The 243793-nt window shown below is 42.8% G+C and overlaps 2 protein-coding genes across 2 annotated transcripts; both read left to right on the top strand.

The window, feature by feature from the left end:
* Positions 1 to 2497: 2497 nt before the first annotated feature.
* LOC124624621 (alpha-amylase-like) lies at positions 2498 to 129220 on the top strand. Its single transcript, XM_047149118.1, has 11 exons — positions 2498 to 2659; positions 43114 to 43265; positions 51939 to 52116; positions 59385 to 59500; positions 73520 to 73668; positions 81716 to 81838; positions 85827 to 85951; positions 91532 to 91724; positions 104578 to 104693; positions 109526 to 109663; positions 129081 to 129220. Exons 1-11 carry the CDS (start codon positions 2498 to 2500, stop codon positions 129090 to 129092), a joined length of 1464 nt encoding a protein of 487 aa, XP_047005074.1. The 3' UTR covers positions 129093 to 129220.
* A 59128-nt stretch (positions 129221 to 188348) lies between these two features.
* LOC124571851 (ESX-1 secretion-associated protein EspI-like) lies at positions 188349 to 189203 on the top strand. The gene is made up of 2 exons (XM_047131120.1): positions 188349 to 188428; positions 188570 to 189203. The coding sequence occupies exons 1-2, from the start codon at positions 188349 to 188351 to the stop codon at positions 189201 to 189203; spliced, it is 714 nt and encodes a 237-aa protein (XP_046987076.1).
* The last annotated feature ends 54590 nt before the right edge of the window (positions 189204 to 243793 follow it).

Genomic DNA, 243793 nt, shown 5'->3' with positions numbered 1-243793 from the left:
TCCGCTGTGCCGTGCGTGTGATCATTGCTTGTACAGCCCTCTCGCAGTGTCCGGAGCAAGTATGGTGGGTCTGACACACCGGTATCAATGTGTTCTTTTTTCCATTTCCAGGAGTGTATATACACACAAATTCAAACAACATACAAAAATGATAATTGTTAAAGGTACATTTCAGTAGTGATATAACATATTTAAACACCATCTTAGTATCCACTCAAACTGCATATACATTTCTCTGTGAGATATAGTTTCAAATGGTTTTTAAAACATTTTAGGTCTGTTTCTTTTTTAATGATTTTGGGGAGTTTATTAAAAAACCTTTTGCCTGCTTCTTCAGGGGCAGTCATAGACAGTTTTAGATTTCTGTTTATCATGTAGTAATTTTCATTTCCTCTTGTACCGTGTTTGTGTACATCTTTATTTAGGAGGTGTTTATCGCTTGACCTTACCGCCATTATGCTTTGGCATATGTACAGTGAATATACTGTCATAATATTATAGTGTACAAAAGCTTGCCTACAGGTCTGTCTTGGTGGTATTTTTGCAATGCATCTCACTGCCCTTTTCTGAATTGTGAATATTCTTTTTAAGTAGCCAGCTTTTTCTTCCCCATATATGAACTGAATAAGACAAATGTGGGAAGACAAGTCGATAATACATTGATCTGAAGACTTTATCATCCACAGATTTGCATTTTCGATATTCAGGAGTGCTTCCTTCTCAAGCTCCTCCTTTGTGTCAGCTGTGCAAATGAGTGTTGTGTCATCAGCATACATTATAAGTTTCTGATTTATATAGCGAGGAAAGTCATTTACGTAGAGTATAAATAGTATTGGCCCAAGCACCGACTCTTGCGGCACGCCGTGTTTAACTGTTTGCAATTCTGATCTGTAGTTTGTTCAGAACATGGAGAGTCTACTAAAGTCAAAACGATCCTCCTTAAAACGAGATTACCATTTCCTTACCGTGCTCTGTACAAGGGTATTATCCCGATACAGAGCGTTAACGTTTCTGGCTGCCTCAACTGTGTTGACCCCGCTACTGAACTCAAATAGAAGAATATGTCGGAAGTGTTCCGATTTCTCCACTTGGCACTCCATTTTCTAGCGTCTACAACTCAACTCACTATCTCCAAATGACAAAATGACAATATGTAAATTGGGACAGCAACAGTGACCTACAAATAAAAGGTGACTGTCAAGAAATAAACTCATAGCAATGGAATAGCAACATGCGTAACCGGAACGCAACGAACTTATGCAGCAAACTAATACAAATTCGATGAAAGAAAATCCGAAATTCAAGAAAATATGTGCAGACTATGCAGTCTACCAGAGACAAGCAGCGGACGCGCAGATAGTACAGTATATGTACAATATTTAAAATTACGTCGTTTGCTATCCTTCCTGGTGTTGCAACTGTAATGGTCAGCAGTGAACTTATGATCGTGTCTGTCGAAGTTTAATTAATGTTTACCCTGTCATTGTCCACGGCAGAAACAAGGAGATAAGAGAAATGTAAAGAACTAAAAATCTTCTGACTCATATCATCGTGCCACTTGGGCTGCGTGCATTTCAACTGCAATCCTCATTCATGGAAGCGGTTCATCACTAGGGGTTGCCTTGCATTCTGGTATAGAAGAAACAAAGGTTAGCGTTTCACATTCTATCGACAACGGAGTCATTACAGACAAAGTACATGTTCGCATCGGAGCGGAAAATAGGTCACTGACTGTTTAAGCTCCATCCGTTCAAAAATGGTTCAAATGGCTCTGAGCACTATGGGACTTAACATCTGAGGTCTTCAGTCCCCTAGAACTTAGACCTACTTAAACCTAACTAACCTACGGACATCACACACATCCATGCCCGAGGCAGGATTCGAACCTGTGACCGCAGCAGTCGCGCGGTTCCGGACTGAAGCGCCCAGAGCCGTTCGGTCACCGCGGCCGGCGCTACACCCGTGAAATCAATCTTAAATAATGTACAGATATCGCGTGGGGATGGCTGTACAATAGTTTGAACTGCTGTCATCTGAATGAGAACCTGTTTCTCAAAAACGCGCGAAGTTACTCAGGCCTGCTACGGAAAGATTGGGGCTTGCCGGCAGGAGTCAAGTCTTGTAACTTTAGTGCCTCAAACTTATTTGCCGGCAATACTAAATTGTGGGCTCTGGCCAGTATGACATCGTGTACAGAAGGTCAAATGCTGGAGTGGAGTAGGCTTACCGGAAAACTGTGCGCAGTGCACCTGTCGGAATGTCACAAGCGACAACCCTACTGCGTGTCTCCGCCGAATTTGTTCCCCTAACTCGCTGCTGCGACTGCATTCCATTCCCATTAGCGCAGCCATCATCAGCCGCCGGCGCATTCACAACCGCTCGGACTGAGGAAGCGGAACTGGGTGCTTGTCACAGTGCGATGCTCGTGTGAAGCTGCGGCTTCCGCCGGCTGGCTCAAAACAGGCCTCCTCCCCCATACAGGGAATTCGTGCTCGTCATGCTGGCGACCGTGGCGGCGCTGGCTGTGCTCCCGGCGCTGCTCGGGCTGCTGCCACTGCCGGCGGCAGCGACCATCGTCCATCTGCTGGAGTGGAAGTTCGCGGACATCGCCAGGGAGTGCGAGCAGTTCCTTCCGCATTGGGGCTACACTGCTGTGCAGGTGCGTCACGCGGACAGCCGTTCGTACGCACGTTTTCCGCTGCGCCAACAACTCAAAAGTAGTGTCCGAGTCCAAGCTGGCACTCGCTGCTGTGGCTGACGCGAGTGACTATAAATGATTCTGACTATTCCACTGCTCCCAGCATAGCCCGTACGGGGTCTCAGTTTAAACTGTTTTTATACTACAAATTATTACATCGAACCAATTGAATTAAGTTCACTGCAATGAAATATACACTACTGGCCATTAAAATTGCTACACCAAGAAGAAATGCACATGATAACGGGTATTCATTGGACAAATATATTATACTAGAACTGACATGTGATCACATTTTCACGCAATTTGGGTGCATAGATCGTGAGAAATAAGCACCCAGAACAACCACTTCTGACCGTAATAACGGCCTTGATACGCCTGGGCATTGAGTCAAACAGAGCTTGGATGGCGTGTACAAGTACAGCTGCCCATGCAGCTTCAACGCGATACCACAGTTCATCAAGAGCAGTGACTGGCGTATTGTGACGAGCCAGTTGCTCGGCCACCATTGACCAGACGTTTTCAATTGGTGAGAGACCTGGAGAATGTTCTGGCCGGGACAACAGTCGAACATTTTCTGTACCCAGAAAGGCACGTACAGGACCTGCAACATGCGGTCGTGCATTATTCTGCTGAAATGCAGGGTTTCGCAGGGATCGAATGAAGGGTAGAGCCACGGGTCGTAACACATCTGAAATGTAACGTCCACTGTTCAAAGTGCCATCAATGCGAACAAGAGGTGACCGCGACGTGTAACCAATGGCGCCACATACCATCACGCCGGGTGAACCACCGGTATGGCGATGACGAATACACGCTTCCAATGTACGTTCACCGCGATGTCGCCAAACACGGATGCGACCATCGTGATGCTGTACACAGAACCTGGATTCATCCGAAAAAATGACGTTTTGCCTTACGCGCACCCAGGTTCGTCGTTGAGTACAACATTGCAGGCGATCCTGTCTGTGATGCAGCGTCTAGGGTAACCGCAGCCATGGTCTCCGAGCTGATAGTCCATGCTGCTGCAAACATCGTCGAACTGTTCGTACAGATGTGTTGCAAACGTCCCCGTCTGCTGACTCAGGGATCGGGACGTGGCTGCACGATCCGTTACAGCCATGCGGATAAGATGCCTGTCATCTCTACTGCTAGTGATACGAGGCCGTTGGGATCCAGCACGGCGTTCCGTATTACCCTCCTGAACCCACCAATTCCATATTCTGCTAACAGTCATTGGATCTCGACCAACGCGAGCAGCAATGTCGCTATACGATAAACCGCAATCGGAATAGGCTACAATCCGACCTTTATCGAAGTCGGAAACCTGATGGTACGCATTTCTCCTCCTTACACAAGGTTCAAAATGGTTCAAATGGCTCTGAGCACTATGGGACTTAACATCTTAGGTCATCAGTCCCCTAGAACTTAGAACTACTTAAACCTAACTAACCTAAGGACATCACACAACACCCAGCCATCACGAGGCAGAGAAAATCCCTGACCCCGCCGGGAATCGAACCCGGGAACCCGGGCGTGGGAAGCGAGAACACTACCGCACGACCACGAGATGCGGGCCCTTACACAAGGCATCACAGTAACGTTTCACCATCAACGCCGGTCAACTGTTGTTTGTGTATGAGAAATCGGTTGGAAAGTTTCCTCATATCAGCACGTTGTAGGTGTCGCCACCGGCGCCAACGTTGTGTGAATGCTCTGAAAAGCTAATCATTTGCATATCACAGCATCTTCTTCCTGTCGGTTAAATTTCGCGTTTGTAGCACGTCCTCTTCGTGCTGTAGCAATTTTAACGGCCAATAGTGTATGTACTCAATTGGGATGAAATCAATGAAGAGACAAAGACATGAACGGAAGCGAAAACCGCTCAGAAATGCTGAACCTGGCATGCGGTGGATGAATGAATTTCTGCAACCGAGCCCACATTTTCTGCTTATCGCGAACAGTCACCTCAACCATGAGGGAATACGAGTTCTGAGGATGCCTTCGAACCTGACTCTACATCTACATTCTGCAAGAATGTTCATGGCGGACGGCATTTTGAATATAACCTCAGTCCACCTCCTTTTTATGTTCCAGTAGCGAATGTTACGGGGCAAGATTGATTGTTGGTAAGATTCTTCGTGTGCTCGGAACACTAATTTACCTTCATTCTCATTACGCGGGATATACAGTGGAAGTAATACAGGGTGACTCAAAAGTCCGTTAACAAAAAAATGTTCAAATGTGTGTGAAATCTTGTGGGACTTGACTGCTAAGGTCAACAGTCCCTAAGCTTACACACTACTTAACTTAAATTATCCTAAGGAAACACACACACACCCATGCCCGGGGGAGGAGTCGAACCTCCGCCGGGATCAGCCGCACAGCCCATGACTGCAGCGCCCTAGACCGCTCGGCTAATCCCGCGCGGCTGTAGTCCAACACCCGGCCACTATCACACCCGGTTTTCGCGCAAATCTGGATTTGCACAATTCCACCAACTGGACAAATGGAGTTCCACAATGAAACCCCTTTCAAACTCTGGTAACGCTATCTGACATGAGTACGTAGCATCTTCATGTCAGTCACAGTGATCACTCAGCATCTGACGTTGTTCATGGCCCTTATATTCCCCCAACAGCGCTAGTACCAGCACTAAACACGAGCAGTAATAATGCACTTCAGTGGTCGTTTTACCAGCCAGAGAGGATTTTAACCTTAACCGTTTACATTCCCGCCGACGATGTGTACGTGTATGAAGCTACATTGATATCCGACCATGTGTTCTGGGTGCTTCGCTTTCTTTGTTAAGCAACATAGAATGCTCTGCAAAACATAAGGACGAGGCAGATAAAGTAATATAACTTATTAACAACTCGGTAGAAATGAATGAAACTGAGACAGCAAGTTGCCAGATGTCTCCCAGTCGTTCACAGAACGTTGGACGTTATTTGGCGTGAGGTCAGCGCGACTATAGCCCCAAAACTTCGAGTCTGTTGAAGGAACGGGAAAAGACAGTGGGTGTCAGATGGTTCAAATGGCTCTAATCGCTATGGGACTTAACATCTGAGATAATCAGTCCCCTAGTCTTAGAACTACTTAAACCTAACCAACCTAAGGACATCACACACAACCATGCCCGAGGCAGGATTCGAACTTGCTCCCGTAGCAGGCGCGCGGTTGCGGACTGAAGCGCCTAGAATTTCTCAGTCACAACGGCCGGCAGTGGGTGTCAATCATCGAGCGGTTGTGGCGCAGTTCTTCATTTCATCGCCTGGAGACAACATCTGGATGACTTCACATGGGGAAGCATCATCGGGAAACTGTACGAAAGACGAAGTTAACGATTGTAGCCCTGGAGTTTGGGATTGCTCACAGCATTGTTGCATTTGCATGGAGGTGGGAGAGGGGGGAGGGAGGGTGGGCGTTCCACTGGCACTGATACCCGAAGGACAGGAGGTAGTCGACCACAGTCAACTACAGCAGCAGATGAGGGCTACGTTGTATAATAGGCAAGAAGTGACCCACGTCAAACGGCGGGTCCAATTGCAACCGCGTTTAACGGGACCGCAACCAACCTCACGCTCCACGCTCCACATTGGCACAGCGACTGCATGGAGGTGTTTCTTTGCCGAAAGACCAGTGCACTGTGTTCCCCTGACATACGCACATCGGCGGCAACGTTCGCGATGGTGCCAAGAGCACAGGTAGTGGACCAACGAGAATTGAGTTCACGTGCTGTTCTCCGGTGAGTGCACTTTCAGTCTGAGTAGCGATTCTGGACGTAGCCACATATGGCGAGAGGTGGAAACAAGTTATGCACGCAGTAACATTGTGGAACGTGACCGGTTTGGTGGTCTAGGTGTTACATAGTACGGAGGCATGATGCTGCATGGGAGTACTGACCTCAAAATATTTGAACATGGTACACTCACCGATCAAATTAACTGACACTGCACTCCCTCCCCATGTGCGTGTTTCAGTAGTGCATTGGGCCGTTTAGTTTTCATGGATAACAATACGTGACAGCATCGAACTGTGCAAGTGTAGGACGCCTTGCAACGAGAGGATATTCGGCGAATGGACTGGCCTGCGCGTTCCCCAGACTTGAAGTCCATCGAGAAGGTGAGGAACGCTTTGGGGAGATGTAGAATTTTGGAACACGTATTATGTTCGAGTATAATGACGTTTCTGGAGACTAGAAATCTACTCTGCAGGAATCAGCATGGGTTTCGAAAAAGACGATCGTGTGAAACCCAGCTCGCGCTATTCGTCCACGATACTCAGAGGGCCATAGACACGGGTTCCCAGGTAGATGCCGTGTTTCTTGACTTCCGCAAGGCGTTCGATACAGTTCCCCACAATCGCTTAATGAACAAAGTAAAAGCATATGGACTATCAGACCAATTGTGTGATTGGATTGAAGAGTTCCTAGATAACAGAACGCAGCACGTCATTCTCAATGGAGAGAAGTCTTCCGAAGTAAGAGCGATTTCAGGTGTGGCGCAGGGGAGGGTCGTAGGACCGTTGCTATTCACAATATACATAAATGACCTTGTGGATGACATCGGAAGTTCACTGAGGCTTTTTGCGGATGATGGTGTGGTATATCGAGAGGTTGTAACAATGGAAAATTGTACTGAAATGCAGGAGGATCTGCAACGAATTGACGCATGATGCATGGAATGGCAATTGAATATCAATGTGGACAAGTCTAATGTACTAATACATAGAAAGAAAGATCCTTTATCATTTAGCTACAATATAGCAGGTCAGCAAGTGGAAGCAGTTAATTCCATAAATTATCTGGGAGTAGGCATTAGGAGTGATTTAAAATGGAATGACCATATAAAATTTATCGTCGGTAAAGCAGATGCCAGACTGAGTTTCATTGGAAGAATCCTAAGGAAATGCAGTCCGAAAACAAAGGAAGTAGGTTACAGTACACTTGTTCGCCCACTGTTTGAATACTGCTCACCGGTGTGGGATCTGTACCAGATAGGGTTGATAGAAGAGATAAAGAAGATCCAACGGAGAGCAGCGTGCTTCGTTGCAGGATCATTTAGTAGTCGCAAAGCGATGCGGAGATGACAGATAAACTCCAAAGACTCTGCAGGAGAGACGCTCAGTAGCTCGGTACGGGCTTTTGTTGAAGTTTCGAGAACATTCTTTCACCGAAGAGTCAAGCTGTATGTTGCTCCCTCCTATGTATATCTCGCGAAGAGACCATGTGGATAAAATCAGAGAGATTAGCGCCCACACAGAGGCATACCGACAATCTTTCTTTCCACGAACAATACGAGAGTGGAATAGAAGGGAGAACCGATAGAGGTACTCAATGTACCCTCCGCCACACACCTTCAGGTGGCTTGAGGAGTATGGATGTAGATGTAGATGTATTGCAGTACCTCCATCCAGCAATTGCCAACCGCGCTAGTGTAAGAAATCCTTACCAACCTTGTGGCGTGTAGGGAGCACGTTGCAGAGCATGCATTGCCCTTCATGGTGATCACACAGTGTTAGGAACTGTGTCCCGCCTACTGTAATGTGCGGAGGACAATAATAGAGGGTGACTGTAATTAAACTTTCAAACCCCTGTAGAAATAACACCACTGGTCAGAATGACGTCAAATTGCAACGGAATGTTATCAGAGGAGGGGTAAAACGTACGGCAGAAGAAAAATAAATAGTTACAAAATGTAGCAATAGACGGCGCTGTAAGCATCATAATTTAATAGTGGTCGACTGCAAATGGCAAATGAATCATACAACAGTGCCTAAGGTGTACGTTAGACGTTAAACAAACTGTGCTGCTCAGTGTGCATAGGTGTACAGGTGCGATACTGTTAGTTACGTAAGCCCATCTACCACGGCAAGGTCATATCACATTGGATGAGAAAAATCGGTTTTTAATTGTCCTGAGGCCAAAAACCGCATAAAAAGCATGAATCAAAATCAAATCGGATTATTAATTTCAGTGTGACTGGTGCAAAACATGTTCAATATGCTGTCCACCGTTATCTGCAACAAGTTGATATCGAGAAACAGCATGCTCCATAAGTGATCGAAGTGTTTCCAGGGTCACGTTCAGAATGCGTTGCGCAATATGTGCCTTCAGTGCAGCCAAGTTTGCAGTCGGAACACTGAACACAACATCCTTCAGATAGCCCCACAGCCAGAAGTCATACGGATTAACCGCGGGAGGTGGTGCAGTGGTTAGCACACTGGACTTGCATTCGGGAGGACGACGGTTCAATCCCCCGTTCGGCCATCCTGATCCACTTTTTCCGTGAGTTCCCTAAATCGCTTCAGGCAAATGTTGGGATGGTACCTTTGAAAGGGCACGGCCGACTTCCTTCCCCATCCTCCCGTAATCCAGTGAGACAGATGACCGCGCTGTTTGGTCTCTTCCCCAAACAACCCAGCCCACACGGGTTAAGATCAGGTGATCGGGACGGCCAGGCTGTAGAGATACGGCGGCTGATAATTCTAGCATTATCGAAATGGCGCTTCAGTAGCTGCTTAACGGGATTTGCAATGAGTGGAGGTGCGCCATTTTGCATAAAAATGATCCCATCCACACATCCACGCTGTTGGAGAGCTGAAATGACGTGGTTGCGCAAAAGACACTCATTAGCGCTTACCAGTGACGGTACAGGTAACAGGACCGGAAGCACCTGTCTCTTAAAAAAAATGGTAATATGATAAATGATGCCATAAACCTGCACCACGTAGTGACCTTTTCAGGATGAAGGGGCACTGGTTGATTTGTGTGGATTTTCCATTGCCCATATACGACAATTATGTGTAATGACATATCCTGTCAGATGCAAGCAGGCTTCATCTGTCCACAAAATCTTCCAAATGGCTCAAATGGCTCTGAGCACTATGGGACTCAACTGCTGTGGTCATAAGTCCCCTAGAACTTAGAACTACTTAAACCTAACTAACCTAAGGACATCACACACATCCATGCCCGAGGCAGGATTCGAACCTGCGACCGTTGTGGTCGTGCGGTTCCAGACTGTAGCGCCTTTAACCGCTCGGCCACTCCGGCCGGCACAAAATCTTCCACAGCCAATCATTGTCCACTTCCACGCGAGCAAGAAATTCTAAAGCAAATGTGTCTGTTGCTGGCAGGTCAACAGGAAGTAACTCGTGCACGTGAGTAACTTCGAAGGGATAGCAAAGAGGAATGTTTTGTAGGATTTTACGGAACTTGCTCATGGGCGTGTCCAATGTTCGGGCAGTTCTCCATGCACTACGGGTTTGCACACCACCACTCGTCTCCTCCTGCATCGCTGTGACCACTGCTTCCGCTGACATCGAATCAATTAGTTTCCTCTCTCTACCAGGTTGCACACCAAAAGAACCTATCTTTTCGAAATTACGAATAATCTTCTTCAGACCCACAGCAGCCGTCTAACTAATGTTTTTTTTTTCAAACCCCTCAGTGCCCGAAACTTCTGTAGAGCAACGTCTGCACAGTAATCATTCTTGTAAGACAGTTTTACAAGCAGAGCGTGATCCTGCATTGAGACAGTCATGGCGAACGTCGCAGACGTGAAAGGAGGAAAAGCCGTGTACCCGGTGTGTTTATACCAACTTCAATGGGTCGAGTGTCCTTCCCCGGTTGCTGAGTGGAAGCCGGCACGGTAGCTCAGCGTGTTCGGTCAGAGGGTTACGCACCCTCTGTAATAAAGAAAGCTGAGTTAACCGATCATCAACGAACTTAAACAGCTGTCTTACGACGTCCGCCCTGAGCAGACGCAATGAAGAAAAGCGAACAAAATGAGATAAAAAAAAAGTGGTCAGCGCGACAGGATGTCAATCTTAAGGGCCCAAGTTCGATTCCCAGCTGGGTCGGACATTTTCTCCGCTCAGGGACTGGGTGTTGTGTTGTCCTAATCATCATCATTTCATCCCCATAGACGCGGAAGTCGCCGAAGTGGCGTCAAATCGAAAGACTTGCAGCCGGCGAACGGTCTACCTGACAGGAGGTCCTAGTCACACGACATTTCTATTTCCAATGGGTCTGGCGCATGACAGGTGTTTTCAGTTACGTAATCTGACACATGCATTGATCAATTTTCACACTATTTTTTTATTCTGCCATACGTTTTTCCCCTTCTCCGGTAATATTCCGTTGCAATTTGACGTCATTCTGACCAGTGGCGTTATTTCTACAGCGTTTTGAAAGTTTAACTTTAATTATAATCACCCTGTAAATCGCGGTAACTGCAGCAGTGTAATTACTGTCTTTGAATAAAATTGTCATTTCTTATCATCTTATTCCGTATTTCTTTCTGTTACGTTCTGTACTGTAGCGTACTGTACTGTAGCGTAGTGTACTGCAGCAGTTCTTTCTATGTGTGGTCCAAATTTCATGTGTCTATCTTACATGGCAGTGACACGTCTTGTGAAAATTACTTAAGGTTTGGACGTCAGTGTATATGATTGTGTCCTTAGCACAATCTTGCGGTGTGCCTGCTGTTATGTTTGTCTGTTCCGTCGCACTGTGTCCATGAGAGTGCAATGTGGAAATGTATCGAATGCCTTTTTGGGTACCAATGAGAACGGCTTCAACCCGGGCTCCAGTGCCTGCTGCCTTTGAGCCTCCCGGTCTAACACAGCAAGCTGGGTTCTTATGACCGTTGTTTGTGGGATCCATGTTCATTCCTGCAGAGAATTTTTTGATTTCCAGAAAGGTCATAATACCCGAACATAAATCGTGTTTTAAAATTCTACAAGAGACTGGCGACAGCAATATACACGGATGAGCAAAGCATGATAGCCACATGATTAGCAAAGTGTTGGTCCACTTTTGGAGCGCATGGATTCATAAGTCGTTGTTAGGTTTTCAGAGGTACGTGGTACCATTTAATACACACAGGCCGATCAGCTATCGTAAAATACGGACCACTGGTTTGAGGACGCGAGCTAGAGCTCGATAGTACTCCATATTTGTTCAATCGGGTTTAGATTCGTGGAATTTGGTGGCCAAGACATCAAGGTGAGGTCACTATCATGCTCTTCGAGCCACCCTCGCCTTGTGAAGTGGACAGCTATATTGCTGAAATGTATGCAGTCTGGGAAGAGAAGACGTGGAGCATAAAATGTATGCAGGTGGTTCGCAATAATGTTGGCGTAGTCCACATATTATGTCATGATGCCTACGATTACTATTAGAGATTCTATGGAGACACAAGAGAATGTCCCCTGCAGCATAACATTCGCTTCGTATGCCTGGTGCTTGTTTCGAGGAGCCGTTCGCCAGAATGACAGTGTTTCCTGACACAAACACCTTCCTTGTGTAGCAAGAAATGCGATTCAGCCGACCAAGCAACGCGTTTACATTAATCCAATGTCCAGTCTCGATGATCCCGCACCCTTTACAATCGTAACTGACGATGTCGCTGGAACAATAGGGAAACACATTGGGGTCGGGTTCCGTAGCACTGGATGTTTAACAGTTGGTGCTGAACTGTATCCTCCGAAACGCTGGTGACTGCACCTGCACTGTATTCTGTCGTCAGATCTCCCACACATTTCCTTACAGAGCGGACAAGCTTCCGATCTCCACGTTCTTTGCTACGGTCGCAGGTTCGAATCCTGCCTTGGGCATGGATGTGATGTCCTTAGGTTAGTTAGGTTTAAGTAGTTCTAAGTTCTAGGGGACTGATGACCTCAGATGTTAAGTCCCATAGTGCTCAGAGCCATTTGAACCATTTTTTTCCACGTTCTTTGACGAGGTATGGACATCCAACGTCGCCTGCTCTTGGTTTCGCAGTTGTTCATTTTCCATCGATGCCGACGACGTTAGCACGCGGACAGCGGATCCGCTTCACCGTTTCCTAGGTGCTCGTTCCCAGGCGACAGTCTTACTTTTGCCAATTTCTCCTACGTCAATAGATTTCTACATTTTCGGCCCGTATCGTCTCTAAAATAATTCCCTATCCGTCTCTGCTCCACTTGTATACTTCCCTTGCCGCGCCACGTGCACTTTACGTCAACAGGAGGCATCCAGTTTCGCCGTGGACCTTGGTCATAGCGTTTTGGCTCATCAGTGTAGAACTATAGTTGTGTGCGTCTATTCGACGATCCTTGTTTTATTGTCCCTGGCGTTTTTTCCTCTACTTCCGTACACTACCACCAGAAGCCGTCCACCGGGGGAAACTTATTTCGCGAAATATGAAGCATAGAGTTTGGCAGAAAGTTATTCTTTGACACTGAAAGCTAGAGTCGGCCCTGGAAGTGAGCCATGCTCATGTTGCTTACATGTTTAAGGCCACTGCTCGCGGTAAGCGGGGGAGACGGTTTCGAATCCCTCTGTAGTTCAGGTTTTCATTTATTACGATGTATTCATTTGTAATTATCTGACATAATCGCCATGGAGAAAGCGATCTGTAACTTGAATACTCTAAATTTTTTATTCCTTATTTGCCCACATCACAATGTTGAAAGCAGTGATTATTAGTTTCAGCAGCTTAAACTATCATCTTCAGAGCAGCACATAAGCGTGCATAAAGCGAATAGTCAAGACACTTCACTTAATACCCTCAAGGAAATGTCAAGTTACAATCGTATTTACAATATACGCATGTGAAACATACGTGCAGATATCGTTATAGCGCCGACTGGAGTGGCCGTGCGGTTCTAAGCGCTACAGTCTGGAGTCGAGAGACCGCTACGGTCGCAGGTTCGAATCCTGCCTCGGGCATGGATGTGTGTGATGTCCTTAGGTTAGTTAGGTTTAAGTAGTTCTAAGTTCTAGGCGACTGATGTCCTCAGAAGTTAAGTCGCATAGAGCTCAGAGCCATTTGAACCATTTTTATCGTTATAGCAATGCGAATAACATAAGGTAAGTCATCATGTCTGTCACAGTGTAGTCAAAGCAGCAAACAGATTTAGACGACGGAGCTTGTAATTACAGAAATTATTAAAGCATTCGCTGTAAATTCTGACTATGTGCTATTAACTAACATTTTATGGGTTCCGGAGCAAAGTGACGTCACATAAAACACTGCTTGACAAAAAGCGTGTGAAGTATCCGGAAGGGCAGGAAGCAAAAAAATGAAACTTCGTGGGTTGAGAGGGTATGTGATATCTTTTCGATGATTACAAAATCGAGTCCAATTTACGAAGGACTTGGAAGTATGAGCCCACTTATGAATATGACGTTACATTCCCTTTGACTAGGATGTATGCAGCGATTCGGGTGGGAAGGGTGCCATTGCATCCTCTCTTGAAGCAAGCTGGCCCACAGCTGTTGCAACTGGTCCTTGGTATGCTGGCTACTGGCACTGAGCTGGAGTTGACGTCCGAGCTGGTCCCATAAGTGTTCTGTCGGGGACGGATATGAGGATCTTACTACCTTCAGGAATATTTAATCATCACGCAGGCAGTCCATAGAGGTATGTGCCATGTGTGGACGTGCATTTTCCTTTTAAAAAATGACACCACGATATTATCGCATGAGTGCTAACACGTGATGATGCAGGATGTCACCGACGTACCGTTGCACCGTCAGAGTTTCCTCACTCACTACCAGCGGTGAGCTGATGTCGAACCCGGTCGCTGCCCACACGATGACGCCACGAGTAACACCGCTGTGCCGATCCAAAACATCGGAAGAATGAGACCCATCGTAATTTTGAGACTTTTCTGAGACGAATAAAGCACTTGGAGAAGTCTCAATAGCTGTCCAGAGTAGTCTACTCACAAAGAAAGAGAATCGAGTTAAATTAAAATCACATTTCCAATCACAGGATCATATAACCTTGACTGATATTTACGGGTTTATAAATCAATTAATTAAACACCCAATGTAATTAATCAGTCAATTTACGCATTAAAATCAATTTTCCATTGCCAACTGAAAATTCCCTTGGTTCGCCTGAGCAGAGGGCTATCGAATGGTGGGGCAAAGTAATTTTCGTGATCGCCAGTCATTAATTCAGAAAATATACAAGACAGGGAAAAATATATAGACAGTTCCAGAACCGTTTAACCCACGTTTGTGTGAAATCTTACGGGACTTAACTGCTAAGGTCATCAGTCCCTAAGCTTACACACTTCTTAACCTAAATTATCCTAAGGATAAATAGACACACCCATCCCCGAGGGAGGACTCGAACCTCCGCCGGGACCAGCCGCACAGTCCACGGCTGCAGCGCCACAGACCGCTCGGCTAATCCTGCGCGACTTACACCCATCTCTACATCTGCATAGATACTCCGTAAGCCCCCTTACGGTGCGTGGCGGAGGGTACCCTGTGCCACTACTAGTCATTCCTTTTACTGTTCGACTCGCAAATAGAGCCAGGGAAAAACGACTGTCTAATTTCCTCCGTATGTGCCCTAATTTCTTGTATCTTATCTTTGGGGTCCTTACGCACAATGTGTGTTGGCGTCAGTAGAATATTTTGGCAATCAGCTTAAAATGACGGTTCTCTAAATTTCTTCAATAGCGTTTCTCGAAAAGAACGTCGCCTTCCCTCCAGGGATTCCCTCTTGAGTTCCCGAAGCATCTCCGTAACAGTTACGTGTTGTTCGAACCTACCGGTAAGAAATCTAGCAGCCCGCCTCTCAATTGCTTCGACGTCGTCCTTCAATCCGACCTGGTAAGGATCCCAAACACTCGAGCAGTACTCAAGAAAAGGTCACACCAGCGTCCATTACATGTCCTCCTTTACAGTGGAACCACCCTTTCTAAAATTCTGCCAATAAACCGAAGTCGACCGTTCACCTTCCCTACTACGGTCCTCACATGCTCGTTCCATCTCGTATTGCTTTGCAACGTTATGTCCAGCTATTTAAACGACTTGACTGTGTCAAGCAGGGCACTAGTAATACTGTATCCGAACGTTACATATTTGGTCTTCCTACTCATACGCATTAACTTACATTTTTCCACCATCCATCACACCAACTATAAATTTTGGCTAAGTGGTGTTGTATCGTCGTACTGTCATTCAACTTCGACGCCTTACCGTACACCACAGTATCACCAGCAAACCACCGCAGATTGTTGCCCACCCCCTTCCGCCAAATCATTTATGTATGTACAGGACAACTGCGGTCCTATCACACTTCTCTTGGGCACCCCTGACCATATCTTTGTCTCTGTTCAACACTCGCCGTCGAGGACAACATACTGGATTCTGTTAGTTAAGAATATTTCGAGCCACATATCTGCGAACTTATTCCATACGCTCGTAACTTCGTTAACAGCCTGCAGTAGGGCACCGTGTCAAATGCTTTAAGGAAATCTAGAAATATGTCTGTTGGCTATCATCCACAGTTCGCAGTATGTCACGTGACAAAAGGGCAATCTGAGTTTCGCACGAGCGATGCTTTCCCACCATTCTGATTCGTGCACATGAGCTTCTCAGTCTCAAGGAAGTTTAGTACACTCCTGGAAATGGAAAAAAGAACACATTGACACCGGTGTGTCAGACCCACCATACTTGCTCCGGACACTGCGAGAGGGCTGTACAAGCAATGATCACACGCACGGCACAGCGGACACACAAGGAACCGCGGTGTTGGCCGTCGAATGGCGCTAGCTGCGCAGCATTTGTGCACCGCCACCGTCAGTGTCAGCCAGTTTGCCGTGGCATACGGAGCTCCATCGCAGTCTTTAACACTGGTAGCATGCCGCGACAGCGTGGACGTGAACCGTATGTGCAGTTGACGGACTTTGAGCGAGAGCGTATAGTGGGCATGCGGGAGGCCAGGTGGACGTGCCGCCGAATTGCTCAACACGTAGGGCGTGAGGTCTCCACAGTACATCGATGTTGTCGCCAGTGGTCGGTGGAAGGTGCACGTGCCCGTCGACCTGGGACCGGACCGCAGCGACGCACGGATGCACGCCAAGACCGTAGGATCCTACGCAGTGCCGTAGGGGACCGCACCGCCACTTCCCAGCAAATTAGGGACACTGTTGCTGCTGGGATATCGGCGAGGACCATTCGCAACCGTCTCCATGAAGCTGGGCTACGGTCCTGCACACCGTTAGGCCGTCTTCCACTCACGCCCCAACATCGTGCAGCCCGCCTCCAGTGGTGTCGCGACAGGCGTGAATGGAGGGACGAATGGAGACGTGTCGTCTTCAGCGATGAGAGTCGCTTCTGCCTTGGTGCCAATGATGGTCGTATGCGTGTTTGGCGCCGTGCAGGTGAGCGCCACAATCAGGACTGCATACGACCGAGGCACACAGGGCCAATAACCGGCATCATGGTGTGGGGAGCGATCTCCTACACTGGCCGTACACCACTGGTGATCGTCGAGGGGACACTGAATAGTGCACGGTACATCCAAACCGTCATCGAACCCATCGTTCTACCATTCCTAGACCGGCAAGGGAACTTGCTGTTCCAACAGGACAATGCACGTCCGCATGTATCCCGTGCCACCCAACGTGCTCTAGAAGGTGTATGTCAACTACCCTGGCCAGCAAGATCTCCGGATCTGTCCCCCATTGAGCATGTTTGGGACTGGATGAAGCGTCGTCTCACGCGGTCTGCACGTCCAGCACGAACGCTGGTCCAACTGAGGCGCCAGGTGGAAATGGCATGGCAAGCCGTTCCACAGGACTACATACAGCATCTCTACGATCGTCTCCATGGGAGAATAGCAGCCTGCATTGCTGCGAAAGGTGGATATACGCTGTACTAGTGCCGACATTGTGCATGCTCTGTTGCCTGTGTCTATGTGCCTGTGGTTCTGTCAGTGTGATCATGTGATGTATCTGACCCCAGGAATGTGTCAATAAAGTTTCCCCTTCCTGGGACAATGAATTCACGGTGTTCTTATTTCAATTTCCAGGAGTGTATATTCGAACTGAGAATATATTCAAGGGTTCTGCAGCGAACAGAAGTTAAGGATATTGATCTGTAATTTGCGGGTTAATTCATCTACCCTTCTATTAGAACGGAGTCACCTGCGTTTTCTCTCTCTCTCTCTCTCTCTCTTTTTGTTTTAAGTCGCTTTGGGCTTTGTGCTGGGCGAAAGATTCATGACAAATGCAAGACAGGTAAGGTACCCATGCCGTAGCCACGTTGACTCGTAAGGAGACTAGGCTGAAATGGGCGTAATTAATGATAGATCTGTACATGGTGTCTCATACCTGTAGGATACAAATAAGATGGTAAGGAATCCTAAACTGCATACAGATAAGGAAGTAATTGTTTAATATTCAGCTTTTTATTTTGTTAATTGGCATGCTGAATTCAGTATTGACGGGAAACTGCCGGTCGTAATTACAACCACCTTACGGGCACGAAATCCAACGTGGAGTTCCTAGGCTATCTCTCGTATTCCTTTGAGGTCAAAACTGGCGTGCAACATCATGATGATCTGTCTCCGTTGTTTTTTAGCTGCGTTTTCGAAAATACCCTCCGAACTTGACGAACAAAACTTAAAAATACGCTAACATCCCACCGAGAATGGGAACCAGTAGTCTGTTTAGCCTAGCTATAATCACTAACACCACCATTGTGTCAAATGTCATAAAACCCGCTAAGATCCAAATCAGCCTGCCGCAGGAAATCGCCAAACAAAAGGGCTTACAGAGTTATCTGTACAAAACAAAAGTAAAGACCTGTATCAGAGATGCGATACCACGGCTCCATAAAGAATATGGAGATATTAGCAAAACAGAAACATTTAAGTACGTTTGCACAAAGAAGTACATCAAGAACGAATAGGCCTTCACGTCTACCAAATACCAAAAACTAAACAGACAATATCTTTCTCAGAACATCAGGATAAACCATTATTCTATCAAATATCAAAAGTTATCTCAATAGACAGTATCTTTCTCAGAACATCAGGATAAACCATTATACAATATTTCTGAGGCCAGTGTTCTTGTACGCTGCCGGAACCTGTTTACGAATGGCGATAAATGACCTTGGACAGCTGGAAAAGAAAGAGCGCAAAATTGTTAGAGAAATATTAGCGTACAATTAGAAGAACAGCGTTCCTAAAGAAAAAAACGAACTGTAAAGTAGCAAAAATGCACAGAAATATCCGCAAAAGAGGGACACGATTTTATGATAAGCTGAAACGGACGGGCGGAACATCCTGACTGAAAAGGCATTCAAGCACCAAAGAAACTCTCCAATCATTAGAAATCAGGTTCGTAGAGCTTTTGACAGAGATCTCTTCAGCAAAAAGTTAGCGACAAAAGATAAAATCGAGGCGGTCAATCTAAAACAAGATCCAGTGTCTCCAGAACAGAGCAGTACGAACAAACCTACTCCAAAAAGAAATGAATTCGGGCACAGGAGAAAGCGTATGTCACTGCCAAATGCAACGTGGCTAGATGGACCCACTCGGCACCAAGGAATAAGTAAGTAAATGATAATCAAAGTATTGTACCTGAAACTGCCTGACAGATTAAAACTGTGTGCTAGACCGGGGCTCGAACCCGGGACTTTTGCCTTTCGTGGGCAAGTGCTCTACCAATTATTTTTTCCGTTCTGTCAACTTGTTTCTTCGTAATTTGGTCTATGCGGATGTCGTATGATATCCCTTCAATGTCACCGCTGACAACTTCAGCTTTTTATTGCCCGCGAGAGGCAAAGGACTTGGTTTCGCGTCTCAGTTCAGCACACAGTTTTAACCTGCCAGGAACTTTCATATCAGGGCCACTCCGCTGCCTAGTGAAAATTCATTCTGGAAACGTAAAGCACTTAATGAGTGCTATAGATGTATATAGAGTACCTCAAACATTTAGTGCCAATAAGTGGTGGTATAAAATCGTATACTGTTGATTTTGAGTTGAAGAACTAATTGACGTGAACAGATATTTATTTTTTAACTGACATAGACGGTTTATATCATATAGCAACAACTGCAGCTCATAATAACTACTCGAAGTAATGTCCGCTTGTCTAAATGTTATCAATCCAGCAACGCACAATATGTTGCTGCGCTCTATCCAATACCCAGTGCTCTCCTGCACAATATGACACACGTACAGGAATCTACCAGTCAGTTCCTGCTCTGCTTACACTGGGTCTCAATAACCAACGACTTCATGAAACCCCACAGGTAAAATCCACCGTAGGCACATCACACAGGACTGTGTATTGTCTTTCAAGGTAGCGCCTCCGACAGTGATACAGAAACATCAGCAGTTCATGTGAACTTGCCTCAATCACATCCTAGTATTGTCTAAAATACACACATTAAAAAAAGTTGGGCATCACTCCGGTTTCCAGAACTCCTGAAGGTAGACGTTGACTGTGGATATTGTATCACGGACACAGTCGCTTTGACTTTTCAGAGATGTCACTAAACCCGCCCAAAGATGTAAACAATCATGCATGAGCAGCGCCTATTAGACGGATGGGGTCCGACAGCCGATCAGTTCCCGTCATTCCACCAGGAAGGACGTGTACATGGCTCGTGTTGTCTGCAGCTCAACCATGCCTAGATGGCCAATACCGCGGTTCGATCGCGTCCACATTGTTACTTTGTGCCAGGAAAAGCTCTCAACAAGGGAAGTGTCTAGGTGTCTCGGGGTGAACCAAAGCGATGTTGTTCGTACATGGAGGAGATGCAGAGAGACAAAAACTGTCAATTACATGACTCCCTCAGGCCGCCCAACGGCTACCATGGAGGAGATGCAGAGAGACAAAAACTGTCAATTACATGACTCCCTCAGGCCGCCCAACGGCTACCACTGCAGTGGATGACCACTGCCTACGGATTATGGCTCGGAGTAACCCTGACAGCAATGCCACCATGTTGAATAATGCATTTCGTGCAGTCACAGGACGTCGTGTCACGAGTTTAACTGTGCGCAAGAAGCTGCATGATGCGCAACTTCACTCCCGACGTCCATGGAGAGGTCCATCTTTGCAACCACGACACCATGCAGCACGGTACAGATGGGCCCAGCAACATGCAGAATGGTCCGCTCAGGATTGGCATCACTTTCTCTGCACCGATGAGTCTCGCATATACCTTCAACCAGACAAATGTCAGGGACGTGTTTGGAGGCAACCCGGTCAGGCTAAACGCCTTAGACACACTGTCCAGCGAGCGCAGCAAGGTGGAGGTTCCCTGCTGTTTTGGGGTGGCATTATGTCGGGCCGACGTACGCCGCTGGTGGTCATGGAAGGCGTCGTAACGCCTGTACGATACGTGAATGCCATCCTCCGACCGATAGTGAAACCATATCGGCAGCGTATTGGCGAGGCATTCGTCTTCACGGACCATAATTCGCGCCCCATCGTGGACGTCTTGTGAATGACTTCCCTAAAGATAACTACATTGTCCTACTAGAGTGGCCAGCATGTTCTCCAGACATGAACCGTATCGAACATGCCTGGGACAGATTGAAAAGGGCTGTTTATGGACGACGTGACCCACCAACCACTCTGAGGGATCTACGCCGAATCGCCGAATCGCCGTTGAGGAGTGGAACAAACTGGACCAACAGTGCCTTGATGAACTTGTGGATAGCATGCGACGACGAATACAGGCATGCATCAATGCAAGAGGACGTGCTACTGGGTATTGGAGGTACCGGTGTGTAGAGCAATCTGGACCATCACCTCTGAAGATCTCGCTGTATGATGGTACAACATGCCATGTATGGCTTTTATGAGCAATAAAAAGGGCGGAAATGATGTTTATGTTCATCTCTATTCCAATTTTCTGTACAGGTTCCGGAACTCTCGGAACTGAAGTGATCCAAAACTTTTTTTGATGTTTGTATTTATTCCAAGTACTGGTCCTTTCCTCAAAATACTCAATTTAGAGCCGTTTACAGTCTGTATAATTTTGAGACTTTAGATCTCAAATACACTACTGGCCATTAAAATTGCTACACCACGAAGATGACGTGCTACAGATGCGAAATTTAACCGACAGGAAGAAGATGCTGTGATATGCAAATGATTAGCTTTTCAGAGCATTCACACAAGCTTGGCGCCGGTGGCGACACCTACAACGTGCTGACAGGAGGAAAGTTTCCAACCGATTTCTCATACACAAACAGCAGTTGACCGGCGTTGCCTGGTGAAACGTTGTTGTGATGTCCCGTGTAAGGAGGAGAAGTGCGTACCATCACGTTTCCGACTTTGATAAAGGTCGGATCGTAGCCTATCGCGATTGCGGTTTATCGTATCGCGACATTGCTGCTCGCGTTAGTCGAGATCCAATGACTGTTAGCAGAATATGGAATCGGTGGGTTCAGGAGGGTAATACGGAACGCCGTGCTTGATCCCAACGGTCTCGTATCACTAGCAGTCGAGATGACAGGCATCTTATCCGCATGGCTGTAACGGATCGTGCAGCCACGTCTCGATCCCTGAGTCAACATATGGGAACGTTTGCAAGACAACAACCATCTGCACGAACAGTTCGACGACGCTTGCAGCAGCATGGAGTATCAGCTCGGAGACCATGGCTGCGGTTACCCTTGACGCTGCATCACAGACAGGAGCGCCGGCCGAAGTGGCCGTGCGGTTAAAGGCGCTGCAGTCTGGAACCGCAAGACCACTACGGTCGCAGGTTCGAATCCTGCCTTGGGCATGGATGTTTGTGATGTCCTTAGGTTAGTTAGGTTTAACTAGTTCTAAGTTCTAGGGGACTAATGACCTCAGCAGTTGAGTCCCATAGTGCTCAGAGCCATTTGAACCATTTTTTTGAACAGACAGGAGCGCCTGCGATGGTGTACTCAACGACAAACCTGGGTTCACAATGGCAAAACGTCATTTTTTCGGATGAATCCAGTTTCTGTTTACAGCATCATGACGGTCGCATCCGTGTTTGGCGACATCGCGGTGAACGCACATTGGAAGCGTGTATCCGTCCTCACCATACTGGCGTGTCGCCCGACGTGATGGCATGGGGTGCCATCGGTTACACGTCTCGCTCACCTCTTGTTCGCATTGACGGCACTTTGAACAGTGGACATTACATTTCAGGTGTGTTACGACCCGTGGCTCTACCGTTCATTCGATCCTTGCGAAACCCTACATTTCAGCAGGATAATGCGCGACCGCACGTTGTAGGTCCTGTACGGGCCTTTCTGGATACAGAAAATGTTCGACTGTTCCCCGAGGCAGCACATTCTCCAGATCTCTCACAAATTGAAAACGCCTGGTCAATGGTGGCCGAGGAACTGGCTCGTCACAATACGCCAATCACTACTCTTGATGAACTGTGGTATCGTGTTGAAGCTGCATGGGCAGCTGTACCTTTAACAGCCATCCAAGCTCTTGTTTGACTCAATGCCCAGGCGTATCAAGGCCGTTATTACGGCCAGAGGTGGTTGTTCTGGGTACTGATTTCTCAGGATCTATGCACCCAAATTGCGTGAAAATGTAATCACATGTCAGTTCTAGCATAGTATATTTGTCCAATGAATACCCGTTTATCATGTGCATTTCTTCTTTGTGTAGCTATTTCATTGGCCAGTAGTGTATAAGGTGATAAACGAGTGGCGTTCAATAAGTAACTCAACACATTTTTTTTCTGAGAGAAGGTTGGTTTTATTCCGGATTCCAATACATCGTATTATTACCCCCTCTTTCGCCTACAAAACCCTGTTTTTCAACACAATGTCCGTGCAACGTCACGGCCTTGTGCCATCTTACTAGGAGAGCCTGTATGTCCGAATGGTTCCACTCTACTGGTCGACGTCTGAGCCAACGTCATGCTGCATCAATAACCTTCCCGTCATCCACGTACAGCTTATTGCGGGATCCAATAACCTTCCCGTCATCCACGTACAGCTTATTGCGGGATCCAATTCCGCACAGATGGTCCTTCGTTGCTCTTGGGGTCTTCTGTTAGGCAGTGAGGAACCCAGCGGGCACACACCTTCGATTACACCAACTGGTGGACGAGCGTGGTAGCACCACCAACAGAGACGTTCAATTGTGCAGCGAGGTGTTCATTGATCACATCTAATGAGAGTGTCCGCACGTTCCAACACTGCATGACCTTGCGCGACCTTGTAGTTATGATCACATACACCTCGCCCAACGAGTCACCGTGCTTTTGTTCACTGTCGGGTCTCCGTAGACATTCTGCAAGCGCCTACAAATATCTACGATGCGCTGGTATTTTACGCCAAAAGAAACTCAGTGACAGCCCACTGCTTGGAACCTGCCTCCATTACCGACGCCATTTTGAAGGGTACGTGTAGTACGTGTAGTGCCTCCTCCTATCGGAGCTTCATGAAACTATAGGGGCTGGAACTAGAATATTCCATGGTGGCCCACAACAAATTCCAAATTTTATCAGCTGAAACAGGCCGAGAAAAAAATGTTGTCTTACTTATCGAACGCACCCCATATTGAATATCATCCCCTAAATAACTGGCACGCACTGAATGCATCTAATTAAGTAAATTACGCAAATGTAGTAATTAATAATACGTACAGTACATGACACACATACACTGATGAGCCAGAACATTATGACGATCTGCTTAATTATTTGTTTGTCCGTTTTTGGAACGAAATACATCACTGATCATGTGTATCAGGGATCCGACAGTTTGTTGGTAGAATTGTGGCATTAGACGTCTACTCGCAGACGGTGTAATTCGGATAAATAACAGGCCGTTGATCTGCGTACGCGGTGATGGTGCCCCATAGTGTCAAAGGTGGGTTCCATAGGATTTATATGAGGCGAATCTGGTGTTCGAGACATCAGAAGAGTTCGCTACAATACTACTCAAACCACTGTAGCACGGTTCTGGCTCCGTGACATGGTCCATTGTACTGCTGAAAAATGATTTCGCCGTCGAGGAAGACATCAAGCATGAAGGGATGCAGGTGGCTCACAGCTGTCAGCATCTTCGATTACTACCACAGGTACCATAAAAGCGCAGGAGAATTTATCCCATAGCTTAATACTGCTCCCACCAGGCTCTGAGCACTATGGGACTTAACTTCTGAGGTCATCAGCCTCCTAGAACTTAGAACTACTTCAACCTAACTAACATAAGGACATCACACACATACATGCCCGAGGCAGAATTCGAACCTGTGACCGTAGCGGTCGCGCGGTTCCAGACTGTAGCGCCTAGAACCGCTCGGCCACCCCGGCCGGGTGCTCCCACCAGCCTGCTTCCTTGGCGCACTGTACGTTTCGAGCCGTCGTTCACCTCGATGACGGCGTTTGTGGAGACGACTATCGAACTAGTGTAGAAAAAATGTTATTCACCCGAAGAGACGACAAGTTTCTATTGATCGACGGTCGAATCCCAATGGCCCCGTGCCCACTGCAATCGCAATTGACGATGTCATTGGGTCATCATGTGAACACGTAGGGTGGCCTGCTGCGGAGCTACGTGTTCAACAATGTACAATGAAGGGTGTGCTCTGAAACGTACGTGCACCATCATAGGCAGAGATGCCAGAGATACCCTCCTGTTCTACTTTGCAAAGCAGGTAAGCTTCCGAACCCCAACTTCTGTGAAGAAGACGTTCAACCATTTAGGGCCTAATGGTAATTTCAGTGCCCTGCTACGTCTTCACACGAATGTGCACGATTTTAGCACGTGAACATTCGACCAGCTTCGCCGGTTTTGAGATACTCGTTCACAGGCACTGCGTAATGATAACGCGGGCTTTGTCAAAGTCGCTTATCTCAGTGGATTTCCCACTTGCATCCCCTATCTTCGTTAGGGTGACACCCAGTCCGTATCTGCTCCGCTTACATCCAGTGCTTTTTTTACCGCCTCACGTGCCCGCTAGGTCACCCGGTGGCATCCAACGTCGCGGTGGGCGGTGCTCATAATCTTTTGGCTCATCAGTGTACGTCTCACAGGCAGCAAGTGACAACAAAATTGGTCGTAACCTCCTCCAGCTGCAGTATATTAGTTCTACAAGGCCAGTCCAGTCGCAAGTAGCAGGCTTTAACGTCCTATGCTATGATCAATAGCTTGAAACGTTCTCCTGTCGGTGATGATTTCTGGAAATCATTCCCGATACAAACACCGAGCCGTGGGTCCGTTATCGTATACTAATCCACGCAACTACCGATTCTGCAATTGAGTATGCTTCCATTGCGTTGTACCAGAAAGCAAGGTCGTCATTGGCATTGTTAAACAGCGACATATTAGACAGTTACGTTTTAGCCGAGTCCGTAATTATTATTTAAACAGTTGGCGCTGCACGTAAGTATGGCAGTGAATACAGTAACATGTCTAGAGAAGCAATGACGTGAAACACATGTCAACATTACTCTTGCGAAAAAGGATATAAAAAACTGGCGGCAAACGTAAGAACTACAACTTTACCATATGTAACGAAGACGGTAGTCAGATCACTCCATGTCACCTAGAGTTTCTTGTAGTATACTGCTGCGTTCTTTTCCGAATCGTTCCTCATTATTAACGTACCATGAAGAGATGTAGAAATTCTGTATGAGAGGAAGCGTCCCCAGAACCATGTCCACATGACGTATTTTCTTCCATACGTTGGAATGTGTCCTGGAAGCTTTGTTAAACCCCTTAAGGTACACTGATATTTGTTTATCGCATTTCTTCCGGGCACGATCCCACCATCCCACCCAGTTAACGTCAGTTAGTGGTGGAATAAACATGTACGGCACTATACTACTGGTCCCCTCTTTGTTCGTCTTTCGCACGGTTATTCATTCATGTGACAACTCTTAAAGATTCTTACATAAAACAAGCTTTATTAACAGTCTACAGCCGCCCGCGGTGGCCGAGCGGTTCTAGGTGCTTCAGTCCGGAACCGCGCGACTGCTATGTCGCAGGTTCGAATCCTGCCTCGGGCATGGATGTGTGTGATGCCCTTAGGTTACTTAGGTTTAAGTAGTTCTAAGTTCTAGGGGACTGATGACCTCAGATGTTAAGTCCCATAGTGCTCAGAGCCATTTGAACCATTTTTGAACAGTCTACATCTTCGTTCTTTATGTCTACGTATTTATTTATCAACGTAGTGACCCTGCCAACAAACACGTTTCTCCCAACAAGAGACCAGTTTGTTGATACGGTCACTGTAGAACGTTTTACTTTGTTGACGGACCCACCTCAGCTGTGCTTGCATCGCTTCATCACTATCAAAGGGAAGCCCTCAAAGGTGTTCTCTAAGTTTTGCAAACAGATGAAAATCGGATCGAGCCAAGTGGGGCGTGTAGAGAGGATGATGGATGGCAGTGAACCCAAGGTGTCGGATTGTAGCAGATATCGCAGCACTGACATGTGATCTGTTCTCACACACCGACAAAGTTACGTTGCGCACCGCCATATTACACGCTACGACTAAGGAGTCCTACACCGGCAGAGGGTTGCAACTTCAGTCAGCGAAGCGGGAAAGTCGAGAGAGTAATATGCAAGTCATGTAATACTTACACTGAGATTAAGAACAGAATTTAAAAAATCAGATGCATTACTTTTCAGTACGCCCACATACGTTGCTCAAGTACAGTGTGCTTGTGAAGCGTCAAGAAATTGAAGCTCAAGTGTTACAACCAAGCACTTTTTACGTATCTACTGTAGCTAAATCCAACGGGTTAGATTGTGTACATTATGAGACTAATAAATCGCAATTCACTAACAACTCGACCACGTCTATTATCAGTATGAAGTGGTCTCAACCCATTCCACCAACGGGGTAGACAATTGCCTTCTATTGATGCTCCAAAAGCAATTCTTCCAAGCAGGTATAGCCGAGCGTGACTTCACTGTATATAAATCGCACCACCGATACTCCCACAGCGCCCACTACTCTCCAGCAACGCTGCACATCACATTCACATGGCGCTATGTCGTTACTGCAAAAGTTACTGTGCTGCGTCAGCTGGAACGACAATAAGAAGCGGATGCTGCCACATGCATTGTAGAAGATTGATGGAGCGTGGGATTCGAACAGTAGTGAGATGTAACGCACGTGGACGTAAGTAAATGGAAGACCAGAAATTTCCGTCCAGATCATTTCACTTCATGGCTACTATTTGGCACGAGGGCTTTTTCTCCAACTAATTTTATCTAGTGATTTTTTCCATTAATTTTAGATCTGTTATCTTGAAACACTAAACAGATCGTGCATATTCAATAACCGGGATACGAATCACTGAGGTGACAAAAATCATGGGATAGTGAGATGCAAATATACAGATGACGATAGTATTGCATACGCAAGGTATGAAAGGGCACTGCATTGATGGAACTGTCGTTTGTACTCTTGTGATTCATATGAAAAGGTTACCAAAGTGCTTATGGGCGCATGACGGGAATTAACAGACTTTGAACGCGAATTAATAGTTGTTGCAAGACGGATGGGACATTCTATTTCGGAAAGTGTTAGGGAATTCAATATTCCGAGATCCACAGAGTCAAGAGCGTGCCGAGAATACCAAACGTCAGGCATTACCTCGCACTGCAGAGAACGCCTCCACTGAACGACCGAGAGTAACAGCGCTTGCGTACATTTGTCAGTGCTAACAGAAAAGCAACAATGCGTTAATAACGGCAGAAATCAATGGGGGACGTACGACGAACATATCCGTGCGGCGAAATTTGGCGTTAATGGGCTGAGGCAGCAGACGAGTGACGTGAGTGCCTTTGCCAACAACACGACCTAGCCTGTAGCGCCTCTCCTGGGTTCGTGACCATGTCGATTCCACCCTAGACTACTGGAAAACCGTGGCCTGGTCAGATGAGTCCCGATTTCAGTTGGTAAGAGCTATGGTATGGTTTGAGTGCGGTATAGACCCCACGATGCCATGGATCGAAGTTGTCAACAAGATACTGCGCAAGTTCGTGGCGGCTCCATAATGGTCTGGGCTGTGTTTACATGGAATGGACTGGGTTCTCTGATACAACTGAGCTACTTGGAGACCATTTGCGGCCATTCACGGACTCCATGTTCCAAAATAACGAGGGAATTTTTATGGATGACAACGTGCAATGTCACCAGGCAATAAGTGTTCAACATTGGTTTGAAGAACATTCTGGACAATTCGAGCAAATGATCTTGCCACATAGATTGCCCGACGTGAATCTCGTCGAACATTTATGGGACATGATCCAGAGGTCAATTCGTGCACAAAATCCTGCACCGCCAACAACTACGGACGGCTATAGGGACAGCATGGCTCAATATTTCTGCAGGGAACTTCCAACGACTTGTTGATTACATGCCACGTCGAGGTGCTGCACACGTCAGGCAAAAGGAGGTCTGACATGATATTAGGAGGTATCCCACGACTTTTGTCACCTCAGTGTACAATGTTTTATACTACACGTGTATCTATAAAGTATGTTAAAGTAATGTTAATACGTAATGTAGAAATTAAATATTAATTTTAAAATATAATATAATAATGATACAAAAGGAATTTAATTAAAATTCAAAGTGAATAAGTTTCAGCTTATATTGCTGTTACTGGTTGCATCGGAAGACCTTGCGTTTTGCCATCGATCTACAAGAATTATCCCTGCATGTAGACCCGTTGTCAGTATATTATACTACATTGCCCCTCACTCGTATGTTCAAGCTTCGTCAATCTAGCCTACACATAACCATATGGGTGGTTGTTACATTTATTTTTTTCTTCATTTTTAATTTTTTTATTTATTGTTTCCCTTAATAGCATTTTAGTCGTACCTGACATTCTACAGTACTGAGGTAACATTTTTGTTCGTCTTCATGTTACTCTTTGGATACTGTGACCTTATTTTAAAGTTAGGAGCGTTTAACCGATCTTGAGAACTGTAAGGAGTTTCCTTTTTGGATATTCAGTATCCAGTCGAATTAACTGTAGTCAATGAACTGTGATCATTAACAGTTCTTTGCAGATCGCACTCTTATTGCTTGCATTCCCTCTCCGCTTGGAAAAGGGTGCAACTTGAGACATAATGACCAGCAGAGACCTTCTCTCCATATTCACGAACTGGTGGGTTACTACATCCCACCCGATGTAGACATTAGAAATATGAAACATGGCCTGTTAATTGGTACTCCATACCTCGAGTGCAGTCAGTGTCACACACACTGAGCCTCTTCTTAATGCTGGACAATATGCTGTACGTCCACCTTGGAGTACTTCTAATGTGCCAATCAGACCACCATTCTATCTAACCTCCACGCTCATAAGTATCTTTTACTATAAATATGAGCTCCAGACATCTTGTACCCTCGATCATATTGTTCGTGTCCAACCATTACGAAGCTGCCTCGCAATGTACCACAATATGCAGCAGACACATGCCGAAAATCACCAGTAAAAGCCTCGACAGGTGTAGTGTGAAAGACACCGGTGAGCCTCAAGAGCACGTTCCGCCGAATTCGTTGCAGTTTTGTTTTGTAGCTGTCTAGTCGATGGCGATGCGGCCAGGCGCCGACTGCTGTCGTAGCGGCCCCTTATCAGTTAGAGGGCCTGCACAACAGACAACCAAGGTGGGCTGCCAACCTCCCTTCAACAGCTCAGATCGAAACATCGCCGGTGGATGTAAACAACAATAGACTTTCCGCATAAACACAGAACTACTTCGTGAAAAGCCATTGCCGAAGATCTTCCAATTGGAACTAATGTGAATACGTGTAGCACTCCGCCAAATCGGCGTTATAAGCACGCCAGCAGAGTCAGACCGGCAAAGTGTACCTATAGCTAGGACAGCTCTGGCCAATACTTACGCCGGACAAAGGATAGTAGACATTCGCTGTAGCTTTCAGTAGAAAGTTGTATCTTTGTAATTGTGTAGTGTAGTATTTTGATTATTATTTTCTTTTCATTGTCTTGTACTTTTATCTGGTTTTGCCACCATAAGAATTGTTGTGCTTCTTGTTCTTGTGTTTGGAAATTAGTGCACGCCAAATAGGCGTTTTAGTTACAATGAAGTGTGTTCATACTTGATCGTTAGTTCTTTCCTGCTGACCGCAGGACACTACATCAGCAAAGTCCACAAAAGCGTAGAATATAGCTTCGTGATGTGACTGCACAACATGAAGCGGTAATTTATAGTCGACAATGCGAGCAAGAAAAATATTATGCATAATTTTGATAGCTTTCTGGGTAACGGAGTTCATATGTTCCCTTTCTCGTCTATAAAAGTACCTAGATAACTGCAAACAGTGCTATATATTAGGCTGGTGCATACGTTCGTAGCTTTTTTGTTTTGTTAGTTGGTATTCCGGTTGTTATGGAATTATTTATCGACTGTCATTTTTTATTTGTGGTTCACTGTTGCTGACTGAGTTTAGATATCATCATTTTGTCATTTGGAGATAGTGAGTGAAGCAGTGGACGCTAGAAAATGGAGTGCCAAGTGGAGAGATCGAAACATTTCCGACGTATTCTTCTGTTTGAATTTAGTAGTGGAGTGACAACAGCGGAGGCAGCCAAAAACATTTGCACCGTGCGTTGGGGATAATGCAATTGGACAAAGCCCGGCATGAAAATGGTTTTCTCGTTTTAAGGAAGATCGCTTTGACGCAAGCGACTCTCGACGTTCGGGAAGACCTTCGTGGTTTGATGAAGATCGTTTAAATGCATTAATCAGTCAGGCAGCAGTAGCCGACCGAGATAGAGGCAGCAACAGGGAAGTAACCGCTTTTGTGACATTTATGACTTCCTAACCAGGAGCGAATTATATTATATCATCTGTGTGCTTTAATAGTTTAGCTTCTTGCGTTTCTGCGTGTAAATTTAATATCTATAGCCACAGTTCTCGCGTTTTTGTTGGCGTTGTGACATATTAAAAGTTCCTAATCCGGGGCGAATTATTTAGTTTCATCTGAGTACTTCGATAGTTAGGTTTTTGAATCTCTGCGTATTATTAGACACAGTTCCTGGGCTTTCGTCAGGGTCTACAGTAGAGTTGCGCAGCACGTGCCGTTAGTCCGTTTATCTGCATAGGTAAGCATTCCACGGTCTTTAGTATGGACAGGGACTGCGATTGTTATGTGCAGATGCGAGCCGAGATGGTGACACTTCGCTCTCAGCTTCAGGCTGCGATAGCTTCGGTTACACAGCTTGAGGCTGCAGTGGATGGGCACCACTGTTGTCGGCCGGCCGTGGGGATCCAACGGACGTCCAGCACGTTAGAGTCCTCCGATCGGTCTTCAACGGTGTCCTACCCAGTTACTAATCCCACTGAGGCTGATCCCTCACCTGTGGTCGAGTGGGTGGTCGCGCTGGTGCGAAGCAGGCTGCGAAAGACTTCCCAGGTGGCTGCACGTAAGGCCTCCCCAGTTTGTCTGACAAACAGGTTCCAGGTGCTGTCTGTGGCTGACACTGTCGCTGAGTCAGATGCTGTCGCCTGTCCTGTTTCAGAGGAAACCACTCAGCCTGCAAGATCCTGGAAATCACAGAGGGTGGGATTATTGGTAGCTGGGAGCTCCAACGTTAGGCGCGTTATGGAGCCCCTTAGGGACTTGGCTGACAAGAAGGGAAAGAAAACCAATGTGCACTCCGTGTGCTTACCGGGTGGAGTCATTTCAGATGTGGAACGGGTCCTCCCGGATGCCATGAAGAGCACAGGGTGCAGCCAACTGCAGGTGGTTGCTCACGTCGGTACCAATGATGTGTGTCACTTTGGATCAGAAGAGATTCTCTCTGGTTTTGAGAGGCTAACAGAAGTGGTAAAGGCTGCCAGTCTTGCTTGCAAGATGAAAGCAGAGCTGACCATTTGCAGCATAGTCGACGGGACCTCCGGTACAGAGTCGAGTGGAGGGTCTGAATCAGAGGCTCAGACTGTTCTGCGACCGTGTAGGCTGCAGATATCTCGACTTGCGCCAAAGGGTGGTTGGGTTTCGGGTTCAGCTGAATAGGTCAGGTGTCCACTATACGCTGGAGGCGGCTGCACGGGTAGCAGGGGCTGTGTGGCGTGGGCTGGGCTGTTTTTTTAGGTTAGAGGGTCTCGGGAAAACACAAGAAGGGCTTTAGTCACAAAGGGTGCAGGCCGAACACAGGAAGAACGTAGATACAGGAACCACTGGTATAACAGTTGTAAATTGTCGTAGCTGTGTTGGGAAAGTACCAGAGCTCCAAGTGCTAATAGAAAGCACTGATGCTCAAATCGTTGTAGGCACTGAAAGCTGGCTGAAGCCGGATATAAGCTCAGCCGAAATTTCTGCGAAGAACCTAACGGTGTTCCGAAAGGATAGGCTAAACACTGTTGGCGGTGGCGTGTTTGTTGCTGTTAGAAGTAGTTTAGCTTGTCGCGAAATTGAAGTAGATACTTCCTGTGAGTTAGTATCGGCAGAGATCATTGTTGGCAACCGGAATAAAATAATAATAGGATCTTTTTACCGACCTCCCATTTCAGATGATACAGTTGCTGAAAGGTTCAAAGAAAACTTGAGTTTGATTTCAAACACGTACCCGACTCATACGATAATAGTTGTTGGTGGATTTAATTTACCCTCAATATGTTGGCGAAAATACATGTTTAATTCCGGAGGTACGCATAGAATGTCACCCGAAATCGTGGTAAAAGCATTCTCTGAAAATTATTTCGAGCAGTTAGTTCATGAGCCCACGCGAATAGTAAATGGTTGTGAAAATACACTTGACCTCTTAGCAACAAATAATCCTGAGTTAATAACGAGCATCATAACTGATACAGGGATTAGTGAACACAGGGTTGTAGTAGGGAGACTGAATATTGTAATCCCCAAATCCTCCAAAAATAAGCGAAAAATATACCTATTCAAAAAAGCAGATAAAAATTCACTTGACGCCTTCCTGAGAGACAATCTCCATTCATTCCAAATTAATAATATTAGTGTAGACCAGATGTGGCTTGAATTCAAAGAAATAGTATCGGCAGCAATTGAGAGATGTATACCAAATAAATTAACAAACGACGGAACTGATCCTCCTTGGTACACAAAACTGGTTAGAACACTGTTGCAGAAACAAGAAACAAACATGCCAAATTTAAACAGACGCAAAATCCCCAAGATTGGCGATCTTTTACAGAAGCTCGAAATTTAGCTCGGACTTCAATGCGAGACGCATATAACATCTTCCGCAACGAAACTTTGTCTCGAAACCTGGCAGAAAATCCAAAGAGATTCTGGTCCTATGTGAGGTATGTTAGCGGCAAGAAACAATCAATGCCTTCTCTGCGCGATAGCAATGGAGACACTATCGAAGACAGTACTGCCAAAGCAGAATTACTGAACACAGCCTTTCGAAATGCCTTCACAAAAGAAGACGAAGAAAATACTCCAGAATTCGAATCGAGAACAGCTGCCAACATGAGTAACGTAAAAGTAAATATCCTCGGTGTAGTGAAGCAACTTAAATCACTTAATAAAAGCAAGTCTTCTGGTCCAGGCTGTATACCAATTAGATTCCTTTCGGAGTACGCTGATGCATTAGCTCCACACTTAACAACCATATACAACGGTTCGTTCGACGAAAGAACCGTACCAAAAGACTGGAAAGTTGCACAGGTCACACCAATATTCAAGAAAGGTAGTAGGAGTAATCCACTAAATTACAGGCCCATATCGTTAACGTCGATATGCAGCAGGATTGTGTTCAAACATTATGAATTACCTCGAAGAAAACTGTCTATTGACACACAGTCAACATGGGTTTAGAAAACATCGTTCCTGTGAAACACAACTAACTCTTTATTCACATGAAGTGTTGAGTACTATTGACAAGGGATTTCAGATCGATTCCGTATTTTTGGATTTCCGGAAAGCTTTTGACACTGTAGCACACAGGCGGCTAGTAGTGAAATTGCGTGGTTATGGAATATCGTCTCAGTTATGGGAGTGGATTTGTCCTGCCAGAGAGGTCACAGTTCGTAGTAATTGACGGAAAGTCATCGAGTAAAACAGAAGTAATTTCTGGCGTTTCCCAAGGTAGTGTTATCGACCCTTTGCTCTTCCTTATCTATATAACGATTTGGGAGGCAATCTGAGCAGCCGTCTTATGTAGTTTGCAGACGACGCTGTCGTTTATCGACTAATAAAGTCATCAGAGTATCAAAACAAATTTCAAAACGATTTAGAAAAGATATCTGAATAGTGTGAAAATTGGCAGTCGACCCTGAATAAAGAAAAGTGAGGTCATCCACATGAGTGCTAAAAGGAACTCGTTAAACTTCGGTTACACGCTAAATTAGTCTAATCTAAAAGCCGCAAATTCAACTAAATACCTAGGTATTATAATTACGAACAACTTAAATTGGAAGGACACATAGAAAATGTCGTGGGGAATTCTAACCAAAGACTGCGTTTTATTGTGTGTGTGTGTGTGTTGGGGCTTATGGGCGCTCAACATCGAGGTCATCAGCGCCCTGACACACATTAAAAGGAACGAATGTGTACAGACCGAAGAAAACTGAAGCACACACTCAAAGAAAGCAGGAAAAGAAGGAAAATGCTACATAAGAAAGTAAAACGTAAGGAAAGGGAAAGCATAGCAACAAGAATGCCACAGGAAATTGTCATTGGCTGGCCACTTACATAAAATATGGGCGAGCTTGTCACACAGTGAGCAAATTAAAATCCTCTCCCTAAAATCTGTGTAAAAATATTTGACATGGCACAGAACTTTAAAACTTTGACCACATTCGCCTGAGTGTTGCCTAAAAGAGATGGCAGGTCCGCTGGCAGGTCAGCCGCGGCCCGCTGGTCAGAAAATAAAACGCAATCCAATAAAACGTGGCGCACAGTGACCTGGACGCCGCAAGCACCACACATTGGAGGGTCCTCTCGCCGGAGCAGGAAGCCATGCGTCATAGGGCTGTGGCCTATTCGAAGCCGAGAGAGGAGAACCTCGTCCCGTCGATGGGGCTGAAAGGAAGTACACCACACACGCGTTGTGGGCTTGACTATACGGAGCTTATTGTCAGTCACTTCCAGCCACTCATCCTCCCACCGACGCATGACTCGTGAGCTCAACAGCGAGGTGAGTGCGTGCACGGGGATAGCACACTGAGATACTTGTGGGGCGAGACACGCCTCCTTGGCTGCGAGATCTGCCCTTTCATTCCCAGCAATGTCGACATGCCCCGGAACCCAGCAGAAAGCTACAACCTTCCCCAGTCGCTGTAGTCGGAGGAGGGCATCCTGGATGGTCTGGACTATTTTGTCTGTCGGATACAAACGTTGCAATGAGTGAAGGGCACTGAGTGAATCGGAACAGACAAGAAATTTAGGACAGGAAGAATGTCTCATCTGCTCCAGTGCCCGCAAGATCGCAGACAATTCTGCATCAAAGACTGTAAAAGTCTGAGGCAGTCGGACCTTGAGGACACGATCCGGATAAACAACTGAGCAACCAACGGAATCCCCTTGTTTGGACCCATCCGTAAAAACAGCTACATAGTCGTGGTGCTCAGATAAAATGGCTGAAAATGCTGCATTAAAAACGGTGGCAGGAGTGCAATCTCTCTTGTACTGCAATAAATCTAAAATCACTCCGGGCCTCTTCAGTAACCAGGGTGGCAGGCGGTTAAAACCCTGGATTTGGGGTTGTACAGACTCCACACCAAGGGACTCTAGCACACGTTGCACACGGATTCCAAACGGCAACGTAGCCCTGGGACGGCGGGGAAAAAGGCGGTCCAGAAGTGGATGGGCAACAAGATGGTGAGCAGGCGAGCTGGGAGCTGCAAGAAACTTAAAAGCCTCGCGGACCAGCAGGAGCTGCCGCCGGATGGTAAGTGGTGGTTCGCCAGCCTCAGCACAGAGGCTGGGTACGAGACTGGTCCGATAAGCACCCATGGCCAGTCGAATCCCAGCATGGTGAACAGCGTCAAGGATCTGCAAATAAGACGGCCTTGCTGACCCATATACTGTGCACCCATAGTCCAGCCGTGAACGCACAAAAGCTCGATAAAACTGAAGGAGACGCGCCCTGTCCGCGCCCCAAGATCTGTGGCTGAGGCACTTGAGGATGTTCAGTGCCTTCAGGGTTCTGGCTTTCAAGTCACGTAGGTGTGACAGCCACGACAACCTGGAGTCAGAAATTAGGCCCAGAAACCGCACCGTGTCTCTAAAATGTAGGACAGTATCCCCCATATGCAAGGCAGGCAAAGTAAAAAGACGACGAGAACGATTAAAATGAACACAAACACACTTATCGGCAGAAAACCGAAAACCCGTCTTTGCAGCCCACTCCTCTAACCGCCGCACTGTTAGCTGCAATTGACGGCTCTCGGTTGCAACACTGGAGGAGGAACAGAAAACAGCAAAGTCGTCCACAAACAAGGAGCACTGTACTGGACTCCTCACTGTAGACGTTATACTGTTGATGGCTATGGCAAAGAGGGTAACACTTAAAACACTGCCCTGGGGGACACCGTTCTCTTGCTCAAAGCGATCAGACAGTGTGTTACCAACGCGGGTCCGAAAAAACCGCTGAGACAGGAAAGACCGAATGAAAATGGGGAGGCGGCCACGAAAGCCCCATTGATGCAGTTGTGCAAGAATACAGTGTCTCCAAGTAGTATCATATGCCTTACTGATATCGAAGAAGATACCGATACAGTGATGCTGACTGAGGAAAGCCTGCTGAATAGCCGCCTCTAGGAGGGTCAGGTTGTCGACCGTGGACCGAAATTTTCGGAATCCATACTGAAAGCGGTAAGGAGCTGTCTGGCCTCTAGCAGCCAGACCAGACGACGGTTAACCATCCGTTCCAGGGTCTTTCCGACACAGCTTGTCAAGGCGATACTACGGTAACTACTGGGACATGTGCGGTCCTTTCCTGGTTTGAGGAGAGGGATGAGGATTGCCTCCCTCCAGGAGGTGGGGAACACTCCTGTCTGCCATATGAGATTAAAACATTCGAGGAGGATTTCCTTTGACGCCGCTGGCAGATGTCGAAGCATGGAGTACCGGATGCGGTCGTAACCTGGTGCAGTGTCAGAAGTCTCAGTAAGTGCCGATTCAAGTTCCCACATGGAGAAAGGGGAGTTGTAGGCCTCAGAACTGTTCGACCGAAAGTTCAAGTTCGCTCTTTCGACAGTCGCACAGTAGCGACGAAACGCTGGATCCTGGGTTGCAGTGGCAGTACTTTGTGCAAAATGCTCTGCCAGCGTCTGAGCAATGGCTCTGGGTGTCGTTTGGAGCTATCCCTGGTTCAGGACTGCAGCTACTGGTAAACGGCTGCGTTTACCGGAAATCCTCCAGATGGCTTCCCATATTTTTGTGGAACAAGTGGAACGGTTGATGGAGTCCAGAAACTCCTGCCATGACCTTTTCTTGCTCTCTTTAATGACACGGCGTGCCCTGGCTCTCGCGATTCGAAAGGCGGTAAGATTGACCGCTGTTGGGCGGCATTTAAATCGGCGAAGAGCCGCACGCCTGTGCCGGATGGCTGAACGGCACTCTTCTGTCCACCAAGGCACAAGGCGCCGCTTAAGAGTGCCAGAAGACTGTGGTATGGACAGGTCAGCAGCATGATGGACCACAAGCGTGATGTGATCCACCCATTCCTGTACGCTGTTGTGGCGTTCAAAGACAGCCAACCGAGTGAACAGTGGCCAGTGAGCCCTGCCAATCATCCACGATGGTGGCCGCTGCTCCAGCAATACACCATCCAGGAGATGAATGCGGATGGGAAAGTGATCGCTGGAATGAAGGTCGTCAATGACCTCCCAGTCAACAGAGTCAGTGAGGGTTAGAGAGCAGAAAGATAGGTCAATTGCTGAGAATGACCCAGTAGCAGTAGAGAAATGAGTTGGAGTACCTGTGTTGAGGATGCACAACACTTGAGATGTTAGGAGGCTCTCCAAAATTCGACCTCGAGGGCAAAGAGAAGTGGAGCCCCACGATGGGCATTGAAGTCTCCCAGGAGGAGAAATGGGCGGGGGAGTTGGTCGATAAGATCTGTGAGAGCGTCTAAGGTCATTGCATCCAGAGGGGGTAAATAAAGGGAGCAAACGGTAAGCCTCCGATGTGAATGAATTTCAACTGCAACTGCTTGCAGGTCAGTATCCAGGGGGAGAGCAGAGGAGTTGTGGTCATTATTGACAAACACGGCGACTCCGCCTTTGGCCCTTTCTCCAGTCAGGTCATCTTTGCGATATGACGTATAGCCCCTTAGTACAGGAGCATCAGATGGTTTTAAGTGCGTTTCCTGTAAACACAAGCACAGGGGGCGTTGCTGTGCTAGGAGGTTCAGTTCCTCCACATGTGCCCAGAGTCCATTCATGTTCCACTGTGAAATGGGAGCCATCTATAAGGGTGGGAGTACCTTCATTATCACTTTCTATCGGGGAGGAGAGCCCACAACAGGTGGAGGCTCAGTTTTGGGGCGAGATGATTGCCCCAGTCTGACATCAACCTCCATCGCCTCTGAAGAGGGGTCGAGAGAGACGTCAGAGAGAATGACATCCACATCAGCAGACTGTATAACTTCAGTCTCCTTTAGTGGGCGAGTCTTCACCTTTGGCTTTGGCTTCGATGTTCTGGCCTGAGGTGGCATTGGAGCCAAAACCTCAGAAGCAGTAGGGGGTGTAGCAGTGCTGGGCAGTGCAAAGACTGGACCCGGGAAGGGGCAGGAAGTTCCATGATGTCAGCTACCACGGCCTGGTCAGAAGGCCGGTGGGGAGCAGCAGGCTTCACAGGAACGGCAGCAGTACACGTTCATTGACAAACGCAGGGGCTAGTGCTGACAGTAGCAACCTCCGTTTGTGTAGCGGCATCGGTTTTCAAGACTGGCTGTTTGAGAACGGAAGAAAAGGAAGCAGCGAACGTGGGCGGCTACATGGACTTGTAATTTTCTTCGCCTCACCATACGGGATGCGTTTTGTAGTTTTAAGTTCCTGGATATTCCGTTCCTCAAGAAAAACTCTGCATTCCCTACGCCACACAGGGTGATCCCCAGAGCACTTGACACACTTGGGAGGAGAGGAGCAACCAACTCCCTCATGGGCGGCTTTACCACAATTCCCGTAAGTGGCTTCCCCTCTACAGCCGAGAGTAGTGTGTCCAAAGTGTTGGCATTTAAAACACCGCATGGGGTTGGGGTAATAAGGCCGTACACTAAGACGTAGGAAACCTGCCTTCACATGCTCTGGCAATTTGGTGCTGTTAAATGTAGGGATAAATGAGTCAGTCTTTATGAGAGTACCATCCACCCGTTTCTTAACGTGTTGCACGTCGACAATTCCTTCCCGGGACCATTCAGCCTTCAGTTCGTCTTGGGGAATGTCAACGAGATCTCTGCAAGTCACAACACCTTTTCTGTAGTCCAAGGTGCTGTGAAATTCAGTCTCTATCGCAAACTCCCCAAGAAATTGTGCTTTCTGAAGGTTCTGGACTTGCTGGAAACTAGATGTTTCAACCAACAAGGTTCCATTTCGCAAGCGATTGACAGATTTTAAGGTGCCAGCAATGCCTTCTAAGCCTTTCTGTATATAAAATGGTGAAACTTTATCAAAACTCCCCTCCTTTCTTTTAATAATGAGAAACACATTCTGCGAAGCAGTTTACATTCTGTTACTGGTAACTGAATCAGGAGGACTGGCTACACGAGCCCTCTTGTTGGACTGGGTGTTAGAACCCACCAGCAGTCCACCCTTTCCGCTGGCAGGAGAAGAATAAAAGTTCGAGGGTTCCATCTCGGTCCCACGAGCAACTAGGGAACTAGAAGTCCACCTAGACAGAGCCCCGCGTGCCTAGGTAAGCCTTATACAACTGAGGTGCGGCAGGTTCCCCAGAGGTTGCCCGCTAACGACTGTTCCACCTCAACACCCATGCATCTCATCAGCGCGCAGCACACCTTGAGATTGAGGGGTTGTTTATAGAGGTTTATTCCATCCTCGCGATCCGGGTGGTAAAGCCAAGATCCCCACTCCCTGAGACACACAACATTCCACCGCCGCGCCGCACGGTGGTCGTTGAAGCATGCCTAGAGCTTACGGTGACAGAGGACTGGCGGCGCTTTCCAGTCCCCAGCTCAGGAACCCCGGAGTCGCCAAGCCCGTACCCAGCAAATGAATGCTGAGCCCCTGGGGGCTGCGTTTTATTGGCAGGAGACTTAGAAAATGTAACAGATCTACTAAGGAGACTGCCTACACTACGCTTGTCCGTCCGCTTTTAGAATACTGCAGCGCAGTGTGGGATCCTTACCAGATAGGACTGACGGAGTACATCGAAAAAGTTCAAAGAAGGGCAGCACGTTTTGTATTGTCGCGAAATATGGGAGAGAGTGTCACAGAAATGATACAGGATTTGGGCGGGAGATAATTAAAAAAAAGGCGTCTTTCGTTGCGACGGAATCCTCCCACGAAATTCGAATCACCATCTCTCTCCTCCGAATGCGAAAATATTTTGTTGACACCGACCTACATAGGGAGAAACGATCACCACGATAAAATAAGGGAAATCAAAGCTCGTACGAAATTGGAATAATAGAGAATTGTGAAGGTGTTTCGATGAACCCTCTACCAGGCACTTAAATGTGGTTTGCAGAGTATCGATGTAGATGTAGATGAACTCACAACGATCAACGTTAATGTTCTCGAGAATTGGCAAATGTGATGAACTGTGATCATTCTTCCAATGTGTGACATTTACATGCAGCGTGGAAGGTTTAAAAAATCGGGTGCATGGATGTCGCCTGCTCTAAGCCAAAATCACAAAAATCAGTGGGTGGCCAAATATGCGCCTCTGCTTGCTCGTCATGAAATGGCCCGTGAACAACATCGATCATTCCTGTCCTGTATCGTTACTGGTGGTGAGAAATGGTATCTTTGTGCTAACATAAGGAAAATAAAGGAATGGTTGAGTCCAAACAACGCAGTAACTCCCGCATAAAGACCTGCGCGCATCCGCAAAAGATGTTGTTATGCATCTGGTGGGACAGAGACGCTGTGGTGTACATCGAATTGCGAGGTGCGAACATTTATTGTCAACAACTGAGACGATGCCACTTCACGATAACGCCCGCCCGCATTTATCTAGCCTATTCACCTAATCTTATGTCCTCAGATATTCACTTTTTCCGCTCTCTAACAATCTTCAAGGAACTACCTTTTCTGATGAAAATGCACCCGGAACACGGCTTGACTAGTTCTTCGCCTCAATACCACGTGATTTCTACAGTCGCAGAATCGAAAAGTTTCCCCATCTTTGGCAGATTGTTGTAAATAGTGAAGGAGAATATATCATTGATGACTAAAGTCTGTGTTACGTGTTTCTATTGTGTTTATTAAACTCATAGAAAATTCTTTCGAACTGATACGCCAACCTGATGATATAGGCATTCTGTCAAGCCTCAGGGAAGGATTTCTGGTAAGAGAAAGTCTTCTCTTTAGGAGTCTGTCGGTCGTTTTATAGAAGGCTGTAAGCAGACTGTTAGTTACCACCGATACATCTGAAAAAACGTATCATTCGTCTTTTCCTCAAGTCTCGTACACGAGTCCGCAGACACAAATATTAGGACGTCACTCGCGTACGCGAAAACGCCTTCAAATGTATCTGCTCCGTCTAAAGCGTTAGGGTGTGGTATCCTTTTTACACTTAAGAGAACGTTAAATACGGAAGGATATGAACACATTTTACAGCATCGTGAACTGTGTACACTAGGGAAACAGTTCGGAGACGACGATTGTATCAAATGACACTGCACCTTGTCTTAACTAGCATCTGCAAGACAATGTTTAATAGACAATAACATACCTGAAATGGATGGGCCTGCCGAGGCTCCTGTCATGAACCCAATGGAGCGCCTTTTAGCTGAGTTAGAATGTCAACTTCGCTTCAGACCCCCCGGCGTCCAACGTCCATTCGTTTCAGCTCTTGAGGTAGCATGGGCTTCCATTCCTTCACAGACATTCGGACACGTCATTAATACTGTCCCCAGCGAAGTTCAAGCTGTCATAAAAGCGAAAGATGGACACACCCCATATTAATGTCCACTGATTGATGTTAGGATACTTTTGATGAGATAGTGTAGATCTAGAAGACAGGAGGAGTGCGATCAAAACTTCCCAGCACTTTTCTGTCACCCTAATGCTTTAGGTTTCCACCTAACTTTCTACGTAATCTTCTGACCATTCCTTGGATATTCTGCCACACAGCCTCCATTAGTTGAGGAATGCGATACCTCAGACATCTAATAACATTTACGCAGCACATTGAGTAATTATCATCGAGTATACATACTACTCGTACACGCTACGGTCGCAGGTTCGAATCCTGCCTCGGGCATGGATGTGTGTGATGTCCTTAGGTTAGTTAGGTTTAAGTAGTTCTAAGTTCTAGGGGACTGATGACCACAGATGTTAAGTACCATAGTGCTCAGAGCCATTTGAACCATTTGAACTACTCGTACACGAGTTGCTTAACTTGACGCAGTTAAAGTTAAAAGATGGTCGTAACGATCTGCTTAAATAATTTTGTCCCCTGGGATAGTTATAACTATTTACAACAATGAATTCTTTTGCTAAAACCCATCAGTAAAAACAGGGAAATGGATGTGTTCCAGACATCGCCGGTGAGCGAACACTTGTGGCTACCAGAACGAGGCCACCCCTGGTGGGAGCGCTACCAACCAGTGTCGTATCACATTGCATCACGCTCTGGAGATCGTGCGGAATTCCAGGAGATGGTGCGACGCTGCAATGCTGCTGGAATCAGGTGCAAAATTACATTATCTTTTTGATTTGAAGATTTTCAAATGGCTCTGAGCACTATGGGACTTAACTGCTGAGATCATCAGTCCCCTATAACTTAGAACTACTTAAACCTAACTAACCTAATTACATCACACACATCCATGCCCGAGGCAGGATTCGAACCTGCGATGGCAGCGGTCACGCGGTTCCAGAATGTAGCGCCTAGAACCGCACGGCCTCTCCGGCCGGCGAAGATTTTCACATGTATATTTGATATGATACATACTTGAAAAGACTTAATCTATTCGGTTGTGCCTAGATTTACTTAAGTGCGACTGAGAAGAAACAGCTGCATTACATGGTACACAGCCGAAACACCGAAGCAAGGCAAACGTTTAAATTAAGAGGTTACAGGAAAGCAAACAGCGACAACAGCCGACTCAGTATTCAGAAGGAATCAGCTAAGCCCGGTGGGCTGAAAAGCAAACAAACGAATTGCAGGATAAGTATTACACAGTGGTTAGTTCAGAAAAAACAGAATTACTTGAATCAGCTGGCCAGCCGTCTTACCAAAATAGATACCTTTTTATGAACAGATGTATGAGAAATTTACGAAATTATTTGGTGAATGCCACAGTCCCAACCAAGGCCCTTTTTGGGTTTGCCCCTGGATTCAATAAACTAGGCAGTCAACAAATTAGGCATTATATAACACACAAATACGAGCCGTGTTAAACACTATTCTAATAATATACAAACACCGTAGAATGAAACAAATTTGGTAAGCACTGAAAGTGTTAAACACTACTCCAGTAAAATACAAACACCAGTGAACAGAATAAGGCTGGTACACACTGAGAACAAGCTGCAACATTATGTGTATTAAATACTAGTCTAATAAAATACAAAAGAAAGCCAGTGAATTAAAGAAGCCTAACAATCACTGAACAATTTATATGCCAGACTTATAGCTTGCAGTTAGACTTGACAGAAAGTGCGGTCTTCTGTACGCAAAAACACAGCCGATCTGTCCACGTGACGAGTAAACAATATGTCGAGTAGACAGCAAAATTAAATTATAATTTATGTTTGCCATTGCCACAAATCACGAATACGTGTGCAGAAAAATCGGCTAAGCTTAGCCTGGTAGAAAAATACAAATGAGGGCCTTCGCTCACAACAGGAAATTGGAAGAACAACCACAAATACCAGCTAGACCCGAAAGGAACTTGGACGCAGTGGGTCACACGTCAGCAAAGCAGAAAATTCCTGCCCGTTGCAAAAGGCTTCACCACTAGTTCACAATACATATGCGCAATGGTTCCCCAAGCAGGCTCGTTCCTCCAACAGTAGAGCAGCTGACAGATAAGCTCCACCAAGTGTGATGGCACCAATAACAATCTACAGGACGCGTCACAACGTTCCAGCTATGTTTGGCTCAACAAAGTATTCACATGTCCTCTGTAAAACCAGGTCATCCAACTGTCTACGCCCTTCTGCCCTGTTTTTACGCACTCTCATAGGCCAACGACCTACCGGTATGCAGTGGGCAGAGATTGGTTGATTTAGGATGAGGGAACCAAACAGCGAGGTCATCGGTCCCATCGGGTTAGGAAGGATGGGGAAGGAAGTCAGCCATGCCCTTTCAAAGGAACCATCTCGGCATCTGCCTGAAGCGATTTAGGGAATCAAGGAAAACCTAAATCAGGAATCAGGATGGTCGGATGCGGGCTTGGATCGTCGTCCTCCCGAATGCGAGCCCAGTGTGCTAACCACTGCGCCACCTCGCTGGGTATGGGCAGAGACATACACAGGTTAGGTTGCATCAATTACTGAGTCCCAAGGATGTCTTGCGCCCACGGCATAATGTTATTTTTGACAAATTCTTGAATTAACACTGTAAGTGAATTTTGTTTTTTGTGCTATATATGCTGCTCCAACATATTTTGTCCTCTATGCTACGGCTTTACACCTGTTACTACTAGGTCTACAACTTTGCTTCCACCGTTTTTCCTCGAAGTTCGTGGCTTTATTGTGAAAAACATACAAAAAATTGTGATTCTTAGTGTTGCCCATCGCTGGCCACTACATTCTCCCATCCTTCGGATAGCATACGAAACCCGCGGCGGAAGAACTGGGCGTCTTTTGTGGGGATCTATGAATCGATTCAATTTTGCACTTGTTCATATGATCGGAAGTGCTGGTCAGCCAAACTGTATACCAGTGATCGAAAAAGGTGTTAGTCAGAGAGAGCAACGTATGGAGAATACGGCGGGAGGGACAGGACTTCTCATTTCAATCTTTCCACGTATATTTTGACGGGTTTTGCGACATGGGGTCGAACACTGACCTGCTGCAAAATTACCTTTACGTGTCTATCGCTCTATTGTGGCCGTTTGTGTTTCAGTGCTGGGCTCTAACGCGTCAGTTGCTTTCGATAATGATGTACTGTGACTGTCTTCGATTGTCTCAGTAGCTACTAAAACGTTCTGTCTTCCTCCGCCATGCCGGTCTTTGACATCAAAATCATCGTTCTTAAGGCGTTGAAAACATTCTCTGCTCGTTCGTCCACTAATAGCTCCCTTACCATTGGTCTTACCCAGCATTTTAAGACCCACAGCCACAGATTTCTTCATGTTAAAGCAGAAAATATATATACTGATTTTCAAATACGCCGGGAGAAACTCAAGAATCACATCATACACCTTTACGGGGAGGAGATGTACCGCAGCATGAAGAAATTTGAAAAGTTGCTCCACCGTAGATGTCGTTTGCTAAGTACTCTTGCCTTTCTTAAGAGATGTCACTCCGAGAATGTTGTTCCAAATTTTGCTAAGGTATACAGTTTGGCTGACCAGCACTTCCGATCATATGAACAAGTGCAAAATTGAATCGATTCATAGATCCCCACAAAAGACGCCCAGTTCTTCCGCCACGGGTTTCGTATGCTATCCGAAGGATGGGAGAATGTAGTGGCCAGCGATTCTGCAGCAGCTAAGAGAATCAAGAAACGAGCCAGCCTCGCATTGGTACGTGAGAGAGTGCAATTCACCCGCCGGAGCCTTGAGTTTATCTCACAGGAATTACTCAAACTACTTTTGCAACTGGCTAGTAATTTCACTTCTTTTTCCTGGGATTGGATTGATGGTGTCACCTGGGTTGCAGCTGATTCCGCCCATAAGAAGGCAACGGGACGTCAAACAGCTAAGTTCTCACGTCTCCTTGACAAACCATCTCTGCAGGTTCCGTGCAAGACTGTCATCAATTTGAGTGGCATGGTGTTGAGTGATGATACGGTCTCGGTTTTGCAGAAAGGTCTCAACTTCGCTCCCACCCCCAAGTTCACTCCGGTCGCAGAAATTTAGTGCTGTTGAACAGGTTGCAGCTCGACTTCCGCCTGAATCAGCTGAGGAAATACGTCTTGAAACTTGTCGTGCGTTGACGAAATCCAAGCCGATGAAGTCAAATATCACCAGTAAAGAGAGGGCGGCCATTCGCGATCTGAGGGAGCGCTCTGAAATTGTTGTCTTACCGGCTGACAAAGGCAATGCTACAGTTGTGGTCTCCCATAAGGACTACAATAAGATGCAGAGCCTGCTAAATGACGATTCCTACCGGAAGACCAGCGTTGATCCTACAAAGAAGGTGGAGAACAAGACGAGGTCGCTTCTCAAGGACGCAGATTTACCGGAGGGTGACGCTAAGAAATTGTTACCCCAAGGTCCGGTACCGCCTAGACTATATGGACTCCCGAAGGTTCACAAAGAGGGGGTACCATTTCGCCCCATTGTCAGCAACATCAGGGCACCTACATATTTGTGGGCCAAATACCTGACGGGAATATTAAGTCCTTATGTGGGTAAATGCCCTCATCACATCCGTAATTCCGTGGATTTTGTTAAACGCCTTGATAGCTTCAGGTTGGATGAGTCAGATATCATGGTGAGTTTTGACGTCGTTTCCTTGTTCACGAGAGAACACCTGCGAGAGTCACTAGAATTGATTAGTCAGAAGTTTGACGAGAAGACCACTGAACTTTTTAGGCATGTCTTGACTTCCACGTATTTTCTTTTTAATGGAGAATACTACGAATAGACGGAGGGAGTCGCCATGGGTAGCCCACTCTCACCGGTGGTAGCGAATTTGTACATGGAGAACTTCGAGGAGTAAGCCCTGTCGTCATCCGAATGGAAACCTACTTGCTTTTTCCGTTACGTGGACGACACGTTCGTCATCTAGCCACATGGTATGGATAAGCTCGTTGACTTCCTTACACATCTAAACTCCATACACGCCAACATCAAATTCACTATGGAGACTGAAACGGAGGGTAAATTACCTTTCCTTGACGTCTTGGTCAAGAGAAGGGCTGACGGCACCCTAGGTCATGGGGTGTATCGGAAGACAACGCACACTGATCTGTATTTGCACGCAAACAGCTGCCACCACCCTTCACAGAGGAATGGGGTACTTAAAACTCTAGTACATAGGGCGCGCACTATCTCTGACGCAGAGAGTCTATCCCAGGAATTGGAACATCTGAGAACCGTATTTCGAAAAAATGGGTACTCAGAGTGGCAGATTCAACGTGCTCTCCGCCCAACCACTACAGCAGAACGTGTGGAGATGGATGAAATAACGAGGGAGGAGATAGGCACTGCGTTTATTCCATATACAGGCGCACTCTCGGGGAAAATCGCCCGCATTTTGAAGAAACACCGGGTCGGAACTGTGTTTCGTCCTCCGAATAAAACTCGTGCACTGGTGAGGAGCGCCAAAGATGACCTCGGTTTGAGAAAGGCCGGCGTGTACCAGATTCCGTGTCAATGTGGCAAGTCGTATATTGGTCAGACGATGCGTACCGTCGAGGATCGATGCCGTGATCATCAGAGGCACACTCGACTGATGTATCCGAGCAAGTCGGCGGTCGCTGAACATTGCTTGTCGGGAAATCACGCTATGGAGTATGAACACACGAGGATTCTGGTACAGACGTCGAGCTACTGGGACAGCGTTGTAAGAGAGGCTATCGAAATTCGCACCAATGACGACCTCATAAACCGTGACAGTGGCTATAATCTTAGCAAGGCTGATTGGGTTAATTAAGAGTAAATCGAGCAAACGTATAGTTGTGACGACCACGGCGGACAGAGCCATCACACCGACGTCATCTCAGACGCCGTCACAATCTGTTCCACCGCGCGACCGTGGCGCGGGGCGCGGACGGCGGAGTGAGCGCGCCGCGGGCGGAGGGTAATTAAATCGGCCGCCGCCGCGACCGAACCCAGTTCCCCCTGAGCAGCCATAGCGTACGGATCTCCGCGCCGGCACGTTCACAGGAGCTCAGTCCGTCAGTTCACCTGATGATGGCGACATGTATGATCGCCGAAATATTGTGCCCGTTGGACACTGTAAACCGGCAGTACACCTGTGGATATTTTGATTATCAAATACGCCGGGAGAAACTCAAGAATCACAGGAGTTAATTAGTTCCAAAATGAGTGTATCAGCATTAAAAGATGAATTAATAGAAGAGGAGGTGACCTGGTTTCAGACTGACACTCTCAACCTGATCTTGGAACTTTGTAAGCAGGCTTTTGTGAAACAATTGATGTATATCTTGAAGTATCTACCAGTTCAGGTGTTTCAGGATTTCTGTGATGGTCTCCCATGAACCAGACAAGCCTGTGACCATTTGTACAATCCTTTGCGTATGTTCAGTTTGATCTCAGTTCTACACACATGAGCAGCATTCTAAAATGAGTTGCACAAGTGTTTTTCAAGAGACATCCTTTGTAGGCTGGCTTTTTTTGCCAGTATTATGTCATTGAGAAAAAGTTTGCCACCTGTTTTACATACAATTACACCCATGTGATCATTCGTATATGCGCAAACTGTTACATCTATGTATTTGTTTGAGTTGACTGATTCCAGTTGTGGCTTACTGTTGCTTTAGACTAACATACTACATTTTTCAAGATCTGGTTTTGTTCAACGAACATATAAATCTTTCTACTTGTACTAGTTTCCTTTGTAATTTGTATAATCATTGTTGCTACAGTAGCTTCATGGTCACTGATGCCATATTCAATGTAGATGTCTTCAGAGAGGTCACGTCTACTTTGTTTCCATTACATGTAGTATTTTTATAACATGACCAGACTTCCAGACTGTCTTTTTTTATATAATCATTCATATCTTCATGAATCGTTGCACCTATGTTTTTGTATGAGTTGACTGATTCCAGTTGTGACTCATTGATATTGTAGTTTAAGATACCACATTTCTTGTGATTTGGTTTTGTTCACAGAACCTATAAAATTTCGCTCTTGTATTAGCAACCTTTGTAATTTGTATAATCATTGCTGCTAGAACTGCTTCATGATCACTGCTGCCAATTACAATGTAGACATTTCCAAAGAGATCAGGTCTACATTGTTACCATTACATTTACTATTTTTATATCATGACTGGTCTTCTAAACTATGTGTTCCAAGTAATTTTCAGAGAAATCACTTGGAATTGTTCTGTAGGGTGTCTTGTCATGGCAGCACTTACAAATTTGTAATTTTGTGCATTAACTGTGGGATGATCAAAGTTTTCTGCGTTGGTGAGAGTATGACGAGGAAACATACTCACTAGTGAACTAAGTCTTTCATTATATCTTTGTTGACTCTGAAGGCCAATAGCAGGATTCAAGTACAAGTTTATGCTCACCCTTGATATTGATTCATGAAAAAGCAGTCTTGCAGTGTCAGTTCCTATGTTGATGGACTTGTGTTTCTTGTCTACTGGAAAAATACACTACCCCACTTCCCCCATATCCTTTCGATATGTGCTCATATTTATCCAAAAAAATCTCAGTGCTGCAATTTTGGTTTTTAGTTAGTTTTATATTTCTAGAGCTATGTGATTAGGAGTCCTTCAAACAGTGGCACTTTGTTCTGAATCCATTGGTAACTGATAACTATGATTTTAATAGCTTCTCTTTCCCTTCTTAATAACATTACTTGAAGTTCTGCATTATTCCTCCAGCTGCTTATTGAAGTCCCAATTCTCAATAATAATGTATCAGAATTCTTGGAAATTTTGAAAAAAACTGGTACAAATGTGAGGCATTAATGAAGAAAAATGTGTGGCTATAAACTGTGCAAGTTGTTCTCAGTATTTGATAACAGCATAAGTGACAGCTGGAAGTCTCAGGCCAAGTACGCCACAATACTAATGTAAAACAGTCAGTTGAGGGCTCATAACTTGTGGTAAGAGACTATGATGGATTTGTGTTTAGGGATACAGGTACCAAGTTCTTGCAGTTTACTGCCACAGTTTCATGTTAAATATTGTTGGCAGACACTGTTGATTGCCATGCCAGCAAATAATATCATTTTCATGTTTAACACATAACGTTTCTCAATAATGAAAAGATTACTGAAGATCTTGAAAATTGTCTGCAAGAGTAGAATGTGCACTAAGAATCTGTCAAAGTACTTTAGCTTACTTTCTCAGAGTAGACATTTTTGTCATGAGATACACGTTAAATTACATGTTGCTCATAGCACCAATGCTTACAAGGGCATCACAGCAGTGAAACTTAAAGCATGAATTCCAAAAAATGGTGCATGTTCACATGTGCATTAATAATCATGTAGATTCAGTGGAGAGGACAGTTGCACATATAATCCACTGAATCATGTTAATGTACAATTACATTCTAGTAACAATATTCCATGATGCTGATTTCTCATGAGAAGTGCAGTTTTCTATTAAATCAGTTTGCTGAAACATTGTGGATCTCAGATAAATAGTCATGGTATGTTTTGCACCTGTAAGAGTACTATTCTTGTGACCAGTGTGGTACTTGCTTACAACTAATCAAGACATGTACATTAGTAAATGCAGTTAGAGCTTTCACAGAATAACTCAGATGAACTGAAGGGGTTGGAAAAAGAAAGCGCTGAACATCAGTTTAGCATTTACGTTCACCTCATTATGCATTTCATTCAGTTACCTTCTGTACTATACTGTAGCACTTCTTTCTATGTATGGTCTAAGTTTCATCAAAATATGTTACTTGGCTGTGACACATCATGTGAAAGCTACTTTTTACCTAAGTTTTTCACACCAGTGTATTATGATAGTTGTTGGACTATGTGCTTAGCACTACGGATGTATTCACAGAAAAACAACTAAGCCACTTTGAATTATAGTAGTGGATTAAATTTTCTTTGCCAACATTTGGCCAGCAAGGAAAAGAGAGTTGGCAGTGTAAGTTTCTGATCACCAGTCTTTGCGCAAGGGTCCTGGGTTAATTTGCAAATCTGTTTGTAATGTCTTAGGAAGTGAGGGTTGTGACACTGCTGATGCTGGTCTATCCGTTGGATTGGGCATTAAGCTTGGCAGGCCCCTTGGGGCTTTATGAGGAGAGAAGGCTATATGCCAATACTGGGTTTCAACTTTTTCCTTTCCTTCATCGATAACAACACGAACCCTGCACCACAATAAACAAGCACTCATCACTGTCATCCACACAACACTCTGCTCCCCCTACTCACATCCCCTGAGTGTGGGACTATCTACCCATCTGTCTTATTGTGCATATAATTAATATTCTGTTTCTTCCAATTATGAAGAGATAATTGATTTTGAAAAAAACAATAAGGATTAATCTTACACAATGTTCTTTTTTCAAGTGCAGTATTTACGTTGATGCAGTTCTGAATCACATGACTGCAGTGTGGGGAAACATAACAGGATCTGGAGGTTCATTTGCTGACACAGAAGCTCGAAAGTATCCTGCTGTGCCGTATGACACAAGTAATTTTCATGAACCATGTAACATGACCTTGGCAGACTATGGAGAAAATGCTAAGCCTGTAAGTATATTTGATATTATAAGAAAATATGGATTGAATATTCCAGTTTATTTATTTAGTGAATGACTTACAGAATTATAGTTTACAAGTACATACATTAAATTGATGCCACTGGGCCCCAATTCAGGTCATCAACATTCATTAATTTTCTTTGGAGATAAAGCATCCAAAGTAAAGGATTTTGTCATTACAAGGTACTCTAGTTTACCCACCTGATTAAAAGATACACAACTTCTTTAAGAAATTTTGTAAAAAAGCATTCCACAGGTGAAGTTAGCACACATTACTCCTCAACAAACACCTAGATAAAAAAATATATGATATAGTGCCATTTCTGTGACCAATGGGGAATGATTCTTCTTGATTTCATACAGAGAGAAATGCTTACAATCGCTTTACCTGTAATAGAGGGGTAATTGTAACAGTAATATCCAAAGAATAAATGGACAAAACCAAAAGCATCCAGCTCCTTACCAATTCATGAAAAATTGAACAATTTACTTTGCAGTCCACTAAAATCTAGAGAACCAATGTGGATAAACAATGGTCAACTCGCCCATGAAAGCTATGATATAAGAGAAGAAAGGGTGCCTGTATGATAGTTTGCAGGGGGGAGGGGGGAGTGTAGACCTGAGAATATGGAGTATTTTTAATACTCTGGAAGACAAATGGTAACTTGTAAGTAGCCATAAAAAAAGCTCCAGTTCTGACCCTGTCAAAAACTTGCATAATACTGAATTTTAAATCATTTTCTTAAAAGATAAACATCTGATTACACTATATTTTTCCCTTTCCCTGACACCTGGAGGGGGGGAGGGGAGGTGCACAGCCCTCTCTTGCCTTAGGTGTGGGGCCCTTGAAGAGAAGAATGGAGAAATTGGTGGATGTCCTTCCATAGTCATTAGAAGATAGGTAAAATGGATCTGACTGTCCAATATCTGGGAGGAAACCAACCAAAAAAATATAGAATTCCTTTAACTCTGTCAGAAATGGCAACATCATACTCAAAGCAACAGTACATAAATGGGGAATGACCAATGTCACTGTGGTACTTTGGAACAAACACAGGGTCATATGTTGTACGACTGCTCATAAAGAAGATTCATGGGTACCTGGAAAGACTTTGCAGATTCAACACCTGCAGGAGTCAACTGGTTGGAGTCTTTGGATACCCAACTGTGATGGGAAATGGCTATCTCAACCTCTTTTAGCTACTGCCAACTGTCCATCTTTCATTTTTAAAATAATGGGAATTCTAGGTTTTAACAACAGAAACATGGAAAGAACAGATTGCTGCTCACACATAGAGGAGGCTTGAGCTGCAGAGAGGCACCACAAAAAGGAGTGCTAAAATGTTTAAGTTTTCAGACTAAGTCCTTCTTCTGAAACAGAATACACAAACACATTCACACAAGCTCAACTAATGCACATATGGCTACTGTTTCCAGGCACTGGTCCTAGACTGTGGGTAAACTGGAGTACCTGTAATCAAAAAATTATTTATTTAGATGGTTTATCCCCAAAGAAAATTAGCCAATATTGATGATAGTTTATAATGAGTCTGCTCCCTTATTTTTAACAAGATGATGATAGATTTCAAGTGTTGTCAAACTTCCCTCAAACATGATCCACTTGAAAGGCATTACAAATAGCAACTACAGATGAAAAGATCAAAGAAGTGAATATTGTGGTATTGGATAAATAGCAATTAATGGTGTATAAAGCAGCTGAAGATGCTGCTTCTACCTCCCAGCTGTTAGCTTACCTTCCTCCTGCTTCCTGCTCCCCACCTCATTTATGTCCACTCATCCCCCCCCCCCCCCCCTTCTTCACTCCGCCTGACAACTACTCAGCTCAGTTGAGTTACTGTGTTATTAACACACTGTAATAAGCCAGGACAATGTCACCATGTGAGAGTATGTACACTCTGTAGCTCTGAATAAGGAATCACCTGAAAGCTAGAAATGTTGTTATTTTTGTTTATTTGTGTGTCAACAACAACTTGGTGGATTGTTGCCTTTTACACCTTAAGTTATTAATACTCTACCGAGGACTTACCATTACCAGAGTTACTGATAATGTTTTTCTTTTTATTTTTTACTGGGAGCAGCAAAAACTGTGCAAACATGGTGAGATGAATCTTACTGTGAAGGTATAGAAAACGGTGGATGGTGCAATTGTTCACCCTACAGTCATTTTAGAAAATAAATTGTGATTGGTAAACTGTAAAAAAAATCATGTTTATGGGTATTCAGAAGCAAATTTTGAGACGTACAGGGTGATTATAATTAAAGTTAAACTTTAAAAACCCTGTAGAAACAACACCACTGGTCAGAATTATGTCAATGGAATATTAATGGAGAAGCCAGAAAATGTATGGGAAAAGAAAAAAAAATAGTGTGAAAATCGATCAGTAGATGGCACTGTATGTGTCAAAATATGTAAATGAAAACACCTGTCATGCGTATGACTCATTGAAGTTGGTATAAACACACCAGGTACACAGCTTTTTCTCCTTTCGTGTCTGCGACATTCACCAAGACTGTCTCAATGCAGGATCACGCTTTGCTTGCAAAGCTATATTACAAGAATGATGACTGTGCACACATTGCTTTGCAGAAGTTCCAGACACTGAAGGGTTTGAAAAAAGGCATTGGTCTGATGACTGCCATGGGTCTGGAGAAAACAATTCAGAAATTCGAAAAGACAGGTTCTTTTGGTGTGCAACCTGGTAGAGGGAGGAAACAAATTGATTCAATATCAGTGGAAGCAGTAGCCACAGCAATACAGGAGGGGATGAATGGTGGAGTGCAAATGTGTAGTTCATGGAAAATTGCCTGAACATTGGACATATCTGTGAGCGTGGTGCGTAAAATCCTACAAAACATCCTTCTTTGCTATCCATTCAAAATTACCCATGGGCATGAGTTTATTCCTGGTGACCTGCCAGCAAGAGAGACCTTTGCTTTAGAATTTCTTGCTCACATGGAAGTTGACAATGGTTGGCTGCAGAAGATTTCGTGGAAAGATGAAGCCCACTTCCATCTGACAGGATATGTCAATACACAGAACTTTTGAATATGGGCAATGGAAAATCCACACACAAATCAACCAGTACCACTTCGTGCTCAAAAGTACACTGTGTGGTGCAGGTTTATGGCATCGTTTATCACATTGCCGTATTTTTTCGAAGAGAGAGCTGCTTCCAGTCCTGTTAGCTGTACCATCACTGGTAAGCACTATGAGTGTCTTTTGTTCAACCACGCCATTCCAGCTCTCCAACAGTGTGGATGTGTGGAAGGGATCATTTTTATGCAAGATGGCGCTCCTCCCCACATTTCAAATCCAGTTGAGCAGCTGCTGAAGCGCCATTTCGGAAATGCTAGAATTATCAGCCGCCATTTCCCTACAACCTGGCTGTCCTGTGTTTTCACCTGACCTTAATCTGTGTGACTTTTGGCTGTTGGGCTATCTGAAAGATGTTGTGTTCAACATTCCAATTGCAAACTTAGCTGCATTTAAGGCATGCATTGCACAACACATTCTGGACATGACCCCAGAAACACTTTGATCAGTTGTGGAACATGCTGTTTCTCGATTTCAACTTGTTACAAGAAATGGTGGACTGCATATTGAACATGCTTTGTGCCAGTCACACAGAAATTAATAATCCCATCTGGTTTTGATTGATGTTTTTTATGTGGTTTTTGGCCTCAGGACAATTAAAAACCGGTTTTTCCCATTCGATGTGATATGACCTTGCCATGGTGGTTGGGTTTACATAACCAACAGTGTCACACCTGTACACCCATTCACACTGAGTAGTACAGTTTGTTTAGTGTCAGACATACACCTTAGGCATTGTTGTGTGATTCATTTGTCATTTGTAGTTGACAACTATTATATTATGCGTACAGTGCCCTCTATTGAAACATTTTGTAACTATTTATTTTTCTTCTGCCATACTTTTCACCTTTCTCTGATAATATTCCTTTGCAAGTTGACATCATTCTGACCTGCGGTGTTATTTCTATAGTGGTTTGAAAGTTTAACTTTAATTATAATCACCCCGTATGTAGTGAGCTGTGCATATGAATATTATGTTTGAGATACTTTTAATGACTATTATCATTCACATAATTTAAATGGAACTGAATAAGTTATACATTTCATTGATAAATTGTAAGGCATCAGGTACATTTTGAAATATGTCAGTACAGTACCTGAAAACCACCAAAAGTAATAAAAATAATGCAATTAGAAACCAGTGATATGCAGAAACATTACAAATGGGAATAGAACATTGTATAGTGTGGTGTATGAGGATGGTTTGATAAGTCTGGTGAAAAGCTTCTGAAAAAGTGTTTGTTTCATAAATAACTCATCTTTCTTCTTGATGTAATCTCCTTTGAAGGATATATACTTGGTACAGTGATCCTCTGGCTTTGTCATCTCTGTCAAACTCTGAAAAATACTCATTGAGTGACAGTATGCCTTCCTCATTTGATGAAAATTTGTTCCCTGCAAGCTGAACTTTCAAGTTAGGGAACAGAAAGAACTCATGTGTGGCTAACCTCGATGACAGGGTGGACGTTGAACCACTTCAAATCCCATTTCATGCACTTTCACCGTTGTTATCACTGATGTGTGGGATGGTGTATTAACCTGGTGAAAAAGCACTGTTTTGCATGCCAACCTTGGTCTTTTCCCAGTCAACAAAAGTTTCTAATGGTCCAAGAATGATGCATAATAGGGTCCAGTTATGGTGTTTGCAAGTAATTTGTGAGGATTATTCCTTGGGAATCAATGAAAACAGTGGCCATCTCCTAATCAGCTGACAAAATGGTCTTTACTTTCTTCATTGCACTTTCATCAACCCTCGTCCATTGTTTTGGGTGCAGTTTTGACTCTAGTGTACCATGATAGATCCAGGTTTTATCAGAAGTCACAAATCAGCACAAAAGTCCTGTTGATTGTGATTAAACATCACCAGACATCGTGTTGAAATGTTGAGTGAGATGTGGTCTTGGTTGACAGCATCTTCATGGCCAGTTCTCCATGCAGGATAGCACTCATTCAGTTGATATGCTGAAGTTCAGCAGTCATGAATTTTTATTTGGTGTTCTCAAATTACCATATAAAGGATTTTGTCAATAGGTTCCTTTGAGGTGACCTCAGTTGGATGCTTGTCCATACAAGTTTAGATTCATTAATCCAGGAGGTAAATGGTCTCCACTGATGGTGCAGAGCCCAAGTCAACTTCATCCAGTTCTGGTTTGATATATGTGGCAGTCCAATCCTTCAAATAAAAATGCTTAATAATAGCATGAAACTCAATTTTATCTGTCTTCAGTCACAGTTGACGCACTGATCAATTAAGATGGCTCTAATCAATGAACTGTTCACTGTACATTGTTGAAATTCTTTATATGATCCTCAGAAAATTCAAGGTTACCAACCAAGTAGGGGCAATAAAAATTTAAAAGGTTTGTCAGACCACCATAATATATATGAGAATGATACCAGAAATTTTTAGAAACTCAGACAAAGATTAGTTAAAAATTAACATTATTTTATTGTTTTTTCAAAATATTCTCCTTTAATATCAGTACATGTTTGCTTTTGATGAAACCAGTCCTTAAAGTAATGATGCCATCCTTCTTGATGCACTTCAGAAACCAGGTATTTTACAATGTTCCTCTGCTTGATCAGATGAAATAGTGCTTCCATGTGTCTAATCTTTAATTTTTAGAAACAAAAAGAAATCATGAGTTGCTAGGTCAGGGCAATATAATGGAGGGTCCATAGTGCTGATCTTTAGGGTATTCAGATACTCAGTTGTTAGTTTTGCTGTAAGTGAAGATGCGTAACTGTGATGGAAAGGTATTTTTTCATGAACTTTTTCAATCATTTGTGGTAAACAGATCTTTATATACCAGTCAACTGAATGGTACATCTGTTGTGTAATGCCACAGTAACAATGCGGCCCATTTTACATAAAAAAGGAGCAGCCATCTTCTTACCAGCACTGCAAATTCATTGTAGTTCTGTTCAAAAGACTCACTGAGCTGACTGACTTTTCTTTTCAGGATCATAACAATGAATCCAAAATTCATAATTCATAATGATATTCCAAACCAAACATCAAGTGTCCCCTTGCAATTTTTTCAGTTTTTCTGTGCCCATCAGTGGAATCCATGAACAATAAAGTTTCCTCATGAATAACTATAGATGTAAAATATTTTGGATTTGGCTTATACCAATGCCCAATGTTTCCCACATAAATTCATTAGATGTACATTGGTATTCTTTTAGCATTGCTCAAAACTCAACAATATTTTCATCAGTAGCAGCAGTTCTAGGGTGTCCTTCAAGAAATTCATTATTAATCAAAAACCAATCTTTTTTGAATTCAATGTACCAGTTATAAATGGCTGCTTTAGATGAGGATTCTCCACCAAATGCATTCATAGGCTGATCTTCACATTGTTTAGGGGTCAATGAGCATTTAAAATCATAAGAAAATCATGGCCTAGAAATGTCCTCTACTGAAATTCATTTTTTTCTGCACACAAAAGCTTTAATTGTTGATAATTGAGAAACTATTAGAGCAAATCAAACACTCTACATGGCAATCAGCAAGTAAAACACTAGAAAGTAGTTATCAAATGTAAATAAATTTCATTTGTTTTTAGAACCATGGCACTCTTAAAATTTTTGGTGCTTTCCTCATACATTAACAATATTAAGCTGATACGTAAAATGTAAATGCCATGTGGTGAAGGCCTCCCGTCGGGTTGACTGTTCACCTGGTGGAAGTCTTTTGAGTTGACGCCACTTTGGCAACTTGCGTGTCGACGGGGATGAAATGGTGATGAAAAGGACAACACAACACTCAGTCCCTGAGTGGAGAAAATCTCCGACCCAGCCGGGAATCAAACCCGGGCCGATAGGTATGCCATTCCGTCGCACTGACCACTCAGCTACCAGGGGCGGACATTAAACTGATATTACTTAGATGAATTCAGTATTGTGACAAATACAGCTACTGCCTAAGAGTATTGTGTAATTTTTCCCATATGTGTTAACAGAATTTTTTAAATATCTCTCAGATCATTCATGAGGGTATTTGTTTTTTGAACAGACTTTCTTCTGTTATTGTCCTTCAGGATATTTATTTTATTTTTCTGTCAGCTATCACTTCATGTGGAACTGAAATTGCAAGACACATACAAAATAATACTAAGTCCTAAATTTCCATCCAACAGATTCGAATGTGTCGTCTCAGTGGAATGCATGATTTGGACCATCGACAACCATATGTTAGACAGATGATTGTGGCTTTTCTTAATAAACTTATTGATGATGGAGTAGCCGGTTTCAGGTAAAATTTCAGATGATTGTAAGTTACAGATTCCTTCCAGTGAAAGTTTTCTTAAATTACTGGTGATTTTTCCTGTCTTTGCAAGTGATAAATGGTTGGTTCAAATGGCTCTGAGCACTATGCGACTTAACTTCTGAGGTCATCAGTCACCTAGAACTTAGAACTAATTAAACCTAACTAACCTAAGGACATCACACACATCCATGCCCGAGGCAGGATTCGAACCTGCGACCGTAGCGGTCACGCGGTTCCAGACTGAAGCGCCTTTAACCGCACGGCCACACCGGCCGGCCTTTGCAAGTGATATTTTTACTTTGTTGCAGAACAAGTGAATTTATTTGTATTTGTGTTTTTATTTCTTTACTGATCCTGTAAATCATGGTTAAGTACATAGTATATACAAATGATATGGGATAAGTCAGGTTTGATGTACTTGGTGCTCCAAAAAAAAACTCAAAAACAAAATAGAAGCTGTGGCCAAGCGGGTACTCTTTTAGTTTCACTTTAAATTTAGGTAAATTTTGTATTTATTTCAGAAAGGATGGCATGTAGCTATATATCATAATGCTAGTATGATACACTCCTCCCCTACAAATGTTTGTACCTACTGAACTGACCTGCAGGTAATGCTTCTGTTTAGTATCAAAAGAGTGTAAATCATAATTATGCTTGAAGGTATTTTATTCTGTAAATATGCTTACTTTTATGAAGATTAGTACTTTGTAGGTATATGAACAAGGACGGGGAAGTATACTGAGACTCTTAAACTTTGGTCTATATGAGTCTCAGCAAGAATCTTTCTTCTTTAATTTAAATGTTTTTCTGCTACATATGGAGTCCTCCCCCCCCCCCCCCCCCCCCCCCAAAAAAAAAGATAATTCCATAGATCAGTAATGAATAGATACTGCTGTAATACATTGTGACCACTGATATATGACTTGTAGTCTGTGAGGGGATTCTTACATCATATGTAAGTGCATTTATCTTTTTAATTATATTCTTCATGTGTGTCTCCAAGTTAAGGTTATCCTGGATATGCAAACCTAAATTTTTTTTTTTTTACATTTGCAGATGAGACAGTTTTTTGTCAATGTTAAAAATTGCTGTTGCCAGTCAGTTTCTGTGAAGTGTGAAAATTGATTTTTTTTCCAGAATTTATTATTAGCTTGTTTGTGTTGAACCACTGTGTTAACCGTTGGATTACATCTGCAGCTGTCTTTTGTAGGCTGTCTTCACCACATGACTTAATTAGAGTACTTGTTGTCTGCAAAAATTACTGCTGTTCCTTCAGTTAATTTTTCTCGTAGGCGATGGGCCCAAAGACTGATGCTTGAGAAACTCCATATCTGATATTTTTGTGCATCACTATAAAAATTAGAATTTTGTGCATTTTTATATCTTTGTATTTTATTTGAGTGATCTGTTGACAATCATGCAGGTAAGACTGGATCCGCCTATCTGGTAGGCATCATATTACATAAATTCGTAGCTTCTGCAACATGATATCATGATCAGTTACATCGAAAGTTCTACTAAGATCAAGGAATATGCCAGAAATATGTTGCTTATTGTATACTGCAATTAGAATTTTATCTAGGAAGGTAAAAATAGCTGACTGATTGATCTGCCAGTTCTGAATCCTTGTTGTGAATTCTTATTATCATTTCTTTATTTAGGAAGGCTGTTAGTCTCCTAAGAAACAGTTTTTCAAGAATCAGCCTGACAGTACTGATACAGGCCTAAAGTTTGCAGCATCATATTTGTCTCCTTTCTTGTACAGTGGTGTTACTTTTGCCATTTTCAGATTTTCCAAGAATATGCCACTCATGAATGATGAATTGAAAATAATTATTAATGGTTCTGTCATAAATACTGCACTTGCATTGATGATAATATCTGGTATTTCATCAATAACTGCTAAATATTTATTGGGTAATCTTTTTGTTATCATAAATAATTCCTCAGGTGTTATGGGAGAGAAGAATAGAGTTCTTGAATAAATATTTGAGTTAGAATGTCATGTATTACTGTGTGCCTGTCTGTCTGAGAGCTGTAATATTTAGTAATCAGGTGTATGCTGTATGTGAAAAGTAACTGTTAAATTTATTAGTTAAATGAATCTAAGCCAAAAATATTTTCACTGTCTCCCCAATGCAGTAAACTTCAGTGCCCTAGTGTGAGATTTGTAAATGGCATGCAAACTACACTATCCAAGAACTGGGATTTCCTGTTTGTTGTTTGTAGTGAGGTGTGTGCCAAATTTTGCCAGGTGCCTCGAGCCTAACTGTTCATACATGGCACAATTAGGCAGAGTTACAGAAGCACCTGCATCCAATTGAAATTCAACATAGAGGCCAGCAATTCATTGTGTTACAAATAGTTTGTTGGAATGGGGTCACACTGCACTGGGGTAAGATGAGGGCACAACCTTACTTGAATTCCTGCCAGAACCTGCAGTCAGTTTTAAAAATGCTGTCTTCACAAAATGTGCATGAGACCTGTTGTTGTGAGAGTGGGCAGGATTTTGTGCTTTTGCCATTGCAAGCAAACTGACTGGACATGGCCTTACTTTCGAAGGGAGTAACATGTCGCATTTTGCGATGGGCAATGTTCCCACTTATGGTGAGCAAAACAGAGAGGGCAAGACTTCACTATATAGACTTACACTTGTTTACTTGGCTGTCTGCATGTCTGTGTGCATGCTCGTTTTGCCGGCTGATTGGGGTGGTCGAGAACAAGATGCGACTCGACCCGACAAATCGGGACCTGGTCAAATTTATTGGTTGCTATGGCACCGGAATTGAATTGTTCTAATATCTGCAACACTTGACAGAGTGAAGGATCTGAGTACTTCAGAATCTGTTCTCTAATTCTGCTATGAGAAACATTGTATGTGATCACATCACGGATCATCATGTCACTATAAAAGATGCCACAACTGCAACTTAATTTACACTCCCTGTAAACACAGGCTACTTTGGCCCACTTTTGAACAATTTCATACAATTTACTCTTCAAACAAATCATTTTTTACTTATTTTAAGTTCTGATAACCTTTTTATACAACTATAACAACTTATATTTTAGGTGCTGCACACCTTTTGCACTAATTTTTTCTCCATTTCTTTTAATTTTTTAGTTTTGGGCCAAGGTAGTTTTTCAGTAGAAAAAGTGTGGTATAAAGGCAAGTGACAAAGAAAGACCTGGGTATTTAAAAACAATTATTTAACGATTATAGTGATATTTTACTCCAAGTTAAAAATACATAGGTAGGTCAATGTGTAAAAAAAAAATATTTTAAAAGTTCTTTCAAAAAAGGAATTTTTGTGTTTAAATGTAATCAACCTTAAAGCCTCTTTTTATGAGCTTTGGTGGCTGAATAACTTTTACAATGTCACACCACTGGTAAAATAACATATTCTTTTCTTGGGGCCACTTTCAAAATTTCTTAGTCGGTGCCATACAGTCCACTGTCACTTCCGCCTCTGCCACAGAGAGCACCAATCCTGGGAATCGGAGTCCATTCCAATAAACAACAACAAATTTGTCCTTTTCTACAAGTTCCTTCATGTCTTCATTGCTTCCTTTTGTGTCTTCAACATTTGTAGCTGGGAATCTTGTACTGGGTCTTGAATCGTCTAAGTTAATTGGTTTATCTGGTTCATTGACAGTAAAAGAGTCTTCATCACTGCTGGAAAAAACCAGGTCACTGTGACATGAGGACACTATGCTGAAATTGTCATCATCATCATCATCTGTTGATGAAAGGCTTGCCTTTATTTTACCCCTTCTTTTCTTTTTGTTTCCATCTAATTTTTTTTCTAGTTTCTTCTTTTCCTTTTCAATTTTTTCTTGTTGTTCAAAGCTTCCTTTCCTTTCTTTTTCTGTCTATTTCATTCTGCTGTTTTTGTTGGTACTGAAGGATTTCAATTAAAGATATACTTTTTCCTGCAGGGACTTCCAATTTTCGACATTTTGTTGTTCACGGCTGAACAACTTCTTGTCTGTTTTCCTGAAGATGTTTGATAAATGTTTGTCCTATTGAATCAAGGTTAACAGAAGCATTGTATGATAGCAATCACTTGACAATCTCTTCTTTGCTGATCGGCTAGATTCCAGCATTTTTGAATCCAGCCAAAAGATTATCCTGTACATTCAACTCTATTCTGTTTAAGGCCTTTTTAACAATCTTGGGAAAATGTCCTTTTTTTTTAGAACAGGAAGTAGATGAGTTGAAAACCAATCCTGAAAAGTTGCACCATCAATCCATCCTTGTTTTGTGCTGTTTCATTATCCATTCTGAGTACTTGCAGCCTCTCCTACAAATCACTTTTTTCTTTCCAGGGTCATTTGACTTACAAGTTTCATCATAGTTATAAATTTTATCTGGCAATACATCACTGACTGCCTCTTTCAGATTCTCAGTGTACTCTGATATTATTTTTTTGTCAATCTGACCTCAGTTTCATTTGACATTAGACGAAAACTTGACTGTCAACTGAGGGTGTCTCTTTAAGAATGACTTAACCCAGTCACGACATGGAACATTGTTACAAAAACATTGTACAGTCTTTCCTTGTCTAGTTAGGTAGGATTTTACAACGTACCTCAACTCAAGTTCACCTGGTGGAAACCATATTCACACATTTTGTCGATATGACTAGCAAAAGCTAGTTCTTCTTCTTGCAGAAATACTTTAGGGTGGCCTGGGAAACATGAAAATGCATTCTTCAACTTGTTTTTATTAGTGCTTTGGGGTATTTGGAAATGTTCAGCAGCCTGCCTTTGTATCATTTCACCAGATCTGATGGTTTCTAAACAAGTTTAAAGATGTTTGTTGCTGTAGTCAGCATATTTTCAGCTCCCAGGAAGATGTGTGTAGTTGTAGGGCATCTTGAACAAGCTGAAACCAAACACATGCAATAAAAATATATTCACTACTGGTGCCTATTTTGCTAGCTATTTGTAGAACTTTAATACTAAAAATAATGGATTTATAGAAGTACAGCCTACTTCGGCCAAAAAAAAAAAAAAAAAAAAAAGGGCTGGGCCAAAGTAGGTCGTACTTTACAGGTTACCAGACCTGATTTAAAGATGTATGAAAATGGGAAAACACGTTGTGTTTCACAGAGTTCTAACTACAGCATGACATAAACAACTAAAAAGAGTTCTGGAAAACACACTTACATTAGAAGTTCCTGAAGAAATGCATCTTCTGCAGGAAGAAGTTTTTAAGATTAAAATTCCACATATTTACACAACACACAACTTGTGGTGCTGCATCCTGGTGGCAAACTGCAGAATCACTTGAACTTTCAGGCAGCTTGATTGGTGCTACCACCTAGCAGAACCAACCAAAACTATTTCAGATACTGCCACCAATTGCTCAATAGAACATGTTTCATTTTATTTTCCTTTCGGGCCAAGAATGACTCTAGGGCCAAAGTAGCCCATGTTTATGGTTCTTGGGAATCTGTTCTCTAATTCTGCTATCAGAAACATTGTATGTGATCACATCACACATCATCATGCCACTATAAGAGGTGCCACAACCACACTTGAATTTACACTTCCTAGTGAGGCACTGTAAGTTAGTGTATCATTGATGGTACATCTGTTCTGGCCTTTTCTTAAGGCAAAAGAACTGAAATCTGGCTGCCATGACCTCAATCTGCTGTTCATAATACTGTCTTAATGCACCTACTACTTCATCATAGGAGAGTGCATTGGGAGACGACATATGGAAGAGTTTTTTAATTAAGTGAAACACAGGCATTCCCATGACAGACAGAAAATAATGAGATTTCACAGTACCTTCAATTCGATGGAATTGATAGTGGGCCTAGAACTGGCTAGATGTTTGAGCTATTCTCTTCTTTTTCATTGAAGTGCTGAAACTGTGCATTGCTCTTTGGTGGCACTTGTTGGTTGGTCGGTTGGGCAGACGATGCAACTTGTGCAGCAAGTAATTGCTGTACAGTAGACAGCAATGTGGTGATTTGCTGATTGTAAAACTGAAAAAATCTGATTTAGTTCCAGAGCAGAAGCAGTCTGCAGCTGAGGCACAGCGGCAGGGTAAGGAGGGGGCAGGGTAGCCATTCCAACACTAAAAAATATAGCAAAATATAAAAAGACAAATAGAAAAGCAATGTGCAAACCCTCTGAAAAGAGAAATAGATTAGGTCTGCAGCTCTCCTCCTATAACATGCTCTCCTCCTATAACAGGCAACAACAAGAACAAATGAGCAAATAGAATCAATGTAACGACAGCCCCTTGCAGCAACTTAGACCACATGAAAAGCAAACAAAACTTGTTTATCAGATTTGTCGCCACTTGTGGCTGTGTCCTCTTGTAATGTTTTGTGGTTTCTGGCAGGATGAGGAGAGAGTGGTATGATAGGTGGATAGCCAGTTTCCTCTCAGTACTACACAAAATGCATGCATAGTTAAAATACACTTTGTTACAGGAACCAATTGAGTACTTAATTCAGTTATGTCCAGTCTTAAGCACTGTACTAATTCTTGAATCTTGTCCATGTCCATATCACAACTATAAGCAATGGCTAATGTTCCCTTAGAGCTAGCTAAGGTGTGAGGCGACAACTATCACTGTGGAAGACTAGAGCACAGTGCGGCACACTGAGGTGCAATATGAACTGAGTCCTGGTGCAACATACTGAGGTACTGATAATTAGAGACTGAGTCAGTTCAGTCAGCAGCAGTGACCTATATGCGCACTGCCTGGGGGCGTTATCAGCGTGTAGCCTGGGGCGTGTCTTGGTCTTCACTTGTCATAGGCATGCCTAGTTCAGCTCTACTACATAATGTTTCCTAGTGCCAAACAGTGTGCTGGAGAAGGTGTACACCAGCACATTTAGGACATTGGGGGAGTTCAGAAAAGTCACCCAGAATCTCAGGTCAGGGGAGACTTACTGGATAGGATAAGAATGAAAGAGCCTTTCCTTCTCATCCCATCTGGTAAGTCACGACATTTCTGAACTCTCCCCATGGCCTAAACCTCACTTGTCCTTTTCCTTCACATCTATTCCTTCCTGTTTAATCCTTCTGCCAAAAGAAAGAGCCACTGGCTCCAAAAGCTTGCAAATTTGAACCCCTCAATTTTTCTGAGTGAATACTCATCAATCAGTTGTCTTCCTAATTTGAGACAAAAGGTCAACTGATCTGTCATTTTTCATCCTGAAACAATACATGTGAGTTAACAACAGACAAATCAACAACAAAACAAAGTAGTGTGTACAACCATTTTACATATTGTCTGCCTCTCATGTATCTTTCCCATAGCTGATCAAACATGTCTTTGTAATTGCATACTATTTCCGGACAGGACACAGTTGTCTTAGAGCCATCTTTCATTTTTCTGGCAATAAATTTGACATATTTTGGATTGTAAGTAGAAAGCAGACGAACTGTTTTGTTGTCCTGCCATTTCACAGCAACTACAACATACCATAAAGAGAAATGAAACTCTCCACATTTGTTAACACTATTTTGTGTGGTAATATTCTGATGATCCTCTCCTGTTTCCTCTTAAAGTCCCAAAGCTATAAAGGCCATTGTTTCTCAGTCCTTGCATCATCTTGCAAGTTGTAAAAAAAAAAAAAAAAAAAAAAAAAAAAAAAAGAATCTCACTGTGTCAAAAAGTGGTTGCCACAGCTTCAGCACTAATAACTCACACACCTGGTAATTCTTGAAATCTTGTATTAAGGTGCCGAACATAGTAGTGTACATTTTAACATTTGAAATAAAACACTATTGGAACTGTGAGATGCCAGATTTTATAGCCCTTTTTTATAGGCTTCTTGAGCATATATTGCTTGAGAGCTGTGCATTGCTTGAATGCCACCATTGATTCGTCAACTGCAAGACGGCCCATATGCTATCAAACAGATTTTGTTCAGTGCTGCAATAAAATTTGTCATACATTTTATTAGTTTTTGTATCAAGAATGATACTATTGTCATTGCTGTGCTGATTCTGTGTGATTTTCTTGTATTTTGACAGTGTCATGATATTTGATATTAAACACATCTTCAGCATTCAGTCTGAAGTTCAGTAACAGTCAGCTGCCAATAGACAAAGGATACCAGTTACCATTGGCATGCTTGTGAACACCTTCAGTTCAGGAATGGTTCTTCTTTCCATCTGACACAATTCTTATGAGCAGCATATAAATTTGTTTGCAAACATACATGCTCCACAATGTTTCTGAAAAAGTTTTTCAAAATAAACACATTCATTGTCTGATTAGTGAAATCTTAGGCTTTTTAAGTGTCTTCAAAGCATGTTGTATCATCACCCCAATCATTATCATAATCACTTTCATTTCAACCTCCTACCTCTTTAGTGTTTATATGTTCAGCCCTTTCATCAGAGTTCTCTACATCAAAAATTTAAGTCTGCTATCAGTGTTATTTGTGAACATCTGAACTGCCATCTAGTGTTGGATTTTCTGACCAGACATGTGGCATACAACTTCCAGATGATTTCGTTGTGAAAGTATTGTCTGTTATAGATTATCAGCTTCAACTTATCTATCTTCAGGGGCATCTGTATGAAAAGATGATCCAGTATCTAATTGTCTTTTAATATCTGGAAAATAATGACAGCTCATTAACAGTAAGCTATAACTGTATTATTTTCAGTCCAAATTAATAAAGAGTAATAGAACAGGATCTACTTACATTTCAAATCTACAAATAATTTTATAAATAAAGTGTGCTGGGACACATGTGTCCTACTAATTTCATTTCACATACAAAGTAACACAGTTTTGAGTATACTTGCCAGTGTATTTGTACTAAAATGATTAATAACTTAAGAAGAAGAAGAATTACTTACTTCATACATCTTTGGAAAGTGAGAAATGATGAAAATTGATACAGAACTTGATACAGCGAGGTTTCAGCAGCCTTATGTGTCTGCTAGTCAACTTGAGTAGTGACAGACTTTTCTGATATTAGACTTCTCTGTCCCAAATTTTTCTCACATTTGGTACAGTCATCTCTAGACAGGAGAACCATCCAGAGGTGGGTAATATATGTCTTGGCACTCAAGTCAATAGTCAAAGTTAATGAGACATATATGACCTTTCAACCACAAAAGGGTTAGAGCATCTGATATTGTCATTTCTCCAATAAGCAGCTGCTGCATGTCGTCGTGTAGTGACCAACAGCAGTTTCTCAACATAAGTTGTTTCAGCAGCCCTTATACTGTCTTTCCAGCACTTTGATGTCTCGTTGAAAAATGTTCACCATGTTCTTTGCCAATATCATCCACATTTTAGGGAAAAAGTTGAAGGTAATTGTTCAAAATGTGAATCTTGAGGCCCATTGAGAAGTCTAACTTTTTTAACTTTTGCAACATATAGGCCACAACAGAAACACAATGTAGGTAATTTTTGTTGTTTGATAACTTAGTGGCAACCTCCTTTATTATATCAAAGTCTTCCTCTCAATCACAGTAATTTTTGATTCAAAGTTGAAATCAACCATCATTTTCAATCATCGGATCCAACAAACTCATGTCCTTTTGACTTCACATCCAGTAGCTAAGGAAACTCACACAGAGTAACCTGAAATGTTCTCCAGATTTGTGTTAGACTTTCACAGGCTGCTTTATTAATCCCAGCTTAATACTTAGAAGTATTACAAAAATAGAAATTTTTCCAGATTTATGAGGCTCTTGTGCAAAGAGACAAAAAGGCACAGAGCTTGCCACTGTATGTACTAAAAAATGCAACAAATTTCAGCTAAATTTCAACTTCACATCTTGAGAGAGAAAATGGCAACTTCACTGCTGCAGTTTTATCTCCAAAGATGTTGGAGACAAAACATTAAGGAACAGCTTTCTGTATCAAACACAGACTCTCTGTCTGGAACATTTAATTGAAGTATACATAATTAAAATTGATAAAAATATTTTTATATTGGGTAGGAAATGTAAGAAATGTATGATATGCCTTTTTGTTATCATATTCATTCAACACAATAAACACTAAAAAAATTAGCTATTTCATGAAAATAGCTTTTCATCATTGCCCTGTGTAGCTCATCCATATAATCTATATCGTATGTTACTGTTAAAACTGTGTATGGAAATGTGAGATTTACTGTTTATAGCAAATCTCCTTAGTCCTGCTGTGCTGGTGAGGGGGTCTCTGAACATGATACCTCTCATACATGCTAGCTTAATGATACATGATGGTCCCAGCAGTGGCTTGATAACCTTCACCATCAGTGGCAGCTTCATCTTCAGGGTTTGACCAATAAACAATATCTACCCACCCTCTCCCAGTAATGAGTGTACATATAACATACATCACAATGAGGAACACAGAATTTTTTGAGTTGCTCTAGAAGAGGGAAGAGGTGTGGCAGTAATGAAAGTGTTCCAGTGAACTGCTATAGTTGGAGTCACGAATGATAACATACGAGTTTAGGCTTGTTCTACAAATCTATGTCACACATTCTCCAATAGTTAGTGAGTGTTCGGAGCACTCTGCTGTAAATGTCATAGCTAATGTGAGCATTAAACAGTATCGTAGAAAGTTGTTTAGTAAATTTCTATTCCATTTGTTGTGAGTTGTCATCGCTGATGGTGGTGGTAAGTGATAAATTCTGCATAACCAAGAGAGAGACGTAATTTGCAGGATACATGCTTTCTTCAAATGGAAAGCATGCTCATGTGCATACCTCAACTGTCACGTGGAATCACCAACAATGCAATCGCCATCCATGCCTCAAAATTCGTGAACCACCTTCATTTATGGATCCAACTATAGCTGTCCTTCAGATCTGGCTGGGTCATGGTGTTCAGGGTTGATTTTAGTGATTTTGGCGCATCCAAGAGAGGATGATCAAGTGCAATAATCTATGCTTGAGAAATGGTCCTGCAAAGTCAGGGTGCAGTCCCTTCCAAGATCAGATAAGGATCTGGTCATAATCGGAGCTGGTTTTAACCACAAGCAACACAAGCTGCTGCTTGTGGCACTGAGCTGAGTGAAGTATATGACAGTTAGTAGCAGAAATTAAAATGAGTGAATGTCTGTGAAGGAAAGGGGTGGAAGGGAGGAGGGGGCTGGAGAGGAGTGCCAAATGATAAGTCACTTGTGTAGAATAATGTTCTCAAACTGGCCCTGACCAGAGTGTAAAAGCTGTGGGAATGCCACATGATGTGTTGCTCACTTTAGCCACACCCTGGCAAAGTTTTCAATATTGATTTTCAATATTGATGTCAATTTATGGCCAGTATACTATATTTCTGGCTGGAAACTGAATCCTGGTCTTCCATTACTGGGTGTGGAAAGAAATGCCAAGATCTTTCCATGCGGGGTCAGAGGTATGACCATGCAGTTCTTTGTGTATTTGGTACCATGAAGTGGAATACCATTGACTGGTGTTGACCAGTTCTGGAGGGCTTATTTAGAAACAAATTCTTGACCCATTCAGTTGCAGTTTGAGAAGGAATCCATGAAACAGCTTCACATTTTCCACTCAAACAAAGCATGGCCAGAAGAGAATGAAGCAATTAGAGGAAAACTCCTAGTCAAGTAAGGACTGAACGTCTACTTTTTGGATTTTTAATCTCACACATACTCATTCAATATGCATATATAGCAATAAACAAGCTCAGAAATTCAATACTGGTTGCTTTTCTACTATAGTTGAATTCTTTTATCTTGGTGGCTCGCGCATGCCCGCCCAGACGCGGGAGATTGCTGCGGTGCCAGTTGCACACGACGCACGCGCCAATAGAAGCAGCACCAAAGTATAGCATAGTTCGCAAGCTTACGTTTAGGGGGGAGCGCGCAGTTCATGAAGTAAAGCCACCATGGCTGCATTAACCCTTTCGCTGCTACAAAGACGTGCTCCCTGCATTCCGCGCTGTGCGCGATTTTGTCACTGCACTGCTCGCCTGTGCAGACACATCGTGTTCCGACTGCTTTGACACTCTTATCATTCGATTTCACAAAAATTATTTGGCCCAAAAATTAGATTTTTACACATCTTCTTGACTGATACCTTCCCCCCATAAATGACTTAATTTTGTTTCGATGTTCAACGCAGTTATTATGCAGCATTAAATATAGTAAACCTTTGCATGAAATTTTGAAGAGTTTGCAGAGGTAAAAGTCCATAGAGTATACTTTCCTTATGGTCGATTTTAGCTGCCACAATGTTGAGAATGAAATGTGGACAAGATACCTAAATTTCATATAAAATTTACTGTATAACAATATCTCATTTAAGTACCACATAGTTGTCGTATGTAATATTGAGAAATATTCCGTCTTTCACAACTGTAACAAGAGTTTTATTTACACTGAGCACGTTTGGCTTTATTTTAAAGCACTTCAATCAATCAAAAGGAAGTAGACAAAACACATTAAACAAAACTGTGGACTTACAAAAACATTAGGACTTGAATATACCGTCTATCAGTGAAGTGCTCTGAGCTATGTCAAACATAATTTTTGTGTGTGGCACACACAAACATCATTTATTTGCTAAAACACTGATCAGCCAACACAAACGTTGAATATTGTGTTACTGCAGCACAAAACTATGAAAGGTGACAAAATACTGTCCACTGAAGATGCTTCAAAAGAGAAAAACGCGTCTGGTCTAAATAAGTCGCTTATTACAGTTGCAGAAGAGGAATATATTTCAGTACCATTGGTAAAACTGCGACTGTGGAACAAAAATAAGAAAGAGAACATGAGTACCATTGTGTATGTGCCATACCTTTCATTGATTGAAGTGCTTTAAAATAAAGCCAAACAGATCCAGTGTAAATAAAACTTTTATTACAGTCGCGAAAGACGGAATATTTCTCAATATTACATACGAGACCTATGTGGTACTTAAATTAAATGAGATATTGCTATACAGTAAATTTTATATGAAATTTAGGTATCTTGTCCACATTTCATTCTCAACATTATGGCAACTAAAATCAACCATACGGAAAGTATACGCTATGGACTTCTACCTCTGCAAACTCTTCAAAATTTCGTGCAATGGTTTACTACATTTAATGCTGCATAATAACTGCGTTGAACAGCGAAACAAAATTAAGTCATTTATGGGGGGAAGGAATCAGTCAAGAAGACGTGTAAAAATCAAATTTTTGGGCCAAATAGTTTTTGTGAAATCGAATGATAAGCGTGTCAAAGCAGTGGGAACACCACGTGTCTGCACAGGCGAGCAGTGCAGTGATGACAAAATCGCCCACAGCGTGGAATGCGGGGAGCACGTGTCTGCAGCAGCGAAAGGGTTAATGAAGAGACAAAGCATTAGAAATGTCAAAAAATTGCATTCAAATGAATATAATTCGTGAAGTAAGGCACTTCGATATTGTTTTTAAATAATGAAAATATTAAGCACATCCTTTCACATCCGTCTACAGGATGCCATGAGGACTCTAATACGTCACGCAAAATACTGACAAACACTGTTGGTATAACTATGAATTACTCACGCTTCGTCGAAGTACAATAGGAAATGAACAATTACCGCTGTTCTTTATTGCGAAAAAGCAGTATAAAAGAAAGTCTGCTATCAAGACATTGCTTTTGTTCTGTTACTTTATTTATGACTCAACGTTTATAAAACTGAAGACAGCTCTGCACTGCAGTCAAAGTCTGGCAACGTCGTTCCCTGTTCATTGACTGACTGTGTTTTGTGACGTCAGATGCGCAGAACGAACCTAAACTCGGCTGCCAACATAAATGATGCGCACTTTAGTAATGTAAGATACTTATTTACAGGTTTTAAAGTGTCTAGCATACTACTGGAAGCATGTTTGGAAATACAATTACACCTGTATAAAGCCATCATTCTTTGCAGTGTAAGCTGTGGAAATAGTTCACCATAGCAGCATTTCTGTGATAATGTATGTTTTTGACTCATTCCACATTCCAGGTGGATCTCACTGATGATGACACTGAACATGATGTTTCATTTCCTGATGTATTTATCACTATTTTTGCATCTCTAGAATTGATGCTGCAAAACATATTTGGCCAACAGACTTGGCATTGATACTTGACAAACTGAAGAACCTGAATACAGAACATGGATTTCCTGAAGGACAGAAGCCATTCATATATCAGGAGGTTATTGATCTCAGTGCACCATTGTACCGTGGTATGTAATGCTCTGACTAAACCAGTGGTACTGTTAAAGAAGAGAAAGATGGAATAAATATAGATCATTTAAAGAACAGAAGAATATTCAGAAGGTAAAGGCTACCTGGTTTTAAGAAAAGTAGCAATATTATGAAAAGGATAGTTGCTACCCACAGTATAGTGGGGAGAGGCAACTGGGTGGGGATAAGGTGGAGGCTGAGGTGGGGAGGGGGAGGGATGGCAGGGTAGGAGTGGGGGACAGTAAAGTGCTGCTGAGAGTGTGTGTAGGGACAAGGTGGAGAAAGGGTAGGGCAGTTAGGTACAGTCGGCAGGCTAGACTGAGGGAGGGGCAGAGAGGTGGAGTAGCAGAAAAGGAGACAAGTAAAAGGCAGTGTGCATTGCTGGAACAGAGAGCTGTGTGGTGCTGGATGGGAACAGAGAAGGGGCTAGATGGGTTAAGGCTACAACTAATGAAGGCTGAGGCCAGGAAGGTTACGTGAAAGTAGGATATATTGCAAGGAGAGTTCCCACCTGTGCAACTCAGAAAAGCTGTTGTTGGTGGGAAGGATACAGATAGCACAGGCTGTGAAGCAGTCATTGAAATGAAGAATGTCATTTTGGGTGGTGTGCTCAGCAGTAGGGGGTCAAGTTGTTTCTTGGCCACAGTTTGTCTGTGGCCATACATGCAGACAGAAAGCTTGTTGGTTGTCATTCCCATGTAGAGTGCAGCACAGTCGTTGCAGATTAGCTTGTAGATCACATGACTGATTTCACAGATAGTCCTGTCTTTTGTGGGATGGGGGATGCTTGTGACTGGACTTTAGTAGGTGATAATGGGAGGATGTATGGGACAGGTCTAGCATCTAGGTCTATTACAGGGATATGAGACATGAAGCATGGGGTTGAGAGCATGGGGGAATACTACTGTGGAAGGGGTGGGAAGGATAGTGGATAGGACATTTCTCATTTCATGGTACGACAAAAGGTAGTCAAAAGCCCGGCAGGGAATGTAACTCACTTGCCACAGTGTTACATTCCATCCTGAATTTTCCATTGTTTTGTTTTAAGGAAAGATTTAATAAAATTTTGTATTTAAATTCAGTGTAGAACTGTATGCTACACTAATATTATAAATAATTAGAGTTATTATTCAGACAGCTGTCATAATGCATCAAGAGGTTTTGCATTTGCTCACAAAGGTAGGTACATCACTATGAAACTATTCATAAATTTTAAATGTATTGTTTATAGCTCACTGTAAATACAAACTACTTTTCAGATACATAAAACATGCTAAAGAGGATTACTAACATAGGGTTTCTCTCATGAAGTTAGCTTTACCAATATGCCACAGTATTTGCTTTTGATTGAAATTTATTTATGCTCTAGTCAATGCAGCATGATTCTATGATAGCAAGTACGAGAACATACTAGCATCTGTTTACCAGCAGACTCTTAACTTTAGTCTGGCCATTCTGCATGCCTTGTAGGTGTTTTGTGAAATACATTTGCTCACTACTGGAGTCTCCTTGTACATAAAATGTTTATTCACTTGTCACAGTGTCTTTTAGGTACATCCCATTCATATGTACACTCAGTGCTTAGCTATGGCATGGGGAACAAATGTACAAAATAGGAACACAATTTTCAAATTCCAGAAAAAAGCCATAAGAATAATAACCAAAAATAGTAGTCAAGCTCATTGTAAAGATCTGTTGAAAACACTGGGGATTTTAACTGCTCTATGTGAATACATTTACCAGTCCAGCTCTGTCCATGACTGTGGAAAAAGAGCTAGATTCAGCTTACATTTACCACGAAAAAATAAACATAAAACTCAAAACAGCATTTTCTACCAACGAATAAAGCTGTACAATAAATTAGCAAAAGAGATTAAAGAAATTGCAAAAATATACTTATTTAAAAATGCAGCTAATAAGCACCTGTTATGCAATACATTTTTTACATTGAAGGATTACTTAGACAAAACAGATTAGGGGTTTGGCAAAAAAGATGTTATACGAGGGTCAGTCAAAAAGTAATGCCTCCTATTTTTTTTTCTACGTTTAATTGTCAGGAAATTTAAATGCAATTACATAGGTTGAAAACCACAACATTGAGGATCATTTTGTCATTTTTCAATGTAATCTCCGCCCATCTCTACAGTTTTGGTCCATCTTTGAACAAGGGCATGTATCCCAGCACGGTAAAAATCACAGCTCTGCTTCCTAAGCCATTGACGCACGGATGTTTTGACGGCCTCCTCATCTTCAAAATGAATCCCACGATGAGCTTCTTTTAGTGGCCCGAACAGATGGAAGTCTGATGGTGCCAGGTCAGGGCTGTATGGGGGATGAGGCAAAACTTCCCATCCAATTTTGACAATCTCGTCAGAGGTGTGACGACTGGTGTGTGGTCTTGCATTGTCATGCAAAAGAAGAACATCTGCCATTGATTTTGTTGGGCGAACTCGCTGAAGACGTGCTTTAAGTTTGTTGAGGGTTGTGACGTATTGAACAGAATTTATTGTGCATCCCTGCTCCAAAAAATCAACCAGAATCACACCCTCTGTATCCCAGAAAACTGTTGCCATAACTTTCCCTGCCGATCGCACAGTTTTGAATTTTTTCTTCCTCGGCGAGCTTGTGTGACGCCACTCCATTGACTGCCTCTTTGATTCGGGTTCAAAAAAATGCACCCATGTTTCGTCCCCGGTCACAATTTTTTTCAGAAACTCATCTCCCTCCAAACGGAAGCACTGCAAGTGTTGGGAGGCTATTGTTTTCCTTGCCTCTTTATTCTAATCGGTTAACATTCTTGGAACCCACCGTGCACAAACTTTTGAGTACCCCAATTGTTTAATAATCGTGATCACACTGCCTTTACTAAGAGAAATAATGCGACACACTTCATCTGCAGTCACCCGACGGTCACCACGAATGATGTCATCAACTTGCTGAATGTTGTGTGGAGTCACTGCACTCACCGGCCTGCCGCTCCGCTTTTCGTCAGTCAACGGTGTTTGCCCTTCAGCTTCCTTACAACGACGAACCCATCGTCTAACAGTGCTGACATCCACTGTCACAACACCATACACCTTCTTCAGTCTTTCATGAATGCGTATGGGCGTTTCACCTTCTGCATTCAAGAATTCAATCACACAACGCTGTCTCAAACGAACATCGATGTCGGCCATCTTACAAACTTCTGCTGTGCTGCCACCTGTTGACACAGAAAGTTACTACTGCAGTGGATTGCAGAAGAAGGTTTGAGGAATGGCGCCAAATTCAAATTTTTCACTTAACTTAATTTCTTTAAGTAGAAAAAAAATGGGAGGCATTACTTTTTGACCGACCCTCGTACAAATAAATAATAATAATTATTATGAAACATCCAACATTCCACATAACACCTTCACACTATGTTTTTTCCATCTTTTTTTCTTTTTCTAGAAAAACTTACCCCCAAAGCTATGCATGGCACAATACTAACACCTCTTCCTCTTTCTGAGCTCAATATCTCACTCATTATAGAGGGATGCTGACTCAGTTTTTCAGGATAGCAAATGGGAAGTTCCAGTACAGAACATGGTCCAGAGATCACCAGTGTGTGAGCGTACATGTGTGTGTGTGTGTGTGTGTGTGTGTGTGTGTGTGTGTGTGTGTGTGTGTGTGTGTAGTGAGTGAAGTGTTATGAAACAATGTGTGTATAGTGTGTGCAGTGAGTGATAGTGAGATATAGGTGAACAGTGTGGCATTACATTATTTAATAAGTTATTTGTAAAAAAAGTATTGTATACCAGGAATAAATCTAATGATTGTCTCTAACAAGAAGTCTGTAAATGTATGTGTATACGAATTAGCTTATTTTAAATTAGTCTAAACTTGTAAATACTTAAACATGTCCTATATCCTTGTAAAGAGAGATCTACAGATGAGTAAAGCTACTACTACTACTGGTAGTAGTAGTACTACTACTACTACTATGGTAGCACTACTACTACTACCACTACAGATATTCCTCACTACACTGCATGAGGTGTCTTTTTCAGTGACATTTTCTTCCTTCGATATCACTCAACATTTTTTTCTGTCCTTATTCAGTTTGCTTCTCAGATTAAGATGCAATTATATAAACTTTCAAAATGAAGTCTATATCTTAGTTATATTGATGTTATGTTTAGTCTTATCACAAAAGATCTAAGAAATAATACAAGTCTTACTACTACTCTCAGTACTGTTTATGGGCACAGACTGTGCACTACTCTCGATTCTGATAACTATATTCTCTAAGGATGAAATTTTTATGTTTATTTCTCACTTTACCCCAAGAAACGGGAATGTTAAAATTTCTTGAACTTTTGTTGTTCCTCTCTACTACAAATATGTCACTTTTTTCATTAATACAAGTTTTTCAACTGCCCTCATGTGGACTGGATGAGAAATTTTAACTCTCATTGTTCATTGACAGAAAAAGCTAATAAACAATTCTTCAGCAGGAAGGTCAGGAAACGTATTTCCAATGTTAGTCAAGTGAAATGAAAAACAGCATATGTCATAGATCAATAAAAAAGGAAAACAGTTAAAAAATGTGATTGACTTAGCGTACCATAGTTCTTTAAAGCTGTTGAGACTGAAACCAAGGACTGTTCCATTTTTATTTGACAAAAGTCATATGAACATTCTGACAAAAGATCTAGACTCCAATGCCTTATTTACAGTACCATTACAGAAACTTTTATCCTTCCCTTGTTCTATAAGATCTCTGTGAGTATTCCAGATGCCTGTATGCTTTGATTGTTGTGTGCTCTTTTGATTTAGTGATACGTCAATTTTATAAAGCTTCCAACAAGTGAATTATGTCAGTTTATACATGTTTCATACATTCACAATAACAACCAAAAACTTATTTACTTCTCACATTTCTCCCAAATATAATTTACTGTCGCTCCCACTTTTCATTTACCATATTAACTAGGATTTAATAACAATAACAGATATAAAATGTTCTAATATAATTACAGTAGCTTGCTTATGTTAATGCTTAGTGCAATGGTTTGTCATAACTTTACAAGAATAATAATACAGACCAAAATGGAAAAACTTCTTTGCTGAAAATACCTTATTCTTATGCTTTTAGGTGGGGAAATCCAAATATGATTCTTAAGAAACTGTATCACCCACATTTTATAGATAAATTTATTAAATTAAGCGATTTTAAAGAATTTAACAGCTTTTATATTGTTAAAATAATTTAAAAAGGAGTTGTAAGGAATGTAGATGATGTTGGTAGCACTGCTGAAAAAATTTTCTGTCAAAAAAAGTTCAATTTTATTTTTGTGTTAATAAATGGTGTTTTCTTTACTGTCAATCTAACCTCACCTTCCCGTTTCCTGTACATGTGCTCAGTACAATGTCTAATCATGGTTGTAAAAACTCTCCTGACAGTTTTTCTTATATCTGTGGTGAATTTGTGATTAAAAAACACCAAAGAAACATTACAGACTTTGTGCAATAGGTTTATTTATCATACTTTGGATCTAAACTTGATGATCAGGATAAATCTTGGGTGCCACATAAGGTATGTTATGTGTGTGTTGAAGGTCTCAGAAAATGGTCCAAAAAGGAGAAAAAAAGCCTTTAGATTTGCTGTTCCTATGACACGGAGGGAGCCAAGAAATCGTTCTGATGATTGCTACTTTTGCAGTGTTATTACTGGTCATCATTCGAAAAACAAGAAGGTAATAAGCTCCCCTAACCTTCTGTCCACCATCTGACCAGTAGGGCATGGTATAGATTTTCCAGTTCCTGAACCACCAGATGATTTAAATTCTATTCCAACAGAAGTATTTTCTGATGTACAATCTGATTTACATGAACCAGATGATGAAGAATTCCATTGTAATACAGAAAGTCTACAGTCCAAATGGTTTACTCAGACTGAGCTTAATGATTTGGTTAGGGATCTGGGCTTAACGAAAGAAAAAGCTGAACTGCTTGGCTCTAGATCAAAAGAAAAGAACTTATTGGCAGTTGGAACCAGCATATACATGCATAGAAAGAAAGAGCAGCAATTTTCCAAGTTTTATCAACAAGACAGTGATTTAGTGTACTGCTCAGACATTCCCAGTCTGATGAAAGAGTTTGGTGTCAAATGCAGAAAGGAAGACTGGAGGCTGTTTATTGATTCATCCAAAACTAGTTTAAAGGGTATTTTATTACACAATGGTAACATGTATGCACCTATACGTGTTGGACATTCTGCACATAGGAAAGAAAGCTATGAAAACCTATAAATAGTGCTAAATAAAATAGGCTATTCTGCTCATGGTTGGATGATATGTGATGATCTAAAAGTAACATGTACGCTCCTTGGTCAGCAAGGTGGCTTTACCAAATTTCCATGTTTCTTGTGTGAATGCGACAGTAGGGCTAGGGATCAACACTTGCGCAGAAAGAACTAGCCGCAAGGGAGTCTTTAAAACCTGGTGAGAAGAACATTGTACACAAGAACCTTGTAGATCTAAAAAACATGCTCCTACCACTTGTACATATAAAGTAAGGCCTAATGAAACAGTTTGTAAAGGCTTTGCCTAAAGATGGACGTCTGCCAAAAGTTTCCACATGTTTCAGAAACTAAACAAAAAGAAGGCATCTCTGTCAGACCTGACACTAGAAAATTGATATTTGATGTTAACTTTGCATCCAAAATGACCTTAAATGAGAAAGAAGCATGGTATCATTCAAGCAAGTCGTTACAAAGTTCTTAGGATGTGAAAAAGACTCAGAATATGTTTCTATTATAGCTACAATGTTAAAGAAGTTTAAAACTTCAGGACGTTTAATGAGCCTGAAAGTTCACTTTTTGAACAGTCACCTTGATTACTTCCCGGACAATATGGGAGATGTTAGTGAGGAGCAAGGAGAGCATTTTCATGAGGACATTAAAGTGATGGAAACACGCTACCAAGGTTGCTGGAAAACTAACATGATGGGGGCTACCATTGGTCACTTCACCGAGAAGGTCAGCAAGTGACTAATCATAGAAAAAGCTGCACAAGAAGCTTCAAAGAAAAAAAGAGGAAGAAAATACAAACCAATTCCAGCTGACAAGTGAAACCTCTATTAACACATATCATTGTTTTAAGTAGCTCGCTGTAAATACAAACCATGCTTATGTTGCAACAAAGCATTTCATTAACTTCCCTGTTTACCATATAGCACAGGATTTTTATGCTACATAGTAAAAAGCACATTGCTCGAAAACTGTGGGTCATACTAAAAAACTAAGGCTAGATTTGGATTCAGCTCATAAAAATCTATAAAGATCAGCTATCAAAGTAAAAAAAGCTCATTTTTTGAAAAAATTTCCTTGGCTTGTGTAATTTACACAATCCAGAATCAAATGGTGTAGTATGTCACTGCACCTCACTACACCCTACAATTGAGGACTCTGGTCTTCCAAACTAAAGCTACATAACTGGGTGACTAAGAGGAATGCTGCTTTTTTTAGTTGTTTCCGCTGACATTTGGTAAGTAAGGTTTTCTGTTACTTTTGTCTTGTGGTGAGTCTTTTCCTTTTTGTTGTCCCTTACTTATCTTTCTATGGTTTGCTGGTTCTACCTGCTGGCTCACAAACACCATATCAAATTTTTTGTTGACAGCCTGTGAAATGTGCCTTTACCCGGTTGGAATGTTAATGGTCAGGCTGGAAACTCATCCCTCTGAGTAGGTCATCACACAAGCAAATTAAAAGTGTTCTGTAAGTTACAGAATTTCTTACCATTTTTGACACTAGTTGTTTTAATGCTACTTTATTCTCCAAAAATTATCTGCAAAATTTGAAAGCTGGTGTATGTAAATGTTTCTAATAACCTCTTGTGGTGGTTGGGCAGAGGGGGGGGGGGGGGGGCAGAGGTCATGATCACTGTGTCCAGTTCCATGTATTTGTATGACACCTGCCATCAATAAAAGTAACTATGTACTAATAGAATCTCTTTCTATACTATAACCACATCTAAAAGATAAGTAGCTGATAAATTTTTAATTTGCTTAAATGATTTGTAGGCTGGGAATCTGTAAAGAAAACAGAGTACATCAGCCTTGGAAGAGTGACAGAGTTCAAGTATGGAGAAGAAATAAGCAAAACATTTAGAAGACAGAATGCACTGAAGTGGTACAAGACATTTGGTAAGAAACAAATAAGAATTAACACAAAACATGATTGCATCAGATAACTGTTAAGTAAATATAATTCCCTTAACTCCAACAAAGAGTGGACATATGGAAGTTTTCATTAATACACACCTGGTTGTAATTACTTTCAGCCTTCAGACAGGAACAGTTCTGTAAACCCTTTACAGGCTCTAATAATTGTATTCTTTGGCACTTCACAGCTTTCTCACAAAAACACTTGTGTATATACTATTCCAATCATGATATCATGGTAGCATAATGAAATGTGAAAATTCTAGCTGCTAAGATACACTACAAGTGTTTTCTAAAAAATGTTGAAATTTGCCAAATTCTTAGCTCTTGAGGCAGCTGAGGCAGCTGAAGAATTGTACATCCCTGCTGTAGCAGCAGCAGACAGCACTTGTGCAACATGGCATCCATTTATCCTTAATTGACGGCATATCAGTAAGCGAATAACATGGTGCAACATGATCGTAATTAGTAAAATGAATTTCAGTTTCTGTTGATTGTGTCTCTGATACAACTGTTCACAGTTACTATTCAGCTCAATTTGCTACTCACTTAATATCCATAATGATTAGCAGTTGCCTTTGTGTTATAACTAAGTTTTAACAATATACCATAGATAAAACTGAATTATTATTCTCTGTGATTTCTTCACAAATGCTTGTTAATAGCATCTGTCCTGTGCAGGTTCCAAAGTTTCACAGCAATGTGGAACCTAACTGAAGCTTTAAAGGTAAAATATGAAGCATGTGGTACACATTCGAGATCACCTACTTCTCCTGTAGACCTACATATGCACCATTTATCAGTTTTCTTGGATATTCATTCCAATGAGGTCGACATTTCATTAGAAATTGTGGAAACACTGGAAGGAACAGGAAATAACATGACAACTCCATAAATTGTGGTTCAAATGATGATTGTTGAACTACTTAAAAGTCCAGATAAAAATTGAGAACTTTCAAAGTCCAAGAAAATATGTGCAGTAGTAGCTTTCAGTGACTAAGGCAAGGCTTTAAATTTTTTGCTAAAAACATGAGGGAGAAAAGGCATAAACTTAAGGAGTGTCAAAAGTCAGATTCATTTTGTAAGATCTGAACATGAATTGTATAAATGGAAGAAAGATTTACATGAAATATGAACAAATGAAACTCGCAAAAGTATGAAAGAAAAAGTATTTAAAAGATTTAGAACTGCTTGTGAAAATCAATGCACCATTGTTAAGGGAGATCTACAAGACTGGGTGTTCTGAACTGCAAGTGGGATGAACATTATGGGATTTCCTGGCTTCTTTGACCTCATTAAATAGATTCAGAAAATTTTATGGAAAAGGAAGTTGCAAAATTACAAAATTTATCTCAAGTAAACGTGAAGAGATGTCAGCAATAGGTAATACTAAAGTAAAGTTCATAGCTGACATGAAGACAAGGCTTGTTTTTATCTCCTACAAGCTGTGTATAAAGCCAGTCAGGTATTGCAATCTACATTTATCATTTTGAGTAAAAAAAAAAGACAGAGTTGCTTATGCAGCCGATGAATGCTATGACACATTACTATACAACAATGCCAGTGACAAGTTACATTTCTGCAACTTTATTGCTCTCTTCAGGAACATCAGGGCAAATTAGGACCAAAAGTTAAAAAAAGGGACTGTTTACTAGCAGAAATTTTGGACATGATATCACAAAATCTGGAAAAATGCGAGAGAATAATTTTCAGTGTTATGTCTGAAACATCTTCTTACCATTTGCTAAGAATATTTCATTGCTTTTGTTGGACTCTTGGACTGTATATAACAACAACTTTAGGATGATGGTGAGAAGCCTGTTAATATAATTCAGATTCAATGTGGAACTAACAGTGTGATTCAGCCTCTCGATAACAAGATTTTCAATAGTGTAAGGTGTTTTTCAGATAACTGTCAGGCAATATAATTTCCTATAGCTCTATGTCATTTCAGGTTTATCAGCAGAACAGTGTTATTAAACTCCAGTCATTTCTGCATTGTCAATCTGCATCATCACATTTTACAAATTTGAACAAGTATACCCAGTACACAGCCCAATATGCAGAACAATGGCCAAAACCAGTTCTTACTTCATTCAGGTTCTTCTCATTTATTGGCTTGCAACATGCTCCATTACAATATTTCTAATACTACATGTATGTATTGTGTATGTGGAATGTAGTGTAATGTTTGTGTTGTATGATGGTGAGAGAAGGGAAAGAGTGAAACCCAATGTCAGCACATAGCCTATTTCTCACAAATAGAACCATCAATAGTCTCACATGTCCTCACTTCATGAGACACTGTGGAGAGGTTTGGTATTTAGACAAGGATGTTGGCACAGACTTTATGTCAACTTGCTCTCCTCCTTGCCTATCAAACACTGGCAGTGAAAATTTTATCCACTACCAGGATTTGTACTGGCTTAACCTCAGGTCAAGTGCCACTGCACAAGCATACATTAGCGACCTCAACCACAGAGATGGGTACTCCATTCCAGCTCTGTCTAGATAAAGCTAGTAATTACTGTTAAGTGTCTGAATGCATTAATTTTTCTTTTATCAGGTGTAAGGAAAATGTTTGTTTTTGTCATTCAGTAACACTTCATATTTTTATGACGTCTACAGGGAATAAACGAGTAACTATTTCATTGTTAAAAAAATATACATTATTTAAAAATTATCATAAGAACTGTGCTACAGGAATTGTTATAAAACATTTAATGTCAACAAATTAAAGACCCAGTTGATGGATGTCATCTGTAATGTAACATCATACACTACCTTGATTTTCTTTCCTTTCTTAGTCACTTGTGTAGCAATTACATCTGAAACGGTTTAGCTGTTGTTATGAGCTGTAAGTTATACAAAAAATTAATAATGCAAAATATTTTTGGGATGATCTGAGTGCTAAAAATGCAAGTTTTTGAACTTTTGCAGTCTGCCCTGTGTGCTGCTACATCCTCTTGTCTTGTCTGCGTCTGCTTATTTGCCGATTCTTCGCTAGGTAGAATGGGCTGTTACAGACTGCTGCTACAGGCAATTCTTCATGTGGCAAAAATGAGTAACTTTAACTTTTTTATAATACTTGCAGTGGGCCTTAGAAGTTAAAATTTAGACAGTGCATTTCTTTCAGTGTAGTCTATCTGCGTGAAAAATATCAGGGTAGTTTTCAACCTGTCGTAATGGACCATTTCCTTGTGAGTCCTGTAAGTACTACACATGAAACCTATAATACTGTGCAGTATGTGAATATTATTACTCAATATGTCACCTTTGATTTTTTTACCACTGGTCTTTGCACCTTCAAGCAGGACCTGCTTTTAAGGACCTTAATGATGAATTTCGGTTGATAACATGGATGCAACATTTAATGAACTTGTATGGAGTGAGAGCTATTGCTTATTTGGGTTTCACAGACGTCATATTCGGAATATGTAAGAACTGAATGACTAGACATAGATGTCAGATGCTATTTGTTTCTAGCCACATACCCACAGCTATTAGAATTCTTGTCACAATGAAATCCTGAAGTTTGTTTTAAAAAAATATATTAGCACACAATTAAAGAGGTGATCATGATAACTTGACAGCTGTTAACTAGAGTTTATATGCAACAAGTTAGAAAACTTAGAATGTTATACAACATACAATGAAGTGGTGCAAACCTTACTGACATTTGTCATTCAAATAGTAACTAAAAAGAAAGAACTGAATGGCAGTGACTTCAAAAAACTTCATTCAAGAAAGCACAGATAATATTCTGCCCACAGTAATATAAATTTAGTCTAATTAAGATGTATTTTTTCATCCTGTTCAAATCTGACAAACAATTACCATTTGCATGTGATCATTGTGACTAATAATGTAACTTCTAAAATAGGCTACCACAAATAAAAAAGTATTGCTTTTGCAGTTTTAAAATATTTCCAGTGCAATTGCTACTAAAAGTGTCACCATCTTTCTTCAGGTCCAAAATGGTCATTACTGGACAGTGAGGATGCTATTGTGTTTATTGACAACCACGACAACCAGCGTGGCCATGGTGGAGGGGGCGCTACCATCCTCACCCACAAGTCACGACAACTATACACAGTCAGAACTTTTCTTTATTAGAATAGATACAGTACATTATTGAGCTTTATGTTCCTCTTCATTCATCTCATAAGCTGTGTAAATGGTGGAAATTTGCCATTTATATTAAGCATAATGTTTCAACATCATAAATATATGTCCCACATATCTGTACAAGTTCTGTAACAAGCTGTCCCTGAGTTTATATATTTAGAACTGCAATGCATATGTGCACCACATGGTCATTATAGCCATTTGTTAAGTGTCTGCAGTGGGTTGCCGGTACAAACTATTATCTTAGGGAGGGGGGCGGGGGGGGGGGGGGGGGGGGGGGGACAAGCAAACACATGTCCACTGATTTCACAGATTTGTGTGTGTGTGTGTGTGTGTGTGTGTGTGTGTGTGTGTGTGTGTGTGTGTGTGTGTGTGTGCGGGGAGGGGGGGGGGGGTTACCAAGCAGATCTATTTACTGAATTTTTCAAGGAGAGAGAGGACAGGAGAGTGGCGAAGAGGCCTATTCGCTGATTTCAATTAATATGAATTAGAGATAAATCTGCCAGCAAAATGGAAAAGCAAATATGTAAAATATGTTCAAAATTTAGGGAAGATGTTTTAGGCAGTCAGTGCTATGTTGTTCTACAAAGACAAACAGTTCATAATATTAAAACTTGTAAATATGAACCCATCATTGTAGGTCCTGCCCCTTGGAAACAATTTCATTACTTTAATTTCAAAAAACACAACACATAGTTGTGAAGACATTAGTTCTACTTTTCCCTGAGATCAGTTATTTAGCTAGTTCAGACTTACTGCAAACCACAGTATCAGCTGCCCATTGATAAAAATTCTGTAATTATTATTACCAATATTTTAGAAATATTGTGCATCATTTCTTAATGGGGCAAATAAAACTGTAGTTTCTTTGAAAAAGAAGAAGACATTCATTTTGTTTCTTTTTAGACTCAAAAAATTTTACATATAACTTCCAAACATATTTTTCCTTTCAACTGTCTGGAAAACAGATTCTTTCAAGGCTACCTGTGAAACAAGCCATGTAATCTACAAGCTACATTGCAAACAGTGTGCTGCATTCTATGTGGGCGTGACAACCAACAAGCTCTCTGTCCACATGAATGGCCACCAGCAAACTGTGGCCAATAAACAAGTGGACTACCCTGTTGCTGAGCGCGCTGCCCAAAATGACATCCATCATTTCAATGACTGCTTCACACCCTATGCCATGTGGATCCTTCCCACAAACACCAGCTTTTCTGAATTGCACAGGTGGGAACTCTCCCTACAATATATCCCACATTCCCATAACCTTCCTGGCCTCAACCTTTGTTAGTCATTTTTCTCACCCACCCATCCCCTTCCCCATTTCCACTCCAGCACTACACAGACCTCATTCCATGAACACACTCAGTCTTTTTACTTCGTTCCTTTTCCACTACCTCCCCCCTCCCCCCCCCCCCCCCCCCACCTCTTTTCTGCCCTCCATCTAACCTCCCAATAGCACCTAGCTGCCCTAGCCTCTCTCCACCTCGCCCTTGCGCACTCCCCGTCAGCCCTTCACTGTTCCCCATCCCTACCCTGCTATTGCTCCCCTTCCCCACCTTAGTCTACTCCTTACCACCACTCAGTGGCCACTCACATCATGCACTGCTGCTGTTGCTTGTAGTGTGGCTTTAGCTGCCAGAGGCTGCAGTCATGTGTGTGTGGGTTGCATTTGCCTGTGTGTGTGTGTGTGTGTGTGTGTGTGTGTGTGTGTGTGTGTGTGTGTTGTCTATTTTCAACAAAGGCCTTGTTGGTCAAATGCTTATATTGTGACAGTCTTTTTGTTGTGCCTATCGCAACTCAGCATCTCCACTATATGGTGAGTGGCAACTTTCCTTTTAATAATATTCTTACATTCCATCCATGATTTTCCATTGTTTGAGAGTCTTTGATGACATTCAACAGATTAATTTTCCCAGTTCATCTTGATGAAAATGTAGGAGAGGTAAATAAGTGTGTGTCTAATGTCTCAATGTTGATCTAAGGCAAGTTTTAATTCATTGCAAGGTGCTGAATGACCTCTCAGAGGAAGCTGATGATACTGGAATTATCATAATCTGAGTAACCGGTCAATAACTGTATGAAACAGTAAGATTTTCTACTTACAGTTCATCAGGTCAGACATATTGCTACAGCTGTTGAATTTTTGGGTTCAGGTTCATCTCGAACATTTACATGTTTTGTGATAACTTATTTAATATATTTTAAATAAAAATATATTAGAAGCATTTCTGGTTTATCTACATCCTTGCAAACCATTTCACTTGGTATCTATGAATGGTACATTATCACATTTGTGATTCTCTATAAATTTTCAGTGTGTATTCATGTTTTTCTGACATGTTCTACATCCAGGATGATCTCCTCACTGTCAATCATTGGAGTTAAAATACACCTAATCTGATCTAATTTAATCTCGTCAACACCAGAGGGTAGGACATCTACATACACATTTTTCCTTTTTGTGGATTTGAGAATTATATTTGAAACGTTTTCCCTAAGACATTACGCAGCGGATCATAATTTCTTGAAACTTCCAGTGGTACAAGCTCCAAATAATGATTAGTGCAGTGGATGTAACAGCTCTTTGACTGGTTTTTAAGTACCTACACCAGCAAAACAATGGGCCACAGAAACTCAGTTCCTAATGTGAGTCTTTGAAGGAGCTGTTTGATGGTAATTTCCAGCATTTGTGACCTGGAGTTTGGTGGGCTCTATAAAACCAGAAAAAGTTCTACTTTGAGTCTCTCAGGTTGGCACAATGTACACAAAGAGTTACCTGCTCATGGCCAGCCACGCTCATGATTGATTCTGCCATAATTCTGTAAAACAGAGAAATTTTTGTTTGCTACGTAATGCCTCACTGGAATGTATAATTTCCAACTATTTCGTTTTGTATTGCTGGTCAATGTAGTGTTGAGGTGATTCAGCCATAACTTTTCTGTAGCTTTTATCCAGTTATACAAACTTCCTTTAAGAAAAGCCATTTCTTTCTGTGGTATTCTATTACTCACTGTGTGGATAGACATGATGCAGTCATAGCAGTGAACACTGTCACTCATATCTTCATAATATAGCCATGGATTAGACACAAATCATTCTGCATCTTAAAGGATGCAAAGGTTTGATTCAGCTGGAAGAAATAATTGCTGTCAATCAAAATATGAAATGCGCATTTGCTGATGTAGCAAAATTTGTATTACTGCCTTTGCCTGTAGAGCATGTATATCTCTAAGTGAATTTGAGGGACAGAAACTGGGTAGAGCTATCAAATTGAAATTTATATCAAATAATAACGGTCCCTTGACAGTGTAAAAAATTTAAACTTCTAAGTCAATGCAGTCAAAAGATATGGCCATATATGTCACATATTTTAATACTCACAAACTCACTCATAAAATCCTATGGACAGACTATCTGTAGTGTGTTACAGAATGATACCAACAAACTTCAGGGCTGTGGAGGGTGTCTTGAGCTCTGTTGCCTCTGTGTATGACATTTTCGAACACAGATTTCCATCTGCAGTTTATTCTTTTCCTGGAACTCTCTAAAATCTCTAGTGTTTTTCTTTATACAGGAGAAAAATAAACTGCAGATGAAAATTATGTCCGAAACTGTCATCCACCAAGGTAACAGAGCATCACGTTCATAGGAGGCAAGACCTGCATACACAGCAGCTACATTATGTGATCAAAAGTATCCGGACACCTCCAAAAACATACGTTTTTCATATTAAGTGCATTTTGCTGCCACTTACTGCCAGGTACTTCATATTAGTGACCTCAGTAGTCATTAGATATCGTGAGAGAGCAGAATGGGTCGCTCTGCGGAACTCACGGACTTGGAACGTGGTTGGTGACTGAGTGTCACTTGTGTCATACGTTTGTACACGAGATTTCCACACCCCTAAACATCCCTAGGTCCACTGTTTCCGATATGATAGTGAAATGGAAATGTGAAGGGAGACGTATAGCACGAAAGTGTACATGCTGACCTCGTCTGTTAACTGACAGAGACTGCCGACACTTGAAGAGGGTCGTAATGTGTACTAGGCAGACATCAATGCAGACCATCACACAGGAATTTCAAACTGCATCAGGATCCACTGCAAGTACTATGACAGGCGAGAAGTGAGAAAACTGGGATTTCATGGTCGAGCAGCCGCTCATAAGCCACACATCACGCCGGTAAATGTCAAACAATGTCTCCCTTGATGTATGGAGCATAAACATTGGACGATTGAACAGTGGAAAATCTTTGTGTGGAGTGACAAATCACGGTACACAATGTGACGACCCGATAGCAGGGTATGGGAATGGCAAATACGTGGTGAACATCATCTGCCAGCGTGTGTAGTGCCAACAGTAAAATTTGGAGGTGGTGGTGTTATGATGTCGTGTTTTTCATGGAGGGGGCTTGCAGCCCTTGTTGTTTTGCGTGGCACTATCACAGCACAGACCTACATTGATATTTTAAGGACCTTCTTGTTGCTAGCTGTTGGAGAGCAATTTGGGGATGGCGATTGCATCTTTCAACATGATCGAGTACCTGTTCATAACGCACGGCCTGTGGCGGAGTGTTACACGACAATAATATCCCTGTGATGGACTGGCCTGCACAGGGTCCTGACCTGAATCCTATAGTACACCTTTGAGATGTCTTGGAACGCCGACTTCATGCCAGGCCTCACCGACTGACATCGATACCTCTCCTCAGTGCAGCACTTCATGAAGAATGGATTGCCATTCTCCAAAAAACCTTCCAGAATCTGACTGAACGTATGCCTGCGAGAGTGGCAAGGCTAAGGGTGGGCCAACACCATATTGAATTCCAGCATTACTGATGGAGGGCGCCATGAACTTGTGAGTCATTTTCAGCCAGGTGTCCGGATACTTTGGATCACATAGTGCAGCTCCATCTTCTCCACTGACAATTGTGGCAATCACTCGTGATCACTGAATAACAAATGACATTGTGTCTATGGTCTGTCAACGTACTAAGACACGTTTGCTGCCAAAGGGCGTAGTGGTAGGCGCCGTTGCCTATAACCTCGAGGCTGCGTGATGTTGTTGGATGATGTTTCCTTGACACGGGTTTCTATCCTCAATTTGTTCCTCAAGACACCCTGTACAACCTCTCGTTTTGTAACGGTCTGTATACACCGGTACATAAATTTGTACAGAATCCTCAGAGAGCGAGTCGTACTCTTACTTGACCGGTTTTTTCAGTTTGATTTCTTATTGTTATTTTAATTTTATGAAGAAGCATTTTTTGTGTATCACTAACAGTGTCAGTGATATTCCAGTGGTTTGTTAAATGTATGTCTCAACCTATATTCGGAAAAACAGCCATTAACGTAGCTGTTACTCAAGTCAACAAATGCGTTATCATCCTGTAATAATTACAGTCGCTCATATATCATATTTAGCTGTGACATTACGTCTCAGTCTCTTGTTGCCCTCATAGGGAAACAATTTCCAGAGGAAGTGGTGAAAGCAGTTTGGATTATGAATAAGTGCTACATTTCGCACTGTTTCATTGCAGATGGCAGTTGGGTTTATGCTGGCATGGCCCTATGGCAACTTCACAGATTCAGACGACGGCCCGCCTTCGGACCCGTCAGGTGACATACGGACCGTGGCTTGGGACGCGCAGGGACAGTGCACCGGCGGCTGGGTGTGCGAGCATCGCTGGCCCGCCATCCGGGGCATGGCACAGTTCCGCCGCGCCGTCCTGGGTGAGTTCCTAGTGCGTCTGCCCTGAGGCTTTGTTGTTCACTCACTCACTCTATCATTGCCATGTTCCATCACTACGTCAAGAGCGAGAACCCTCGCGTTCTTGTAGACACTGTCCTTGGTGTACGAGGAGTGACTATAAACAACGGGACCGTTGATGTCACAGAGTAAGTAAGCATACGCCAAACAAGAACAATAGTGGTGAAGCGTGAAGCCCTCTCAGTCGAATGCGGCAGCTTTGTTGTCTGTAGACAAATCAGTGTGGCCACGGCCTTAATTTGTATAAGATCTGTTACTTTGCTTTTCCAGAAATACGTCAGGTGTAGTAATAGATCAACGAATTGTTATGAAGTTTCACATGAGACTTGGAAAAACTGCTACTGAAACTTATCTTTTACCAAAAGAAGTGTTTGCTGAAAACTGTTTATCCCCTACGCGAATTTCTGATTAACTCAAGCGTTTCCAAGACGGCCGAGGAGACGTTGACGACGACGACTCACGCCCTTCAACATCCAAAACGGATGAAAATATCGAAAAAGTGGGTAATCTGATTCGATCTAACCATTGGTTGAGTATTCGATCGATTGTTGAAAATGTAGGAACTGACAAAGAACGCATAAGGCAAATTTTACACAACCAATTTAATATGAGAGAAGTATATGTGAAATTGGTGCTGAAAATTCCCACGACCGAACAAAAGAAGCTCGTGAAAATGTTTGTACTGACACTTTGAATACCACTGAAAATGATCCTAATTTCTTGGAAAGTAGAAGCTTGGTTTTTCGTTTATGACCCGAAACTAAGCGCCATTCCATGCATTTGAAGGGACTGACTTCACCGACAGCGACAAAAACTCAAACGAGAAAATCAAGAATCAAAACGATGATGATTTTCGATTTCCATGGAATTGTGTATCCTCGCTGGGTTCCCGTAGGCCAAACTAAACCCGCGGTCGCTCGCGTATATTGTTGTCATTCTATAACTCCCGTGTTAGATTTTTTTCTAACAATGAGATCTTGTACCTCTTTACGCGAGACAAAGACACGTTTATACAATAAATCATTTTTTTATTATTACCAAAGCATTATAAATTAGTATAAACATGCTATGGAACATGTACTTTGCTGAACTTAAAAATATTTCAGCATGCAAAGATTTCACAAACTTTTTTGATTACAATTACAAGACCTGTGTGAACAGCAGTTCGTAATATTTACAGCAAGTGGTGTATTAAGGTTAACCACACTCCTTTTTACTCGTCAGATTCAGGTTGGTTGGTTTGGGGAAGGAGATCAGACAGCGAGGTCATCAGTCTCATCGGATGAGGGAAGGACGGGGAAGGAAGTCGGCCGTGCCCTTTGAAAGGAACCATCCCGGCATTTGCCTGGAGCGATTTAGGGAAATCACGGAAAACCTAAATCAGGATGGCCGGACGCGGGATTGAACCGTCGTCCTCCCGAATGCGAGTCCAGTGTCTAACCCCTGCGCCACCTCGCTCGGTGGTCGGATTCAGATATGGCTTCTTGTGACATACACTTCTGGCAAATAAGAACACTCGATGATATATGTTATTTACAGATATGGCTGGAACAATGATGGCAGAGATGCTGTGTGAATCTGTTTTTCTTTTTAGGTCAGTAGTGGCATCTTGTTTTTTCTCTTGATTCATTTTCTTCTTTAGCTGTTGGTATTTTGCAAATGTGTACAACACCTCTTGTTAACTCTTTCAAGCGAAGTGATATCCTCGGAATTAACAGGCGTTTGATCATATGGGCTTTTGTAAGCATCATACTAAATTCTGCGATGGATCTTCTCTGTTGAATAAAGTCGTTTGTGTTCATCTCATATATTATTTAAGAAGCATTTATTGCTCTGATGTTCAACAAGCTGAAAAACCGTGTAAGAGGCTAGCGATTGCTTATTCTTGAAACAGAATATTCTCATTTCAGACGGTCAACATCTGAGATTGTAAAATGTAATGACTTCAGGTTTGTTCGCTTCGCCACTGTCAGCGTCTATAGCATCGTCGCTGTGCATGGTGGATAACATTAGCACATTCTTTTTCTGTTTCTTTTTTGGGACGTATGAGCATATCAAGCAGTGTTGCTTGGTTTTTCTCCAAATGCGAATATGCTGCTGCTTAGTTGCCTACACTTTACGTCTAGAAGCTCTGGTGGAATTTCTCTTTTATTCTTCCGTAAAGTACCTACTACTGTGAGTCGATGATTGACGTACATTTTGTTAGCCAGTTGTATATGTGTAAAATAACTGTCCATTGTCACGTTTCTGCCTGTTTTTTCATTCGGTCGAATCAAAAGGTGACACCACATTCTCTGCATCATTGGGTACTTGATATGACTCAGTAGGCTGTTTGCCTGCATATAGGCTTACTTCCATATTTAGCGTATAAAACGTTTTGACATCACAGACCGCATGTACCTTGATGCCATATTTTGCAGGCTTGTTTGCTACATACTGCCTGAATTTGCAACGTCCACGGAATGGTTGTAACATCTCGTCTATCGTTGTCTATGCATCGGCACTATAGCGATTCTTGCAAACATCCACAAATTTGTCAAATACTTCTCTAATAGGTGTCAGATTATCTCTGTTTCCTTTCTCTGAGCTCTCGTACATTTGTCGTCAAAACGTATAGCTTGGAGTAGTGTGTGGAACCTACGTTTGGTTATCGATGTAATAAAGAAATCCGGTGCAGTCCCATCAGTATTGAGATGCTGTGCCTTTATCACTCCTACGACATATAATACACTAAAGACTGCAGATACCTCTTCAAAATCTGTCCGTAGGCAGTCTCGAGCACTCCGTGAATAAGATGCTGCCATTCTGTCAAGTTCTTGGTTTGTGTATTTCACAATGCGACCAATTACACTATCTGGAAAAAATAATTTCCAGCATTCCAAAATTGTTTTCTAATTTTTTGCAACACCCTTCACGCCTGCAAGGTGCGTTACAATATTCTGACCGGCAGTTTTTGCTGGAGGAGCGTATTGCTTCAACCATTCTGTTATTCCATCCTTACCAAGAAATGTTTCACGATCTGTAAATTGAGAAACAACTGTAGCTGAAGAATCAGATTCGCTGTCTGACTGATCTGTTGTAGTATTGATCTCTTCATGCTCAGAGGGTGCAGTATCTGATGGGGTTAGTATCTGATGACAGACCCTCTATGTAAATATCCTCGTCTAGTGGTTCATCTAGCCACATCAATATCGGTTCCTCTGACATGACTTCTTCCCTGAAAAGTTTTATACACTCCTGGAAATGGAAAAAAGAACACATTGACACCGGTGTGTCAGACCCACCATACTTGCTCCGGACACTGCGAGAGGGCTGTACAAGCAATGATCACACACACGGCACAGCGGACACACCAGGAACCGCGGTGTTGGCCGTCGAATGGCGCTAGCTGCGCAGCATTTGTGCACCGCCGCCGTCAGTGTCAGCCAGTTTGCCGGCCGAAGTGGCCGTGCGGTTAAAGGCGCTGCAGTCTGGAACCGCAAGACCGCTACGGTCGCAGGTTCGAATCCTGCCTCGGGCATGGATGTTTGTGATGTCCTTAGGTTAGTTAGGTTTAACTAGTTCTAAGTTCTAGGGGACTAATGACCTCAGCAGTTGAGTCCCATAGTGCTCAGAGCCATTTTTTTTGTCAGCCAGTTTGCCGTGGCATACGGAGCTCCATCGCAGTCTTTAACACTGGTAGCATGCCGCGACAGCGTGGACGTGAACCGTATGTGCAGTTGACGGACTTTGAGCGAGGGCGTATAGTGGGCATGCGGGAGGCCGGGTGGACGTACCGCCGAATTGCTCAACACGTGGGGCGTGAGGTCTCCACAGTACATCGATGTTGTCGCCAGTGGTCGGCGGAAGGTGCACGTGCCCGTCGACCTGGGTCCGGACCGCAGCGACGCACGGATGCACGCCAAGACCGTAGGATCCTGCGCAGTGCCGTAGGGGACCGCACCGCCACTTACCAGCAAATTAGGGACACTGTTGCTCCTGGGGTATCGGCGCGGACCATTCGCAACCTTCTCCATGAAGCTGGGCTACGGTCCCGCACACCGTTAGGCCGTCTTCCGCTCACGCCCCAACATCGTGCAGCCCGCCTCCAGTGCTGTCGCGACAGGCGTGAATGGAGGGACAAATGGAGACGTGTCGTCTTCAGCGATGAGAGTCGCTTCTGCCTTGGTGCCAATGATGGTCGTATGCGTGTTTGGCGCCGTGCAGGTGAGCGCCACAATCAGGACTGCATACGACCGAGGCACACAGGGCCAACACCCGGCATCATGGTGTGGGGAGCGATCTCCTACACTGGCCGTACACCACAGGTGATCGTCGAGGGGACACTGAATAGTGCACGGTACATCCAAACCGTCATCGAACCCATCGTTCTACCATTCCTAGACCGGCAAGGGAACTTGCTGTTCCAACAGGACAATGCACGTCCGCATGTATCCCGTGACACCCAACGTGCTCTAGAAGGTGTAAGTCAACTACCCTGGCCAGCAAGATCTCCGGATCTGTCCCCCATTGAGCATGTTTGGGACTGGATGAAGCGTCGTCTCACGCGGTCTGCACGTCCAGCACGAACGCTGGTCCAACTGAGGCGCCAGGTGGAAATGGCATGGCAAGCCGTTCCACAGGACTACATCCAGCATCTCTACGATCGTCTCCATGGGAGAATAGCAGCCTGCATTGCTGCGAAAGGTGGATATACACTGTACTAGTGCCGACATTGTGCATGCTCTGTTGCCTGTGTCTATGTGCCTGTGGTTCTGTCAGTGTGAGCATGTGATGTATCTGACCCCAGGAATGTGTCAATAAAGTTTCCCCTTCCTGGGACAATGAATTCACGGTGTTCTTATTTCAATTTCCTGGAAATTGAAATAAGAACACCGTGAATTCATTGTCCCAGGAAGGGGAAACTTTATTGACACATTCCTGGGGTCAGATACATCACATGCTCACACTGACAGAACCACAGGCACATAGACACAGGCAACAGAGCATGCACAATGTCGGCACTAGTACAGTGTATATCAGCCTTTCGCAGCAATGCAGGCTGCTATTCTCCCATGGAGACGATCGTAGAGATGCTGGATGTAGTCCTGTGGAACGGCTTGCCATGCCATTTCCACCTGGCGCCTCAGTTGGACCAGCGTTCGTGCTGGACGTGCAGAACGCGTGAGACGACGCTTCATCCAGTCCCAAACATGCTCAATGGGGGACAGATCCGGAGATCTTGCTGGCCAGGGTAGTTGACTTACACCTTCTAGAGCACGTTGGGTGTCACGGGATACATGCGGACGTGCATTGTCCTGTTGGAACAGCAAGTTCCCTTGCCGGTCTAGGAATGGTAGAACGATGGGTTCGATGACGGCGTGGATGTACCGTGCACTATTCAGTGTCCCCTCGACGATCACCTGTGGTGTACGGCCAGTGTAGGAGATCGCTCCCCACACCATGATGGCGGGTGTTGGCCCTGTGTGCCTCGGTCGTATGCAGTCCTGATTGTGGCGCTCACCTGCACGGCGCCAAACACGCATACGACCATCATTGGCACCAAGGCAGAAGCGACTCTCATCGCTGAAGACGACACGTCTCCATTCGTCCCTCCATTCACGCCTGTCGCGACAGCACTGGAGGCGGGCTGCACGATGTTGGGGCGTGAGCGGAAGACGGCCTAACGGTGTGCGGGACCGTAGCCCAGCTTCATGGAGAAGGTTGCGAATGGTCCTCGCCGATATCCCAGGAGCAACAGTGTCCCTAATTTGCTGGTAAGTGGCGGTGCGGTCCCCTACGGCACTGCGCAGGATCCTACGGTCTTGGCGTGCATCCGTGCGTCGCTGCGGTCCGGTCCCAGGTCGACGGGCCCGTGCACCTTCCGCCGACCACTGGCGACAACATCGATGTACTGTGGAGACCTCACGCCCCACGTGTTGAGCAATTCGGCGGTACGTCCACCCGGCCTCCCGCATGCCCACTATACGCCCTCGCTCAAAGTCCGTCAACAGCACATACGGTTCACGTCCACGCTGTCGCGGCATGCTACCAGTGTTAAAGACTGCGATGGAGCTCCGTATGCCACGGCAAACTGGCTGACACTGACGGCGGCGGTGCACATATGCTGCGCAGGTAGCGCCATTCGACGGCCAACACCGCGGTTCCTGGTGTGTCCGCTGTGCCGTGCGTGCGATCATTGCTTGTACAGCCCTCGCGCAGTGTCCGGAGCAAGTATGGTGGGTCTGACACACCGGTGTCAATGTGTTCTTTTTTCCATTTCCATTTTCATATCCGACAGAGAATGTCATGTATTTTGTATAAACAATTGCTTCATTCAATTCGTAAAACCCAAGAAGAATACTTACTTTTCTTGCAAGAGATGTAACATACGCTGAACACTTTCAGGAGAAAACAAACGAACACAGCCGTATGTTACAAGTACAAGAAACAGACTAAAAGCGAAGCAAGGCGGTGTTCCCCGGAAGGAGAAGTAATTCTTACGTAAAGACTCCCGTGTTAGAAAAAATCTAACACTGCGCACCACTTTAAATAATGGCACAGTTAGCAAGCTATTGTTGAAATTTGATTGCCGAGTCACAGATTAATTGAAGCAAGGGACATGAAAGAAAGCATTTCTAGATCGTTAGTTCATTAGCTTTGAAATGTGCTGGAATATTTAACTAAAATCATAAATGTTAGATTTTTTCTAACAACTCGAGTGATCGCAGATTTTATTCGGACGTTCAAGCACGTAGTACATATCATGCCAGTTTGACGTTTGTTGCGCGCTGTATTCATGGAGAGCACTTACATTCAGTGATACAGGTACTACATGTTACAGTTGTTACACTGTATAAATAAAACTGTAGCAATCACGATCACCCATATCATTAGGCGCCAACAATACAATATTTGACTTCTCCCGCTCATTTTTCCGTACAGCTTCCCGCCAATTCGCGCGGAGCTCTCTCTCTCTCTCTCTCTCTCTCTCTCTACAGTATCTCTGTCTGTCCGAGTACCGCTCAACTCTCCTCGATTGTCCATAGGCTCTCAACTGCAACTAGTTTAATCATCGTAAAAGTAATTCTCTTTATCGTATTAGACAATATTCTTACAGACTTGTTTCATACAGAGGCTGCTTATCCATGCGCCACATGCTACGGGCCCCGCACTGTCGGAGGCGCGGTAGCTGCACTTTTCAGTGTTCGGGAAGAAATTAACCGTTAGAAATTTTGAATTGAAAATAGCAGTTATAATTGGGGGCGATTCTAGAAGTCGGTCAAGGGAGGTGGGGGACTAATGGGGGGGGGGGGGAGAGTTCGGATCCTCTACTGGCAAAGTGGTAAAATTTGGTGTTGCTTAAAGTAGTTTTTGGTAACTGTTTTGGAGTTCAGGGTAAAAAATAGATGATTAGATTCCTATTTTAAGTTAAATGATGTTTATTGGTTTAGGTAGTAAGCTATTTGCCGCTCTTATTCTTTTGTTAAAATGTGTTTAGAATGCATTGCAACCTATATTGGTACATAATTATATAAAAAAAATGATTGAATCTGTTGGAGTACTATATTCGCTGATTTCTGAAGTAATTTTATCCAATGTAATATGATACTCCAAGGGGAAGGGAGGGGGGGTGCGGGGAGCTAAGCTCCCATAGCCCCTCCCCTCCCCCCCCCCTTGCCATCGCCACTGGTTATACTTAGGATTAAGTGCACATAATTATGCAGCACTGGAAATAATAGGCCACTGCCATAAAATTGTGTATATTTTCGAAAGTTTGAAGAAAATATTTGACAAAATTAAACTTCAATAACCCATACTTTATGTATTACAGATCAGCATAAAACTCACTTGGATCTGTTTCTAGATCCTTTCGCTGACTTTACGTTTCGCCAGTGTGCGTTGACAGGAGATTTCTTTACCAAGTTTCAGCACATTTCATTAAAATTTTCATGCACATTGTAACTTTTAATTCTTTGAAGTAAAGAAACATGTTTGTTTTCTCCAACAATTTGAAATTTCCATTGCTAAGCGTTATATAGGTCACGCTTTCCCTAGCGGTGTGCCGCGAACGTTTACTGTGTCCCTTGTCATATAAATTGTGCTGTGCAGTTTTGTTCTGCACAAAAGTGTAACTTTATAACAGGACATAAGCTGTAAACTTTGGAGTCTCTGCACTTCCTATGTATTTACTTCCGAAGTGTTCATCATAATATTCATCTGTCTATATTTTGAATGTTAACTAGTCTATTTGTATTTGCGACAACTAGATGGCACCCTTGGTGTAATGTTTACCTCCCCGCAATTGCTAACGCGGGCGTCTCAGTCTGTTGCTACCTGTGGCTTGACAAATGTGACCAGCCCACAGTCGCTTGCCTTCCATGTATTCTTTTTTAAAATTTTGTGACTAAAGCTTTATTGCTTCATATTTATTTTATACGTGACATGTAAGTACTGTTTCTTTCTTGTACTGTCAATCAGTACTTACACTTACATATATATAAAATTTTTGTTCTTATGTTATAGGGCAGTTTGAATATTTTCCTTCTGATGAAGGCACTCATAGTAGTGTCGAAACAAGGTCAAAAAACTTAATTTTTGCGACCGAGGGCTGTTATTGCTTTAATTTTACTTTGTAAACGGTCGCTGACCACGCAGCCATCTTTAAAACTTCAAAGTTTCTTTGCTTTCTTCTTTCATCGATGAGTTAAAGAATTTCTTCTGTTATGCATGGTTTCTTCGCAGTTACTTTCCTTGCATTTGTACTTGACTGCCCAACTTCGGTGATTGTCATTTCTGGAAAAGTTCATGCGTCTTGAAATAAACTGCCTGTTGTGGTATTCATTAATGTAGAATGTAGAGCCTCAGAGAACTTCACACGCAAATAATCATTCCTCAGTAGTTCAGTATTCCACCTTTTTCCACATTAACTCTTTCTGGCGATTCTCTTAAACTTCAGTCTACTCTTCATCGTTACTAAATCGTGAGCCGAATATACCTGTTCCCGGGACTAATCCAGCTTGGATCTCGCCGTGTCTCCAGACATTTTCCAAGTATACCTTCTCCTCTTGTGATTCTTGAACGGTGTATTCGCTGCTACTAGTTGAAATTTATTACAGAACTGACTTAGTGTTTCTCCTCATTCATTCCTGCTACCGAGCCCATATTCTCCCGTAACTCTGTTTTTTACCTACATCCGCGTTGTAATCCCCCATGGGTGTTAGACTGTCACCTCCTTTTACATATTGAATTACCCGTTCAATATCCTCATATTCTTTCTCTATTTCCTCATCAACTACTTCTGAAGTCTGCGTGTATACTTGAACTATTGTTGTTGGCGTTGGAATGCTGTCGATTCTGATGAAACAACCCTATCACAGATGTGTTCATAATTACTCAGGTCTGCCTTTCAATTTGTTACAAATGCTAATCTACCATTTTCTGCCCCAGCTGATATGACTCTATACTTCTCAGATAAGAAATCATTATCTTCTTTCCATTTAACTTCATTGAACCGAGCTATATATAGAATGATCCGTTGCATTTTCCTTTTTAGATTTCCCAAAGCCGCTACCATGTTCAAACTTCTGACATTCCACGCTACGAGTCGTGAATGTCATCCTTCCTTGGCAATCCCCATTGAGATCCGGATGGAGGAATAATCCGGAATCTTTTGTAATTGAAAAGAATATCAAGAAACTTTTCAATTACAAGCCACAAATGCTGTGAAAACGAAGTATGTATGTTTATGCAGTAGTTTCCATTACCGTCTGCGTCCTAATGCTGTTGATCATTGCTAATTCTTCAGTGTTTTAGGAGAAGTTTCCACCCTAAGAGCAAGTGGTTGCCCTGAACCTCTGTCCGTTCCTCCACGCTATGACAGGGTCGTTTGCAGAGAGAGGGTGACTCCCATATAAAAATCAATCCAGGCGACTTTTGACCACGCTTCGCCGTGCTTCATTGGCGGTGTTGGTGCGCTCATGCTAATCTCTTCGCCTTGTGATGTGCGGTAAGCGGAAATGCACTCGTGTGGTTCTAACAAGAGAAACTCCCCATCGCATCCCTCTCATATTTAGTGGTAAGATGGCCCAGTGGGATAGTCCGTCAAAAACTTAAGATCAAGCTTGAGATCAGGAGAAAGGTCTACTGAATTGCGAAAAAAGAAGAAAAATAGGAATAGTGAGCTGTCCGAGCTCAAGATGGACAACATGGAGCGAAGTTAAAAAACAGCTGCGCTGTTGTGGTGAGCGGTCACGATGTTGGACTGTGAATGGCAAGACCCGTGTTCGAATCTATCTCGTGCCCCTTTCTTTTCTCACAAAATTACGCCACTGGCCATTAAAATTGCTACACTACGAACATGACGTGCTACAAACGCGAAATTTAACCCACAGGAAGAAGATACTGTGCTATGCAAATGATTAGCTTTTCAGAGCTTTCACACAAGGTTGGCGCCGGTGGCGACACCTACAACGTGCTGACATGAGGAAAGTTTCCAACCGATTTCTCATACACAAACAGCAGTTGACCGGCGTTGCCTGGTGAAACGTTGTTGTGATGCCTCGTGTAAGGAGGATAAATGCGTACCATCACGTTTCCGACTATGCTAAAAGGTCGGTTTGTAGCCTATCGCGATTGCGGTTTATCGTATCGGGGACATTGCTGCTCGTATTGGTCGAGATCCAATGACTGTTTGCAGAATATGGAATTGGTGGGTTCAGATGGGTAATACGGAACGCCGTGCTGGATCCCAAAGGCCTCGTATCACTAGCAGTCGAGATGACAGGCATCTTATCCGCATGGCTGTAACGGATCGTGCAGCCACGTCTCGATCCCTGAGTCAACAGATGGGGACGTTTGCAAGATAACAACCATCTGCACGAACAGTTCGACAACGATTGGAGCAGCATGGACTATCAGCTAGGAGACCATAGCTGTGGTTACCCTTGACGCTGCATCACAGACAGGAGTGCCTGCGATGGTGTACTCACGACGAATCAGGATGCACGAATGGCAACACGTCATTTTTCGCATGAATCCAGGTTCTGTTTACAGCGTCATGATGGTCGCATCAGTGTTTGGCGACATCGCGGTGAACGCACATTGGAAGCGTGTATCCGTCCTCGCCATACTGGCGTATCACCCGGCGTGATGGTATGGGTTGCCATTGGTTACACGTCTCGGTCACCTCTTGTTCGCATTGACGGCACTTTGAACAGTGGACGTTACATTTCAGATGTGTTACGACCCGTGGTTCTACCTTTCATTCGATCCCTGCGAAACCCTACATTTCAGCAGGATAATGCACGACCGCATGTTGTAGGTCATGTACGGGCCTTTCTGGATACAGAAAATGTTCGACTTCTGCCCTGGCCAGCACATTCTCCAGATCTCTCACCAATTGAAAAGTCTGGTCAATGGTGGCCGAGGAACTGGCTCGTCACGATACACCAGTCACTACTCTTGATGAACTGTGGTATCGTGTTGAAGCTGCATGGGCAGCTGTACCTGTACACGCCATCCAAGCTCTGTCTGACTCAATGCCCAGGCGTATAAAGGCCGTTATTACGGCCAGAGGTGGTTGTTCTGGGTACTGATTTCTCCGGATATATGCACCCAAATTGCGTGAAAATGTAATCACATGTCAGTTCTAGTATAATATACTTGTCCAATGAATACCCATTTATCATCTGCATTTCTTCTTGGTGTAGCAATTTTAATGGCCAGCAGTGCATGAACTGCCCGTCCGGTCACTGAGGACTGTTCGCTGTATTCAGATTTGTGTCTGTGTCATGGTGTGACGTCCGTTTGCTACAGCGAGGTGTAAGGAAGGGACCTCCAGAGGTACGTACCTCAATTTTTTCTACACAAGTACCACAAGTTATGACTCGTGCGTTCCGTTTTGGAAGTTTTGACTCCTGAATTCCTTTGTTGTAACGCAGCTCACACCCGGTTATTTGTTGTTTCATTTCTGTGAGAAGTGTATGAGGCATCTCGCCTCCTCTCACTATTCATCACATTTACTTGCGACGGAATACATTCTTACCCCATCACTCATTTTCTGCATCCAACGTATAGTACGACAACTGTCAAATACATCAATGGCCGGATGGACAGTTCATAATTAAGTGAAAAAAAAAGGAACCTGAGGGAGATTTGAACACGGACCTCCCTCTTGAGTGTCAACACCCTAACCACACAACCACGACAATCGTTCTGCCACTTCGCTCGAGGTTTCCCCTCTTGAGGTTGGCCCGTTCACTGCTTCTGTTTCCTTTCTTTTTCATGGTTCAGTCACCTCCTTCCTGTTTTCATGCGTGATCTGTGTTCAGTTTTCGACGGGCTATCCAATGGGCTATCTTACCACTAAATCTGAGAGTGGTGCAGTGGTGAACTTGCCTTGTAAGCTCCATAGCGAGGAGGTTGTTCTGGAGGGTGTGACTGCTCACCAGTCGTCTTTCTCCAGTACGGAACTGCTGTGTGCGCGTCTAGCCCCCGTTATAACCCGGATTATCAACAGGGTTTAGCCGACGATAGTTGACAGTGACAGCTCCGATTTCCTCGGAATAGAGGGATTCGCAGTACGCCGTTGGCACATTGATTAGTTAAAAACGTAGAGTCCGCAATGCAGCGTCCCATGAATCTGACACCCACTGTCTAGCTGCGATCAACTACGCGAACTATCAATAAGGAGTTCGAAGAAAAATAGATTACAGCGCTTAACGGACATATCGTTCAAGTCTTTTTTTGTTCATCGACAGTGTAAATGTTCATTGTTAATAAATGTAACATGATAAACAAGATGTAATGAAATTTGATTTCGGTTTTTATTCACAGGAACAAATGTGACGAACTGGTGGGATAATGGAGGATATCAAATAGCATTCTGTCGTGGAGATAGAGGCTTCGTTGTGTTCAACAACGAGCTAACGAACATGAACGCATCATTACAGGTAAATTTACTTTTTGTCGAGTTAATGAGACAAGAGTAGCTGTGAGAGAAATTTGCATTCGACGAAATGTTGTTAGAACCACAGGAAAAATAGCTCCTGCGAATACTTAAGGCCAGAGTTCGGTGACTAATTTTTAATGGCGGGCGGATGCTTCTGTTGAATTTTACAAGGTCCAGAAAAGTAAGAAAAAATCAAATACAAGTAAATTATTGTTTTTCAAAAAAAGATTTGGTTTATCTATAGAGGCCCCTATTAAATGTATAGATAAGTTTTTAATTTTTATTTTTACTCGTAAAAAAAAATAAGTTAGACGGCTTTACAAATTAATTTGAGAAATTAAATTTGCGGTCTTCAGCCTTTCTATATTTTCCGGTTCTCGTGGGGAACGACTCACACAAAGAGTGTCATCAAGCTGTGCATCCGTTAACGCCATTTATTATTCAAACAATTCATTTTTGTGGATGATGTTTCATACAGGCCTATGTATCTGAGTCCAAACATATGTAGTAGCCATGTAAACAGCCGGTTTTTTTTTTTTTTTTGGAGTTTGCATACTTTTCCGAAACTTATTTAAGCCAGAAACTTTGACTGGCTACAGCTTGCAAATATACCAGAAAATATCTTCTTGCAAGTTATTATCTCGATTTGAAGCGAATACTATGGAATACTGGACACTCTTACGACAAAAACGTACCCTGCCTGACTTGTATTTTCAAACAAACATACAGAGAGAGCCCGCATCTCCTGGTCGTGCGGTAGCGTTCTCGCTTCCCACGCCCGGGTTCCCGGGTTCGATTCCCGGCGGGGTCAGGGATTTTCTCTGCCTCGTGATGGCTGGGTGTTGTGTGCTGTCCTTGGGTTAGTTAGGTTTAAGTAGTTCTAAGTTCTAGGGGACTTATGACCACAGCAGTTGAGTCCCATAGTGCTCAGAGCCATTTGAACCATTTGAACATACAGAGTAGCAAACCAAATTTCTGAAGTAGTGGATAGATTTCTTGTGACATTATGCGATGTAAAAACGAAAAGATATGCACTGGACGATCTTTTCCATTGACAGTTCTCTAAATCCGAAGCAATTCCAAAATTCCAACTTGCAAGACAGCCAGCTACTCGAGACGCCGCCGAGTACCATTCTGTTCGTACTATCTACAAGTACAGACGTGGCTAGTTAACTAAACGATTCCTTCAGCTTTGGGCTGTATGCTAACATGAATACCAGTACACCATATTAAAGCCCACTCTTTTAACTACAAACCCTAGTTTTCAACATAATCTCGGTTGCAGATGTACGGAACGGTGTGGCACCGGGACCTGCAACTGGAAAAAAAGACAATGCTCAGGTACTCCACCATTGGCAAGCAGTGTTGTTACCACGCATGTGAGAGTTCACCCATGCGTAACCTCAGCGAAGAGGATGCTGAGAGGATCACTACGGTGGGGAAACCCTAACCGACGAGGAGAATGATGCAACTGACACCCAATTTTACTTGCCATATGTACCCATGAGATCAAGGCATTAACTTTTTTGTGTGATTATGTATTCTGTTAGATGTTTTATTTTCATCTGGCCTAATTCTTATTCTTTAAATATACATTTAGTTGACAAGAAACGGTACTGCATTAGAAAGAGAGGATGTTCTTGGAGCTGTTACACTTTGACAATTAGAACCACATGCCATGAAACACGTGCGTTTTTTGCCAATTTTATGCAGCCTTAGCAGAAACGAGCATACTATTACAGGAAGGGGAAGGGGGGCGGAGAATTCTTTGTGTACGTCAGTTGATCGTTAGAGGCATCTGTCATTATCCCTTTCAAATGTTGTTCAGTTAAGATTGCAGTACTAAAACTTGTCCTTTTTGCAGTTTCTTTGATAATTTTGTCGTTCTTTTGGAGTTGTGTATGTTGGTAAACATTTGGAGTAAAAGTACATTTGGCCAGTGCAAATTGCAGAAAATTTTACTGTCTGTAAGTAAGATGTGTTTTTGTCTTGGATAGCACGAGAAAAAATACGTAGCTACATAAACAGAAAAAATTGTAGAAATTTCGCGGTTTTTCGATGTCGAAAACTTGTTTCCTTTACCGCAGTCTATCTACATGCAAAATACTAAAAGTTCATAACATTCTGACTTTTTTGTAAGATGCAATGTACTTGTCGATTTGACCAGTCGGGAAATACAAATAGATAAAAGTGAGAGGTGAAAAGAAAGGTGCTTTTTTATTTTTTTTACCGTACTTGGCCGCTGCAAGTTACAATAACTGAATATTGTATTTGTAGGTGAATATTCCTGATATCGTCTGTGAAAAATTTATTACAGGACGTTTTCTAAACACTGTGAACTGCACTTGAAATGTTTATTTGCCAGAACAATATTTGGGTGTATAACCCATCATCAGTGGCATCTGATATAGAGGAACATTAACTGTATGTACTTGCAGTTTTACATGACGACTGTATATATAAAAGCAGCATTGTAAGTCAGCTTACATTATGCATCTCTGTAGAAATGGCATGCGTGTCAGTTAATCAGTTAATACGACAGGATATAAAATCCCATCTATCATGTGGTACACAGGTTGACATGTAGGTTACTGCTGTGAAATATTAGGCGGTGACAAATTCTTGATCACATCACACACATAGGAAAGACGAGGGGTGAGATCTATATTTTTATATATTTGGTATATTTTATCTCTATATACCAAACGTCCAAACAGATCTTATAATTATATTTATCCCTGAGACATTTAAGTCTCTTCTTTATCTACGATAATGCTCGAAGCAGAAGAAATGAATTAAGATTTGTGCTATGGCGGGACTCAAACCGGGGTCTTCTTACTTACTAGGCAGAAACGCTAACCATTACACCACCATGGTATTATGCTCAACAGTGCTGTACGAACTACCCAAGATGATTGCCCTCCCCAACACAAACTTGAATTCGTATCTTCCACTTATTTTCCCTTACATTGTCACTACTGCTAGGGCTCTCCGGCATTTGAATAACACCCCAGCGTTGGACGTAATGGGAAAGTCCTGTACCATAGGTGAGCTTATAGATCTCATAATTATATTTATCTCTGAGGCATTTAAGTCTCTTCTTTATCTACGATAATGAGCGAAGCAGAAGAATACATCCAACGTTGGGGTGCTATTCCAATACTGGAGAACCCTAGCAGCAGTGACAATGTAACAGAAAATAAGTGGAAGGTATGATGTTTGTGTTGGTGAGGGCACTCAACTTCATTAATTCGTGCACCACTATTGACAATAGTGCTTGGTGGTGTAATGGTTAGCATTTCAGTATAGTAAGAAAGAAAACCCGGTTTCGAATCCCGGCTACAGCACAAATTTTAATTCATTTCTTCTGCTTCGATCATTATTGTAGATAGTATTTCACGTATATGAATGTATGTCACAGATGTATGTAAATATGATCTTAGAAATAACAAAAGGCAGGTAAAGTAGACTCTTTGACCTGTCAGCTGCATGTTTACAGTATATGACAGTTACCCTGTGTCAGACTTGACCTATAATTGTTAGTGCTTAAGATTTGACGACAATGACCTGCTTGACAACCTGTGTACTGTGTGATAGGATGGATTTCATATCCTGTCGTATTAACTGACCTGCATGTCGGAGCAATAGAGATACATAATGCAAGTAGATTTACATTTCTGCTATTACGCAACACATCTTTTTCTGAATGCAGGTTGGTTTATTCCAAATTGCAATACACTATATTAATCCGCATTCTTCTGGCTACAAAATCGTATTTTTCAACATGATCTCCCTTCAATACGACGGCCTTATGCCACCTTACTGGGAGAGCCTTTATTTCCCGCACGTCACTACTCCACTGGCCGACTTCGGAGACAACCTCTTGCTGCACCAATAACCTTCTCATCATCCACGTACTGCTTTCCGCGGAGTGCATCCTTACTTGGGCCAAACAGATGGATGCCTGAAAATGCGAGACGTGGAGTGTAGGATGGAGACGGAAGAACAGTCCAAAGAAGTTTTGTGAGCTCCTCTCGGGCGCGCAGAATTGTGTAAGGCCTTGCGTTGCCGCAGAGGTTTATAGCTGTGAACCGTCGATCATCTCGACTAAGTGTCCGATCGTTACAAGACTGCAGGAGTCACAGCTCTGAGCGGCCGGCCGGCACGAGGGAGGTTATACAGGTTTGCGCGATTTTGTTGCGGCGATGACAGACGCCTCGTCCAACGATTACCCGTGCTTTTGTTGAGTGCCAGGTCTTCGTAGATATTCTGCAAATATCTGCGACGCTCTGACCTACCGCCAAAAGCAACTCAATGACGGCTCTCTTCCTGGAACGCATCTCCGTTATAGACGCAATTTTGAAGGCTGTGTATAGTGCAGCCCCCGATCGGAACTTCATGAAACTATAGGGACTGAAGCGGGAATATTGCAATATGTCCCACAACAAACTCCGCATTTTTTTAATAGAAAGTGACCGGGGGAAAAAATGCGTTGCGCTACGTATTGAACCCCCTCGCATATACAGTTGTCATGTTGTCGAAATTGATGTTAGCGCCTCTGTACAGACGCCACTGACGATCGGTTATACACTCAAGTATCGATTTGGCAAATAAACATATCTAGTGCAGCTCATCGCGTGTAGATGATATCGTTTAATAAATATCTTAATACTGTGGAGCAAGCATTCAAGATTTTTAAAGAAGAGTGTTTTTTCCCATCACGATAACGTCGGCTGGTACACTCATTCTCATTTTGAAAACGTTAAGAACAATATTCTTGCTTGTTTTCAAGGGTCTGTGGATAACACGAACTTATGTGCTGTTTCCCCCCAGACGTGTCTTCCAGCGGGAACCTACTGCGACGTGGTCTCCGGTGGCGGGACATGCGCCGGTGAGATACTAAAAGTCACAGCAAATGGCTCCGTACGAGTACAGCTACAACCGCACAGCTTCCTAGCTATACACGTCGATGTGAGTATTATGTATCATATTGCTTTATTGAGTTTGATGTTTTAATTTTAATTCCCAGCTTTCAATGTTACAGGTTTATCATTATTTCTTCTGAATGTCATTCTCACAGCTCGCCATCTTGAGCACTGGACATATGTCAAAACTCCTGGCACAGTTATAGTGCTATACTCACAAATTGTACACCTACATCTGTACCGCACGTTGTGTGATGGAGGGTACTTCGGGCACCAATTTCATTTCCCCCTTCCCTGTTCCATTCGTGAAAGGTGCAGTACTGAAGACCAAGGTTTTGTAAGCATCCTCTTTTGTGAACGAATTACATTTCCTGGTGATTCTTCCCAAAACTCTATCTGGCTACACTTTTTTTTCTAATAATAATTTTATGAAGTCATTTCGCTGTAGGTTCACTGTGGACGCATGCTCCCAGACATTTTATGATTCTTGCTGTTTGCAGTAATGTGTCCTTCCATCAGGCACGGGTCCAAAGGTAAAGGGGATGGGCAAGATTTATATTTATATTTTTAAGTATATGAATTCGCACATTTCTTCATCAACTTTCTGAGAATAAAGTAGCTTGAAAACTAAGTCTCGAAAATGGCAACGAATTCTAGAAAATTACTACATATGTGTAATATAGGATACTTTGACGTGCTAGAGTCCGTGAGAAATGGGGAGATTGCGGCATGAGGACACTTCTTATATCAGATTGATATGAAAATTAATTAAATTGATCAGTTAATTACAACCACCCCAGCCACATCCATCCTCACCCCCAGATGACATCATGTGTTATCCTCAGCCTGCACATGAGCCCGAGCACCCTACCCCCTCTCCAACTTTCCGGGACTCGAAACCAGGTCCTCCTGATCTTAAAGCCGAAGTGCACCCTCTAAACACAATTATACCACCAGAGTCGCTTGGAATTGAGGGAAATTAAAAATGGTGGTGCCCTTTCCGGGACTTCAACCCTAGTTCTACGCCATGCCAAGACCAAGTGCACACCCCAACACTTAGAAACTGTCCAGATGCAGCAGAGGAAGGTAAGGTTAGTGTACCTTATTTACTTAAATCGGGAAAATGAGGTAAACATAGGTCCTAATTATGTAATTAATCTTAAAAGATCAGGCCTAATTACACAACTGTATGCGTGGCGCTACACAAGGACAGCCTAAAATCGCTATCCAGCTCAAAAACTGACGATACCATACTACTGGTGTCATGCTGCTGGGGAAAAAATTCGCAATACCACTCGAAACTAGTCACAGACACACTCACACTTTATCCTTTACCTACAAGCTGGCGGGAAAAAGGCAGGGGTGTAACGTGGCTCTCCTCGAGAGGCCCTATAACCTCCCCTCATCCCTCCTCTCCCTCCCTCCCTCCATCCATCCATACACCCACGGAGAGGACACGCTTCTTCAAATGGCCAGCTGCTTTGCTGTGCTTTGCATTCTACCGCCATGACCGCTAACTGCCTCGAGGTGATGCTTCTTTGCCAACACAATAGCATGTATTGGCAAATAAACAATAGGAGATAAAAGGACGTCCGCCTCAAGTGCAACTCGATTGTCTAACTTAAAGCGACACAGCCCACATGCCTTCTCTCTGGTTAGGGGGCGACCATCCTCAGACTAGGCACACTCCCAACACCTCGAATAGGTCTATCACCCTGCGATTGAGAGCACTTTTCTTAAACATCAACGTAACTGTTTCTTATAATCTGTTAAACCTGTATGTCAGAAAGACTGGACCAGCCGGCCGAAGTGGCCGTGCGGTTAAAGGCGTTGCAGTCTGGAACCGCAAGACCGCTACGGTCACAGGTTCGAATCCTGCCTCGGGCATGGATGTGTGTGATGTCCTGAGGTTAGTTAGGTTTAACTAGTTCTAAGGGTCTAATGACCTCAGCAGTTGAGTCCCATAGTGCTCAGAGCCATTTGAACCAAAGACTGGACCCCTCTGCAACAACAACGATTCTGGAGAATGCTCCAGATCGCTTTTTCAAACGGCTATCTGCTCCGCAAAGTGCTTTGCTGCTTTTCTGTGACCCCACTCCCACCCCTCTGCCGGCACTACTCTCACCAGGCCTTCCGCTATCCTCCGCGGTCGCTTGCAGTGTGTGGCCTGCCTTGTGGTGACAGCTCTCTGCCAACACAAAGGAAAATTTAGCAGCACGACTGCGCCCGTAGTCACAGTGCAGTTGTGTCGCGCCACCATCAACTGTAGTCTCGTTCCCTGCGCCCACCTTTCTGTTATGGAGAACAATAGTATTTGACATCAATGCATCTCCTACAATGACGGATCCATTAAAAAAGGAAAACAGAATTGGGACGATAATAAATCTATTCTATCCACGAAAATAGGCGGAGTCCGTTTTCTTTTAGTTTTATGAGATATATTGGTAGAGCTCTTACGATTAACTGCATCTCATTATTTTGCGACATCCAGCAAAGTGTACCGTCGCCCATTACAGTTGATCAGCAGAGACATGTCCACCCTGCATAAAAAACAACTTTGACTATTTTGCTGCGAAAACTACTGATCACCACAGAATGTCCTCGTTATTTTGAAATCATCATTGGAGTGAAGAAAAAGCGAGAATTCAAACTTTGAAGAAAAAACATTTATATTAAGCAATTTCAGCTTGATGGGCAAATTACACACCCTGAGAGCAGCTCTTACGTTCAGTGTCTGTAAATAAACTATCAAGTAGATGTGAATTACAAACAATTCAGACACGTGAAGTAACGTTAGAGAATACAATCTTTCATGGCACAGGCTCAAATGTCGGAAAAAGCATACTGTAATTCAAGAGGACATAGATATTTTGTACACTGTGCCAGGTCCTCTTTTACCAATGCGTTACTGTGTAATATTAGCATTTAAGAAACAAATCGTGAGAGCCTGTCCCACCCTGTGTATGTGGGAGACTGAAATTTTGTTAAAAGATATCGCAGCAATGAATAAAAAGAACAATTTCGTGGTGCCCTAGCCATCTCATCTAACCTCCAGGCGGCATGTAATTATTTACCAAATTGATAGGCTAATTAATTACATTGATCGTGAGAGTCACTTTGCATGGCGAGCAACTTTTTTTTTCAGCAGTCGGATTACACACACCAGATAGTTCCAATGGGAATCCATGAAGGGATGATGATGTTCATTTCAAGAAATACTATTGAATAATAACATTAGAAGATGACCACAGAGAGATTCTACAGCCCACAGCATACATTTCATGTAAGGAGAGCGCTATTAAAAACACGATCATACCGATTTTGTTACCATCACCCAGAATAAAAAGCGGTCTTGAGTCTACAGGCGCTCATGGGTCGCAGATAGTATTATGATTTCTGGTAGAAATGCTGTCCACGATTTCCAATACGTCTATCCAGTCAACCACAAACTGGCATTGGATCCTGTAGAGACGTCTTTTAATGATTACAGCATGGGTGAATCTTATTCGTGGCACTCTTATATCTCGAAACAAGTCACCTTTTTCAAAACCATCTCCTAAGGATGCCACACTGCAGAAACTCCAACGATGTTTTAGACAGTCCCACTGCATCTTGTAACTGCTCCTCAGTCTTTGCCCCACTCTCGCCGTAGCTTCATCCATGTGATCGTCCCAATTTAAGTCAGACCTGAACGGAAGTCGGAGAGCGCTCTATCAAGACCTTCTGCATCCTGTGCAGAAACAGGACGAGCTGAGTTAATGCGAAAAGACAGCGTTTTGACTCCTCCGTGAAAATTAGGACATGTAGTTGTAGCTCCGCCAACTGTTTACAGTGTGTAAGGCCAGCTGCAAACGAAGCTTTCCCATGAAACACAAGGTAGTAGAAAAGATAGTACGAGCAAGTACAGTGATGTTTCTTGTTGGGTAAATTAGGACGACTCCACATCATTCAGGGCATGGAGGAAGGACAAGGATTTTGCTACTGCATTGCGATACATCTCCAAATTACATATAGGGACTGCAGTCCGAAGGTGATCTGCATCTCTCAGGATGCATTCATGTCTATCACCCAAACATTCTCCCCCACCTCGGTATTTAGTACCATGCAACAGGGAAAACCTATGAACTATAAAAACTCCGCTAACGTCATCTGTTAGAGAACTCGGTAAGACATTACTATGTCCCTGTCTTCTGATATATCTGAAACAAATACAGTCTGTTTTCTGGCACTGACCATATGTGGAGATCCCATTAAATATACAGGTATTGGTTCACTGGGGCAGGTGGCTCATGATTGAAGTCGCTTCCACAGACTGGTGTAAAGTTTCATCATCTGTACTGTAGCAGGGCCGTATTAAACTGATCAGCAATCACACGAGGGGGTCCATGTGTTGTTCCTTCATAATCAGTTTAATACACTGTTTTTCGGTTGTAATGCATCCGATTAGTGTACAGCGCCATACACTTTGTTTTTTCGACCAATGACTTAGAGGTCCATGTCAGCTTCTGGTAAATCGACATTAACAGGTTTCGATCCTCTGGCTCTCACTGAGAGCTGAACAACACGTGGCGTAAACTATACAGCTTGCAGAGCACAGGCTGTTAGAAATAAAACACAGAGGTAATATTTATCATTGACAGAAATGTGGAATACGTCACAACATAGGAAAACGAAGAGTTTGCGATATTTTTGAGCGCTTCCAACAGCTATTCGAAGGTGATAACCTGTACACTTAATCTCAACCTCCCCATCGACAGGATAGCGGATGTCTTGGTGTTCCACTTCGAAAAGCATTGTTCCTTCATTTTGCAGTCATGTACATGATTGCTGTTCCTGTGTTCATCAGCGGAAGGTGCTGTTCACAACGTGCGTGAGGTAGTACAAACAAACCGAGACATTATCTTATTGGTGAAAAAAAATGAAAACATGTGGAGAGCATCGCAGCGTATGGAAACAAGATGAGTCTGCAACATTCAAGAACGCTTTTGAACGAATTTATGAAAGTGATGACCTCTACATTTAATCCCATGCTCCACATTGACAAGTAGGAGATATCCAGTGTTCTGCCTCGGCTCCCTCCATCTCAACCGAGTGGTATCAGTCAATCATCATGCGGTAATCAACATACCTAGTTGACGGTCGGGATAGGAAAGACACTGTTGATGTGGGACGGTGTACTGTAATACACACCGCAATTGACAGCGAGATCAATTTTAGCAATCTTACCTGTTGTTCTGTAATTTCAACGCCAATCAGTGACACGGTAGAACTCTTCCCAATCTCTATCTCATCGCTAAATCACCCCTGCACTACTTTGCAAGTACTGTATAATAGATTGGGAACGCATCTAGATGACAGTGCTGTACATCCAGTCGACCATGTACACCAAAGTATACAAGATAGTGTCCTATACCGATGCAAAGAGGTTATCTACATATGTGCAGCACATCGAACATAGTACAGAATTTACAATTACGACTGACCACCTTTCCCTGTGTGGATGGATGCCACAGAATTGTACATTCGTAGGATTATTTCGGAGATTGACAGATCCCTCCCAAATTTTCCTTGAACAATGCTTCCTGGAAAACTAATCATACCCACAGCGCTCGTCCAGAATCACAAGATCTCCACAAATGTGTGCCTGTCGAGGAGGGTCACACCTCTTATCAGTGTATATTATACATGAAAGTGTTCTACATCTACATCTACATTTATACTCCGCAAGCCACCCAACGGTGTGTGGCGGAGGGCACTTTACGTGCCACTGTCATTACCTCTCTTTTCTGTTCCAGTCGCGTATGGTTCGCGGGCAGAACGACTGTCTGAAAGCCTCCGTGCGCGCTCGAATCTCTCTAATTTTACATTCGTGATCTCCTCGGGAGGTATATGTAGGGGGAAGCAATATATTCGATACCTCATCCAGAAACGCACCCTCTCGAAACCTGGGGAGCAAGCTACACCGCGATGCAGAGCGCCTCTCTTGCAGAGCCTGCCACTTGAGTTTGCTAAACATCTCCGTAACGCTATCACGGTTACCAAATAACCCTGTGATGAAACGCGCCGCTCTTCTTTGGATCTTCTCTATCTCCTCCGTCAACCCGATCTGGTACGGATCCCACACTGATGAGCAATACTCAAGTACAGGTCGAACGAGTGTTTTGTAAGCCACCTCCTTTGTTGATGGACTAAATTTTCTAAGGACTCTCCTAGTGAATCTCAACCTGGTACCCGCCTTACCTACAATTAATTTTATATGATCATTCCACTTCAAATCGTTCCGCACGCATACTCCCAGATATTTTACAGAAGTAACTGCTACCAGTGTTTGTTCCGCTATCATATAATCATACAATAAAGGATCCTTCTTTCTATGTATTCACAATACATCACATTTGTCTATGTTAAGGGTCAGTTGCCACTCCCTGCACCAAGTGCCTATCCGCTGCAGATCTTCCTGCATTTCGCTACAATTTTCTAATGCTGCAACTTCTCTGTATACTACAGCATCATCCGTGAAAACCCGCGTGGAACTTCCGACACTATCTACTGCATTGCTATAGCAGATGGTTGTACATGATGGAGGTCCAGACGTATGAAGTTTGAAGCATTTCACGTAAATCAACCGTGTGATCAAGTCTGAAGCGTTATTCCACTGTCCAGAGTCAGTACCAAGAAGGTACCAGCATGAGAGAAATTATCATAAAGCATAAAAGCACACTCCTATCATTACACAGTCCGGCACTTCATTCTAGTTGATTTATAAGCAGCTTGTGCTGTGGATACACACTGACAGTACTTTCCTAGGATACCAGAATAGTGTAGAAGGACGTAGTTTTATCCTTTTAAAATTTGTTACAATATTGAATGGGGTAACATACTTGTGGGGTGGTTGTATGTCTGATGTTGGAGAAATATATCCTCCATTAGAGTATTAAGAGCATTGCATTCCACGACTAATACTTTGAAAACCGCTTGGCTTTAACATTATAGGATTTTTAGGTGCAGAACTGTGTAATCACAGCAGTGTGCTTTCGAGATTTATGATGATTTTCTCTCTTGCCTTCCTGATATTGTCTCCGGATAGTGGAATAATGCTTCAGATTTGATCGCACGGATGATTTACTTGAAATGGTTCAAACCCCTTATGTCTGCAGCTCCATCATGTACAACCATCTGCTATAGCTATGCAACACTTCCATGTATAATATACACCGATAAAAGGTGTGACCCTCCTCAACAGGCAGCATCTGGGGAGATCTTGTGCTTCTGGACAGGTGCTGTGGGTAAAATTAGTGTGGCAGGAAGGATTGTTCAAGGAAAATTTGGGAGGGATCTGTCAGTCTCCGAAATAATCCTACGAATGTACAATTCTGTGGCATCCATCCACACAGGGAAAGGTGGCCAGTCGTAATTGTAAATTCTGTACTACGTTCGATGTGCTGCACATATGTAGATAACCTCTTTGCATCGGTATAGGACACTATCTCGTATACTTTAGTGTACATGGTCGACTGGATGTACAGCACTGTCATCTAGATGCGTTCCCAATCTATTATACAGTACTTGCAAAGTAGTGCAGGGGTGATTTAGCGATGAGATAGAGATTGGGAAGAGTTCTACCGTGTCACTGATTGGCGTTGAAATTACAGAACAACAGGTAAGATTGCTAAAATTGATCTCGCTGTCAATTGCGGTGTGTATTGCAGTACACCGTCCCACATCAACAGTGTCTTTCCTATCCCGACCGTCCACTAGGTATGTTGATTACCGCATGATGATTGACTGATACCACTCGGTTGAGATGGAGGGAGCCGAGGCAGAACACTGGATATCTGCTACTTGTCAGTGTGGAGCATGGGATTAAATGTAGAGGTCATCACTTTCATAAATTCGTTCAGAAGCGTTCTTGAATGCTGCAGACTCATCTTGTTTCCATACGCTGCGATGCTCTCCACATGTTTTCATTTTTTTTCACCAATAAGATAATGTCTCGGTTTGTTTGTACTACCTCACGCACGTTGTGAACAGCACCTTCCGCTGATGAACACAGGAACAGCAATCATGTACATGACTGCAAAATGAAGGAACAATGCTTTTCGAAGTGGAACACCAAGACATCCGCTATCCTGTCGATGGGGAGGTTGAGATTAAGTGTACAGGTTATCACCTTCGAATAGCTGTTGGAAGCGCTCAAAAATATCGCAAACTCTTCGTTTTCCTATGTTGTGACGTATTCCACATTTCTGTCAATGATAAATATTACCTCTGTGTTTTATTTCTAACAGCCTGTGCTCTGCAAGCTGTATAGTTTACGCCACGTGTTGTTCAGCTCTCAGTGAGAGCCAGAGGATCGAAACCTGTTAATGTCGATTTACCAGAAGCTGACATGGACCTCTAAGTCATTGGTCGAAAAAACAAAGTGTATGGCGCTGTACACTAATCGGATGCATTACAACCGAAAAACAGTGTATTAAACTGATTATGAAGGAACAACACATGGACCCCCTCGTGTGATTGCTGATCAGTTTAATACGGCCCTGCTACAGTACAGATGATGAAACTTTACACCAGTCTGTGGAAGCGACTTCAATCATGAGCCACCTGCCCCAGTGAACCAATACCTGTATATTTAATGGGATCTCCACATATGGTCAGTGCCAGAAAACAGACTGTATTTGTTTCAGATATATCAGAAGACAGGGACATAGTAATGTCTTACCGAGTTCTCTAACAGATAACGTTAGCGGAGTTTTTGTAGTTCATAGGTTTTCCCTGTTGCATGGTACTAAATACCGAGGTGGGGGAGAATGTTTGGGTGATAGACATGAATGCATCCTGAGAGATGCAGATCACCTTCGGACTGCAGTCCCTGTATGTAATTTGGAGATGTATCGCAATGCAGTAGCAAAATCCTTGTCCTTCCTCCATGCCCTGAATGATGTGGAGTCGTCCTAATTTACCCAACAAGAAACATCACTGTACCTGCTCGTACTATCTTTTCTACTACCTTGTGTTTCATGGGAAAGCTTCGTTTGCAGCTGGCCTTACACACTGTAAACAGTTGGCGGAGCTACAACTACATGTCCTAATTTTCACGGAGGAGTCAAAACGCTGTCTTTTCGCATTAACTCAGCTCGTCCTGTTTCTGCACAGGATGCAGAAGGTCTTGATAGAGCGCTCTCCGACTTCCGTTCAGGTCTGACTTAAATTGGGACGATCACATGGATGAAGCTACGGCGAGAGTGGGGCAAAGACTGAGGAGCAGTTACAAGATGCAGTGGGACTGTCTAAAACATCGTTGGAGTTTTTGCAGTATGGGATCCGTAGTAGATGGGTTTGAAAAAGGTGACTTATTTCGACATATGAGAATGGCTTGAATATGATTTACCCGTTCTGTAGTAATTAAATGATGTGTCTACAGAATTCAATGAAAGCGTGTGGTTGAATGGAGAGACTTGATTCCAAATCATGGACAGCATTTCTACCAGAAATCATAACGCTATCAGCGACCTGTTTGTGCCTGTAGACTCAAGACTGCTTTTTATGCAGGACGACAGTAACACAATCATCACGAACGTGTTTTTAATAGGGCTGTCTTCACGTGAAATGTATGTTGTGGGCCATAGAATACCTCTGTGGTAAGCATCAAATGTCGCTTTTCAATAGTGTTCCTTGAAATGAACATCATCTTCCCTCCATGGATTCCCATTGGACCTATCTTGTATGTGTAATCCGACTGCTGAAAAAAAAAAATTGCTCGCCATGCAAAGTGACTCCCACGATCAATTTAATTAATTTGACTATCAATTTGGTAACAATGATGTGCCGCCTCTAGGATGGATGAGATGGATAGGGCACCACAGAATGATTTTTGACAGGCATTTCTTTTTTTGTTGTTATGGCGATATCTTTTAACAAAATTTCAATCTCCCACCTACCGAGGGCGAGACATGCTCTCACGGCTTGTTTTGTAAATGCTAGTGTTACACAGTATCGCAATGGTAAAGGGGGACCTGACACAGTATACGAAACATCTATGTCCTTTTGAATTATAGTATGTTGTTGTCGACCATAAAATGATTGTGCTTCTTCCAACATGTTAGACAGTGACATGAAAGATTGTATTCTCTAACATTATTTCACGTGTCTGGATTGTTTGTAATTCACATCTACTTGATAGTTTATTTATAGACACTGAATGCGAGAGGTGCTCTCAGGTCATGTAATTTGTCCGTCAAGCTGAAATTGCTTAATATATATGTTTTTTCTTCCGAGTTTAAATTCTCACTTTTTTTCACTCTGATGACGGTTTCGAAATAATGAGGACATTCTGTGGTGATCAGTAGTTTTCGCAGCAAATTAGTCAAAGTTTTTTTATGCAGGGTGGACATGTCTCTGCTGATTATCTGTAATCGGCGATGGTACACTTTGCTGGATGTCGCAAAATAATGAGATGCGAATTGTATCCTACAGTTGAATATAAGAGCTCTACCGATTTACCTCATAAAACTAAAAGAAAATGGACTGCACCTGTTTTCGTGGAGAGAGTACATTTATTATCGTCACAATTCCTTTTTCCTGTTTAAATAGATGCTTCATTATAGGAGATGCATTGATATGAAATACAATTGTTCTCCATCGCGGAAAGGTGGGTGCCGGAGTGAGTCTACTGTGGGTGGACGCCGGACACATCTGCGCTCTGACTAGAGCGCAGTGGTGCTGCTAAATTTACATTTTGTGTTGGAGAAGGGCCGTCGCCTCAAAGTTGGCTGTGTACTGCAAGCGACCGTGGAGGACCTGGTGAAACCAATGACCCCAGAGGGGTGACAGTGAGCCGCAGAAAAACAGCTTAGCACTTTGCAGAGCAGCTGGGCACTGAAAAAGTGATCTCAGGCACTCTCCAGAATTTCGTTCTTGTTCCAGAGGGCTCCAGCCTTTCTGAGAAATACGTTTAACAGACTGCAAGAAGGAGTTATTTTGACGTTAAATGAAAGTGTTCTCCATCACAGAACGACAGACCTATTGGAGGCATTGGGAGTGTGGCTAGTTTGAGGGTGGTCGCCCTCTGACCAGGGAGCCGGAATGTGGAAGCTTTGTCGCTATATTTTACAGGAACTAGTTGCACTGGGGGTGGCCGTCCTTTTGTCTCCTATTGTTCAGATGACTATACATGCTATTGTGTTTTGGGAAGGAGTTGTGTCTCAAGGCAGTTAGCGGCCACGGCGAAGGCAGATGGGCAGTAGAGTGCAAAGCATGGCGGAGCAGCTGGCCGTTTGAAAAAGCCTGTGTTCTCCCTGTAGATGGATGGATGGATGGAGGGAGGGAGGGAGGAAGGGCTGGAGGGGAGGGATAAGGGAGGTAAGAGGGCCTTGATTTTCGGCAGTTTGTAGACGCCTCTCGAGGAGAATGCACCTTCAACTACCGCCCACTTAGCAATGTTTTGGGAGGACGATTTTCCCAAGGATATGTGTTGCATTATGACCCATTCATTTCGAGTGCTGGTTCTTTCATGACAATTTTCAAGTGTAATTCGAACTGTGATGCATTTTTTCCATCTGTTGAGGTAGTGTGTATTGGCTTTGGTTACTTTGGGTGCAGGGCATTTGTAGCGAACTCTGACATCAACAACAATAGATACTGTCCTCAGATGTATGACTACAGCTGTACGCTTTTTAAACTCCTCTCCGTCCAACACCAGCACATTGTCAGTTGAACATATTTCCAGCCAAAAAGAATAGAGATAGTACCTTACACCATTGCCTCTTCCCTACCCACTTGCAGGTGAAGGGAAAAGTTTGAGTGTGTCTGTGACTAGTTTCGAGTGGTATTGCGAAATTTTTTCCCAGCAACATGACGCCAGTTGTACGGTATCGTCAGTTTTTAAGCTGTATTGTGATTTTAGGCCGTCCTTGTGTAGTGCTACGCATACAGTTGTGTAATTAGGCCCAATGTTTAAGATTAATTACCTAATCAGGACCAATCTTTACTTCATTTTCCCAACCAAAATAAATAAAGTGCACTAAGCTTACCTTCCTCTCCTGCATCTGGACAGTTTCCATGTGTTAGGAGGTGCACTTGGGCTTTCCATCCTGTTGAAACAGGGTTCGAGTCCAATAACAGGCACTACTATTTTTAATTTACCATCAATTCCAAGTTCCTCTGGTGCTATAATTGTAACAGGGGGGTGCACTTGGGCTTTCCATCAGGGGGAATTGGGTTTGAATTCCGGGAAGGGTACCACCATTTTCAGTTTCTCGCTTATTTCTGGGTGGAGGCGGTGGAGCGAGAGGTTGTCACTCCCTGAGATGAAAAAATTGCCACAAAAATTTAGAATTCCCGCCAAAATTCGGAATTACAGCCAATAAGGTAGGTGGGGAGCGGGAGAGGGTGTAGAGGGTATAAAGGGTGTAGGAGGCTGAGGCCCATGTGGAGGCTGATAAAAACATATGACATTGTCTGTGGATGGGGGTGGGTGTACTCAGGAGGGGGGGATTAATTGATCAGTTTAATTTATTTTCTTATCAGTTTGATATCATTAGTGTCCTCATGCTGCCATCTTCCAACTACTGCCATGACCCATTGCAGAGAACATTTTAAAGAAAACGTGCTATAGCTGACCATAGCTCCTGCAAATGATAAGTCCAACGAGGTTTATGAGTCCACAACTAGAACAGTGGTGACATGGCGCATAGAATAATGCATGGCAGAAAGCGAAATACCCCTCGCTAAAAAAAGAATAGCAAAGACTAATTTTCCTCGAATGGAGGCTGATGTCTGTAACAGACAGCATTTCTCATCATTTGCATGGTGATGTACTCATAGATGCAGACCTGAATTAATAATCGCAGTGCTAGGTGAAATATTGATAATAATAGTGTGTGTATATTAGGTCTGTATATCGTATAAATTATGATGTTCCCAACGTTGTGAAACTTTTTTATCTTGAAGTCATTCATTTTATGTTATTTTATTGGATGAACTAAACTAAACTCCTCCCAAACAGGCCATGAAGGCCCAGCAGTACCGACCGGCCGCCGTGTCATTCTCAGCCGACAGGCGTCACTGGATGCGGATATGGAGGGGCATGTGGTCAGCACATCGCTCTCCTGTCCGCATGTCAGTTTGAGACTGGAGCCGCTACTTCTAAATCAAGTAGCTCCTCAGTTTGCCTCACAAGGTCCGAGTCTACCCCGCTTGCCAACAGCACTCGGCAGGCCCGGTGGTCACCCACTTAAGTGGTAACCCAGTGCGACAGTGCTAAATTTCGGAGATCTGACAGGAACCTGTGTTACCATTAAGGCAAGGCCATTGGCTTTATTGAACAATAGCGCTACAAATTATGTTTTATGCGGGTTTCAGATTCTTGGAATTTGTATTAAAGCGATAAAGAGATGTCCTAAGCTCCAGTCTAAACCCATTACTATTACACCGAACTATTTTATGTAGAAATGTAATTGTTATTATTGTTGAAAGCATAGACATTTGTGGAGTGTGAAAAGTGACGGTGGCTGCAAGTCATATACCCGAATCTTTGATCAGCTGCCTTCCGCTTACACTGTGTTCTTTGTTGTTGTTGTTTTTTTTTGTTTTTTTTGTTTTTATTTATTTTTTTATTTTTTTATTGAAGCATCCAGAAGGGGAGGAAGAAACGAAAGGAAGCTACACAGGTTCAGAGGGTATGTGATGTTATTTCAGTGATACCAACAACGACTCAAATTTACGAAGGACCTGGCAGTATGAGGCCACTTACCAGCATCATGTTGCCGGCCCCCCTCCCCCACCCCTCCAACCTCGATGCATGCATTGATTCGCTTTGGAAGTGTGTCATAAGGCCCTTGTATCCTCTCCCGAGGCTAGAGCTGGCCGATAACTGTAGTAACAGGTACTTGATATCCTGGATACTTTCACTGGGACGGAGTTGACAGCCAAGCTGGTAAAGGTATTACAATGTACACACTGTTCAGTATGGCGATTCTCCCGTGTAGTGGTCAGCGGTGGCCGACTGGAAGCTTGACGACGAGTAAGCCTGGCCTGACGTTCCCATACAGCCCAATGTTGGGCCTCTGTGACATGTGCAAGCCCACAAATCTGGATATTGCATGGTTCGACCAGGCGGCCAAATACACAATGAGACTCATTTCAGTCTCTGTCATCTGCTGATAATGTTGTTTCACATTTCCGTATCCACAGCCATCAGTCAACATCTGACGTTGTTCGCGCCCCTGAAATGCTCTGGTGACAACACCAAACACAAATAACACTAATTCACTCTGGTGGCGTTCTGCTTGTCACAGAAAACTAGAACTCTATAATATTCACATACTCGCCGACGGTGTATGCATGTATGGAGTTACACAGGCACCCGACCATGTCTTCTGGCTGCTTCACTTTTTTCTCTCAGGCAGTTTATTTATGCGCCATACATTTTTCCTGTTTACACGGTCCAGTCACATTAATGTGACCTACGCCTATGTTCGCCGTCAAAGTGCAATAAGCACTCACAGACGGCGGGTGACAGCACTAGCTAGCAGTGGAGGGTAAATTAAGCGTGTCGGAAGGGGGAGGGATGGGGTGCGGGGAGGGGGGGGGGGGGTGGAGAAGCGCAAAATAGTGCAAACGTTATTGTAATGCGGAAACGGAGCTATTTATGTGCCATACAAGGAGCATGATCATTGGCTTTCGGGCGAAGGGTGGAGGCATTCCCGAAAGGGGTCAGTTTGTAAACTATTCATGTGTCACCGCGGTTAAAGTATACCGTGCTGGGCAAAATGCCGCGATCCAAAACCAGCGTCGAGGCGACTGTGGTGTACACGGACCATAGAGGATAGCGGTGAACGACAGCTGCGGAGGTGTGTACGGGTGAACAGACGGGTAAGTGCTGAGTAATTGACCGTCCACATGAGCCAAGGGGCCTTGTTGGTGAGCCCACGCTGACTGCTGTTCAAAGTCGACGAACGCTGGAATGTGCTCGCCAGTACCGTAACTGGACGTCCACTGACACCCAGACCTTCAGATGTCAGACATTCAGATGGGTACCAAACGTTGTATGTTGATAGAGTTCGTGCTGCGTGCTGTAGTCCCGTGGAACAGGCGTAAACGGAGGACAGGAAAAGCGTATCTGTAGTGAGTGTGCTGTAGATCTCGAGTGAGTGAGCAGGTAGAGCGTTCGGTCGTCGTACCCAAGTCCCGCGTTCAAACCCTACTGACGACAAGTTTTGTATACCGTTTACGCATGAAACTGTTGTATGCGAGAACATTTTCCTGACATGTAAAAGGACTATTCCAAGTTAGTAACAACGTTCTTTTAGCAGTCTGCTCTCACCTCGTTGGTTGAACGTTATGTGGTTATTAATAATATTACTATTTTGTTTATTATTAATTATTGTTATTAGTATTACCTCCGCACGTGTGATGCAATTGTTTCTATATTTTTTCTGATTGTGTATTCTGTGAAACTATAAGTGTACTCTACAGGTTTACTACTCTCAAAGAAACGAAGTGAAAGCAGGATGCTAAGAGAACATTGCGTTAAACTTCAAACAGCCCTTTTAAATGTCATAAACACGTTGTCCCGTATAACACTTTCACGCATAATACAGTAGAAAATTTAATCGTCATTTGGGTTTGAACTCTGGAACCTTGGTATGTTTATCAAACGTTCTATCAGCTTCTCCAAGGAAGCCACATTCGTTGCGACGGGATCTTCTCATGAAATTTCAATCACCAGTTTTCTACTCCGATTGCGAAAACATTCTGTTGCCATCCACCTACATAGGGAGAAATGATCATGACGATAAAATAAGAGAAATCAGGGCTCGCAAAGAAAAATTTAAGTGCTCGTTTTTCCCGCGTGCCGTTCGAGAGTGGAACGGTAGAGACACAGATTGAAGGTGGTTCATTGAACCCTCTGCCAGGCACTTTATTGTGAATAGCACAGTAATCACGTAGATGTAGATGTAGATACGTGTGTTACTTATAGTTATGCTTTTGATGTGCTCCTTAGGTCTGGTGTTACTTTTAATTAACATTTACGCTCCTTTTGCTGGACGACAGTACATAGTACGAACTAAATCGGAGTTCTGGTTGATGCTTTACCGAAGTACGACATTTGGTACCTATCTGAGTGTCTGACGTCTCGAGTTTTCGGTGTGGGTGGCGACAAGTAGCCCTTTCAGATGGTTGATCGGTCAAATGGCCATTGGCGTGAACAGCGTTAAACATATGAAGTGTCCAGGCCGAAGGAGGGAACTTTATTGTCTGAGAAACGTTTACGTGGCATTCCCTGGGTGATATTGTCATTCCGGAAGCCACAATGGTTCAACGCAAGTATGCATCTATCTTGGGGACCATTACATTAAGTTTCCCCCCCCCCCCCCCCCTAGGCGCGATGGCATCTACCAGCAGGACAATGCAAAGTGGCACACAACTCACAGTGAACGTGCATGATTCGAATAGCATCAGCTTGGATACTCCACGGGCCACCAAACATCTCGGATTTAAATAAAATCGTGAATCTGTGGGACGACCCTGATTGGGCTATGAATTCTGGATCGAGAAACGTAGCGCAGCTGACCACGGACTGGAGTCGGACGGCTCGACACCTGTGTCGGTAGCTTCCAGAACATCACTGACTCCCTTCCTGCACGTCTCGCAGCAGTCCGCACTTCAAAAGGTGGTTATTCAGGCTCTTGACAGGTGGGTTCATTAATGTGACTGGACAGTTTATTTTGAAGTTCAAGTGTCAAGCCTTGCGCGAAGCGTTTTTCCTGTATAGATCTCCCTGCATTTTATTACAATGTTTTGGCCTTGCGATATCCCTATACAAAAGTGGATCATCTCCGAACGCCCTCAGAGCTTCAGACGTTGTCCACCAGATCATTTAGGTACATCGTGAACATTAATGGCCTTCAAACACATCTTCGTTACACGTGACGATTTTGCCCCGTAGGAACGGCTTTTTTTGTTCCATCTGCTTAGAAGTCTTGAATCATCTCTAGCTATATTTGTAACTATGTACTCAAGTCACTGAACATCATTCTAAAGTTTTCAGACTAATAATAGTGCTCATACCTAAGCAGCGAGAAACAAACTTGCAGCAACAAAACTAACAAACTTCCCTCACCCGAGCTTGCGCTCCGTCTCTAATGACCTCGTTGTCGACGGGACGTTAAACACTAATCTCCTCCTCCTCCCTCCTCTCCTCACATCCACCACTGCTGGCGGCTCACCTCCAACTGCCCAACGCTACGCACTGTTCACATCCAACAGCCCAACAATACACTAGCGAATATTCCAACAATGAGTCCAACCAGCCACAGATAGCACACAGTGCAGTCAGCGGTTTTCATACAGAGCACTACGTGGCGTTACCAACATAAAAATCTAAACAGCCTACTTACAAAGCCATTTTCCTGTTCCCTGTCGCAGAAAGTAGTCGCATGTGCTTTCCATGAATGCTCTACGCTGGTCTACAGCCCATTCTCTGCGCCAATTGCTGTCCTTGTACCAACGGTTCATGCTAGCAAAGAGATGAAAATAAGAGGGAGCCAAGTCCGGGTTGTATGGTGGGTTATCAAACACTTCCCATCGAAAATGCTGCAGGAGCATCCTTTTTGCAGCTCCAGTGTGCGGCTGAACATTATTACCAAGGACAGTGACACAATATTACTCCTCCCTTGTTCTGAATTGCCCCCGTAGAAGATGTCTGCGTATCGCCTGATGCACTCACTGAATACGATTACCGGTTGAAGCTCGCTTCATTCCCTGACCTCCTACATAATAAATATCCGTACGTCCCGCTTCAAAGTTCCTGTACCACTGCCGCACTTCGCTATCACTCACGACAGTTACGTAATATGGCCTGCATGAAATCAGGAGAAACCCGACAGCATGATGAAATGACTGCACGCATTTCACACTTGGTGGGAGACTGTTGTTCTAGGCATCTTTACCTGCTTACGTTTTGCTCAGAACTGAAAAGTGGGACGTGATGCGATTGACGGGCATACTAGAGATAGTGCACAACACATCTGTGCGAAGCTTGATCGGATTTTCACTGTGATTTTAATTTCGCGATAGATCTGATTTTGAAAATAAAATGTAGCCCTCACAATTATGATGGACAACCAGATGCCTCCGTTTGCCCCTCACCTTTATCAAATGTTTGAAGTTACCAGACATATCTTTCAAGATAACAGTTTTCAGGTCCACTAGCCTAAAATAGTAACTGCATGAGACAAGGGATGTTGAAAAGTCACACATACGAACAGGCGTGCGTGCGGCCCGGACTTGAAAACCTCTGGAAATCCCTTGGACTGCCCGAAACACAGCTACAGACGTCGGGGGCAGTTGCTCGGCAGTCTGGCCTGCCTGCGCGTGTTGTTGTGGCAGGAATGATGGGACACTGACATCTCCCACATCCAGAAGCTCGTGCATTCTGTGCTATAACGACTGGAGGCTGTCTTTAAATTTCATTGATTTTGTCGCGACATTTTTGCTTGGCGAGCTTATATTAATCTGTGTTTCCCCCAAACTTCGCTTGTCTCCTTTTTCTTACACTTCCGTACTGTCGTCTGCGGTTTATTTATCCTGAATTCTGTATCTGTATTTTTATAATATACTTTTCCATAACTCACTTGGCGTCGCCTAGAAGGGTTTTCGAGCAAGAACCTCAGCCTTGACAACTTTTTCCCCTGTTACTGATGGAATTTCATTTCGCTCATTAGTTTTTCTGTATACAATCTGAGGCTTCTTCAAGTATTGCAAGCAGTACATTCGTAATCAACTGTTGACTTGCTAGGCCTAACAAAGATCAGGATTTTCTGTTTGTTTTATGGTGTACTTCCTCAGCCTTTGAAGATCGCTCTTACCCGCAAGGCAGTAATGTTCTCTTCTGTTTACCTCCAGGGAGGATGGGTTGTCACTTTCACTGCCTCTGTCATTCCGAAGGTCTCCTTCTCTGCACAAAATATTTATGTACCGACCAACACATAGCTCCAGAGACCCTTCTGTCGGATGTCCACACGTTACATACCGGAACAATACCGGTGCTACTTGACACATCTCCCTACCGAATAAAGGCGCGTAACGCACCGAAGGTTCAAGAATGTCAGATTCGCCAGCTAGCGCATGCTAACCAAAGAGCACGAAGATAGTAGACACAGTGCCCTTATACGATGTCCTCGTGTTCACTCCAAAGTACATAAATTATGACAGATACGTAATATAAATTCTTATATTTTTGTCTGAGTTTCATTCATTTTACTACTGTATCCAATAATCAGCATTCCAGTCGTTTTGTTCCAACTTACAAAGCACAAGAAGGTACCGTACAAAAATATGCAGCAACTGCTGTTACTTTGTTCATATCCATACGGTGGCCTAATTTTATTGGCGTACATATACGCTCCTTGTTCTTAAGAAGCAACTTTATCTGATATTTTCCTACTTTTTTCTTTCAGTTAACGCTGTGACTTGGAATTAATGAAGTGCAGCAGTAATGACGTTCTTTTGGATCAACGTCATTACGAGAAGATCTGAAGAAGTGTTACATTTTAAATATTGTATCTACATAACTCAGAGTTCTGAAACGTACGCTGCGTGGAACCTAAAATAAATGTTTATCCAAATATTTAGAAAGAGTTGCGTAGATGAATGTACTAAGGTAACTGACGAAAAGAAGAAAGCGCACAGAAATGACAATGGAACTGTTAAAGATTTCTCTGAAGTGACTACTTTCCTTTTTTCCCTATATATAATTTTCTTTAGTCTTTACCCAGCACGACCTACGCTTAAAGCATGCAGCGATTTACACTGTATACTCACATTAATGTGACCACCTGTCAATTTGCAGTGCGGGTGCTGCGAGACGTGCAGGTAGATTGTCAGTGAGGTTCTGGGAGGTACCCGTAAGGATGTCTGAGCCCTGCCGATTCCAGACCCGTGGCCAGCTGCGCTAGGTTTCTCGGTTCAGAATCCATGGCGCATACAGTCCGATCGACGAGCTTCCACAGATTCTCTGCTGGGTTTAAATCCGGGGACTTTGGTGACCAGGGAAGCACGGTTAACTCATCCTAGCGCTCTGCCGTACGTGGAAATGCACTGCCAGCTGTGACGCGGTCCACTGTCCTGCTGGAAGATGCCACCGTGCCGAGGGAAAACAAACTGCTGTAGGGATGGATACGTTCCCCAAGCCTAGAGGTATACTTGTGTTTATCCATTGTGCCTTCCAGAATGACGAGCTCATCAAGATCGCCCACGAAAACATTTCCCAGACCGTAACGCACCGTCCTCTAGCCTGGACCCTTTCCACGATTATTCACTCTGTTTGCTTTGAGACTGTTCGCCGGCCGCGGTGGTCTCGCGGTTCTAGGCGCTCAGTCCGGAACCGCGCGACTGCTACGGTCGCAGGTTCGAATCCTGCTTCGGGCATGGATGTGTGTGATGTCCTTAGGTTAGTTAGGTTTAAGTAGTTCTAAGTTCTAGGGGACTGATGACCACAGCTGTTAAGTCCCATAGTGCTCAGAGCCATTTGAACCATTTTTTGAGACTGTTCACCCGGACCTACCAACTGACAACTCTCCGATGGAGCATAAAGTGGGACTGGTCTGGAAAGGCCGCCTGTCGCCAATCAGTGGATGTCCTGTTGAGGTATTGGCGTGCAAATTCCAGCCTGTGCATCAACAGCAATCAACATGGGTGCATGAATCAGGCGCCTGCTGAGGATGCCCACACGCAGCTACTTTCTCTGAACGGTCTCTGAGGAGATATTGTTCGTTGCCTCTTGGTTCATCCGGACGGCCAGTTGCTCATCAGTTGCACGTCTCCTGGCCCAAACACGTGTCTCGAGCCATCGGTCACCTCTGTCTTCTATGACCCATGGCGCACCACAGTTGTCTAGGCGCCATTCCTGGATAACGCCATTTTGCCAAGCACGGTGTTCTTTAACCAAATCGAGCGAGGTGGCGCAGTGGCTAGCACATTGGACTCGCCTTCGGGAGGACGACGGTTCAATCCCGCGTCCGGCCATCCTGATTTAGGTTTTCCGTGATTTCCCTAAATCACTCCAGTCAAATGCGTGGATGGTTCCTTTGAAAGGACACGGCCGACTTCAATCCCCATCCTTCCCTAATCCGATGAAACCCATGACCTCGCTGTTTGGTCTCTTCCCCTCTACAATCCCATCTTTAACCAAGGCGGCACGCGTACAATTTATAATCCTAGCTGTTTCGGAAATGCTTCCATCCTATGTCGGAAAACCGATGATAATGTGCTTTTGGAAGTAAGATAAATCGATCCGTTTCAGCATTACGACAACGACTGCACAACTTTTCGCGACCCCCGATACGCTTCATATACCTTCCATTGCCGCCTGCCGTCTGTGTACGATTTTTGGACATTGGCGTCGAACGTAGGCGACTGCACCGTGTATTATGGTTCCATTTTGATTACAGTCACTATTTCACCGTAATCGTCATACTGAAACAGAATTTAGTTTCACTTCGGCTAGTGTGCCTCACATAAGAGAACAAGAAAATTCTCGGCCTCGCCGCATAAGGCTGTATTTCTAGAATAAAAATGGACTTATTATTCGCTGTCCCTCTAGATGCTTCCTAGAGTAGCACGTGAATATTCGCCAGCCTCGTCGTTTTCGAGATACTCGTTTACAGGCTCTGCGTAATAATAGTCTGCCCTTTAAGTGGCTTATCTCAATGCATTTCCTCATTTGCAGCCAATATCTTCCCTAGGGTGGTCCCCCGCCCATGTGTGCCTCGCTTACGTACGTTAGTTATCTCGTCATGTGCCTGCAACGCCACCAGGCGGCATCCAACGTCGCGGTGGGCAGTGATCATAATGTTGACTTATGAGCGTATATAGATAAGGTGAACATGGATTCGTGGTTGTGTATGGGTAATTTATAAACGTTTCAAACAGACAATGGATGGAGTTGTATTTGACTGAGGGTTTCTGGAGACACTGTATTTAAAACTACATGGAATCGAATAAAAGAAATGTCAGAAAAATGTGCTACAGGATTTCACACAAAGAAAACTTTATTTACTTCAGGCACTGCAAATTATCAATGTAACTTCTCGAAGTTAAGGGACAAAATATTACGTGTGTATGTTTTCGAACATAAAACAGAGCTGGATGAAGTTTACGTAGAATACCACACACTGTCCCGATGGCCACTTAACTAAAGCTGAACTGTGCTAAAGGGAGTGGCACCGTTGTTAAGACGAACAAGGCAGCGGAATTCTCTCACAATTCTCCTCTAACTCTGGTTCTCAAAATTTAGCCAACACTGCTTTACTAGAACACTGCCGCCTTTCTTCCAGCGTTTTCCATTAATTTCCCTGAGAGTTTCTCTTATGCTTTCGTGAGCTACTGTGATACAACTGTAAAGAGTCGACGACTGTGATGAAAACTTGTGGAGTGTACTGTCACATTTGTGTTATCGATGATAAGGGAGAAGGTAAAAAGTGGACCCAGAGAATAACAGCAAGAGGACAGCTGAGCACTGTCACTGTCGTATTCCTTCTGTCCACGGAAGGGTGCCGGGGGGATACTGACTCGTAGGTCGTTAGTTAGGGGTTGCCCTACAGCTGGGAAATTGTAATCAAAATTGTTACATAGAATTCAACATCCGAGTAGAGTGTCATATCTTCCACTCCATCTGCAGTTCATCAGTGCTAAAATTGAAGACAACAAACAGAAATTTGAAATCTTAAATGTTGCATTTAAAAATGTATTGATACATGAGGATACTAAGCAATGTTTGACCACCGCACACAGATACGAGTGACATTGAAATGAGGACTCCCACAACAGTAATGAAAGACTTCAAAACAGATCTCGATTGATTCTTAGTGCCTTCTACGTGCAATATGTTTCGGTCTTAGCCCATTTCCTAAATCACATTTATCGAGAACGTCTGACGCAGCATTTAGTGTCGTGTTACTGGACGAAAGGGATCACTCCTGATTACAAAAAGGTTAAAACACATGATGTGCGGAATTACAGATCAATATTGTTGCAAGATCATATAACATGCTTTAAGCTCAAACCATACGACGTCCCGTTATCAAAAGAAGCTTCTCTCCGAATCAGCACTGATTCAGGAGAAACCTCCGGTGTGGCACAAAGCTTGCTTATTCACACATCGTATCTTTGTAGTAGTAGACACAGGTGCACAGGTAGATTCAGCCATCTCAGATCTCCGTAAGCCGTTCCACATGGTACCACAGTGTCTACTACTAACCAAGATTCAGCTGAAGTTAGTATGCTGAGGGACATACGATCCAGTTAATGAACTTTTACTACCAGAAACCAGTACGTTACACTGGACAACGAACGTTACACAGAAATGAAAGTAACATTATTTGTGCCTCAAGGAAAGGTAACATGAGCTCTGCTGTTCTCAGTATGCATCAGTGACTTATTAGATATCATCAGGAGGCACATCGGATTGTTCCCTAACGATGTTACAGACTACTGCAGGGCTATGCAACGCGGACGCCCATTATATGCTCTCCAGGCGTCCTATATAAGCAAGTTTCCACTCTAGCGATTTCTAATATTAAATCAAATTTCAGAACAAAACTGTTTTTTGTACACTCACAGCTGTATTCATTATTTCCCTGAACAAGCGCTAGACTTCAGTTGCTGGGAACTGGAGATCCCAACAAAGCTTTGCCGCAAACAATAAGTTCGGTCTTTTTGAGAATTTTTGTTTGTACGGACAGCTTCTCCCCGTGGAAAGTTTTTGATGCCGTCCAGTACAACTAGACAGGTTCAGTTACCGGTACTTGTCTTGTGTCTGATCGATTATTCTTAATAAAATATGGATGAAAGACAAAAAACTTACCGTTTTGACAGTCACTATTTTAGGAAAATTTTTATGTCGAATTCAGAGGAAATCTCCCGAATTTATTGTGTAACAGTAGTGTGCCTGTTCCCAAGAAAATTCGTGTAGAATGTCATTCATGAAATCTTGCCAGGCTTGCATCCGGGTGATTCAGTTCAAATTCCACGACGTTTCGATGAGTGTCATTCTCATCATCTTCACCAGAAGAACAGTCATCGAAACGTCGACGAATTTTTGGTAAAGTTACTCGGTAACAAGTTGATCCGTCTTCTCCTGAAGGGCCTAAAGGTCAGATCGGAGTAACTTTCCTGATAAGACTCTAGATACACAAGAAATCAGAGTTCTATTAATACAAATAATGTTTGATGAACCACTGACCTCCATATTGGTCTGAAACCATTTCTGTCAGTATTAGACATTTGCGCTTTAGTCTGATTCTTTCTCAATAATTTCTAATTTCTTCACGATATTGCAGTCGTCGCTTCCTATTCGTGTACGTGCGGTTGTGTGTGTGTGTGTGTGTGTGTGTGTGTGTGTGTGTGTGTGTGTGTGTGCGCGCGTTTGGATCTGTGCGAGTGCGTGGATATGCGTACACGTATGAGCGCAAGTACAGGCAGTTGTGGAATACCTATTAGTAGATGGTACCGAGCCACGTGCGCAATGTTACAACAATGCACTCCGAACTTGTCCTCTGTCTCTAATGATCCCGTTGTCGACGAAACACTTCCTTTTTTGGTTTCCATGGTAACCTTCGTTTGCACTCCGGAAACGAGCTAAAAGTGGCTCAGTTATACAGTAATATTCACGGAAATCTGGAAACTTGCTGTCAGCAGTGCTACCGACGGCTGCTGAAGGGTACGCGGATAGGAATGCGCATAGAGAAGTTGATGATCAGTGTAGTTTCGCACATGTCCAAATTGTTTAAGAACTGACAAATCAGCAGGCCAAGTTAATACTTGTGTCTGTACTGGCGTCAGTGGAGACAGCGTAGTGATAAAGGCACTGGACACGTCCTCGGAATAGTGATTCAAAATTCCATTCCATTATTATTTTATTTAGGTTTTCCGCAGTACTTATACATCAATGTCAGCTTTGAAAAGGACCACGGGCTATATTCTTCCCTAAGCTTGTCCGGCTGAGCTTTTCCTCCGCATCTAATGAGCGATTTGACCTCAGGATGTTCAACACTAACTTTTCTCCCTTGATTATGACCTATAGTGACTTTTGCACATTTGTACCTGTGTAGAAAAATTGTCGTTCTGAAAAATCCGACACTGCGAGACAAATTCCCAAGTACGAACAAGTATAATGTTCGAGCACATAATCGTGATGAAGCAATGAAAAATGCTTTCGAAAACGCTCATGCGACGATTGCGCTGTCCCAACAAATTTGTATCCTCGCATCAGTGGTAGGCATTTGGGGTTTGTTGTCAGACCTTCAGACCTTCCTCTGAGGAAACCACATTTTACAACCCCGAGAAAATGTTGCTCATCCGAGGAGGTCGCCGGTCGTCTGGTCAGTAGAAGTCTGTCTAATTTCCCTTTCATTCGTCAGCCCTATGCCGAGCGAGATGCTACAGTGGTTAAGACAATGGATTCGCACCAGGGAGCATTTCCGAAAATCGCTGAATGCGAATGTAAAGGACATGATCTGTATCCTTCCCCGTCATTCACCAATCCGATTCCGTTTTTAGTGATCTTGTGGTCGACGAGTTTTTAAACGCTTGTAGCAGTTGCGGATACATAAACCTTTATGTACTTTTAGAAGAATTGTATGAATGAATTACATTTAGACTTTTTACACTGAAAATTTACGGCATTAATATGACAAAATCACAAGTATAAATTAAAAATTAGCCATTTACACAATTAATTTCTTTTTAAGAAAGTGTTCAAAATTATGTGCTACAAAAGCAGGCACAAGAATAAAATCAAACAGTACCTCAGTATCAGTGCCGTTATAGACCTTCAAAATAATAATTCATAGCTCTCTGTGAAACTGTGCGCTGGCAGACCGGGCACATAGTGAGGAAATTCGGAATGCCGCTTCATGAAACCCCGTTATGCCGCCTGTTTTCCTGTTATTGTTCAAATGATGAGCCAGCTTGATGTGTTCCGGAAAATAATAAACAAATCTTAAAAATTCTGTTGTTTAGGGGCAAAAACAATTGTCTGAATGTCTGAGATGTCTGATTATCCCATCTTACAATTGACCAATGAAAGAATTTTTAAATCTACGCCAGAAGGCACCAATTTTGTACATTTCTGTCTTTTAAGAACAGCAACATGTTGTCCTAAGGAGACCTTAGGGACTCAAAAACGCCCTACTTCTCCCCCGATGCGACCGACAGGTTTGTTTTCATTCTCTCCTCATCCAATTTTGATTTCTTTGGAGCTGGCATTCTGACAGTAATCCGTGAATAAGAAAAGAACCTTCATTATGTTTGTGTGTGTAACTGATTCTTTGCCGGGGGCTGAGCAGAATCGTAGTGTGCGAAACTGGGACTAACATGACAGTTTTAAACAGACTTAGCGCTACTGAAACGTAGCTAAGTTCTGTTAACAAAAGAGCTCTTTCTTTTTCTTAATTCGTTCACGTTTTCACCAATATTATAACAGATACCAAAAAACGATGAAAAATTTCTATTAATGTTATCTGCACAGTACTAATAATAATCGACGTTCACTCAAAAATTTCTTACCGCTGCCAAGGGGGAAAGAAAAGGAACTGAGAAACAACACGCAAGCGTGGCCCTCTACATCTGCAGAATATTCACCTCTTTCGCCTTATAGCGTAGAAATGTATAAGCCAAACGTGTCCAGCTCTAGTGCAAACTCTTCTACTGTCACAGCAGAAGCTTCCAAAGAGTTAACAAAACGTTACAGTACATCAGTACTGCCTCCTTTTGCCCGAAACTGAGCGACCGTCATTATTTTGCGACCCAGATACATCGATAGGTCCATCGTTGATGGTAGTCAATCAAATCCGTGACGTTTCAGCAGAACACATGTACGACATGTACTGCGTGCTGTACGAATCAGATTTAGGGGTGGTGAAAATCTTGTCAGAGTAAGTCTGTGGTACAAGCCCGTGACTATAAGGGCATAAGTATGTTTGCTGTATATCGCTGTTTATAATTCTGCTCCAATGTCGTTGTCATCACTGCCATCGGCTGTCCGATGTATGTCTAATTGCGCTTTTATTTTACTTTAAGAGTCTTCAAATGGTTCAAATGGCTCTGAGCCCTATGGGACTTAACATCTGAGGTCATCAGTCTCCTAGAACTTAGAACTACTTAAACCTAAGGACATCACTCACATCCATGCCCGAGGCAGGATTCGAACCTGCGACCGTAACGGTAGCGCGGTTCCAGACAGAAGCGCCTAGAACCGACGGCCACACCGGCTGGCCTTTAAGAGACTGTTTGTAAGCTAACTTCGTAATTTTGTGCTACTCTGCTTTTATGCGATTATGTTTATTTGGCACTTTGTAACTATTGTTGGCCGTATGGTCCTTGTAACCCAAAACCAAAATAAAGAAATAAAAAAAGGTCGTGACCCGGCTATTGGGCTGACTGCAGGTGCAGAGCGGCCTTCCGTCGCCGCGGCATTGAGGGGCAGTGTGACGGGCGCATCACGCCAGCCGCCTTTCCCCCTCAGGAGAGATCTTCAGTATTCATTTGATACCAGACTGAGTGGGCCTGGGGTTGTTATGGAGGGAATGGAAAGAGGGAAATTCCCGTTCTTTTCTGGGATTGAGCCCGGTACCTCCAGGGCCGGAGTGCGAGGGCATTCATGCCCGGGTCGAAGGTGGACCGAGACCCCCCCCCCCCCCCCCTTCCTCCTTCAGTCCTAGCTCTCAGCGAAAGGTAAAAATATAGTGCAGTCACGTATTTTCCTTTGAAGAAACAATTTAAAAGTCAGTATTTCGTAAGTTTTTAACAGAGTCGGAACTGGAACTTTCCCATGGCTACTTATAAGTCGAAATTTGTCTCTTAAAACACTAAAAGTATTCCATACTCTCCTCCCCCCCTCCCCCCACTAGCACTGTTGATATTTTTAAAAAAATCGGGAATCAGATAGTTCGATATTTAAAACAAAATCATTACCTGCCCTAGATTAAAGCTCAGTAAGACTCCTTCACAGAGTGAAAGTAAAATTATGTTCTATCACAATTTTAAAATAACAACTTCAAATACTTATCGAAAATTGCGAAAAAAATTTAATATAAAATAAAAATATCGGTACTCGATATTGCCATTTCGATATCGATATATTTGTGAAAAGAATATCGCCTATACATACCAACGGTTTTTGGAAAGAATATCGATATATCGATATTTTACCAGCTGCCCTACCCCTGACCCACACAAAGCTTGCACGCTTGCAGGAGTCTAGTGCTCTATTCGATAGCCCATCACTGACGGATCTTCACAGAATAAGCATGGACTTACGAGCCACTGTACAGAAAACAGTGAATTACACCCGGTTGTCGCCGATCGCTGTTTCCCGATTTTAGTCTGCATACAGGAGGCCGCATCATCCAGTACCGGACGCTTCCTTTTCTCGTCGTCCTCGCATACTTCTGACCCCAGTAATAATTACTTAGCAAAACAAAACTCTCCAAAGCTCCCAACTACGCACAACTCTGCCAGCTATGTTTTTTTTCTCCTCGGCTTTCACCTTTGTTACGTCACAGAATTTCTCCTCATTTAAACTTAAATTTGAAAAGTTTTCCACCGCGAGCCGACGAATAAGTAGGTACAAGTTTTAACAAAAAGCTGCAAATAATAAAGTGTAATCCGGATTTATTGAATCGCGGCTCGCCCTCCTGGAGACGGCGAGTTGCACGTGAGGGCAAGTGTGAGAAGTGGTCGTAAATGGAAGCGCGGCCGTTAAAAGTTCCGTTCCAGGCGCGAGCGCGCCAGCCAAACTCGCTTATAATGGCGCGGGTTAGGGCGGGGGGAGGGGGCGTGAAGGCCGTAATCGTAAAAGCCCGGCAATTACACTCGAGAACCACTTGCCGCACCACCGATTCCTTCCTGCCGCTACGCTGCGCTGCGCCACTCGAAACGATTGTCGATGCAGGCGGTAGAATTCAGGCTCAAACCTTCAGAACTTCCAGTGGAATGCAAGGGCGTCATAAATGTAGCCAAGTTACCAACAATTATGAACTGTCACTGCCGGAAAAGTCACGATTATCAAAATATTGCGGGCTATTGTGCCATGGTCTGGTGGATTTCTCGTCGAAACCCAGCTTCCGTCCCTGCAGTTTTTTCGTAGATCCGACGACACCCAGACTCGGTGGCGAAACAAGGTATACACCCGACCTTCGGAAACGCTATTAATCCTTTTGTACATTCGTAAATTTCCGCAGGCGGGGACGAAACGTTAGGTTTCGACAACAAATTCATCTGTTCAAGGAACAATAACCCGAAATATTTTAATAAGCGTGAAGTTGCCAACAGTCACGGGATACGACTTTCAACTTCTATTTCAATGCTTCCCTAAACATATTCGCGGTGAATCAGAATTCCACTGACAAAATTTCTGCGGTTATCCAGAGTTATTTTCGCTTCACTGCGAGTAGGGACGGGAAGGTAACAGTGAATCGTAACTACTGCTTGTCCTTGTCTAAACACCTACCTACATGGAGCATTCATCCGCCCATTCATGTATTCACACTTCGCTTCCCCTGAATACCGTCTTCAAGACAAGAGTTCAAGGCTGTTGAACAAGTCAGGTAAAACATTAGAAATCACAAGGAGCCACAGCAGGCACTTCCGTAAAATATTTTAACAATAAAATTTTGACTGGTAATAATAGTTCACACACTGATAATTATGTGAATTACTTATAAATTACGTTATACGGGGTGAAACTATATTCCACCGACAAAATTTCGGAGGTCCTCCCAGTGATATTTTCTGAGCATCCTAGCTAGCATAAGGGACCCGTGGCCTCCAATACTCTTTGAGAGAGCGAATTCTGTAATTATCATTTATTCGTTTTTTCCTTCGTGGAAGACAAATTACGTTGAACTTTTTGGAAGAGATTTCCGCCATTTGACTGCAGATTTGTAAACATTTATTTCACACAAACCTGATCGAGTTAATAGCCATTCTCAAGTGAAATCTGAAATCGCACATAAGTCCAACCTGCCTAAATGATATGTCATCGTCGAAATAACATTTATCTTGTCTTATTATATCGTCGTATTAAAGGACATGCGTATGTAGGTGATGAAAGCATGTTAGAGCAATCTAATGGCTGTCAAATACTCTCACATTTCCTCAACGTTAGTTTTATGTGCAGAATTTCAGCCATATTATGTGTCTTTATATGTACTCATGTCCTTTAAGACAGCTTCTGGTTTATAAGGCTAAACAAATGTTATTTCGACAATGACATATCATTTAAGTTGGTCGGACAGGTTTTTTAGATTTCAAATTGCACTTGAGAATGCTTAAAAGGAAAATCATGATCATCTCAAATAAATGAATATAAATCTACACGCAAATGGCGGAAACTCCTTTCAAAAAATTATTTATTCGCATTGTTGCCCCCAGTTACCTTTATTTCCGTGGAATGCTTGCGCAACAGTGGAAAAGCCTGCAACATGCAATCACGAAAACGTACAAAGCAAAATAGTCATGCAGCAATCTTGAAACGATGCAAAAGTCGGAGGCTATTTAAGTATATTTTCAGAGTATTTTCTTTCAACAGACTATGGCCTCGGCCTTCACAAGTAACCTGCCGTACATCTGCATATCAGTGTTAATGGGGTAGCCCTCTTTGAACGCATGAAAATAGGTGATTTTCGTGATTTTTTGTTCAAGTAGAATAAAAAGTAATGCTAAATCTGATGATACAGCTATATTCCTTACATTTCTGTCTTTAAAAAATCATTTTTGTTTCTAAATCGGACAGGCTCTATAACTGCTGAGGCCGCGCTCGTGGTCGTGCGGTAGCGTTCTCGCTTCCCACGCCCGGGTTCCCGGGTTCGATTCCCGGCGGGGTCAGGGATTTTCTCTGCCTCGTGATGGCTGGGTGTTGTGTGATGTCCTTAGGTTAGTTAGGTTTAAGTAGTTCTAAGTTCTAGCGGACTGATGACCATAGATGTTAAGTCCCACAGTGCTCAGAGCCATTTGAACCATTTAACTGCTGAGATAGATGGAAGAACCCGTGCAGCCGGAACATTGATCACTGGTGGGGAATTCCTGAACCCTCCTACAGGACCTATAACAAAATAATTTTGTGCAAGTCATATTCAGTATATTTTGTCAGCATACATAGAATAATTGAAAAATATTAATTTCTAACGAAATGATGACATGTTGAAACAAGACTTTTTTTGGACCACAAAATCGAGACAAAGCATGCACCGAAAACAGTCTTTTGAAGGTATCCCGAATCGGCTACAAATGCTGATAGAGAATTCAGGGTGGAACGTCGGCATCAATTCCGATCAAAATCGTATGTAACGTTCTCAAGTTATGTTTCTTGCCAATATGAAAAATACCGTTTTCGACAAAAACGCGTTCGTAGTTTTCGGTTACTTGTTTGTAGTTAAGTTAAACACAGCTGTAGTCAGTGATCCCTGGACCATACAGCAATGCTTCCAGATCCAAGAGGCGATCCTCCCCCATCATCCTCGTGGCCTTGGTGGTCCTGTGGGTCTATTCGGCAGCTCCTGTCATCCGCTGCTCTGCTTGCTCGATACGCTTTCCGTCAGCTTTTGTGCAGAAGTTATAACAGGCAGGTCCGATGTCAAGTTAGGGCACGTTCGTAACTTCTATAATACCTGTTAGACCGTCCTTGAATTTACATGTAGATTATTTTTTTCTCAGCTGTGAAACCGATATCTCGATAACGGAGTTTCTGGCGGACTTTGGATGAACACTACAGTATAGTAGACACCCCAGGAACACATTAAAGCTAAAATATTGTTTTCTTGAAATTTTCAAAGAGGATTGCTTCCTTAAAGTACAAATAACACTGCCAGAAGAACAAGCCAGAGGCCAATGCAAGCAGTTCTGAGTGCAAGCTTGAGTGCGAGGAATAAAGTGGACATTACCGTTATGAGCAGTGCCGTCAGTGAATAGGACAAGTTTGTCTCCAAACAAGGCACACAGCGCATACCATCGACGTTTCCACTGCCGTGGAGATATTTTCTTTGTAGGACAGATACAAAGATAAATGGGGGAAAGAAATCAAGCTAAATGCGATTACTCTGCAACGAGCCACCGGTGACCACTGGTCCCTTATACAAAAATATTTGGAAAATATCTCTGGACAATTTCCGAAACAAAATCTAATTCGAAATAAGTCACTACTCGTTCTCTTCTGTTATTCATCTAGTGTTTACCTCTAACACTTCAAAGCGTTTGTGTATCTTTACATAGAGCAGCAGTTAGAAAGCTGATACACTTCTGAATAAGCTGCAGCAACCTGATACGGTGCTAGCAGCGCGTCTCGGAATTTTATGGTCGTCACACGCTCACGTGATACAGACTCCAAACACTGTGGCTGCACTCTAAAAGTGACCGAATTGCCATCTTGCGTTCTATTTGCACTGGGTGTTGTGTGATGTCCTTAGGTTAGTTAGGTTTAAGTAGTTTAAAGTTCTAGGGGACTGATGACCATAGATGTTACGGCCCATAGGGCTGAGAGCCATTTGAACCATTTTTTTTTGTTCGATTTGCTTTACAGATGCAATGCGCTTCTCTAAAACTTCACAACAAGCCTAAGTTTTCCATTCGCCTTCCCCAGCACAGATGTTCCGTGTTCTCTTGATTTCAGCTATCGTCTTAGTACTACCTGTACCTATACGCCGATGTGTCTCCCCCAGATGATCACCAAGTATCTTGTGGTTGGATGCTCCCTCTTTCTGTGTTATTCGAGTTCAGTTTGCATTAGTTCTCATTTAAATAGAGGTGCCAGTCATTACACCAAGCGGAAATTTTGTTCTTCTTTCTGCATTACCTTACTACCGTCCAGTGACGCGACTTTCGTGTAGACCACTGCACTAACGTGCTCGGCCACATTTAACACATGTCAAAAGCGGTGCGGGTGCCGCCACATCACAATCACTATTTTAGTATCGCTACTACTACTACTACTACTACTACTACTACTATTACTAGTACAAAAAGTAAAGCTGTAAAAGTATTTGAGAGAACTGTAATTAGGTTTGCTTAGGTTTACCAGTTACATAATTAATGTGAAGTTTAGCACTGCATGTTCGCTGTAAGTTTAGAAAAATCTGGTGTGTGCGTTATCTAGGTGTGAGTGTATTAGACTGGGTCGCTGTTTATTCTTGATGATACTTACAGATGAAAGTTTGACCTTACGAAGATATGTCGAGCCAAAATTTTCGAAGTAATACCAACCATTATGAGATATTTATTCCTATCCACATGGGTCCACATTTTGCTTGAAGCTGCAAAAAAAATTGTTTCATATAGATCGTTCTGAAGATTTAAAATTTTCATTTATAATTCTTCAAGATTACAGTTTACGAAGGTTTCACATATCCTACCTCCAAGTTCAGTAATGTCGACTGAAACGAACGAATTATTGATAAACACAATCACTGGTACTTTCGTGTTGAAATCTGGCTTAAAATTCTATGAGTAGGAGTTTCGTGAGGCAACTGAAGTCCTTATATAGAAGACATTAGTGAAAATTTATCATAGCTTCTCTATCTACTTCCCCGCTACCGAATGGGTTTTTGCTCTTGAAGGTTTTTTGCTCTTCGCTAAAACATAACAGACTTTGGAATAAGTCATTGTCACGTTACGGTTTTTCTGAGCAGGCTTTGTAAACACACTCTGCTGTTGTGTTAATTTAGATTTGAAGCTAACATGCAGCAAGTTAATCACGAATAGCCAATGTGTTCCAGCTGACGAAATAATTTGGTAGGCGGAAATTTTTTGACTTGGTAGATGCACGATGATTTGCATTTATGAAAATATCAATCCTCGTCGTGCTATGAATTTTTGACCTTGCTAGCGTATGTGGGCGTACTATTGTATAAATATTCTTGGTTTCAGTTACTTCTACACTTACTTACGAGAGATATCAGGGAAAACGTATCAGGTGTCCTTCACCTGCGTTAGATGAGCACGGTCATTTTCTAGTTAGATCCGTATTCGAGGGGGTCCTGTTTCTTCACAGCACGATCTTAATCGTATGGATTTACTATTGTACATGACAATGTAATACTACAATTTACATAAGACAAAAGTAAATGTGTCTGGTTTCCGTCCCGGTAGACAGTATATCAGGCGGTTTCCAGTTAGGTCGCAATTGGTCAAGGAATGTTGTCGATAAAGCGTAGAAGAGCAGGTGACGTCCCACTGGAAAGACCTTTTGTTTGTGTCGATCAGGAAAGTTGACACATATAGAGAGCTTATTGGTTCGAGGGAAGATCAGGGCTTGATGTCCCGTCTCAGAGAAATCACTATAATGGGAGCAGAAGCTCCACTGAACAAGGACGGGCATGGAACATGGCCGTGCCCCATAATGTTGGATACTGCACAATGCGTATTTGCTCAAAATACGGCAATATTTAATACGAATATTGAAACTAAAGCAAGCCAAACGCAAATACAAAAAAGTAACACTTGCAAACAACACCAATAAATATGCATGAACGATTAAAACCAAATGAAAAATAAAGACTGAATATCTTTAGTCTCACTGGTAATAGCACCAGTTTTTCGCAATCATGAGAACAGTGTCGGAAGTTAATGGGTTGGCAAAACTATGACGTTTTTAGTAAAAAGTGGTTTAATGAATGGAACAGATTTTAATTATAAGTCTGAACGTTGCTGAAAAATGCATCTCAGATAAGTGAAAATCACTGAGAATTTTTACAAAAATTCTATTCAACATTATTTATAACAATAGTTCGCAAGGTTTTCAGGTTTTCAGCTTTTTATCATTTTTCCAAAGTTAGTCTCCATTTAAATGGTGCTGTCGGGGTGTCGTCGTCATTGTTGGTTTATAATGCAAGAAAGTGCTGTCTCGTAATTATCGCCGTCTTGCTGATCCTTCCGATAGTAGCAGGAACGCGTGATGTTTGTGGTATCCTCTCAATTAGCGCATCTGCAAACAGCTACGTAGGTAAAACATGCTTCATTCTATTTACACATGACACATCCCGATGTCATATCGTTTGTTAGCCCACTGCAGCCGCGCGGGGTAGACACGCGGTCTTGGTCGTCTTGTCACGGTCCGGGCAGCTGCCCCCGTCGAAGGTTCGAGTCCTCCCTCGGGCATAGGTGTGTATGTTGTCCTTAGCGTAAATTAATTTAAGTTAGATTAAGTAGTGCGTAAGCTTAGGGACCGATGACCTCAGCAGTTTGGTCCCATAAGACCTTACCACAAATTTCCGACTGTAGTCACGTTTTTAAATTTCGGAACATTTCACAGTACCTCAGTCCGCAGTAACACAGTACATTAAACTGTATGTGCTTTGATTTAACAATGCACGGTACAGCCAAACAGTCCGTATTGTGCACCGTAACTACGTCAGACTCACGTTAATTAAACGGCAATCGGCACACCGTACATTCAAGATTAATGTATTGAATAGCAGTTCAGAACGAGAAAATGCATTAACGTATTTCCAATTTAATACGACAGTCCGCGATTTACGGTAAACAGTCAAAGTTGTACATGTATAGCAGTCATGCAGCTTGGTGATCGGTATATCAGACTTCTGATATTAATGTGCCAAATAGCAGGTCCGAATGAAAAGCGACGTGACACGTATGGTTATTAGTCCCTTGTCCACTCTATACAACGGATCACAAAAGCGTGCCACCGATTAAACAGATATCTTACACTCACGCGTCACGACTATCACCTGTTCCCAGCTCCACACTCTTTGTTGGTCTTTTTTTTTGTCGACCTATCGATATATTTCTACAACTCAACAAATGTTGCTTAGCATTACACTTATAAAATTCCAAAAATATCGATTGACAATTTCATACAAAATTATCACTACGTATTTTACTGTTAATTAAAAATAATTTTGGATAATAAGTTAATAAACTTGCGCACACACAGCGCCAGAAAAATAACAGTAGCAATTCCATTAGTATCAGTTCCATGACGTGCACAGAAACAAAGTTGCACAAAGAAACAAAGTTGCGAAATTCATTAAGAAGTACAGTAAATCTTCCAAGGTACCAATACAGCTATGCAGAACACAAGGAAAAAGAAAGCACAGGAAAAAAGGGAAAAGGCTCGATATCATACTATAATGTTACTTTCACAGCTTGTAGTGTATTTTGTGTGCTATTTGCACTGAACTTTATTAATGTCGAACTATTAATTCAGAGTGGTCGTTTTTAATTTGCGCCGGACGGGGTGGCCGAGCGGTTCTAGGCGCTACAGTCTGGATGTGTGTGATGTCCTTAAGTTAGTTAGGTTTAAGTAGTTCTAAGTTCTAGGGGACCGATGACCTTAGAAGTTAAGTCCCATAGTGCTCAGAGCCATTTGAACTATTTTTAATTTGCCAACAGTATTTTCCGCTACGAACTGCAGCTGCCGACGTGTTTGGGATGCAAGTAAGCCAAGAGCGAGAGTTTCTTACGGTACTGTAAGGCAGACATAGATATTTTGTGCTTGATTTGGTCCGTATTTCTCTTGTTGGAATTTGGTGCTACCAATTTGTCGAACTGTCTTATTGGGTTGTGGCTATTACAACAACATGGAACCCCGTACCTTAGTCTGGCATATTGGATAACACAGTTGGTCGTGTAAAGGATGTTACAATGCCAATGAGAAAATGATTTAATATTCCTTCAGGAATCACGGTGTCGGCTATGAGGGTTGAGAAGCGACTAGGTGTTATGTGCATATTGCAAACATTTAAGATTCTTAATGAGAGAAAAAATAAAAATAAATTGTTACTCCCGAAGTACAGACGAAGTCACAGTAACCAACACAACGAAACCTACGAAATACAGCGATGGTAATGATGTGTTGTATCAGTTTTATGCCCCACCCGATTTTCAAATCGATTAATCGTGCTAATAAACTCGCCGAGACTACGCAAACTGTAGGAACCATTAAATACTGCAGAACTGAAATGTCGACCATAACATTGTTATTATTATATATTACTTTGGTATTCCGTAAATCAGATTTTTGCAGAAATGTATATGTACACAAGTTCAGCACTTCTACACAATGAGCGTCACATTAGAAGTGAAGGCATCAGTATTTTCCAGGCGACAACATTCTACCAAACAAGGATCTTCTCGTGGACTAACACCTTGAGCAGCAAGATTCAAGACATACTCGCAATATGACCAACTTCACAGTGGTGGGTTGGGGATCTTTTGGTAAGCTTATTGTTGCTTATTGTGTTCCCTCTCGTAATCTGGCACCGCTGAGAATACGGCATTCAAATCCTATGCAGGTCATAGACACGGCTATTAACACCATATATGCGGTAATACTTGTCAGAATAATTATGCTTTGCACGGACGTAACTTTTTCATTATCAAATCGACGTGGTCCAAGTATTGATTTTAGTTGTGTTCTGGGCTTGTACACAAATTATTTGTATAGAATTGCCTCTGTATTCCTTTGTGCCACGTGATATGCTGTAAGCTTTCGACTAAGTTTGATCACATCTCAGACATAAAATATTGAGTATAGTTATTTTTTCGAATCTATGTCGAGTTTTGAAAAATTGAGAGCACTGCTGTTGTGTGGTGGTACTTACACAATCACAAGTAGAATCATGTAAGGGCAGTAATTACACAACTGGAGCACAGTGTTGATGCGGTAATTGAATTTGGGGGCGACATGGGAAGTTCCCAATTTTTTTGGGTCCGCGACGTATTGTTAGTGGTTTACAGCTCGCCCAGAGGTAAGTAGGTTGTTTGCTGATCTGTCAGTGATGAATTAGGTTGTCTGAAATGCATCGAGCGAGGTAACGACCGTGTGCGTTTCGGAGGAATTTTCGCCCCTAACATATACCGTGTATAAAGTTAGCTAGAAAGAGATCTAATATTTCAGGATGTACCTAAATCGGGTATAGTAATCAGAATTACTAACTGAATTTGCTAAAGGATAAAGATTCCTATAAAAAAATACAGTAATCTGCGAGTGCTAAACAAAGCAAAGGTAAGAGATTTACTTTGAACGTAAAATATCAATTGCTCGTTCGTCGTAAATTCGGGTTTTAATGAAATTAAATACGTAATTGGGGATCTATTTGATATTTTCGGTTAGTTAACGTAAAAATTAGAGAAAAAGGTAACATAACGTAGACCACATTAGTATTTTGAGAGATTCTTTTGAGTAAATAACTATTGGTAACGAAGTTTAATAGTGATTACGCATTAACGTTGACATTCAAAGATTCCGCTATACATTACGATCAACTAACAAGCTATCTAAAGTTCTGATTATGACATAGTGTTTAAATAAGAAAGCAATTAGAAAACAAAAGGGATTCATATATATCCACTACGTTTAACTACTTCTCAGAAACTGTATGTCACCCCCGAGAGTTTCAAGTGGGGGGACGATACCCCTCCTGTCCCACCCCCCGGTTGATACGCCACTGAGTGGGTCTAACAACAACAGTAAAAAATTGCCTGACAATCACCAAGCCTTGAGAGGCCGATGCATCTTCATAGAATCAGTCAAGGACGGATTGTACTGATAAAAGAGAAACGTGCCATTACTGCCCTTTCGAGGTGGAGGGGAAGACTAATCATAAGTGCGTGCAGTGTAACACTTCTAATTGCTTGGAGTGCTCAATGAAAATATGCAAGGAATGTGCGTTAAAATAATAACATAATTCAAGCATTCATTCATTTGACGTGTTCTTGTGAAATGAATTTTTCGTCTAAATTGTTTTTATATTTTATATGTTTTTACCTTAGTTATGCTTTTTGTTTCTTTTTGTTTTACGCCTTTTTCATGGATGGGTCAACGTGTTGTAATAATTACCCACATAAAAGTGTTCCTAACTTCGTAAAATAACGTTAGTTCCCAATCTGCGTGCCTTGAAATATATATTGGTTTTCCTTGCAGAAGGTTAACATCTCAAAAACTTTTTGAGTTTTGTATGTGTGTGCAAAGCCTTATGGCTATATATCGAACAATATAGCTACAGCAAATGTGTGAAATCGCTTCTATCGCTTGTTATAACCTTGTACTGAAAATAACTGCTTTACAGAATATACAAATTTTAGAATCGTCATGTTAAACAGGAAAAAGTGAATTTCCTTCTGTTTAAAAACTAACAAATACTTTTCTATACTTCTAAAAATCTCACTTAATTTTTTTCCTCGCATACAAACTGAGCAAGATGGCGTCATTTTTAGGACACTCGCTTATTTTAGAAAGGAGAGTGTTTAAAATAACCGCTGGTCATTGTGATAAAGTTTTCGTATGGTTTCCCTAAATTACTTTAAGCTATGCTGGGCTGATCGTTTCAGCGTGGTCTAAGTCGAATTCCTTCGCAACTTCCTCCAGTTGATAGAAATCGATCTCTACTGTCCGTGACATGGATGGGATGCTGAATGCTGTCCTTTTTCACTTTCTTATTAGCTTATGAATTGTCCACAGAGTAAGACATATAGCTCTGGTAACTACAATATTTTAATGCAAGATCGAAAGGCAGCTGCGCAAATAATGAAAATATACCGTAAGTAGAGAATGAACAGAATTATGATGTACAGCGTTTCAATTTGAGGCCTCAGTTTCCCCAGCGTATACAATGTTCAAACAACTTACGGGAATATAGCCGGGGGACGTCGTCCACAACCGCCGATATTTCGAAAGGAACACACCCCGCCATTTTCAAGGCATGATTGCAGCAAGTAAGGGCAGTACAAGAGAATTTAATACCTCGGTTTTCAGAGAAACTCCGGAAAGATAACACTCACACGCACACTGTAACCACTACAGCCATCTCAAACCGAAGATGACCGACGTCAGAAATTATCGATAGTGAAATTAATAATCAATAGGTAAGGTAACCTTAACTCTGTCCCTCTGTTTTCGACAAGGAAGAGAGCTGGATTTCATGCAGAGTTTAAGCAAAACCACCGCATCTGTTTAAAAGGCTACTTGCTGATTTAATTTGAACAGCTTCCTTAATAGGTTAGGTTAGGTTAGGTTAGTGTTTAACGTCCCGTCGACAACGAGGTCATTAGAGACGGAGCGCAAGCTCAGGTTAGGGAAGGATTGGGAAGGAAATCGGCCGTGCCCTTTCAAAGGAACCATCCCGGCATTTGCCTGAAACGATTTAGGGAAATCACGGAAAACCTAAATCAGGATGGCTGGAGACGGGATTGAACCGTCGTCCTCCCGAATGCGAGTCCAGTGTGCTACCACTGCGCCACCTCGCTCGGTAGCTTCCTTAATAACACTAGCCTAATAGCTACAAGTGCATTCCACAATCTCCGTGTTGTTATATTCCATAGCATGACCGTCCTGATAGTCTGACCAACATACGACGTGCCACAACTTGAAGGAATAAGGTAGACACTCGGCTTGTGCAACAAAGATCATATTTTACGGAAGCTATAAGGAGCTTGGTCTTAGATAGTGATTGAAAAACACACTTCACATCATATTTCCAAAAATACGACCAATCCTGTTCGAAATGCTTCCTATGTAAGACAAAAAGACCGTAGCCTTTGGTGCCAGCTCGGTATTATCATCACTCACTCAGTACACAGTTGTTCGATATCGCAACGCACGTCTGATATGACTTCACTAAAATCGTTCTGATTAAAGGCGACTTCAAGATGGGCTAACTCAGCTGACAAACTGTCATGGTGCGAGGTTACATGGGCGTGTGAACCAAAGTATGAAGCATGCCTTCACTTTGAGCTGTATGGTGACAATTACCAGCCTGCAGACACAAGTCAATGTGAGTAGGGTTCCTAGAAACTGCCCCAACGTACTGTCAACCTCCCTCCTGACGAAAAATTCAAGGAGGGGAAGACAGCCATATAAATTACACTCCTGGAAATGGAAAAAAGAACACATTGACACCGGTGTGTCAGACCCACCATACTTGCTCCAGACACTGCGAGAGGGCTGTACAAGCAATGATCACACGCACGGCACAGCGGACACACCAGGAACCGCGGTGTTGGCCGTCGAATGGCGCTAGCTGCGCAGCATTTGTGCAGCCAGTTTGTGTCAGCCAGTTTGCCGTGGCATACGGAGCTCCATCGCAGTCTTTAACACTGGTAGCATGCCGCGACAGCGTGGACGTGAACCGTATGTGCAGTTGACGGACTTTGAGCGAGGGCGTATAGTGGGTATGCGGGAGGCCGGGTGGACGTACCGCCGAATTGCTCAACACGTGGGGCGTGAGGTCTCCACAGTACATCGATGTTGTCGCCAGTGGTCGGCGGAAGGTGCACGTGCCCGTCGACCTGGGACCGGACCGCAGCGACGCACGGATGCACGCCAAGACCGTAGGATCCTACGCAGTGCCGTAGGGGACCGCACCGCCACTTCCCAGCAAATTAGGGAGACTGTTGCTCCTGGGGTATCGGCGAGGACCATTCGCAACCGTCTCCATGAAGCTGGGCTACGGTCCCGCACACCGTTAGGCCGTCTTCCGCTCACGCCCCAACATCGTGCAGCCCGCCTCCAGTGGTGTCGCGACAGGCGTGAACGGAGGGACGAATGGAGACGTGTCGTCTTCAGCGATGAGAGTCGCTTCTGCCTTGGTGCCAATGATGGTCGTATGCGTGTTTGGCGCCGTGCAGGTGAGCGCCACAATCAGGACTGCATACGACCGAGGCACACAGGGCCAACACCTGGCATCATGGTGTGGGGAGCGATCTCCTACACTGGCCGTACACCACTGGTGATCGTCGAGGGGACACTGAATAGTGCACGGTACATCCAAACCGTCATCGAACCCATCGTTCTACCATTCCTAGACCGGCAAGGGAACTTGCTGTTCCAACAGGACAATGCACGTCCGCATGTATCCCGTGCCACCCAACGTGCTCTAGAAGGTGTAAGTCAACTACCCTGGCCAGCAAGATCTCCGGATCTGTCCCCCATTGAGCATGTTTGGGACTGGATGAAGCGTCGTCTCACGCGGTCTGCACGTCCAGCACGAACGCTGGTCCAACTGAGGCGCCAGGTGGAAATGGCATGGCAAGCCGTTCCACAGGACTACATCCAGCATCTCTACGATCGTCTCCATGGGAGAATAGCAGCCTGCATTGCTGCGAAAGGTGGATATACACTGTACTAGTGCCGACATTGTGCATGCTCTGTTGCCTGTGTCTATGTGCCTGTGGTTCTGTCAGTGTGTCAATAAAGTTTCCCCTTCCTGGGACAATGAATTCACGGTGTTATTATTTCAATTTCCAGGAGTGTAGATAATAACCTTGTAAACAGAGATCGTGGTTTTTGTTTAAATTCTGTATGGAATCCAGCTCTCTCTCATGACAAAAACCAGAGGGACAGAGTTAACGCTACCTCACTTGTTGGTTATTAATTTCAGTATCGAATACCTCTGCCGTCGGTCACCTTTGGTTTATAATGGCGCTAGTGTTTACAGCGCGTGTGAGTATTACCTTTCCGGAATTTCTCTGGAAACCAAGGTATTAAATTCCCTAGCACAGCACTTCCTTGCTGCAGTTATACCTTGAAAATGACAGGGTGCGCTTCTGTAGATATATCGGCGGTCGTCGGCTGCATTCCCGTAGGTTATTTGACCACTGTTTCAGTTTCTTCACTGTAATGACAACGCGTCTGGTGTGTGTGCAGAGGAATCTTTAGTACGCGAACGCTGGGGTGATTTTGGAAGACGCGAGGCGGTAGCTAGCGGGCAGAATGCGACGTCGTACGCACTGCGTTTTATCACAGTCTCCGGCAGGAAGCTTTCAGCGCTGTAAACACCAGAATGGCAGCTATCGACTTGGCACGCGGTATCTGATATCGTGGGTGTCTTGCGTAATGTGATCTCACGTCTGACACGGCGGAAAGCTGGTGTAGCGTGCTGCGCTCGGAAGTTCAGGGGAGTCTTCAATTAAGAAGCGTGTCCGTTCTTAAAGCTGCAACAAGAAACTGCAAAAAGAGGGTTTCAGTGAGTATACTTTTAAAATGAAGTTAGCGATTATGTTGCACACAAAAGGAATGGTCCGAATGAACTCAAATTCAGAGGACGCGTGGAACAGATAACAAGTGATTAACATTACAGGAAGAAAGGATGGTTAGGAGTTAACGTCCCGTCGATTACAAGATCATTAGAAATGGAGCACGCGAGATGGCGAAGAAACTTACTCCAAGTGGAATGGGAAATTTGGCAGTGAAATCAAATAGAAGCAGCCAAATAATGATTCCAGTTTATTTTTCCTGTCAGAATCTTTTAAGAAATCTACATTGAAATCTCTACACATTAGTAACTGTCCCTTCTTGTGTGACAGGCAGCTCAACGATGCATCTAGCTTTCTCATAAATAGCTGAAAGTTTCCTAGAGGGGACATGAAGACAGTTATAATTACAAGAGAAATATTCTGCAGTAACAACTCACAAGCACATGCTTCTAGGTTGTCACCTACACAAAAACTGCTTGTGTTAATATTTTTGACTTTGTGTCCAACTTTTAATATACTGCAACGTCTACTTTTTCAAAGTTCACTCTACAAGGAACTGATGCTAGTCATAATTCCTAATATTTAACTTATCTATACCTGTGGTTACATAGTGTTACATGATGTTCAGAGAGGCAGAGAATCCTTCAGAATTTTTCGCACCTTCTAGACATATATCTACTTTGTTTTTCAACCCCTGTTAGATGAAACAAACTAATTTTTAAGAACTCGAGCAGGAACAGTGGCAGAATTAATATCTTATTTACAAAGAGATTTGCAAGAAGTGACTATTGGGATCGTGTAAGTTGAGTTGGTTCTGTGACATGAGGCACTCTCCCAGTTCGCTCATGGCCAGTTTTCCTCAAAAGGATGGCGGTGACCTGTGGTCGCCGGTAGGCGCAGTAAAAGAAGATTCAGAATTAGTTATTTATTTCCTTCATCCCTCTCGCGGCAGCCGGCACCGCACACTTCGTTCCAGCCGGCTGCTGCACAGGCGGTTCGCTGTTTGCGGTGGCCCCGGTTCCAGCTGTACCGCGGCTCCGCGGCAGTGACGGCGGCCCATGTATCCAACTTACACACGTCGATTTTGGAGTTCCTCTGTCTCCTCCCGCTCACGACCCTTCTCCATCATCCGCTGTAGTGCGATGACGGTTGCCGTGTAGCCATGGAGTTGGACAATACTGGCCTGCCATCCGGGTAGGCCCTATTCAGCCCGCCAGAATGTCAGGAACGCTGGGGTCCTGACCTTGGTAGGGCAGAAAAAGCTCCAGGTCCTCCCATCTGTGACGGAGAGAGACTGTGATTGTAAGGTGCCAGGACATGGGCACTTACACGTTAGCTTACCAACATTAGTATTAATAATAAAGGGACTGGCAAGGGCATCAGATCATGACTCTACTGAATTATGATAAATATGAGGCACTCTCGAGCAGTACTCCCTGCATGTCTGTAGGATTGAGCCACTAACTTAAAGCGTTGGTGAAAAGCGTCGGAAGTTGAGAATTGTGGAATGTAAAGTCTGCAGATGGCCGTAGCTCGCCGGGCCGCCGTCACCGGAAACGCGGGACAATACGGCGCTTTTGGGGGTAGCCCGGCATCCGGAGCCACCTGTGCTGGGCAACACGTGGCGAAGACGGGAATTTCGTTTGCCTAGGGGCGTTATGACCTACTCGATCATTGGGTAGATCTCAGTGGAGGGATTTCGACGATGATAGAGCGTTCGAAATTGCCCGAAACTGAGTATTCTTCCGTCGCGTTTTCGTACGCGTGGGAGACGAGAGAATTGTGGAGGGACTTCGCCTTCAGCCATCGAGCGTTAGGGACTGGGAGACGGCGTCTTGGGCATCGTCTTCGAAGGGAGATATACGGTCTGTATCGCAGCATTGCACCAACGCGTGTTCCGTGCAGAGTTCTACGGTTAGAGCTCTTTGTGTGCTCAGAAGCGAGATTTTCACCAACGCCTAATCACTTCCAACAACTTACCTAATATTCTCGATCTAGAAGTTATTCTTAGGAGGTGCCGAGTATTTATCAACGCAGCTGCCGGTAATAGGGGCGCGTAATTGCAAATTGTTAATGTGCCATTCTCAGGAGTGTGTGGGTGGACAAAGAGATTCACATTTTTTTAAAAATTTTGTCATTTGTGGGTAATATCAAATTAAAATGCCAATATTATGATCGAATTATCGACTAGCATTTACCCTGTCCCAGTAAGCTTTACATGCACTGTAGTCACTGCACAGCTTGCCCAGACGGGAAGGAAAGAAGGTCAGCGACGGACTGATAAGCTTACATGATGCTGAATTCTGCAACTGGTGATTATGGCGAGGTGGCAATATCTCCCAGCGGTAGTTGTTGTTGTCCATAGCGTGCAGGGAATCTGTAACAGACTTGTGCCAGACGTAACTTCACTGCAATAAGGGATTCGAGTGCGAACGTCATATTAACCATCGATCCGTCTGACCGACTGTCTTACCAGCTAAACTGTTGGTATTTATGGAGCGAAGTAAAGGCTAATGTTTACATGACATCATTCGTCATGACCACATAGGGCTTTCTATTACAAAGGTATGAGCGGTTTTCCTTCTGCTGTGCTTGCTGAACAAGTTTGTTATAGCATGGAACTGGTTTTTGAAGCTCTTGGTACCGTTTGCTGCATTCACCTTGGCCTCTCTTTTGTCGAGTAATGAAGGTGATGTGACCCTGTTTGGTTGCTCTGACCTACTACATTCTGTTGAAGTCTGATGCCTCGCTCGTCAGAAAAGCTGATGTTGTGTTTTGTCCTGACCCACTCTCGGTGACGAAATTTTTTCATTGCAGCCACCTTGTGTCAACATTGCCATAGTGTAACAAGATAGCTTCGCTATGGGACTTTGAAAATTTTACTCGTTTCACTGTCCTATGCAAGGTTGGCATGCAACAAATTGTTACAAATGGCTTCACCATGATAACGCAAATGAAATTCTTGAGCTGATGACAACTACAATTTTGTTAAGAATAATGGAAGGAATAAAAACTGATGAATTTTTAAATTTTATTTGATGACACTTGTGGTGTCCCAAACCGATCAAGACTGCGCCTCAGAGTAGTTTCTGGAGACCTCTCAGTGAATGAGTGTTTTGTCGAATTTTATTTCACGGATAGCACTTCGGTAGAAGCCTCTTTTGACCTTGTCATAGATATTTTAGTCCTGCTCAAGGTACCACTCTCAAAAGTCAGAGGCCAGTGTAATGACAGGACATCAAACATACCTGGCAAAGTCTCAGGTGAGCATTGTTTGTGCACTGAAAAAAAAATGCTCATGATCCTAATCTCGTCGCGTAGAATGGAACTGGAAAAGTGTTACCAGCAATGAAAACGTCAGAGTGAAGACACCTCTAGAATTTTCCAGGAAATCGTATTTTGAAATTTCTGAGGAACTGCACAGTGTAAATGGTAAGTGTTTAAAGCACCACGTTTTCAGTGCTTCTATTTTCTCAGAGCTCTGTTGCATATCCATAGACTAGTTCCAAGTGTCAAACAATGAAAAAAATGTTTCAAATATTCACCACTAGAAAGTGAATCGCCTCTGTGCCAAACAGTTCCTGGTGCCATGCGTCAAAGTCTTTGTTCCGCAAGATTCACACAAGATTGTTGAGTTACGTAGAACTATGAACCCATTCCATATAATTCCAATGCAGGCAATTGACTTTTTTGATTTTAAAGATGCTGCTGAAACAGAGTTGTCTTTAAAGATGCAGTTGAAACATCAAAGCCGACCGCGGTGGCCGAGAGGTTCTAGGCGCTTCAGTCCGGAACCACGCTACTGCTACGGTCGCAGGTTCGAATCCTGCCTCGGGAATGCATGTGTGTGATGTTCTTAGGTTAGTTAGGTTTAAGTAGTTCTAGGGGACTGATGACCTCAGATGTTAAGTCCCATAGTGCTTAGACCCATTTGAACCATTTGAAACATCAAAGTGTCTCACACTCAACCATATCAAATAACTATTTAAAATCCTTACAATGAAACGCAAGAATGGAAAAACCTCAGGGTATTTAAAAGAGGAAACACAAGCTGTACGTGTATATATCAGCTGAAAAACAGAAAGACCTGTTGATGATATTGCCATTTCTTCATCAACAGCTCGGGGAATTTTACAGTAAACTTTGCAAGAGCTGATCGCAAGAGGATTTATAAGAGAAGCAGAAGTCAATACAGTACCGAGAGATGAATAAAAAACATGGAAAAGAAATGAGAAATGATTTTTGTTGATTACAGTTCTACTAGGTAAAATATTATGCTGTATATTTGTACTTGTATTACCACAAATAAAACTTAGTGCCTCTGGATTAGTGGCACTTGGGACGAAATCTTACTTATCGGCACTTAAAACCTGTTGTTTTCCTGGTATCGCACTTAGAACGTTCCCCACAAATTATTTACTTAGTAATTTCTGCTATTTTTTCAGTAATGAGGTGGTGAGCATAATTCTGTGGTATCAGAACACATTCTCAATTTCTTTTATACAAATAAGTTATTAACGAGATACGTTGTGTTGTGTGTGAGATTTTACACTTCCACTCTTCAATTGGTTGCGTAACTCAAGTCGACTGCACAAAGATCCAACGGAATTTTTTAAATGGTTTGAAAAATTCACTCTTGGACATCCTATATATAGATCTCGATGAAACTGTAAAATTTTATAAAAATATTTTTTTCAAATGTGCCACTGATTTTTGTAGTGAATAGCATTTAAATAAATAAATAATAATTTAAGAATAATTTTGAATTGTACTGTGTTTGTATCTCTAGAAAGTCTTCTTTTTGTGAATTTTTCTTCTTTACAATTTCTAGGGGAGGGACAGAGGGGACCCTTTTAGGGACAGCTACCCACACATACAAAATATGAACCGCTGGGTCTGTGTTTCAGCACCATCTGAGCGAAAGTGATGAACTGATTAGTTATACATGTTACGAATATCGTGGAGATGCGGGCCTTCGAGCTACCATCCTGCAATCTTCATTTAAATTTTCATAGATTTGCCTAAATCACTTCATTCTGTTTCAAAACACTAACTTCTGAAACTCCGTAAACACTATATGTGCCACATCCGCCTCTAATATTCTGTCCTGATATATCCCTTGAAAAGATGCTAAACGCTTACCTTTTGTCTTTTAAGTTTTGACGCTACATTCCAGGAAAACAACGAGCAAACATATGATAGAATGGCTCCATTGTTTTCGTCACAAGAGAAAGTCGACGTATTCCGAAGAACCGCTAACAGGATGTAAACGTGAGTGCGGCAGCTTTGGACGGCACAAAAACCAGTGAGTCACGTGTGGAGCACGACCTCGCCGCAGGACACGCCTGGTGAGCGCCCGACTTGAATGAAGCCGACCCACGTCTCCGAATGGCAATTATGGAAATGGAGCCTCGCCTGCGCAGGAACGTGGCCGCCGTCTGGGGCGCAATCAGCTAACGCCGCTGCCGCCGCCACTGCCGGGAATTAATTAGCCCGGAAAGGCCGGCTCGCCGCGTAATTAAATTGTGGGAGCGCGGCCGGTACGGCTCGCCCTAGCACGGCCATTACTGCCACGCCATTAGCCGCGAGCCGTCCCTCACCTCACCTCACCACGCAGGCCGAAAGCGTAAGCTGAGGGCTCCTACTCCCACCCGACGATTCTTCACGGGAAACACCGCCAGTCTGGCAGGTGAACGTTTAAGTCACAGAAACGGCTGCCCTATGCTCTCTTTCAGCTTGGAAACCAGCCGCATGTTCGCTATCGTGGGACTCGTAACTGATACGCAAGTTAGGGGGGAAGAATCACCAAATTATGCCAATCACACTCTAGTGGGTTGACACTGAATCTGCACAAGGTGTGTACCTCAGTCTTATAATGGCCCTGATAGAAATCCTACTTGGGGTGACTAGCCTCTCATATACGAGGGGCGTTCAGAAAGTAAGCTCCGATCGGTCGCGAAATGGAAACGACTATGAAAATCCGATAAAGCTTTGCACAGATGTGTTGGGTAGTGTCTCTAGTATAACCCCAGTTAGCATCACGTCGCTCTTCTCATTTCTGAGCTCGCAGTGAGTGCGTAAAGATGTCTAGAAAATAGTGTCTGCCGCCAAGTACGAGGGCCTGGTGAGAAATTTCGCCTGAAGCTATGCAGCTAACATTACATAACTGTCGTGCTGTTTCGTCTTCACGACAATTCTCAGCCGCATTCTGCAGGGGCAATGAAGATGCTCCTGCATCGTTTTCAAATGGAAATGTTAGATTACCCACAATACAGTCCGCAATTGTCTCCCCCTGAGTTTCATCTCTGGTCACATGAACCGCTGTCTTTGAAGACAACATTTTGACACAGACAACGAGGTGTAGGCTAGCGTGGAGAATTGGCGGAAAGCACTGGCGGCTGCCTTCTATGATGAGGCTATTGAAAAGTTGGTACAACGCTATGACAAAAGTCTAAGTCAGAACGGCGACTACGTAGAGAAGTAGCTGAAAGGTGTAGCTAATTGTTACAAGTAAAACATTTCTGATGTTCACTGTGGTTTCAATTTGGCAATCAATCGGAGCTTACTTTCTGAACAGGCCTCGTAATTTATTCATTAAATTATCTGATCAAAGTTGCACTCCTGATATCTTGACGAGAAAGGGTTCTGCGGCCGGAAAAAGATCCTGAAAGAACGGGACCAACGACGACTGAAGAGAATCGTTCAACGTGACAGAAGTGCTACCTTTCCGCAAATTGCTGCAGATTGCAATGCTGTGCTATCATCAAGTGTCAGCATGCGAACCATTTAACGAAACATCGCCATAATGTATCATTTGCCGTAAAGTTGATGGCACATTAGGACATGCCGTATATCGTAAACCAACACACACAAATCTATATCTTCATGCCAGTAGCTGCCATCATCCTTCACAGACCATAGGTGTCCTTAAGACCTTAGTGGATAGGGCGCACTGTATATGCGATAAAGATAATTTGCAAGAAGAGCTCACATAACTCAAGAGCATTTTTAAAGCGAATAGATTTTCTCCGCAACAAATTCGTAAAGCATTCAATATAAAACCTAGAATGCAGGTATGTGATGGGGAAGAAGATAGTAATTCCTCCAGATCAAGTACGTTTTTGCCCTATGCGGGTGCTCTTTCCTCGAAGATAGGCCGTATTCTTGAGAAACACTGTGTTTGGGTGATCTTCCGGCCTCCCACGAAGAATGCAGCTTTGTTCGGCTCTGTCAAGGATGATTTACTCCTTCGTAACGCGGGTGTGAACAGATTCCTTTCGGAAATAATGAGAAGTCATACATCGATAAACAACATGCACCGTTCTAGAGAGATGTGTGGAGCATCGAAGATACCTTATCACAGCCAGGCAAGTCGGTTGTGGCCGAACATTGTATTGATACAGGACATTCCGTGAGCTGCAGTGATGTGAAGATTTTAACATCTACCTCCTCCTTATGGGATTCTGTCTTCAAGGAAGCTATAGAGAATAGATTAGCTAATAATTTAACAGAGATAATGGTTTTAATTTGGACAAAGCATGGAATCCGGCTCTTGGGATAATTAAACTGTATAGAAGTCGTCATGGTGTCACCGCCGGCGAACATACATCGATAAGCGAATCGAATGTCTGTACGCCTTCACCACAGGAGGCGGATGTGCAAGCGTATTTCTTTGCCGCCGACCAGCGTCTATGACCCGCATGCGCTGTACCACCGCGGTGGAGCATATAAGGCCGCGCTTGGCATCTTGTCGTCAGTCTTGTGACTCACTCCGAGGATGGCGGGACGGTATGAAGCCGAAATATCAGTGGAGGAAATCTTATTTGCGCGGCTGCATGCCCGAAATTTAATGAACTATCATCGTATGGGCTTTCGGAGCCGAAGGCTCATTCGTCTACCCTTGATGACTGCACAACGCAAAGTTTTACGACTCGCCTGGGTCCCTCAACACCGACATAGGACTGTTGATGACTGGAAGCATGTTGCTTGGTAGGACAAGTCTCATTTCAAATTGTATCGAGCGGATGGATGTGTACTGGTATCGAGACAATCCAAAGAATCCATGGACCCTGCATGTGAGCAGGGTACTGTTCAAGCTGGTGGAGGCTCTGTAATGGTGTGAGGCGTGTGCAGTTGGAGTGATATGAGGCCCCTGACACATCTAGATACGACTCTGATAGGTGACATGTACGTAAGCATCCTCTCTGATCACCTGCATCCATTCATGTCCATTGATCGTTCCGACAAACTTGTGCAATTACAGCAGGACAATGGGATACCCCACTTGTCCAGAATTGCTACAGAGTGGCTCCACGAACACTCTTCTGAGTTTAGACATTTCCGCTGGCCACAAACTCCCCAGATATGAACATAATTGAGCATATCTGGGATGCCTTTCAACGTGCTGTTCAGAAGAGATCTCCACCCCCCCGTACTCTTACGAATTTATAGACAGCCCTGCAGGATTCATGGTGTCAATTTCCTCCAGCACTACTTCAGACATTAGTCGAGCCTATGCCACGTCGTGCTGCAGTACTTCTGCGTGCTCTACACGATATTAGTCAGGTGTAGCAGTTTCTTTGGATCTTCAGTGTATGAGGCTTCCGTAAGAAAACTGACAGAAGCCATTATAAAAATAGCCAGCGCCCGTCGCTCTGGTCACTGAGACCCGACATAAAAAGAGATAGTCACCAGCCACAGGTCAGGACTCTGTCCGCAGTTCCCAGCGACTGGATGCTCCCCTCGCCTTCAGACCGTTCGCTGCTATTGTGAGTTGTTGACCACCTTTCAGACCAAATGTTCCGAACATGCCGGTACATAGAATCTGATTACCTACTTTGCATGACAGTGTAATACGCAGCGAAATGACATTAATCTGCCTGTATGCAAATTCAGAGTTTAAAGATGCAAAGCTGACTTGAGGCCCTTAATATGTGTATTAAGAAGCCAGAGGTCATGCCTTCTTGCAAGCTAGTAGAAGAAAATACAAATAGGGTAAAACACTTGCATAAGTCTGAAACTGATGGACGTGCAGTACATACGCATTTATGATACTGAAATGTAGAGAAGAAGTGCAGTGTAACCTCGTTTGCATGGACTTATCGAAAATCTGGATAACATGGAATTAAAAAAAAATAATGGCAAGGATAGTGCCATAAAAGCCGGCCGGTGTGGCCGTGCGGTTCTAGGCGCTTCAGTCTGGAACCGCGTGACCGCTACGGTCGCAGGTTCGAATCCAGCCTCGGGCATGGATGTGTGTGATGTCCTTAGGTTAGTTAGGTTTAAGTAGTTCTAAGTTCTAGGGGACTGATGACCACAGATGTTAAGTCCCATAGTGCTCAGAGCCATTTGAACCATTTGAATTTGAAGTGCCATAAAAACACACATTGTATTTATTTTCACGCAATCACATTAATTATACATTGTTTTCAAATAAATTTCGAGCAAATATTGAAAAATATTGCAAAAAGCATAGTGAATTATGTACCCAGACAGTTTTTAAACTGCTGTTCTTTGAATAGAAGGTTCAAAGTTTGAACAGCATACCTCACAAGTGGATTATAATCAAATTGTGTGCTTATGGAATATCGTCTCAGTTATGCGACTGGATTCATGAATTCGTTTCAGAGAGGTCACAGTCCGTAGTAACTGACGGAAAGTCATCGAGTAAAACAGAAGTGATTTTTGGTGTTCCCCATGGTAGTGCTATAGGCCCTCTGCTGTTCATTTTCTATATAAACGATTTAGGAGACAATCTAAGCATACGTCTTAGATTGTTTGCAGATGATGCTGTCGTTTATCGTCCACTAAAATCATCAAATGATCAAAACAAATTGCTAAACGGTTTAGAAAAGATATATGTATTGTGCGGAAGTTGACAATTGACCCTAAATAAGTGTGAGGTCATCCAGATCAGTGCTAAAAGGAATCGGTCAAATGTCGGATACACGATAAATATGAAAAATCTGAAGGTCGTAAATTCAATTGAATACCTTTTAATAAGATTTACGAACAACTTAACTTGGAAAGAATACAAAGAAAATGTTGTGGGGAAAGCGAACCAAAGAAATGGTTCAAATGGCTCTGAGCACTATGCGACTTAACTTCTGAGGTCATCAGTCGCCTAGGACTTAGAACTAATTAAACCTAACTAACCTACGGACATTACAAACATCCACGTCCGAGGCAGGATTCGAACCTGCGACAGTAGCGGTCGCTCGGCTCCAGACTGTAGCGCCTAGAACCGCACGGCCACTCCGGCCGGCGCGAACCAAAGACTGCGTTTTATTATCAGAACACTTGGAAGATGCAACAGCCCTACTAAAGAGGCTGCCTACAATAAGCTTGTTCAAACAAATTTCGGGCTTGCAGCCGGTCGTCGTTCAATACTCCGCACGATATTTCAACTGGGCACCTGCCAATCATCTTCAGGTGAGCCGTCGCAGACTGGTGAAAACGTCCTCCGTTCCGCAATATATTGGAAACGGAGGACGTTTTCGCCAGTCTGCGACGGCTCACCTGAAGATGATTGGCAGGTGCCCAGTTGAAATATCGTGCGGAGTATTGAACGACGACCGGCTGCAAGCCCGAAATTTGTTTGAACAGTCAATTCGCCGGCAAAATTTTAAAATTCATAGAATAAGCTTGTCCGTCCTCCTTTAGAGTACTGCAGGGCGGTCTGGATCCATACCAGATAGGATTAACGGAGTACATCGAGAAAGATCAAAGAAGAGCAGCACGTTTTGTATTATAGCGAAATAGAGGTGAGACTGACACTGACATGATACAGGGTAGGGGTGGAATCATTCAAACAAAGGCGTTTCTCGTTGCAGTGGGATCTTCTCACGAAATTTCAATCACCAGATTTCTCCTCCGAATGCGAAAATATTTTGCTGACGCTGACCTATATAGGAAGATACGATCATCATATTAAAATAAGGAAAATGAGAACTCGCACGGAAGTATATAGGTGTTCGTTTTTTCCGCATGCTGTTCGAGAGAGGAATGGTAGAGAATTATTGTGGAGGTGTGTCAGTGAATGCACTGCCAGACATTTAAGTGAGATTTGCAGCGTATCCATGTAGATGTAGAAGTAGATGTAGATGTCGCAATAGGAAAGGACGACGTGGAAGTCTGGGTTCTGGTACATTTATATTAACTTAAACCAATCTAGGCACATATTTGACCCATCATCTGAAAAAATAGAAAAGGCCGAGACTATGGCCCCTAGTAGAGGTGCTGCGGCTAAGAGAAGGGGTTGTGAGAGGGAAGATTTTACCATGTAAGTATATCTAGCGAATGAACAGAGAATGTTCAAGCCATCTTGGTACACTTATGCCTTAAAAGCTAGAAAAAAATACTCTATCCATCTGAACCACCGAGGGCACAAAGGAAGAGTCTGCTTAGCGACCACAGCGAAGAAGTGCGGGTGTAGAGGATGACGGGTGAAACTAATCGAAAACGAACTGAAGATAATTTTACTTCTTGTTCAATCCAGTTTAGGATTCGGATAAATAATAACCACGCAAAACGGGTAAACAGCTAGTATGTCAGTAAAACTTCCCTCATTTAGGATATTTTTAATTTTTCGCCGCAATATGGTTTTACAGACCAAGGAGACACCGTTTGTTATGTTGTGAGCGTGGGGTTGATCTGAGATTCTGTTATGCTGCGCAACGGATTAATCTGAGATGTACCCTTTACGCTGCGGCTCCTGCAAGATGCAATTTCCACCCCCACACTACTACAGAAGTCAGACAGACGCTCCTAACGTTCTAAAGAGAAATGCCTGAAAAACTTTCAGCAATAAATATCTTCTGGAGTCGTCCGCTGTAAGGAAATGACACAAAAATTCACGAAATTTCTTACATAACTAGTGGGATACTTGGGTACTGGAGTAGTGCTAGTTAGCGTAAGAAAAACATGAAACTAACGAAAGTTATTATTTATTTTGCAAAAATTCTGAGAAATCACAATGGCACTTTTAGTTATGAATTGAACAAGTTATATCCTGGTTCTTTTCGGAATGTGAAGTTACCTCTCAAGGATAGGATTCGCTAATGAAATTTCTATAGAAAGTTTAAGATTGTTGTTGACTTGGCAGAATGGCTGAGAGACGCGCCTACTCAACTTGAATAATTATCCTTTAGAATGTTGCTAAGTACGGTCGAGGCTGTCGCGTGTGAAATGCAGTGAAGTGTACTGTTGTGTAGAAAATGTGGGGCTCGCAAGAGCTGTAGCGCACAATACCGTAAGCTGCGATGATTGCTGTCTGCGCCGCTCGCTGCTGACAAATAAGATAACTCTCGTTCTATTGGATTGACCTTCGCCAATCAAACTCTCCCTACGTCTTGATGAAGTCAAGAATTCCTATTCGCCCCTAGTCTAACTATTGGCGTGGTACACCAGTCAGATAACCAGTCCACCGCGATGCCACTCAAAAATTCGCTCGCAGGCGTTTAACTATAACTCTGTCCGTTCACACCACACAATAAGTGTGGCGGCCAACACAGTGAACAACGCTTAATCGCAAGGACTCAATATAGAGAGTTGCACTTCGATTCGCTCTCGACACAGGTGCTCTCCCAGTGAAGTACCGAGGAGAGACTTGTTCCTCGCTCCAAGAGCGACAACGGAAAGGCCCCTCTCCACGCCAGACGTGAAGGGGTATATCTTTCCGTCTCTTCCATTACTCCTTCAGCTCAAGGCGTCAGAAATATCGTCTGCCAATCAACATTGCTCTTCTAAAACGGGAGAATGACGTTTCGTTTAAGGCGACCAATCCGGAAATCTGTAGTATCGGCGTTTGCTGTCTCCCTGTGAAAATCTCTGAAACTGCGTGCTATGTGTAAAGAATATGTAGGCCGGCCGCTCCCACACAATGTAGCGGAATTTGCTTTTAAGCCGAACATGGTATCGTTCCTCCTTTCCCTCGGGCGAATGCTGTCTGCTCCACGGGCGTCCACCGGCCGACGTAGATGGGTTGGGACTGGCCTCCTGGCGTGCGGTTGCCTCTCTCGAACAAAAAGTTCCTGTAACCGTCTTGTCTGGAATGTATGTGTGTACTCAGCCTCGAGTATTTCACCCACGGTGCGCACTTGCGATTTATTAGTTATTTGCATGTCGTTTACATGAATTCATACAACATTGACTTTATCTTATCGAATTTGGGTTCGAATGAAGCGTCTTGATGTGCAGAATATGATTGTGAGGGCGGAATATGTTAGCAATGAAGGCCAGGAGACCATGACATCTTACAATGTGGCGAGTATCGACTGTCAGCCTTAAACTCTGCTCAGCACGTTCTGGTGTTCCTCAAGCCAAGGGGACCACAACGCCCTAATATCGCAAATTAGGGCCTGCAGTGGAGGCACAGTGCTGCGAAATTGCCAACTCCAGATTAACGGTGGGAGGTTAATGGTGCTGTGGGGAAACTCTAACGACGGGCGTTTTCCTACTGCCGCCCTGGCAGAGCTCATGTGGTGTACGTCATACGCGGGAGGCACGCACGTCTGGGTACTACATGACTTCCGTCGTCGGCGGTGGGAGGTTAGCGTTCTGTGCTTTGTCGGAGTATGTTGGCAATTTTCCTTGTAACAAGAAGTTATCACAACATTCACAGTTCTCCGTGGCACTTTATAAGCTGCCACACACTAACACATTTAGTGAGAAACGAATGGCTTTCCGAAAAAAATAAATTAACTTTGTTTAATTACATTCAGAAGCAGGTAGGGGGTGATATACTTTTTTCACTACCAGGAGTTGTAAAATGAATTGTGAGGAACAGAAGAGGAAAAGGAACTATCCAAGTCCGAGAATCTGGTGTTCACTACTTAACTAAGGATTTAGAAGACCTAACTACCTTATCGTTTATCGCCCGTTGTGGATTATAACTATCCAATCGAAAACACATTTTCGCTGACAAGGCCCCCTTTAGCGGAAGTGAACAGAACCGAACGTGTGACAGCGAATTACGGTTTTCTCTGGTGTAAACGCTAGGCGCACGTGAACAAAAGGCATTAGGTCATGTTCGATCGCATTCAGTTGTGTACACTCTAGTTCTGTTGGTCCTCGATCCCTTAGCGAACCGTCAAACGAAAGTTCTTGTCGTCTCCGCTTCGGGCAGCACACAGATGTTTCCTGTACTATCTTGTCTACTTTCGTTCTTGTTGACATGAGTTGCGTTCGCGATGGTGTGGTATGAAGAGCGTGTAACGTAGCTGACAGAAGAATACATAGATCATAGATGCTTGTGAGATCCAAGAGATCCATATCACAAATACCGAAGGAAAAAAAAGTATGATTGGTTGAAAATTGACGAAGCACTCAAAGGTCCTAATGAAGGCATGAGTAAGAGGATAAATTATTTAGGTCCTGGCATCAGGCAGGGAGCGGAGTGAACAAGTACAAGCTTCGTAATTCTTTTTTCTAAAAGTGAAAAGAACAATAAATTTCCTTGAAAGTAAGCAAGTGCGAAAATATACCTACTATAACGATTAAAATTAAAAATATACTAAAGACATGATGATTCTCATGGTCTACGTTCATAGTATCTGATGTATCACTGTTGTGTCAGAGACGTTTGATGACAATTAAAAATGGTTTACGCAGGATCACACTATCTGCCCCCTAACCAACTATTCTTATATAGCCGATTTTATCAAGCAGCCAATGAGACAGGTTGTACCTAATTTGACAGTTCATTAATCATATTTTATCCACATTATTTTCCCTCTACGTACTTGAATAAAACCCTTGAAGTGCTTCTCATATGCCACTGCAGTCATAAGAAAGTATTTGATTTATAGCAGACACTGAAATGCGAAACAATCACTAACGTAATTGTCTCCAGTTGCAAATAACCGGAGTAAATGCCAGTCTGTTTTCAGGTTATGTTGGTCGTGCGTAATTGGTGTTAAACTTTCAAATTTCCTCCTCAGTTGTAATGAGAAGGTACCGAAATGCGTCAACCGACGTGTGAACAAAGAACTGGAATATATCTCAGGAAAGTTGGAGTTGAAATTCGGTGTTAAGTGAATTACCTCCATGTATTCCACGTTTACGTATGACCTGCGACACCCAAATTCTTCCTTTCCTACCGCACTTTCTGACTTCGTCAAAACCTGTGCACTCCCCATGCAAAATAATCGTGTCTGAATGTCAAAGTTTTGCACTGTGGCTATAACTTCAAGAAAGTCAAATGAAAACGAGGCAGATAAGAAAAATTAAGTGAACTCTTTATTATTTCAAAAGTAATCGCCGTAGCTGTTAATACCCTTATCCCATTGTGAGACAAGACGGTCAGTGCCTTCACGGGAAAATGTTTGCAGTTGCCTATGGAACCATGATTGCACGCAGTCGTGCATCTCTTCGTCCGTCGCAAATCGATGACCACGAATGTCTTTCTTCAGGGCTCCAAAAATATGAAAATCGCATGGGGAGAGATCTAGACTGTATGGAGGATGAGTAGGGGTTCCCATGAAAACCTCTCTAGCGTACTAAACAACCTAGGCAACCTCTAGGTACGCCACGCCCTTAAGTCTTGTCTCACAGTGGACAAAATGTGTTAACGGCTATGGCGATTACTTTTGAAACAATAAACAGTTTACTTACTATTTTTCATATGTCTCGTTTTCATTTGACTGCCCCTTATATACAGTGTCGTATCCTGTGTGCTGATTACTAGCACCAAAAAACAATAAAGCAGCGCTTATAGGTTATGTTCATTATGTCGTTTTCTCTTCCGTACCGTCTAGCTTAACCGCTTCTTCACAGATACAGACGAATGGCAGCGAATACCGGCGAATTGTCTGCGAATGCGCTTCTGTTTGCTTCCATTCCCTCCGGTGGAAAGGGGACTATAGATGAACAGACTACCATAACATTTTCCGTTACTGCGAAGTATTAAACGTAGAAGTGTTGGAGTCGTTTGATTTGGTGTTTCAAGTCATGTAGTAACTGAGAACAACAGAAAATTCCAAGTACTGTGGAAGCTCAATTCGGGGCCGGAAAGTAAGGGCAAAGAGATTAAAAGAGGCCTCTGGGAATCACCAGTAGATCACATTTTTTTCTCTGGATGACTACCGCAAGCGGATTACAAGATTCGATACTTGTACTTTCCCTTTCCTGAAAAATGAGATTAAAAATTGCAAAAATATTTCGTGAGGAGACCAAATTCCGAGGCCAATGGCACCTAGTTGCGAAGAATCGCGCAGAATAACGCCGTAGTGAGATCCAGAGTGATAAGAGAAGGTCATTATGAAAAATTTATCTTTTGTAACGGAAACTTATACTGTAGGTGAAGAGGACGAATACAAGTTACCTGCCTACTGACAACTCAGCTGCAAATGAATGCATTAGGTCATACATGTTACTAATAATAACAGCGAAATATCATAGTCCTTTTCCAAGTTTCTTCTACATAAACAGTGTGAAACACCTTAAATACTACAGTTCTAGAAATTATTTATGTTTGTGTAATGAAAATAAACCTTATTACGAAATGAAAGAACGTTTTATATTATTATTTATTTCTGTAAACGTCAGTAGCAGAAGTGGCGGTCAACCCATGCACTTCAGATAGTAGTATAATCTTCTTTAGGCTAGTGAAACAGCGATTGAGTACTGAAATACCCATGGAACTATGAAGATGCTGCACCCAGGATCGCACATTCCTTGATATTACTTTAAATGTTCTGTAGTATGACTGTTACATGGATTGTTCTATAACTTAAGCATACGTTTGATTACTCCATCAAAAGGAGACCCCATAACGTGATCTTATATATCGATCCTGTAATCAGATAAAATTAACAGGTAGAAATATTCCAATTTTTTCTTTTCTCTTCGTCTTGTCGACATCTAAATAATCACAAAACAATCTCGGCTTCAGTTTGCGACCTCGCACTCGGGTGAAGACACCGGCCAGCTTCAGTTTTTATGAAGTAATTTTACTATTTTATAGCCACATTGTTTTTACGGAATGATAATATTTTCTACAGCGATAGTAAGAGATATGAGGTCCAGTTTATTCCAATATTACGCGTCATGTAAATGGTAGGCAATGAAAACCTCGTAACTCTGTTTCGTAAATTTTACAGGAGAAGCAAAAACGGTTTCTTAAAAAATAATATATAGTGATGCTGATAAAGTTGCTACAATTATAACCTATGTAGTAGAAGCCTAGTTACTGACAAATTAGAGAAGTCCATACACTTCGAAATATTTCTTTGGTACTGGAGTTACTGGTTATTGCAATTTCTAGGTTTCTCTAGAGGGATGGAGTTACGAAGTTTTCATTGCCTACCATCGATATGCCTTACAATCGTCTAGGGAAAATGTTGTCGTTTCATAATACACTACTTAATCATGGCTGAACAGTGGCTCCGTCAGACATTCTTGTCCTACTGACTTTTTTCTCCAAAGGCGTCTATGCCAACGGGCCGGTAAACTATATAATTTATAATCCCATCCCCCTTCTCACTAGTTCAGTTTGAGAAAGTTGAGGAGAGGACGTTCCATAGTCTTCTTGACAGCACCTTTCTGACACTGATTTACAGTTAACTGGTTAAACGATTGCGATGTGAATTTATACAACACACGAAATAATTAGCTACATGGGCTACTGAGCTAATAACAAACATCAATACGGATGTACGCATTTATGAACACAAGGCTTTCGAAGTGAGACTGAAAACCGTAAGTCCCAAATCCATCCAAAATAAATACATATATTCAAAAAAGCAGATAAAAGTTCGCTTTACGCCTTCCTGAGAGACAATCTCCACGCCTTTCAAATTAACAATGTAAGTGTAGACCAAGTGGGGCTTGAATTCAAAGAAATAATATGGGCAGCAACTGAGAGACTTATATCAAATAAACTAACAGAAGGCGGAGCTGATCCCCCATGGTACACAAAAAAGGTCGAAACGCGTTGCAGAAACAACGAAACAAGCATGCCAAAGTTGAACGAATGGAGTATTCACAAGACTGGCGATCTTTTACAGGAGATCGAAATTTTGCTCAGACTTCAATGTGAGATGCTTATAATATTTTCCACAGTGAAGATTTGTTTCAATGCCTGCGAGAAAATCCAGAGAGATTCTGGTCGTATGTAAAGTGTGGTGTCACCGCCAGACACCACACTTGCTAGGTGGTAGCTTAAATCGGCCGCGGTCCATTTAGTACATGTCGGACCCGCGTGTCGCCACTGTGTGATCGCAGACCGAGCGCCACCACAAGGCAAGTCTCGAGATACGGAATAGCACTCGCCCCAGTTGTACGACGACTTTGCTAGCGACTACACTGACGAAGCCTCTCTCTCATTTGCCGAGAGACAGTTAGAATAGCCTTCAGCTAAGTCCATGGCTACGACCTAGCAAGGCGCCATTAGCTTTACATAGTTTGATAGCTATCGTATGAAATGTCTCATCAAGAATGCTGTGTTCACATCAAAGAATAAAAGATAAGTATTCGAGGAGCTGCATATTTTTCTTATTAGAATTCACTATTTATCCTGTTCCAGAATTCACGCCCGTCTGCGTTAGATAGCGTGCATTTCGGCCTCCTATATCTACAAGGTGTTGGCACATTTACCAACACATCATAAAGTACGCCAGCGGCAAGACACAATCAATCCCTTCTATGCGCGATAGCAATGGAAATAGTATCGATGACAGGGCTGCCAAAGAAGAGTTACTAAACACACCCTTCCAAAATGCCTTCTCCAAAGAAGGCGACGTAAATGTTCCAGAATTTGAATCAAGAACAGCTCCCAACATGAGTAACTTAGAAGTAGATAGCGTCGAAGTAGTGAAGCAGCTTAAATCACTTAACAAATGCAAGTCTTCCGGTCCATACTGATTACCAACTAGGATTCTGTCAGAGTATGCTGATGCAATAGCTCCATACTTAACGATCATATACAGCCGGTAGCTCGACGAAAGACCCGTACCCAAAGATTGGAAAGCTGCTCAGGCCACACCAATGTTCAAGACAGGCAACAGGAGTAACCCACTAAATTAGGCGCCCATATCATTAACGTCGATATGCGGTAGGGTCTTGAAACCTATATTGTGTTCGATCTTTATGAATTACCTCGAAGAGAACGGTCTATTGACACACAGTTAACACGGATTTAGAAAACATCGTTCTTGTAAAACACAAACAGCTCTTTACTCGCACGAAGTGCTGAGGGATGTCGAAAGGGATTTCAAACTGATTCTGTGTTTCCACATTTCCAGATAGCTTTTGACACCGTACCTGACAAGCAGCTAGTAATCAAATTGGTGGTTATGGAATATCGTCTCATTTATGCGAACGGATTCGTGATTTCCTGTCAGAGAAGTCACAGTTCGTAGTCACTGACGGAAAGTCATCGAGTAAAACAGAAGTGATTTCTCGCGTTCCCCAAGGTAGTATTATAGGCCTTCTGCGGCTCCGTAGCTATATAGACGATTTAGGAGACAATATGAGCAGCTGTCTGTAGTTATTTGCAGACAATGCTCTCGTCCATCATCTAGTAAAGTCATCAGAAGTTCGGAACAAACTGCAAAACGGTTTACATATGATATCTGTGTAGTACGAAAATTCGCAGTTGACTCTAAATGATGAGAAGTATGAGGTCATCCACATGAGTGTTAAAAGAAATCCGTTAACTTCGATTACACGATAAATCCGTCAAATCTAAAGGCTGTAAATTCAACCAAATACCTAGGAAGAATTCGAAATAACACATAGAAAACGTTGTGCGGAAGAACCAAAGCCGCGTTTTATTGACAGGTCGATTAGAATATGCAACAGAAATAAGGGAGATAGTGTCATGCACTTGATACAGGATTTGGCGTTGAAATCATTAACGCAATGGCGTTTTTCGTTGAGCCGGGATCTTTTCACGAAGTTTCAATCACCAATTTTCTCCTCCGAATGTGAAAATATTTATTTGACGTCGACCTACATAGGGAGAAACGTTCGTCATAATAAAATAAGGGAAATGAGAACTCGCACGGAAAAATATAGGTGTGTGTTCTTTCCGCTCGCTGTTCGAGACTAGAATAATGGGGAATTAGTGTGAAGGCGGTTCGATGAGTCCTCTGCCAGGCACTTAAGTGTGATTTGGAGAGTAGTCTTGTAGGCGTAGTTTCATTAAAACAAGACTACTAAGCGACAGGCCAGACTTTAAGGGAAGTGGAAAGTTTCAATTATTGTAGAATTGACATGACTTCTACTTGGAAGTGATGAAGCAACAATAAAAACGCAAGCAATTTAAGGATGGACGTGTGACAATCTGAGGAGAGGAAACGAGCTGTGGAATAATAAACTGGCCAAGTCAAGCGTGTGGCTCTACACGCTCTGCAGCGGCTTGCCACATACGCAACAACGGAGTAAAAAACTAAAGATTTGGTACGTGCGAAACTTCATTCAGTCTAGCGAGAAGAGCGAATTTCGTGAACATAAATATCGCAATGTGTGATTGACAGGTAAACCGAGTACCTCAGTGAGCTACAGCAACAGTTTTCTAAAGTGTACGGCCTGAGAATATCGTGAGGGTTGCTGAAATTGTGTCTGATAAAGAAATAGTAAAGGGTGTCCCACGACTGTTTCAGGGTGCGGAGTGTCTTTACTAGAATGAATGGGAGAGAAACCACACAATAAACTCAGTTTCGGTGCGGGCAACAGCGGGTTAGACCACTGTTGTTTTGTCTCTCTGTGTAAAGCAGTTGAAAATTTTGAGTGTCATATAGACTTTAAGACCACTTGGGAGTAGTATATACGTGTGGAGTGGCAAATCAAGTTCCAGAAAACAAGGGTAGTCATTGGCGTAACAAAGGAATGTAAATTTTTAACCTACTATCAATCTAAATTGTTACGGTGCAGATACACATTTCTACTCAGCTCTCTTGAAATTACTGCTACGTTTGCCCGAAGTCGTCGTTGGCGGCTAACTCGGCAGTTCTTCGGAGGGAATCAATGTCTTTCGGTTTATCCACATGTGGTAAAACATGCCACCAGACTGTTAGTAACAAGCAATATAAAGACATGATATTCCCTTGGCTTGTAGAGTAAAGTGAGTCAGATGATGTAGGGAGCAGCCAATGAACTGGCACTACTATACACACCGTTACCAAGGTGATTTATGAACCGCCGTGTACAGCTGCTGAAACTGACTGGTTGCTCTGCAACTACTATTGATTGAAAGTAACTAAAAGAAACCGGTAATCATTAAGAAATAGCCGCTATAGTTGACTTTATAAAATGCGTTATCATTATTTTAAATTAGCTAGATTTATCGGCAACATAATTTTTTTTTAATTATTTGAAAAATCATTTCTGTACAATGATGACTTTATTAATTGAAATGTTCCCTTTAAACCACTCAGTCGGCTAGACGTGTATCTCTGCATCTATACTCCCTCAGCTGCTTTACGCTGTGTTGGAGGGTAATTCTGGTACGATGACCTTATTACCCGTTCGCTTTTCCATTCTCGAGTGATACGTGGAAAGAACGACTGACACTCCGTACCAACTCTTAATTTGGTTTCCTCGTGGTGATTATTTCGCGAGACATACATGCGAGGGGTGGTACCTTGGCTGACGTGTGGGTAGACGCGGCTTGCTCATGCTTATTACTCACCAAGCTTAACACAAATGTGAAGTTTTCGTGTCAGGAGTGTGCATCTAATTTTGCACGGCACTGCAGAGTCAGGGTCGGATTTACTGACGGCAGCGCCCCTTCTCCTCTTCCCCATCCTCCTCCTCCTCCTCCTCCCCCCCCCCCCCTTCTGCTCCATGATGTCATCACAAGTCCCCTTCTTTAATCCCTCTTCAGCATCAACACTAAGGACTATGTAGCTTCCGCTCCTGACTCTTAGCATGTCTGTTGCCAAACATTTCACTGTCACCAGTGCTTTCGTTAAATGGTGGTGAAATTTCAGTTCATTCCTAAATCCGGTCGAGTAGCCCAAAATTGCATTTTCACGCTTACAAAAATCTCCACGGAACATTTTAGCTTGATCGGCATTTACCTTTATTTCGTTCAATAGTTTCTTTCCTATTTTTTGCACCACTTTGTTCCTTCACGCCAGTCACCGTGACTTTAAAAATAGAAAAAAAAGGCTAGTCGGGAAGATACGCAGTGACGGCAACTGAAAACCAAGGCGTCGATGCGAAGCATAACTATAAAGCACTTATGACCAGCGGCATTAACAGTCGCTGTATAACCAAAATGAACAGCAGTCCAAGCGCTATGCTAGCGACAGTGCTCATGATTTTCATATGACATACAATTGTTATCCTTATCATTATCATTATCGTCATTAAATATTATTATTTATTACCAAGTATACCGAAAATGCTTGCTCCGATCGAGATCTCTCGGCCACCCCTTTCCTCTCTGCGCCCTAAGCCCGGACTGCCTGGCTTATGCGTATATCCAGCCGTGATGACTTAGTTTGAGCTCTGTAGACCATGTAGTTTGTTTGTGACGGGTGATGTGTCTAGAGCACATGAAAGAAACTGGCTCGGCAGAACCAATGTGCATAAAATTGAATCAACCACTAAAGCGGAATTGCTAAATACTGTTTTCCGCAATTCCTTCACGAAAGAAGATGAAGTAAATATTCCAGAATTCGTAACCAGGCCAGGTGTTAACATGAGTGACATGAAAGTAGATATCTTAGGTGTTGCGAAACAACTCAAATCACTTAAGAAAGGCAAGTCTCCCAGTCCAGGTGGTATACCAATCAGGTTCCTTTCAGAGTATGCAGACACAATAGCGCCTTTCTTAGCAATCATATACAACCGCTCACTTGACGAAAGGTCTCTTCCTAAAGACTGGAAAGTAGCACAGGTCACACCAATATTCAAGAAAGGAAATAGGAATAACCCATTGAATTACAGACCCATATCACTGACCTCAATTTGCAGCAGGATTTTGGAGCATATAATGTACTCGAACATTATGAATCACCTTTAAGAAAACGACTTATTGATACATAACCAACTGATTCAGAAAATATCGTTCTTGTGCAACACAGCTAGCTCTTTATTCCCATGAAGTTATGAGTGCTGTCGACAAGGAATCTCAGATCTATTCCGTGTTCCTAGATTTACGGAAGGCTTTTGATGCCGCTCCTCACAAACAAGTATTAATCAAATTGCTGGCATATGGAGTATCGTCTCAGTTTGAAACGTCCCCTTTGAACAATTGTACACGTGACTGGGCTTAAACTGACACACAATATTTTTAGCGCAACGCAATCTGACTTTCAAAAATCCCTACAAAGGAATGGCCCTGACTAACATTAACCTATACCTTTCACAAATCACTTACCTCACAAAAATCTTCGTTACTCGAACTACTGCAATATAGCGAGCGCCACTACTGCCAGCTAAATAAAAGATTCTAACTACTGAAGGCACTAACTACTGATAGGCATAGTTAGCAAATGAAAGATTTTAATAGAGAACAAACAATGTATTTACCTTAATAGTGTTGAAAAATCATAATATACATAGCAGTTCATGACATCCAGTCTTACAAATTTCGAAACTCCGCCATTTCTCTCCCCACATCCACCACTGCTGGCGACTCACCTCCAGCCTACTTACATAGCCCCCATGCTCCCCACAAAAAATTTTACAAATTGTTTTGGGCAGTGGCCAATAATGATTTGATAAAATTTTTCATAATTGCAATAACAAAGATATCAAATGCACACACTTATTGATACAATGTTGGTCAAAAGCTAAAATTTTCTCACAGTCCATAAAGACAGTCCTGATCATTCATCACAGTAACATTGCAGTGTTTTTCTTAAATTCTGAGCAGTAAAAGAAAATGCACACGGAAGTAGTGGATTTCCATGCAGTCTTGAAGAACTAGTGTTGTCCTTCCAACGGAAAGACAGTGCTGACTCTCGACATGCAGACAGGTAATGGGCCACAACAGAGCAAACCCACAGCAGGGTCATTCGAAGTTTTGAAGAATATTGGTAGGTAGGACATCACAGAACAGACCCACTGTAGTCCTGGTAGAGATTATGGTATTGGTGGGCCACCAAAGGTGCAGACCCACTGCAGTCCTTGTAGAAATAATGGTATTGATGGATCATCAAAGGTGTAGACCCACTGTAGTCCTTGTAGAGATGGCCAGCAGCCATCTGCTGCGACTGTGCAGGTGCACAATCACCATTGAAGAGTCTTGCAGATAATATAGCAAGTCCATAACCACCACGTGTGCACTCACAAATTTTTGGAATTGTCCTTAGAACCAGCAATGCTGTTATTCAGTCCCTCGCTGAATTATTAACACACGTGCAAACACTAACAGTCCCAACTTCTCACATATTGTCCATATACTGTGACCAACAGAAACGTGTGCAGTGAAATGTAACTTAATTTGAAGAACTGGTGTCTATATTATTATAAATTTACAACATAAGAATACAATTACAAAGGTAAAAAAAGACATCATTAAAGAACATAACAATACAGATAACATTTGTAGTAATAGGGGCTTTACAAAAGAATAGAAATAAACATATGCATCAGTGTTACAAGAATTATGACATAAGTACATACATAAAAGATCAGAATAACTTACGAAACATCAACTTCACACATGAGCATTAAAACAAAACAGAATAAATAATGTCTAAACATCTTTACGAAGTAAATAACATATTATTAATGCAAATTATATTTGAGGATAACAGTATTCCTCATCATAGTGAATGTAGCTTATTATTAGAAGAGAAAAAATTATATGAAACAGTACACAGAGACAGGAAGAAAACAAATACACAAGGGTACACAAACATATGGTGGGATAACACAAAAGGAAAGGACAGGGTTTGTTTTCAGTGGAACATTTGGTACTGCAGTATTTTGCAAACAAAACTTTCTTTTCCTTGCTGATCTCCCTTCATTCATCATCATTGCCAAAAAGTCCGATCTATACCTGCTTTCTGTACTTTTTTCGTATAACTTCTCAATGCATTTCTTCCAATTCATCGCAACTTATTCTCTTATATAGTCTACCCCCTCTTAAGCTAACTTAAATCTACTGAGCTCAGATACATATACCAAGGGATGAGGCAATGCAGCAGCACAAAACAATTAACACAAACAGCAATGATAAAAAATACAAATGGCAAAGCAAGCAGCATAAATTAGCAAAGCAAATGCAATATTACAATTAATACACGGCAATGCGCAGCAAACAAGAAAAATAAATTCATAGTAAAACTGGATTAACAGAGTAATGTAAAGTGAAATTTAGTAGCACTATGCCTGGCAAACAGCAGCAGCAAATGCAATAACTTATACCTAAACATGACAAAGCTCAAGCACAAAAAATATTACAGTAAAAATGGGCGTCTTTAATACCTATGTCACATATTAACACTAGAGTGATGCATCACTGTAACTTGCTCTAGCAGACAAGTTACCAAGTCACTTACAAAAATTATGTATGCAATTCCTGTGAAGTGGAAATGTCCTTTTGTGCTCCCTCATTTTTTTGGAGTACATCCATCATAAAGTTATTTTTTACTGGACCTGTAGGCATAAAATATTTATATTAGTACTTATATAAATTTTTTTTTTAACCAATGCTGCAGTGCAGCTAGGAACTAGATATTAAACAAAATAGGCAAAGCAAGGCGTGAAACGTCATTCACTAGCCATATGGCATTTCATAATGCAGTAAACAATCTTTCAACTAGCAAGACAATAGACATGAAATGTTTCTCATCATTTCATTTCAGTAAAGATCATAAATTAAGAACTCTACAGTGTAATCATGTTTTCAAGTTTGAGGGTGTCGTATTTACGATGCTTTCTACAAAGGAATGTCAATAGCGAGGATAATGGCCTCTTTTTTTTTTCTCTCTTCTCCACCTGTGCCTCTGAAAGGCACACACCAATGGCTTTTTTCCAGGCGTCTGTCGCGCAGCTGGGTGCCCACGACGCATTACGTGAAGGTGGTCACTTAACTTTCTTACCGAAATATTTACAACAGCAGTTTCCGCTACAGTGACAGTCTCATATAAAAATATTTCACAGGCCAAGAATTTGCGTTACAAATCTGTAAAAACAAAATCTTATTGATATAACAGTGTCTAAAAAATTTTCGTCGCCATTGTAATACATTCACGCATTTACATACATTTCATAACTCTTAAAGTACGATTCATGGTTTCCAATAACCTTTTTCACAAACCAGAGTCCCTAACCACTACTCATTATTCCTTGCTTTATTACACATATACATATTCGTAGACACTTCTTCAATGTTTCATCATAATAAATATGTAGCATAATCAAATTCCTCATGTAGTAGCAGCTTATTGATCATAAATATACTGCAACAGCGTAATACACATCGTCATCATAACATCATAAAACCTCAGCCAAATCTCAAAATCGTCATAGCTTCCTCCAATAATTTCAAAACCTAAAAAAATTTTCTGCTCATGTCAAAAGTTTCATCTACCTCAAACGTACTTTAAAAATCATGATCCCATACCAAATACATCATTCAAAGCTCTAATAGTATCACAATGGTTGCGAAAAAATATGAACAGTTCACACAGTGCAGAAAAATACAATTTCATAAGTGTGAAATTACCCAACTGTGTAATTGCGTAAACATCTGTCACTGACGTAGTAAAAAAAATGTTTGCTTTTCTGTTAAATAATCAGATAGCTGTGTAATTTGTGTGTTAGAGAAATATGGTACCGATGTGTAAAGTTGTATAAGCAAATACCATATTAGCTACGGCTCCTTGTGCTTGCCAAACACATGGTACACAAAGTAAGCGTGTACCCCCCCGTGGATTAATGTAATTATACCCTCAGGTGTTACGGATTACAGCAGTGGAATGAAATGTATCATGGAAAACCTTTGTATCATTGTACTTCAAATATCTTTAAAAATAAATGTTTTAAGTACAAAATTAATCACTCAAATACGTGTACTGTAGCGCTAAACTGTGCGTCTTGTTGTAAGATAATCTCTGTGGAAGTGTCGTAGTTATCGTCCTCCGAAAGCTAAGTTCCGCAAAAGTCAATGTACTTACCTCATGATAAACCAAGGTGAAATGCTTTGCGTATAGATATCTTAGCTATTACGCTTATTGCCGTGATGAAGAAAGTACTGTGCTGTAACGTATTGTTGTGCTACAGAAAAGGCAGTCTCATTGTAGCTATACCACAAAAGTTACTACTAAAACATGTTTTACTTTCCAGAATAATACAGAAAAACTGTGCGGATATAAAACAGAAACACCGCAAAAGCAACAATGTAAATTGTCACTCATTAGTAGCGTCATGATAAAATCGTGTAGCTGTCACATAAACTAACCACTGTGTCATCTGGTATCTCACAGAAAGTGCTTTAAATCCAGAATGTATTTTCAAGTAAACCAAAATGTTGCATTAAAATCGCATTAGCAGTACCAGTATATGTTCTAAGTATGTAAGCCTTATAGTCGTTACGTAATTGTGCAACTAACAAGCAAGAATGTACACACACAATAACACTGTGACGTCTGTTCACTATAACAATGCATTCGTAATTTCTGTTTAAATAAGTTCTCTTGGTTCTTGACTGGATAGTTAACTTTAAACATTGTTGCATGGTAACAGTTTCTAAGTCTGACAATGCATACCAGAAATGTGAAGTGAAAAGTTTTATGGCAAAGACAAAGTTAAAAAGCAGATTATCTTTCAATAAACGGTTTTACATTTGAAATGTGGTGCAATCCTTTACTCTTCCTAGTACGCAGTTTCAACTTCAACGCAATTATCATGTGGTATACGTCGGATTCTGTAAGGTCCATTGTAGACTAGAAAGAATTTGTGACTCAAGTGTTTCTTCTTATGTGACAATAAATGAGCTTTAATGAGAACTTTCTTTGCATTTGCTTTACCATGTAGTTTTCTCCTTTTGTCTGCTGCAGATTTTATATTTTTAAGAACCAAATCAATTATGTCTTCATGTCGAAGTTTACGTGTATTCGGGAAAGGTACAAGCTCTCTGATTCTGTTCGGTGGTTCTTCATTCTTCAGTACAAGAGTAGGTGGTAAAGCAGTGGAATCATGAGGCATTTCATTCAGCACATTTTGAAATAAGTGTAAATATCTGTCCCAATGCTGATGCTTTCTGTGACAATAAAGCCTGCAAAGCTTATTGACTTCTTTCATAATCCGTTCGGAGGGGTTACAATGTGGTGAGTACAATGAAATAAAAACAGGTTTGATTTTATGATTCCGAAGCATGCGTGACCAAACAGCAGATCTGAATTGCGGTCCGTTATCTGAAATGGCTTTACTAACGTGTCCAACTTCACGTAAGAAATTTTTAACAAAGGCGTTGGATACAGACCGTCCAGTGGCTTTACGTAACGGTGTGAAAGTAACAAATTTTGAAGTAAGTTCAACAGCGACTAGAACGTACGAAAATCCATTAGATGTTCTGACAAACGGTCCCAAGAGATCAACAGCAGCAAATTCTTTTAATTTAGATGGAGTAATAGGAAACAACGGAGCACGATGTGAGATAGTAGATGGTTTCGCCTTTTGACAAAGTTTACAAATAGACAAGACTCTTCGAATTCTCTTTTCCATATTGTTAAAATAACAAGTCGTTCGAAGAATATGATAACATTTTCGTGGACCAAAATGTGCGTAGCTGAAATGAATGTACCAAATGAGCTTATTAACAAAATCGTCTGGAATGCAAAGTACCTATAGCTTGTCATCAACAGTACAGCGTTTGAAGAGTATGTTGTTTCTAACCAGGTAATAATGCCGAATCTGAGTGTGTGCCTTTTCATGCCATTTACTTTTGATGTCTTTCCAAATCGGATCTTGGTGATGAAGTTTTCAAAGGCGACTTTCTGAATGTAAAGAACACTGAAATTTTTCTCGAGGTTGCCTTCTGTGTTACTTTTCTCAAGCCCAGCCGGTGCGCGTGATAGTGCGTCCGCAACAATGTTCTCCTTGCCGGGAATGTAGACTATTGTGAAGTGGAATTCTTGCAGAAACAATGCCCAACATTTTAACCTGTCATGATTTAATTTTGAAGACACAAGAAATTGTAATGCACGATGATCACTGTATACTTTTACGTGCTTACCAGAAAGAAAGAAACGGAATTTGTTAAATGCCCAAACGATAGCTAAAGCTTCTAATTCAGTAACGGAATAATTTTTTTCAGATTTTGTTAGCACTCGGCTAGCAAAAGCAATGGTTTTCTGAACAGTAGTGTCATTTTCTGTAGTTTCTTGAAATAAATGGGCACCAAGACCGAATTTAGAAGAATCCGTGCTAAGGCAGAAATCTTGTGACAGATCTGGATGAGCTAGTATTGGCACGTTAAGTAACGCTTCTTTCAAAGAATTGAATTCCAACTGTGCTTGTTCGTCCCAGTTCCAAATACAATTTTTTCCAGTGAGAGAACAAAGTTTTGGTGTAACAAGAATTTGCATATTCAGAAAACGACGGTAAAAATTTACGAGACCTATAAAACTGCGGACTTGTTTTTTTGTGGATTGAACTGGAATGGCTCTGATTGCTTCTAACTTTTCAGGATCCGGCTGAATGCCTTCAGAAGAAATAATATGTCCCAAAAACCTCACCTGTGACCTATCGAACACAGACTTTTCCAAGTTAACTGTAATTCCAGATTCTGCAAAAATATGTAACACGCTGTTGAGGATGCGATTATGTTGTTCCCATGAGGCTTCTGCTATCAGAATATCGTCCACATATAAGGTGATGTGACGTTTTAAGAACTCAGGTAATATGGAATTTAGCCCGCGAATGAATGCTGCCGAAGAAATGTTCAAACCAAAAGGAAGTTTCCGAAATTGATAACAAACGCCGAAACAAAGGAAAGCTGTGTATTTTCTACAATCTGGATGAAGTTCGATCTGATAAAAACTGGATATGATACCAATAGAAGACAACACTTTTACTCCATTTAAAATTTTGAAGAAGTTCTTCCAACGTTTGCGGCCTGTCTGTTTCAGGAATGACGATAGTATTGATTTGTCTCGAATCTAAGACAAGCCTGATCGATCCATTTTTCTTCTCAAGAACATGTAATGGATTGTTGTATGAGCTTACTGCAGGCTCAATAATTCCCTCGTCAAGCATAGATTGTATTTCTATTCTAACACGGTCCCTATAATGTGCTGGAATTACATATGGTCTAACACAAAATTTAGTATGCTCACGAACACGAAATTGGTATTGAAATCCCTTGATTGTTCCTGTTTTGTGATTAAAAACTGTGGAATATGCTTGTAAAATCTCAAAAAGGTCTTGCCTACCAGTGTCATTACAATTCTCAATTGTTTGAATTTTATTCTGAATTAACTCATTAGTATCAAATATATCGTCGATATCATCCCTGTCAGTACTTGCAGAGTGATTGTTAGTGTCTAGTTCCGTACAAAATTCCGAACTGTTCTCTAACAGAAGGTAAAGCCGATTAATTTCCTCGTCATGGTTTGAGAGCCAATCTTCAAATTTCAAAGCTGTTGACATACCTTCTTTCTCTAAACTTATTTCAGCATCGTGAAAGTTTAAGATTGCTTTGTATTCATTCAAAAAGTCTACTCCCAATATAATTTCCGTCGACAATAATGGAACAATAAGAAAGTTCATAGAGAAGCTGTGGCTTTGACAAAAGAATTCTAAGTTGGTTTGTTGGCGTACATCTACACTTTTTCCAATGATTGCACCTTGTAATTTAATCTTATGTAACGGAAGTGTGGGACAATCGTTCGATTTGTTGCATTTGCTAAAGGCTGTTTCACTAATTACTGAAATGGGACTGCCAGAGTCAAGTACTGCCGTAAATTTTACGTCATTTACTGTAATGTGAATCACAGGATATGCAATGTTGTTATGTTTTACGCCGTGTTCCTGGAGTAAGATGTCCCTAATGTCTTCCATTTTTACGTAATTACTAGCTACGGCAGCTGCGTCGTCAGTTTCATACGTACGTTTTGTGGCTGCCAGCGGTATGAGTCATTGCCTATTGTCTCTTTGTTGGCGCGCGTCGTTATTGGGATTTGGAGACCTAACTTCTACAAATTCACCTTGTCGAGAGGGCCCTGCTCTGTTTGAATCCCGCCAGTTCTGATGCAATTCAGCTCTGTCGTTACGATCATATTGTCTGTCGCCATGTCAGTAGATTCCATAGTTTCTTTCTTGTCGGTCACATGGTGGAGAATTTCTCCCTGAAACGTAACTGCGTGCTGGACCGTTGCGTCTAAAGTTATTCTGTCTCCTTTGATAATAATTATTTAGGTTCCCAAATTGTCTGTTTCTCTGATTGTTATCTCTGCCATGTTCATTACTACGGAAATACGATCTTCCTCTGTATCTATTACTCTGCCAGTGGTTGTGATACGGGTGGTGTCTGTTTTGGTCACAATTTGCATTGTAAGAAAAGCCTTGTCGTGTCCACTTATTATTTCTTTCATCGCGGAAATGTGACGGATGTGACCTATAACTGTTGTGTTCCTGTTTTCGCGTTCCGCGATTGTCAGTGTCAATTTCTAATTCTTGTAAGAGCCCCTGAAAAGCTTCAATGTCGTCTTTGCAACGTCCTGCTAAAATAATATGTCGTAAATGTTCAGGCAATTTGATTAAGCAAATGCGGATGAGTTCTGAGGGGCTGTATGGGTTTGAAAGATACTGATTCTTATGCAACATGTCTTCAAAATATTTCACAAGACTGGAAAATTCAGATTGTTCGAAATGTTTCATCATTATGATGCTATGTTTTACTCGGTCTTGTGTAGCTTGAGACCAATACGCTGAGAGGAAGGCATGATAAAATTCTCCTTCACTGTGACAATCGTGAATGACCAATCGCATTCTTATGGCTGGTTCATTCTCCAAGTAGCCACACATAAATTGTAATCTGTGCTCTAATGACCAGTTGGGAGGAAAACAACGAGAGAATTGATGAAGCCATGCTTGTGGATGAATGTCGTTGTCAGAATTCTTAAATGTTTTGTATTTACGTGTAGTAATGAACAGCTTATAGTCAAAATCATCATGTCGGCGAGTCGCATGTCGGTCATTGTTACGTCGTTTCGGCGGTTCCATCTCAAAATTCGGTGTTCCTTGCCAATTTCTTTCATAATTTCCGAAGTGCCCTGTGTTATTATTTTGTGGCTGTTCCGTATTTCTATGTCCCTCTTCCTGTATTGGGGCGCGAGTGTCCTCTGAAATACGTAATTGTTGTATTACCTGTGTCAGCTGATCTTGTACTTCCCGGATTTCTCTTTGGTGTTGCGTATTAATTTGATTCTGATTTTGTTTGAATTTCCTAATTTGTTCGCACTCTTCTGTGTCATTAAAGACTACCGGTTTTATGTCATTCAGATTATCATCTACCTTCGTAGATAAATTATTTAGCTGATCCGAAAGTTCAACTACTTTCTCTGATAATGAACTAATTTCCTCCATGTGTCTTTCTGAACCAATTTTCAGAGTATCTACTGTGTCCTTTAAGTTTTCTTGAGTTTTTGCAAGTTGCGTAACCGAATCGGTAGATGCAACTGAGTCAATTTTAGCTTGCAAAGTCTCATGATTTTCATGATCAATAGTTTGCAGTTCTTTTATGGCTGCTTCGTGATTCTGTAATGCATTTTCATGCCGCGAAAAAATAGGTTGAAAATGCTCACAAATTTGTGTTTTTACGTCATTACAGACTTTTTGACATTTCGATTCAATGTTATGTAACTCAGTAGTTAAATCTTCACGTGTTTGTTCAAGCGTGGTGTCTAACTTCCGAAGATTTTGTTCCATTGTGTCTAACTTTTGAAGCTTTTTCTGTGTTTGTCTCTGATTTTGTTCCATTGTGTCTAACTTTTGAAGATTTTGTTCCATTGTGTCTAACTGTTGCTATGTTTGTCTCTGGTGTTGTTCCATTGTGTCTAACTTTTGAAGATTTTGTTCCATTGTGTCTAACTTTTGAAGATTTTGTCCCATTTGTTTCTGATTTTGTTCAATCGTTGTGTCTAACTTTTGTAGCCTTTGTCCCATTTGTTGCGTTAACTGTAATAACAGTGCACTGGTGTCTGAAACATGTTCCTCGGTGCTATTCGGCAGTGCATTTGAACCGGCAATATTCGCATTTTTAAAGCAGAAATTGTGTCTTGATTTATTTGAGAAAACGGTGAGGACGCAAAACCTGAATCTACAGTATTTGCAAGATTGTGTCCTGTCATTTCGGGATCCTGAGGCGAGCTGTTGCCGACCGATCGATCGATAATGCTTCCCCGTTCACTAATTGTTTCACTGCCTACACCATTGTTTGCAGCCCGCTCCATTTCCCTATGCACAATTACCAAATTACTACTTTGAACATTAGTTAATTCATTACTCGGTGGCGCTAACACACAGCTTTCGTCTTCACTGTCATTTCTCAGTTTACTTTGGAGCCTAGTATTACGTTTTTCACACGCCATTATTGTCACAATATTTCACATGATAACACAGAAAAGCACAATTTGAAGAGCAAAAATAAGAGAACACATTAACGTAGCACTGAAAATAATATCTCGTTAATTGCAAGCGCAGCTGCGAAATACGTGCTGCAAATCTACATGCATGCCACAACTGTTCTACTGTACAACAATGAAAACTACAACTGCAAAGGAAATTCTCTCTATAATTATGCGCTAGCAATAAACAAAAGCTACACTAACTACACAAACTACAAGAAAAAATCAGAAGATTCCAGTGAGGTATCCTCGGTTAAGGGTCGACATATGAAACGTCCCCTTTGAACAATTTTACATAACTGTGCTTAAACTGACGCATAATATTTTTAGCGCGACGCAATCTGACTTTCAAAAATCCTTGCAAAAGAATGGCCCTGACTAACATTAACCTATACCTTTCACAAATCACTTACCTCACAAAAATCTTCGTTACTCGAACTACTGCAATATAGCGAGCGCCACTACTGCTAGCTAAATAAAAGATGCTAACTACTGAAGGCACTAACTACTGATAGGCATAGTTAGCAAATGAAAGATTTTAATAGAGAACAAACAATGTATTTACCTTAATAGTGTTGAAAAATCATAATATACATAGCAGTTCATGACATCCAGTCTTACAAATTTCAAAACTCCGCCATTTCTCTCCCCACATTCACCACTGCTGGCGGCTCACCTCCAACTGCGCAATGCTACGCGCTGTTCACATCCAGCTGCCCAACACTACAATAGCAAATTCCAACAATGCAAACTAGCCACAGACTGCACACAGCACAGCCAGTGATTTTCATACAGAGCGCTACGTAACGTTGCCAATAAGAAAACATAAACAGCCTACTTACAAGTTGTGTGACTGGATTCGTGAATTCCTCTCAGAGAGGTCACAGCTTGTAGTGATAGACGGTAAATCATCGAGTAGAACAGAAGTAATATCTGGCGTTCCGCAAGGTAGTGTCATAGGCCCTCTGCTGTTCCTGATTTACGTAAATGATCTAGATGATAATCTGAGCAGCCCACTCAGATTGTTTGCAGATGATGGTGTAATGTACCGTCTAGCAAAATCATCAGACGATCAATTCCAATTACAAAATGTTCTAGAGAGAATTTCTGTATGGTGCGAAAAGAGGCAATTGGCACTAAACAAAGAAAAGTGAGAGGGTACATGGGTACTAAAAGAAATCCGATAAATTTTGGGTATACGATAAATCGCACAAATGTAAGGGCTGTCAATTCGACTAAATACCTAGGAATGACAATTACGAGCAACTTAAATTGGAAAGACCACACGGATAATATTGTGGGGAAGGCGAAACAAAGATTGCGCTTTGTTGGCAGAACACTTAGAAGATGCGACAAACCCACTAAAGAGACAGCCTACATTACACTTGTACTTCCTCTGATGGAATACTGCTGCGCGGTGCGGGATACTTACCAGGTAGGATTGACGGAGGACACCGAAAGAGTGCAAAGAGGGGCAGTCCGTTTCGTGTTATCGCCAAATAGGAGTGAGAGTGTCACTGATACGCGAGTTGGAGTGGCAGTCACTGAAACAACGGCGGTTTTCTTTGCGGCGAGATCGATTTACGACATTTCGATCACCAACTTTCTCTTCAGAATGCGAAAATATTTTGTTGACACCCACCTACGTAGGCAGAAAAGATCATCATAGTAAAATAAGAGAAATCACAGCTCGAACGGAAAGATTTAGGTATTCATTTCTCCCACGCGCCATTCGAGAGTGGAATGGTAGAGAAGTAGTATGAAAATGGTTCGATGAACCCTCTGCCAGGCACTTAAGTGTGAATTGCAGAGTAACCATGTAGATGTAGATACGGAGCACATTATTAGTCAGTCACGCCGAGGATACCTGAGAAATCGAGTCCGTAAAATCTCCACATTGTGCACTGACAGCTGCCACAAACGCTAGCGGCGGTGGCGTCGAAGTTCGCAGACAAGAGAAGAGGCAGCCGCGCGCATGCGCAGTGGCGACAGCGCGTGGCGGGCAGCGGGCCCCGGCCGGCAGGCGCTTCCAGTAGCAGGGGGCGCCGCGCACGCGTCTTTGCTAACCACCCGTTCCTCCGGCGACCAGTCGCAGTAGCTCGCTCTACTGTTATCGTTTAGTCTGCTACGAACTACTCGTGACATTTCCTGCTCCTGCCTCAGTTCTGGACGTGCAGCATGCGGAGAGGAACGTGAGCAGCGTCAGTGATGCCGACGCACTGGGCGTCGTCGCAGCGGCCGCTGGTGGTTCGCACGGTGTGGGTGCGCGGCGCGCGGCACGCCATCCTGTCCGCGGACGACCCCGCGGCGGCAGCCCCCCACAGCCGCCGCTACCGCCGACCTCCGCCCCCGCCCCCGCAGCCGCGGAAGGCCGCCGTGCGCTGCTCGCCCACCGTAGGCACCGTGGAGCCCTCCCCCTGCGTCCGCAGGCTGAGCTTGCCCACGGGAAGAGTCGTCGACGCCGTTCCCGTCGCCGGCAGAACTGCGGACGTTTCGCCCCTGGTGCGCCGGCGTCTGCGACAGCGCAGGAAGCCGCACAGCCGGCGGGAGGCGGCGCCGCAGCGGCTGGGGTGCTGCGGCTATCCCTGCCTGCCGCCTCCGTCGACCAGCAGCGGCAGCGACTGCTGCGAGGACGGGCCGGCGGCGGACGAGCTGTTGGGCCCGCTGTCGGAGCGCGTGCTAGGCTGGCTGGAGCTGTCGCGCGGCCCGACGCCGCCCCCGACACCTCCGCCCCCGGCGGCGGCGCACCCCACCGGCCGCCTCCGGCCTCCGCGGCGTATACTGCGCGCGGCGAGCCTGGAACTGGAGCCGCCGCCGCTGCCGCCCTCTGCGGTGTCGGGGCGCGCGCTGGCACCCTGGGGCTCACGCTGCCGCCAGCCACCGCCTCCGCCACCAGTTTCTCCGACGCCGCCCGCGTCGCCCACGCCGCCACCGTCGCTGGATGCGGACCTGGAGGAGGAGTCGGAAGAGCGCTGCTGCAACCCACGCCGCCGCCAGCTGCACATCTACCTGCCGTCCCTGGCACCCGACTGCGACTCTGCTAGCTGCCTCAGTGATTCGTGACTCTACTCTCTCAACACTTCCATTTATGAAAATACTTTATTGTCCGGCACAAACGGATTGACCGTGTGGTTCAGCCTCACCACTGCGGAAATCACATTTTCACTGATGAAATCTTCCTGGAACTCCATCCAGGTGGCAACGTTTCGATGAGTGTCATTCTCGTCACCTTCACTTCTGGCGCCAGATAATGACGAGAGTGACACTCGTCGAAACGTCGCGGAATTTTAACGCAGTACTGTGGAGTGGACCCTCTTACAGTCACAAAAGGCGTAGACGTAATAACTTCATATCGGTTTGTTGGACTGAGTTTTCCGCGGACAGCTGATACGAATTAAACCAGCAATCACCTCCCAAACCCAACTCTCCCTCGCATCCATTGGCGACCGGTCAAATGTGTGGCACTTCAGTCGAGAAAACTGCCAAGGCTTTCAAAGGTTTAGCTAACGGAATTTTGGCAGTTTTAAGTGAATTCGATTTTACGGGAAGGCGAATTCCTCGGTACATTCCATTCGAGCCAGGATTCATTTAACTTTTTGCTTCCTATTGCCAAACCCTTTTTCTTGACGTCTGACGGCAGGTACAAACATTTTCACATAGATTTATTCGTTAACGATGAGTTAAACATACTACGATTTTACATTTTCATTGCATTACTTCTGCTGTCTGGCATATATCTAGCAAACACATTTTTTTGTAGTTACAATCTTTTTATTGAGACACTACGTTTTGCATGGACATGATTTTAAACTTTTTAAAATCTTTTTTAACATAGTTTTCCACAGCGATGTTAACAAACCGTGTTGAATATCTTAATGACTTCAAATCTTTTCCTTTTCAATCACATCAATTCCTTGCCTCAAAAATTGCATAGTAAAATTTTATACAAATATAATACAGAAAAAACCTTATTGCTGTGCAACACACTTTTAATTCGAATTCCGTTTTATGGGTTACTTAACGCAAAATGTCCCTTGTACTACCAAAACTAGATGCTCAGACTAGTCGGTCTGTAGATCTCAAACGTGGTCACCTTTTAAACATAAGAAACCAAACGAAATGAATTTTTATTGATACAAAACTTAGATAGGCTTCTTTTTTGTTTTCCACACAATACTCATTCACAATAAGCATGTATTCGTTGTTATGTTTCACGTCACTATTCACTTTTTCTCTTTCTGAGTCATCAGTCTTCTACTCTCCAGTGCCAACCTCTTCATCTCAGAGTAGCACTTCCAACCTACGTCCTCAATTATTGGTTGGACGTATGCCAATCTCTGTCTTCATCTGCAGTTTGTACCCTCTACAGCTCCCTATAGTACCATGGTGATTAATCCCTGATGACTTAACAGACTACCTCTCATCCTGGCTCTTCTTCCCGTCAGTGTTTTCAATATATTCCTTTCCTCGCCGACTCTGCAGAGAACCTCCTCATTCCGTAACTTATGTTCATCTAGTTTTCAATATTCTTCTGTAGCACTACACCTCAAATGCTTCTATTCTCTTTTGTCCCGGTTTTCCCACAGTCTCACTGCCATAGAATTCTGTGCTCCAAACGTACATTCTCAGACATTTATTCCTTAAATGAAAGACAATGTTTGATACCAGTAGACTTCTCTTGGCCAGCAATGCTCTTTTCGCCAGTGCTATTCTGCTTTTGATGTCCTCCTCGCTCCGGCCATCATGCGTTATTTTGCTGCCTAGGTAGCAGAGTTCCTCAAATTCATCTACTTCGTGACAACCAATTATAATGTTAAGTCTGTCGTTCTTCTCACTTCAGCCACTTCTCATTACTTTTGTCATTCTTCGATTTACTCTCAGTCCATATTCTGTACTCATTAGACTGTTCATTCTAGTCAACCGAACCTGTAATTCTTCTTCACTTTGACTGAGGATAGTATTGTCATCAACGACTCTTAACATTGATATCCTTTCACCTCGAATTTTAATCCCGCTCTTGAATCTTTCCTTTATTTCCATTATTGCTTCTTCGACGTGTAGATTGAACAGCAGGAGGGAGAGCCTACATCCCTGCCTTACAGCCTTTTTAATCCGTGCACTTCGTTCTTGATCTTCCACTCTTATTGTTCCTTCTTAGTTCTGGTACATGCTGCATACTACCCTTCTCTCCCTATAGCTTACCCCCTTTTTTCTCATAATTTCGGACGTAATGCACTACTTTACACTATCTAACGCTTTTTCATGTCGACAAATCCTGTAAACGTGTCATGATTTTTCTTTAGTCATCCTTCCATTATCAACCGCAACGTCGTAATTGCCTCTTTGGTGCCTTTACCTTTCCTAAAGCCAAACTGATCGTCATTTAAGAGAGCCTCAGTTTTCTTCTCCATTCTTGTGTGTCATTCTTATCAGCAATTTGGATGCATGAGCTGTTAAGCTGATAGTGAGGTAATTCTCGTACTTGTCGGTTCTCTCGAATGATTTTACAAATTCTGATGGAACGTTATTCGTCCCACCTGCTACATTTATTCCATTTTAGGCCTTCCAAAGCTCCCCTAAATTCTGATTGCAATACTGGATCCCCTATCTCTTTTAAATCGACCCCTGTTCCTTCTTTTATCTAGTCATCAGGCAAGCCCTCCGCCTCATAGGGACCATCATTGTACTCTTTTTGCACCCACCTGCTCTGTCCTCTGCACTTAACAGTGGATTTCACATTGAACTCTTAACGTTACCGCCGTTGCTTTTCATTTCAACGAAAGTTGTTTTGACTTTTCTACACGGTGAGTGAGTCCTTCCGAAAATCATTTCTTTCCGACATCCTCACATTTTGCATGCAACCATTTCGCCTTAGCTTACCTGCACCTCCTGTTTATTTTATTCCTCAGTGACTTGTACCTCTACATTCTTGAATATCTCTGAACGTTCTTGTACTTCCTTCTTTCATCGATCAACTGAAGTATTTCCATTGTTGCCCATGGTTTCTTCGTAGTTACCTTTCTTCTACCAACGTCTTTCTCTCCAACTTCTGTAATAGCCCTTTTTAGAGATGCCCATTCCTTTTCATCTGAACTGCCTACTGAGCTATTCATTATCGCAGTATCTACAGCCTTAGGGAACTTCAAGAGTATTTCGTTATTCCTTAGTACTTCAGTATCCCACTTCCTTGCTATTGATTCTTCCTGACTAATCTCTTAAACTTGAGCGTACTCTTCATCACTACTACATTATGATCTGTGTTCATAGCGTCTCCTGGGTAGGGCTTACTATCCAACATCTGATTTCGGACTCTCTGGCTGATCGTGTTGTAATCTACCTGGAATCTTCCTGTGTCTTCCGGCCTTTTCCAAGTATACCTCCTTCTCTAGTGATTTTTGAACAGCGTATTCACTATTACTAGGTGAAATTTATTGGAGAACTCAATCAGTCTTTTTCCTCTCTCATTCCTAGTTCCAAGCCCATATCCTCCCGTAACCTTTTCTTCTAATCCTTCCGCTACAATCGCATTCCCGTCCTCCATGACTATTAGATTTTCATATCCCCTTAATACTGAATTACCCGTTCAATATCCTCATATAGTTTCTCTTTATCTTCACCTTCTGCTTGCGTCGTTGGCATATATACCTGAACTATGGTTGTCGGTTTTGGTTTGCTTTCTATTCTAATGAGAACAACCCTATTACTGAACTGTTCACAGTAACTCACTCTCTGTCCTTCCTATTCATAACGAATCCATTTCCTGCTATTGTTGATATTATCCTGTTTTCGTCAGACCAGACTTCATGGCTCGATATCGACTTCGCTGCGTAACGTGAATGTTTCCAGTGCTTGCTATAACACGTCCCAGTCATTTCTCGTGGTGTCGCTCTGCACACATCACTGTAATTTTTTGTCAGTGCATCTTGTATTAATCATATTTTTCATATATATTTTTTTCAGAACTGGACGTACTTGCTGTTAAGGAGTAATCCACGATCCTAATTTCTAGAAAGCACATTTTCGGTCTGTCGATTGCTGTTTTGTCATCTCAAGATTAACGGTTTCAGGCACTGTAGCTTATCTTCACATCATTTTCGTGATTAAACAGCAACTCCTGTTACAGAAACACTATCAGTTTCATGAATACTACACATGGTACGAATGACAGTAACACTTGTGTTTCTGTAGGACGGGTTGCTGTGCAGCTACGAAAATGATGTGAAGATAGACGACAGTGCCTGAAGCCTGTAATTTTCAGATGAGAAACTAGCGATCGACAGACTGAAAGTAAGTATACTTTCTTGCTGACATAGTTTGGCAGTTTTTTGCTCTATTGTCTTATGTCAAGAAAGAACAAGGCAAACAGCTGTTACATCTTGTACATCAACCGAACTGAGTCTTTTTCTGAGCCATAGGCGAATCGCCTTTGAAGACTTCAATTCACTTCTGTCTGTGACTATTTATTTACTTATTTGCTGTTATATCTTTGGTTTGCTACCTAGAAGCAAATGCAAATAGTATAAGTTCTACGTCGATCACTTAAATGTCAGAAAGAGAAAAAAAATGCGTTAAATATGTTTCTGTTGCCGTTGTTGTTTTCACTCCGAAGATCGGTTTGATGCAGCTCCCCTCCGTAATCTATCTTGTGCACGCCTCTTCATCTCCGTGTGTCTGCCGTAACCTACATTATTTTTAACCTGCCTACTGTATACGAGCCTTAGTCTAACCTCTATTATTTTTACTGCCCCTCTCCCCTACTTGTACACTCATTTCTTTCCGTTCCCAATCTGACAGTTCCTTGACACCTGAGGATGTGTTCTCCCACCTAAGCTTCAGCAGTCTTCCACAGCATCACATTTCGAAAGATTCTATTCTCTTCTTGTCTGAACTACTCGTCGCCGATCTTTCACTTCCGTACAAGGCTACCCTTCAGACAAATACTTTCAAAAAAGATTTATATAGGATATTAACAAATTCGTTTTTCAGAGACGCTTTCCTTGCTACTGCCAGCCAGCATTTTATATTCTCCCTACTTTGGCCATCATCAGTCATTTTACTGCCCGAGTAACAAAACTCATCAACTACTTTCAGTTTCTCATTTCCTAATCTAGTTCCTTCAGCGTCGCCTGATTCAATTGATTATTCTCCATTACCCTTGTTTTACTTTTGTTGATGCTTATTTTACAATCTCTTTAAGACACCATCCGTTCTGTTCATCTGTTCTGCCAAGTCTTGCCGCCTCCAACAGAATTACAAATGTCATCGGCAAACCTTAAAGTTTTTATTTCTTCTTCCTGAACTATAATTTCCGTTCCAAATTTCTCCTTGGTTTTCTTTATAGTTACAGAGTAAATAACATCAGCGACATCCCTTAAACCCTCTCTCCCTCTCTTCGCAACTACGTCTTCCTTTTCATGTCCTTCGACTCATAATTGCAGTGTGGTTGATCTACAAGTTGTTGTAAATAACCTTTTGGTTTCTGTATTTTATTCTTGCTGCCGCCAAAATTTCTAAACATGTCGTCTAGTCAACATTGTCAAAAACTTTCTGTAAATGTATAAGTGCTACAGACGTAGGTTTCCCTTTGTTAAAACCTCTCTCCTGGGTTAAGCAATAGGATCAGTATTGACTCGCTTGTTCCTACAATTTTTCTCGATTTTCCCTGATGTCGGCTTCTATCAGTTTTTACAGTCTTCTGTAAATAATTCGTGTCAACATTTTCCAACCGTTACTTGTTACATAAAATAATAAATTCTAGCAACATAAATAGATTTATTTCGAAAAGTCTCTGATTAAATCAAATTCCAAATTACTTTCTTTCATTTAATTATAATGGTACGAAATGTATCGCAATGGTTGTCTTGCTCATTATCCAGACTATGACGTCTTGGTATCGGGTCGCGTAGTGTGCCCATACAGTCTCTTTGGGTTGCCGTTTCATCTCCTTATCTGTTTCTTAACATTCACTATTTTCGTAGTACTTGCGAATCCAAATTCTACGCAACGAGGATTCACTTCAAGTTGCTGGACGATACAGTACGAAGAAGTCAGATCTTCCTTTGCTGTGACGTTTTTGGTGCAGAAACGTTATCTGCCCCTGTCCGAGGGGTAAACCCAAACCCTTGATTTGTTGGCTAATAATTTCTGGCGTCTGCGACTACGTGTTTTAAAACAAGTACTAAAATTCCCTATTGCCACTAAAGAATCCTACTTAATGCCACTTACTTCAAGGTGATGGATGATACGTTAGGAAGAAATCAGATCTTCCTTTGTTGCGACGTAGTTGGTGCATAATCAGTATTTATCTTCGTAAAGTAACCCGAAGGCCTTGATCTGTCGGATAGTAATCAAATTCAGGCGTTTGCGACTAGCTATTCTGCAACAAGTACAAAAATTTCCTATTGTCACTAAACCCGAAGGTGATTTCTTTTTTCACAAGTGTGATAATGAGCTGGTGTACTGTTCCGTAGTGTAAACCTGGCTTGCAACAGTCACAACATACATGTAAAGAAAGCTTATCTCATTGCAATCTATACAATTTTTTTATAGATTTCTGAACTTTTGTAAGTGACGAGTGTTTAGCTAATTTGTTGTCGTCCTCTGACTCATCGTGTATTCTGATAAATCTCACATCTGTACATGATTGGCACACCAAACGTACTCGACAGTTTTCCATTCATCTACTAATTCGTGCGTGATTCTACGTTCTGCATTTACTGTACATCTACATAGATACACCGTACGGCGCGTGGCCAAGGGTACCATGCACCACTACTGGTCATTTCTTTTCCTGTTCCATTTGCAAATAGTGCGAGGGAAAAACCACTATCCATATGGCACCGTATGAACCCTGATTTCTCGTATCTTATCTTCGTGGTCCTTACACGCATTGTCTGTTGGCGGCAGTTCATTCGTCCAGCAGTCAGCTTCAAATACCGGTTCTCTAAATTTTTTCGATATTGTTCCTCGAAGAGAACGTGGGCTTCCCTCCAGGATTCCCATTTGAGTTCCCAAAGCATCTCCGTAACACATGTTGTTCGAACCTGCCGGCAACAAATATAGCAACCCACCTCTGATCCGTTCCGACGTCTTCCATTATTGCATTTTTTCGCATTCTTGCGCTCTTTCAAGTGCCACGGTGAATATTCCTAAATGACTTATCCCTATTTTTGTTAAGTCATTTATAAGTGCTTTTTTTGTCTATTCTCTTCTTTAATTTTTCGTTTCCTGCTTTGTCTGACCACTTAATATCTAACATTCGTCCGTATCAAAATAATATTTTTTTTTGTTCTCTTCTCCCGTTTTCTCAGTATAGGATGTTTCACTATTCTACTCTGTTTTACTCCGTAAGTATAGTTTTAGTACTGTCACCTTGTATTAGTAAATGTTAGTTCATAAAGCTCTCTTTGCCAACGTAACTTTGTGAAATACTCGCCCTTCGACAGCTATGGGCATTTGTTTTTCCTATATAACAGAATTCATTTACCTCTTCATCTGTCTTTCCCAGTTTCGATGTTTAGCAAATCGGTAACCTACTCTGCATGTTTTTAAATGCCTGTCTTTGTGTTTTCTTTGTTCTATATCAAAATTATTTGTAATTTTGTCTGGCTGTTATTTCTAGCCGTTACTGCCGGACAGAAGATTGATATATAACCTTGGCATATCGTCCTTACCAATGACATATCGTCCCTATTCGCTTCTGTCCTGTTCTGAAATTTTATTATCACATTCTTTGATTATTCGATGTACAAAATTAAAAAGCATAGGCGATAAGCTGCAACTTTACCAAATATCAGTTGCAACATGATTTTCTCAGCCTTCTTTTTGCACTTTGATTTGTTGCACTTGGCTTTTGTCAGCTTTCATATTCTACTGCTGTCTCTAAAGGATGCACCCGAACTCTACCAACAAAATTATGGAAGTTGTTCAAGGATGTTTTCTGAGTGTTTTGGTACGAGGGACACTTGGTCTCCGGCGGATTGTTGCAGAGTTCCGGTTCATCATGTAGAGCGGTAAAAGTCAGGAACGCATCGTTACTTATCATTCCATTTGTTTTTAAAGCCGGGACTGGTTTTCGTCTAGTATTTTTGTTTACATTTCTTTCGTTGACTATTATCTGTAGTCAGTATTTTGTGCAATCAAATGAAATGATACCACAGAGAAGTAGCAAAAACTGCAAAATATTCCTGAAATTTAGAAATGGAACGTACAGAACAATTTTTTTACGTATATAATTTTCCTTATCACTAGCGAAATCTGTTTCGTTGTCGATGTATCCCCCACTCTCCTTCCCTTTAAAAGATAACTTTCTTCTCTTCGTTTCTTCTACCAAATATATGTGGATATTCATTATACTTACAGTTTCCAGTGTTTAACTGCTTCGTGAACTAAATTCAGCTAACAAAAGTAGAATTATTTCTCTGAAAAACTAGCCACCGTAATTCGTAGTCGTTTTTAGTGTATCAAAATTGTCACTCCACTAACCTACTTTGCTAAAATTGTCCGAAACAGACCTTCGTGTTACGCACAGCATTCTCATAAATTCGAAATTAAAATGCGATGGTTTTTGGGAGCGTACTTAATAATGAAAGGACTGAGGACTGTGAAGTAGTTGAGGTACATATTTGATGAATGCTTTCATATCTGTAACTCGAAATCGAAACCCATAAAGTGAGTAAAGGTACAACAAAATCGCCCATAGCTGCCGGGAGTTTGTCATATTGGATGCTTTCGGCAGTAAATGGTCACCAAATATTTTAGTTTTGTTTAACCCTTTGTTATAAATAAATGAATTAAACTACTGTGATAAAATGCCTTTATCAAAAATTTTGCGATATGTAATACGATGTAAAAACATACGCAATTTTTGTTATTAACAGTGAATTCCATTTTTAATCGTATATTTCAGTATTTCTCTCATATGAAAGCTCGAAACAAATAAAACACTGCTTAAAAATCGCAAACTGTTCTTTTTTTGTAATTAACGACTAAATCACAAATATACTTATGTCATCCAAGCAGAAGTATGGACTATTATGTATTAAAGTAAGCTGTTAGCCAAATTTTTGCGTCAACAGTAAATTGTTTCCCCACGTGTAGCTCTGTTCCATGCTATACAAGATATCCATACTTAATATTTTAAAGTGTGAATAATTGTTTCCGACATCATTCTATGAAGAGAAGTTTGGAAGGTAGGAGACGAGGTACTGGCGGAATTAAAGCTGTGAGGACGGGGCGTGAGTCGTGCTCGGGTAGCTCAATCGGTAGAGCACTTGCCCGTGAAAGGCAAAGGTCCCGAGTTCGAGTCTCTGTTCGGCACAACTTCATCTCATCTTCATCGACGCGCAAGTCGCCCAAATGACTTGCACCAGGCGACTGAACAGCCCCACACACGGTATCCCGGCCAGTTTTACTGTACGATCATTTCGTTTCGTTTATTCCTGTGTTAATTTTAGATTGATGTGTGTGATCCGCCGTAACTGCTTTTAAGAGGAAAGTGTTTAGCTTTGTGGATAGGCTAGGAACACTTTTGTTTTTCTTATTCCTTATTTACAATTTTTGTGATAGAATACAAATGGTTGAAATGGCTCTGAGCACTATGGGACTTAACTGCTGAGGTCATCAGTCCCCCTAGAACTTAGAAGTACTTAAACCTAACCACCCGAAGGACATCACACACATCCATGCTCGAGGCAGGATTCGAACCTGCGACCGTAGCGGTCGCGCGGTTCCGGGCTGTAGCGCCTAGAACCGCTCGGCCACTCCGGCCGGCTGAAGTTTTTTGTTCAGAGACATTAGGGAGGTGCGAGTAGCGATTCCAATTATAAATGACGTTTGTATATGAGCTGCGACAGAAAGGCACCTTAAAACACAACAGTCTCATAGTAGACATAATTTGACAAGTTTGATCATGTACTTTTTTCAGCGTTAGATCAAAGTTTCAGTCGATTTTTTTACTTGTTTCGGGTAATGGTTTCCGTAAACATTAGTACTCGTATTGTTGAAAGTGGTATCGTGCTTTGTCGTAAGGCTCTTGTCCTTACGTCAAAAAATTAAAACATATTACCAGTAAATCTAATCTTCTTTCACCGTAACGTTGTTTAAACTATTTCTCGCTCTCTTTTCACGAGTCCGGCGCAGCAATGTTGCCTGCTGTACGAAACATTTTAACACACACGCTCTGAAAGCGTCTGTATAGTGTACAGAAAAATCTAGCAATACCCTGCCTTCTCTTGCTAAAGCGCTCTAACCGTAAGTATAAATACAGAATTTTTCTCTATGTAGACAAGCCGTAGACGTGTCGTACAGATAGTCCAAGGAACGACGAAAATCCCATCCACTATCTTCTACATCTACGAAATCTTGATTCGTCTGACTCTGACATACGCAGATGTTCCATGGATGTCCGCTCCCTCTGAGTTCCACAAGTCCATCTAAATCCTTGGGTGCCATGCACTCCGCTTTACTTTCCGCATTTATTTACCATCATCCACACAGATCCCTAATCACCTTATCGAATTCACACCGCTACTCACTCACACTGAACACCTCTAGACAACCTGCATGACCCACAAGCTCGATTGTAATAATCCTATTGTGTCCTCTCTAATTTTCAATCCTGGTACGCATCCACGCCTGTAATGACACATACCACCAACCCCATAGCTATGCACTCTCCGCGTCCTCTCCCAACGAAATGTCAATCGTATTCCTCTCCCAGACAACCAAATCTGTCTTGATATTTTCCCATTCTACTAACTATAATTTCTCCCCACCTATCCCACCTCTCCAGTGCTCCCCATGGCTCCCAACTTTCACCTTCCATCTCCATTTCTCCTCATCCCTTTTCCCCTTCATATTATGAACCTAACAGCACACCTAACTACTCCTCTCTTCCTTTCAACACTGTCTCCATAGTTACTACCCATTGGACATCTTTATTTATGAAATTTCCTGGCAGATTAAAACTGTGTGCCGGACCGAGACTCGAATTCGGGACCTTTGACTTTCGCGGGCAAGTGCTCTACCAAATCTGCCAGGAAGTTTCATATCAGCGCACACTCCGCTGCAGAGTGAAAATCTCATTCTGGATCTTTATTTATACCTACACCCTCCTACCCTACTAAATACTCCTTCCCCTCAAAAAACAGTTTTTAACATGTAGAGATCTTTCAGCTTTTAAAACATAGTGTTATTGATTTTATTTTTTCTTTTACTTTTCCCTGTTTTAATTTTCTTCAAATGAAGAAGATTAAGTTTTTACTACAGAAACCGTTCATTAAATTCATCCTTTAACAAATTCTTTAATCATTTCTAAATATTTCACCTTTTAATTTATTGTTTTCGTCTTTGCGTATGTATAAATCCTTTGACTGAAGAGCAGATTGACTGTACCGCTCACAGCCACCCTCCTCCTTATCCATTAGAGACGAATGGGATGAAATAACGATAAGCTAATAGTAATTCAGAAGGAAGAATGAAAGCATGTGTCACAAGCTGGACGGTAAAACAAAAGGAGAAGATACAAGATTGATGAAGGAACTAAGAAACGCAGATATCAACTCTTCCATGTTTGTTGGAATTAGTGACCCCAAAAATACTCACTTCAGAGAATCGATTTCAGTTTCGGAATGCCTCGTAGTGGTACTACAGTTTCTCGTTACTTATAAATAAACTTGTATGCCGGTAAGAGGAGTAATCGATTATCTTTAAGCAAACAGTGTATTATATAAAGGCATTTGTTTGATAATCGTGGATTGTTTGTGACTCTGGGGGAGCTTTCGTTCTGAAACTATTATTGATTGAAAAATAAATCTGACGTAATAATTAAATTTTAATATTAATTTCAGAGTAACACTCAAAGGAAGTTTAAGGACAAAAAATATGATCACAATTTTGCTTTATGAAATGCCGAAGAAGGACACATATTCGTCTTCTTTACCACTAAAACAGGCTGACCACCTAGTATTTTACCACAACGACGATGAATCCTGTTTACTGAGTTTCCTTTGGGAATTGTATACACTCGACTAGCGTTATTAAAGCTTACTTTTACATTCAAAATTTCTGTGAGACACAGTTCTAAAACATCCAGTCTCCATTTTCTCAATTCACCTGATTTACGTCTATACACATGTGGCAGTTTCACAGTGACAACTGTCACGATCTCAACTGTACGATGCAGGAAACTTAGCTGCGACCTACGTGACAAATTGATAAATTAACATGCAGGCAATTGCAATAACGATTTTCTCATACCACCGCTAGACTGTTACAGAAAACTGTTGACGCATCGACTGTGTCACATTCAGATGCATGCACAAATGTCTGTTCGTTAAAAGCACCGCTCGAGAAAGGACGGTTATCCTCAGGCCGACTCCACCCAGAATTTACAGTTTTGTTTACGTGTCTATAAATAGGTAAGTATAGTTGATAAAGTTTTGTTATTGCTGTAGTAGTCGTAGTGAAGGGGTAAAGCACCAGACACATAAGGTGTTTTGTGCCAGTCACCAGAATAAAAAAATTAGCTCATTAAAAAAGTTAAAAAAAAGTCTCTCTGAAACGTTTAGTATTCAGATAGAACTAAGGACTTTCGAACAGTAAATACGAGGTGCGGCTAGAAAAAAACCGGACTGATGCTGGAAAAAACATTTATTTACAATTATTTACAATTTCATGTTATCTCCTTCAATGTACTGTCCTCCTCGGTCTCTACACCGCTCCATACGAATTTTCCACTGTTCATAGCAATGCAGCAGATCATTTTCGGTAAGTCCATACATTACTTCCGTCGCTTTTTCTTTTACTGCTTCAACAGTCTCAAATCTAGTTCCTTTCAAAGCTGACTTGACTTTAGGGAAAAGAAAAAAGTCACAGGGGGCCAAATCAGGTGAGTAGGGTGGACGATCTAAGATGGGAATGTTGTGTTTTGCCAAAAACGTCTTCATTGACAACGCACTGTGAGCTGGGGCATTGTCTTGGTGAAGGATCCATGACTTTTTTCTCCACAAATCGTTCCGTTTTCTCCGTACTCGCTCACGTAGGGTAGCCAGGACGCTAATGTAGTAATGCTGATTCACTGTTTGTCCCTCTGGTACCCAATCAATGTGCACAATCCCTTTGATGTCAAAAAAAACAATCATCATCGCCTTGAATTTCGATTTTGACATTCGTGCTTTTTTTTGTCGTGGAGAACCAGGAGTTTTCCAATGCATCGATTGGCGTTTAGTTTCGGGATCGTAAGTAAAAAACCACGATTCATCGCAAGTAATAACATTTTGTAAGAAGGTGGGATCACTTTCAATGTTTTCCTGGATGTCAGAACAAACATTCTTCGGCGTTCCTTCTGTTCAATTGTGAGACACTTTGGAACCATTTTTCAACACACTTTGTTCATGTTGAAACTTTCATGAAGAATCTGCCTAACACTTTCCTTGTCAACTCCTGTTAACTCAGACACTGCTCTGATTGTTAAACGGCGATCTTGTCGAACAAGTTTACCGATTTTTTCAATGTTTGCATCAGTTTTTGCTGACAATGGTCTGCCAGTGCGAGTGTCATCACTGGTGTCTTCGCGACCATCTTTAAATCGTTTAAACCACTCAAACACTTGTGTTCGCGATAAACAATCATCGCCGTACACTTGTTGTAACATTATAAACGTTTCACTTGCAGATTTTCCTAGTTTGAAACAAAATTTGATGTTAACACGCTGTTCTTTCAGTACACTCAACATTTTCCGACGCACAGACAAAACGTCAACTACTTAAAACAGACGCCACGGGCAGACTGAGTGCAGGAGGCAGATGAAACTCGAGCAGTAGGCGGAACGAGAGTCACGTGACAGGCCACGCGACTTTCAGCCTTATTGCATTCGTTTTATTGTTTCACCAGTACTAGTCCGGTTTTTTTCTAGCCACACCTCGTATAAAAACTTATCTAAAAGAATTTTCATCACCATTATGTAATTTTTTAATGTCAAATGTGTTTTCAACGTTATGGTCAACTTCACCCTAATGGTCAGCTTCATCCCATTTTACGTTAGCACCTTTGGGGAAGAAATATTGTGCCATGAGATTGACTTGATCACCCGAAGTGTTCAAACAGTCCTTGGCAGTAACGCGGCCTTGCAGAGCACACATGGGGGCCAAGAAGTACCACGACGTGGCTGTCCAAATCATCACCCGAATCCCTGCCATGTTTCTCTTGGCAGCGATCAGTCTACATCGCAGTTTTAGGACGGCGTACGCCATACGTAAACTCGGCCAGAAGTTGTAAACAGTGTGAAAAAAGACTGATGCGACCAACTGACTTTCTTCCATTGCTTCATAGTCCACGTTTATTGGCTTGGGCACCGAGTTTTTTTATTACAAGCATTTGTATCACTGATGAGTGTTTCTTGAATTCGAGCTCACCTTCAAATTCTTTGTTTATGGAACTCCGTGTTGTTTTGATGCTGACAGGGTTCGCGAGTAGGACAACCGGTTCTGTAAAGATTTTTGCACCTTTAATTACCGTCTGTCACTATCACTCAACATACGGTTCCGTCCGCGTTGTGACGTAGTGGATGTTGTTTCCTCGCTTTCCCTGTATGCGGTATAAACCTTCGACACGGTGCATCCTCAAACACCAAACACCTTGGTTCGTTGGTTAGGGTGTTTCATACGAACACCTACAATGTGGCCACGTTCGAGATCACTCAGATCCGACATTAATACACTGACAACTACACAAAACACTGTTCTGACCGCGACGGACACTAGCAATCTCTGAGAGCACCGAACAGCTGCCGCTAGTTATCAAATACAACAGAGCCATCTACAGGCTTGACTGGCATCTGCATTTATGTTCAAGTAAGCGTTTCTCGCGGTATTTCCAATCTTTGTCCAACCCCGTTTCTTACTAATCTTGAAAACATCGCGAAAATACAGGAAAAATTATTCTCAACACATTACGAATGTAGTGCTAATTTATCTATTACGTATGGACTTCAAAAAGTTTCTCATGTTGTTCCACATTAAGTCTATTGCGCAACAAGAGTGGTGCAATGTCAGAATAGAGTACACGTTTACTGGAAGGACGGCACCGGTAGAAGTGCACCAGAGGGTGTGAGAAATGTTGCGGCAACTGGAAATTTACACTACAGGTGAAGTGGGGGGGATGATTCAATTTTTGTGGGCTAACCGTCTACACCGCACACAGATTTAGCGGACCAAACGCCTTGTAGCATCCAGCCGTAGTGAAATGGCGGCAGCAATTTGAGCAAGGCCGCACGGACGCGAGTGATGTTGAGAGGAAAGGAAGGCCGTCGACATCGTCCGCGGACGACAATGCCCATGAAGTCGATGAACTGATTCGCAATACTCGCAGGGTGACTATCACGGACATGGCTAAGCAGATGCACATTTCAAGAAGCAGTTCTGCGATCACTCTCACCTGCACACAAAGGCGCAAAGTTTATGTCGTCTCTGGACTTACTTCAGCGTTACTCTGTGGAAGGCCACATCATTACGTACATCATTACGGACGATGAGAGATGGTTCCATCATTTCAAACTTGCAACAAAAAGAGGGTCATCGTATGAAGACACACCTCGTCGCCTCCGTGGAAGAAATACTGTGTTACACCGTCAGCAGAGGAGATCATGGCCACCGCTTTATTCGATTGTGAAGAGTTTATGACAATGGCACAACCATTTGTGTTATGCAACACTTACACTGCTTCGCAACGCCTGAAAGAGCAAGAGGTGTGAAAATTAAGCAAAGGTATTGATCTCGTGCATTATAATACAACACTCTACAAGGAGCGCACGACATAAGCTTTGCTTCAACGTTTTCGAAGGGAAGTTTGGAAGCATCGGCCATATAGACCAGCTCACGCACGTGTGATTTCCATCTTTTCCGAAAGCTGAAAGAACATCTGCAGGGAAAGAGATTTTCCAGTAATGAGGCTGTTCACGCAACGATTCCAAAACGACCCCGGGACTAAGGAATGGATTTCTGTCGTCGAGCAATTGAACTGTTGGTAGAAATTCTGAGCGCTATTTACAGACACTTGGTGACTGTATTAGAGAATGGTGTCATGTATAATCAATGCTTAACCCACCAGCTTGTATATAACAAGTCACCTCTACGTAGAACACGCATTCTCCGGAGCTTTTGCGTAAATTTTTTTGTTGGCTCCGTGCAGCATTCTGGTTACGTATCGGTCCACGTCCCATTTATCCCGAAGAACAACTCAGGATGTCGTTCACCAGCCCGAACATTTAACGGTTTCTGGCAACGCTATATTTTTTGAGAGAGGAGTGGAATTTTTACAGAACCTTTTTGTGTTCACTCGGTTTTGGTGAAATACGCAACCTTCCAGTTTTTCCTCCCATTTTGTTTAGTTGGTGGTTTGTGGACTACATTTGGTTGTTTATTCATCAGGTGCTTATTATAGCGTCATCGGGATTTGAGATTACGATGAATCGTTGAGTTCAAGTGCCTGGATAAGACGGTCTAGGGGCTATCGCTTCTTTTCGTAACAAGTCTTGCGCTATCCTAATAACGATGCCCGAATAAGGGCCTGTGACTCTCTGCGGTTGCGCCACGGGGAGGTTCCTCGGTAGGTAGTGCACTAGTCACAGTGCACAATTCTGGACTAGCTGTATGAGATGGAAGTGTGAGTCCCTAGCATTCCCTGCATTATGTCGGCGTGGCTCGGGACTAGTCGTAGTCGCGATGAGGAGTAGTCAAAAAACTTTAATTATCACCTGGAAAACTCAAGTTGCGACCACGAAAAGTGGACGTGGTGTTATTCGTTGCTTACATCCTCACCCTTCACTGAGACACGTTTTCCATCTACAGAGCACTTGGAAGAGACATTTATTGTAGATTTCTGCATTGTGCCTCCTCGTGAAACGTTCGCCCTCGAAAATTACCTCGTCGTCATTGTGGAAATGCCTACTACGCAATGCTTCCTTTACCTGACGAAACTGAGAAAAGTATCGGGTATATTGTCAGGAGATTAACGAGGTCAGAAAAAACCGACGGCCCAGAGAAATAGCCGTGTGACTGTTGCCTGTGCAAAATCAAAAGGGGTATTCTCGTGAGACAGAACACCGTCTGCGATAGCTTGCCAGGACGCTTCGTCCTGATAGCCTCGTGCGATCTCGTTAGGAGGTGGAGGTTGGGCGCTCCTTTGACCGTTTGCCCCTTGCGAGCATTATCTGTTAATAGCACACCATGACATTCCCAAAACGAAGCAGTATTACCTTACCAGATTACGTGTCGTTCTTCAACGTTTTAGACGGCGATGAATCCGTATGTATTCACCGCTTGCTTTGCTCCTCTGTTACGGTGCCATAGAGTGGCACACCCAGCACTCATCCATGGCGATTAGGTGGCTAAAAACGTCATTCCGCTGTTGCCTCACTTCTGAATGGATGTGAGCAGTCGCTGAACACTATGGACGGCGACTTTTATCGTGTTGAAAATGTCATAGAAAACTGATCCGGGACAGACGTTCACTTTTTCAACTGTCGTAACGATTGTGATATACTGGTCTTCGACCATCAGGGCCTCCACTGCAGTTGTGATGCGCGGTTCTGCTCAGATAGATGGTCTTTCACTCACTGTTTGTCGTCCTACATCTGCATCTACATGCATACTTTTTTAAAAAAATTTCTTTATTCAACCAATAATATCAATACATAATAACCCACCACCTTATACATTAGTGGGTCTTAATTATCTACAATACAGTTATTTTCTTAGCAACATTTGTTACTGTTTCAGACTTCATACTCTCCTACTTACTACAAGACCTGAGAGTGTTAGCTACATCCGCAGAGCACACTAATGTGCCTGGCAGAGATTTCATCAAACCACCTTCACAATAACTCTCTATTATTCGAATCCCGAACACAGCGCGGAAAAAAACGAACACCTATATCGTTCCGTGCGATCTCTCATTTCCCTTATTTTATTATGTGTATCGTTCCTCTCACTGTGCATCGGCGTCAAAAATATTTTTACATTCGGAGGAGAAAGTTGGTGATTGAAATTTCGTGAGAAGATTACGTCGCAACGAAAAACGCCTTTGTTTTAGTTATGTCCACGCCAAATCTTGTATCATGACAGTGACACTCTCTCCCCTATTTCACGATAACACAAAAAGACCTGCTCTTCTTTGAACTTCCTCATGTACTCCGGCAATTCTATCCAGTAAGAATCCCAGACCGCGAAGAAGTACTCGAAAAGAAGACGGTCAAGCTTAGTGTAGGTAGTTACTTTAGTAGATATGTTACATTTTGTAAGTGTTTTGCCAATAAAACACAGTCTTTGGTTCACCTCCCCACAAAATTTTCTATGTGTTCTTTCCAATTCAAGTTCTTCGTAATTGCAATTCCTAGGTATTTCGTTGACTTTGCGGCCTTCAGGTTTGACTGATTTATCGTGTAACCGAAGTTTAACGGAATCCTTGTAGCAATCATGTGGATGACCTCACACTTTTCATTATTTAGGGTCAATTGCCAACTTTCTCATCATACAGATATTTTTTCTAAATCGTTTTGCAATTTGTTTTGATCTTCTGAGTACTTTACTAGACGATAAACGACAGCACCATCTGCAAACAACCTAATCCGGCTGCTTAGATTGTCTCCTAAATCGTTTATGTAGATAAGGAACAGCAGAGGGTCTATATTATAATCCTGGGGTAATCCAGAAATCACTTCTTTTTACTGGACGACTTTCCGTAGTTACTATGAACTGTGACCTCTTGACCCCTCCGACAGGAAATCACGAATCCAGCCACACAACTGAGACAATATTGCATAAATAGGTGATTTCACTACAAGCAGCTTGCGCGGTACAGTGTCAAAAGCCTTCTGGAAATATAGAAATACGGAATAAATTTGAAATCCCTTGTCAGTAGCACTCAATACTTTGTGTGAGTAAAGAGCTAGTTGTATTTCACAAGAACGATGTTTTCTAAATCCGTGTTGGCTCTGTGTGAATAGACCGTTTTCTTCGAGGTAATTCATAATGTTTGAACTCCATATACGTTCCAAAATCCTGCTGCATATCGACATTAATGATATGATCCTGTAATTTAGTGGATTACTCCTACTACCTTACTTGAATGTTTTCCAGTCTTTGAGTACCGAACTCTCGTCGAGCCAACGGTTGTATATGATTGTTACGTATGGAGCCATTGTATACGCATACTCTGCAAGGACCTAACTGGTATACATCCTGGACCGGAAGAGTTGCATTTGTTAAGTGATTTAAGTTGCTTCACTATTCCGAGGATGTCTACTTCTACAATACACAAGTTGGCAGCTGTTCTCGATTCGAATTCTGGAATATTTACTTCGTTTTCTTTGGTGAAGGAATTTCGGTTTCAAACGGTTTCAAATGGTTCTGAGCACTATGGGACTTAACATCTGTGGTCATCAGTCCCCTAGAACTTAGAACTACTTAAACCTAACTAACCTAAGGACATCACACACATCCATGCCCGAGGCAGGATTCGAACCTGCGACGTAGCAGTCGCGCGGTTCCGGACTGCGCGCCTAGAACCGCTAGACCACCGCGGCCGGCAAGGAATTTCGGAAAACTGTGTTTAGTAACTCTGCTTTGGCAGCACTGTCTTCGGTGGTACTTCCTATGCTATCGCGCAGAGAAGACATTGATTGTGTCTTGCCGCTAGCATACTACACATACGACCACAATCTCTTTGGTTTTTTTCTGCCACGTTTCGAGACAACTATTATAAGCATCTAACACTGAAGTCCGCGCTAAATTTCGAGCTTCTGTGAAAGATCGCCAATCTTGGAGATTATGCGTCAGTTTGAATTTGGTATTTTTTTCGTTATTTTTGCAACAGTGTTATGACCCGTTTTGTGTACCATAGAGGTTTAGCTCCGTCGTTTGTTAATTTATTTGCTGCCGATACTGTTTCTCTGAACTCAAGCTACATCTGAACTATATGTGCGTTGTTAATTTGTAAGGAGTTGAAATTGTCATTCAGGAAGACGTCAAATGAATTTTTATCTGCTTTTCTGAATAGGTTCTTTTTCGTTTATGTTTGGGGGTTACAATACTCAATCTCGCTGCAACAGCCCTGTGTTCACTACCCCTGTATCCGTTTTGATGCTTGTTATTAGCTCAGGAAAATTTGTTACTAAGAGGTCAAGTGTGTTTTCAGAACCGTTTTATGCGTATCTCTGGATTTAAACATGTACTTTCGCCAGAATATCGAGGGTAAATTAAAGTCACCACAAATTATAATTGTATGAGTCGGGTACTTGCTTGATATTAAACTCAAGTTTTCTTTGAACTTTCAGAAATTGTATCATCTGTATTGGGAGGTCGGTAAAGGGATCCAATTATTATTTTATCCCGGTTGCCAAGATTCACCTCCTTCCATTCTAACTCAAAAGAACTGTCTACTTCAATTTCGCTACAAGATAAACTACTTCCAACAGCAACAAACACGTCTCCGCTAACTGTGTAGCCTGTCCTTTCAGAACATCGTTAGGTTCTTCGCAGAAAATTCGGCTGAGCTTATATCCGGCTTTAGCCAGCTTTCAGTGCCTATAACGATATGAGCATCAGTGCTTTTTATTAGCGCTTGGAGCTCTGGTAGTTTCCCAACACAGCTGCGACAAATTACAACTGTTATGCCGATGGTTCCTGTATCTACTTTCTTCCTGTGTTCGGCCTGCACCCTTTGCGACTGAAGCGTTTCTTGTGTTTTCCCGAGACCCTCTAACCTAAAAACCTCCCAGTCCTCGCCACAAAGCCCTTGCTACCCGTGCAGCCACATCCTGCGTGTAGTGGACTCCTGACCTATTCGGCGGAACCCGAAAACCAACCAGCCTTTGGCACAAGTCGAGAAATCTGCAGCCAACGTGATCGCAGAACCATCTGAGCCTCTGATTCAGACCCTCCACTCGGCTCTGTACCAGAGGTCCACAGTCGGTTATGTCGATTATGCTGCAAATGGTGAGCTCTGCTTTCATCTCGCAAGCAAGACTGGCAACCTTTACCACTTCCGTTAGTCGCTCGAAACCAGAGAAAATATCTTCTGATCCAAAGCGACGCACATCATTGGTACCGACGTAAGCCACCACCTGCAGTTGGTTGCACCCTGACTCTTCATGGCATCCGGAAGGACCCGTTCCATGGAGTGCACATTGGCTTTCTTCCCAGATGTGTCTTTTGCCGCTTGCCACGCCCTGAGGCGACCACCCACTCGACCAGGTAAGTCGACACCAGGGCGGCAGTAACTGGCCTGGCCACCCATGTGGACTGATTGGTGGACTCAGACGTGCTGGACGTCTGTTAGATCCCCATGGCCACCCTGCAACAGTGATGCCTACCTGCTGCAGCTTCAAGCTGTGTAACCGAAGCCATCACAGCCTGGAGCTGAGAGCGAACTGGAACCAACTTGACTCACATCTGGACACAGCAATCACAGCTTCTATCCATACTAAAGATTGTGGAAAACTACACCACACAGACAAAAATGGATAATTAAGACGCACTACGGGACCCTCCTTTAGGCATGGAGGAAAACGCAAGAACTGTGTCCAATAAATTAGATTAATACCGAAAGATTCAAAAAGTGAACTACCAAACACTCAGGTAGACTAAATAGTCGCTCCCAGTTAGGAACCTGGAATAGATTTGATTCCCGACACAAACGAAAACGCGAGACCATGTTTATTACAAATTAAATTGACACTCAGAAACTCAAGAAACTACACTTCCAAAGAACACTGATGAAACTAAAAAATTCGCTTCTGTTTAGGAACTTGAAAAATGTCACAAAATCGAATACTTTCCTGATACTGCTTGTGACTTGGTCGGCTACCGCTGCCTGCTTATGTAACTAACGCCAACAAGCAGCCACTAGCTTCCAAAACAAACGCGCTAGAGAACTGTGCTGCAAACACGGAGAAAAATGCAAGAACTGTATCCAATAAATTAGACTAATACGCAGAGATTCAAAAAGTGAACAACCAAAGCACCGAGGTGAGACTAAATAATTCACTCCTGATTAGGAACTTGTAATGCGTCACATAATCTTTACCACAGCGGAACCGTGTACACTACCTACGCAGTGTGCTATATGATGGTGGAGTGTTGTTGTGCACTTCCGCCAAATCAGCATGTTTTTCGCAGCGTTGTTCCTGTTCATCTGCATCAGGTGAATTACCGCACGTTACTCCGCATTTTCATGGGCTGCGCCTTTTTCTTTTGCTTCCTCTAAATGCGTGCTTCTGTATTGCGGCATGGTGATTTGAATGTGTACAGGTACTGCAGACATACAGCTACAAAAAAGAGCGTCCATATGATAATTTGTAGAGAGGGTGAGCAATACCTAGGTTTATGGATTATTTTTAATAATTTGGAGGACGGCTTCTAAGCAAACATAAAACGTTCCAGGTCCGACCCTGTTAAAATCCTACGTAACACCGACTTAAAAATCATTTTCTTGAAAGAAAAACACCTGACTACAGTATATTTTTTTCCTTTCCATGAGAGCTACGGGGAGAGGGAGGGGCGCGGCCCGCCCTAGCCCCCAGATACGGGCGCCCTTGCCTACAAACAAGCAAAGTTAATTACGTAATTTTATGTTTTCGATGTGATAATTGAAGCATTCCGATTACCGCTTGTAGGCAATGTAGGATGACGCCAGAATGTTCCTGTAGCGTTGATGTTGGGCTTAGCTGCGAGAAGAAGCAATTGAGGCGACCTTGCGCCTTACCGCACAGTTTCTTTGTCTGCTACAAGTTGTCTGGCACGATTCCGAAGTAATGCGCCTTTCTACTGCGTTACACAGGATTTCCATTGATGTGGACGTGTTGTAGATTAGTCAGACCGTTCCGAAGACTGATGATAATGGCTTGCCTTTTGTCTGCATTGAAAGGCAGGCACCACGTAAGCGATCAATGGCGTCTTGGATGCGTCGGGCCGATATGCTGAGTTCCACGTGAAGACTGCCGTGACGTTTGCCTACAGTATGAGGAACGTGTGGGCTGCGCTTGGCACGCCGGCGGTGAAAAAGAGTGCAGATGATCAGAGTCTGCAGACGAAACTGTTGCAGCTGATGTTACGGACTTAATGTTCTTCCCTTGAAGAATGTCTGGAGGGGGTGGACGTGTGACACAGAGCGACCAATTGAGTAAATCGTTTGAAGAAGACTTCATAGTGCAACTTGCTGTCAGTAGCACGGAAACGTTCCTGTTGCGTCCATTTCCTCCTCTATCTGTCACAGCTGATGGGTCGTTGAAAGTTGACGCCAATAATGTGTTCAGCTTGTTGAGTGATACACTATGAATATAGCCTTTGAGTCATTATCGGAAGAATCTGCAGACGACGACTGCTACTTAGACATTTACGAAAGGAAAAATCTGAATGGCTGTCATGCCTTACAGTCTGAGGGATGCCTTACTGTCTGATTACTGTTATTTTCTTCATGTGTACGGTTCATACACTGATGAGCAAATCATTACGACGGCTGAACAGCCTGTTGGTCCACTTTTGGAACACAATACAGCAGCGATTATGCGTGACATGGCCCCGTCAAGTAGCCGGTAGTTTTTCACAGTATATGTGAAAACAAGTCTTCGCACAGATTGCGCAATTCCCGTATATTACGGACCGGTGGCTTGTGAGTGCTCAGCTAACGTCCGATAGCGTCCCGGATGTGTTCTATCGGATTCAGATATGGCGAATTCGGGGGCTAAGTCATCAACGTGAGTTCACTATCATGCTCCTCAAACCGCATTAGGCCGATACTGGCCTCGTAGCAATTATCCTGCTGGGTGATATCAATGTCAGTCGTGAAAGACTTCAAGCACGAAGGGATGCAAGTGGTCCGCAGCAGTGTTCGTGTATCGTTCGATTACTATCGGTGGTCTCATGAACGTCCTGCTGGCTGCCACCCGTAGCGTAATATCAACCCCACAAGTCTGCATCTACGGTGCGGTCAATTTTTGGAAAGGCCTTTCTCCTGGATAACGCCGTTTCCGAAAACGACTATCGACGTGGTATAATGAGAAACCTGATTCATCCGACCATATAACATGTTTCGTTCATCCATGGCGCAATCTCAATGATCCTATACCCGTTGTGATTCTAATTGACGGTGTCTTTGCGTCAACGTGAGAAAACACACTGGTCGTCTGCTGCGGTGCCCCATGTTTATGAATGTGGACTGGAACACGTGTGCACGTACCAGGATTGTGTTCTGTGGTCGGATCCACCACAGTTCGAGGCCTGTCCTGCTTTACTGAGCGGGCAAGCCTCCGACCTCCACCTTCGTTGATGAGGCGTGCACGGCCGAAACATGCACGTTTCCTGGCAACGGGCCGTAATACGAGGTGTGGCTAGAAAAAAACCGGACTAGTACTGGCGAAACAATAAAACGAATGCAATAAGGCTGAAAGTCGCGTGGCCTGTCACGTGACTCTCGCTCCGCCTACTGCTCGAGTTTCATCTGCCTCCTGCACTCAGTCTGCCCGTGGCGTCTGTTTTAAGTAGTTGACGTTTTGTCTGTGCGTCGGAAAATGTTGAGTGTACAGAAAGAACAGCGTGTTAACATCAAATTTTGTTTCAAACTAGGAAAATCTGCAAGTGAAACGTTTGTAATGTTACAACAAGTGTACGGCGATGATTGTTTATCGCGAACACAAGTGTTTGAGTGGTTTAAACGATTTAAAGATGGCCGCGAAGACACCAGTGATGACACTCGCACTGGCAGACCATTGTCAGCAAAAACTGATGCAAACATTGAAAAAATCGGTAAACTTGTTCGACAAGACCGCCGTTTAACAATCAGAGCAGCGTCTGAGTTAACAGGAGTTGACAAGGAAAGTGTTAGGCAGATTCTTCATGAAAGTTTCAACATGAACAAAGCGTGTTCAAAAATGGTTTCAAAGTGTCTCACAATTGAACAGAAGGAACGCCGAAGAATGATTTGTTCTGACATCCTGGAAAACACTGAAAGTGATCCCACCTTCTTACAAAATCGATGCATTGGAAAACTCCTGGTTCTGCACGACAAAAAAAGCACGAATGTCAAAATCGAAATTCAAGGCAATGATGATTGTTTTTTTTTGACATCAAAGGGATTGTGCACATTGATTGGGTACCAGAGGGACAAACAGTGAATCAGCATTACTACATTAGCGTCCTGGCTACCCTACGTGAGCGAGTACGGAGAAAACGGAACGATTTGTGGAGAAAAAAGTCATGGATCCTTCACCAAGACAATGCCCCAGCTCACAGTGCGGTGTCAGTGAAGACGTTTTTGGCAAAACACAACATTCCCATCTTAGATCATCCACCCTATTCACCTGATTTGGCCCCCTGTGACTTTTTTCTTTTCCCTAAAGTCAAGTCAGCTTTGAAAGGAACTAGATTTGAGACTGTTGAAGCAGTAAAAGAAAAAGCGACGGAAGTAATGTATGGACTTACCGAAAATGATCTGCAGCATTGCTATGAACAGGGGAAAATTCGTATGGAGCGGTGTAGAGACCGAGGAGGAGAGTACATTGAAGGAGATAACATGAAATTGTAAATAATTGTAAATAAATGTTTTTTCCAGCATCAGTCCGGTTTTTTTCTAGCCGCACCTCGTAGTTTGCCGTTTGTCAAAGTCGCTTACGTCAGTGTATTTCCCTGTTTGCATCCCATACGAGATGCCGTCCCTCGTGAGTTCAACTCGGCATTCGCTTTCAGAACTGCTACTAATTCGTCGGGCAATAGACCGCGCCGCTCCAACTGTCAACACGAGCTGTAAATAAATAGTTGCCACTATTAAAGTTACAACCCTCGTATTAAACGCCCCTCGTAACTTCCTTACCGCGTCATATGTCCGCAATTCCATCAGGTGAATCTCACCCTTGTGGCGAGAAGTCGTCATAATGTTTTGGCTCATCATTGTAGAATAAATTTTACTCTTTGATATACTCGTACAAAGTAAAACTATCAAAAACACTTCAACACGTGTCTTACTTTGTATTCATTTTCTTCTCCATTCATTAAAAAATGGTTCAAATGGCTCTGAGCACTATGGGACTTAACTTCTGAGGTCATCAGTCCCCTGGAACTTAGAACTACTTGAACATAACTAACCTAAGGACATCACACCCATTCATGCCCGAGGCAGGATTCGAACCTGCGACCGTAGCAGTCGCGCGATTCCGGACTAAAGCGCCTAGAACCGCTCGGCCACCTCGGCCGGCTCCATTCATTAACATTTTCCATTAATTCAACCAACCAAAGTATATATATATATATATATGAATAACAAAGAACAAACATGTGCGGGATTCCGCCATACGACACCTTTTGTTTGTTAACGGTGATGGGCAGTACGGTCCTCTTGGTGCCGCAGGCTGAAGGGTACAGGAGAGCCTGCGGCATTTGGTAAGTAGAGTACGTCTCTCAAGAGACTGACACTGTTGTCATTCGACTAAGCAGCCGATGTCTTGCACAAGTTCGCCCCTGTAACCAAACTGAAACACAAATACAACCAACACGGAAGCCGTTATTGACAGACTCGTAACGCTAACACTAAGCATTTACGAACCTACATTTTACATGAGAAATCATATCGTTAACTCCTGCTCACTATTTTATGTATGTGCACTCTGAGCAGGAGTATTCTAACAGTTCTGCCCCATCTTTCACATAATGAATCGCCAGCGTGTGTTTCGGAATCCATATCGCAGTTAATGATTGTAATTACCGTATTTAGAAAAGCATAGTCATAGGTTATCTCATTCGTAGGTAATATCGTGGCAGCACCTTAATCCATTTACTACCCGGTAACAGAGGCACTGCGTTCATGTTATAAGTGTTCATCCAGAAAGCGTGCGTCCGAGTTCTGTATTGTACGACCCTATTTTTGCGACTGAGATGGTTGCTCGCTTTGCCTACGTGCCAGCCGGTGAATTTACTTAACTTAAACTGTTAATACTCATAAGTGAGCAAACCGATGTTAAAGTGATAGCAACCTATTATTGCGACTGCGATAGTTGTTTAGCGAGCCGCCATGTACATCAATGAATTTGGCTAACTTAATTTGTGTATATTCACAGACGAACCAACCGATATTAAAATGACAGCGATAATTACGAAGCTTATACATCTAATGTATTTTTCTTTCAAAGCTAAAATGTTTAACTTGTGACAACGATAAAATCATGCTTGTGAATAGCAATAGTATTGCGCTAGTATCTGTCTTGTGGTAGAGGAAGTAGACAAAAATATAGGAAATTACCTTGCTAATACTGTTTAGGAAACTCATTCCCATTCAAAACAGCTTCCAATTGTTTCGGCATGGATAAATATACTTCCTGTATGGTTTTCAATGAAATCTTGTACCATTCTTCCTGCAAAAGAGTGGCAAGTTGAGGTAGCGATGATGGAGTTGGATAGAGATGCAACCTTTTTTACCAAAGTAGACAAAAAAGGCTGACTAATAATGAAATCTGGTGATTGTGCTGCTCAGGAGAAATGCGACAATTGATCCTTCTGCTCACGAAACCGGTCCTGGACGATGCGAGCTGTGAGAACAGAAGCCGTGTCGTCTTGGAACACAGTATCATCGCTGAACACTGTACCATGGAGTGCGTCTGATCAGCCAAAATGGTCACGTGATCCTGGGCACTAATGCGACCTTGCAGAGTAACCATGGGGACCGTGGTACACCTCGAAATGGGCTTCCCAGATCTTCACCGAGCCGCAGCCGTGTTTCACTCTTGGGACGTAAACTCTGCCTGAAGTTGGGAAGAGTGTGCAACAAAACTCATCCGACCAAATGACATTCTTCCACTGTTCCATAGTGCAGGCTTTAGGCCTTCGGCACCTCGTTTTTCTGCTAAGGGCATTTGTATCAGTGGGGAGTGGTTCTGGAATTCCAGCTCGCCCTGCAATTCTCCGTTTGTGTAATTTATGATGCCGACAGAGTTCGCGGATACGACATTCAGTTCCACAGTGACTTTGGAGCCGTCGTCCTGTCATCTTTGTCCCAATACTCTTCAATGCCCAACTGTCACGATCACTCAACACACGCTCTCAATCGCGTTGTCACTTAACGGATGATGTTTTTTCGCTTCTCCTGTATGTTGTTGTTGTTGTGGTCTTCAGTCCTGAGACTGGTTTGATGCAGCTCTCCATGCTACTCTATCCTGTGCAAGCTTTTTCATCTCCCAGTACCTACTGCAACCTACATCCTTCTGAATCTGCTTAGCGTATTCATCTCTTGGTCTCCCCCTACGATTTTTACCCTCCACGCTGCCCTCCAATACTAAATTGGTGATCCCTTGATGCCTCAGAACATGTTCTACCAACCGATCCCTTCTTCTGGTCAAGTTGTGCCACAAACTTCTCTTCTCCCCAATCCTATTCAATACTTCCTCATTAGTTATGTGATCTACCCATCTAATCTTCAGCATTCTTCTGTAGCACCACATTTCGAAAGCTTCTATTCTCTTCTTGTCCAAACTATTTATCGTCCATGTTTCACTTCCATACATGGCTACACTCCATACGAATACTTTCAGAAATGACTTCCTGACACTTAAATCAATACTGGATGTTAACAAATTTCTCTTCTTCAGAAACGCTTTCCTTGCCATTGCCAGCCTACATTTTATATCCTCTCTACTTCTACCATCATCAGTTATTTTGCTCCCCAAATAGCAAAACTCCTTTACTACTTTAAGTGCCTCATTTCCTAATCTAATTCCCTCAGCATCACCCGACTTAATTAGACTACATTCCATTATCCTTGTTTTGCTTTTGTTGATGTTCATCTTATATCCTCCTTTCAAGACACTGTCCATTCCATTCAACTGCTCTTCCAAGTCCTTTGCTGTCTCTGACAGAATTACAATGTCATCGGCGAACCTCAAAGTTTTTATTTCTTCTCCATGAATTTTAATACCTACTCCGAATTTTTCTTTTGTTTCCTTTACTGCTTGCTCAATATACAATATCTCCTGTATGTGATATAAATATTCGATACGTTGCTGCTTGAAACATGAAACGCTTCGGCCATCGTGGTTACATAAGTACCCACCATAAGTTGACCAGCAATTTGCCCATTTTCGATTTGCCTTAGCTCCAACATAATGCACTTACAACTACGAAGGATACTATTCTAACCAGTGACACTTGAACATACTGAGGACATTGCACAGGTGCTGCTCATGGTCAAATGAACACTTGCATTTACGCTCAAGCATTCATTTCTCGCGTTGCTTCCATTTTTCTTCTGACACCTGTAGTATTTATACAGGGCGGGTCCTAATTAAGAGCAGAAAGACAGAAATTAAGAGCAAACAGACAGAAGCAAATCGTTTGAGTAAAAGTGGGTCCGAAAGTGAGGTTACGATGCGCCACTGTATTCAGTATGTAATATTGTCCTCATCAGTAAAATGAAATATGAACTTTTCGATCAAGTCCTCCTCTAATTGGTCTCAAATTTCACCCGCGATCTATCTCAACAAGGAATACTCAAGTACTTTAGCAAGTTGCGAGCAACAATTTGCTGCACACCCTTGAAGTGGATTTTGCACGTGTATTACTCGCAGTTTGATGCATTACTGTTAACGGATGTGTTCCATGTGCCGTTCTCGCATTTGGCTGAAATATTGCACTCGTTTGTACTGTACGTTACGAATTCTTTCAAACACTCACGGATCATCTCGTCAATATTGGCTGTACAATTTGCGACACCAGTTCCTCAAAGTTATCAACGAGAGTGCTCCACGCTTCACTTTTGAGATGATTCAATTCAGAAAAACCCAGACGGGTGAGGTCTGGTGATCTTGCAGCCCAAGGCACGGTCCTTGATCGACCAGTATCTCTCGCCCCATACTAACGGGTAACGTATCTGACGTCTCCAGAAAAATGTGCCAGTTGCCCGTCATTCATGTATCACATTCCCCAATCAACGGCCGTGCATAAAATTTGAGCCCAATTAAATGCAAACTTTATCTTAAAGTTTACATTTCAAATACAAAAAAAAACAGCCCTGAGCACTATGGGACTTAACATCTCAGGTCATCAGTCCCCTAGAACTTAGAACTACTTAAACCTAACTAGCCTAAGGATATCACACACATCCATACCCGAGGCAGGATTCGAATATGCGACCGTAGCGGTCGCGCGGTTCCAGACTGAAGCGCCTAGAACCGCTTGGCCACACCGGCCGGCCATTTCAAATACATATGTACTAACTAGTACAGTATTTCACACTGACGACAGTGGCGGGTGGTAACCACAAATTCACTATCATCTCTTACTGATTCGGATCGCACACCCATATTACTAGAACGATTCTGTTTCTGTTATCGTATACTGCAACATGTGGCAGTTTCCGCTGTCAATTATAATACCTCCTGTATATTTTCGCCTGGCGAATGAATTTTCAAACCGGGCTTCACAAAAAGAAAAATTTTACATATGCATTCATTAATGCGGCGTTTAAACTCTTTGTGCTCTTGTGCATTACAAAATAGTCATTATTTGTTATTACTTCCTACTCTCTTCTGCAAGAAGGAAGTCAGTACCAAGACTAAGTTATCTGTGCACCTTTCAATCTTCCGACCAACTTTGTTGTATGGGAGCGAAAGCTGGGTGGATTCAGGTTACCTTATCAATAAGGTTGAGGTTACGGATATGAAAGTAGCTAGGATGATTTCAGGAACTAGTAGATGGGAACAATGACAGGAGGGTGTCCACAATGAGGAAATCAAAGAAAAACTGGGAATGAGGTCTATAGATGTAGCAGTCAGGGCGAACAGGCTTAGATGGTGGGGTCATGTTACACGCATGGGAGAAGCAAGGTTACCCAGGAGACTCATGGGTTCAGCAGTAGAGGGTAGGAGGAGTCGGAGTAGACCAAGAAGAAGGTACCTGTATTCGGTTAAGAATGATTTTGAAGTAATAGGCTTAACATCAGAAGAGGTACCAATGTTAGCTCTGAATAGGGGATCATGGAGGAATTTTATAAGGGGGACTATGCTCCAGACTGAACGCTGAAAGGCATAATCAGTCTTAAATCGTGATGATGATGATAACTTCCTGGGAGGACGTGGTAAGATGTCGTGATCTGTTTGTGAGTAGTAAACACTAAAATGTTCGTAGTCTTCAAAGTGCACAGAAGTTTTCATTCTTAATTCCTCTGTTATCAACATGGTCGCCGTTTAATGAAAGTTGAGTCTAAGAAGATCTGGTAAGGGGACGGGGACTGACAGGGCTTTCAATGTACCTTAATACGGATTAAGGGAACCAATCAGGCTAATCAGGCTAAATCCCAAGGCGCACTCCAGATGTCACGCCGTTCAACTATTAGTACACGTAAGGTAGACATCTTGATGGGTCACTTGCTAGGGGAACTAACACGCATGAGATATTCATTAACCTACACTGCAGATAACATGTTGGGTTAGAGTTTGCAACCCTCTCGATAGGTACACAATTACCGTCTGAGTGTTACGTGGAGCGTAGCGGCAGCTGCCGAGCCGAGAGGACGCGCAGTAGCGGTGCCAGCAGCAGCAGCACCACTTGTCTGACAAACAGTAAATTAATTTAATCTTTGTTTTTTTTTCACTTGTTTCTGCAAAAGAGTTAACTATACGTGTGTATTTCACTGTGTAGACTAGTGATTGGAAAATTAATCGTAGTTTTTGTTTTTGCGTAGGTCTTGTGAATATCCTTGTGTAAGGTGGCTTCCTAGTGTAAATTTTCCCGTCGCCAGAAGCACGTCACGTCCCTAAGTTTTAATTTTGTGCTAGTAGACAGCATACCGTTTAGATCAGTACATTATAGTTTGAATATTTATCTCGTGTAGTAACTTTTCGGTATATGGTGATTGTAATAACAGATGTCTGTAAATAACAACAACTTCAGTAGAGAAATTTATTTCTGTTTAGTAGCTTGCAATCTCAGCATATAGTGAGAAATCTGCACGGCAATTTTTAGTGTTACTTTATTCTCCTTTGGTATATTTTATACACATTTCAAACTCAGTAGCGCTATTTGAGACCTTATATCTATTTTATACGCAGTACGATATGGCTAGGGACTGTGCTTGTTGTGAGTGCACACAGGAAGAGTTGGCTGCTGTCCGTAAACAGGTGGAAGCTACGTTGGCTATCGTCGACAAACTGCTAGCTAATGTTCAAAGTTGCGGTGACATATGGGCGCCAGTGACGAGACCTGCGGCACCTTTGGTGCCACTGGAATCCCCTGGAGACCCGGACGTCGCTGCGGCTTCTGATACACAACATCTGACCGGTCCGTCCTCACTACAGACTGAGTGGCAGACAGTGGTGGGTTCGCGTGTCACTGGGCGGAAGGCGAAAGAGGGAGCAAGCCATGCAGCTGGCTCCCTACGTCTTAAGTAGCAACAGATACGACGAGGTGCTACCCAGTATTGATGATAACTCTGAGCCAGCACGGGATGCATCTCCTTTTGGACCAGCGGTCGATTTTCCTGCCCAGTCCGAACAAGTACAGACGCCTGTCGCTTGGGTTCATTTCGGCGGGTGATTCATTTGGTGAAGACAACTAGCTAAGCACGCGGGGTGCAGGCTAAGCTGTCTGTTTGCAGCATCGTGCCCAGAGTTCATCTCGGTCCCCTGGTTTGGAACAGAGTGGAAGGTCTAAACCAGAGGCTCAGACGACTCTGCGACGGTACCGGATGCGAATTTCTCGACCTCCGCTATCGGGTTCAGAATTGTGGGGTTCCCTTAATAGGTCAGGTGTGCACTACACGCAGGAAGAGAACCCCTTCCTTGGGATTAAAGACGATTTGCCTTTTAAATCAGCCTTAGTTAACTCAGAGAATCTTGGTCCTCGCAGATCAGAGATAGAAAAGATTAATATGATTTGAGTTAACTGTAGGAACATCCTAGGAAAGGTCCCAGAATTAGTATAGCTTACTGATGGTTATAATACACACATAGTATTGAGAACAGTAAGCTTGTTGAAACCAGATGTCAGTGGCAACGAAATCCTAAGTTCAGATAGGAATGTTTAGCGTAAGGATAGGTTAGTCGCCAATGGTGGTGGCGCGTTTATTGCAGTAAAAAATTCGATCAAACCCGCCGGCCGTTGTGGCCGAGCGGTTCTAGACGCTTCAGTCTAGAACCGCGCGACCGCAACGGTCGCAGATTCGAATCCTGCCTCGGGCATGGATGTGTATGATGTCCTTAGGTTAGGTTTAAGTAGTTCTAAGTTCTAGGGGACTGATGACCTCAGATGTTAAGTCCCATAGTGCTCAGAGCCATTTGAACCATTTGATAAAATCTAGCGAGGTTATCACGCGTCCCGAATTTGAATTAATCTGTGTGAAATTGAGTATCAATCAGCGGTAAAAAATGGTGGTCGGATGCTTTTACAGACTACTCGGGTCAGGATCTGTAGCTGTAAAGCGCTTCGGACAGGAATTGCATAATGTTGTTGTTGTTGTGGTCTTCAGTCCTGAGACTGGTTTGATGCAGCTCTCCATGCTACTCTATCCTGTGCAAGCTTCTTCATCTCCCAGTACCTACTGCAGCCTACATCCTTCTGAATCTGCTTAGTGTGTTCATCTCTTGGTCTCCCTCTATGATTTTTACCATCCACGCTGCCCTCCAGTACTAAATTTGTGATCCCTTGATGTCTCAAAACATGTCCTACCAACCGATCCCTTCTTCTAGTCAAGTTGTGCCACAAGCTCCTCTTCTCCCCAATCCTATTCAGTACTTCCTCATTACTTATGTGATCTACTCATCTAATCATCAGAATTCTTCTGTAGCACCACATTTCAAAAGCTTCTATTCTCTTCTTGTCCAAACTATTTATCGTCCATGTTTCACTTCCATACATGGCTACACTCGATACAAATACTTTCAAAAATGACTTCCTGACACTTAAATCTATACTAGATGTTAACAAATTGCTCTTCTTCAGAAACGCTTTCCTTGCTATTGCCAGTCTACATTTTATATCCTCTCTACTTCGACCATCATCAGTTATTTTGCTCCCCAAATAGCAAAACTCCTTTACTACTTTAAGTGTCTCATTTCCTAATCTAATTCCCTCAGCATCACCCGACTTAATTCGACTACATTTCATTATCCTCGTTTTGCTTTTGGTGATGTTCGCCTTATATCCTCCTTTCAAGACACTGTCCATTCCGTTCAACTGCTCTTCCAAGTCATTTGCTGTCTCTGACAGAATTAAAATGTCATCGTCGAATCTCAAAGTTTTTATTTCTTCTCCATGGATTTTAATACCTACTCCGAATTTTTCTTTTGTTTCCTTTACTGCTTGCTCAATATACAGATTGAATAACATCGGGGAGAGGCTACAACCCTGTCTCACTCCCTTCCCAATCACTAGCTCCCTCTTATAACTGCCATCTGCTTTCTGTACAAATTGTAAATAGCCTTTCGCTCCCTGTATTTTACCCCTGCCACCTTTAGTATTTGAAAGAGTATTCCAGTCAACACTGTCAACAATTTTCTCTATGTCTACAAATGGTAGGAACGTAGGTTTGCCTTTCCTTAATCTTTCTTCTAAGATAAGTCGTAGGGTCAGTATTGCCTCACGCGTTCCAATATTTCTACGGAATCCAAACTGATCTTCCCCGAGGACGGCTTCTACCAGTTTTTCCATTCGTCTGTAAAGAATTCGCGTTAGTATTTTGCAGCTGTGACTTATTAAACTGATAGTTCTGTAATTTTCACAACTGTCAATACCTGCTTTCTTTGGGATTGGAATTATTATATTCTTCTTGAAGTCTGAGGGTATTTCGCCTGTTTCATACATATTGCTAACCAGATGGTAGAGTTTTGCCAGGACTGGCTCTCCCAAGGCCGTCAGTAGTTCCAATGGAATGCTGTCTCCTCCGGGGCTCTTGTTTCGACTCAGGTCTTTCAGTGCTCTGTCAAACTCTTCACGCAGTATCATATCTCCCATTTCATCTTCATCTACATCCTCTTCCATTTCCATAATATTGTCCTCAAGTACATCGCCCTTGTATAGACCCTCTATATACTCCTTCCACCTTTCAGCTTTCCCTTCTTTGCTTAGAACTGGGTTTCGATCTGAGCTCTTGGTGTTCATGCAAGTGCTTCTCTTATCTCCAAAGGTCTCTTTAATTTTCCTGTAAGCAGTATCTATCTTACCCCTAGTGAGATAAGCCTCTACATCCTTACATTTGTCCTCTAGCCATCCCTGCTTAGCCATTTTGCACTTCCTGTCGATCTCATTTTTGAGACATTTGTATTCTTTTTTGCCTGCTTCATTTACTGCATTTTTATATTTTCTCCTTTCATCAATTAAATTCAATATATCTTCTGTTACCCAAGGATTTCTACTAAACCTCGTCTTTTTACCTACTTGATCCTCTGCTGCCTTCACTACTTCATCTCTCAAAGCTACCCATTCTTCTTCTACTGTATTTCTTTCCCCCATTCCTGTCAATTGTTCCCTTATGCTCTCCCTGAAACTCTGTACAACCTCTGGTTTAGTCAGTTTAACCAGGCCCCATCTCCTTAAATTGTCACCTTTTTGCAGTTTCTTCAGTTTTAATCTACAGTTCATAACCAATAGATTGTGGTCAGAGTCCACACCTGCCCCTGGAAATGTCTTACAATTTAAAACCTGGTTCCAAATTCTCTGCCTTACCATCATATAATCTATCTGAAACCTGTCAGCATCTCCATGCTTCTGCCATGTATACAGCCTTCTTTTATGATTCTTGAACCACGTGTTAGCTATGATTGAGTTGTGCTCTGTGCAAAATTCTACCAGGCGGCTTCCTCTTTCATTTCATGGTCGGATGCTGTTACAGACTACTCGGGTCAGGATCCGTAGCTGTAAAGCGCTTCAGACAGGAATTGCATAATATCAATTGTAATTTTCCTGATCATGCCGTTGTAATAGGGGTTACCAACTTTCCAGGCATAGATTGGGAGTGTTATGCCATCAAAACTGGTGCCAGGGACAGGGAATCATGTGGCGTTGTTCTGGATATCTTTTCCGAAAATTACGTTGAGCAGATTGTTAGAGAACCAACTCGTGAGGGTAAGGTCTTAACCTCCCGGCAACAAACAGACCTGAACTTATCGAATCAGTTAACGTAGAGGAAGGTATCAGTGATCATAGGGCTGTGACAGCATCTATGACGACGTGTCCAACAAGAAATGTTAAGAAGGGTAGGAAGATGTATTTACTCAGCAAGGGCGACAGGATACAAATTTCAGAATATCTCAGCAGTCAGCATAAAATAATCGGTGATGAGGACGAAGATGTGGAGAACAAGTGGACTAAATTCAAAGGCATTGTTCAGTATGCCTAGACAAGTACGTTTCGAGTAAGGCTTTAAGGGATGGGAAAGATCCACCATGGTTTAACTGCCGTCTTAGAAAAGCGCTACGTAAACAAAGAACACTTCAGCTGAGATTCAAGAGACGTAAAAACCTGGCTGACAAACAAATGCTGAACAAAGCGAAAATGAGCGTAAGGAGAGCAATGAGAGAAGCGTTCATTGATTTTGAAAGTAACATGTTGTCAGCCGACCTGAGTAAAAACCCTAAGAGATTTTGGTCGTATGTAAAATCAGTAAGTGGGTCAAAATTATCTATTCATTCTCTCAGTGACCACACCGGCACCGAAACGGAAGGTAACAGAGTGAAGGCCGAAATACTGAATTCGGTCTTCGGAAGTTGTTTCACCGCAGAAGATCGTAACACTGTCCCCCCTTTCAATCGTCGTGCAATCGTCGAAATGACAGATATTGAGATAACCGATCGCGGAATTGAAAAGCAGCTACAGTGGCTTAGTAGCGGAAAGGCTTCAGAAGCAGATGAGATACCTATAAGATTCTATAAAGATTATGCGACAGAACTTGCTCCCTTTCTAGCAGTAATTTATCGTAGATCGCTTGAGCAACGAAAGGCACCTAACGACTGGAGAGAAGTGCAGGTCATTCCCGTTTTTAAGAAAGGCCGTACAACAGATCCACACAATTATAGACCTATATCGTTGACGTCAATCTGTTGTAGAATTATGGAAAATGTTTTATGCTCAAGAATTATGACGTTCTTGGAAAATGAACATCTCCTCTATAAAAATCAACATGGAGTTCACAGACAGAGATCCTGCGTAACTCAGCTCGCTCCGTTCCTGCATGAGATCCACAGCGCAGTGGACAACGGCGCTCACGCTGACGCCGTGTTCCTTGACTTATGTGAGGCATCTGACACCGTCCCGCATTGCCATTTAATGAAAAAATACGAGCTTACGGAGTTTTGGAGCAGACTTGAGATTGGATTCAAGACTTTCTTGCAGGCAGAACTCAACACGTCGCTCTTAACGGAACGAAATCGACAGATGTAATGGTAATATCCGGAGAGCCACAGCGAAGTGTGATATGACCGTTGCTGTTAACAATGCATGTAAATGATCTAGTAGAAAGCGTCGTATGCTCTTTAAGGCTATTCGCAGATGATGTAGTTGTTTATACCAAAATAGCAACGCCAGAAGATAGTAAGAATTTGCAGAACGACCTGCAGAGAATTGATGAATGGTGCAGGCTCTGGCAGTTGACCATGACCGTAAATAAATGAAACGTATTGCGCATACATAGGAAAAGATATCCACTACTGTACAGCTACACTATTGATGATAAACAGCTGGAGACAGGGTCTGCCGTAAAATATCTAGGCGTAACTATCCAGAGCGACCTTAAGTGGCATGACCACATAAAACAGGTAGTGGGAAAAGCAGACACCAGACTCAGATTCATCGGAATGATCTTAAGGAAATGTAGCTCTTCCACGAAAGAAGTGTTTTATAAGGCGCTTGTTTGCCCGATTCTTCAGTATTGTTCATCTATCTAGGATCCCTACCAGGTAGGGCTGATAAAGGAGATAGAGAAGATCCAATGAAGAGCTGCGCGTTTCGTCACGGGATCGTTTAGCTGACGAGAGAGCGTTATGGAGATGCTGAACAAACTCCACTGGCAGACGTTACAAGAGAGACGTTGTGCATCATGGAGAGATTTACTATCGAAATTTCGGAACAGCACTTTTCAGGAAGGGTCGGACAACATATTACTTCCCCCCCACATACATCTCGCGTATTGATCACGAGGAGAAAATTCGAGAAATTAGAGCCAATACAGAAGCTTACCGACAATCACTCTTCCCACGAACTGTTCGTGAGTGGAACAGGGTTGGAGAGATCAGATAGCGGTACCGAAAGTACCTTCCGCTACACACCACTAGGTGGCTTCCGGTGTATGACGTAGATGTAGATTGACTGGAGACTTCGTAAGCTTCATCCACTGTCTCGTCGTTAGTTCCTCGCGGTCGTATATTTTAGAATATATATATTCCAGGCCTGAAAGAAATCTTGTCAGATGAGCGGATGGGCATACCACAATCAGCTACCGTTAGTTACTTTCTCAGAATTGACATCTTGGCTAATGGAAGTATTGCGACTACTGTGTATCTTGTTGAGATAGGTAAATGTTTATATAACAATTTATTACGTCACAATCGCTTAGACATACAAAAATTACTCATATTACTGGTTTCTGAAAGTAGTTGCCATCTGATGATGCCCTTAATCCACTAAAAAACTTCGTACATATATATGTGTTATAAACAAATATAGTTATGCACTTTGAACCTCATGTTCAGGACATAATGCAAAATAATAAAAGTAACAAAATTTTGCCAGGCACACCTGAGTTTCTGTTGAATGGCCCGTAAGCTCCAGAATTCCGCTGTCTTGATTGCCTTGTCACTTGCTGAATATAGATGTTCCGTGGTGTAAGAATCGGGCAGGTTTCTCCACACCAGGACATGGTGCAGATCCCGCAGGTCGCTATGCGCAAAGGACTCACCTTCAGTCATGAAGCCCCACTTTCTGAGGTTCCCCTCGCATCGTGACACACCTGTCCTCATTCGGTTTAGTGCCCTCCGTGTCACATACGGTAGACGAAAGCAAATTCCTCTGTGATGTTCTCCCCAACCCTTTCGGTTAATGAATTTAGCCACAGCTCTGTTCGGCAAATTCCAAGTGCTGACTGCGTTGCTTTCGATGTTGCGCATGAAACTCCTTCTTGACGTCAAGCTAGGTTCTTATTCAAACAGGGGACGTGTAGGATCAATATCGTCACTACTCTGTTACGAGAGGCGTTGACTAAGTAATACATCACACACTTTTTCTTAGCCAATTTCGGTTGCAAAATGCGGAATTTGTTGTCGCGCATCGTAGAATGTTCCCGCTTCAACCCCTACAGTTTAATGCAGTTCTGATACGTGACGGCGCTATACGCAGCTTTCAAAACGGCGTCTGTAACGTAGGTGCGTTCCAAGCAGAGAGCTGTCGTTGAGTTTGTGCAGGCGGAAAACCAGATCATCACGGATATGTCTACGGAGACCTGACAGTGAAAAAAATCACGGAGAGTCGTTGGGAGAGGCCCTTTCATCATTGCAACAAGGTCGCGCAAACCTGTCCACCTCCAGTGTGCCGGCCGGCCGCACGCACCTGAGACTCCTGCAGTGTTGGAACGTCGAGACACTGATCGAGGTGATCAATGGATTACAGTCAAACACCTCGCTGAACAACTTAATGTCTCTGTTTATAGTACTGACGCACTAGTTCACCAGTTGGGGTACTCAAAGGTGTTTTCCCGCTGGGATCCACCCATAGCCCGATTTCGCACATTCCGACTCCCATCTCTTTGGTCCAATGAAAGATGCACTCCCTGGGAATCAGTGTGTGGACGATGCGGAGGTTACTGATGATGTGGAACGAGTCAGTTTAAAGGGTGTATGCATATACAATGATCAGTGTTGTCATTAATGAATAAGTTATTATTTTCAGCTCTGCTCATGCAACTGAAGGAGGTAACCAAAGAGGGGGGAGGGGTTCATGGGGTCCATACTACCCCCCCCCCCCTTCCTATCACCGAATTGAAATTACTCACGACCTAGTTACCATGTAGTGAAACTGAAAGATATTTTGATTTTCAATCATACGATGAAAAAGGGTTACTTACTGTCGATAGTCAGCAAGCCCAACTATAGATTTGAACTACCTATGCAACCATAACATAACTATTTTAGCCAAGACCAATTGTTGGCACTGCTTGAGCTCAGTCGTTGTTTCGTTAATCAGTTCAGTTCTTACTCGTATTTGAGTTTAACTGCTACTGTTAATTGTTTTTGTGCTATGTTTTGTTGAGTAGTATCTAGTTTTTGAAAAGCTTGCAACAAGAAAGAAAAGGCAAACCTATTTTGATTCACACGGTAGCGTTATGCGAAGTTAAAATATGTATGCATTACCGTAACAGCCTAATTACCTGTCTATAGCAGTTTAATGTGAGTACTGGAGTCGTTATTTGGAGACTGGTAGAACTTCGGGGATGTAATTGAGCCGTGGCGTTGTTGGCGCGCCATCGTATTTGCAAGTACCTCGCCTTCGCGCTCTTATCTTTGCTTGTGGCGCATACTGAGTATTGGCTGCCTTATCCTTGCCGGAGAAGTTAACTGGAGGCTCTCGCCAAGGACGGGGACAGTTGGCGTTCGATGTTACCTGAGGCCGGAGTGCGCTTGCAATGGAGAGGGAACCGTCCACGTGTGTGGGGCAGCTGGGTGGAGAGCCTTTCCTGTCGCCTGTGAGGAGGCTTGTTAATGCCTTGGGTTGCGGGCTGCCAGTTCCGGACACGGCTGTCTACGGTCGGCCGTCCGCTGCCTTATTGTCGCCTGCTGTACGCGACGCAAGCCATATCGGACGTCCAGCGGAAAGTTAAGTGAGATTGTACTTACGGCATGTGTGTGAAGGTGTTGAGGACTGCTACCTCACTTGTGGTAACTGTAAGCGCATGGGTGTTACCATGGAAGTAAAGGTGTGCCAGTATTACACAAGGCAGAGGTAGATATCTGTATAAATAACATTAAATTAATATCAGCGCATAAAAATATCCCTGGATTTGTCTGTGTCGTCCAAAAATCGCGTTGATCAACAAAAATATCGGCCAAACGGCGATGATTGTATTTCCTTACAAAATTTACTCAATATTCTACTATACTCTGTGCAACCGCACTTGTTATATTTCTTTCTGGCTACCTGTTTTTAAGTATGAATTCATCAGTGAAATGAAAGGAGCTGTCCAGGAGCAATGATTTTAAGCTTAATTTAAATTGCTTCACTACCTGTCAGACGTTTTATGATACTAGGCAAATGATCATAAATTTTTGTTGCAGCGTACTGAATTCTTCCTGAGTCACTGGCAGCTTTAACAATGTGATAACAAAGGCCATTTTTGTAGGTATGGATACCACTGTTCTTCTCAGACAGTGACGGATTATTTATGACGAATTTCATTTCTGAATGTATTGAGGTGACAAAAGTCACGGGACCCCTCCTAACACCGTGTCGGACCTATTTTCCCTGGCTTAGTGCAGAAACTCGATGCGGCATGGACTCGCAAGTCGTTGGACGTTCCCTGCAGAAATGTTGAGCCCTGCTGCCTCCATAGCCGTCCATAATTTCGAAAGCTTGGCCGGTGCAGGGTTTTGTACACGAACTGACCTCTCGATTATGTCTCATAAATGTTCGATGTGATTCATGTCGGGCGATCTGGGTGCCAGTTTGTTCACTCGAATTGTGCAGAATGTTCTTCAAACCAATCTCGAACGATTTTGGCCTGGTGACATCGCGCATTGTCATCCATAAAAATTCCATTGTTCTTTGGGAAAATGAAGTCCATGAATGGCTGCAAATGATCTCCAAGTAGCCGAACGTAACCATTTCCAGTCAATGAATGGTTCAGTTGGACCAGAGGACCCAGTCCATTCCATGTAAACACAGCCCACACCATCATGGAGCCACCACCAGCTTACACAGTGCCTTGTTGACAACTGGGGTCGGTGGCTTCGAGGAGTCTGCGCCACACTCTAACCCTATCATCATCTCTTGCCAAGTGAACCGGGACAATCTCATCAGGGCACGATTTTCCAGTCATCTAGGATCCAACCAATATGTCCATGAGCCCAGGAGAGACGTCGAGGCGATGTCGTACTGTTTAGTAAAGTCGCTTAAGTATGTAATATTTGATGCGTGAATGTATTAATTGCATTCATAGTCGAGCAACCCTTCTGGAATTCAAACTATGATGTGCTAAGTAAACCGTGATGGGCAAAGTAAATTGTTTCCACTTAAATGTGCGACTGCTCTTGAGTACATAACATTTTCGAATATTTTGGAAGAAGACGTTAGTGAAGAAATTGTACGACAGTTGTTTAAGTCTGTCTTGTCACATTTCTTATGAAGTAGGCCAACAAATGTACACTCCTGGAAATTGAAATATGAACACCGTGAATTCATTGTCCCAGGAAGGGGAAACTTTATTGACACGTTCCTGGGGTCAGATACATCACATGATCACACTGACAGAACCACAGGCACATAGACACAGGCAACAGAGCATGCACAATGTCGGCACTAGTACAGTGTATATCCACCTTTCGCAGCAATGCAGGCTGCTATTCTCCCATGGAGACGATCGTAGAGATGCTGGATGTAGTCCTGTGGAACGGCTTGCCATGCCATTTCCACCTGGCGCCTCAGTTGGACCAGCGTTCGTGCTGGACGTGCAGACCGCGTGAGACGACGCTTCATCCCGTCCCAAACATGCTCAATGGGGGACAGATCCGGAGATCTTGCTGGCCAGGGTAGTTGACTTACACCTTCTAGAGCACGTTGGGTGGCACGGGATACATGCGGACGTGCATTGTCCTTTTGGAACAGCAAGTTCCCTTGCCGGTCTAGGAATGGTAGAACGATGGGTTCGATGACGGTTTGGATGTACCGTGCACTATTCAGTGTCCCCTCGACGATCACCAGTGGTGTACGGCCAGTGTAGGAGATCGCTCCCCACACCATGATGCCGGGTGTTGGCCCTGTGTGCCTCGGTCGTATGCAGTCCTGATTATGGCGCTCACCTGCACGGCGCCAAACACGCATACGACTATCATTGGCACCAAGGCAGAAGCGACTCTCATCGCTTAAGACGACACGTCTCCATTCGTCCCTCCATTCACGCCTGTCGCGACACCACTGGAGGCGGGCTGCACGATGTTGGGGCGTAAGCGGAAGACGGCCTAACGGTGTGCGGGACCGTAGCCCAGCTTCATGGAGACGGTTGCGAATGGTCCTCGCCGATACCCCAGGAGCAACCGTGTCCCTAATTTGCTGGGAAGTGGCGGTGCGGTCCCCTACGGCACTGCGTAGGATCCTACGGTCTTGGCGTGCATCCGTGCGTCGCTGCGGTCCGGTCCCAGGTCGACGGGCACGTGCACCTTCCGCCGACCACTGGCGACAACATCGATGTACTGTGGAGACCTCACGCCCCACGTGTTGAGCAATTCGGCGGTACGTCCACCCGGCCTCCCGCATGCCCACTATACGCCCTCGCTCAAAGTCCGTCAACTGCACATACGGTTCACGTCCACGCTGTCGCGGCATGCTACCAGTGTTAAAGACTGCGATGGAGCTCCGTATGCCACGGCAAACTGGCTGACACTGACGGCGGCGGTGCACAAATGCTGCGCAGCTAGCGCCATTCGACGGCCAACACCGCGGTTCCTGGTGTGTCCGCTGTGCCGTGCGTGTGATCATTGCTTGTACAGCCCTCTCGCAGTGTCCGGAGAAAGTATGGTGGGTCTGACACACCGGTGTCAATGTGTTCTTTTTTCCATTTCCAGGAGTGTATATTTTAACATGTCTGAAAAAATGCATTGCATATATCACTAAGGACGTCACGTATTAAGTTGGAACAACTTATCGGATTGTTTTAAATTGCATTAACCCCCATGACCTTTAATTTTTTAGAATTTTTGGAAGTGTGTTAATTTGAGTGTAGTATGCTGGTGCTACTTTTAGTTGCTTATAGTTTTGTGGAATGACATTTTTAATATATCCTCTGGCATCTTCAACTGAAACAATTAATCCTATATTTGCTGCTCTGTTTAGAAAGTGATTGCTAAAAGTACTTGCAGCTTGTAAATTGTAACTCACAAAATTGTCATTTAATTTAATTATTGTGGGATTTTGCACACTCACTGGCTGACCTATCTCTCGCTCCATATAATTTTAGTCTTATAATCTGCATTATTTATTTTTGTCTGGACATGCACACTTCTGGACATTTTAATAACTTTCTTTAAAATACGATGGTATTCTTTGTAGTATGCAAAGTGATGCCAGATCTTGACTTACTCAGCCTTTACATAAATTTCCCTCTTATTCTTATATGAAATTTTAGTTCCTTAATTATCCACGGCTTACTTGTTCTTCTAGTGAATCTTCTGGTTAATGTTTTAGGAAAGCAACTTGCAAATATTGGCATAAGTTTACTACGGAATAAACTGAATTTGACAATACCATCTCTTTGTACATATACCTCATTCCACACCACCTCTTTTAACTTAATCTTAAAAAAATTGTACTCGGTTCACATTAATAAGACTCACTGCTATGTATGAACGTGTCTCAATGTTGTGTGGTACCGTACTGTTTATTTGTTTATTTCCATTAATTGTACGCCATGATCTGAAAGTCCATTTATATTGGCTGCTATGTTTAGAAAGTGATTGTTAAAAGTACTTGCAACTTGTTTGTTGTTAGTCACAACATTGTCGTTTAGTTTAATTATTATGGAATTTTGCATACTGACTGATTGTCCTGTTTCTCGTTTGAAAATGTCGCACATAGTTTTAATCTTATTATTTGGAATATTTATTCCTCTCAGGACATGCATACTTCTGGACATTTTAATGACATTCTTTAAAATACTATGTTTTTTTTAATATGCAAGTAATACTGTGGAATAAACTCAATTTGACATTACCATATGTTTCTGTATATACCTCATTCCACACCACCTCCTTTAGCTTAATCTTAAAACATTGCATTCAGTTCACACTAATAAGTTAACTGCTTTGTATGAACCTGTTTCAGGGTTGTGGGTGCCGTATAGTTATTTCTATTAATTGTGCACCGTGATCAGATAGTCCATTAGTAACTGGGCACACACTAATTGCTTCAGTTTGAGCACTGTCTACAAAAATGTTAAGAATCAGTGTTCTGCTATTTTGCTGCACAAGAGTTGGAAAATTAAGTACTGAAATTAAATTGGAACACCCAAATCATAATTGTAATTCTTTTTTTTGTCGGTATCTTTTAAGAAAACTACTCTGAAATCTCCGCACACTGCTAACTGTTTCTTCATGACACAGGTAGCTCAACAATACGTCTATATTTCTCATAAGTTTCTTAAAATTTCCTAGAGGAGATCTGTAGACTGATACAATCATTAGAGAAGTGTTCTTGAGTAGCAACTCACAAGCATATGCTTCTAGGTTCTGATGGACACAAAAACTATTTGTTTCAGAGGACACTATTTGCTTGCAGAATTCTATGTGCTTCGCTGATCTACAGTAGATCGTGGCTTTGCTCTTTCGGTCGGCCACCAGGAGGTGGGTGTTACCCAGACAAGAGGGCGTCTTACTGCAGTGTGAGAGCCACTGAGCAGGGCCGCGGATGGCGGCGTTCTGTGCGGATGGGGGTGCTACGCGGTCGATGTGGTCGGCAATCGACTGCCGTTACGGGAACGAGCCGATCGCCTGCGGACCCGCGGGCTCCATTCCCCAAATTGCCACTTTCACTCTGCCACTCTAGTTTGCTCCTTGATGGTCTCACACTCGTGTTCCACAGTAACGAGACGCGTTTGTCAGCAGCCTCAGTTCCCAGTTTTTAATCACGTGCTGTGCGTCTACTACTGCCGCCGTTCCTTTCCGTTTCCTTAGTTATCTGATTGGTTTAATGCGGCCTATCACAAATTCCTCTTCTCTGGCTACGTCATCATCTCATAGGACCACTTTCACTCAACAGTTATTTGTGGGATATATTGAAATCTCTGTTTTCTACTACATATTTTACCCTCTGCAGCTCAAGTAGCATGGAAGTTATCCTTTGTCGTCCAAACAAGACCGTAGTTTTGGTATACTACATAAATGACGTAGTAAATTGCAGGGTAACCGCTAGTATTGATAGCATTGGTAGGGAAAGAAACATAAATGAATGTGTAAGAGAGAAATTGGGAGCTGACTACTTCTCTTTGTTTTTTGTTTGTTTGGTTATTTGTTTTGCACATAATTAGACCCGCCCATCAGTCAGTATTAGCCCAATGTATATTTTACATCCTTATAGTATGTTTATAAGTAATAAAAATTTGATGATGGCGTAACTTCTGCGCTTTTATGTAAAGAAAGCAGTTACTTTTGATGGAAGTACATGCGCAGACATTATATATATATATATATATATATATATATATATATATATATATATATATATATATATATATATATACACTCCTGGAAATTGAAATAAGAACACCGTGAATTCATTGTCCCAGGAAGGGGAAACTTTATTGACACATTCCTGGGGTCAGATACATCACATGATCACACTGACAGAACCACAGGCACATAGACACAGGCAACAGAGCATGCACAATGTCGGCACTAGTACAGTGTATATCCACCTTTCGCAGCAATGCAGGGTGCTATTCTCCCATGGAGACGATCGTAGAGATGCTGGACGTAGTCCTGTGGAACGGCTTGCCATGCCATTTCCACCTGGCGCCTCAGTTGGACCAGCGTTCATGCTGGACGTGCAGACCGCGTGAGACGACGCTTCATCCCGTCCCAAACATGCTCAATGGGGGACAGATCCGGAGATCTTGCTGGCCAGGGTAGTTGACTTACACCTTCTAGAGCACGTTGGGTGGCACGGGATACATGCGGACGTGCATTGTCCTGTTGGAACAGCAAGTTCCATTGCCGGTCTAGGAATGGTAGAACGATGGGTTCGATGACGGTTTGGATGTACCGTGCACTATTCAGTGTCCCCTCGACGATCACCAGTGGTGTACGGTCAGTGTAGGAGATCGCTCCCCACACCATGATGCCGGGTGTTGGCCCTGTGTGCCTCGGTCGTATGCAGTCCTGATTGTGGCGCTCACCTGCACGGCGCCAAACACGCAACGACCATCATTGGCATCAAGGCAGAAGCGACTCTCATCGCTGAAGACGACACGTCTCCATTCGTCCCTCCATTCACGCCTGTCGCGACACCACTGGAGGCGGGCTGCACGATGTTGGGGCGTGAGCGGAAGACGGCCTAACGGTGTGCGGGACCGTAGCCCAGCTTCATGGAGACGGTTGCGAATGGTCCTCGCCGATACCCCAGGAGCAACAGTGTCCCTAATTTGCTGGGAAGTGGCGGTGCGGTCCCCTACGGCACTGCGTAGGATCCTACGGTCTTGGCGTGCATCCGTGCGTCGCTGCGGTCCGGTACCAGGTCGACGGGCACGTGCACCTTCCGCCGACCACTGGCAACAACATCGATGTACTGTGGGGACCTCACGCCCCACGTGTTGAGCAATTCGGCGGTACGTCCATCCGGCCTCCCGCATGCCCACTATACGCCCTCGCTCAAAGTCCGTCAACTGCACATACGGTTCACGTCCACGCTGTCGCGGCATGCTACCAGTGTTAAAGACTGCGATGGAGCTCCGTATGCCACGGCAAACTGGCTGACACTGACGGCGGCGGTGCACAAATGCTGCGCAGCTAGCGCCATTCGACGGCCAACACCGCGGTTCCTGATGTGTCCGCTGTGCCGTGCGTGTGATCATTGCTTGTACAGCCCTCTCGCAGTGTCCGGAGCAAGTATGGTGGGTCTGACACACCGGTGTCAATGTGTTCTTTTTTCCATTTCCAGGAGTGTATAAGAATTTCATTGTTTGAGAAGGGCATATGTCGCAAGTCCACCTCCTTCAGGCAATTAAACTTTAATCCAGTGGTGAAGTTGGTGAATGTCTGCCGACAACAATTTAGAGTAGCTGTCGATGAGCGTAGGGATTAGGAGTGGGGTACCACCAACCCCACACTAAGACTAGAGGGCAGCACAGCCAAGAAGATGCGAAGACTTGTTACTGCCACAGAATATACCTACAACAAAGTTTGGAGGAGCCATCGTTAGTGACACATATACAAAATCAAACGCTCAGGTGGATTTCTTCATCACCGATTACACTCTGTGGCCACGAGTGAGTCCACGCCTTATCTAGACATAATGGAAACAGGCAACGTAAACGACGTAACAACTCTGAAAGAGGTGGCAAGCCGGCTTCACTGCCTTAACATCTGCAGTAGCTGCCGCTAAATGCGTCCCAGTATATCAAAGCTGTCTTCAGCGACATCTTCCACAATAACCACTATCTACAAGCACGGAAAAATGCCGAGATAGGAGGCAAAGATAAGGTTCTGTCGCCTGACAGGAGTCTCAAAACTATGTGGGAGACTTTCCTTGCATAGACTGCCGCGGCATGGGTGCTCTACGACTCAACAACTGCTGCGGTTAATGGTGGAGATGGGACGCGGTCTTAATGAACATCTCCCGTGCTTCCGACTGAGTGTGATAGCATCCTCTGCAGTTAGTTAGTTAGTTAGTTACATGTTCCATAGATCATTTGAATGATTCTTTTATCGAAATGATGTAGAATGACTCTTTTTACACGGTATGTATACGTGATTGGTGTTAACTTTAATGAACACATTATTATTTTTAGTCCTGTGATGCAACTACACTTTCTTTTACTGGCCGTCAGTTTTTAATAGAAATTCATCAATGAAATAGAAGTTGCCCAGGAGAGATGATTGTAAATTAAACTTAAAACTTGCTTCGCTACCTGTCATACATTTTATGTTATTGGGCAAATGATTAACAATTTTTGCTGCTGCATATTGAACAGCTTTCTGAGCCACTGACAGCTTTAATAGTGGGTAATAAATGTAATTTTCCCCTCTAATGTTGTAAGTATGGACATCACTGTTTTCAAATTCCGAAGGATTATTTGTGATGAATTTCATCAGCGAATATATATGTTGTTGCGGCGCAGTTTACAAACTTGGCCATTTCGGAAATGCTTCCACCCAATGATCATATCCTTTTGGACGTCAGATTAAACTCCACGTTTCCGCATTACGACCACGAGTAAACCGTTTTCTGCGTCCCCCCGTCACGCTTTATATCCCCTCTTTCCATACCCTTCACTGTTAGTGCTGCCATCTGCTGTCTGTGAGCGATTACTATACGTTGAGGTTCAACACAGGCGATTGTAAAAAATATGTCGTAATGAATGTAATGTTAAAATGCGATGAATGTCCGGTAAAATGTTATAGAAATCCTTATGGTATTAATTCGCTAAGGTAAATAAATTCAAACACTAAAAATAAAAACACGACATTGTAAATAATGCTCGGTAGCGCAGCGCATCTCAGAAATGTTGTTGGCATTATACGAGGGCTATTCTGAAAGTAAGGAATCATAGGTCGCGAAATGGAAACCACAGTGAAAATCAAAACCGTTTTATTTGCAACAGTTAGCTACAACTTCCAGCTACTTATCTCCATAGTCGCCGATCCGATTTAGACGTTTGTCGTAGCGTTGTACCAACTTTCCAATACCCTCTTTATACAAGGCAGCCGCCAGTGCTTTCCGCCCATTCTCTACGCTGGCCTACAGCTCGTTGTCTCTGCCAAAATGTTGTCTTCATAGCCAGCGGTTCATTTGAGCAGAGATGAAACTCAGAGACAATTACGCGCTGTATTGTGGGTAATCAAAAATTTCCAATTTAAAACGATGCAGGAGCATCATCACTGACCCTGAAGAATGAGGCTGAGAATTTCTTGAAGAAGAAAACGCACGATAATTATGTAACATTGGCTGCATAGCTTCAGGCGAAATTTCTCACCAGGACCTCGTACTTGGCGGAAGACACTATTGTTCTAGATATCTTTATGTGCTCCCTGTTTGCTCAGAACTAAAAAGAATGACGTTACGCGATCGACGGGCATACCAGGACACTGCCCAACACACCTGTGCAAAATTTCATCGGATTTTCACTGTGGTTTCCGATTCACGACCGATCGTTCCTTACTTTCCGAATAACCCTTTTAGATAACACGAAATATATTACCGTACTTATCTGCCAGAAAGAGAGAGAAGCGAAATGAAACCACAGGATCCATTCTTGCAGGAAAGGAAACGCTATTTGCAGGTACTACATCGCGCAATATTTCGTACAAAAATTCACAAATATCCTATATCCATGGCAAATGTAATTTGTATGGATTTCACTACGGTTTGTCTGTCACTCGTCTGTGTCAAACGTTATTTTACAGTCCTTCATCAGTGCCCTAACATATCTCTGTAAACCTCAGGTGGAAGACCATTCTTCATTGGTGTCTTAAATGTACTGCAGGAATCACTTTTCCAGTCTGAAATCAACCGACACAGCGTGGTTTTCATTCGTTTACCCGAGAATACGCCTGTCACAGCTGACATACCGTACGCGAAATCGTTTTATTTCGTGTATTCCGCAAATCGATAATCTCATTCCGATCGTTCGCTAACGCAGGCACGCATTGCCCCCCGGGGAGATTGTGCTGTCAATTAAAATGATAGCATAGACCACACGCGGAGGTAACGAAGCACTTGTTACGCGTACTCTATTAATGACCTTGATTCACTTACCTTCGCTTGTTCTCTACCACAGCGAAGTTTCTCTTCCTTTTTATGTGTGCGAGTTCAATATAATGGTATAAATTTTAAGAATTCGTTCCTGGGACCAAGAAGAAAAGAAAACTCCGCCCACACACATACTTCAAAGCCTCCCCCTTTCGAGATAATCGCTGTCGGCTTGATTCAAATACACCATTTCCATGCTTATGTTAGGCTACTTATTTGAAAGTACGTGCTCTAATTTAATTATTTTAATTCTCGGCCCGCTCACTACAAAGTAAACTTCTCAATGACGTTATAAATTTTGCGCAGTCCCAAAACCCTTTCTCTTTTGAGCACGTAAAAGGGGTTTGCAAGAAATAATACTGCGCGTAAGTTTACGGGAACAGCTTTTGCAACACAACAAGACGCTGTGAAGGCTTCTGCATTTTATTTGTGTTACTCAACTGTTGAGTACGGCCAACTCTGTAGGAGGCAGAGCCCACGATACCAAAGCCATCGGTGAGGTTGTCAACGAGACAAACAGCATCGCTACAGGAGGATGAGTAGCTTCCTGTGGTGACTGAGTTGCCTCTCCTAACACTCGACGTAGCCAGGAGGGAAAAGACCTAAGTAATTTACTAGAGAGCCTCTTACAGTGTAGCTAACGTCCAGGGAGAATAAAACACGAATAATAACAGGTACTCCATTAATGACGGCATTGTCCTGGCCGGCGCTGGCTGCTACAGCCAAGCATGCAATGCTACTGAGACGCTGGTGAACTGCTGTTTATTCTTCGTGTTTTACTGTCCCTGTTAATACATACAGATGAAACGAATATCAAACTAGACTAATTTTGGAGCGCTCTGTCGAATGGGCACGTAAAATTTAAATTTGAAAATAATTTTTTTTCTAGTGGGAAACAAACCGACGATTTCTGTTGGCATTGGGCGTCGCATGAAAGACGTCACGACAATAAGGACAGACTCCAGCTACACATTGCAAGAACGAAAACGCAAACATCTGCAAGAGGAAATCCGCCTGACGACTCTTAGGAGAGACACCCAGTACATGATACAAGGTACTAGCCGTATTCTTCAGTTTTCTAAATCCTGACCCGACGTTGTCATACAACTGTAATATTTATATTTGCTCTTGGGTATCGTTTGTATATGTGTGTTTTACGTTACTTGTATGTGAGAAGATTTGTGAAGAAGAGACGCTGAACTGAGTGGCTTAGAATTACTAGCCATGCAAGTGCATCACGTATTCTGCCAACTAAAATAATAAAATTTATGGGCTTTTGCATAATTACCAGCGAACCGGCCCAGCTTCGCACGGGTAGAATGACGTCATCCAGACGACCTTACGGGCGTAGCGTACTTTTCTTACGGGACGGGTTCTAGGCGCTTCAGTCTGCCTGCCTCGGGCATGGACGTGTGTGATGTCCTTAGGTTAGTTAGGTTTAAGTAGTTCTAAGTTCTAGGGGACTGAGGACCTCAGATGTTAAGTCCCATAGTGCTCAGAGCGGTTTGAGCCGTTTCTTACGGGACGAGAAAAAAAAATATTCGGAGAACATAGTTAAATAAGTGAAAATCTTGATTTTCGTGTATCTTAATGAGATGTAAGCAGCGCACAGCAGAAAAGTTGTCTGGAGGCATGAATATAATGTGTTCCGTATAAAATTAGCGTTCGGAGTGACATCTCATGCCAATGATGCGAGCACATCTCGATGCAAGCAATATTTTTACAACCATTGTAAATATGGTATGTGAATCATGAGTCTGTGTGTTTGTACATGTGTGTTTGTATATGTGTGTTTGTGTGTGTATGATTCAACATGTATTGGAAGCTGGCTGAGGTGGTAGCTCATGTTATAGCATTCCTCCTGTGAAGCTTAGTACACACTGTGATATATTATTGAGACTCATTGTGCAATTATTTGTCGAGGGCACTTTATGGCAAACGTTTTCACCGTACCATGCAAAGAATCGTGTCCACATCTAGAATTCATTCAAGGAAAGCAGAAAAATAAAAGTTGAGTTACCTCTTGCGCTGCTGAAAGAACGTACTGCATGTAAAAGAAGCAAATTGCTGAAGCATGCAGTACACTAAATTTTTGAGCCGTCCCTGTCGCATACAAATGCCGCACGATTGTCGGATGATCATTGTGGGATGATCACAGTTAATCACATTTGACAGTTCTCGAGAATACTGACGTCGATTATTGTGGATTTATCCGCTTAAACATTCTTTACGAAACCCCGAAAGTTTTCCTGAACCTGGAGAGATACTACAGTCAAAACGATCCTCCTTAAAACGATAAAACCATTTTCTTGCCATGCTCTGTCCAGTAGTATTATCCTCAAACACAGTGCAAATCTTCCTGGCTGTCTCCGTTGCTGTCACCCTCTACTGAACTCAAACAGAAGAATATGTCGGAAATGTTCGGATTTCTTCGCTTGCCACTTCATTTTCTAGCGTCTATAGCTCCACTCACTATCTCCAAATGACAAATGTCAATATGTAAACTCAAATAGGAACAGTGAACTACAAATAAAAAATGACAGTCGATAAATAAGCCCGTAGCAACATGAATATCAACATGCAAAACAGAAACACTACCAACTTACGTACCCATCTGATATATTTGATTATTTCAGATTGTAAGTCTCACATCACATGATGATTTTGTAATATTTTTGTTATTAGTAATTTTCTTTGGAATATTCGAAAGCTGACTAATCCACTGTCTGTTGTCCTCAGGATCTGCAGTGACTTAAGAGTGAGGATTGCAACTGCTAATGTGAGGGAAGCAGAATTTGCCTGTATCAGCTAGTTGCCACATTTCGAAATGTGTCACCAATAAATATTCGTTTGAAAGTCTTGTCCATAATTTGAAAGCTTCCAAATATCTTTCGCCTTAAGATGCAAAGAATCATGTTCACATCTTTGTTTGACTCGAGGAAAGCAGAAAGCTGAACGTTGAGTCATATGATGCTCTGTTGTAAAACTTCCTTTATACGAGTACAAACTAAGCAAAGCTGCATCCCACGCTGCGTTTTACTTTGTGCATAAAGAATTGAAAACCACAGGTTTTGGATTCGCTTGTTATTTTCGCTAGGCAATTGTTCTGAAATGATTGCAATAAATTGGGTGTCATCTTTCGCGAGTTTCATGTCCCTAACCACTTATCCAACAGAGAAAAAAGGAGCTACAGTGTAACGTGGAATCTGAGACACACTTCGTTTCAGGCGAATCTCCACATGGCTGAGAGGTGAACGCTAGGTTAAAAGGCAGAGTAAAAATAAGTGAGCCAGCTGGGATTGATCCTACACCTTTCGGTTTCTAGCTGGACACTTTACCACTAGACACCAAACGAGATGCAAATTTTGTTACGTTTTCTGCTCTCCCCAGTAACCCCTTCTCTCTCGAATTATAGCAGCTGCTCGCTAGGTGGCAACAGCGATGCTTTCACAAACGGAATTTAATCCATCATAATTCAGACAATTTGTACGAAATGTTCAGAAATCATATACAAAAACCTTCCTCATGAATCAGTGTATCTATTAGTGAAAACCGAAGCCAAATCCCTACAGCAATTCCTGAGATTAGCCTGCGCATGCAGAAGAACGCGAAAGGGCGACTTCAGTTTATATGCACACATACTGCAACACTTCATTTTTATTGGTATTCATTTAGAGTGCATGACTACTTTCGTGTGCGTAACCACTAGTCCTAAAATGGCCAGAACATGCGCGTTAAGACATGTCTGTCCAACAGCTGCCGCGCGTTGTAGCAGTGCGGTCTCAGGTGTCTTGTCACGGTTCGTGCGGCTACCCCCGGCGAAGGTTCGAGTCCTCTGTCGGGCATAGGTGTGTGTGTTGTCCTTAGCGTAAGTTAAAGTTGGATTAAGTAGTGCGTAAGCTTAGGGACCGATGACCTCAGCAGTTTGGTCCCATAGTCCTTACCACAAATTTTCCAGACTTTTTTTCC

This window comes from Schistocerca americana, chromosome 1 (genome assembly GCF_021461395.2).
Source record: "Schistocerca americana isolate TAMUIC-IGC-003095 chromosome 1, iqSchAmer2.1, whole genome shotgun sequence".
NCBI lineage: Eukaryota > Metazoa > Arthropoda > Insecta > Orthoptera > Acrididae > Schistocerca > Schistocerca americana.
The sequence above is the reverse complement of the archived record's forward strand: the minus strand, read 5'-3'. Positions and strand labels throughout refer to the sequence as shown.

Excerpts from the sequence above, each read along its gene's own strand:
- LOC124624621 (XM_047149118.1), top strand. The coding sequence starts at position 2,498 with ATGCTGGCGACCGTGGCGGCGCTGGCTGTGCTCCCGGCGCTGCTCGGG. Across the intron at positions 2,660-43,113 it reads GGGGCTACACTGCTGTGCAG|ACATCGCCGGTGAGCGAACA; the intron begins GTGCGTCACGCG and ends GATGTGTTCCAG. Across the intron at positions 104,694-109,525 it reads ACATGAACGCATCATTACAG|ACGTGTCTTCCAGCGGGAAC; the intron begins GTAAATTTACTT and ends GTTTCCCCCCAG.
- LOC124571851 (XM_047131120.1), top strand. The coding sequence starts at position 188,349 with ATGCCGACGCACTGGGCGTCGTCGCAGCGGCCGCTGGTGGTTCGCACG. Across the intron at positions 188,429-188,569 it reads GGCGCGCGGCACGCCATCCT|GCTGAGCTTGCCCACGGGAA; the intron begins GTCCGCGGACGA and ends CTGCGTCCGCAG.